This window comes from Dasypus novemcinctus, chromosome X, assembly GCF_030445035.2.
Source record: "Dasypus novemcinctus isolate mDasNov1 chromosome X, mDasNov1.1.hap2, whole genome shotgun sequence".
NCBI classification, from domain to species: domain Eukaryota; kingdom Metazoa; phylum Chordata; class Mammalia; order Cingulata; family Dasypodidae; genus Dasypus; species Dasypus novemcinctus.
In genome coordinates, this window is record NC_080704.1 from 164,918,764 (window position 1) to 165,207,121 (window position 288,358).

Genomic DNA, 288,358 nt, shown 5'->3' on the forward strand with positions numbered 1-288,358 from the left:
ACCTGTGCTGTCTAGTATGATGGCCACTTGTCATGTGTGGCTATTGAGCACTTGAAATGAAGTCATTCCAAATTGAAATGACCTACAAGTATAAAATATTCCCTAGATAGTGAAGCCTTAGTACAGACATAAAAATGTAAAATATATCATGTATACTTGATTACATATTTAAATGATAATATTACTGATATCATAAATGAAATGTTATTGAAATTAATTGCTTGTTTCTTTTTCCTTTATTTTATTTTTCATATTTATTTTATTTTTCCTTTTTTTGTCTTTATTTATTTTTTTAATGTTACATTAAAAAAATATGAGGTTCCCATATACCCCCCACCCCCCTCACCCCAATCCTCTCACATCAACAACCTCCTCCATCATCATGGGACATTCATGGCACTTGGTGAATACATCTCTGAGCACTGCTGCACCACATGGTTAAAGGTCCACATTATAGTTTATACTCTCCCCCAGTCTACCCAGAGGGCCATAGGAGGACATACAATGTCTAGTAACTGTCCCTGCAGTACCACCCAGGACAACTCCAAGTCCTGAAAATGCCCCCACATCACATCACTTCTTCCTACTCCTTACCCTCAGAGGCTACCATGGCCACTTTCTCCACGTCAATGCTACATTTTCCTCGATTACTAATCACAATAGTTCATGAATGGAATATCAGTAAGTCCACTCTAATCCATACTCTATTCCTCCATCCTGTGGACCCTGCAATGTATGTCCACTCCACATCTATATCGAGAGATGGCTTAGATTCCATATGGATGATGGATGCGATTCTTCTGTTTTCAGTTGTAGGCACTCTTGTCTCCTTCTTTTTCCGTTTTTAAATGTGGCATTAGAAAATTGAAAATTACATACGTGTTTCACATTGTTTTTTTGCATGATAATTCTATTGGACAGTGTTGCTGTAAAGTAAAGGTGGGAATTTTTCCTTTCTGCATATAATAAGCCCTATTCCAGTTTACATGCTACACCCTCAACATAAACTATAGAATGTTCTATACTATGTTGTGCATTTGACAAGGGAAGCAACAAAAAGAAAACAGTCATTTAATGAAATCAAATGCAATCATTTCTGCAGAGAGATGATGTTGTATTTACAGTTTTGTGATTCAGGGGCATATTATAAGTGGATCAGTGAGGCAGGAGCTTAAAATAAACCATCTCATTTGATTCTTCAGTAACAGGGTTATTTTGACATCTTGATTCTTAATATGGCCTTTTAGTTTCATCTATTTTCCTTTTCTAGCTGGCAGTGACTGCTGGATACAACATAGCCATAATCATTATGCTTGGATTAATATGTGGGACTGAGCTCCCAAAGATCTTTATATTTCAAAGATATCCTTGTTTGCACCAATATATGACCAAACAGGTCTGAAAAGTTTGTTGAAAAATCTGTTCAGGAGTTGATTTACAGGCATTATCTTAATTTAGCTGGGTGCATTTGTATTCATTGATAGGATTCCCAAGTGTTCCCAGATGAAATTTAAAGAATAACATTATCTTTAAAGTGACAACCCAGTGTATCATGTACTTTTTATGTTGTGATGAACCAAGAACCATGTTGTCAATGATATGGAAAACCCAGACCTTTTCCAATTGCAAATGCAAAAAAAAAATTGATTCTTTGTAAAGCTTTGTAAATACTCATTAGCATGCCTTTGAATCCAAAGTGAGATTTCTAACACAGATAGCATCTTCTAACTGTATAAATATTTTCATTATAATGGTGCCCTTCAGACACTAAAGCAGGTAAATGCATAGAGTCTGCTTGCATGCAACTAATACTTAATTTGACTTTACTATGGGGACAGTGAAATATGGGACATCAGAAAAGGAAGCCTTCATGAAGCTGATAATTGAATTGGAAAGATCTACTTCATACCCATGGAAAGTTACCTATTAGCATGACCAGGCAGAAAATGCTGAGCAAGAAATAGGCAGTTCAGATGAGAAGCACTGTTATAGTTCATAGGAAGAACAATTCACTAACAAAATGTGTGGTAGTGAAAAGAATGCGAATTTTGAGGCTAGAGTTCTGGGGTTAATGTAGGGTTCTATTACTTCAAAGCCTCAGTAACTTACCTCACATCTCTGAGCCTAGGTGCCATATGTATATGGTAGAGTTTATTAGAATCCGTAACAGTAGAGGGAAAGGTACATACCAGGTGATAACAATGAAATATATACTATTTCGCATTAATTTCCTCTGTTCATGAAAGTCTCCTGTCTATTTCCTCCACGGAAGAAATTATTTTCTGTTTAGCCTCTGATCATGTTACAAGAACTCTCCTCTGTCTTATCCTCAAACTCCTCCTTCTCTCAGACACTCAGTGACTTCCCATTCCCAAAGTTTCCTTCATTTCTATCTTAAGCAGAATAGTTTAGTTCTACTTTTGACTCACCTTAGGCCACCTGAGCCAAGCCTGGGGAGGGTTATTTGTGGGAGAGTGGGGAAAGGATGTAGCAATAGAACTAAAAAGGTCAGCAAGGTGTTTTTGCCAAAGACAGTTCTCAGCATTCTGTGACCATTTTTACAAGATCAATTTTATCATCCCCAAAGAAAAAGAAGATATAGCTATGATTTTAAACATTGTACATGTTTTAATTTTTCAGTCAGTTCAATCAAATGCCCTATTGCTATGCATGATGCATGTATGGAATGAACATACATGGTGGCCAGTAAAAAGATTGCGTGTGACACATGTTCCCTTCCCTGTGTTTTCAGAGGACAACTTTAGCATATATCGTGTGGTATTAGAGTTGCTGATTCACCTTTCATCTTTAAATATTCTCTCATTGGCATAGCTATTGAATCTCCTTTATCACTGCGTCTCTACTAAATGACAGCAAGCACAACGGGTGTTTTTATTCCATATGTAGGGTTTGATCAAGCATCAGTATTTTCAAATATTTAGATGAATGATTCTAAAGCAAAAAATAGGCTGACAATCATTGACCTAACCTATGCCCACTCCCACCTCCAGCCAAGGTTTTTGGATGAAATTGGCATGCTATGAAATTAAGATTGCCATTAAAACAGAAGCTAAAATCTAGCCTAATAATTCAATTTTTAATTTCTGAATTATTTTGAGAGATAAAGATATCTGGTTCCTTCCTTGTCCCCTTCATTGATGAAGTTAGATATCCCAAATCCATTACAATTATATAAACTGTAAATCTGTTTGGGTAAAACTGTCTCATTTTTATTTCAGTGGATAAACATTTCCATTAGAAGAGTATTGTGCAGAATTGGGATTTGTATATATTCATAAATGCATCCACATATGCAGATGGGCCCACACATGTACACACAGACACATGTTCTGTTCAAATGCCCCATACATGCACAGATACACACATTCAAGGACTCACACAAAGTTGAATGTGAAAGGACTGCACTTCCAGGGTGTGACCTCCTCGTCTATTATCCTTCTCATCCATTATTTTCATACACCCACCATCCTTTGCAAGCAACATGTAGACCTAGGTGCTTTGGTAAGGGCTCCAACTTATTTATTATAATGTAAATAGAAAATTCTTGTATAATTCTTCCCTGAAGTTTTCAAATATAAGACTCATTCTGGGACATTCATCTACTGGGTATAATGATGCTGCCCAGTCCCCTACCTCCTTGTGTGGATTACATCATCATGCAAGTAAGAAGTTGAATTTCAAAATTGTTGTCTTTGGTACATTTAAATAATGTGTGAATGAATTTAGAGTGCTTTTATCAATTATTCATACCTTCCCAAAACACTATCACTCTTCTAAGGTACGACCATCAATTTGCCACATTTTACCAGTGAATGAATTGAGGTGCTGAGCAGTGAAATAATTGGTTCAATGTCACATACAACTGGTAGGTAGCAGAGTCAGAATTCAAAATCAGGTGTGTTTGAATGCAGAGCCCACACTTACTAACCAAGCCAATTTTGCCTTTCAATGGAAAGGCTGGGAAAGCCTACATAGAGAAGATGATATTGCAATTGATTTTTTAATAATAATGAGCAGGATTTTGATAGATGGAGATATTTGGAGATGGAAGTTCAGAAAGAGTTTTCCAGACTGAGTTTACCAGAGGAAGAAAGGCATCATTTGATGATACATTGTATGATATGTAGTGACACTTCCAGGAAATTAGTTAGCAACAAGATATTTTCAGTTATAAGCCTAACATTACTGAAAAGTTATATTTGACTAGCCCCTGTCAACCACAGACTTACATATGCAGTCTACAGTTTCAGAATATGTCATACCAAATAACTTCAAGACAGCAAATAAGGCTTAGAACTATTTCTTTTTTATAAAAGATAATACTCTGAATCATGCAGTGAAGTTGGAAGACAAAAATATAATCAGGTAAAATCAGAGAAAATTAAAAAATAATAAAATGGTAATGAAAATTTGAATTTTACTGCATATTCACTTTCATAATCGAGCAGATGAATAAGAGAATTCTAATACTTTTGATAAATATTGCCAAATTGCCTTCTTTAAATGCTGTACTTTATATGAGAACCCCCTTTGTCACATCATCATCAACACTGGGTTTTATTCATTGTTAATAGAACACCATGACTTTTTGAACAAAAGATGACTGACTTAACTCAATTAAAATTTTTATTAATGATTTTGGGTTATCATTATAACCTTCAATCACTTTTCTTGGCTATTATATCACGATAGTTGTCCCTACACTAAGTGCCCCAGAAAATATTGTGGACTTCTTTTGTATGATGTATTTATGGTTTTCCTGAATTATTCATTCTAGTCAAGCTGTCAAAATCCTCTTTATAAACCCCTCTACTTTCAATCTCCTGAAGCTTATTAAAGCTTATTAAAGCTTATTATAATTCTGTCTAAAGTTAAACTGGTCCTGAGTGAGAGACTGGAATGTTTCCTTATGAATAAATTTAATGACATGACATTTATTCTGGCTGTTGAAAGTGTTTGTTTATTTACTCCTGGTTTTCATCTTTGTTCTTAATACTTAAGGAAGGTAAGGACACAAAAACTGGATAAGGAAGGATTGCTATAGATATTTAAAAGTATTATAAATGATATTTTTAAGAAGAGCTATAGTAGAGAATCTTCTTTTCAAAGAATAGAAAATCAACAGAGTGAACAGGTGCATTTCATATCAAATCAATTTTAAAACATTATAAAGTGCTGTTTAAAAATTGTGAATTTTTAAATATTTGAAAGCTATGAAATATATTGTAAAATAATAGGAAAATATTTCACCATATTCCAGAGGTCAGCCTAAAGTTTAAGAACATAAACTCAAAAACCAAACTCTAGATCTCCACAGACTCTCTACTTTCTAGCTGTGTGACACTGCAGAAGCCACTTCATATTTCTAGGCCTCAGTTTTCCCATCTGTAAAATGGAGATGATTTCATAGTACCTACATTTTAGGGTTGTTGGGAAGATGGAATGAGTGTATTTATATAAGGCATGAAGAAATATATCTGCTTTATAGTGAGTGTGATTTAAATGTGCCCATTTACTGGGTGGTGTCCCAGGGACAATTGCCGGATGTTGTATGTCCTCCCATGGCCCACTGGATGGAACGTGGGAAAGTGTGGGCTATGGTGTGGAACACGGGACATGGGGTGCAGTGATGCCCGGAGATGTACTCACCAGACGCAATGGATGTGACATGATGATGGGGGAGAGTGTTTTTGGGGGAGGAGTAGTGGGGTGGGGGCGAATGGGGACCTCATATTTTTTTAATGTAATATCTTTTTAAAAAATGAATAATTTGAGTAGAATTTGAAAAAACAATGTGCCCTTTTATTAGCACAAGAACTGTTTTCCATTTTGGTTTGCTTTCTTATTTTCAAAAAAGTCCATTCAATCTAAGTAATTTACAAACTTGTAAAAAAAAAAACCGGGGAGAGGGGCAAGATGGCGGCTGAGTGAACATCCCTGTTAGGGTCTTCTGCAGGGAATCGGCTGGGCGGCATTGGAGACTCTTTGGGACCGGATTGTTTCGGGATTTTTGCTGGTCCGGAGGTGTCTGGACATCGATTTGGAGGGAAGGTAACAGAGAGGATTCGTCTGTGAAAGATACACGGAGATCCCAGCTACCTGTAGAGGATTCCCTCCTTGGGTAGGCGGAAACGAGGCATCTAGCCCCGCTCGGTGGGGCTGAGCCAGGTCGGGCCACAGCGGCGGACGCTGGAGCCGGGCCGGGCTGCGCCGGCGGCGAGCGGGGCCGGGCGGGGCCGGGCGGGGCCGAGCAGGGCCGAGCCGGGCCGCGGTGGTGTACAGGCCGGGCAGTGGCAGCATATGGAGCCGGGCGGGGCCGGTGCAGGCCGTGGTGGCGAGAGGCGGACGCCGGAGCTGGGCCGGGCCGCTGTAGCGAGCGGAGCCAGGCGGAGCCGGGTCAGGCCGTGGCGGGTAAGGAGCCGGGCGGGGCCGGTCCAGGCCGTGGTGGCGGGAGGTGGACGCGGGAGCCGGCTGGGCCGCTGTAGCGAGCGGAGCCGGGCGGAGCCAGGCCAGGCCGAGGCCGCGTAAGGAGCCGGGCAGAGCCGGTCCAAGCCTCCGCGGCGGGCGGAGCCGGGCCTGCGGAGGGGTTTCTGTTCTTTTTTTTTTTTTTTTTGGAGCATCTGCAGTACTGGGGAGTTCGTGGGCCCTGGGCGGCCTATTGGGGGTTTGTGGGAAGGGAGGTGCTTGCAGACCCATTTGGGCAGACAGACGGGGGGTTTTAGGGCAAAGCGGGGGGAAGTTGTTGTTTTAGATAGTGTTGCAATTGTGAAACGTGTATACCTGTATCTCTCTTCTCCCTATCCGTTCCCCACCGTTTGCCCATCCTCTTTTTCTTTCTTTCTTTGTTCTTGTCTTTCTTTTTTCTTTATTATAATTAGTTTTTGGTTTTTTTTTTTCGGTTTTCTCTTTCCCTCTTGTCCCTCATCTTCCACTTATTTTTATTTTAATTCAAGTATACAATAGGTGCTACAGGGAACACCTCACATTTGCTGGGTTTTCCGATCCTCCACTGCCTCATTTCTGTGTGAACTGATTTAGGCTACCTACACTATCCCCCTTACCCTGCATCTTGATATCCACTATCATCTACTGTCTCTCCTATATTCCACCCCCCACCTCCCGTTCTTTGATCCACAAAGTGTCTAACTCTTAATTTCTAATACCTTTGTTCTGTTTTCTGTCTATTATCCACTCTTGAAACTATTACCTTTCTTTTCTTTTTCCCTCTCTCATGAAAACAATAGCTGTGTAGTTCATACCATATTCCTCCCAAATTCAGTCATCTACTTCATAAAAGGTACTCTACCTACAGCTATAACTCTATACAATCTACATGAATCTAACCTCCATCCTTCCAGACCTCATATTCTTGCTTTGTTAACATACATCACCAATACAACTTTACACTTTTCCCTTGCTTACACAATTGCCTTTCCCCAACACTAATACTTTCCTCTAAAGTGAACTTAACCAACAACAAGTAACTAGAATAAGAAGAAAAATCTGACAAAGAGAAGATATAACACCTATGCAAAAATAACAACTAATTAACCTCCAAGAGCAGACAAAGAAGTTAAGGAACTGATTAAATTCGTCAAAATAAAGAGATGACCAGAAAGCAACAAAAATCTACAAACCAAACCAATAATCAGGAAAACATGCCTGAATCCAATCAACAAACCAATAATGACGAAGGGGAGCAAAACTTGGCACAAGCAATGAAAGATCTCAGAACATTTATCACCGACAAATTTGATGCAGTAATGAAAGAGGTTAACAACATGAAGATATCACTTGGAGGGGAAATTGCAGACATACGCAAAAACATAACAGATATGATGGGAATGAACACCACAGTTCAAGAAATCAAAAATACACTTGCAGCAAATATCAGCAGACTAGAAGAGACAGAGCAGAGAATTAGTGATGTGGAAGACAGTACATCAGAAATCAAACAGATAGTAGAAGGGGTCAATAAGAAGATAGAAAAAATCCAATTAGGATTTAGGGACCTGAATGACAATGCAAAACGCTCAAACATACGTATTATAGGCATTCCAGAAGGTGAAGAGAAGGGAAAGGGGTCAGAAAGAGTGTTGCAGGAAATAATGGCTGAAAACTTCCCAAATCTACTGAAAGAGACAGATGTACATATCCAAGAAGCACAGCGCACTCCACAAGTCATAAACCCCAACAGGCCCACCCCAAGACATATACTTGTCAAATTATCCAATGCTCAAGACAAAGAGAAAATCCTAAAAGCAGCAAGAGAAAAGAAAACCATCACATACAAGGGAAGCTCAATTAGATTAAGTGCTGATTTCTCTTCTGAAACCATGGAGGCAAGAAGACAGTGGTATGATATAGTCAAGGTACTAAAGGAAAGAAATTTCCAACCAAGAATACTTTATCCAGCTAAACTTGCATTCAAATATGATGGAGAGTTCAAAATATTCGCAGACAAACAGAAACTGAAAGAGTATACCAACAAGAAACCTCCCCTTCAAGAAATTCTAAAGGGAGTGCTGCAGGAAGAAAGGAAAAAACAGGAAAGGCAAAGTTGGAGGAGAGTATAAGACCAACAACAACAACAAAAAAGACAAAAAAAAATATACAAACAAAATATGACAAACACAAATCCAATCAAAGTATGGCTAACACAAATAATTCCTTGATAGTAATAACACTGAATGTCAATGGATTAAACTCACCTATCAAAAGATTCAGACTGGGACATTGGATAAGGAAATATGACCCATCCATATGCTGTCTACAAGAGACACATCTTAGACCCAGAGACGCATGGAGATTGAAAGTGAAAGGCTGGAAAACAATCATACAAGCTAACAATAACCAAAAAAAGGCAGGAGTAGCTATATTAATATCAGACAAAATAGACTTTAAATGTGAAACAATTGTGAGAGACAAAGAAGGATACTACATTTTAGTCAAAGGGAAAATCTGTCAAGAAGATCGAACAATCATAAATATCTATGCCCCTAACAAGGGTGCCTCTAAATACGTCAGGCAAACGCTGGAAAAACTAAGTGAAAGAATAGATACATCTACAATTATAGTGGGGGATTTTAATACACCACTATCAACTCTGGACAGAACATCTCAAAAGAGAATCACCAAAGAAACAAAACATCTGAATAGTATATTAGAGGAGCTCGATCTAATAGACATATATTGATCACTACACCCAAACACAGCAGGATATACATTTTTCTCAAGCGCACATAGATCATTCTCCAAGATAGATCATATGCTAGGCCACAAAGAAAGGCTGAACGAATTCAGAAAGATAGAAATCATACAAAACATTATCTCTGACCACAGTGGAGTCAAGCTGGAGATTTGCAAGGGACAGAAGCCCAGATTTCACACCACGATTTGGAAATTAAACAGCACACTCTTAGAAAAACAGTGGGTCAAAGAGGAAATCTCAAAAGAAATCAATGACTACCTTGAAACAAATGGTAATGATAACACAACATACCAAAATTTATGGGATGCAGCAAAAGCAGTACTGAGAGGGAAGTTTATAGCCATAAATTCATATATCAAAAAAGAAGAAAGAGCAAAAATTGAAGAACTAACTGCACATTTGAAGGAATTAGAAAAACAACAACAAAGCAACCCAACAGGAAGAAGAAGGAAGGAAATAACAAAGATAAGAGCAGAACTAAATGAAATAGAAAATAAGAAAGCACTTGAACAGATAAACAAGACCAAGAGCTGGTTTTTTGAGAAGATTAACAAAATTGACAAACCTTTAGCAACACTAACAAAGAAAAAAAGAGAGAAGATGCAAATACACAAAATAAGAAATGAGAAAGGCGATATCACCACTGACCCCACAGAAATAAAGACTATCATAAGAGGATATTTTGAAAAACTATATTCCAACAAAAATGACAATCTAGAGGAAATGGACAAATTCCTAGAAACACATAAACAGCCCATATTGACAAAAGAAGAAATTGATGATCTTAACAAACCAATCACAAGCAGAGAGATAGAATCAGTTATTAAAAATCTCCCAACTAAGAAGAGCCCAGGGCCAGATGGCTTCACAGGTGAATTCTACAAAACATTCCGGAAAGAACTGACAGCAATCCTGCTGAAACTATTCCAAAACATCGAAACAGAAAGAACGTTACCCAACTCCTTCTATGATGCCAACATTACCCTAGTACCAAAGCCAAACAAAGACATCACAAGAAAGGAAAATTACAGACCAATTTCTCTAATGAACCTAGACGCAAAAATACTTAACAAAATACTTGCTAATCGTATTCAACAACACATTAAACGTATTATACACCACGACCAAGTGGGATTCATCCCAGGTATGCAAGGATGGTTCAACATAAGAAAATCAATCAACGTAATACACCATATAAACAGATTGAAGGAAAAAAATCACATGATTATATCTATTGATGCAGAAAAAGCATTTGACAAAATACAGCACCCTTTCTTGATAAAAACACTCCAAAAGGTTGGAATACAAGGGAATTTTTTGAACATGATAAAGAGTATATATGAAAAACCTAAAGCCAATATTGTTTACAATGGAGAAATCCTAGACTCCTTCCCTCTAAACTCAGGAACAAGACAAGGATGCCCACTGTCTCCGCTCCTATTTAACATTGTCTTAGAAGTACTTGCTCGAGCACTGAGGCAAGAACCAGAAATAAAAGGCATTCAAATTGGAAAGGAAGAAGTCAAAATTTCATTATTTGCAGATGACATGATCCTATACATAGAAAACCCTGAGAGATCTACAATGAAGATTCTAGAACTCATAAATGAGTTTAGTAAAGTCGCAGGTTATAAGATCAATGCGCAAAAATCAGTAGCATTTCTGTACACCAATAATGAGCAAGATCAGAAGGAAATCAAGAAACAAATACCATTCACAATAGTAAATAAAAAAATCAAATACTTAGGAATAAATTTAACTAAAGAGGTAAAGAACTTATACACCGAGAACTATACAAGATTGTTCAAGGAAATCAAAGAAGACCTAAATAAATGGAAGACTATTCCTTGTTCATGGATAGGAAGACTGAACATTATTAAGATGTCTATCCTACCAAAACTGATCTACACATTCAATGCAATCCCAATAAAAATCAATGCAGCCTTCTTTAAGGAACTAGAAAAACTAACTATGAAATTTATTTGGAAAGGAAAGAGACCTCGAATAGCCAAAGACATACTGAAAAAGAAAAACGAAATTGGAGGAATCACACTACCGGACTTCAAAACATACTATAAAGCCACGCTGGTGAAAACAGCATGGTATTGGCATAAGGAGAGACACATAGACCAATGGAATCGAATTGAAAGCTCTGATATAGAACCTCACATATACAACCACATAATATTCGATAAAGCCACCAAACCCTCTCAACTGGGAGAGAGTGGCCTATTCAACAAATGGTGTCTGGAGAACTGGATAGCCATATGTAGAAGAATGAAAGAGGATTACCATCTCACACCTTATACAAAGATCAACTCAAGATGGATCAAAGACCTAAATATAAGAGCCAAGACCATAAAAACCTTAGAAAGCAGTGTAGGGAAACATCTACAGGACCTTGTAATAGGAAATGAATTTATGAATATCTCACCAAAAGCACGAGCAGCAACAGAACTAATAGATACATGGGACTTCCTCAAAATTAAAGCCTTCTGAACCTCAAAGGAGTTTGTCAAGAAAGTAAAAAGGGAGCCCACACAGTGGGAGAAAATATTTGGCAACCATATATCTGATAAGAAACTTATAACTTGCATATATAAAGAACTCCAATATCTTGAAAATAAAAAGATAAACAACCCATTTAAAAAATGGGAAAAAGACTTAAACAGACACTTCTCCGAAGAAGAAATACAAATGGCAAGAAAGCACATGAAAAAATGTTCCAAATCTCTAGCTATCAGGGAAATGCAAATCAAAACTACAATGAGATGCCATCTTACACCCATAAGATTGGCAGCTATGAAAAAAACAGAAGAATACAAGTGCTGGAGAGGATGTGAAGGAAGGGGAACACTCATCCACTGCTGGTGGGAATGCAGAAGGATCCAACCATTCTGGAGGACAGTATGGCGGTTTCTCAAAAAACTAGCCATAGATTTGCCATATGACCCAGCAATACCACTGCTGGGTATATACCCAGCAGAACTGAAAACAAGAACACAAACCGATATATGTACACCAATGTTCATAGCAGCATTGTTCACTATTGCCAAAAGTTGGAATCAACCCAAATGCCCATCAACAGATGAGTGGATCAATAAAATGTGGTATATACACACAATGGAATTCTACTCGGCTGTAAGAAAAAACACACTACAAACACATGTGATAACATGGATGAATCTTGAGAACCTTATGTTGAGTGAAGCAACCCAGACATTGAAGGACAAATACTACATGATCTCAATGATATGAAATAAACAAGCTGCCCTAGATAGCAAGAGACTGAACGATAGGCTTACAGGAAATCGGAGGGTGGAGGAAGGATATGAGCCGATGTCTGCAGGGGTCGAATTTAAGACGAGATGGTGGTAAGTATGAACACAAAGAAGAGATAAAAGGGGGGCAAGGGGTTGCCTTTGCTTCGTGCTTTGCGGGTTTGAGGGTGGCTGGGGAGGGACGGATGGGTAACGTTGCCCAAAAGTGGGGCGAGGGAGGGGTAGCATACGAACCAGGAGAGGGTCAGGTGTTGGTGGAGATTAAAATGCCGAGAAAATCATATCAAAATATAATAAAGAGGGTTACCTGTTTAGAATGCTCGGAGGGGAGGGTCTGATGCAGGACGGGCTCCTGGGGAATGTCTAAATGCTCATTCTGCCAGAGTGGGTGACACCATGGGGTAGAAACCCAAGTAGTGAGAGTGGGGGTGGACCCACATCCTGGGGAGGACTAATGCCATCAGGTAGAGGGAACTGTATCCCTCGAGAGAAAGGGTGGCTCCCAGGGCATTGGGGCAGTTGAGTAAGTTAGGAACTGAACACTATTCCATCTATCTCTGGAAGTGGCTCCTCAGGAAACGGAGGTTGGCTATCACTGAGGACACCAAGGTGGAAGGGAAAATGGACGTTAAATGTGTGGAACCAAAGTAAATGGGGGGTAAGAGAGGAGTTTCTTGAGAGTACACAAGGATGGATATAAAACATGTAATATTACACTATAACATATAGGAGATGACAGACTGATAATGGAAACCATAATGTAAAACATAGGATAACTAAAAATGTAAAGAACTGTGTATCCTAAAGTATGCACCACAATGTAAGCACAGATGTCACCTTGTTAGAAAGCTAATGTCTCAGACTCTGTACATCACTTTAAGTAAATATGATATGAATAGGGCGTAAGAGTATCACTGTGGAAGGGAAAAGGTTTTCTGGTGGATGTGTGGGAGTGCTGTATATTATATATATACATTGCTGTGGTCTAGGACTCCTGTGAAGAAAAGCTGAATAATTAGGGGGGGGGGGGAAAGAAAAAGATAGGATGTGGAATTTTTTCAAGTCAACATTCTTTATCTAAGTTCTTTATCTAACTTTATCCAAGTTCTTTATCTATCCTTTAAGCTCATCGCTATATGCCATTCCCTAGTAAGGGACCATGAAATTATATTGGGCTTCAAATTTCGGGGAGTTCTGGATCACAGAGTGTTTCAACAATGGCAATGGAGGGATACTGGTATGGGGTACCAATGACAGGTGATATATGGCTGACAGGGAGCTGTACAGAACATATGTCCAGGGTGCATGGTAATGGTTGGATATACTCATAGTGGTAACAATTAAAAACCACAGTAGGGGGGGTACTGGGTTCCTGGCCAGTGGTGCTCTGTCGTGGTCCCTAGGGGAGCAGTGACAGTCTCCCAGGTACAGTGGCGGGGACCGGGAGGGAGTGAGGGTTCAACAGTGAGCCCCTGATGCTAATGACTATGCTTGTGAGCTGATAAACCCAAAATAAGAACAAGGCCTAGAACAACTTTGTGCCTGGGAATTTCCTCCTGTCAGCCTTCATGTTACTCAAATGTGGCGAGTCTCGAAGCCAAACTCAGCATGTAAATGCAATGCCTTCCCCCCAGCGTGGGACATGACACCCGGGGATGAGCCTCCCTGGCAACGAGGGACCACTATCAACTACCAACTGATGATGCAACTGGAAAATGACCTTATACGGAAGGTTCAATGCGGATCAGCAGAATATCCATGTCTACATAAAATAACATGACTTTAAAATGCTGTTTGACCTAAAGTAAGGGGAAAATGGAAAGGAGATATGAGTTTATATGGCTACGAGTTTCTGAAAAAGAGTCTGGAGGCTGGCAGTAGGTTTGCCCTCATGCACAACTGAGCAGAGTCAGAGAGACAGATAAAGCAGATACAACCCCCAGATATTGGTTCCTTTGAGGGCTAAAGAGACCCACGGGAGTTATGGTCATGGCCGATGGGGTTAACTACCAGGGCAGATGGCCCCTCTTTGGAAATGGTGTTTATGTGTGATGAATCTGGACTCAGATGGGATCTCCCTTCATAAGACTTTCATGCCAATGTGCTGGAGGTGCAGTTAATGTTGGGGTTTAAGATATATTTAGGGGATTTGAATCTCTGGACTGACAATGTGATAACCAGATCCTGAGCCTCAACAGACTCCAGCACCTACAATCTGATTTATTGGACTTACCACACTCAGCTAAGATGGAGTTGAAGAAGGACAACCACCACACCATGGAGCCTAGAGTGATTACAACTGAAAATGGGAGGATTGCATCCAGCATCCAGGTGGAATCTGACCCTCCTCTTGACATAGAGGTGCAATGGACACAACCAATCCAATGTCCACATAGAAGAGGTGGCATTGGAATGGGAAAAGTGGACATAGTGGACGAAGGGTATGGGGAAAGGCAGGAAGAGATGAGAGGTGGAGGCGTCTTTGGGACATGGAGCTGCCCTGGATGGTACTTCAGAGGCAATCACCGGACATTGTAAATCCTCACAGGGCCCACTGGATGGAATGGAGGAGAGTATGGGCTATGATGTGAACCAATGTATATGAGGTGCAGAGGTGCCCAAAGATGTACTTACCAAATCCAATGGATGTGTCATGATGATGGGAACGAGTGTTGTTGGGGGGGGGAGAGGGGGGGTGGGGGGATGGGGTTGAATGGGACCTCACATATATATTTTTAATGTAATATTATTACAAAGTCAATAAAAAATTAAAAAATTAAAAAAAAAAACCTGTAAGCTCTATGAGGTCAGGAATTTTGCCCATCTTGGTTATTACTTTAATCCTGTACTCACCACAGTGCTTGGAACATAGCAGAAGCTCTGTATATAGCTGCTGAATGAATGAATGAATGAATACATGAATACATGAAGAGATCATGGCCGAAAAATAATTATTTCATTTATGCTATAGAGTGATGCAGTTTTATATGGGAGAGAGAAAGTATTTCTTCCATAATAAAGAGTGAGGTGTTAGTTTTGGCTGCTCCAGATTCAAATATGATGAGTTTTGTGATAAATGACTTGTTCATTGGAAGGCTATCCCTTGATATTTAACTTAACCTGATGATGTGCTAATGCCAAGAAAATGATGAGCTCACAGCTGTGCTATAATAAAAGTGTCCATTTTCTCATTAGAAAAATGTAATGGATAGAAAGCAACGCAAGTATATTATGTAGGTTCTGTGGTGGCTTGTAATATAGAGATAAATATTATAGAAGATGGAAATTCTCAGGTTATATGCATATGATGTCAGCACAATTATTATAGCTGAAGAGTTTTTTTTAATCACTCAATTTTATTAAAATAGCTGTCTATCAAATATATCATAATAATTACAAATAAAACAGCAAACTTGGAGACATTTTGCATGAATTTAAAGTCAAAGGCATAGAACCTTATTTTATAAAAGATGTATGTTAGAAAAAAGGCACACATTTAAAGAAAAATGTGGACAAAAGATAAAATAAGAAACACAAATGGTCAATAAATCTCACTAATAATAAAATACAAATAAAATAAGAGATACATTTTTTTCCCCATAGGGTTGGCAGGTTTTTTAATAAGTATTCAGCAGTGAAAAAGTTATGGGAAAATACATACTCTCATACTCTGTTGGTGGTAGTTTAAATTGGTACAACCAGGCTCCACAGCAATTTAGCAAAACAAAAAGTCTTGAAAATGTTCGTACCTGTGACTCAGCAGTTTCCCTTCTAGCAATGTATCATATACAAATAATTGGATAAGTAAGCACCAATAAATGTGTGAAGATATATATCATAAGTTGCTTCTAATATAATAAAACCAAAAGAAATGTAGACATTAGTTTAACTGGTTTTAGAAAAGTTACATAAATTGAGGTATGCTATATAATACATGAGGCAGGTTAGTATAGCGGAAGAGGGAAGATGGCTGGCCTGGCAGACAACATTCCCGGCAGACCACATGGCCAACAGACCACATGGACACGAGAACCCACCTGGAAACCTGAGCAGAAGACTGCTGGAAAGATGAAACTGTGAGATCCTGGCCCTGAGAACTTCATTTGGAATGAGAGGGAAAGCCCCAGATATCTTGAAAAGGCCTCACTATTGGCCCCTGAGAACTGATAGGTGGGGCAACCAATCAGAACAGCTAACAATTGTGGTCCCACACCCAACATCATGATGGAGTAGGAAGAAGGAATTTTAAAAGGCCTGACCTGGGGCCCTGTGCTTGCAATTCACTGTACGCTCGGCCTGCAGTCCGTGCCTCTGACCATGTACTTTTCTCATTTTCTTGTTTCTTAATACTCTTTGCTCCCTTGCCTGCCCTATGGCATGTCCTTAAATTCTTTTATATGGCATAAGCCAAGAACTTAGAAGCCCAGAAACCAGAACCATCCAGTAACATATATAATAATAAACATTGAAGATGCTATCACTTAGTGAGAATTAATTAGATGCTTTATTTTCATTATTGCATTTATCCCTCACCGCAAGCCCAGATTCCTCATCAATATTACAAATAAGAAAATTGATAATCAGAAAATATAATTATTGGCCAAAGAATCAAAACCAGATCTCCAAACTGCTAAAATTCAAGATATCAACATTATCATATATTGCAGATATTTATTACCTTCGAAGGAAAAGAGCATATTGCCAAATAATGCAAGGGTAAGATCCCATTTTTACTATAACTATAAATATAAATAAATAATCTGGTGGTGAATTTGTAGGGACTCTATATTTGCACATATATTTTCTTCAGTAAGTCTTTTTGTTCATCTAATATTTTTATTGTAGAAATTATGTTTACAGAAAAATCCTTTAGAAAATAGAGTTCCAATGTATCTTCCTTCATACAGTTTTCCCATTTATTAGCAATTTACATTATTTTTCTGCCTTTGTTAAAATTTACGTAACAATATATTTATAATTATATTAACTATAGTCCATAATTTATGTTAGAGTTCACTGTGTTGTATAGTACTGTGGGCTTTTAAAAGTTTATTCTCATAATATATATACAACCTATTATTTCCCTTTTTACCATATTCAAATATAATTTCAGTGGAATTAATTACATTTTCAATGTTTGCTAACATATCCTCCATCCATTACAAAAATATTTCCATCTTGCCAAACAGAAACTCTGTACCAATTAACCATTAACCCCACATTCCCTACCTCCACCCCAGTCCCTGGGAAGCTGTATTCTAGTTTCTGACTCTAAGTGTTGGCTTATTCTAATTATTTCATATCACCAAGATCATACAATATTTGTTCTTTTATGTCTGATTTATTTCACTCAACAAGATGTCTCCAATGTTCATATTGTCCTGTGCATCAGAATTGCATTCTTTTTTATGGGTGAATAATATTCCATTGTATGTATATACCACATTTTGATTATCCATTCATCAGTTGATGGACATTTGGGTTGCTTCTATTATTTGGCTATTGTGAATATTGCTGCCATAAACAACTGTGTGAGTCCCTGTTTTCAATACTTTTGGATACATATGTGATAATTCTGTTATTAATTTCCTGAGAAAACCCCAGAGGTTCTACACCATTTTACATTACCGCCAGCAATGAATGTGAGTCCCTATTTATCCACATCTTCTCCAGCACTTGTTATTTTCCAGTTTTGTATCGTAGCTATTCAAGGGGGTGTAAAATGGTATCCCGTTGTAGTTTTGACTTGCATTTCGCTATTGGCCAACGATGTTGAACATCACTTCATGTCTTCTTCATAGAAATGTCTAAGTTTTTTTCCCATTTTTTAAATTGGGTTAGTGGTCTTTTTGTTGTTGAGTAGTAGAATTTTGATATATATTCTGAATATAAAATCCTTATTAGATATGTAGCTTCCAACTATTCTTCCAGGAGTTTAGTAGTTTTACTTACTATATTTAGATATTTGAACCATTTTGAGCTAATTTTTGTGTATGGTTGGAATGGTCCACTTCAATTCTTTTGCATATAGATATCCTGTTTTCCCAGAATGAATTGTTGAAGATACTATTTTTACCCAATGAGTGGACTTGAAACCCTTGTCAAAAATCAATTTGTCATGTATGTGAAGGTTTATTTCTGAAATCTAAATTTGATTCCATTGGTCTATATGTTTGTCCTTGTGCTAGAATCATGCTGTTTTGATTATTATAGCTTTGTAAATATATTTTTGCTTTGTTTTTTCTTTACTTTTTAAGAAGTTTTAGATTACATAAATAATACATTGAAAATAGAAGGAATTCCCATATACCACTCGCTCCCCTTCCTACACTTTTCCACATTAAAAACATCTTTCTTTAGTGTGGTATATTTGTTGTAAGTAATGAACACATATTGAAGCATTGCTACTAACCATGGCCTATAGTTTAAATTATGTTTTACACTTTGCACCACACAATTTTATACATGGATTTTGAGAAAATGTATAATGGCTTTCATCTGTCATTGCAATATCATACAGAACAAGGTAAATAGGTTTTATTTTTTCTTTGTTAAATTGTATTTTTTTAAAGATACATAGATCACAAAAAAATGTTATACTAAAAAATATAAGAGGTTCCCACATATCCCATACCCCACTCCCCACTCTTCCCACATCAACAACCTCTTTCATCAGTGTGGCACATTCATTGCATTTGGTGAATACATTTTGGAGCACTGCTGCACCGCATGGATAATAGTTTACATTTTAGTTTACACTCTTCCCCAGTCCATTTAGTGGGTTATGATAGGATATATAATGTCCTGCATCTGTCCTTACAATATCATTTAGGACAAATCCAAGTCCGGAAAATGCCCCCAAATCACATCTCTTCTTCCCTCTACCTGCCCTCAGCACCTACCGTGGCCACTGTCTCCACATCAATGATACAATTTCTTCCTTTGCTAGAGTCACAATAGTTCTATAGTAGAAAACCAGTAAATCCACTCTAATCCATATTTTATTCCTCCATCCTATGGACCCTGGGATGGTGATATCCACTCCACCTCTATATCGAGAGAGGACTTTGATCCCACAAGATTGATGGACACAATTCTCCTGCTTGGAGTTATAGGCATTCTCGGTTCCCTGGTGTGGTGGTTGATCATTTTCACCTCCCTGTTATGAGGGAACATCGTCATATTTGTTCTTGTTAAGGAGTGTCCATCTTCCACCACAGGATTCCCTGTGTTATAGTCCCATGCTTCTTACAATCCAATAAAAGTGTACACTCAGTGACTCTCATTTTCATCACAGAGTTATGCTGTCCTCAACTCAGTTAATTTTTTAAGGTTTTAATGTTTTCTTTACTCAAAAAGGAAAAGCACCATATTCCCTATATCTCTCTATTTTTGTCCTTTAGAATTGATATAATATCTTCTGTGTTATTGCTGCAAAATTATTACAATATTACTATTACCTATCTCCATAAGATATATTAGTTGCAATTTTCTGGTGTATCACTATATTCTTAACACTTTGTGAAAGAAAAACATTCTTGTATTTACACTATTAACCACAATCTGCATAAAACCCCAAAATCACTGTTATACATCCCTTACATTATTTTCTAGCTTCCTTTCAATAGACATTTATGTCCACAGACTACCCCTTTCAGCTACAATCACTTTTATGAATCAGCATTGTTAGTTACACTCACTGTAAAGTGTTACTGTCAACTCTATTCATTTCCACACATTTACTATTAACTTTATTAAAAAATCTATGTACATTAAGCATCAGCTCCCATTATCAACCCACATTCTATCTCCTAGTAATCTATACTCTAGAGTTTACTTCTGTGAGTTTACTTATTGTACTTAGTTCATATTTGTGAGACCACAAAATATTTGTCCTTTTGTGTCTGGCTTATTTCACTCAACATAATGTCTTCATGGTTCATCCTTGCTGTGGTATGTATCCCAATTTCACTTCTTCTTATAGTTGAATAGTATTACATTTTATGTATATACCACATTTTTCTTATCCATTTATTGGTTGATGTAAATGAGCTGTTTCCACATTTTAGCAATTGTGTTATAATGCTGCTATGAACATTAGTGTGCAAATGTCAGTTCATGTCCTTGCTTTCAGTTCTTCTGAATTTATTCCTATTAATGGGATTGCTGGATCATGTGACAGTTCTATATTACGCTTTTGAGGTACTATAAAACTGTCTTCCACAGAGGCTCCACATTTCTGCATTCCTGCCAACAGTGAAAGGGTGTTCCTATTTTCTCAAATCTACTACAGCACTTGAAATGTCTGGTTTTCAAAAAAAAAAAAGTCATTCTATAAGGTATGAAATGGTACCTCTTTGAGGTTTGATTTGCATTCCCCTAATAGCTACTGATATTGAACATTTTTCATGTGCTTTTTTGCCATTTGTATTTCTTCTTTGGTAAAATGTCTATTCAAGTCTTTTGCACATTTTTAATTTAGGTTGCTTAACTTTTTATTGTGGAGATGTATGATCTCTTTATATGAATCATATAAAATATATTTGATATGAATTTCAAACTTGTGTTTGATATATGATTTTCAAATGTTTTCTCTCATTGAGAAAACATTTACTTTCTTGACAGTCTTTTGAACAACAAAGTAATTTTGAAGAGTGCCCTTTGATCTATTTTTCCTTTTGTTGCCCTTGCTTTGGGTGCAAGGTTTAAGAAACTACTACCTACCAAAAGATCTTGATGTTTCCCTAAATTTTTTTCTAAACTTTTATGGTTGTAGCTTTTATATTTGGGTTCTTGATCCATTTTGAGTTAAGTTTTGAATAAGGTGTGAAATAAGGATCTTCTTTCTTTCATTTGAATATGGATATCCAGTTCTCCCAGCACCATTTGCTGAATAAACTGTTCTGGCCCAGATGGATAGGTTTGGCAGCCTTATCAAAAATTACTTGACCTTAATTGTGAAGGTCAGTTTCTGAGTTCTCAATTCAGTTCCATTCGTCAGTCTGTCTATCTTTTGCCAGTATCATGCTGTTTTTACCACTGTAGCTAAATAATATGATTTGAAGTCAGGTAGTGATAATCCTCCAAATTCTTTCTTCATTTTAAAGATATTTTTGGCTATTTGGGGGCCCTTACACTTCCAAATAAATTTGATAATTGTTTTTCCATTTCTGTAAAAAAAATAGGTTGTTGTGATTATTATTGGGATTGCATTGAATCTTTAAATCAGTTTGGGTAGAATTGACATAATAATGATACTTTATTTTCCAATCATGAACATGGAATTTGTCCTTCAATTTATTTAATTCTTCTTTGTGTGTGTGTGTGTGTGTGTGTTTAGCAATTATTTGTAGTTTTCCCCATATAAGCCCTTTATGACCTTGGTTTAGTTTACTCCTAAATATTCGATTATTTTAGTTGCTATTATAAGTGGAATTTTTCTGAATTCCTACTAAGATTGCTCATCAGTAGTGTATAGAAACACTACTGATTGTAACATATTAACTTTGTATCCTGCCACTTTGCTGAATTCATCTATTAGTTCCAGAGTCTTTGTTGTCGATTTTTCAGGATTTTCTAGATATAGGATCATATCTTCAGTGACTAGTGAAAGTTTTACTCTTTCCTCTCCTCTTTTTTTTTTACTAGCTAAAGAGAGCTTTATTTAGTAAAATGGATAATATTTGTAGGAATTTAGATCAAGCAATAACAGTAGCTAAGTAATAATATGACAAAGAGAAATGGATCAATTAGATAACATAGAAGAAAAAAAAGTATATACACAATCAACTCATCAAACTGGGAAAATCCAACATTTGGTCTTTTACAAGGCTGGGGAGTCCCATTCTACAGCCAACCAGAGTTCTGATTGGAATTTTGGTCCCAGGCAGAATGTCCTCTCTTTTGTGAGACTTTAACCAACAGCGATAGGGGCCTCCTGTCTTTTTTTGTTCTTTTATTTATTTTCTTTTAAATGCTACATTCAAAAAATATGAGGTACTCATATACCCCCACCACCCCTCCCCAATCCTCCCACATCAACAACCTCTTCCATCATCATGGCACATTCACTGCATCTAGTGAATACATTTTGAAGCACTGCTGCACCACATGGACAGTGGTCTACATTGTAGTCTACACTCTTCCCCATTCCACTCAGTGGGCCATGGCAGGACACACAATGTCCAGCATCTGTCCCTGCAGCACCACCCAGGACAACTCCAAATCCTGAAAATGCACCAACATCATATCTCTTCTTCCCTCTCCCTATCATCAGCAGCTACTGTGGCCACTTTCTCCACATCAATATTACAATTTCTTCCCTTACTAATCACAATATTTCCCCAGCAGAGCACCAGTAAATTCACTCTAATCCATACTCTATTCCTCCATCCTGTGAACCCTGTGATGGTTAAGTCCAGTCCCCCTTTACATCAAGAGGGGGCTTAGATTACACATGGATGATGGATGCAATTCTCCTGCTTGCAGTTGTAGGCACTCTTGGCTCCCCGATGTGGTGGTTGATCTTTGCTTCCTTGTTCTAGCCTGATTGCTCTAGCTAGATCTTCTAGCACAATATTGAATAACAGTGGTGACAGTGGGCATCCTTGTCTTGTTCCTGATCTCAATGGGAAGTTTTCACCATTGAGTACAATGCTACCCATAGTATTTTCATATATGCACTTTATCATGTTGAGAAAGCTTCCTTCCCTTCCCATCTTTTGGAGTGTTTTTATCAAGAAAGCATGCTATATTGTGTCATGTACATTTTCTGCATCAATAGAAAGGATGATGTGATTTTTCTTTTTAAATTTATTAATGTGATTTATACACTAATTACTTTTCTTGTGTTGAAACACCTTTGCATACCTGGGATAAAACCCAGTTGATCGTGCTGTGTAATACTTTTAATGGGCTTTTTGGCTTGCACATATTTTTTGAGTTTTTTGCATCTAAATTCATTAGAGGAATTAATGTATAATTTTATCTTTTCATAGTATCTTTTTCTGACTTTGGTATTAGGTTGATGTTGGCCCCATAGAATGAGTTAGGAAGTGTTCTCTCCTCTTTGATTTTTTGGAGGAACTTGACCAGGATTGCTGTTAATTCTTCCGGAAATATTGGTGAAATTCACCAGTGAAGCCATTTGGTACTGAACTTTTCTTTGTTTGGAGGTTTTGATTATTGATCCATTTCCCTTAAATTGTTATTGTTTGGTTGTGATCTTCTTTTGCTTCTTTAATTCCATAATTTTTTCTTTATTTTTGAAGGAGCTTTAGATTACATACATGTTACATAAAAAATACAGGTATTCCCATCTACCGCATCCTCTTTCCCTCCCACACTTTCCCCCATAAACAACATCTTTCATTAGTGTGGTACTTTGTTTCAACTGATGAACACATATCTAAGCATTGCTACTAACCATGGTCTATATTTTACATTATGTTTTACACTTTGCCCCAGACAATTTTATAGGTTTTGACAGACTGTATAATGGCTGATATCTATCATTGTAATATGCACAATGATTCTAAGGTCTCAAAATGCCTCATTGTTACACCTATTGTTCCTTTCCCTCCCCTCAGAACCTCTGGTGACCACTGTCTTTACATCAATATTTAAAGTTCTTCCAGTACTAGAATATAATAAGTCTACCTTAGTCCATAGTTGCAATCCCCCCTTATGTGTGATTGTTCCTCTATCTGGAGGATTTGGGGATGGTGATGTCCTTTCTGCTTCCAATTGAAAGGGGGTTTAGATCCCATGGGGCAGATTGATGACACTGTCTTTCTTTCAGTTAACCTTCCCTTTAGTCAGTGTAGGCATTGGTGTGTATAAAGTAGTTTGGCCATTTCATCAATGTTATCTAATTTGTTGGTATAAAGTTGCTTATAGTATTCTCTTATAATCCTCTTTATTTACGTAGGGTTGGTATTAATGCCCACCTTTTGTTTCTGATTTTAGGTATTTGTGCACTCTCTCTCTTTTTTTCTTTGTGTAGCTAAAGGTTTTTCAATTTTGTTCATCTTTTCAAAGAACTAATTTTTGCTTTTGTTGGTTCTCTATTCTTAAATTATTTGTTTTATTTATCTCCACTCTAGTCTTTGTTGTTTCCTTCTTTCTATTAAGTTTGTATTTAGTTTACCTTTATTTTTTATAGATTCTCCCGTTATAAGGTTAGGTTTCTGATTTTATGTCTTTCTTCCTTTTTAATACAAGCAATTAAAACTGTAGATTTCCCTCTGAGATTATTTCTTTGAGTATTTCTTCTGCCTTTTTTTCTTTTTCTTCTCCTTCTGGGACTCCCATAATGCATGTATTGGTATGTTTTGATAGTGTCCCACCAGTGTGCTAAACTCTGCTCACTTTTTTCATTACTTTCATTTCTGCTCCTCAGCCTTGTCTTTGAGTTCATTGATTCTTTCTTCTGACAGCTCCAATCTACTGTTGAAACCCTCTAGAGAAATTTTTGTTTCAGTTATTATGGCCATCAACACAAGTATTTCTGTTTGGCTCCTTTTTAAATTTCTCTCTCTTTATTAAGCTTCCCATAATGTTAATTCATCATTTTCATGATATCTCCAACTCTTTCTCTGTGTTTTCTTTTATGTCCTTGAGATAAAAGGCTAATTTTTAAAGGTCTTTTTTCAGTCTGTCCAATTCTAATCTCTTCATTGATGGTCCAGATTTTTATCTGTTTAATTTGAATGGTACATCACTTCTTTATTTTCTTGCTCTTGTAATAATTTGTTGCACCCTACACATTATAATATTTTAAAGTGTTAACTGAGATTTAGTGTCTGAGAAGTCTATTCCTGAATTTTGTATCTGGCTAATTATATGACAGTATTTTCATTGAGTACCTGTCACTAACAAAAGAAATAACCCAAAGCAAAATTGCCTTTCACAGTCTTTGCAAATTAAGTTTGTCTTGGGTGGTGCTCTCCTTGACAATTTAGCCCTATTAAGATCACCCAGAGGTAAGAGTGATGTGGAGGGTCCTCTCCATTTTTTCTCAGCATGTGTCTTATCCTGGGATTTTGCTTTCTCCTGTCCTTAGTAATTCCATTTACATGAATTCCTACACCTCCTCTACACTGTGAAATAGTCTTTCTTTCCTTCCCCTGTATTTCTAAAATCTGGCAATCTTTTTCCCCAAACCACACTGACTTCATTGGATCTTAAACTGATTTAGCAGTCTACAATATTCTTCTGCTTCAGGCAAGTTCTGGGAAGATGAGTCAGAGACAAGTTTCCTGGTTCAGTCTTTCAGGCTGGCATCTGATAGATTGGCACATATAGACACCCATGTAGTGCATAGAGATTACCCTGCTCCCTTTGAAATAGGGAAATGTACCCAAATTGGGAGTGCAGGCTGCCTCCATGTTGCAATGGAGAGGTGAACAGAAGGGAATAACAAGGCTGCCAAAAATGTTCTACCGTTTTTAAAGCTTTGTTTTATTGGTTCAGCCCTTGTCTAATAACTACAACCCTTTACCTTTTTTCTCCATTTTAAGGAATATAGTTCTACCAGCTTTTGCTAGCTATTGAAAGATTCTTTGGAGGGATGACATGCTGGAGCATCTTATAACCACCATCTTGGTCAACCAGACTCAGCAATTTTCAAATGAATTGTCTTGTTTAACTTAATTGCTTAGTCTTTAGAATCATATTAAGCAAATCTTAATTAAAATCAAATACCATTCGAGAACTAGAAAGAGATGTTTATATGCATGTATATTTCAAGTATTTTAATAGAAAATATTATGTGGACTTTTCCATTTAGTGGCTAATGTGTTTCTGTAAGTTTATCTGAATAGTTGAAATAGTTAACCTATTATGAAGAACAGTTCTGTCCCATTCAGAAGTGAATATAGATAATTGGAGAATGGTTGTACATCTTCTCAAATAAATCATTTAATAATAATGATAATAATGAACTCACTGACCCTCTTCTGATCCTTTAGTTGCCAAAGAGATAGTCATAATATGCAATTCACACATCCCTCAACTCATGTTTATGAAACATCTGCTCTGATTTGAGTAATCATAAAATGATTAAAAAATATTTTTGGAAAATGGTATATTGGCATGTGTGTTAATTGTTGCAAAGTGAGAAAAGTTTAAAAAAATCATTCTACCCATGATGAGCAGAATGGGCTGAGGTGAGTAAACAGTACTTTTGAAAATGTTTCTGAAGCCAGTGATTGTTTACTCGACTCACTCTCCTTTCTGCAGGGTTTTCTTTATATGCTATATGGGGCCAGCCTTTCTGTCAAGGAATATCATGGAGGGGTCACATTTTACCCATAGCTTTGGCAAATTTCAGCAAACCATCTTCCTGAATAGTATAAAAACAACAATGAGCCAGTATCTGGCATATTATTTCCTGCTATATGGTAACACTCTTTTCATGCATTTTAAACTCCTGCCAGGTTCTCCTTTACATAGGCCAAAGCTCCACTGAGGTACCACAATATTTTTGTTGTGTAATCCAAAAGTTTTCCTTCCATCTTGAAATCATTGAATTATTTTTACCTTAGAGTTAGAAATTATAAAGTAAATGGTCCTTGTCAATTAAGCTAGAGATCAATGATGTACGTGGGCTTTCCCTTTTAATCTAACACCCAGACTTTTAAACTAGACCTTCAAGATTCACCAGGCTTCTCTAAGTAACTCCTTGGGAAGAAGCCTTGGCTGCACTACACTGACATTCTAGGGCATGAGAACCAATGCTATTGAGGACTGAATTGCTGCATTGGAGGTCATGTCAGTGAATCAAGTTTCAGCAGGGTCCTTGTTACTAACCATCTCTGTGCCTTCTTGCAGATCTTATCTATTACTTCCAAATAGTGAAACAGCTATGATAATGGGTTAGAAAAGGGTAAGAAATGAAAAATCACTTATTTCTGAGTCAACTCTTCCAGAATTATTACAAGAGTGATAATTTCACTCGCTCTTTTCTTGCTCTAACTTATTACCCTCAAAATGAGCTCTCTTATTTTCAAATATGTTTGTCAGAATGGTAAAATTTTCAAAGACTCATTAGTCCAACTTCATTGGTAATAAAGTCCAAATTCTTTATCATGTCACATGATGTCCATTATGCCAACCTCTCTGGCCATAATTCTCACTATCCCGTTCCTTGCACCAAAAGTTCTTCTGACTCTATTCCACTTTATTAGACCAAATGTTACTTAAGGGGAATTTTTTTGGATGTCTTTGAAATACCATCCTGCACATTGTATAACAACTTAGTTTTGCACTCAATAAATTTTTATTGAATGAATTAATGAATGCCTTGAGCTATGTTGATTGGAAGGAGTTGACATAAAGGGGTGTCTCTATGGTGAAAGAAGAAAAGATTTCTGTATCTTTCTGTTTAAGCAAAACTCTGAAGGAAAAACTATAAAGGTCATATTAGAGTACAGAGTATTCTAAGGCAAAACTTGGATCTTTGAGAAAAATTTGGAAACGAGGTATCATAAACCAAAGAAAATAGACCATAATAGATCTATTTTTCTTATAGTACATGAATCTTCTCATGTTGAGAGAAAAGAACAGATTAAATGGAAGTGATAAAGGTTTGAGAAAATAGTGAAAATATTTGCTTGGTATTACTAAGATAGTAAGAAGAGATAGTCAGTTTGCAATGGGAGCTCAGGTCAAGCCTTATTCCTTTACATATTGCAAGTGTTTCTGATGCAATTATGGCAGGACACCCAGAAGTGATGTTCTCACCATTAAAGACCCCATGACTGTGACAGAGAAATACAAATCACACCTTTAAGTACTACAGTGAAAGGAAATTGGCAAACTAAAGCAGGAATGAACTCCATGGGAAGAAAAAGGAAACTGGTATTTTGTCTTCAAATATTGATGTGTAAAGCCACTCGTAGTCTGTACTAAGAGCCACAAAAAGATATAGTCCCTCCCTCTGTGATGCCTGCATTTTAACACCAAAACAAATGGTCCAACTTTCAAGGTGAGGACTTTGAAGTTTTTTTCCTACACTTCTTTTTCTGTTGCTTGTACTATTTGTATATCCATGCTCACCTGCTACATAAACTGAAGCCATTCAAAGGGGGCATGAATCTTCAGATGTAGAAGGATACCCTTTATGAAGAGAGGAGATGAGATTAATGGAAGGAGGAAGGAGAGAATTGATGTGGGTTTCATATGAAGGACTGAAGAATAAGAGAGACATTATTAATCCTGCTCTTCAGTTCACCATCAAATATTCACAACACATATTTTGCACTGCAAACTCTGTGTGTGCTGGGGATAGGATAAGCACTGTAGATTCACCACTGAAGCAGCTTCCTGTAGGGTCAGTGTTATGGAGCAGGCATGTCACATAATGTCTATGGAGTTACCTATGTTCTAGAACAATTCTCCACTAGGACATGGTATAAAGAATTGGAGAACTAGGTAGTTATATATCACTTAACAAACATCATTTATAAATAAGCAAGGATTCTATTAAATTCAATAAAGATTTACTTTTACCTACTACTCTTGCAATTCCAGAGCTAGACACTAAAGATACAAATATCTTGTGATATTTATTGGCTTCGTGGTGCTCATGGCCTTTTTCTTCCCTTATTATAAAGAGATAATCATTCAGAAATTCAGTAAGAATTTTTTGAGTACCTACATTTTTAAGCTCTAGGGATTTAGCAGTAAACAAACAGACAAAAAGTCTTGCCCTCATTCTACTGGGAAGAGATGAGCAAATAAAGAAGTATATTATATAGTGTGTCACTTGGTGACATGGAGGAAAATAAAGTAGGAATGAGGGATGGGAAGTGCATGGTGGGGGTTGCTTCACTGCCCCAGAACTCTGTGTAGATTAGAAACCTGAAGAGTCCTGGCCTTCATGTGGTTATTACTGCTACGGGGTGATCTTGACAGGAATAGCAAACATGAGGCTAGGAATGTTGAGAAGCAAGGGAAGAGTCATTCTAGGAGCACACAGAATTCTAGGAGCTTTCACTCCTGCCAACAAAAATGTGGATGTCTAGGACTCAGTAGTCTTAAGTAGGACATAAGAAGCTCTTGGGCATCTTCTGGATTTCTGCAATGGAGATAGGGGGATCCTTAAGGGGAATGTTCTGATCCAGAACTCACGCTGAGTTCAAGTGCTCTAGGTCAAGTTCAAAAAGTGTGGAAGATAGGGTAATGGAAGAAAACACACTGCTAAGACATTGTTTGTGAGTTTATTCAATTCCAAATTTTCAAGCTTCAAATAAGAGATGTTCAAATTTAAAAATGTCTTCATTCATTAACTAAAGTAAGAGCTGAGTCACAGTACCCTGAAATCATCTTGGAGAGCAAAGTCAGGCACAGGCTACTGGTAAACTCCCAGGAGTTCTTGACTGACCATGAAAATAGCTGCATAGATTGATGGAAAACACTTACATATTGCTTTTTTGTGTGAGAAATCTATTACTAAAGTTGCATCAACAAAACCCATAATTCATGCTTTCTATCTAGTCTTGGTACACTCCAAGTCCATCATTTTGGAAATAAGTTTTAGGAATCAGGTAAGTGAAATCAGAAATTTCATTCTCTATCAAAGCTTTCCCAGTGTTGACAGTTTGGGTAGAGAAATGAGACACATAACCACATAACTACAAAGCAAGATATTGCTAGTGTCAATATATAGTTTTTAGCAGCTGCAGTTCTTGGGGCCCTTGAGAAACTGCAAGAGAGTCAAACACCAGTCTGCTTTGCCTTAACTTGGTGTATTTATTACTTTATGAAGCTGTACAGGAATGAATCTGTCATTCCCAAAGCTGCCAAAACAAAAATCTGGCACAGCTAAAGACTGACTCTGATGCAGAGTTTTGACCAAGCTTATGGGGATCCAAAAGCTATATTTCCTCCATTTCACAAGCCTTTGCCACTTTCAGGTTTCTATATAATATACCACCCTAATCTCCCCATTATCAGGAAAAATGGAATGAATTTATATAACACTATAACTTTAAAAGCCCTAAGAAATGTTCGTTGTCTGTTCATGGGCACCTGACTTCTAGCTGTTCTGTGTGAATCAGCACTGTGGCTTACTAGGCCTTTCTAGATACTTTGGCACTTATTTACCTTATCTGTGGGCAAAGTAATTGCATAATTAGAGCCTACATATTAACTAAAAAATGATGAAAAATCATTGCAAGCAAAAGGAGGGTAGGTTATCAGGGAATGGCTTGAATTGCTGGTTAAGGAAATGCAGGAAAGAAGGGTATGGTGTTGCTTACTCCAAGACCAAATGATTGCAAAGCTCAAGTGCTACATGAGGTGTCTGAAATTCTTCTCCAGTTTATATCTAAATGACACTATCTAGATGGTTTTGCCTCATGCTTAACGACAGATGCACACCTTTTTTCTAGGGATGATCACACAGTGACGCCTCCTTTAGGAGCATTAGGTTTTTATCACACAGAAATGCGAGAGTCAAGGAAGGAATGGGGACAGGATTTGGAGGAGGCTGGTAAACTCAGGACAGGCAGCAATATTCTGAAAAGAAGTTTAGATGTGGGAAGGGACAAATTGTGTCAGGAAACAGTGATTCGATTTGTTAGTCCAGAGTGAAAATTTCAAATGGTAAAAGAGTTAAAAATGAAACTGGAAAAGTAAATTAGGACCAGATTGCATGGATCTTTGAATGCTGGAATGTTTTAAACTAGATCCAAGATTTTCAATTATAGCAATCAATGACAAGTTGATGCTTGAAACTTATTTTTCATGACGCAATAAATAACATATTTTACCATACAAAAGCTACCACTAGAAATCACTTCGAATACTCAACAGCATTGACCTCCCTATTCTTTTGTAATCATTTTCAGTATTTTCAGACATAGATTCTCTAGACTAACCAACTATCATATACCTTTCTATGTGTCATTACTACTGGTGTTTTCAAAACATTTCCCACCACATTAATGCCCTTCTATTTGTAGTACGTGAGAATGCAACTAGAAAATACATACGTAAATATATTAGAGTAAGATTTGAAAAGGAACTTCTTATTTCCACAGGGTAATAGGTCATTCCACCATTAATTCTTCCCCTAAAGATGAAATAATTTATCTCTCAGGAGAACCATTAATTGACAAGCACACAGTGAAAGAATGTGTTATCTGCTCTTTGAGTTAATTTGTATTAATCGCCACAAAATGTCAGTGGAAACTGCTGTTGTAAAACTATCTCCCTCAAACTGCTGATGAATTTTATGTCAAGACTTCTAAAGATGATCTCTTTAAGAATGAAATATAAAATTCAGCAACTTTTAAAGGGAAATGTTCTCTTTTGAAAAATCATGAGTATCACAATGGTCTGAGTTAGTCCAGGAATGTCTTTATGCATAATGAACTTGAAGTTTCAAAAAGAGAAACTCTGTGAGTTTTTTTTTTTTTTAATTCGAGGACTCTACAAATTTTCATATAGACTGGGCTCTACACTTCTAGCTGAGTGTTGACCAAGAGACAAACTCTGATACTCAATGACTTTGCCAAAAAAAAAGTGGGAATAATAATGAATGCATAACCTGTATATGCCACCCTTCATGAGATTAAAAATATATATATATTGCAGCACTGTGTAAACTTTCATGTGGTATACATATATATGGCATTATTATTATGCCTTGCTGTATCTCTAAAGACTCTCCAAATAACAAAGTATAATACATAACTATATAAATGATTTATTTTTCATGTTATGCTTGATATTATAAAAATTTTCTTCTAGATTTTATTCTGAAAGTTTAAAAAATTTGCTTTTAATATCGTTCTATTTAATTCCCTTGGAACTGATTTTTGAGGATGACATAAGGAGGGATTCAATCAGTATTTTTATAAATGGTAGCAAGTTTTCTGAGGATCACTTACTAAATAGTCAATGCCTTTCCCATTGATTATCAATGGCAATTCAAAGATAAATCATACTTGGGCATCGTTCTGGGTTCTTTATTCAGTTAGTTTAATTTGTCTATCCCTGTACCAACACTGTAATGTTTCAATTACTATAATTTTATAATAGTTCTTGAAATCATGTTGGGCCTTTCCACCTTATTGTTCTTCTAAGGAATGTCTTGGGTATGCTTCCTTGTGTTTTTCTATATGAATGTAAAATCTACTTTCTCAGTCCATGAAAAATCTTGTTAGGTTTTGATCAGTTTGAGAACTGACACCTCAAAAAACTTAAACTACAAATCAGTGGACGTGATATATCTCTCCATTTATTTAGGTCTTCTTCCTCACCCTTTAATAAACCTGCCATTTTATCCATGACAATTTTATACATTTTTTGATAAATTTATTTCTAAAACATTATAATTTTTGTTAATATCTAACAAGGTATTTTTAAGTTACAATTTCCATAGATGCATGTATTTGGAAATGCAGTTGATTTTTGTATACTTATAAAATATATATATCAAGTTATTTTTCTCCCTCATTAATTTTAACAATTTTCCTTATAATTTTAATTTTGAATTTTCTACATAGAAAATCATATATTCTAAAGAGAAAATGAACTATCTTTTCATTTCCTACTTAAGCGTTTTTTTACCTTCTCTTTTCTTATTACTTTACATTGGATTCTGAGCATAATGTTGAATCAAAGTTTATAGAAAGTATTCATTTTTTAAAAGATTTATTTCTTTATTTCATCCCCCTCTCTTCATTGTCTGCTCTCTGTCCATTCACTGTGTGTTCCTTCTGAGTCTGCTTGTATTCTCATTAAGTAGCTCCAGGAACCGATCCTGGACCTTCTGGAATGGGAAAGAGGTGATCATTCTCTTGCACCACTCAGCTCCCTGGTCTGCTAAGTCTTTTATTGTCTCTTCTCTGTCCCTTTTTATTTTGCATCTTCTGGTTGCATCATCTCTCCTCATGAGCCGACACTCCTGTGCAGGGCAGCATTCCTGCCCAGGCCAGATCGCCATGCAGGCAAGCTTGCCTTCTCCAGGAGGACCTGGGTATTGAACCCTGTACCTCCTATATGGTAGATGGAAGCCCACTTGCTTGAGTGACATCCGCTTCCCAATAGAGTATTCTTTTCATGTTTCTGATTTTAAGAGAATTCCTCTGAATTTTTGTCATTAGGTATGTATTTTGCCGTATGTTTTAAAAATTAACTTATTGAAGTATATCACTCATACATAAACATACATAAACAATAAGTGCATAATAATAGTTGTGAACTTACAAAACAAACATATATAACTTCATACAGGACTCTCAAAACTTACCCTAACACCAATAACTTGCATTGTAGTTAAAACTTTTTAACTAATTATTAAAGAGCATTGTCAAAATATTACTATTAACCAAAGGATTTTTCCCCAACCAACCCTGTTGTTATTATCTTTGTATCATTTATATATGAACATACATAAACAATTGAGCGTATAGAAAAAGTTGTGAAGTTACAAAGCAAACATGCATTAAAATCATATAGGGGTCCCATATAGCAACTCTCCACCAACACCTTGCATTACCGTGAGATGTTTGTTACAAATTATGAAAGAATATTGTCAAAATTTCCTAATAATCATAGTCCTTATCTTACATTTGGTGTGTTTTCCTCCAACCCACCTGAATATTATATTTTAAATATATTTTCTATGACAGAAGTTGTAAAATTATAAAACAATCATGCACATGTGCAGAATTCTGAAATAAAACCCCTGCATCAACACACCACACTGTGGTGGAACATTTCCTGCAGATAAGATAATGCCATCGGATCGTTACTATGCCCATAGTGTACATTTGGCTCATATTTTCCATACTGCCTCAGTATCAACACAGTACATCTTTTGCAGATACAATAATATTATATTATTACCACTAACCACAGTCCATAGATCACTCCAGCTGTATTTTTCCCATGCTTGTCCACATTCCCACCACCTTGCAATAGTTATGTCCATTTGCTCTAGCTCACAAAATTCACCCTTGCATCCTTACCATCCACCACAATTCTCATCCATCTCCTGGTTTACTGTGCTATTCAGTTCCTAGATTATTCTCTAGCATTCCGTCAATTGACATTTACATATTGGACTACCCTTTTCAGCCACATCCCCATTTATAAACTAGCTGTTACTCATTATGTGCTACCAACCACTCTATGCATTTCCACACTTTTACAGTAAAGCCAATTAAAACTTCTACATACATTAAAAATCAGTAGTCCATCTCAGTCCTCTTCTTATCTCCTTTAAGAATCCACCACCTACCACCAGGTCTTGAAGATATCACCCTATAATGTCTCCTAGAAGATTTATGGATCTTGCTTTTATTTTTAGGTTTTTGATCCATTTTCAGTTAATTTTTGGATATGGTATGAGAGAGGGGTCCTCTTTCCTTCTTTCCGCTATCGATATCCAATTATTTCAGCACCATTTTTTGAATTGACTGTTCTGCCCGAGCTGTGTAGGTTTGACAGGCTTGTCAAAAATCACTTGATCATACATGTGAGGGTCTGTTTCTGAGTCATTAGTTTGGTTCCATTGGTCTATGTGTCTTTCTTTATGCCAGTATCATGCTGTTTTTACCACTATAGCTAAGTAATATGATTTAAAGTCTGGAGTTGAGGGTTTGCTTTTCCTTTTTAAGATGTTTCTTGTTATTCAGGACACCTTACCTTTCCAAATATATTTTATGACTGTGTTTTCATTTTTTTTTAATGCTGGTATAATTTTTATTGCAATTGCATTGAATTTGTATATCGATTTGCATAGAATTAAGCTCTTAATAATTAGTCTTCCAATCCATAAGCATTGAATATTCTGCCAGTTATTTAGGCCTTTTTAAAAAATTTCTTTTTACATTGATTTGCAGTTTTCTGAATACAAGTGCTTTACATTGGTTAAGTTTATTCCTGACTATTTGAGTTTTTTCTGTCATATTTTATTTTCACCACTCTTTTGACACTTTTAGTTACTTTTATTGATGTAATCTTCATTTCTAGACTCTCTTCCAGGCCTCTCTCTCCTGTCTTTTCTTTTCAGGCTCTAACACACGCTTTAGTATTTCTTGACAATCTGGTCTCTTGCTTAGAAATTATCTCAGCTTCTGTTTATCTATGAATATTCTAAACTTGCCTACATTTTGAAAGACAGTCTTGCTGGATTTAAGATTTTTGACTGGAAGTTTTTCTCTTTTAGTTTCTTACATATATCAGAACACTGTCTTCTGAACTCCATGGTTTGTGGTGAGAAATCAGCACTAAATCTTATTGCGTATCCCTTATGGGTTATGCATTGCTTTTCTCTTGCTATTCTCAGAATTCTCTCTTTGTCTTTAGCACTTGACATTCTCATGAGTATGTTTTTCAGAGTTGGCCTATTCAGATTTTTTCAGATAGGAGTATATTGTTTTTCTTGGACATGGATATCTATGCCTTTCAACAAGGTTGGCAAATTTTCTACCATGATTTCTTCAAATATTCCTTCTGCCCCTTTTCCCTTCTCCTTCTAGGACACCCATGACATGTATGTTTATATGCCTTTGGCTATCATTTAGTTCGCTGAGACCTTATTCAGTTTTTTCCATATTTTTCTTCATCCGTTTTTTTATGTTCACTTTCAGAGGCCATTTCTTCAAGCTCACAAGTCCTTTCTTCTGCCTCTTCAAATTTGCTAATATATGATTCTAATGATTTTTAATTTCATTTCTTACACCTTTCATTCCAATAAGATCTGTTCTTTTTCTATGTATGCTTTCAATTCTTCTTTGTGCTTGTCCAGTATCCTCTTTTTAAATTATATTTAAAAAGAGGATACTGGACAAGTATATATATATATATATATATATATATATATATATATATATATATATAAATATATATATTTTCCTGTGGTTGCTTTATTTTTTTAAATGTTATATTAAAAAAGGTAAGAGGTTCACATATAACCCCACTCCACCTCACCCGGCTCCTCCCATATCAAAAATCTTTTTCCTCATTGAGGCACATTCATTGAATTTGGTGAATACCTTTTGGAGCACTGCTGCACCACATGGATAATAGTTTACATTATAGTTTACACTCTCCCCCAGTCCGTTCAGTGGATTATGGAAAGATATATAATGTCCAGCATCTATCCCTGCAATATCATTTAGGACAACTCCAAGTCCAGAAAATGCCCCCACATCATATCTCTTTTTCCCTCTCCCTGCCCTCAGCACCTGCTGTTGCCAATTTTTCAACATCAATGCTGCAATTTCTTCCATTAATAGTCACAGTAGTTCCACAGTAGAGTATCAGTAAGTCCACTCTAATCCATATTTTATTCCTCTATCCTGTGGACTCTGGGATGGTGATGTCCACTCCACCTCTTTATTGAGAGGGGGCTTAGATTGCACATGGATGATGAATGCAATGCTCCTGCTTGCAGTTACAGGCGCTCTCGTTTCCCTGGTGTGGTGGTTGACCATTTTCTCCTCCCTGTTAGCAGGCCTCAATATGTCCAATGAAGCACAGTGTAGGATTTGCAACTCTGTTGATGCTCAGGGCACACCTGGCACATGGACAGTCCAGAGATTCAACTCTCCTGAGTATACACCAACCCTAGCACCAACCACACGTTTAGTAAAAGTGACGAAGAGACATGTGTAGAGAGGTCACATCTGAGTCCAACTCCAACATGCTCAGGAACACAAATTCCAAAGTAGGTCCAACTGACATGTCAGTGAATTCCAGAGCCATTTGCCATGGCCATAGATCCTGTGGGTCTCTGTAGCACTCAGGAGAACCAATACCTTGGGTTGTATTTACTTTGGCTCTCTCTGGGTTCGTGCTGAGGCGTGCATAATTGTGACCCCTCTGATGAACTCCTGATTCTTTTTTAGAAGACTTTCAGCCATATAAACTCATTTGTCTTTGCCATTTCTCCCTTTTATTTAAGGTCAAAAAGCAGTTTTTAACACATGAACCTACATGTAGGTTGAGATATCTGCTGGTCTGAGTCGACCCTTTTATTCAAGGTCTTTATCTAGCTACATCACCAGCTGGTGCTTGGAAGGAATCCCTTAGCACCAGAGAGGTTCATCCCCAGGAGTCATTTCCCATGCTTTGCGGAATGTAATGCATTTACTTGCAGAGTTCAGCTTAGAGAGTGGCCACATTTGAGCAACACGGAGGCTCTCAGGAGGCAACTCTTAGGCACCCTGCAGCTCTAGGTCTAGTTCATATTTCAGGCATACAGTTTCATTAGCATAGACATCAGTATCAGGCTTTCATTTTTGGACCATCCTTCTTTGTTGGTCTTGCCATTGCACTTGGTGGATTATTCCAGTTTCCTTGGGGAATGTGATAGAGCTCCCCTGCTTAGGAACTCAGCACTCCCTTAGTTATTGTTTGTAACTGTAACTGCTATGAAAATACCCAACATATATCCAAACATTTTGATCTACCCCATATACATGCCCTGGAGAACTCCCTCCCAACCATGTGCCCCCATCAATAAATCCCCATATGACTACTCCTCCCCTGCCATTGTTGAACCTCCCTACGGTCCAAAACTTCTTCAAAAAGGAAACCCAATATATTACTAATTACAATTAATAGGAAAATGAATTATAGTGATGGGTTTAAAGATTAGAAATATAATACATACTAATTTAGTAAAACTAAAATCAAGTAAAAATAAATTGGGGTACTGAAAATGGAAAATATTATAAAGCTTTGTTTTTGATGTTTTGCCTGTCATCACTGCAATAGCGGTTGCCCTCTATGTACAGTGGCAAGGCAGTTTCTTTCATTTCTTCCTCAGTGTCTACATCCTTTATTTAATTTTTTCCTTATTTTTAATTCTGTCTTCACAAAAGTTTTAGATCACAGTAATTCACATATACAATATAGGGGACTCCCACATATCCAACATCAAATCCTTTTCCCCTTTCCCCACGAATTATCTTTTCACATGTTCATGTTATATTTGCTGCAGCTGATGTACAGATACTGAAACATAGCTTTCAAACATGGTTCCATTTTGCTTTACATTATGGCTTATATTTTAGACTGTACATTTTTCCTTAATTTTTAATTACATTATGTTTTACAATATGATTTACATTTTAGACTATAGACTTTTATACTTTTTTGGTGTAATTTAACATGTACAATATCCATCATTGCATGATCTTGTGGAACACTTCCATTGACCCCCATTTACCCTGATTACATCTATTCTATACTTCTCTCCCTCTCCACTCAGGTGCCACAGTGACAATCAATCTTCATTACTTGAAGGACCAGATTAAGAGATACTTGCAACAATGCTGAGGGCTTCACAATCTAGACTACCATAACTCACTGGAAGCCACCAATTCTCTTGAGAGCCACAATTCCCCCTTCCCCCGCCCCACAGTTGAGTGGGTTTGGTGGTCTTGTCGAATATCAGATGACTGTTTATATGAGGATGTATATTAGAACTCTCAATTCAGTTCCATTGGTCAGTGTGTCTATCTTTGTGCCAATACCATGCTGTTTTCACTACTGTAGCTTTCTAGAATATTTTGAAGTCAGGTAGTGTACGTCCTCCAATTTCATTTTTCTTTTTGAATGTGTCTTTGGCTTTAGGGCCGCATTCCTTTCCAAATGAATTTCATAGTTAGTTTTTCTAGTTCATTAAATATGTTTTGCTGATTTTTATTGGGATTGCATTGAATTTGCAATCTAGATAAGTTTTTGTAGCATAGATATCTTAATAATATTTAGCCTTTCTATCCATGAACAGGGAACATTCTTCCATTTATTTAGGTCACCTTTGATTTTCTTGAACACTGTTGTGTAGTTTTCTGTGTGTAAGTCTTTTACATCTTGAGTTAAATTTATTCCTAGGTATTTGATTTTTAAATTTACTATACTAAATGATATTTATTTTTTTTATTTCCTCCTCAGACTGCTCAGTATTGGTGTACAGAAATTCTACTGATTTTTATGCATTTGTCTTATAACCTGACACTTTATTGAACTCATTTATAAACTCTAGATTTTTGTAGACTTCTCTGAGCTTTCTATGCATAGGATCATGTGATTTGCAAATAGTGAAATTTTGAATTTGTCCTTTCCAATTTGGAATCCTTTTATGCCTGGTTCTTGCCTCAGTGTCTGAGCAAGTACTTCTAACAGTGTTAAATAGAAGGGGTGATAGTGGGCATCTTTGTCTTGTTCCTGATCTTAGAGGGAAAGATTTTAGAATTTTGCCATTGTAAATGATGTGAGCTGTGGGTTTTTCATATATACCCTTCATCATGTTCAGAAAGTTTCCTTTTATTCTGATCTTTGCAGGTTTTTATCAAAAAAGTGTGTTGTATTTTGTCAAATCCTTTTTCTCCATCTATGGATATGATCATGTGGTTTTTATCCTTCAATATGTTTATGTGCTGTATTACATTCATTAATTTTCTTATGTTGAACCCATCTTGCATAAAAGGAATGAATCCAACTTAATCATGGTGTAGAATTCATTTAATGTGTTGTTGAATATGAGGATTTTAGCATCTAGTTTCATTAGAGTTATTGGTCTGTAATTTTCCTCTCTTGTGGTGTTTTGGTTTGGCTTTGTCATTAGGGTAATGTTGGCATCATAGAATGAGTTAGGTAATGTTCCTTCTCTTTCGATTTTTTGGAAGCGTTTAAGCAAGACTGAGGTTAGTTCTTTCCAGAATGTTTGGTAGAATTCAACTATGAAGCCATCTGACCCAGGGCTCTTTTTAATTCGGAGGTGTTTAATGACTGACTCTATCTCCTTTCTTGTGACTTGTTTGTTGAGATCGTCAATTTCTGCTTTCCTCATTGTAGGCTGATTATGTATTTCTAAGAATTTGTCCATTTCCTCTAAATTGTCCTTCTTGTTGGAATATAGTTTTTCAAAGTATCCTCTTATGATAGTCTTTATTTCTATGAGCTCAGTGGTGATATCACCTTTCTCATTTCTTATTTTGTGTATTTGCATCTTTTTTTCTTTGTTAATCTAGCTAAGGGTTTGTCAATTTTATTGATCTTCTCAAAGAACCAGGTTTTGGTTTTGTTTATTTTTTCAAGTGCTACCTTATTTTCTATTTCCTTTAGTTCTGTTCTGATTTCTGTTATTTCTTTCTTTCTTCTTCTTCCTTTGGGTTTAGTGTGTTTATTCTTTTACTAATTCCTCCAAGTATGCAGTTAGTTCCTTAATTTTAGCTCTTTCTTCTTTTCTGATGTATGACGTTATGGCTGTAAACTTCCCTCTCAGTACTGCTTTCGCTGCGTCCCATAAGTTTTGACATGTTGTGTTATCATTTTCATTAGTTTCAAGGTAGTTTCTGAATTCTTTTGAGATTTCCTCCTTGATCCACTGTTTATCTAAGTGTGTATTTTTTAACTTCCATATCTTGGAGGCAAATCTGTGTCTCTGGCTCTTGAAGATTTCCAGCTTAATTCCACTGTGGTCAGAGAAATTATTTTGTATGATATTGATGTTTCTGAATTCATTGAGACCTGCTTTGTGGCCTAGTATGTGGTCTGTCATGGAGAATGCCCCATGTGTGTTTGAGAAGAATGTATATCCTGCTGTATTTGGGTGTAATGTTCTGTATATGTCTATTAGGTCCAGATCCTCTAATATATTGTTCAAAGTCTTTGTTTACTTATTGATTCTCTTTTGAGATGTTCTGTCCAAAGTTGATAGTGACATACTAAAGTCCCTCACTATAATTGTAGAGGAATCTATTCCTTCACTTAGTTTTCCAGTGTTTGCCTCACATATTTGCAGGTGCCGTTGTTAGGAGCATAAATATTTATGATTGTTCTTTCTTCTTGAAAGATTATCTTTTTCACTAATATTTAATGTCCATCTTTGTCTCTCACAATTGTTTTACATTTGAAGTCTATTTTGTCCAATCTTAATATAGCTACTCCTCCCCTTTTTTTGGCTATTGTTTGCCTGTAAGATTGTTTTCCAGCCATTCTCTTTCAAGTTCCTTGAATGCCTGGGTCTAAGGTGTGTTTTTTTTGTAGACAGCATATATATGGGTCATATTTCCTTATCCAATCTTCCACTCTGATTCTCTTAACAGAGGAGTTTAACCCACTGACATTCAGTGTTACTACTTTCAAGGAATAATTTGTGTCAGCCATATTTTCTTTTGATTTGTGTTTATTATATTTTGTGTGTTTTTTCCCTCTTTTTGTATTTTCAGTTCTTCTTACACTCTCCTCCAATTCTGTCTGTCCTGTTTTTTCTTTCCTTCTGCAGAACTTCCTTTAGTATTTCTTGAAGGGCAGGTTTCTTGTTGGCATACTCTCTTAGTTTCTGTTTATCTGTGAATATTTTAAACTCTCCACAATTTTTTAATGCTAGCTTTTCTGGATAGAGTATTCTTGGCTGGAAATGTCTTTCTTTTAGTACCTTGACTATGTCATACCACTTCCTTCTTTCCTCCATTGTTTCAAATGAGAAATCACCACTCAATCTTATGGAACGTCCATTGTATGTGATGGTTCATTTTTCTCTTGCTGCTTTTAGTATTTTCTCTTTGTCTTGAGCATTGGATAATTTGATAAGTATATGTCTTGGTGTAGACTTGTTGGGATTTATGGTGTTTGGGGTGTGTTTTGCTTCCTGGACGTGGACATAGATCTCCCTAAATATGTTTGTGAAGTTTTTAACCATTATTTCCTCCAACACTTCTTCTGTCCCCTTTCCCTTCTCTTTTCCTTCTGGGATGCCTATAATTCGTATGTTTGTGCATTTTGTATTGTCATTCAGGTTCCTAAGTCCCTGCATTATCTTTTTATCTTTTTATTGATCAATTCTACTCTCTATTTGAATTTAGATGTACTGTCTTCCACATCACTAATTGTTTCTTCTGCCTCTTCAAATCTGCTGTTATCTTTTTGATTTTTTTATGTGTGCTGTTCATCTCCATCATCTCCGTTATCTTTTTGAGTATGATTACAATTTCTTCCGTATGCTCTCCAAGTTTTTTCTTAATATCCTTAATCTCTTTTCACTTCATTAAATTGGTCCATGATATATGTTTTGAGAGCTTTGATGAGTTGTTTAACGTTCTGCTCCTCTTCCTGGTTTTTAGTTTGTTCATTTGATTGGGCCATGTTTTCCTGATTATTGATTTGGTTTGTAGTTTTTGGTTGCTGTCTGGTCATCATTTTATCTTGATGGGTTTATTCAGTTGATTGGTTTCTTTGTCTAGTCTCGGGGTTTAATTAGTTGTTTTGCATGCATGTTATGGCTTCCCTTTGTCACTTTGTTCTTCTTATTCTATTTCTTTCTTGTTGGCTAAGTTCCCTTGAAGGAAAATATTAGGGCCAGAGAAAGCAAAAGGGGTAGGAAATGAAAAAGTAAAATAGTAGTATTGATAGTAAATGTTAGCAGAAGAACCATGTGAGATATGGGAGAATGGATATTAACCTCATGTAAGCTGTGTAGTTATAACAGTAAAAAAAGTGGGGTACTTATAATGAGACAGTCAACTGAATATGGGAAGGAATATAGTATGAATTAAAAGGCTGGTGTGGTTAAGAGAGAGTGAAAGAGAAAAGAAAAGACAATAATATAAAAGAGTGAATAAAATATAAAAAAGAGAACAAATGTATTAGAAATAAAACATCAGAAAAATTGGGGGCTAAACAGAGATGGATTTTAAGAGAAACAATAAATGATGGAGGATAGAAAGTTGTATAGGAAAGGGGATAGCGTTGGTAGCCAAAATCAGTACATGCAGAAAAGGGGAAATAGAGGATGAGGAAACACAGTAAATCAGACACACTCCCTGCAGCACCCAATATAAAAAAAAAAATAAGAAGGAAAAGAAGGGAAGAAAAAAAAGCAAGTAAGAAAAAGAGAAAGAAAAAAGGGCCATGGGCATATAAAGAGGAAGGAAAAATGAGAAAAAAAAACAACAAAAAAGACCAGAGAATGCTTCAACCAAGGAATCCTCTTTGCAATTAAATAAATCACTTAGGAGTCTGACCTTCCCCCTTTCTCCCTTCCTCACTTCCTTCTCTCCCAGGGCAGCAGGAACACTGTGTGAGGGTTCTGGTAGGAGATTCAAAAGGGTCCCTGGTGAACCAACTTGCCACAGAAAATAATGACTCTTAATTTCTCGAGAGAGAGCACCCACACCTTTCCAGGAACCCTAAATATGCTATTGGAAAGCCTGCAAAGCACGTCCTACTTTCCCACTCCCTTAGATGTGCTACAGGAGGGCTAGATAATTTTCTGACTCCACCTTCTCCAAGACCAAGTTTCCTATCTCAGGGCAATTAGTTAAAATGGGCTTCCTCAGAAGATTCACCTCTCTTTTCTTCCTAGGCTCTCCCCAAGTCAGGAGGTATACTCTTGAAAGCTCAAATAAAAAAATGGGGGGAGGACCGGAAAATTGAACCTGCACTCCTCAGACACCTCTGCCCCTCCCACCAAACCCCACCCACTTCCGGAGTTAGTCCTAGGCCAGAGGGGTAGGGGATTCCTGGATTTCAGTGAGTACTGGATTCAGGAAATGGAAGCCTGAGATATTGTGGATTTAGGTACATGGGTCTCTGGAATGTGTGTTATGGGGGCTCAAGAAACACAGACTTGGGGTTCACACATTTGAGAAATATGGGGCTTGGGAATGCTGTGGCATGACCAACAGTTTTCAGGGAGTGCTGCAGCCCTATGCCCTAGGGGGAAGAGTTTTACCTTCCCACAACTTCAGACTTCAGTGTTAGTAACCCACAATTTTACCTTTAGCAAACTCTACTTTTCTCACAGTCTCTCCAAATCAATGTCCAGACACCTCCTACTTTTCAGGTTCCTGAAACAGCCTGCTCTGGCAAAGTTCTCAACCCACTCAACTGGTCCTTTGCAGGAGATATTATGAGGGTGTACTCACTCAGATGCCATCTTGCCCCGCCTCCCAGTTTCTTCTTAATATCCTTAATTTCTTTAGCCATCTCATTGAATTTATTAAAGGAGATTTGTTTGAACATCTACGATTAGTTGTCTCAACCCCTTTATGTCATCTGGAGACTTATCTCGTTCCTTTAACTGGGCCTTAGCTTCCTGTTTCTTGGAGTGGATTGTAATTTTCTGTTGGTGTCTTGGCATCTGGATTACTAGAGTATTTATCCTGGATGCAGTTTTTCTGTTTAGTTAGGGTTTCCTGCCCTTTCTTCCTTGCTGGCTGTACAGTAGGAGCCACGGTTGTAATTCGTGTTATAATCTTTGGAGGCTCAAGGTGCCTTCATTGCCCCAGGGACCAATGAAGCTTCTACCAACTTTTTCCTTTGCCAGGAGTAGGGACAGATTCAGAACTGTGTGGAATAATTCAAGTTGTGCAGGCCTAGACTGTAGTTGCCCAGAGAGACTGATGAAGCTTCACGTCCATTTCTACCCTGCCTGGGGTGGGGATGGAGCTGCAGGTGCGGACAGCAATCTGCAGTGTGGGTCCAATATGACCACAGTTGCCCCAGTAGACTTCCTGTTATTCAGTCTGTGCCAGTTAGATGTAGCTGCAGTTACCTAGATAGGCTAGTATAGGGCTTGCCAGCCTCCTCCTTGCCAGAGATAGGGTAGAATCCTAGTCTAGGGCTGCAGGCTGATCTGGGTGAAAGAAACAGGTTTCTATGTCACTGTGATTTTTGGACTTGTCTTCCTTTCAGGCTGGGGATGGAGTCAAAATTGTGGCCAAAGGCCCCTTTCCAACTTGGACAGATTCACTCCCCATTTCTTCCCAGAGTGATGTCTTAGTCAGTCTAGTCTACCAATCAGTAACTGAAATTGGCACCTCCATCTTTGGGAAATGGAACTTCCAAAACCAGCCACAGAACAGCTCCTGGGGCAGCTTGCACTACCAAATTAGGGCAATCACTGGCCTCTGCGGCTTGGCCAGTAATGTCTTGGAGAGGCTGGCACAGGTCACCCCAGCTTCCTCCCTGACTGAAGAGGGGCTAGGGCTTAGGCTAGCACTGCCATCTGGTCTGGATAGAAAGAAGCCATTCCCCACCAACACTGTGATTTTTTGTCTGCCCCACTTCCCCTTCCAGTCATGGAGTTAGTATGACAGCTACCAGGCTCTTTCTGACTTGGATAGTCTCAAAATTTAGCTGTTCTCAGGATTATACTTTTGCCCACTGAATTTACTCATCAGTAGCTGAAGTTGGTGCCTAACCATCTTTTCCTCCCCCATTTTTGGGGAGTGGAGCTTTCAATTCCAGCTGTGGAACAGCTCCTGTGGTGGCTTGTGCCTCCAGTGGAGAATATGCACCAGCCTCCGTGACGTGGATCATTCTGCTTCTGAGTCTTCTCTGCAGATGAGCATTTTCATCCTTCCATTCCTTCAGTATGTTTCAGGATGGTATTCTGGTCTCCTGGAGCCCCCAAACAGGTGCTTCAACTAGCTCCAGAGAGCTCTGGGTGTTTCCTAATTGCTCTGTGGCAGGAGCTGACTTTAGTTGTACTTACTCCGCTGCCATGTTGCTGGTTGTTCCTTGCCATAGGTTTTTTTTTTTTAAGTGATCAATAAATCTTATTTATTTTCATTTTTACACACATTTTAATACCCAGTATGACCCTGTAATCTAAAAAACACAATCTTTCAAAGATAAGTACAAACTTAAAAAAAAAACTGTATAACCTTGCTTCATTGTGGCCTAGCTTATAAAAAGATCTTTCTATTAGCTTCCAACAAACAAGCATAGAGAAGATTTTACTCACTTGGCTTCTCCAGATCGTATAATATTGTAACCCAGAACCCAAAAGAGAGACTTGCATGATTAGTCATATAAAAGAAAAACACATTTAAATCTCTAACTCCCGATATCAGATCCTGATTTTAAATGGTACTGCCTTATTTGTTCAGTTTGCAAATGAAATTCTATTTTAATCTCAGAGAATTTACTGCTGGCAAGAATAATATATTTAGGATATTTTACAAAGCTACCGCTAGCTAATCAGTGGAGGAAAAACTGTGTGCAATTTTCCCTTGTTCTCTATTCTGAAAAAGAAAAGTCCAACACAGTATTGTTGGAGTTCCTGTACTTGGAAATATTTTCGTAGACATCATTTAACATCGACTGCTTGGTGAGTACTGAGACAGTTAGGAGGACTGTTTATTAGTTTAAATCACACCTCGTCGTACAGACGTTTGCCTTCATCCTGTTGCTTATTATCAATTACTGAACTAATTTTTCATTTTGAGCATAGCTACCTGTTAAACTAGCTGGAAATAAACTTATTTTGAATCTTGAAATAATATTCTTAAAGAAATTTCAAGGTAAAAAATGTTCATGTATTAGTAAAACTAGATCTTATGTTAATCTATTCTACAACGTTGCTACTCAAAAGTGTAATCCATATACCAGCAATTGTCATCACATGGGAGCACATTAGAAATCCAGAATGCCAGGCCCAGCCCTAGATCTCTGATTCATAATCTGTACTCTAAGAAGCTCCCAGAAGGATTCAGGTGTACATTAAAGTTTGAGAAGTACTAATGTTGAGAAATGGGTGAAAAATTCTGACAGGTGATGGTAATTAGACATAACTGAAGCTTGTACCAAAAACTGCCACATTACAAATATATTGTAAAAATCAGTAACAACAATTAAAGTTGATGTTTTGTAAATTAAATTTGTTTTTCTTTTTAGGCATTACTTACATATTTGGCTTATTTTAGTTTAGAGTGTTTTTTTGTTGTTGTTGTTTATTTTTGTTGTTAATTTTAATGTCTTTAAGATCATTGCTCTTGCATTCATCCATGTGTGAAGAAAAGAAACAATGCCTAAATGTCAGTTGTCTATTATTGGGAATGGCTTAGATTAAGTCCCACTTTGAGTCAAGATTCAGTGGATGCAAAGTCTTCTGGAGATGGTTGCTTGGAACATCATGTCTTTGGATCAGGGACATCCATTTGCCAATATTTTATCTAACATGTTTTATTGATGATCATGAAGAAAAATAACCTGCAATTTTATTCTTTTCCTATGACATTGTCTACTTTGGGTATCAAGATTATACTGGTCCCAAAAATGAATTTGTAAGTGCCCTCAATTTATCAATTCTTTGGAAAAAATGTGCAATATTGGGATACTCTATTTCTTGAAATTTTTTAGGACTCACCTGTAAAACAATCTAGCCCTAGTCTTTTATTTGCAGGAGTATTTTTATCACATTGATTTATGTAATTAGTCAGCTAGTTGAGTTATTTTTTCTGAGAAATAACTTATTTGATGTAAGTTTTATAATGTATTATTCCACATTTCTTATGAATTTTACTCTGCAGTATGTGCAGTTACGTCCAATTTTTCATTAGTAATATTCCATGTCACCATTTTTTTCTTCTTGTGCAATCTTTAACAGAAGTTTTCTTTTTTATTATACATGAACATTTTTGGCTTTATTGATTCTATTTTTCCTAATTTTCTATTTCATATAGTTCTGCTGTGATACCTATTATTTGCTCTTTTTTACACTTTTCATTTATTCTGCTATTTTTAAAATTCTTTTAAGAAAAAACATTAATCTTATTTAATTTTATCTTTTCATCTTTTCTGATATAAAGATATAGATTTCTCTTCACATTGTACTGTGCTTAAAATAATATTTGAAAATTTGAATACTCATCATTTAGAGCTACTATTTTTTTAAAGAATTATTTATTTATTTATTTACTCTCCCCTTCCCTCCTCCCACTCTGCTGTTTTTGCTGTCTGTGTTGTCTTCTCTTCTCATTTTCTCTCCTCTGAAGTTCACTTAGATTCAATCCAGGAGACCTCTGATGGGGAGAGAGGATCCCTGTCAATTGCACCACATTAGTTCCTGGTTTCTTCAGTGCTTCACCTTGACTCTCCCCTTGTCTCTCTTTTAATGTGTCCTCATCTTTCTGCATAAGTAACTTGGCTTTGAGCACTGGCTCACTACGTGGGCACTCCCACAGGTACTCATAAGGGCACTGGCTCACCACATGGGCACTAATGTGGGCACTGGCTTGCTGCATTGGCATAAGTTCTCTTCTTCATTTTCACCAGGAGGCCCCAGTGATCGAACACAGGTCCTTCCATATGGTAGGTGGAAGTTCTGTCACTTGAGCCACATCTGCTTTTCCAGATCTATTCTTCTTTTTTCTCTTACTTTTAAAAAATATTTAATTATCTTTTTTATAAAGTTAATAATAGTTTTGGAGAGGATATGGAGGAACGGGAACACTCATCCACTGCTGGTGGAAATGCAGAAGGTTCCAGTCATTCTGGAGAATAGTTTGGAAGTTTCTCTAAAAATATAAAAGTTCTATGTTTGAGAAGAATGTGTTTTCTTTAATTGCTGGGTGGAGGGATCTCTATACATCCAGAAATCCTTGCTGGGAATTTGTGCTGTTCACAAAATTCTAAGTAGACTAGCTGTTTTTTTTTCCCGCTACCTGATGTTTGAAATACTGAGAGTGATGTGTTTGAACTTCCCAAATGATGATGAATTTGTCAATTTTTTCTTGGAGTTCTATCAAATGTTTTTCTACTTGAAACCTATGTTTTTACATGCACTCTCATTGACTCTGCTCTATGAATTAAACATTTTATCACTAATTGCTCTTTTTAGTTAATATTCCTTGAGTTCTTACTTTATACCAAACACCGTTCTAAGTGTTTTAAGTTTACTTACTCATTTAATCTTCAGCATAGCCCCATTGAAGAGACCATTGAAACAATTACTTAAATACTCTAATTTTATAGATGAGTAAATAAGGAGAAAGAGGATAAGAAAGTTGCCCAAACCACAGAGGTGGTATGAGCCCCAACAGTATGATGTAATTGTCTATATCCATAAACATTTTTCTATGCTTCCTATAATGGTGGTTTTTTAAAATTTTTTAATTCATTTTGTAAAAATATTACATTAAAAAAATATGAGGTCCCATTCAACCCCACCACCCCCACCGCACCCCTCCCTCCACAGCAACACTCTCTCCCATCATCATGACATATCAATTGCATTTGGTAAGTATATCTCTGGGCATCGCTGCACCTCATGGTCAATGGTCCACATCATAGCCCATACTCTCCCACGTTCCATCCAGTGGGCCCTGGGAGGATCTACAATGTCCGGTAATTGTCCCTGAAGCACCACCTAGGACAACTCCAAATCCCGAAAATGCCTCCACATCTCATCTCTTCCTCCCATTCCTATAATGGTGTTTTATGTTTAATGTTTGACCTAAATTTTTATTAGTCTATTAGAATAGAAGTACTTCAATTTTTTCTTGGTTAGTGTTTCTCTGATATATCTTTAAAATTATTCTGTTCCCTTATATTTTAGACAAATATATTATAAGTAAGTGATAGATATATTTTATTTTACTATTCAATATGTCAATTTATCCTTTAGCTAGATAGTATGTTTGTCTCTGTGTGTGTGTGTGTGTAGGGAGTAGAGATAGTACAGAGAAAGGGGTCACTAAGAATTATCTTCATCTCCTTAATGGGTCAGTGAAGAAGGTTATTATACTGGCCTTTTGCAAGGTGGACTTATATAATTTATTCATGCAGAAGTATTATCCTACCGTGTTGCAGATGCTGACCTAAGAACCAGTCTTGTAAAATGAATGATGGGGTTGGTCTCAGAAACCAAGGAATCCAGTCTAAGAGAGAAATAACAATGGTGTATAACCTAAAATGCATCAGGATCTGTACTAAAAGGTCACAAGTATTAATTCACTGAATCCTCACAGCAACCCAATGGAGAAGGTTCTATTTTAATGTGAATGTTTTACATGAGGAAACTGAGGGTCAGTCAGAAAGGCTAAGTGACTCCCTCAAAATTATAAAACTAATAAGCCATAAAGGTAGATTGTGAATATAAATCTGTCTGACTGCAATGTTTGGGTTCTTAATGACTATGCCACATTGCTACCTGTTCTTGAAGGAAGAGAGGTCATTACAGTGCAGTTTAGTTAATACCAGTACTGAAAGTATGGTTTAAGCAGCTGTATTTGTAACTCTGTTTTAGGCACAATGTCATGGCACTGGAGAAAAGTGGATTTTTCTTGTAACTATCAGGACCTTTCTATGTTTTTTACTGCAGTGTAAGTTCTTGGAGCTCCATGATTATGAAAAATGAGGGGGTAATGCTTCATGCTTTGTCCTCAGATATTGGCCAGATTTCTAAATGTGACCTATACTGGCTCCAAACTCTCAGCAGTTTGGAGATCAGAAAACACAAAACAACAATAACAAAAAAGACACCTAACTGAATTAGAACAGTTATGCACAATGTAAACTATAATCCTTGCTTAGTGGCAATGCTCCAAACTGTTTTCATCAATTTTAACAAATATACCACACTAATGAAGAATGTTGTTAATGTGGGAAACTGTGGAAGATATAGGGAGTGGGGCATATGGGAACCCCCTATATTTTTACATAACATTTCTGTAATCTGAATACTGTTTTTTCTTTATTTACTTTTTTATATTGTTATGTTAAAAAAATGAGGTCCCCATATATCTCCCACCCCCCTCACCCCACACCTCCCCCCATAACAACAACCTCCTCCATCATCATGAAACATTCATTGTACTTGGTGAATACATCTCTGAGCACCGCTGCACCTCATGGTCAATGGTCCACACCATAGCCCACACTCTCCCACAGTCCACCCAGTGGGCCATGGGAGGACATACAATGTCTGGTAACTGTCTCTGCAGCACCACCCTGGTATAAAAACTATATATATATAAAATATATAAAGAAATAGAGTTACTTGAATACAAAAACAAAACAAAACAAAACAAGTACAGGTATGATCTGACTGCAAATCAAATCAATATTTGTTATTTTACTTTGGTATCTTGGTTGCCTGTAAGACAAAGTCCAGATTCCCTAACATGATCCCTAAGGCCACTCATGGCCTGGACCTTGCCAGCCCCTCTGGTTTCATTTACCATTATAACCCTTGATACACCCTATTCTCCAAAATTACATTCAAAAATGCACATGATTCCACAGTCATCATATCTTTTCAAATATCTAATTCCTTGCATCACCTTGATCGTCCTGCCTTGTGTTGACTCCCCCAAGTCTACCTGGTGAAAATTTTTACCAACACCCAGCCCCAACATTATAGCACCTTGTTTCTATCTCCTACAGGTAGATTCAGTGTCCCTTTCTCTGTGGCCAAAGAAACCATGGTCTGTACCTTAAAGCACATTTTATTGTAAGTAAGACTGGCAACCTAATTTGCAGGACCCAGGAAAAAATGATTAGGTGGTACCTTTTTTTAAAGATTTATTTTATTTATTTATCCCCACCCTTGCCGTTTGCTTGCTATCTGCTCTCTGTGTCCATTCACTGCACGTTCTTCTGTGCCTGCTTGTCTCCCTTTGTTGCACCATCTTGCTGCATCAGCTCTCCATGGGTGTGGGCCGTCAGCTCTCCGGGGGTGCAGGCCAGCTTGCCTTCACAAGAAGGCCCTGGGAAGCTAACCCAGGGCCTACCATATGGTAGACAGGAGCCTAATTGGTTAAGCCACAGTCATGTCCTGGCAGTACCCTTTTTTTACAAACTGTTAAGAAATTTAAGACAATGATATCATAGCATTAAACCAAGCTCAGAGCCCTTCTAAGCCTGGGACTCTGAACTACTACCCAGATTATGCCCACGAAGTTGACCCTAATTGTAATTCTCGATTTTTAAGTTTCCTTTCCATGCTTTTAAAACTGGGAAGGATCATGTTATATTCACCTCTCAATTTAACCAACAACACATAGCGGGTTCTCAATGAATATTTGTTAAAAGAAATGGCTCTCTGGGAGGCAGCAAGTTTGTTGTGTTTACAAGACAGTTCCCTGCTCCTAATGCCTTTTTACTCTGATATGCTTCATTCTCAATAGTTTGCCAGGCTGTAGGGAAAGGAAATAAGTTTTTCTCCCTCCATCAAGCAAGGGATGGTATTGGCGGGTTAGTCATATTCCCCACAAAAACATGTTTAAGTCTTAACCCCTAGACCTTTGGGTGAAAACACATTTGTAAATAAGACCTTTGAAGATGCTATTATTTGTTAGGCTGTGGCCAAATTGAAAGAGGGCAGACCTTAATCCAATATTGCTAAAGTCCTTATAAGCAAAGGAACAAAAACAAAACAAAACAAAAAACAATGATGAAAGATGAAACTCCTCTCCCAGTCTTTGCAGTTTGGCTCTGTGTTAGGGTACACAGAACCCACATACCAAAATTCACCAATTTTCTTTTTTATTAAGCATTTCTCTTTCCCTTGGTTGTTCTAAGTTATCAAATAGATTCCAAAATTCCACAAAAAGAAGATAAGATATTTTTATTCAGCTTCTTCATTGCTGTTGTGGAGGGATAGAGTTTTGGAGTTCCCTTCTCTGTCATTTTCCATTCCTTACTTCTACTACTTTTATTTTTTTTAAAGATTTATCTATTTATTTATTTCTCTCCCTTTCTCCCCCACCCTAGTTGTCTGTTCTCTGTGTCTATTTGCTGTGTCTTCTTTGTCCGCTTCTGTTGTTGTCAGCGGCACTGGAATCTGTGTTCCTTTTTGTTGCGTCATCTTGTTGTGTCAGCTCTCCATTTGTGCAGCACCATTCCTGGGCAGGCTGCACTCTCCCTCGCGCTGAGCGGCTCTCCTTACGGGGCACACTCCTTGCACATGGGGCTCCCCTACGTGGGGGACACCCCTGCGTGGCAGGGCACTCCTTGTGCGCATCAGCACTGCGCATGGGCCAGCTGCACACGGGTCAAGGAGGCCTGGGGTTTGAACTGCGGACCTCCCATGTGGTAGACGGACGCCCTAACACCTGGGCTAAGTCCTCCACCCTCTATTATTTTTAAGTACTTGTTTCCACACATTGGAAAATGATGTAGATAGACATGTTATGAAATATATTTAGATTCTAAATATTTATTAATTCCAGCCTTTTGTGGGCCTCACTCCAGCCCTAGGGAAAGAGGTGGGGATACAAAAGTGAGGTTTGCCAACCACTACTGAGGACCTAATATACAGGTTAGGCATTGTTCTAAGTGAGTAACACACTGTCACTCAATCTATACAGCAATATTTGGAAGAGGCTATTGCTATTCATATTTTGCCAATGATAAAAATAAAGAACACTGACTTTGAGAGATTTACCCAACAACATATCACAGCTAGTAAAGGATTGGCTCTGGCATTTTAATCCAGATAATCTGGCTCCAGAGCTTGTCCTCTGCCTTAGTACTTTCTGCTGTCAGTATTGTAAAAACATAGTGATCAATTAATAATAATAATGAGAAGAAAAAATTTAATGCCAAAGTACTTCTTTCAATTGGAGTGATTTATTTTCTGTATAATAGGTATACACTAGAGCAAAATGTTCCGGCCTCATTTAAGATCATTGTTTGCTTTGGATGCTACTTCCCTGTCAGTTTCAATATACTATTTTGGTGTGGTTTAATTACTTTTTATTTTGCTTTTGTCCTTGTTAATAAGCTTTGTGAGATGAACCTATGGCAAGCACTGATGTGTTTTTTTTCTATTTTAACTTATTTTGAGGTATTCCTGTTTTTTCTTTTTTTCATTACTTTTATTGTCTTTAAAAAAAAAAGATTCATAGATCTCTGATTCTTTCTGTGTTTCTGCTGAGACATGCATAAGTATGACCCCTCTGATGACTTCCAGACTCATTTTGAAGTCTCTTAGCCCTATATACTCATTTGTTAATAAGCTTTGTGAGATGATACTATGGCAAGTATTGATTTTTTTTCTATTATAACTTATTTTGAGGCATTCCCATTTTTTTCCTTTTTCTATAATTAGGAATGTTGTGAGCTTACAAAACAATCATGCATAATGTGCAGAATTCCCATACATCACCCCTCATCCAAAATCTTATCTTTTTGTGAAACATTTGTTAGAGATTGTGAAATACTACAAACAGAATTTTACCACTAACTATGGTCTATAGCATACACTTAGTATATTTTTTCATATATTCCCTATTATTAACACCATGTATTATTATTGTATATTTGTTATAATTCATGAGAGAACACTCTCATATTTGTACTGTTAACAACAGTCCATCATCCACCACATGGTTCACTGTGTTATATAGTCACATGCCTTGTATAATCCATCCCAACCCTACACTCGGTGGCTCTCGCTTTCATCACAGAGTTGTGCAGTGATTGCCACATTAAACCTTTGAACACTTTCCTTAATCCAAAAGAAAAAATCCCATTCCTCTCTATTATTGACTTTTAGCATTGTATAGTGAGGCATTCCATTTGATGGCCAATAATTATTTAAGTGACCTTTTGAAAACACATTATTTCCTAATTGATGTATAATTCTAGGTTGTGACATTTCTGAATATTTATTTAATTTCTTTCTTGTGATAATTTTGGGAGAATTTTACAAAATTAAATGATAATTCCCCCAATTAAAGCAAATTTTATGCACCTCTAATCCCATGTGTAAGGGTAGAGTTGAAATCTCTCCAATAGCTAAAGTGGACCCTTAAACTCAGCTGTGTTAATGTCAGGAGTCTGGAGAAGAACATTAAAACGCTAAGTGGAAGATTAACTAAAGAATATAACAAATGTCACAAAAAATGGAAGAGGACTTGGTGGATTTAGAAAGCCTGATATATAGAGTGATTACAACTGAAAATGGGAGGATTGCATCCAGCATCCAGGTGGAATCTGAGCCTCCTCTTGACATAAAGGTGCAATGGACACAACCAATCCAGTGTCCACATAGAAGAGGTGGCATTGGATTGGGAAAAGTGGACATAATGGACAAAGGGTATGGGGAAAGGCAGGAAGAGATGAGAGGTGGAGGCGTCTTCGGGACATGGAGCTGCCCTGGATGGTGCTTCACCGGACATTGTAAATCCTCACAGGGCCTACATGATGGAATAGAGGAGAGTATGGGCCATGATGTGAACCAATGTATATGAGGTGCAGAGGTGCCCAAAGATGTACTTACCAAATCCAATGGATGTGTCATGATGATGGGAACGAGTGTTGTTGGGGGGGGGGAGAGGGGGGGTGGGGGGGTGGGGTTGAATGGGACCTCACATATATATTTTTAATGTAATATTATTACAAAGTCAATAAAAAATAAAAAAATTAAAAAAAAAAAAAAAAAAAAAAAGAAAGCCTGATATGGTAACCACAAAATGAGAGAATGACAACATGGTGCTTGAATTACAAGACTCTGAGCTTCAATTGTTTTCTATCACTTGAAATAAAATGAAGTTCATAAGCAAGCTTATGGAAGAAATAGCGTTTGTGGAATACACATGCTAAGGTTCCTTCTGAAATCATAATAGTGCCATGTTTATTCCTGAGAAGTAATTTGGAACAAATCATTTGAACAAAACTCTAAAATATTTGCAGCGAAAGCCTTAATTGGGTAAAACTTGAAACATCTAGTTTATTTTTAAAAATTCAATTAGTAACAAAAAGGCTCAAAATTGCAGAGAAAATATGCTATGCAATGTAATTGTTTAATTGCTAAACAAATGAAATATATGCTAAAGTCTAATTTAAAAAGCTCTGCATTAAATTGCTGTAAAAATGAAGAAAGTCTCAACCATGTTCTCAGGATTGGAGTTTTTCTGGGTCTATGGTATAACAGGAGAGGGTCATTAACACCTGTAACCAAGAACACCTCTATTAGTTTTTTTTTCCCTGCAGTGTTCTCAGCTTCCTCTACAAAAACTTGATGTAGGGCTTGCTGCACGCACACATACACACACAGACACACAGACACACATACTTTTCTGCCCAGATATTCAGTTGACAAAAATCATTCCCTAAACTACTAGGCAATTGGCAGGACCATTAGGTATTAACTAGCCAAAAGTATTTCCTTCTTTTCACCTATGTTCCCAGAGTTCTCTTGTATTTTGTTTGGATATGTAAAGAAACCAATCTAGTACTTAGGTATGGAGAGATTGAAAGGATTATTGCAATAAGGGGAGGAGAGTGTTTTCAGTAGTGGAAGGGGGACTGCTTCGACAAGGAGAATGCTCTATCACATGAGATCTGAGGCATCAAGAAATTTTCTTTTTTAAGCATGGGTAAAGAAGGTTAGAAAGAACCAGGTGTGAGGAAGTGGGGAATGGATGGTATTGCCAGCCAGTTGAATAGTAAATGTCCTTCCCTGAGGTCAGAGTCATTCTATTATCAGAACGTGCCATTAAGGGTTGGGGTACATTCCAGTTCTGACTCAGGCTGAGAGTAGATAAAAGTTTAGGGGCCTGAGGATAGGTCGGAGAAAAGCTTAAATAAAACTTGGTCAAGGCAAGTTAGCAGATATTTAATGCAGATTAGTCAGTGGCTACAAAGAATTAAGCTTAATTTATGAGAAATCATTTATTAATCTTTTATGGTGGATTTGTGCCTGGCCTTGTCTTAGGTAAAATAAGAGAGTCTTATATAATTAATATAGGGAAGGAAGTTTCTTTGCAGTAAGGACATTTCTGGAGCACAAAAGACTGGGAGGATTAATTGTTGCTGTTATCCAGTAGCATAGAACTCAGGTAAAGTTCGACACTGTCAGTTACAAATGAAAAAGATGATATGCCATGAAGTGTGTTGAGTGATCAGCCAGTTTGACTACCTCATGTGCATTACGAACACACATCCTATATCAAGCTTTCTATTACTCTTTTTTTAAAAAACAAATACATTTTGTTGATACATATTAATAAAGCATACATCTACCCAAAGTGTACAATCAGTGGTATTTGGTATAATCACATAGCTGTGCATTCATCACTTGAATCATTAGGGATAGTGCAGATTCTATGCGTGTTTCTAGGAATTTGTCCACTTCGTCCACATTGTCTAGTTTTATTGATGTATAGTTGTTCATAGTACCCTCTTATGATTTCTCTTATTTCTGTTGGGTTAGTGGTAATTCCCCCCTTCTCCTTTCGGGTTTTATTTATTTGCATCTTCTCTCTTTATTTCTTTATGAGTCTAGCTAAGGTTTTGTTGATTTTGTTGATCTACTCAAAGAATGAACTTTTGGTTTTGTTGATTCTCTCTATTGTTTTTCTGTTCTCAATTGTATTTATTTATTTTTTTATTATTTTTTATTATAAAAGAAAAAATGACTCTTCAGAAAATGAATACCTTGCACTCATGGAAAAAGACACCAGAATACAAAATCACAACTGTGTGACTCCAGGTATTCCTCATCTCTTCAGAGAGTGGAGAGGGAAGAATTGAAGCCAACAAGTCATTCTTTAAAATGGAAAGACTTAGAAATCCTACCAATATGATTAAATTCTAAACCTGCTTTGCTTTAATTTTTAAAAAATGTATCAAAAGGCCTGATTTACTGGCATGTTATTTCCACCAGAAAATAGCCCCAATACCATATTTCTTGGGAACATGCTTAAGCTGAGCAGCCAACTAATAATGCTAACATCCCGTGTGTATATAAACAAGTGTATCTTTTAAACCAGAGCCACCAGACTGAGGTGACGGTCACGATTAGCAATTTCATTTATTTCTGCTCTGATCTTTACTATTTCTTTCCTTTGGCTTGGTTTTAGATTTGTTTGCTGTTCCTTTTCTTGTTCCTCTTGTTATGGAGTTAGAGCTCCAAAGTTAGCCATTTCTTCTTTTTAAGGTAAGCTTTGAGGACTATAAGTTTCCCTCTCAGCACTGTCTTTGCAAGTTCCCATATTTTTATTTAAATTTATTTTAAGGAAACTTTAGATTATATAAATGTTACATAAAAATATAGGGGATTCCCATATGTCCTATTCCCTACCCCTTCCAAATTTTCCCACATTAAAAATATCCTTCATTAGTGTAGTACATTTGTTACAATTGATGAACAAATAATGAAGCATTGCCACTAACCATGTAGTATAGTTTACAATTTACACTCTGTCCTGTACAATTTTATAAGTTGTGACAAAATATATAATGGCTTGTATCCATCATTGCAACATACAGGACAATCCCAATGTCCCCAAAATGCCCCCCATATGACAACTACTTTTCCCACTCTCTCCCCTAAGCACCTCCAATGGTCACTACTTCCACATCAATGATAAAAGTTCTTCCATTGCTAGAAAAACTATAAGTCCCTGGTAGAATTTAAGTAAGTCTACTTTAATCCATTGTTCATTCACCACTCTTGAGGGTATTGAGAAGGTGATGCCCACTCTACCTTAAATTAACATGGGACTTAGATCCCATGGAGTAAATGGATGGAACTCTCTTGCTTGCAGTTGCAGACTCTTTCTGTTCCTTGGGATGGATGTAATCTATCACCATCACCTTGCTAATTGTTCTGGGTGAGTCCAATGAACTGGATTGTAGGTGCTACAAGTCTGCTGAGATTCAGGGCCCAACTTGCATATGGGTGGACCAAAGATTTAAGTCTCCTGTTTGTACATCTAACAAGTATAGTACTAAATATAGGTGCAAATAGAAAGGGCAGAAGAGCATGTGTAGGGAAACAATAAAGTCCTACTCTGTCACACTGGGGAGAATAAATTCCAAGGTAAGGTCCACTGCAGGGCACAAACTCCTGGGGTGTCTGCCCTGCCCATAGTGTCTGGATGTCTCTAGAGCCCTCAGGACCTCTGCTATTTTAGGCAATATTTTCTGGGGGAGTCAATGAGATCCTGCTGAGACATGCATAGGCAAAACCTCTGGAATAACCACCTGACTTATGTTGAAATCTCTTAGCCATAAGAACTCATTTGTATTTAACATTTCCCCCTGTGGTTAAGGTCTTTTTCCAGGAGTATTTCTAGTTGGCACTTGGTAATAATTCCTCAGTGCCAGGGAGGCTCATCCTCAGGAGTCATGTCCCACACTTGGGGGAAGGTAGTGCATTTATACGCTGAGTTAGGCTTAGAGAGAGGCCACATTTGAGCAACAAGGAGGCACTCAGGAGGTGCCTTTTAGGCAGCATATAATACTAAGCTATATTTAAATTTTAAAAGAAATGTTTCATAAGAACAATCATCAGTATCAAAGGTTGATATGTTGTGTTCTCATTTTCAAGAATCTCAAGATATTTACTGAATTCTATTGTAATTTATTTGACCCACCGATTATTTAAAAATGTCTTATTTATTTCCCATATGTTTATGAATTTTTCATTTTTTCATCCATTATTGATTTCCAGCTTCATTCTCTTATAATCAAAGAAAGTGTTTTATATAATTTGTCTTTTTAAATTTATTAAGATCTGTCTTGTGATCCATGAACACTTGGGGTGCAATGCGCTATAAATGTCTGTTAAGTGTAGTTCATTTATCATATAATTCAAACTCTCAGATTATTTATTTATTCTCTGTCCAGATCTTCTATCCAATATTGAGAGTGGTGTATTGAAATCTCCAACTATTATTATTGAGACATCTATTTCTTCCTTCAGTTTTGCCAGTGTGTGCCTCATGTATCTTGAGGCACCCAGATTAGGTGCATAAACATTTATTATATTTATTTTTTTTGTGAATTGCCCCTTTTATTAATATGATGACCTTCTTCATCCCTTAAAACAGTTTTGTTTTTATAATCTGTTTTTTCTGATATTAATATCACTATTCCAGAACTGATTTGATTACTATTTGTGTGGAATTACACTTTCCAACCTTTAAATATCAGCCTGGTTGTGTCCTTATGTTGGAGATGAGTCTCTTGTAGACAGCATATAGATGGTTCATATTATTTATCCATTCAATCAGTCTATATCTTTTTATTGGGGAGTCCAATCCATTACTATTCAATGCTATTATTGTAAAGGCATTGTTTATTTTGTCCATTTTATTCTTTGGCTTTCTGTTGCCATATCTTATTATTGTTTGTCTTTTTACCATTACATTAACTCTTCCTAATAATATTCATTTCTACACTCTTCTCCAAGTGTCTTTCCTTTTAGATTACAGCACTCCCTTTAGTATCTCTTGTAATTCTGTTCTTTTGGTAAAATACTTTCTCTGTTTTTATTGTCTGTGAAGAATTTAAACTAACCCTAACTTTAAAGGATACTTTTGCTGGATACAGAATTCTTGGTTGGCAGTTTTTCTCTTTCAGTACCTTAAATACACCATACCACTTTCTTCTTGTTTCCATGCTTTCTGATGAAAGGTCAGCATTTAATCTATTTGAAGTTCCCTTGTATGTGATGTTTTTCTCTTAACGCTTTGAGAATCCTCTATCTCTGATAATTGTCATTTTGAAGAGTAGATTTCTTGGAGTAGGTCTATTCAGATTTATTCTGTTCAGAGGCATTGTCCTTCTTGGATATTGATTTATATTTTTTTAAAGACTTATTCATTTATTTCTCTCCTCTTCCCCCCCACCCCAGTTGTCTGTTCTCTGTGTCTATTTGCTGTGTGTTCTTCTTTGTCTGCTTCTGTTGTTGTCAGCAGCATGGGAATCTGTGTTTCTTTTTGTTGTGTCATCTTGTTGTGTCAGCTTTCCTTGTGTGTGGCACCATTCCTGGGGTGGCTGAACTTTCTTTCACGCTAGGCGGCTCTCCTTACAGGGTGCACTCCTTGTGCATGGGGCTCCCCTACGTGAGGACACCCCTGCGTGGCATGGCACTCCTTGCACACATCAGCACTTCATGTGGGCCAGCACCACATGGGTCAAGGAAGCCCGGGGTTTGAATGGCAGACCACTCATGTGGTAGACAGACACCCTAATCCCTGAGCCAAGTCCTCTTCCCATGGATATTGATATTTATCTCTTACATAAGTATTGAGAAGTTTTTGGTCATTATTTCCTTGTGTATTCTTTCTACCCCTTTTCCATTCTGTTCTCCTTCTGGGTCACCAATAATGTGGATATTTGTGAATTTCATGTGTCATTCAGTTTTCTTAAATCCTGTTCATTTTTTTTTTTCCATTTTCTTCTCTTTATGTTCTCCTGTTTTTTCCAGTTCACTTGTTCTGTCCTTGAAATCACAAATTCTGTCCTTAAGCAATTCAGCTCTTCTCTTATGTGCCTCTAATATTTTTATTTTTACCTCATCCAGTGTGTCTTTCATTCTCATAAGCTCTGTCTCTTTTCTTTGCAAGCATTCAATTTGTTCTTTATGCTCACCCAGTGTCTTCTTTTTATCTTTTATCTCTATAGTCATATTTTCCTTCAATTATTTGAGTTGATTTAGGAGAGAGGTGTGATTATCATCAATTAATTTTCTTAAATCCTGTATGTTTTCAGGATATTTGATTTGTTACTTTCGCTGGGCCATCTTTTCTTGTTTTCTAGTATGGCTTGTAATTTGTTGCTGATGTCTAAATATCTGGATTTTTAAAAAAATATACAGATGATCAATTTCTCTCTCTTGCCTAGTGGGGTTTTTTCCATTGGTCTTCTTTGATTTTTGGTTCAACTTATTCTGAGTCTTTAAAATTGCCCCACTTTAGTTATCAAAATCAGGCCAGGGACTCACTAATGGGGCACAGATTTTCTCCCAGGAGTTCATTTTAAAAGAGACCTAAAACTGGAATGTACTCTCTATTCACTTCAGAGATGTATCAGTAGATACCTTTATTGTTGTAGGATTTGGTGACCAAACTAGCCAACATCTCAAATGGAGAGGTAAAATGCAAGGTATTTAGGCCTGGTTTGAATGTGCAAGAGAGTTTTTATAAACTTTGTAAACAGTTCAAATGCAAAGTATAACATAACAAATGGCTTAACTATTTTAATACTTTACTTTTTATTTTTTCACCTTTACCATGATTACATTAATTAACAGATATTTTACTTTAGCCACGCAGGAAAAACTACTTTTTCAATTACTTTATTAAAATGTAAAATTCCCAATGAAATCAAGATTATTATTTTTCCTTGCCACCAATTTAACAATATTCAGATTGAGGTGACGATTATTATTTTTCCTTGCCACCAATTTAACAATATGCAGATTGAGGTGACCTCTGACTGGTTTCCCTGTTATGAAGTACTTTTTGTTAGTAATATCAATTTAGGTTTCTAATAAATAATGGCTTCCTGGTATTAGTCATTTAAATGCTTTAGTTTAAAAGATGCTTTTATAAATTTCTTATAATTAACTACCACCACATAGACTAGTTTCCTTACATTTAAATAAGCTTATTAAATTGCAATTACCTACCAAAGAGGTTTACTTTATCCATTTCAGAAAAGGTAGATTTACAGTTTCAGACTCCTGCAGCTGCTAGCAATGGCTCAATATGACCGGACGTGCAATGGACATTGTCTCCAGCATGGCTCAGTTTCATAGTTCTGAAGGGTACTATGCACCAGGTCGGTGAAACACTGGAGCCTTAACTTTGTAGTCTCTCTCTTTGATTAGTGATGCTGCGGCATGCTGGCTGTGTGATAGGCATACATACCAAGTGGAGCAACAGTGAGTAGAGTGATGTAAGTGGACCTTAAATAAAATTAGCATTATGGCCTGCTCTCATGGAGAAAAAGTATGTATGGTATTGCAAGCTTGGGGTTTACATCTATTAATTGTAGCTCAAAGAGGAATGTGTGCATTGATTAATATTATTATACCTATATGCCTGGTGAATATGATATCTTTTCTATTCTAGATCATATGCAGAGGTATATTGAACATGCTGAAAGTCCTGATAAACATAACTCATTTTCTAAGTAGTTAAAGAATGTCCGCATAAGATAAAGGAATGGCTCTCTTAAGTCCTGTCTTTATTTTGTTTGCCATATGCTTGTCTCATTGTTGCCCATACTCTCTTTGTGAGTTTATGTGTAAGGCAGTACCTCTCTTCATACCTCTCCTAGAAACCCTAAGCATAATCACTGCTGTGGAAACCAGGGCTGTCAGTTAATACCCAAACCCAGCAGGTATACCACAATCTCTCCTCAGAGTTAACCAAAAGCTTAAAGAATTCAAGGAAGAATACTGTTTCTCATCAACTTTGGGAGAATGCAGCCTCTGAAGTCACCAGACATTTCTCACTCTCATGATCCAGTATGCCATGGCTGGCCCCCTTTTGGGGCCTGCTTACCACCATCTTCTTTATCCTTTTAGTGGGACCATGTATCTTCTAAATTATAATTAATTTATTTTTTTATAGAGTCATTCCTTATTAGTCATGCAGGGATTTCATCCACTTCCAACCAGGGTGCCAGACCCATGTTCCTTCAACCTCAATAAAATCACAAGAGAGGTTTATGTCCTGTCAGTCAGGAACTCTCATCCTAACCAGCAGTAAGTAACTATAGAAGTTCTCCCCTCAGCACCCCGTTAAGAATAAGGGCATGAACTCTCTGAGGGGGGATTTGAGGCAGGCTAGTACAGTGAAAGGGGAAAGGCATCAGACAACATGGCTGACAGACAACATGGCTGCAAGACCCTGCTGAGACCTTGACCTTAACCTTAAGGCCCCGACTTTTCTTTCTGAGACTTCCCCTTGGCCCTGGATATTCCAAGTACTTCTCACCATTGGACCCACAATTTGTGAGGTACTCAATAACAGTTGATGCTCCTACCCTTATCATTAGCAAGAGGGAGGAATAATTAATAGTTTAAAAGGTAACCACACATGGCAGAGCTCACTCTTTCTTCCTAGAGGAGCCCACATGAAATCTTGGTGTATTTTTCCATCCTTGTCTCCAGTTCTCCACAAGCTCTGTTCTTTTACTCCGCTTCCCAATAAATTCTTTTAACCAGCCTAAAAAAAAAGAGAGAGAGACCTAAAAGTAGTTCTTTTTTTCTCTTACAGTTTCCTGGCCGTCCAACGGATGGTACACATCAGGGACCCTTTCCATGGAGGTGTTTTTGTTTCAACCTCCATTTGCCTATGTTTCTGGACTGGCCAGAGCAGAAATTTAAAGCGGCCTCCGCTGGCCAAATTCACAGAAGAGAAACCCCTCTCTGCCTACCAACTCGCCCTCTCTCTTCCCTTGTAGTAGTTGACAGCAAGGAAGAAGTCTGTTCCCCTCTCGGTCAGCTGCAGTGAGTCAGGAGTTTTATGCAGGCTTAACATCTTGAAGGTGGGGATGGGTGCCCTTCTTGGTTGATGTGGGGGTTTACTAACTCAGGTTTGTTGTTTTGGTTTCTTCATTTCTCTATCCCTCACCTTATTCAGGGTTGCACAGCACTATCCTGAGCTTTTGATGTCTGAAATATGTCCCTCAGACAGCTTTTGGCCCTTTCTCCATTGTTTTTGTAAGAGAGTTTAGCCCTGCCTTGCCTTCTCCAATGCCATGTTCCCTGAACCTCTATTACTTCTTGACTTTAGATGTTATCTTTCCAATGGCTCTGCATTTGGTCCTCTTGTTTTGCCAAAATCAAGAGGCCTTGTTTATCCTTCCATCTCTTCTTTCCAGCATCATAATAATCAGTATTGACACTTTGATCCACTTCAAGCTTGATGTGTGATTTTCAGACATAATTGAGGCTTAATATTCAGTGAAGATTCAGAAAAAATGAGTCAAGATCATTAAGTGATCAGCAAAGCTTAAAGTATTTCAAGTCTAAGAAGAACAAATTATTACCAGAGTCCATTTGGGGATCATATGCTCAGCCTGCAGCCAAGATTCCAAAACTGACTCAACTGACCTTTAATGGGTTTGACCTCTCAGGCACTGATTTTATATTCTTTCAGTAATACCTCACAAGCCCATTCACCTCCTGCAGTTATACTGGCTCTATGAAAACTAGCCCTCACTGATTTAAAGCTCCAGTAACAGACTTTGAGAAAGTTTGATGATGAAGTCAGTCACTTACAGGTGGTTGGCAGGACTTAATATGTGAACCTCTTGAGTGACCTCTTTTTATGGTGATTGTAGTTGTTATTTTGTTTGTTGCTTAGTTGTTTTATTCTTTCCCAGGGTGAAGAAAAGGAATGGAAGTTATATGTTACTTAATGAAGAGCAGGTTGATCTATTTGAATTTGACTGGTCTTGTCACTTCTGGTGCATTACATTGTGTTAAAATTTTGTTTAAGCACTTCTATGATGCTGTGGCCAGGTGGAGGTCCTCCTCCTGGACAAAGACAGGGTGTACAGACAGCATACTTCCCAGAAGATTCTCTTCACTTGAGTTTTCTGGTTTAATCACAATCTTGTGCATTGCCCTTCCACTTTCTCCTACTTCCTGATACCACTCTGACGTCAGTTTCTTACCTGAGTGACCTCTCATTCACTCTGTCCTGATTCCTTAAATATGCCAGGTACATTTCTGCTTTGGGGCCTTTTTTAAAGCTAATACCTCTGCCTGGAATGTTGTTTCCCCAAACAACCAGTTGACTCACTCCATCATCTTCTTCATGTCTTTTTCAAATATCTTCTCTCATTGAACACTACCCTAAACACCTTATTTAAAATCATGATTGTAACTCTCTGATATTTCTGATCCTCCTTACACCAAGCTACTTGTTATTGCAGAGTAGTTATCATATTCTAACATCCCATATAATTTATTATGTTTATTTTCTGTTTTTCTCCACTGGAATGAGAGCAAGATTTTGAAAACTTTGTTTATTGTTGTAGCCTTGGCACCTAATATTATGCTCAGCACATAGTATGTAATCCATAATTATGTGCAAAATTAATTAAGCTATATGCTAAATAAAAGTGATTTTATCAGATGATAAAAGAGCATGCAATATAATTATGAAGCATTATAATAAATACTCTAACATGATACAAAGCTATTTCCTGTATATACCTATATGTGTGTAAATATTTTTCTATGTATTCATTGAGAATATATCTGTTTTAAATTAAAAGCCAATATTTCAGTTCTTTTTGGTATGAAAGCATAATTGGATGTGATCAGACTAAAGAGTCATGACAGACTCTTTGTTCTCAGTTTCTTCTAGAGTTGGAAACTTTTCCTTATGTATTGCAAATCTTTCTTCCATTACCAGATGCCACAAGTACTATGTAATTAGTACTTAGACATCTTTCCTGATGATAGGAAAAGTTAAGATACAGATTCTAATAGAGTCTCCATCATCCTTATAAACATAAAATGAAAATGTTGTTCCACTCCCAGTAATCAGATATACTTAGTCTTGACTCTCATATGATGGTTCTTCTCTCCCATAAATACACTTCTTTCTTCTTGCTCAAGAAAGTCTTTCTTATAATACCTTACCATCATTTAAGATGGCTGAATTAAGTCAAAGAATGAACTGTGAAGGAGAGGAAATCTGCAACTGTGGAGTTAATGATTTGCAAACTCTCACTTTGTTTTCACTATCTTGTAGAGAAGATTGATTATATTTGAAGAAAGATAGTAAACAAATGCTGTAAGAAAAAGGGAAAAAAATCAATTCTGAATGTCTCTAAGGAGGAGAGTAAATCTGAAAAATAAATGTTCATTCTGGGTTCCCAGCCCCAAAAGAGCATATGAGGATAGTTACAGTCTGTTAATCCCAGAAATACCAATCCCACAAAGTGAAACATTCAAGAGAACTTACTGAATTGATAAGAACATATTGAAATAACTTTCAGAGCGAACAATGAAACTGAATTTTGGCTGTGAACTATTCATTGGAAGGAAGTCTTACGAGTGCAAATGCTACAGATCTAAGAAAGCCCAAAGCTGGGCCTAGGCCTATACAGATTGATAGTGACTCCATTCCATCCCCATTTTTTTTTCCTGAAGGAATCTCAATAGAGGATAAGCCACCAAGATGATTACAGAATTAGGGAAAATGAAAGTCAAGAAAGAGAAATCTCAACAGAGGATAAGCCACCAAGATGATTACAGAATTAGGGAAAATGAAAGTCAAGAAAGAGAAATTGACTGCAACATTCAGGCTGGAGATAAGAATGACCAGATTTGTAATGGATAGTAATTGTCTCAAAGACAATTAAAATAAAGATGGCTGATGAACACGATTCTCCTGCTTGCAGTTGTAGACTCTCTTGTTTCCCTGGTATGGTGGATGACCCTCCTCATCTCCTTGTCAGCTGACCTGGGTAAGTTCAACAAACCAAAGAGTAGGTGTTGCAACTCTGTTGAGGCTCAGGACCCAGCTGGCACATAGCCAGTCCAGGGATTCAAGTCTCCTGAGTATATACCAACCCTAGCACCAACTACAGATTCAGTAGAAGTGACAGAAAAGGCATGTGTAGAGAGGTCACAACTGAGACCAACTCCATCACACTCAGGAGTACAAAAGGACATTATATATCCTGCCTTAACACACTGAATGGACTGAGGGAGAGTGCCAACTACAATGTAAACTATAATCCGTGCTATGTAGTAGTGCTCTAAAATGTATTCATCAAATGCAATGAATGTGCCACACTAATGAAGGAGGTTGTTGATGTGGGAGGAGTGGGGGTGGGGTGAGGAGGGGGGTATATGGGAACCTCTTATATGTTTTAATGTAACATTTTTTGTGATCTATGTATCTTAAAAAAACAGACAATAAAAAAATAAAGATAACAACTTCTTGTTCTTCTCCACTTAGGAGAAGCAGACTTAAGCTGAAATATAAAGCATAAAAGTCAGCAAAAGGGACATTCTGTCTGTTAGAGAGGCTACTTAGTCCTCAGAGATGTTAATTTAGGAATTCTGTAGTTTCTCTTTCCCTGGAAAGTAACTTGAACAGTTTCCCCATTGCCAGCATATTTTTGTGAATGTGTACTCTCTAGTCTCATCACTGTTTTGTTCAGAAACATCTTTACTGAATAATTCCCATGTGCCTAGATAGATAGAGAGGATGTAGAGGTGAGTGTCTCAGTATGCCAGGGCTGCTATGACAAATATCATATATTGATTGGCTTAAGCAACAGGAATGTATTTTCTCATGGTTTTGGAGGCTACCAGTCCTACATCAATGTATTGGCAGGGCTTACTTTCACCCAGAATCTTTAGCATTCTGAAAGCTCTCTGCCCCATGGTTATATCCTTCTTCTTGTGCCTGCTCCTCTGGTTTCTGTGGACTCCTGGCTTCTTGTTTCTGGCTTCTACTGACTCGTTGCATACATGTTTCCTCTGCCTTATAAAGATTCCACTCACATGGATTAAGGCCCACTTTAATTCAATTTGGCCTCATCTAAATAACATTTTCAAAGATTTTATTCACAAATGAGTCCATACCTTAACCAGTCCATACCTTAACTAATAATAACATATTCAAAGGTTTTGTTTATAAATGAGTTCACACCCACAGGAACATAGATTAAGACTTAGACATGTCTTTAGTGGGTGGCATGATTCAATTCCCAACAATGAGAAAAAATAGGCAAGACCTTGTCATCATGTCTTATATTGGGAGGGGTAAGTAACAGAAAAGGGAATAAATGGCATGATCTCATATATAGCTATGAGGAAGAACATGGTCATGTGATAAGCTGTGACTAATTGTACGGTGTCATGAAAGGCCTCTCTGAGGAATTCACTGGTGAGCTGAGACCAAAAGAATGATCAGGAAGCAGCCCTGTGAATAAAAGGGAGAAAACAGAGGCAGCAGCCTGCTCAAAGCCTTGGAGATGAACTGTTAGTTTGGAATCCTGAGCTTGAACACTGGTGACCATTTCCTTCACTAAAAAAACAAAAAACAAATACAAAAAACAAAACAACTACATATCTGCTCAGATGAAAGGATGTAAAGCCTTCACTTTTTCCCCAAATGGCAACCAGTCACCCCGAATGAAAACTGAGATTGGGTGGTAAGAATGAACATTTTATCAAGTCAAACATTAAGGGATAGTTGCTAATCACTTAACCCCAAGTCTCCCACATCGGAAGAACTGGAGCAGAGATTTGAAGATTTGACGATTCACTTTCTGATTTGAATGGTGGGTGATAGTTGAATTTAATGAGATGTTTCCAAAGGTGGTTAAGAGCCAGCACTCTGGATTCAGACTGCCTGGATTTGGACTGAGGACCGACGTTCTGCTACTTATCAGCTCTGTGACCCTGAGCCAATTACTTGAAACCACTTTGTGTCTTAATGTCCTCATCTGTAAAGCATAGGTAATAAGCATATTTACCTTAGAGAAATGTTATCGAGATTATTGCCTATATTTTCATAATCACTTAGAACAGGTCCTGACAAGTAGTGAGTGGTCAAATAAGTGTTATTTAAATTAAAATAAAATAAGTAATTATATCTTATCGATAACTTGAGCTAAATGTTGATGGAAATTCTAAGGATGTGTGCATAATATTGGCTGCAGGAGACTTATTTGGCATATCATGGATAAAGGTTCTGTCAATGCAAACTCATAATTCCATATGGGCTGAGTGAAAGATTCTCCTTGTACTATCTGCAAAGTATATAATAAGTAAATTATTAAGATACTTAACTTTATTGTGTATTTTAAAGTTTCTTAAAGGACATTTCTTCTCAAGCATTTTATTTTATTTTATTTTTTCAATTTTAATTATTATTTTTTCTCTATTTTTAAAAAATGTTACATTAAAAATTACAAGAGGTCCCCACATACCCCTCACCCCCCTCACCCCACTCCTCCCAAATCAACAACCTCTTTCATCATCATGGGACATTCGTTGCATTTGGGGAATACATTTTGGAGCACTGCTGCACCACATGGATAATGGTTTACATTGTAGTTTACACTCTCCCCCCAAATTCACACTTGATATACTAGTTACTAATCAGTCTCTTTTTTTCATTAAATTGATTTGACATTTTATAAAGTTTTATTTTATAATATTATATGCCTTTATATGTCATATACATGCATTTAAAATACACATATAATTTATATGTCAGTCTAACTTTACTTTCTCCTGTCTTCATTCTCTCTTCTTTCCATGTTTTATACATAAAATAAAACATAAATATGAGGTAGGTCAGGTTTAGCAATTTTCAATTTAGAGTGTTTTTTTTTTAAATAAAAAAGCAAACCCTCAAGTTCTCTTATGCCTTCTGCACCAACCCTACACATGACGCAAAGAATGTAAAATGTCCTGTGTTGAGAAGTGCTGTCCCTGACATAGTCTTCGTGAAAGTGTCATACTTCATGTATTAATGTCTGATGTCCACACACTAGTGTCAGTGCCAGGTATTGGAAGCATCTGAATATCTCATTCTTTACCTCATCTCACATGATTTTATATATGTATAGATAAAAATAAAAATAAGAAGCTAACCCAGATTGCCCAAGAACTGATTTTCAGACATTTAGAAAATTTTGAAAATTATTTTTCTCCCTCTGTTTCTTAGGTGATAGGTGATATCTCTACAAAGCAATACTATGAACATTCAGCAGGTATAGAAGTCTAGTCTCCAATACTTGCTTTTACAAGCAAGCCATGGGGTATCAATTACACTGAAGTCAGTACCAAACTGGGTATATAAAACTCCCTCATGTGCTGTATGTAGTATTGCTTTGACATTTCTCTCCCTGTTTAAGGAGCCTATTATGATAGTAATTCTGTCTTGCATGTCATATCAAATCTCCCACCATGTGTGGGTCTTCACAGATGGCGATATGTGTCACCATTCAAGTGTTTTCGACTCCTTGACCAAGCTTCTTCACACTGAGTCATCTGCCTACTTAAAAACCCTCAAATATATATCCAGATCTTTCCCCTGACTCTTGATAAAAATTAAAACTTAAAAAAATAGAAAAAGAAAATACCTACTTGTCAATCAACTGTAACTATATACACCAAGAGATAGGAAATGCAAAGGACCCCTTGTGCATATGGGGATGAATGATATCCACATAGTGACTTGAGGAATTTGTTATGTGAGAGAATAGCCACTGGCATTGTGTAGAGGGAATAAAAGCTTTGCCGCTAACTCTTATTGTGAAAGTTCCCCCACTGGAACAAGATCAGTGCATGGCTGTAAAAGCTGTCTAGTTCATGTTGTCTTATTACACAATTTTGTTTTCAGGGCCATTCAGTTCATACTACAACCACTTAAGCATTCAAAACACATTTACTGAGTCCCTGTTACATGGCAAGTCCTCAGTTAGACCCATAGAACACAATAATGAGCAAGACATGGTACCTACATTCAACATTTCAACACATTCTGTGGATAACAGGTATGATAACTGTATAAACAGTCTTGATGAAAGGAGAGAGCAGTAAATAGTAAACCAAGGGATCTCTGAGAGCAAGCAGATTTCCTTAAGGCAAGGTCAGGGGAGAAGGTGTTAATGGATTTTATCTAGGTTCTTTGAATATGCTGCAGAAATGAATTTCAAGAGCATGTCCGGTAGGCCAGTAATTTAGTCAGGTAGGTAGGGACAAGAAATGGGAGAAAATAACAGACCAGGAGTCCCAACTAGGGAGGACAGGGGTGAAAAGTGATAAAGAGGGCTAATTTACAGGCTACAATTCCCCATTATAGATTATAAATGCCCAGGTTTACTTGTGTGGCCACGTGGCAGAGGAAAAATGGCAAGAGTGGTGCACAGAGGGCAGGAAGGGGTCCAGAGGCAAGAGAGCGGGAGATCGAGAGCTCAGTCCCTGATTCCTGCCTTTTTGAACTGTTGATTATCCCACACCTTTGCTAATGGCAGGGGAGGATTTCCAGTTGTTTGCCATTTTGATTGTGTATTTCTCTCATCAATCGCCCAGGTGGGCCCAATGATAGAGTCCTTGGGGAATATCAGGGGCTTCTCCTGGCTTCTGGAGGGAGTCTTCTTCTGAGTGACAGAATCTTGGGGAAGGTCTTCCAGCTGCCATCTTGGGGTTATTGATGTCCACATGGACTGCTTGCCAGGTTCCAGATCTGGGTATTGATTCCCTATCTTACTAGCTTGCTTCAAAGGGGATGGAGGGATAGTGTCAAGGAAGTATTTCCTGAGGGCATTAGGCTAAAGGATCCAAAAGGTCCCTTTCCAGTTATTTCCCTATAATATTTATCATCCCATTTGTGAACTGTGATCACTTGCTTACATTGCAGTCAATATCACTCTATATACTTGAAGCCTGGTATTAAGCCTTAGGAGGCTAGTAACTTTCTACTAGTAATTGAGAAGGAATGGAGTGTGATGACTTCAGAGCAAGTATACAACACTTAGCCTCTTTCCATTAAATCTCAACTAGGCTGAAAAGAGGAGGAGAAAGATAATTAAGAATTCCAAGCTGCTAAGATTGAAGGAAGTCTAGGTAAAGAAGGTCATTTGGGAGTCAAAATCTAAGAGGTATCAGATCCTTTAAGAAGATAGTGAAGCTGTTCACTAAAGAAGAGTGATGAGAAGGGAAAGAAGCAAGGCAGGCAGCATGAAAAATATTACAGGCAAAAGGAGATGTATCTTCAAAGCAATCGAAAAGCTGGCATTTATGTGAGTTATTAGGAAGCATGCTTAATATGCTCCCTCACTATGACAAAGCATTTTCATCAGGTTGTTTCTAAAACAGAGTTTGTGGTATTTTAAACATCTCAGCTGGCTTGTGTTTCAGCATTCCCAAATTATTGATACTTCTAATCCACAGACATTATCATATTAAATTTATGTAAGACTCTTTCATGGGATAAAAAAAGAAGGAACTATTCACTAGTGTATTTCATATGCAATGCTTGCTCATGCATAAGCCTGATTTAATCTGCTTATTACCTGCATAATTATGTGTCCTTTTTTGCCTCTTGTCTTTCCTGTACCGACACTGCCCACCCACCTGCACTCTACTTATCTCTTACTCATTTTTCAGGTCCTGAATTCAATGTCACTTCCTCTAAGAATGCTTCCCTTGTCCTCAAGGGTGGGTCAGGTCCCCCTTTAATGGGCTAGCCTAATGTTCTCTAGTTTTCCTTACACTAAGCTGTAATTATAAATGCATTTATGTGATTATTTAATTCTGTTCCCTTTATTCCCTTTCCAATTAAAGTGTAAGCTCCATGAAGGCAGGGGCCACTATATTTCCAGGCCTTATCAGAGAGTGTGACACATGGTAGCTGCTCATGTGATCTTTGTTATATGGATAAATGCCTAAAATTCAATGAAATTTTTAAGTCCAAAACATATGAGCTTAGCATCTTGATACTCACTTGCTAATTTCATTTCAGAATAGATTGTATAATTAATTAAATATCTCCTTAGATATACATAAGGATGCCTCCTTCACTATATACGCTCTGGTTTGATTATTATCTTTTCAAATAACAATTCTCACATTCTTGCTTTAAAGTCTACAGAGATTGAAAATAGTTTTTTTTTTTCATTTAGGATAAACCCTTCCTTGATAGTGCTAAAATGCGTCTCTGATATTTTCACATATATATGATCATAGGAACATTATTTAACTTGGCCAAATACCACCACCATCAATATTGACATTTCTAGTCTGCTTTGGTGAGGATGAAATCAAGCTTTTAAAGAATTGTGTACATATTTGATTTAATTGAGATTATTGAATTAAGCATAACATGCTTCAGGTCATTAGATTTTATTTGATGAGTTACATGAAAAATTACTTTTGTCTCACCTCTTTTACAGCTTTCAACAATGTAAATATACTTACCTCAAACTATAAATCGATTTTTATTTCATGTAAAATAAAGAACAGAAAAATTTACATTTCTAGAATCACAACAAGTCTAAAGTTGAATACCAGTAAGTCTACTTTGGTCCATAGTTCATTTCCCAATGCTGAGGATTCTGGGATGGTGATGCCCACTCCACTTCTACTTGAGAGGGGACTTCGATCCCATGGGACAGAAGCATGGGACTCTCTTGCTTATAGTTGTAGACTCTCTTGATTCCTTGGGATGGTGGTTGTCCATCATCATCTCCTTGTTAGCTGTCCTGAGTGAGTCCAATGAATTGGAGAGTGGATGTTGCAACTCCGTGGAGATTCAGGTCCCAGCTAGTACATCACTGATGTGGAAGCAGTGGCCACTCGAGGTTCTGAAAGCAGGAAGAGGGAAAAACAGGTGTAATATGGGTAATTTTGGGGGCATGAGATTTGTACTGAATGACGCTTCAACGACAGATAATTGCCATAACCTACAAAATTGTGTGAGAGAGAGATATAAACTACAATGTAAACTATAATCCATGCTTAGTGGCAATGCTCCAAGATATGTTCATCAATTGTAATGAATGTACCACACTAAGGAAGGATATTGTTAATGTGGGAAAATGTGGGAGGTGTAAGGAGTGGGGCATATGGGAATCCTCTCTCTCTCTATTTTCTTTTTTAAAGATTTATTTATTTATTTATTTAATTTCTCCCCCTCCCCTGGTTGTCTGTTCTTGGTGTCTATTTGCTGCGTCTTGTTTCTTTGTCCGCTTCTGTTGTTGTCAGCGGCACCGGAAGTGTGGGCGACGCCATTCCTGGGCAGGCTGCTCTTTCTTTTCACGCTGGGCGGCTTTCCTCACGGGCGCACTCCTTGCACGTGGGGCTGCCCCACGCGGGGGACACCCTTGCGTGGCAGGGCACTCCTTGTGCTCATCAGCGCTGCGCATGGCCAGCTCCACATGGGTCAAGGAGGCCTGGGGTTTGAACCGTGGACCTCCCATATGGTAGACGGACGCCCTAACCACTGGGCCAAAGTCCGTTTCCCTCTCTCTCTATTTTTAATTTAATTTAATTTTTTAATTAATTACAAAAAGTTACATTTAAAAAAATGAGGTTCCCATATACCTCACGCCCCACCCCCCACCCCCCATCATTTTTAATTGTATTTTTTGAAGCTACATAGATCACAAAAAAGTGTTACATTAAAAAATATAAGAGGTACCCATATACCCCATGCACCCCCAACCCATTCCTCTCACATCAACAACCTCTCTTATCATTGTGCACATTCATTGCATTTGGTGAATACATTTTGGATCATTGCTGCACCACATGGATAATAGTTTACATTTTAGTTTATACTCTCCCCCAGTACATTCACTGGGTTATGGCAGGATATGTTATGTCCAGCATCTGACCCTGCAATATCATTTAGGACAACTCCAAGTCCTGAAAATACCCTCACATCTCGGTGTCCAATGGCAGTAAATTTTGGTAGATCCATTAAATGAAATATTATGCAGTGATAAAAAAATGCCCTTGATGGCATATACTTTATTGACAGGGATAAATGGTTAGTGTATACTCTTAAAAGAGCTAAACTCAGAAGCATCCAGGAGGATTAGATTATAGGCTATGTGGAGTGATGTGGTTCTAAGGAAATGATGGAACATCTTTAATAGGCTGAGGATCTCATACAACATTCATTCAAGGTAAGTATTATCATACTGATTTTCAAAGTTAGCCAGTTGAGGTTCAGAAAGAGATTTTCTAAGGTAACCTCACTAATTCTTCAGCACAGTAACCTCTTCATAAGTATCTTGGTTCAGGGAGCTGCTTATAGATTTTGTGTTAAAGTACGAATGTGATCTAAGCTAGGTCTCTTATTTTTTAAAATTTATTTTTAAAGAAGTTTTAGGTTACAGAAGAGTTACACCAAAAATATAGGGGATTCATATATGCCCCACCCTCTCCCTTTCTCACATTTTTCCTTATTAATAACATCTTACATAAGCATGGTACATTTGTTACAATTGATAAACAAATATTGAAGCATTGCTACTAACAATGGTCTATTGTTTATATTATGGTTTACACTTTGTATGGTTCAATTTTATAGGTTTTGACAAAATATATAGTGATCTGTATCTGCCATTGCAATATCATACAAAACAATTTCAATTGTTAAAAATGCCCCATGTTACACCTATTCTTCCCTTCCCCTCCCCTCAGAAACTCTGGTAATCACTATCTTTATATCGATATTACAAATTCTTCTGTTACTACAATAATAATGTCTACTTTGGTCCATAGTTGCATTCCCCCTTATGTTTGTTCATTCCTCAATCTTGAGCATTTGGGGAGGATGATACCCACTTTATTTCATAATGAGAGGGCGTTTAGACCTTAAGGGCCAGATAGAAGGAACTGTGTTGCTTGCAGTTGTAGATACGTTTTTCTTTTGGCAATGGGTATTTTCCATCATAATTTTGTTAGTGTACCTGGGTGAATTGGGTGAACTGGAGAGTAGGTGTTGACTGTAAATCTTCTGAGTTTCAGGACTCAAACAGTATATGAACAGACCAAAGATATAAGCCTCTGGGACATATTTTTAATGAGTATAATGCTAATTACAGGTTCAAATAAAAGGGATAAAAAGAATTATGCATATAGAAATTATAAATCAGCACAATATGTTACAGTGGGGAAATAAGTATTCATTTACTTCAACGAAACATCCACTAATGGGGTGCTGATATCACGAGGTGTGTGCCTTGCCTGTAGTGTCTGGATGTCTCTAGAGCCCTATGGAGCATCACTGTTGGAGGTTTTATTTACTGTGGCAGTCAGTGAGATCCACCTGAGACATGCATAAGCGTAACCCTCTGGAATGGCCTCCTGACTCACTTTGAAATATCTTAGCCTTAAAAACTCTTGTATTTAATATCCCCCCTTTTAGCCAAGGTCTTTTTCCAAATACATCTCTGGTTGGCCATTTGTATTGATCCCTTGGTGCCAGGGGGGCTCATACGCAAGAATCATGCCCCACACCAGAGAGAAGGTAGTAGGTTTATTTGCTGAGTTTGGCTTAGAGAGAGGTTACATTGGAGTAACAAGGATGTTTTCAGGAGGTGACATTTAAGCAATAGATATTATTAGGCTAAGTTTCAATTTTAAAAGAATAAGGTTCATAAGTACAAACATTAATATTGAGAGCTTAGTATATTGGTTTGTTTTCTTTAATTAGGTACTGCTTATGTACTTGCTAAATTCTTGCCGCTCTGTTAGAGAATGCAGCAGGAATTCTCAGGATGGGAAACGATTATTTTTTTGGTTATTGTGTGGGTCTCTACTCACTGAGATAACATCTTACAACCAAATGAACACAGTCTTATTCCATAGAGGCCTGCCTCGGGTGCACTCTTCCCCACACATCTCCCTACCACCTACACCCTGCACCAGTGAACTTCCCTAGAAATAGTTGATAAAAAAGTCCCTCAATTGTATTCTCAACCATGGTCCTCTACGTTCCCCAGAATTCCCCTGTTCCTTCCTCCAGGCCTCTCCCTAGCTCTAAAAATAGCTCAGCCCAAACACTGCCAACTACCCTCATGCTCACACTCCAGCATCATCAACCACATTCATATTGCTGCACTACCATCACCCCCATCCACTGCCAAACCTCCCCCATCCACCTTACCATAGATTCTACCAGGATTGAGCATTCGATCACCACTTTCTACTCACTCCTTATTCGCTGGTAACCTATCTTCCAGACTATCTCTGTAAGTCTGCTCAATTTCCTAAGTTCATATCAGTGAGATCATATAATATTTGTCCTTTAGTAACTGGCTTGCTTCACTCAACAAAAGGTCTTCAAGATTCATCCATGTTGTCACATGTGTCAATACTTCATTCCTTCTTACAGCTGAGTAAAATCCCATCATATGTATGTACCACATTTTGTTATCTATTCATTTGTTGATGGACATTTGGGGGCTTCCAAATTTTGGCAATTGTGAGTAATGCCACAATAATCATTAGTGTACATATATTTATTCATATGCCTGCTTTCAATTCTTCTTGGAATATTCCTAGTAGTAAAATTGGCAGATTATGTGGAAATTCTATACTTAGATTGCTGAGAAACCACCAAACCATCCTCCACAGTTTCTGCATCATTCTACATCCCCACCAGCAGTGGATAAGTGTTCCTATGCCTCTACATCCTCTCAAATGCTTGTAGTTTTCAGGGTTTTTTTAATAGCAGCCAGACAAATAGTTGTAAGATGATATCTCATTGTAGTTTTGATTTTCATGTCCCTAATAGCTAGTGAAGCATCTTATCATATACTTTTTAGCCATTTGTATTTCCTCTTTGGAAAAGTGTCTATTCAAATTTCTTGCCCTTTTTAAAAATGGGTTGTTTATCTTTCTATTTAAGATATATAAGATTTTTTTAAATATATGCTGGATATTAACCTTATCAGAGAGGTGGATCCTAAATATTTTATCCCATTGAGTGGAACAACTTTTTAGTTGCTTGACAAACTCCTTTGAAACACAAAAGTTTTTAATTTTGAGGAAGTCCCTTTTATCTGTTTTTTCTTTTGTTCCTCGTGCTCTGGTTGTAAAGTTTATAAAACAATTTCCTATTACCAGATCTCATAGATGCTTCCCTACATTATCTTCTAGGAGCTTTATGGTCTTGCCTCTTATGTTTAGGTCTTTGATGCATTTTGAGTTAATATTTGTATAGGGCATGAGATGGTGATCCTTTCTCATTCATTTGGATATGGATATCCAGTTCTCCAAGCACCATTTATTGAAGAAGTCATTCTCTCCTAGATGATTGGCTTTGGTCGCCTTTCAGTTAGGTCTCATGGTTAACATGAACTACTTTCAAGCTATATGTGATAGATCTTGACAAATATGTCCATACACAGATTATTTTCTTCTCCTGTCTCCATCCAAGTTAAGGTTGGCATCACCAGGATAGCATCAATCATTAAGCCATTCAACCCTGTTCCTGAAAATAAGCTCTAGAACTGTAGAGTACTTGGCGAAGGGAAGGTGAGGATGAGTTTTATCCTTTGGGGCTGTAATTCATGTCAGGGGTCAGATGTGGCTCATGAGTAAGTGGGTCTAACCATTACGCTCTCATGTATACTTCGGGGAGTTCTGGGGTAACCAATTTTGGTCCAGTTACCCCTTCCATCGAGCCTAAAAGAGAACAAAACTCTCTATTACAATTCAAGATCCATGAGGGCAGGAAAGTTTGTGATTTTTATAATTGCATCACCTGTTCAAGAAGAGTAACTGCTTTCAATAAACATTTGTTGAACTCATGGGTGTCCTTGGGAACTTGAAGCAAGACAAAATACAGGCAGTGTTTGTTCTTCTATGCCAGTGGTTCTCAGCTCCTGTAGGGCATTTGAAATATGTCAGAGCAGTTAGAAAGTACAGGTGCCTGAGGAACACCCCCAGAAATATCAATTTAGTGGAAATGAGGTAAGTCCCAAGTATTGGTAGTTTAAAAATCTCGCCAGCAGATTCTAATGTACAGCCAGGATTGAGAAAACCTGGTCTAAGTATCACCACTCAAACTGCTAAAAGGACTGAGACGCCAATTTTATTTATTTTTTATTTTTTATTTTAAAGATTGATTTATTTATTTCTCTACCCCCCCCCCCCACATACACACCGGTTGCCTGTTCTCTGTGTCTATTTGCTGCGTATTTTCCTTTGTCCACTTCTGTTGTTGTCAGGGGCACCGGAATCTGTGTTTCTTTGTTTTGGTTGCGTCATCTTGTGTCAGCTCTCCATGTGTGCGGCACCATTCCTGGGCAGGCTGCAATTTCTTTTGCGCTGGGTGGCTCTCCTTACGGAGTGCACTCCTTGCACGTGGGGCTCCCCTACGCAGGGACACCCCTACAGGACAGGGCACTCCTTGCGTGCATCAGCACTGCACATGGGCCAGCTCCAAACGGGTCAAGGAGGTCCGGGATTTGAATCGCGGACCTCCCATGTGGTAGACGGACGCCCTAACCACTGGGCCAAGTCTGCTGCCCCTGAGATGCCAATTTTAGTCTTCAGCACTTGAGCAGCTTTCTGATGTTTTCCAGGGTTGGGAAATGTTACCTCCTCTGCTGAGCTCTGGGTTCAAGGTCATGTCTGATATTTGGCAAGCATATAGGGACTCTTTCTCCCAGAAATTGAGATGAGGTTATTCCTGCAGAGGCAGATGAAAAGACTAATTCTAGTTTGGGGGCTTAGATAGATGAGAATATCTGAGCGGCCTTGAGGTTACTGTAACCTGGCCCTACAACCACTGAGGACCAGCATGAAAATGGCAGCTTGCCTTATCTATTAGGAAAGGAGGGATTCAGAGGCCAGAAACCCTGCAGGCTTGACACCTTTTTTTACTTTTTTTCATGCTTTGACATTTCCTTTGCTGTGGAAAGGAAAAGTATGCATTCCTTTCATACCACATAAATTATTATGATTATAGGACCTGGTAACAGTACACATAATCACAAATCTCTTCTGATATAAAAATGCTCCAGAATGTCACAAACAGAATTTAAACTACAGTTTAAAGGGATGTATCAGGTCTCATTCCTGCTTATCCATATCAGAGAAGATATATTATCTGACAAACATAGAATAGGTTATGAAATGAAATCTTCTAAAAGTCATTGCTGACATTGCAGTTCAATTCTCGCCCTTTATTTCCCCAGAAACAATGTCATAGATTCAATCTACAGATAAACATATAGCAGTTTATTTTGCTTTGTTCTAACTCAACAAATTGGACAGAAATTCCCTCTGGGTTCTTTTGATTATGTATTATCCCTTTAGAATGCCCTCACTGGAAGTGTTTCATGACAAGAAGGTTATTATGATGTGACATTTTTTTGCCCTTTGAAGTAAGGATATAACAGTGAAAATAACTTTTATGAGATCTTGTGGGAATCTTACTCATTTTGACAGTAAATGAGTATATTCCTAGGTAGAAACATCGTAGAGAGATTATCCTTTTGAAACAAAAAGCAAACTGGCCTTATATTCAGGTGACAGGCACATTCCTCACCGCCCCCCCCCCCCCAAATGGGCTTCTATAACTATAGTTTTGCAAATAAGAGATTTGGTAACCTTTTTATATTTGCAACTTGAAATCCATAAGCTTGTTCATTCTGAAGACAATTTGGGGCAGTTGTAGTCAAATAAGCTAATTAAATTTATACAATAACATTGACCTAGAAAGGCTTCAGGTTGAGGCTCACTATTTAAACTGAAGATGGAAAAGAAAGATGCCATATCCTTGAATTTCATTTGTACCCCACAATATATTGCATAAAAAGGGAACAATTGTTCTTAATGATATTAATTAGGTCAGCAAAGATCCAATATTACTCAAATAAATACAGACAGGAAATATGCACCTGTCTCATACTGTGTCTACATGAAGAAATTTAAATACGAAGTTGGATCATTGGTATCAGAAAGCACTGGTGACTGTCAGTCTAGGCTACTTAAAGAACTGGCAGATGTCCCAAGAAAATCACAAGGCCATTATTTTATTGAGACCATGGCATTTCAGAGCATTAGAAAGGGTCAAATTTGAAGCCTATATATCCCAAAGGATAAGATTAGACCTCAGGATTAGCAGGCTGATCATGTTCACATTATCATCTGGAAAGATACTGCCCATATTGATTTCAGTAGGGTTCTCAATTCTATTTCACATGACTCTTTAATTAATACAAATAACATTATGTTAATGACTGTACTATTTTTAATAAAAGCAGGGAATATGTTATCTAATGTACTTAGAGTCAATTTTGGTGGGTGTAAAGTATAGAAACCCATAACGAATGGCCCTAGGTGGCATGTGATATCCTTATTGACCTTCAATATAAAAACTTGAGATTATGCCCAGCAGATTTTCTGACAGCATTAAATTATTTGGGTTTTCTAACGTTCCAGAAGACATAAAAGAAATTTTAAGAGATCATGATAAATGGGAAAATGGACCCAGTCAAAAGGAAGAAATTTAGTTAGGAAATGTTCAAAATGGCTTAAAACTAAAGGTGGAAAGAAAAATGAGAGTAGAACTGAATGCTTGTCAGCAACATTTCTACTCTGAACCAAAAGTCAGTGTGACATTGAATATAGCAAGAGTTAATACAATGACTGAGAAAGAATGTCCTAGCTTAGTCTGAAAAATATCAGAATATTAGATTGATTTGAACTTTACACAGGAGGTAGTAATTCTAGAAAGTTCCAGAGTAGAGTATAAGATTGATTAAAAAAAAAAAAGTCTGCTGACTAAGATGAAAAATGTCTGATTTTTCAGATGAGATTGTAGCTATAGTTTTCAAATACATGAAAAATGTTGTTTCATGATGCTGCTGATTATTCAGTCTCCACTTTCTCTGAATATTTTTATATGATCCACTTTTAAACTTAGGAAATATGTATTATCTTTTTTTCTAGCATAGATTGCTAATTGATATAAGATACTTAATGGCAACCAGCTATCATCGCTTGGAATATGAAACAGAGAAATACACCATCAGTTTCTCTCACTTTCTGGCCCCTCCCATTTTGCCATCAAACATATTTGGTTCTTCCTATCTTTAAAGAAACAAAAGCAATTTTAAAAAAAGGAACCCTTACTAGATCCTAATTATTTAACATTTCTTTTATAAACTCATTTAGTACTTACTTGCTAAACCTCAAATGAGTACATTATATTTTGCTCTATTTTTTCTGCCTACCACTGATAAGTTAACACTTGATTATTTTAGTATACAGCAGTATTGTTCATAAACTTTACTGAGCACTGGGAATACAGACAAGAATGAGCAGCACGGTCCTACAGTCTTGGGAAAGAGAGTCATAGACTTTACAGTCTAGTGGAATAGATAGGCAATAATCAAACATCATACAAATAAATATGCAAATGCAATGACTCAAAATACTGTGAGGTTCTCTGAGACCATATAATAGAGAACCTGACCCATTGGGGGTGTAAGCTCAGTGTTTTCTATATGTAACATGCCTTATCTCAACTATATATAGAAAAACTGTAAGGCTTGTTTTATAGGACTTATAATACTTAGCACACTTTTAAGCACATAGATGCACAATAATTACTAATAGATTTCCTGTTTTATAAAACTGAGCAGATATCTTCACCATGATACATTACAACAAAAAGTACATGGTACATCCTTGGCAGAAGGAGTTCGATTCATATGCACTGCATGTATTGGATGCATTAGCCAATCTCTTGGTGAATGAGCCTAGTTGACCACTTAATAAATATATGTATTCCCCACAAGCCATTTCTGGTCTCTTCCCATTGTCCATACGATTAACACTCTCATCAATTAATTAAAGTAAAAACACATTGTTTCTTTGTATAAACCAGATGGCAACCATTCCTGTAGGAAGACCAATGCCCTCACCAATTTTTTTTTTTTTTTGCTAATTCCAGTAGGTGGTTGTAATTTCATGGCCCATTTGGCTCTGATTCCCTGCTTCTATCTAATTCTTTTTTTTTATTGACTTTGTAATAATATTACATTAAAAAAAATATGTATATATATGAGGTCCCATTCAACCCCACCATCCCCAACCCACCTCTCCCCCCCCAGCAACACTCCTTCCCATCATCATGACACATCCATTGCATTTGGCAACTACATCTTTGGGCATCTCTGCACCTCATGGTCATTGGTCCACATCATGGCCCATACGCTCCCCCATTCCATCCAGTGGGCCCTCTGAGGATTTACAATGTCCGGTGATTGCCCCTGAAGCCCCATCCAGGGCAGCTCCATGTCCCAAAGACGCCTCCACCTCTCATCTCTTCCTGCCTTTCCCCATACCCATCAGCTATTATGTCCACTTTTCCTAATCCAATGCCACCTTTTCTATATGGACATTGGATTGGTTGTGTCCATTGCACCTCTATGTCAAGAGGAGGCTCAGATTCCACATGGATGCTGGATGCAATCCTCCCACTTTCAGTTGTAATCACTCTAGGCTCCATGGTGTGGTGGTTGTCCTTCTTCAACTCCATCTTAGCTGAGTGTGGTGAGTCCAATAAATCAGATTGTGGGTGCTGGAGTCTGTTGAGGCTCAGGAACTGGCTATCACATTGTCAGTCCAGAGATTCAAATCCCCTAAATATATCTTAAACCCCAACACTAACTGCACCTCCAGCATATTAGCATGAAAGTCTTATGAAGAGAGATCCCATCTCAGTCCAGATTCATCACACATAAACACCAGTTCCAAAGAGGGGCCATCTGACCTGGTAGTTAACCCCATCGGCCATGACCATAACTCCCATGGGTCTCTTTAGCCCTCAAAGGCAACAATACCTGGGGGTTGTATCTGTTTTATCTGTCTCTCAGACTCTGCTCAGTTGTGCATAAGGGCAATCCTTCTGACAGCCTCCAGACTCTTTTTTAGAGACTCGTAGCCATATAAACTCATTTCTCCTTTCCATTTCCCCCTTACATTAGGTCAAACAGCATTTTAAAGTCATGTTATTTTATGTAGACAGGGATATTCTGCTGATCCGCGTTGAACCTTCCGTATAAGGTCATTTTCCAGTTGCATCATCAGTTGGTAGTTGATAGTGGTCCCTCGGTGGCAGGGAGGCTCATCCCCGACTTTTATCTCCTCACTTGAATTGACTCAAATGTAAGCTCTAAGCTATCTTCCTTGCTCACTCCTTCCAACACAATCCACTAACATGGGACTGTTGTGTGTAGAACATTTAATGATCATTGTCATATAATGAAGAAAGAGTTATATTGTCCCATCAAATACGAAAAAGCAATTTGGTTTTTACATTAGCTATTGCTGTGGTACATTTAATTATATACCCCAATTAAGGCATCTTCGTCATCTTAATCTGCATTCCTGTGATAGGAATCCATTGTTAAGAGGGTCTCTTGAAGGTGTTATTTTAGTTAAGGTGTGTCCCAAAAGAATGAGCGTGGGCCTTAATCTAAATTTCTGGAGGCCTTTAAAAGCAAAATAAATTCAGACATTGAGAAAGCTTCAGGGAGTAGCCAGAAGCTAGAATTCAATGAGATATGGAAGCAAAAGGAGAAGACATTACTATCTGATGGGAAAGCCAAGTAACCCGAATTACCACCCAGCCAGAAAGTTACCAAACCCAGGAAAAAGCAAGCCTTCTAGCCAATGCCTGATTTAGACTTCTAGCCTCTGAAACTGCAAGGCAGTAAATTCCTGTTGCTTAAACCAACCCACTGCATGGTATTTGTTATAGCATCTTGGAAAACTGAAACAATTGTTAAAAACCTTCTGGAAAATCAGCCATTGGGCATTTCTCACAGACTATACTACTCCGTGTGGAACCATGTCATCTTACCAACATATTGGTTTTACTCTAAATCTTTCACCTCTTAATTCAGCTTTTTCTTGCTCCTAAGACCAAACTCAGTCCTTGGCCTAATTTAATATATAAAACCTGTCAAGGTACTTAGCTGAGTAAAAGGGTCATCATTAGGTTAATGCCATTACATTTGTTAGAAGGTAGTGGTGATTTTAAAGAGTGATGTTTTTCCTCTCCTTTACTTTTATATAGGCATAAAAGAGCTCTGAAGGAAAAGCCATAGTCAGTCGTAGAGATGAAAGGAGAATTTAGGCAAAAAGACCTCAAACAATTGTGGTTCTCCACTTGAAAATAGAATTTTCTGTAAAATTAAGGAACCAAATGTAAAATTTGTTAGTGGCTCAGATCTGTCACATTGAGTCCACTAACCACTTTACAGAATAAAGGAAAAAGCAGTTTATGAAATTTGTATCAAATGGCAAATCCATGCAAAAGTTGACTTTATTCTTGCATTAAATATTTTAGTCTGAAATGATCACTTATATTTTCATTTATATGCTACTGCACTTTAATGGGGCTATTGTTATATTGGAATTTGCTAATTTTGATATTCACAAATATCTCAGTATATATCCCTTATAAATGTCTATGTTTTATTGCACTACATTTTTTGTCCTCAAGAAATAAGCTGAGAACATTTGTGGACTGCTTACTATTAATCACCTTGTGTACATGTTCTCCCTTTTAATGATGGTTAAATAATGTAGTAAATTTGGAACTGCCTTAGAAATCAGAAAACAATTTAAATTGCATCAGTGCCTCTCATGTCTAGGAAACTTTGGCATTTTCAGGAACTTCTCAGTCACTGTTTCCTCATCTGTAAAATAGAATTCCTGACTTCTTTATCTACCTCACAGTGTTGTTAAGAAGATCAAATTTGAGAATCATTTGTGATTAATGAAATGCTTTTGTGAAGTCAGATACGACCACTGTGCAACAAAAACAAAACATAATTTATGAGCATCACTGTCTAATATATTCCTTAGCCTGCATACAAATACTTTAAAGTTTTCTTTTTTTTTATTTTTTTTATTTTTTTTATTGACTTTGTAATAATATTACATTAAAAATATATATGTGAGGTCCCATTCAACCCCACCCCCCCCACCCCCCCTCTCCCCCCCCAACAACACTCGTTCCCATCATCATGACACATCCATTGGATTTGGTAAGTACATCTTTGGGCACCTCTGCACCTCATAGACAATGGTCCACATCATGGCCCATACTCTCCTCCATTCCATCCAGTGGGCCCTGTGAGGATTTACAATGTCCGGTGATTACCTCTGAAGCACCATCCAGGGCAGCACCATGTCCCAAAGATGCCTCCACCTCTCATCTCTTCCTGCCTTTCCCCATACCCATCGTCCACCATGTCCACTTTTCCCAATCCAATGCCACCTCTTCTATGTGGACATTGGATTGGTTGTGTCCATTGCACCTCTATGTCAAGAGGAGGCTCAGATTCCACATGGATGCTGGATGCAATCCTCCCATTTTCAGTTGTAATCACTCTAGGCTCCATGGTGTGGTGGTTGTCCTTCTTCAACTCCATCTTAGCTGAGTGTGGTAAGTCCAATAAATCAGATTGTAGGTGCTGGAGTCTGTTGAGGCTCAGGACCTGGCTATCACATTGTCAGTCCAGAGATTCAAATCCCCTAAATATATCTTAAACCCCAACGTTAACTGCACCTCCAGCACATTAGCATGAAAGTCTTATGAAGGGAGATCCCATCTGAGTCCAGATTCAAGCTTCAAGTAGGCATATAGTTTTCTTTAACTTTTTCAGTCTACCTAAAGGGGATTTTTTAAAAGAGGATCATGCTAATGACATGCACAACGTGCAAATGCAAAAAAAAATGATATCCAATAGACAGTTCAAATGTTCATTTTCTTTTATAACCTTAGAAACAAGCTAGCCATCATCTTTAACGTGAGAGACTCCATAGAAGTGGCTCTATAATATGTTTTAGTTTTAGCCTTCATAAATTGGAAAGGCATCACAAACTCCTACAGATATGAAACTTGTGCAGATAGCATGCATGTTTTTGGGAGATTGTTATTAATTCATCTTTCTTAATATGACCAAACATGAATATAAATCATCACAGTAACTGCCTATCCACAGGGTTATTCATTTCTCACTTAGAATGATATAATTCATGATAATAGAGCTGGATGGACATAATGTAGTCCTTATTATAAATTCCATTTCTATAAGTGTCAGAATGCATAATAGTTCCTGTGAAATACTTCTTTGTAGCCTACTTATCCCAACACAGCTTATTTCTAACTCTTGCATCTTGTTATAAATGGCTTTTTACCATAAGGTTCCAGGATCTTTGGAGAAGATGTTGTTTGTATTCATTAAATTCAACAAATGTTGTTCTTACAAACAATTATTACAATTAAAACATTTCTCAATTGGTTTATACACTTGATTTACTGAAGATATGTTCTAAGAATTACTTTACATTTTTTAGAGCAAAAACAAAACACAGTAAGCTCAGCTAGTTATGGTTTACATCTTGGGAAAGAAAGTAGTGATGAATTCCTAGTCACCAATAATGTTGAAAATGGGTTTAGCTTAAGAATGAAAATATTGGATATAAGTCTTAACTCAGTGAAAAAATCTGAAATAAAGCAGTATATTTTAGGCATTTGGACTGTAGGGAAAAGATGGTCATGTCTAAGGTCAACTGCTAAAGAATAGCATCTAAGGCCCCTTCCATCCATGAAGAATTGTGAATTATGTTAGTCAGGCTTTGATTGTGAAAACCAACAGACTGGTTTTCGTCTTGAGTCAAGTCTTCTCTCTATCTCATTAAGACAAACTGACACCTTTAAGGTGAATGGAAAGGGAGATTAGTTAAAATTTATCAATAAAAATTAAAATTTTAAAACTATATGTATCCAAGATATCTGAAACTAAGTAGCACATTACCATCATCAACATTTACAGAAAATTCATGTGAAAATCATATATGCACTAAAAAGTCATATTGTGCAGGGCTAAAGTGGAAACAACTGTCAATGGTTTTAAGTTATCCTTAACCTACACTGTAGCCCCTTAAAATACATAAGAGGATGCTGACTTCCTTATTACAAAGTCAATAAAAAATAAAAAAATTAAAAAAAAAAAAAAAAGAAATAATGGCATGTATCATGGGCTAAAGATCCAATTTTATACATATTTCATTTTGCCATATGGAATGAACAAGGCAGGTTAAATTTCAGGGGTAATTAGAAACTGCTTTAGATCATGTGGTAGGCAGAATTTTATGTTGGATCTCAATTTTCCATCTCGCTCACATACACACACCTCTCAGATATTCAATCAATCACGAATGAGCCTTTAAGTGAAGAAGATTCAACATGTGAAAAGGCATATGGAGGGGACCACATGGCAAGGAACTGAGCAGCCTCTAGATACTGAGAGTGACCTTCAGTCAACAATCAGCCAAGAAAAAATAAGGGCTTCATGCCTACAACCACATGGAACTGGATTCTTCCAACAAACTGAATAACCTTGAAAGTGAATTCTTCCCCAAATTCTCCAAATACGTTCCCAATGTGGCTGATACCTTTAGTGGGAGGCCCTGAACGGGGGGCCAAATTGACCCCTCTTGGACTAGTGACCTACAGAATTGTGAGACAATAAATGGATGTTCTTTTAAAGCCACGAAGTTTGTAGTTATTTGTTAGGCAGCAATGTAAAGCAAGTATAGGTCATCATATAAATTATTTTATTTTATTTTATTTTTTTTGAGTTTCTGTTTTTTTAATATTTATTTATTTTTTTTTAATTACATTAAAAAAAATATATGAGGTCCCATTCAAACCCACCGCCCCAGGCCCCCACTCCCCCCACAGCAACACTCTCTCCCATCTTCGTGATACATCCATTGCACCTGGTAAGTTCATCTCTGAGCATCACTGCACCCCATAGTCAATGGTCCACATCATATCCCAGACTCTCTCACGTTCCATCCAGTGGGCCCTGGGGGGATCTACAGTGTCCCGTAATTGTCCGTGAAGCACTATCCAGGACAACTCCACGTCCCGAAAACGCCTCCACATCTCATCTCTTCCTCCCGTTCCCCACACCCAGCAGCCCCCATGGCTACCGTTCCCACACCCATTCCACATTTTCTCTGTGGACATTGGATTGGTTGTGTCCATTGCACACCTATGTCAAGTGAGGGCTTAGATTCCACATGGGTACTGGATGCACTCTTCCCGCTTCTAGTTGTAGACACTCTAGGCTCCATGTTGTGGTGGTTGACCTTCTTCAACTCCATGTTAGCTGAGTGGAGTAAGTCCAATAAGTCAAAGTGTAGGAGCTGAAGTCTGTTGAGGCTCTGGGCCTGGGTGTCATATTATCAGCCCAGAGATTCAAATCCCCTACATATATCTTAAACCCAGCACCAACTACAATTCCAATAAAGTAGCATGCAAGTCTTGTGAAAAGACATCCCCTCTGAGTCCATTTCCATCACGCAGAAACACCAGCTCCAAAGAAGGGCCATCTGTCATGGCAGTGAACCCCTTCTGCCATGACCATAGAACCCGTGGGTCTCTTTATCCCTAAAAAGAACCAATACCTGGGGTTGTATCTACCTTATCTGTCTCTTAGACTCTGTTCAGTTGTACATAGGGGTATTCCTTCTGACAACCTCCAGACTCTTTTTTAGAGACTCACAGCCTTATAATCTCATTTCTCCTTTCCATTTCCCCCTTACATTAGGTCAAACCGCTTCCCGAAGTCATGTTATTATATGTAGACAGGTATATTCTGCTGTTCCGCATTGAATCTTTAATTCAAGGTCATTTTCTAGTTGCTTCTTCAGCTGGTATGTGGTAGTGATCCCTCGGTGCCAGGGAGGCTCATTCCCGGGTGTCGTGTCCCACGCTGGGGGGAATGCATCACATCTACACGCTGAGTTTGGCTGTGAGAGTGGCCACATTTGAGTAACATGAAGGCTGTCAGGAGGAAACCCCCAGGCACAATGCTACTCTAGGCCTTGTTCTTATTGCAGGTGCATAGGCTCAAAAGTGTAGCCATTAGTATCAAGAGCCCACTGTTGGGCCCTCCTTCCTTCCTGGTTCTTGCCATTGCACCTGGAGGATTGCCGCTGCTCTCCCAGGGCCCACAACAGTGACCCCCCGGCCAGGAGCCCAGTACCCCCCCAGCTGTTGTTTTTAATTGTTTCCACTATGAGTATATATAGACATTACCATATACCCTGGGCATATGCCCTGTATAACTCCCTGTCAACCATATATATCCTGTCAATAACATCCCATATCAGTATTCCTCTGCTGCCATTGTTGAACCACTCTGTGATCCAAAACTTCCCATAAAGTGAATCCCAACATAATGTCAGCTTCAGAAGAGTCTTAGATCACCAAAATTCATATATACAATATACAGTATTTCCCCAGATCCACCATAAAACCTTTTCCCTTCCACAGCAATAATCTTTTAACTTATTCATATCATATTTCCTGAAACTGATGTACAGATTCCGAAACTATAGTTTTCAAACAAGGTAACATTTGTGCTTACTATGTGGTCCATACTTTAGGTTGTACAGTTTTCTAAATTTTTTAGTTATCCTATGTTTTGTCTTATGGTTTTCATTATTAGTCTGTCGTCCCCTATATGTTTTTGGTGTAATATTAGCTGTTTTATATTCATCCTCGTGTACTCTCACATAACTCCTCTTTTGCCCCCTTATTTACCTTTGTTCCATCCATTGCACATCCATTTTCCCCTCCCCTTAGGGCCCACAACGCCTGCCAATCTAATGCCCTGGGAGCCGTCCTTTCTAACGAGAGATACAGTTCTCTCTATTCGACGGCATTAGTCTTCCCCAGGATATGGGTCCACCCCACCCAATGGTAGAACCCACCTTGGCAAAATGAGCCTTCAGCTATTCCCTCCGGAGTCCGTCCCGCATCAGACCATACCCCCTGAGCGTCCTAACCAGGTAACCCTCCTACTTATACTTTGATACGTTTTACTCAACATTTAGTTCTCAATGAACTTCTGGCACTCTCCCATGTTTGTATGTTGCCCCTCCCTCCCACCTATTTCTTGGACCATATTACCCCTCTTCCCATCCCCAGCCCCCCTCAAACCCAGAAAACCCCACCCGAAGGTAACCCCTTGCCCCCATTTTGTCCCTTCTTTGTGCTCATACTTACCCCCAGCTCATCACAGATTCCACCCCTACAGACATTAACTCACAGCCTTCCTCCACCCCCCGATTTCCAGTAAGCCACTTTTCCAGACTCTAGCTCTCTGAGGCAGTTAACTTATTTCATATCATTGAGGTCATATAGTATTTGTCCTTCAATGCCTGGGTTGCTTCACTCAACATAAGATTCTCAAGGTTCATCCATGTTATCACGTGCGATTGTAGTGTATTGGTTCTTACAGCTGAGTAGTATTCCATTGTGTGTATATACCACATTTTATTGATCCACTCATCTGTTGATGGACTTTTGGATTGATTCCAACTTTTGGCGATGGTGAACAATGCTGCTATGAACATTGGTGTACATATATCGGTTTGTGTCCTTGTTTTCAGATCTGATGGGTATATACCCAGCAGTGGTATTGCTGGGTCATATGGCAAATCTATGGATAATTTTTTGAGAAACTGCCAAACTGTCCTCCAGAATGGTTGGATCCTTCTGCATTCCCACCAGCAATGGATGAGTGTTCCCCTTTCTTCACATCCTCTCCAGCATTTGTATTCTACTGTTTTTTTCATGGCTGCCAATCTTATGGGAGTAAGATGGTATCTCATTGTAGTTTTGATTTGCATTTCCCTGATAGCTAGGGATTTGGAGCATTTTTTTCATGTGCTTTTTAGCCATTTGTATTTCTTCTTTGGAGAAGTGTCTGTTTAAATCTTTTTCCCATTTTTTAAATGGGTTGTTTATCTTTTTGTTTTCGAGATCTATGAGTTCTTTATATATGCAAGTTATGAGTCTCTTATCAGATATATGGTTGCCAAATATTTTCTCCCATTGTGTGGGTTCCCTTTTTACTTTCTTGACAAACTCCTTTGAGGTGCAGAAGGCTTTAATTTTGAGGTAGTCCCATTTATCTATTTGTTCTTTTGCTGTTCGTGCTTTTGGTGTGATATTCATGAAGCCATTTCCTATTACAAGGTCCTGTAGATGTTTCCCTACACTGCTTTCTAAGGTCTTTATGGTCTTGGCTCTTATATTTAGGTCTTTGATCCATCTTGAGTTGATCTTTGTATAAGGTGTGAGATGGTAATCCTCTTTCATTCTTCTACATATAGCTATCCAGTTCTCCAGGCACCATTTGTTGAATAGGCCATTCTCTCCCAGTTGTGAGGGTTTGGTGGCTTTATCAAATATTATATGGCTATATACATGAGGTTCTATATCTGAACTTTCAATTCGATTCCATTGGTCTGTGTGTCTCTCCTTATGCCAGTACCATGCTGTTTTCACTACTGTAGCTTTGTAGTATGTTTTGAAGTCAGGAAGTGTGATTCCTCCTATTTCGTTTTTCTTTTTCAATATGTCTTTGGCTATTCTGGGCCTCTTTTTATTCCAAATAAATTTCATAGTTAGTTTTTCTAGTTCCTTAAAGAAGGCTGTGTTGATTTTTATTGGGATTGCATTGAATGTGTAGATCAGTTTTGGTAGGATAGACATCTTAATAATATTCAGTCTTCCTATCCATGAACAGGGAATATTCTTCCATTTATTTAGGTCTTCTTTGATTTCCTTGAACAATCTTGTATAGTTCTCGATGTATAAGTTTTTTACCTCTTTAGTTAAATTTATTCCTAAGTATTTGATTTTTTAATTTACTATTGTGAATGGTATTTGTTTCTTGATTTCCTCCTGATCTTGCTCATTATTGGTGTATAGAAATGCTACTGATTTTTGCGCATTGATCTTATAACCTGCGACTTTGCTAAACTCATTTATGAGTTCTAGGAGCTTTGTTGTAGATCTCTCAGGGTTTTCTATATATAGGATCATGTCATCTGCAAATAATGAAATTTTGACTTCTTCCCTTCCAATTTGAATGCCTTTTATATCTGGTTCTTGTCTCAGTGCTCGAGCCAGTACTTCCAAGACAATGTTAAATAGGAGCGGAGACAATGGGCATCCTTGTCTTGTTCCTGATTTTAGAGGGAAGGATTTCAGGATTTCGCCATTGTAAACAATGTTGGCTTTAGGTTTTTCATATATACTCTTTATCATGTTCAAAAAGTTTCCTTGTATTCCGATCTTTTGGAGTGTTTTTATCAGGAAGGGGTGCTGTATTTTGTCAAATGCCTTTTCTGCATCTATAGATATAATCATGTGGTTTTTTTCTCTCAATCTGTTTATATGGTGTATTACATTGATTGATTGTCTTATGTTGAACCATCCTTGCATACCTGGAATAAATCCCACTTGGTCATGGTGTATAATTCATTTAATGTGTTGTTGAATACGATTAGCAAGTATTTTGTTAAGTATTTTTGCGTCTAGGTTCATTAGAGAAATTGGTCTGTAATTTTCCTTTCTTGTGGTGTCTTTGTTTGGCTTTGGTACTAGGGTAATGTTGGCATCATAGAAGGAATTAGGCAGTGTTCCTTCTGTTTCAATTTTTTGGAATAGTTTCAACAGGATTGGTGTTAGTTCTTTCCGGAATGTTTTGTAGAATTCACCTGTGAAGCCGTCTGGCCCTGGGCTCTTCTTAGTTGGGAGATTTTTAATGACTGATTCTATCTCTTTGCTTGTGATTGGTTTGTTAAGATCATCAATTTCTTCTTTCGTCAGTATGGGCTGCTTATGTATTTCTAGGAATTTGTCCATTTCCTCTAAATTGTCATTTTTGTTGGAATATAGTTTTTCAAAGTATCCTCTTATGATAGTCTTTATTTCTGTGGGGTCAGTGGTGATATCACCTTTCTCATTTCTTATTTTGTGTATTTGCATCTTTTCTCTTTTTTTCTTTGTTAGTGTTGCTAAAGGTTTGTCAATTTTGTTGATCTTCTCAAAAAACCAGGTCTTGGTCTTGTTTATTTTTTCAAGTGCTTTCTTATTTTCTATTTCATTTAGTTCTGCTCTTATCTTTGTTATTTCCTTCCTTCTTCTTCCTGTTGGGTTACTTTATTGTTGTTTTTCTAATTCCTTCAAATGTGCAGTTAATTCTCCAATTTTTGCTCTTTCTTCTTTTTTGATATATGAATTTATGGCTATAAATTTCCCTCTCAGTACCGCTTTTGCTGCATCTCATAAATTTTGGTATGTTGTGTTATCATTATCATTTGTTTTAAGGTAGTCATTGATTTCTTTTGAGATTTCCTCTTTGACCCACTGTTTTTATAAGAGTGTGCTGTTTAATTTCCAAATTGTCGTGTGAAGTCTGGGTCTCTGTCCCTTGCAAATTCCCAGCTTGACTCCACTGTGGTCAGAGATATTGTTTTGTATGATTTCGATTTTTCTGAATTCATTAAGCCTTTCTTTGTGGCCTAGCATATGGTCAATCTTGGAGAATGTTCCATGTGCGTTTGAGAAAAATGTATATCCTGCTGTGTTTGGTTGTAATGATCTATATATGTCTATTAGATCCAGCTCTTCTAATATACTGTTCAAATGTTTGTTTCTTTAGTGATTCTCTTTTGAGATGTTCTGTCCAGAGTTGATAGTGGTGTATTAAAATCCCCCACTATAATTGTAGATGCATCTATTCTTTCACTTAGTTTTTCCAGCGTTTGCCTCACATATTTATAGGCGCCCTTGTTAGGAGCATAAATATTTATGATTGTTCGATCTTCTTGACAAATTGTCCCTTTCACTAAAATATAGTATCCTTCTTTGTCTCTCACAATTGTTTCGCATTTAAAGTCTATTTTGTCTCATATTAATATAGCTACTCCTGCCTTTTTTTGGTTGTTGTTTGCTTGTATGATTGTTTTCCAGCCATTCACTTTCAACCTCCATGCGTCTCTGGGTCTAAGATGTGTCTCTTGTAGGCAGCATATAGATGGGTCGTATTTCCTTATCCAGTGTCCCAGTCTGAATCTTTTGATCGGTGAGTTTAATCCGTTGACATTCAGTGTTATTACGTTTAGAGAGTTATTTATGGTAGCCATATTTTGGTTGGATTTGTGTTTGTTATATTTTGTTTGTATTATTTTATTTTCCCCTTCTATTTTTGTCTTTCTTGTTGCTTTTACACTCTCCTCCATCTCTGACTGTCCTGTTTTTTCCTTTCTTCCTGCAGAATTCCCTTAAGAATTTCTTGAAGGGGAGGTTTCTTGTTGATATACTCTTTCAGTTTCTGTTTATCTGTGAATATTTTGAACTCTCCATCATTTTTGAATGCTAGTTTAGCTGGATAGAGTATTCTTGGTTGGAAATTTTTTTCCTTTAGTACCTTGACTATATCATACCACTGCCTTCTTGCCTCCATCGTTTCAGATGAGAAATCAGCACTTAATCTTATGGAGTTTCCCTTGTATGTGATGGTTTTCTTTTCTCTTGCTGCTTTTAGAATTTTTTCTTTGTCTTGAGCATTGGATAATTTGACAAGTATATGTCTTGGGGTGGGCCTGTTGGGGTTTATGACCAGTGGAGTGCGCTGTGCTTCTTGGATATGTACATCTGTCTCTTTCAGTAGATTTGGGAAGTTTTCATTCATTATTTCCTGCAACACTCCTTCTGACCCCTTTCCCTTCTCTTCTCCTTCTGGAATGCCTATAATACGTATGTTTGAGCCTTTTGCGTTATCATTCAGGTCCCTAAGTCCTATCTGGATTTTTTCTACCTTTTTATTGACCACTTCTACTATCTGTTTGATTTCCAATGCACTGTCTTCCACATCACTAATTCTCTGCTCTGCCTCTTCTAGTCTGCTGATATTTGCTGCAAGTGTATTTTTGATTTCTTGAACTGTGGTGTTCATTCCCATCATATCTGTTATTTTTTTGCGCATGTCTGCAATTTCCCCTCCAAGTGTTGTCTTCACGCTGTTAACCTCTTTCATTACTTCATCAAATTTGTCGGTGATAAATGTTCTGAGATCTTTCATTGCTTGTGCGAATTCCTGCCCCCCTTCCTGATTTTCAGTTTGTTGATTGGATTCAGCCATGTTTTCCTGATTACTGGTTTGGTTTGTAGATTTTTGTTGCTGTCTTGTCAACATTTTTTCTTGACGGGTTTAATCAGTTCCTTAGCTTCTTTGTCTAGTCTTGGAGATTAATTAGCTGTTGTTTTTGCGTAAGTGTTATATCTTCTCTTTGTCACTTTGTTCGTCTTATTCCAATTTCTTATTGCTAGTTAAGCTCACTTTAAAGGAAAGTATTAGTGCTGGGGAAAGTCAATTGTGTAAGGAAGGAAAAAGTGTGAAGTAGTATTGGTGATATATGTTTACAAATCAACAATATGAGTTCTGGGAGGATGGAGGTTAGATCATGTAAATTGTGTAGAGTTATAGTAGTAGGAAAGTACCTATAATGAGGTAGACGACTGAATATGGGAGGAATGTGGTACGTACTAAGAGGCTATTGTTTTCATGAGAGAGGGAAAGAGAAAAGAAAGGTAATAGTTTCAGGGATGAATACCAGATGGAAAACTAAACAAAGGTATTAGAAATTAAGAGTTAGACACTTTGTGGATCAAAGAAAGGGAGATGGAATATAGGAGAGATAGCAGATGGTGGAGGATATCAAGTTGTAGGGGAAAGGGGATAGTGTAGATAGGCTAAATCTATTCACAGAGAAATGAGGCAGTGGAAGGTGAGGAAACCAGCAAATGTGAGGTATTTCCTGTAGGACCTATTGTATTGTTAAGGTAAAATAGTATAAGAAGAATATTGGGGACAAGAAAGAGAGGATTGGAAAAAAAAAAAAAAGAACAACAACAACAACAAAAAAAAAAAAACCAAAGAACATAAACCCCGCCGCCAGGCTCGGCTGGGCTCAGCTGGACTCCGGTCCCCCGCCCGCCGCCCGCCGCGGCTCGGCTGGGCTCGGCTGGGCTTGGCTGGGCTCGGCTTTCCCGCCCGCCACCCGGCGTGGCGCAGCGCGGCTCGGCTCTCCCGCTCGCCGCCCGGTGCGGCACGGCTGGGCTCGGCCGAGCTCAGCTGGGCTCCGCCCCCCCGCCCGCCGCGGCTCAGCCGGGCTCGGCCGGACTCGGCTACCCTGGCTGCCGCCCGCCGGGGCTCCGTGCGGTGCTAGCTGCCTCGGCTCCACCTACCCAAGGAGGGAATCCTCCACACGTAGCTGGGATCTCCGTGTATATTTCACAGATGGATCCTCTCTGTTACCTTCCCTCCAAATCGATGTCCAGACACCTCCGGACCAGGAAAAATCCCGAAACAGCCGGTCCCAAAGAGTCTCCGACGCCTCCCAGCCGATTCCCCCCAGGAGCTAGTAACCGGGAAGTTCACTCAGCCGCCATCTTGCCTCCCCCTCCTGAAAAGTCCCAATTTATATCTTATAGACCAGTTCTTTCTGTTACCTTCCCACCAAATCGATGTCCAGACACTTCCTGCCCTGAAAAAATCCTGAAAAAGCCTGGTCCCGGAGAACCTCCAGCGGTGCCCAGCTGCCTCTTCCCAGGAGAGACGGCAAGGCAAGCTCACTCAGCCACCATCTTGCCGGAAGTCAGATAATAAATTATTTTAGATTATGTGCATGGAGTGTAGTATAACACAATTTCTTATTTATGCAAGAATAAACATGGCTGCAGTTGTTTTTCTTTTGGGGTATAGGATTAGAGACTCTGATGGTAGTGTTTTGCACTCTCATGTCTCCATTGTTTCAGTCTTTTTTTGTAACATGGCATTGTCAAAAAACATATGGAGCCTAAGCAGGGATGTTTTAGAGTCTTCTATTGCTGTAGTGTAGCAGACACAAATGCCTACTTGTATTTGCTTTCTCTTCTTCCTTGCATCATCCTCCTTCTCCTGCATTCCAATTTTTCCTAGGATTACATTCATATAACAAGCAGTAGCACATAAGATTTTATCTGAGTTTCTGCTTTCTGGGGAGCCTATATTATAGCATGGAACCATTGTATGACTCCTGTCATCTCCTTCAGTAATTCAGGTAGGACTAGCTATGCCTAAGAGGCTAAAGATTTCTGCTTTATGATTCAGCAAAAGTTATTCAACTTCCTCATTTTTAGAAAGTTCCTTCACTTTGCCTTTTATATTTGAATTTTTATTAAGGATCTGTTCCTCAACTGATTTTATCCTAGTCCCATTCTTTTAGCATATTTTTCATAGTCTGACTTTTGTCTTGGCATATGTCTTGTTGTGCCAGGGCTGCTGTAATAAAGTACTACAGACCAGTTGGGTTAAACAATAGGAATTTATTGTCTCTCAGTTTTGGGGGCCAGAAGTTCAAAATCAAGGTGTTGGTAGGCTTGTGCTTTCTCTGAAGTCTGTAGCATCCTGGTAGTGGCTTGCCAGCAATCTGTCACTCAATCTCTGCCTTCATCAAGAGTCCTTCTCTCTCCACACCTGTTTCTTCTTGGCTATGTCCAAATTTCCTCTACCCATAAGTATGCCAGTCATATTGGATTATGCCTCCTACCCCAGTTCAGCTTGGTTTTATCATAACTAATAACACCTTCAAAGATCCTATTTACAAATGATTTCACATCCACAGAACTGTCTTTATCAGGGACATGTCTTTATCAGGGACAGGACTCAATTCATAGCAACTTATATCCTGGTTAAGTAATTTCTCCCTTTCTACCTTGCCTTGGCATCACTGTAAAATGTGGCTAGCAGCATACCCTGCCTTCTTCACAGGGTTGTGAACAGAATTAAATGTGCTAATGCATGTAAGTATCTTTCTTGAGGTGCAATGTCTATAGTTTTTGTGTTGTTGTAGATTTTGCATGTAGTTAGGAGATTTCAGTGGGCTGTATGAAACCAAGATTAAGCAGGACACAGGTTTTAATTGTGTAATTTTTATATCTTTTTAGACTCTAAGGGCACAGCTATATCCTTTTTGCATGTGCCACTGTACAAAGCTGCTGCTGCCATCAGTTTGGGAAACAGGTCTAGGTTCTCTTCCTACCCTTGAACATTCTCTTTTCTCTGGTTTCTCTTCGGACTTCATGCCAGGACTCTCTCTCTGCTAACCACCATGAAGACAATCTTCCCACATTTTAGTTGTTATTTTCCTAAGAGAGTTGCACATAGACCATCTCCTGAGCTCCTGGTATTATATCCATGTGGAAAGTAATACTGTACACCTGATCCAAAGCATGAGGAAGTCTCTCTTCTGCATGAACTCAGCCACAGAATAAGGACAGTGTGTCTAGGCAGAACATGAACTCAGTTATCTGTCTCCTGGAATGGCCTAGTCACAACTGTAGTTTGCAGGAGCCTTCAACATTCACCTAATTCAGATGGAACCAAAGTAAAAATGGGTTTGAACAAGGTGTGGTTGAATAATTCAAGAAATATTTGAGGGCTTATTCTTTCCAGACATCATGCTTAGTGCTAGAAAAAAAAAAAGTGAAATCATCCCTCCATTCACAGAGATGGAAGTAAAATCGAGAAATGCCTTAATATATTTTAAACCAATAATGGAGAAGTGATTCTCTTTCTTTATACATCCATATTGTATGTATCTTAACAATTTTCACTTGTTTAGTTGTAAAATGCTGACCACCTAGGTGACATGCTGTATATTAAAGGATAGTCATGCATTCTTTTAATAAAATCACAAAATTTAAAATGGCATAAATACTTAACAGAAGAATGGATTAAATATACTGTGTTGTTTTCTTAGGATGGAAAACGATACTGTTTTTAGAAATAATTTGCAATTATGTGTTTTTTCATTCTCATCTCTTTTGATCTTAGGATATCGGGAAGGCATATTCTCTATTGATCCCCAAGGAGAGAATCCCTACCCATGAGTGTAGGCAGAACTTTACCTTGCTCCTAATCAGGAGAATATGGCAAAGATGATAGGCTTTCACTCTCATGATTATGTTACATTATGTAAGATTCCATCTTAGTAGACTGGAGAGAGAGATATCACTTTGCTGGATTTGAAGAAGAAATCCTCCGTATTTTCAGAGAAGGCGTCTGAGAGGGCCACATGGCAAGGAACTATGGGTGGATTAAAGGAGCTGTGAGCACCCTCTGGCTAGCTACTGGCAAGAGATTAGAGACCTCAATCCTACACCTGCAAGGAATGAATTCTAAAACCTAAACTGTCTTGGAAGCATATTGTTTTCTACTCAAGCCTCAAGATGAGAGCCCAGCACAGCTGACAGCTTGATTTCAGCCTAAAGAGACTCAGAAGAGAGAAACCTGTTGATTTGTGTCTGGATTTCAGACACCTGGAAACTGTGAGTTAACAATCGTATATTGTTTTAAGCCACTAAATGCGTAGTAATTTATTATGCAGCAAGAGTAAATGAATACACACTTTGGGACCAGAAGTGGGGTGGTACTGTAACAAATACCTAAAATGTGGAAGTGTCTTTGGAATTGGGAATTTTGAGGAACATGCTACAGAAAGCCAAATTTGCCTTGAACCGACTGCTAATAGAAATATGGACATTGAGGAGGCTACTGGTGAGGACTTAAAAGGAAGTAAGGAATATATTGTTAGAAACCGTAGAAAGCAGGAATGCTGTTATGTATTGGGTGAACCCTTGACAAAATTGTTTTCAACAGTTATATGGAAAGCAGAACTTGTGAGAGATAAACTTCAGTATATAGCTAAGAAGATTTCCAAGGAAGGTGTTGAAGGTGCTGCTTGTTGTTTGTTCTTCCTTGCTATTTAATTAAAATGTTAGAGAAGAGAGGTAAATTCAGGGAATAACTGTTAAAACTGAAGTGGGATGGTATGGCTTTGAAAATTGCCAGCCTTTATCAATGGCAAAATATACTAAATTAACAGATTCACTCTCAGGAAAATGTGCTTTACAGAAAAGGATGGATGGTATGACATTACAAACTTCTCTAAAACCTGAGAAAGATGAAGTGGCCAGAGTCTTCAGTCAAACAAAGAAAGCTTTCAAGAGATTAAGGGTTTGTCTCCCAGGTCCCCTTAGTCAAACCAGAGAGCCTCTGGAAAGCTTAAGTGTGTTTTCCCTCAGTCATCTTAACAGAAGTCCGAGATAAAGAAGGGACTATTTTGAAAAGGTTTTTGGATGCATCTTTTATTTAATGAAATAAATCCCATTGAAATTCATGAAAGACACACAAAGATTTAGAGCAATTTATTTTAACAAAACACTCTCAGATTGGACAAAAAAGCAGCGAAAAAGCAAACTCCCAACATTCTACTGGAAGGAAGCAGGCTGTTTAAAATACTCATCTGCCAGCATGTGCTAAAGAAGGATGCCTCAAACCAGAAACCCAGAGGGTAGAGATAAAAACCACCAAGGGTTCTTCCCAAACCTTGAAACTCAATCAAAGAATTCCAACTGCAGTTTGCCCAGCTGAATATCAAGACTGCTTTGGACCAATGATTCTTTTGTATCTTCTAATATTCCTCATTTAGAACTTTAGTTCCAAAAGTTATTTACTTGTGCTTGTTCTAGCATTTTATGATGTGTGCATTAGAAGGATGTTAACTTGTCTCTTTAGTTTCACATTGCCACAAATAGAAATGAATTGTGCCCAAGGAGCTGTATTTGATTGGTTCTACCCAGGAACTTCATTATATTTTATTTATATAATATCGATGATAATTTGGACTTTGAGCAGATGATATTTAGAAGATGAGTCTTGGGAAATTGAGCTGATTCTGTATTAGATAGAGACTCTGGAGGGAACTTGGGATGTATTTTGTTTGTGGGAGGGATGTGAATCATTAGGGATCAGAAGAAAGAGTGGTGGACACTCATTAATGTGACCCCCAAGGTGTCAAACCCTTGTATAACACCTAACCATGAGTGTGAGCAGAATATGTGACTTGCTCCTAACCAAGAGAATATGACAAACATGTTGGGATGTCAGTCTATGATTAGATTGTGTAATATGGTTAAGGTGATGGGGTATCACACATCAGTAGAAAACTAATGAATCATATTTATCACTATTGACCATTCTTTCCCTCTAGAAACACTCTTTTCCTGTGAGTTCCATGAAACTGTATTTCCCTGGTTAATCTAATCTTATAATCTAATCTTACTTGCTCAACTATTCCCCTCTATCCCTGACTCTTTCAGTGGCTGTATATTCCTTCTGGATATGCCCTAGACCCTCTTCTCTTCTCATGCTGATGATGGGAACGAGTGTTGTTGGGGGTGGGGAGGGGGGGTGGGGGGGTGGGGTTGAATGGGACCTCACATATATATTTTTAATGTAATATTATTACAAAGTCAATAAAAATAAATAAATAAATAAATAACAAAAAAAATTCAACAAATCTATAAAGATTTCATTTATACCTTTGGCCTCAGTTATAATTTGGCCAAGATTGCTCTTTGCTCCACAATATCTATTCACCCCTTCTTCCTCAGTAAAAGAACCCATATATTTAGATGGGCTTATGACCACCCAAAATAAAGATTTCATTTCCAGCTTCCTTCCAGAGACATGTGACATGTGACAACATTCTGCCCAAGTAGGAGTGATGTGTATGTTGCCCCAGGCATGTCTTTAAAGAGAAAGGCATGGTACCTTCTTGGCCCCTTCCTTCCTCTTGCTGCTAAGAAAATGAATGAGTGTTTGAGCCACATCTCAGACATAAAAATTAGGTCCAAAGCACCGGATTAGTAGAAGAGAAAACTGAAAGCTGTATGCCTTCCAGATAAATGTAAGGCCACCAACCTTCAACTACATACCTCTATTCCTTAACAGGAAAGATTAACAAAATTTCTCTCTTGCTTAACCCACTGTTATTTAGCATCTCTGCTACCTGAAACTCAATCATTTCTCCATTTATAACAACTTCTAGCTTAGTCAACTCCTCTAGCCCCAAACCCTAAAATCCAACTGCTTATGACTTGTCACCATTTAATGCCTCATAGGTACCTCACATTCAACTGAGTTCAACATTACTCCCAGGCCAAAACAAAACCTAGGGTTCCACATCTCAGCAAATCATGTCACTATCTTCTCAGTTACTAAATGAAGAAATGTGGGAACAAATATTTCCCCTTACCTGTCCATCACTGCAATGGTTTGTTTGAACTATTTACTTCCCATGTGTGAATGAATACACACATACACTTATCAAGTAACATCCAATTTGAAATCTCTTGAATTACTCAAATTCTGTTCCTACCATCATCTGAGTACAAATCTTGATTCTTTTATCTGCCACTACTTGTCTCCCAGCATCAATTCTTGCCCCTCTCTAAACCACTATTCCTGAACAGTCAGGTATTCTTCCTATATAGTCTTATCATGACATTCATAATGTCAAAACATTTTAATATTCCTCCTTTAAGCTCAGGATGAAATCCTAACTCATCAATATGGCATAGAAATATTTTGCAATATGGCCCTTGCCTATTTCTACAGAAGAATCTTTCAAACTATGGCTGCAACTCATTAGTGGTGTCAGGAAATCAATTTAGTTAGTCATGACCAGCATCTGCTTTTAAATGAAAAAAAAAAGAAAAATTGAATTCAGTAGAAAATATTATGATTCATATCACATAGTAAGTGTGTTTCATGAACATTTGTTTCAGTTACATATGTGTAATCTTGGGTCACAAAATAAAGTGCATTTCTTGCTCTAGGTCATAGTGAGATCATTTTGAAAACTATTGCTCTGTAGTATCATTCCATATCACTCTTCCCCTTGCTTTGCATTCTAGCCTTTTGGACATCTCTTTCCACCAGGCTCTTTGCACATGAATTGTTTAATCCTGCATATGTCTATGTGTGTTTGTATGTACACGTGTGTGCATGCATAAACATAATAAACAACACTGGCTGTTTTTGGAGAATGGAATTGCAGTGAACTCTTGTATTTTTCAAAATTTTCAATGATCTTGTGTTATTTTTATAGTCATATATATTTACATATGTGTACAAACATAGTACAAATATATATTTTAAATAAATTAGAATCTTATAGTATAGTTGAATAAGTGACAAGTGCAATAATTTTAAAATGAAATCCTAAGTGCCACTTTATAGTACACAAAAGACAAGCAACAAACAGACTGGGGAAGACTGACTAGTAAGCTGAACTTTTAAGTTCTAGGAAATTATAAGAAAGAAGGATGGAGGGCACTCAAATCAGAAGGAAATGCATGTATGAGGGCATGGATATCTGAAATCATGGCATGGAAATGATCTGTAATTTGCCATGAAAACAGGGTATACTATGTGGCAGACAAAGAGTATCATGGGAGATGGAGATGGGAAGGTACATCGGGGTCATGTTTTACTTTAGCCTGAAAGTGATGGGGATCTCTACAAGGTTCATAGTGGGAAATCAGCCAGCCAGATTAAAGCTTGGGAATGGTAGCCCTGGCTGGAGTGTGGAGGATAGAATGGAGTTAGGAGAGGGGAATTTTCATAACTGGCTATATTTTTTATTGTCATCTGCCTCTTTCTTCATCTCTTGACAGCCCATATTGCTATAGAGCTCAAGACCCCTGTGAACCCCAACTCTGAGAGTACTTCCTTGGTTGTGAATCTGCAGGTATGCTCTGTGCCTCGAGCCAGCCTCAGGTAGGTGGAACTTCCAGTCATTCAGAGCTGAATATAATTGGCCCCTGTGGGACCTTGTTGGCAGTCACTTGGGGGCAGACATGGAGGGTGGGAAAGAGGGATGAGCAGAAAACCCAAAGGATATGTGATTACTTTATGCAGATTTATTTTTACATGACAAAGAGAATACAGTTCAGAAAGCAGCACAATAAACACACTTACTATGATTCTTAATTTTCTTTGTTTCTATCAGTACGAAACCCTGAATTATCTGTCAGGTCTCATAAAAGACCTTGATCTGGGTACCAAGTCAGAATTTAGCTAAATCTGACACTCTGCCAATAACTGACTGCTGACAACGCAGCTGAGTAACATGGGATATTTTCCTTTGCTTCCTCAAGAGGAGGCCTGGCAGTGGGATAATATTGGCTTTATAGTATGACCTGAGTTAGAATCCACTTTCAACCACTTGCAAAAGTTGGCTAACCTTCTCTAGAATAAGAATCCCAAACTCTCAGGATTGATGGATATAAAAAATGAGATAACCACTGGCAAGTTTCTGGGACATAATAAGTTCTCAATACATGGTAGCAATAATAATAATGCTAATAATAATAATATGAGATTTAAAGGTTTCGGGAACTCACGTATATTGATCACATATTGGTAGGCATTATGTCATCTGCTTCACATATATTAACCTATTTAATATTCCCATTTTAAAGCAAAGATAACTGAGGTAGGGGGAAGTTACTTGGCATGAGGCCATAACTCTAGCAAGTCACAGAGATTGGACTTGCTCACACAATGTTCCAATTGTCCCCTCTTTACCTCATTGGCGAGGAAGGGAGGGATTCCTACACTAGGTTATGGTGATGGTCAAAAACACAATACCTGGCATTGGACAGATGAAATAGACAGCAGTTTATTAGATACATGGACTCTTATGTCAGGGTACTCTATGCATGCCATGCAGGACCATGAGGGATTTGCACTCAGGAATAAAGTGAACGGCAGGGGCTATGGGAGGCAGGCTTTGTAGTAATGAGGGTGGGGGTGACCTCTGGTTCCTATGGTAGGATGTGATTGGCATGTTTGAATAATTCCACAGACTGCTTAGGGAACTGAAACCCACTGCTCAGGAGTAAGAAGGCACTGTTCCTGGTCCCCATGATAAAGAGTGATATTTGGCTAAGGGACTTTGTACACAGGGATAGAGGGGGAGGGTAGTGTGTGGTTACACCATTTGAGGCCCTCCTGATTTTACCAGATATCAAGGCAGTGTTGAAGTTTGAACCTGAAATTCAGACCATACAGCAGACAGGACTATGTGGCAGAGGATTCCATGCATTTCACCACTCTCTGATATCACAATAGCCAGGATGTGTATTTATATATATATATTTTTTCACATTTTAGTCTTTTCTTTTGTAGCTTATCTGGGTGCTGCTACTTAGATAGAAATAATGATTACCATTTTGCAGCTCTGATTAGTGTTATTACTAAAACTTAGCTGCATGGGTTTATTTATACAATCATGTATGTCATTTTAAAAATGAATTTCTAAATAACCTGCCAGCTTGACTATTTTTTAAAAATTATTACAGTTGTGTTCAGTGACAGAAATGAAAAGTTGCAGAATGTTTAATTTTATATTAGTTTCTAGCAGCTGTTACTAAAGCCTCATCACACTTCTTCATAACTAATACATTACTGGAAAAGAAGGGAGAAATCATGTCATTTTTTTACTAACTGGAAATAAGTAATTTTGATTATAATAGCACAGGCATTGTGCTGTAGAAAAGACGTGTTCTACCAGTGTTCTGACTTCTTCTTTTTTCCTTATGACTCACTGCCACTCAGTTGTCTGCTATGACACTGGGAGCAATGCTGACCCAAGCAATCTCTTTAGAATGCTATACCTACTTAGTCTGTTGCAATCTTATGTTCCTTAAAAATCGTTTATTCTTGAGAATCCACTGTATACCCAGTACTGCACTGATGTTCCCCAATGTTGTGGCTATTATTACCACCTCAGAAACACTAACATCCCAGCTAGCCAGAGAGGTTGCAGGCCCAGGGCAAAGCTCCATAGTGAAGAGAGTTTACAAGTTTGGATTGACTGGAGATGACTCTTACAGGCATTCCTCACTCGGCCTAAGATATTTTTTTCCTGCTTAAACTGTTTAATGATACAGGAGTTTATAATTCTTCCTTATCCCCTCCAAAGGAGGGGGTGCACACATTTAATTTTTTGTTGATATTTTTGCCCATACAAACCATACCACTACCGTTTCTGCTTCACATCAACTTATTATTTGACATATTATCTCGTTTAATTTAATTATAAAAAACTCTAAGAGGGGTAGATGCTATTAATATCCCCATTTTACCAACATAAAATCTGAAGTTATGCGATTCACCACAAATCATACACCAAGCAAGTGGCACATCTGGGATCCTAAACCAGAAATTTCTGATGACATTTCTTGCCTTGAAGTCTTGGAGCCTATGTGATAATCCACTCCATTTGAACCATTACATTTGGCTTATCCCTTTCATTGGGATATACCTTTTATTTCCACCTTGTGTCATAATGATATGTATTGTCCTATCACTGACTTTGGGCTCCTTGAGAGTAAATGACACATCTTACTCATTTCTCTGTTTTCTACATTGCTGACGATAGGGCCAGGCATTGTGTATGATACAAATATATTGAATATGTGGTCAGGAGGTAACTACAGGTGAACATAAATGTGTTCCACATTTTTCCAAAAAATACTTTGGAATAGCAAACCTTTTGCAATTGTTTATTTCTCTCAGCTTCCTACTTCATTGAATTAATATTCTGAATCAAATCCCCAAAGAATGTTTATGTTTAAAAATAAAGCTTTTAAGTGTCTGTGTTTCCATCAAAATGAAGGAAAACAAGTTGCATAAGGTGTGAAAATAAAGAAAATAATGATAAGGCATTATATGGCTATTCAGCAAATACCATGGTTCAGAGAGCTCATTAATAATCCTTTATGTTTGACTATCAGGAGGTTTTATATATATTCTGCCCTTGTACTGTCCTATGAGTCAGGTAGGGCAGTGCAATTTCCATTGGACAGATGTGGATATTAGGGCTTGAAGAGATTATGTAGTAGAGCTGGAACTAGTATCTGAGTCTTGACCCCTTGTCCAGGTTGCTTTTCCGAAGAAATTATTCACCTAGTGATTCAAATCAGAACCATGGTAGTGATTCTCAGCTTCTCCCTCTCTCTTTCCTATGGTGCTTAAACAGCTCTTCAAGCAGTCTCCTTTTTTATTGTTGCCACCATCTTGGTCTGGATGATCATGGTTTCAAGCAGCATCTGTTGGTCTCCCTACTTTTGGTCTTCCTTATTCTATTCTCAGTAAAAATATAAATCAGACAAATCACTCTTAAAACTCTTAAATGACTCCATAACTCATTAGCCTAGTACCCTAAACCCTTGCCCAGCTTCATTTGGTTCCATTGTTCCTATCCCCTTTTACCATTTGCTACCACTCCACTCCAACGATGAAACTAACCACAGTTGCTCTCTTATTTCTGGAATATTTCACATGACGTTCTCTTGGACCTTATGGGAATACAATTTATTTTATCCTGGCCAGTCACTTATCCATCTGGTTCATTCCTTAGACCTCTAAATAGATACCACCTCTTCCTAGAAGCCTTCCTTGATTATCCAAGTTCCCCCAAGTGGTCCTTTTTCCCCTACAATACAATAGCCCCTTGCACTTACAGCATTTATCATGCTGCACTATAATTATTACCTTGGATTCCTGACTAGATCGTGGCTGTATTCATATGTTCAGGACTAGGTGACATAGATTTTGTTTAAGGCTCCTTGGCAACTTGGAGGACCTGTAGCTGGAACACTGCTATGAGAGTTGTTGGGAGGATGATAAGCCATCTGTGGAAATGAGCTTTATTCTAAGCCACATCATGCTTGGCTCATGTCTGCAGGATTTGAAAATTGGGCTCTTGAATAAGAGTAAATGAGTAATAATTGGAGAAGTACTCATGCACTTCTTTCTTTAAAATGTTCACTCTAGATTGGAATAAAACCAACAAATGGATAAAGCTAGATGATTTTATTTAACCAAAGAGTTTTTCTGTCCCCCAACCATAATCTTTCTTAAATATAACCTCAAACAGATTGAATTTATTGTTTGAAGTCTGTTTTCAGAACTTGGAATTACTAATAACATAAGCAGTCATGGCCATTGTGATATAGCAAATTTGTAATTACGCGATACAATTTGTTAAACTGTCATCATGCTCTGTAGTTTATAATGGACATTGTAAGCTCTTCATGGATAGAAATGATCGTTTTATTTGCAACACCTAGTACAGTGTATGGCATATAGTAAATCTTTGAATAAATTAATTAAAGTCTTACATACATTAAGTTGTTTGATTCTCACCATAACCTTGCTGTCAAGGCTGACATTTTGAGAATGAAAAACCCCATTCCTAGAGATGCTAAAAAATGGCAATAATTGCATTTATTCGAACACCCCTCTGAGATGAATACTCCCTGGTAGACTCCCTGGAAGCATGCTTGAGAAATAACAGCCAGTTATCAAAGTTCCTTCCACAGAGGTTCAACACTGTTCTGTACAAGGTTTTTGTTGACTTGCATACAGATTTGGTCACAATCCTTGGAAAACTGTGGAGGGACTATGTAGTAGTCAGCCAAAGGAGTGCTGATGCAGGTACCAGAAATCTGTTGGCTTTTATAGAGGGTATTTATTTGCAGCAGAAGTTTACAGTCACAAGGCCATAAAGTGTAAATTACTTCCCTCACCAAACTCTGTTGCCACCTGTTGTAGCAAGATGGTAACCAATGTCTGCAAGGGTTCAGCCTGACTTCTTTCTAATGCTCCTGGTCCCAGGATCTTCCAATATCAGCTATAAGCTGAGATAAGTCTCTTTTCTCTCCTGGGGCTCATTTCTCTCCAGGGTCAGCAGCTCTGTTCTCTCCACAAGGTTAGCTATAAACTCTCAGGCTGTCTCTCTTCCTGGGGCGTGTGTCATGTCTATGGAGCCATCTCTATTCCTCTGTGTTCTTCTCCTGTGTATTTACTTTCCAGGGGTTCCAGCTCAAAGCTCCAACTAACTTCTGTGCCATGTAGTTTTCTCTGTGAGTCCCTGCCCATCAAGGGGGGAGGGACTCAATATCCTACAGGCATGGCCCAAAGTCTTAATCATTATTTAATCAAATAAAAGTGAAAACTCTGAATTTAACACAATCATCTATGCCTAGAGGAACAGACCAGTTTATAAACACAATCCAATATCTATTTTTGGAATTCATAAACAATATCAAACTGATGCAGACTGAGGGGTTCACTATCCACGTGGTGCAGCAGTGCTCCAAAATATATTCACCAAGTGCAATGAATGTGCCACCATGATGAAAGAGGTCATTGATGTGGGAGGAGTGGGGTGAGTGGTGTAGGGGCGATATGGGGACCTCACTTTTTTTTTTAATGTAACGTTTTAAAAAATAAAGAAAAAATAAAATAAAATAATAAAATAAAATAAAAAGGGTAGAATCAATGTTCCTCAGCAAGATAGATGATTGGCGAGACAGAGGAAGTAGATCATCATATATAGAAGCTCTCTTCTTTCTCCTCTATGAATTATTCAGGAAAATGTACATTTCTCCCTAATGCTTTTAATATAAGTTCATTCTCTCTGAGAACTATGAAGAACTGTTGACTGTCTTGGACACTCAGCCAGAGCTGAACATTTCAGTACACATGAGGTTAAGTAACTTGCCCAGCCATTTGTATAGTGGGTGGTAGTGGAAATTTGTTAATAATTACATACTTGTATACTGAGCATCTTCTACATGCCAGAAAATGGTATCAAAACAGTGAGCAAGATTCCCAAGGTCACTTTTATTATGGAACTTACATTTTATTAGGAAAGCCAGGCATTATTCTATAAACACAATAATGTTAGTGACAAGTGCTTTGAAGGGAAAAATAAAATAAGTTTATGTGATAGAGGAAAAATATTAAATTGGGGGGTATTTTAACAGGTTAGTCAGAGAATGTCTTTCTGAGCAGTGACATTCAAGGTGAGAAGGAGAAGGAGCAGCCCTGATTATAAATAAGGTGAAAGTGGACTCCAGAATTAGAGAACAGAGAGTTAAAATATACTGAGGCAAGACAGATCCTGGCATATTACAGAATTGTCAGAAGACCATTGTGATTGGATATAGTTGTGGACAGTGTCACGATATAGCCTCAAATTAAGCTTTTATAAAAATTCCTGGTTTAGCATTCTTCCCACTTCATCTCTATATTGCACAATGATGATAACATGAAAATGGTATTTACATCGGGCTTTCCACTTGGGGTGCTGATGAACAGTGTTGATTTTGAAATGCAAAATGTTTTAATGTAAAATGTTAACTACAAAGTCTTCAGTATACCATTCTCGGTATTAAAGAGATTACCCTTTATCACTGACACTGGCTGATGCCTTATCTCAGAGCCAGTGTCTATTTTACCATGTTGCCTTTTCCAAGAAGATGAAAAGAGTTTTATTTCTTAGCTATAAATGACAGTGGAGCATTAATGTGATGAATAGCTTTAATTTCAGTAAGTGTATTCAAATCCGAAGAGAACCAGGACTAAAACATTCGGCTGATACATTCCAAAGGCAACGCCACTATCAATCAGTAGTTACCTAATCAATCCATCTGGAACCTCCAAAAGCAGAATTGGGAGTTTAGAAATAAATGCGTTTATAAAAAAGAAACCTTTCAGAATCTTTTTCCATGAGGGTCTTTGGTTTGTATTTGACTAATAATTAGACAGCATTTCCCAATCTATGAAGTAGGGTACGGGAAGCAGGCCAGGTTCCAACAGCACCTGCTGTTTTGCATGACATGGACTGGGAATGAAACACCACCATCTTGAAGCAGATTTTTTTTTTAAATTGAGAGAGCTTAAGGCAATTATGAAGCCAAGTAATCTCCTCATTCCTAAATCTTAACCACTCTAATAATTTAAGTAGTTAGAAAATCATAAACGCTGGTTAGAAATGAAATGATACAATGGAATAGAATCTTATTATTATCTCCAAAGGAATAACCCTCCTTCTATATACTATTAACATAACCCATATCCATAAAAACTTTCAAAATTAATTATAACAGACATTAATGAGTTTTCATTATATATGTTCTAGAGCATGAATGCTTGGATTTGAATCCTGGTTCTACCACTCAGGATCTGTGTGACTTTGGAAAAGATGTTTAACTACTCTATGCTTCAGTTTCCTCATCTGTAATGTTGATAATAATAGCTTATAGGTTGGACGTGAAGATTTAGTTGGTGCATGTAAAGCACTTAGAACCATTTGCCAGGACTTAATAAGCCACAATAAGTGTTAGTTATTTTTATTTTTCTACACTAATACTCAATATTTTAGATACTACATGTATTTGATAATATCTTTGCAATATAGAGCATAACTGCAAACTATACCATTATATATTATGTTTCTTCTAAATTCATATTAAATTAAAAAACATAAAAACACAGTGTTAAGATATCTATTCCTATAATTACTGGAAAAAATGTTCTAGTCATCATTCTTAAAAATCTCATTTTTGAAGAAGCATTGTTTATGTAGACCAGTAGTACTAAAATTCTAAAAAATGTCTCTGAAAAATCTCTGAAAATACAACAACTATATCTTACTTGACATGACAATTGCTTATTCACTTTATTAGCTGTTTTGTCTAGAAATGTATAGCTTATTTCTATAGGAAGGAAATTATATCTCAATTCAATGAGGACTATCCTCTTTCAATCTTCTTGAAAGGTAAGGTTTCAACTTGTGAGCCCTAAGACAAAAATAAAAATGCAAGAGCAGAAAAAGTGATGCTGAGAGAGTGCAGGTAAGATATAAAAACAGTTTGAGAAGAAAGAATAGGGTTGGAAACAGGTTAGATATAGGATTAATATTGACGTTCTCCAATTGTAGAAAATTCCTAATCTAAATCAGGCAATGAAGATAATTTCAGTCAATGGACAAGTGTATGATCAGGCCTGGCAAAAGTTTTCAGGTTTGCTTTACCTGGGAAAATGGTTGGTCACATGAGAATGCCAATTCAATTTCATTTCATATAATTTTCATATGGAAGCAACTATATTTCATTGCAGAATAAATTTTGGAAGCATTTCAATCCACAATCCTTCCAGTGATTTTAAAAGTACCATACTTTGTTCCAGGCATTTGGCAAGCTGCATGCAGAGTGTGTCATTGATGAAGTGATTTTTGTGGTGACAGCATACAAAGAGGAGCAGTGAGCATGTATTTATGATTAGCTTTTCTAAATAGCCACCCTTAATGCTCTTCATAGCACTTGGAAGAAAGGTTCATTTAATTTTTTCATAATAAACTGTAATTCCAGCTGGGATATGGCACTTTATCACTTATACATGCTGCATAGCTGCATCATATTCTCCAAAAGACCCATTCAAACTATTAAAATGACATGTTAAACAGACCTTTGCCTTTTCAAATAAGAAATGCATGTTTATAATCAATAAGAGTGACACAGCTTTGCACATGTCCCTCAGTTCCAGTGACTTCGTTTCCCTTCCTCTTGGAGATTGGCTACAAAAAAATGAAGAAATTCTAAAAGTCATTTAGCTACCCTCTTTTTAAGATATTTTATTGAGATATATTCATATACCATACTATCCACCCAAAATGTAAATTCAGTGGGTTTTGGTATAATCACAGAATTGTGCATTCATCATCACAATTAGTATCAGAGCATTTTCATTACTCCAAAAGAAAAACACACCACACATTAGCAGTTACGTTTCAATACCTTTATCCATCTCCTGCCATACATATCCACTAATCTATTTCCATCTATGTAAACTTGTTTATATTTAATATTTATATAAATGGAGTCATACAATAGGCTGTATTTTGTATTTGGTTTCTGTCACTTATGATAATTCTCTTTTTATTTCTTACAATTGATGAAAAATATTAATATATTGTTATTCACTACAGTCCATAGTTTGCCTTAGGTGCATTGTTTGATATTGGCATACATTTGAACTCAAATAAGAAAGTGACTCGAATTTGCTTTTTGCCTAACATCATTTCCATAGCCTGAAATAAATATAAAATAAACAGCAAGTAAAAAGTCTTTAGCCAAAAAAGTGAGAAATGCACATTAAAATGATGTATATGATCACTTTATTTAAGAATGTATGCCAATATCAAATGGCAGATTTCAACAATGCAAAACCTCAATTACCTTTGCACCAAGCTTAATAGCAGAAATATAAAAATGCTCTTCGATAAATCAGAAAAAGTGTATATTAATATTACAAAACGTTAATAATAAGGTGGTGGCTGAGCTAATTTGAGTTCAAAATGGGTCATAAAGCAGGGGAGGCAACTCATAACATCAACAACGCATTTGGCCATGAACTGCTAATGAATGTACAGAGCAGTGGTGGTTCAAGAAACTATATTCTGTGGTTAAAAGCAAAGCTTCAATATGTGCTCATCAATTGAAACAAATGTACGAACTAATGAAAGATGTTGTTTAATGTGGGAACATGTGGGAGCCGTGGGCGATGGAGCATATTGGAATCCACTATATTTTTGTTGTAAATTTGTGTAATCTAAAGCTTCTTTAGAAATAAAATAGAAAAATAGAAAAAAATAAAAATAGGGAAAGGCAGTGGATTAACTTGGAAGCGATTATTCATCTTATTGACAGCTGTATCCTCTGCTTGCAACTTCCATATGCTTAAAATGTCCCAAATTAAAAAGAACCCGTGTTGATAAGGTTTCCTTTAATTTAAAAACAAAAAAGAAAGAAATTTTACAAAGAAGATGAGAGCCTTGAAGATAGGGAGCATTAGTGGCTGGGCATCCTAAGGTGGCAACAACCAACTGAGAGCCATCATCGAAGGTGGTCCTCTTACACTACATGACAAGTTGCCAAAGAACTGAAAGTTGACCATTCTATGGTTGTTTAGCATTTGAGACAAAGTGGAAAGGTGAAAAGAATCAATAAGTGGGTACATCATTAGCTGACCGAAAATTGTTTTAAATTGATGAATCTGAACTCAGATGGGATCTCTCTTCATAAGACTTTCATGCTACTGTGCTGGAGTTGTAGTTGGTGTTGGGGTTTAAGATATATTTAGGGAATCTGAATTTCTGGACTGACAATGTGATAGCCAGGCCCTGAGCCTCAACAGACTTCAGCTCCTACAATCTGATTTATTGGACTCACCTCACTCAGCTAAGATGGAGTTGAAGAAGGACAACCACCACACCATGGAGCCTAGAGTGCCTACAAATGAAAGCGGGAGGATTGCATCCAGTATCCATGTGGAATCTGAGCCTCCTCTTGACATAGAGGTGCAATGGACACAACCAATGCAATGTCCACAGAGAAAAGGTGGCATTGGAGTGGGAAAAGTGGACATGGTGGCTAATGGGTATGGGGAATGGCAGGAAGAGACGAGATGTGGAGGCGTCTTTGGGATTTGGAGCTGCCCTGGACGGTGCTTCAGGGGCAATCACCGGACATTGTAAATCCTCACAGGGCCCACTGGATGGAATGGGGGAGAGTATGGGCCATGATGTGGACCATTGACCATGAGTTGCAGAGGTGCCCAGAGATGTACTTACCAAATGCAATGGATGTGTCATGATGATGGGAATGAGTGTTGCTGGGGGGGGGGAGTGATGGGGTGGGGGTGGTGGGGTTGAATGGGTCCTCATATATATATTTTTTAATGTAATATTTTTACAGAATAAATTAAAAAAATTAAATTAAATTAAAAAAAATAAAATGTCATTTTGAAGTGTTATATTATTCTATGCAGCAACAAAACATTTCTTGATCGGATTGTGACGTCCGATGAAATGTGGATTTTATTTTATTTTATTTTATTTTATTTTTTTCTAATTTTATTCATTTTGTAAAAATATTACATTCAAAAAATATGAGGTCCCATTCAACCCCACCACCCCCACCCCACCACTTCCCCCCCAGCAACACTCACTCCCTTCATCATGACACATCCATTGCATTTGGTAACTAGAAATGGGGATTTTATACAACAACTGGCAATGACTAGCTCAGTGGTTGGACCAATAAGAAGCTCCAAAGCACTTCCCAGTGGTCTGCTGGTCTGATCTGCTACAGTTTTCTGAATCCTGATGAAACTGTTACATCTGAGAGATATGCCCAGAAAATAGATGAGATGCACCAAAAATGCAATGCCTGCAGCTGTCTTTGGTCAATAGAAAGTGCCCAATTCTCCGTGACAACACCTGGCCTCATATCGCACAACCAATGCTTCAAAAGTTGAACGAACTGGGCTACAAAGTTTTGCCTCATCTGCCATATTCACCTGACTTCTCACCAACTGACTACCACTTCTTCAAGCATCTCAACAACTTTTTGCAGGAAAAACACTTCCACAACAAGTAGGATGCAAAAAAATGCTTTCCAAGAGTTCCTCGAATCCTGAAGCATGAAATTTTACACTACAGGAATAAGCAAACTTATTTCTCACTGGCAAAATGTGTTGATTGTAATGGTTGCTATTTTCTTTAATAAAAATGTGTTTGAGCCCAGTTATAATGATTTAATATTCACTGTCTGAAACTGCAATTCCTTTTGCAACAACCTAATATTAAACATACTCATTGTCTGCAACAGGGTACACTATGCTATACAGTCCCATATTGCATCATTTAGCTTTTCTTCTAGTGACATTCACAACCCTAAACTTTCCCTTTCAACCTCAACTATATCCCTATATTTGCACTGCTAAAAAAAGTTAACTAGCCTCTTTTTCATGACAGAAAATTATTCCCTACATCACTTTGGAATTTACTTTAGTACTTAAATCATGTAGATTATCCTGTATGAAATTAATAAATACTAATTGTAGAACAATTTAAAAAGTGTAAAACGTAGAATACAATTATCTGAAGAAAACATGAACTTTTAAAAGTAGGAATTATGTAAGAAAGAATTTATGAAAATTTTTATGTTCATAGGGCGCAGACCTAAAAACAATGAATACATTTATAATGGATTATACAGAAACACCTAAAACTTAATAGAGGTTGTCCCAAAGTGAGAAATAATTCTAAAACTTAACATGACTTCACCAATAACCAATAGTGACATACAGGAAAACTTTTCTAATGAATCAATGCTTTTGTAAATATATTTTTTATTGAAGTATATCATTCACACATGAGCACACACAAAGAATAATTGGATAGTAAAGATTGTGAACTTACAAAATAAACATACATAGCATCATACAAGGGGTCTCATACAACAGCCCTTCTCCCATACTTTGCATTGTTGTGAAACATTTCTTACAAACTATGTAAGATCATCATCAAAATATCACTACAGTCCTTATCTTACATTTGGTGTATTTTCCTCCTAACTCACCCTATTTTTAAAAATATATTTTCATTACTGAGATTGTGAACTTGCCAAACTATCATACATATATGTAGAATTCCCATAGAACACCCCTTTACCAACACACCACACCGTTGTGGAACATTTGTTACAGATTATGAGATAATATCATCAGACTATTACCACAAACCATAGTCCATAGCAAACATTTGGCACACTTTTTCCATACACCACCATTATCAACATAGTACATATTTGGCATTGGTGCAAGAATATTACAGTATTGCTATTAACCACAGTCTATACGTTGCACCAATTATAGTTTTCCCATGCTTCTCTACCTTCCCACCATCCTGAAATAGTGATGTATATCTGTTCTCACTCACAGAAAGATTCTATTGCATTTGTACCCTCAACCACACTCCTTGTCCACCTCTGGGTTCACTGTGTTATTCAGTCACTAGATTATTCTTTAGCTTTCTTTCAATTGACATTTACTTTCCCAGACTAACATTTTCAGCAACAGTACCATTTATAAACCAATTCCTACTCATTACAATGTGTTACCATTAACTTTCTTTATTTCCACATTTTTACAGTTGAGTTAATTAAAACTTCTACATACATTAAGCATCAGTAGTCCTTCTCAACCTTCCTCATATCTCCTAATAACCTATACTCTAGGTTTTAACTCTATGTGTTTCTTCTTTTTTTTCTCTCTCTAACATTTGTCTTCTTTTTTTTAATTGATTTTGTCAAAATACTACATGAAAAAAAAATAATGAGGTCCCATTCAACCCCACCACCCCGACCCCACCACTCCCCCCCCAGCAACATTCACTCACATCATCATGACACATCCATTGCATTTGGTAAGTACATCTCTGGGCATCTCTGCACCTCATGGTCAATGGTCCACATCATGGCCCATACTCTCCCCCATTCCATCCAGTGGGCCCTGGGAGGATTTACAATGTCCGGTGATTGCCCCTGAAGCACTGCCCAGGGCAACTCCAAGTCCCAAAGGCGCCTCCACATCTCGTCTCTTCCTGCCATTCCCCATACCCATCAGCCACCATGTCCACTTTCCCCACTCCAATGCCACCTTATCTCTGTGGACCTTGAATTGGTTGTGTCCGTTGCACCTCTATGTCAAGAGGAGGCTCAGATTCCACATGGATACTGGATGCAATCCTCCTGCTTTCAGTTGTAGGCACTCTATAGACTCCATGGTGTGGTGGTTGTCCTTCTTCAACTCCATCTTAGCTGAGTGAGGTGAATCCAATAAATCAGATTGTAGGAGCTGGAGTCTGTTGAGGCTCAGGGCCTGGCTATCATATTGTCAGTCCAGAGATTCAAATCCCCTAAATATATCTTAAACCCCAACACCAACTACAATTCCAGTAAAGTAGCATGAAAGTCTTATGAAAAGAGATCCCATCTGAGTCCAGTTTCATCACGCAGAAACACCAGCTCCAAAGAAGGGCCATCTGACATGGCAGTGAACCCCATCTGCCATGACCATAGAACCCGTGGGTCTCTTTAGCCCTCAAAGGAACCCATATCTGGGGATTGTATCTACTTTATCTGTCTCTTAGACTCTGCTCAGTTGTGCATAAGGGCAATCCTTCTGACAGCCTCCAGACTCTTTTTTAGAGAGTCGTAGCCATATAAACTCAATTCTCCTTTCCTTTTCCCCCTTACAGTAGGTCAAACAGCATTTTAAGTCACGTTATTATATGTAGACAAGGATATTCTGCTGATCCACATCGAACCTTCAATTCAAGGTCATTTTCCAGTTGCAGCATCAGTTGGTAGTTGATAGTGATCCCTCGGTTCCAGGGAGGCTTATCCCCAGGTGTCATGTCCCACGCTGGGGGGAAGGCATTGCATTTACATGCTGAGTTTGGCTTCGAGACTGGCCACATTTGAGTAACATGAAGGCTGTCAGGAGGGAACTCCCAGGCACAGTGCTGCTCTAGGCCTTGTTCTTATTTCAGGCATATAGGCTCACAAGCATAATCATTAGTATCAGGGGCTCACTGTTGGACCCTCATTCCTTCCCGGTCCTTGCCACTGCACCTGGGGGACTGCCGCTGCTCCCCTAGGGACCATGACAGAGCACCCCCGGCCAGGAACCCAGTACCCCCCCAGCTGTAGTTTTTAATTGTTGCCACTATGAGTGTATCCAAACTTTACCATGCACCCTGGACATATGCCCTGTATAGCTCCCTGTCAGCCACATATCACCTGTCAATAGTATCCTATGCCGGTATTCCTCCGCTGGCACTGTTGAACCACTCTGTAATCCAGAACTTCCTGAAAATTGAAGCCCAATATAATGTTAGGATCCCTTACTAGCAAAATGGCATATAGCGATGGGTTGAAAGGTTATAAAATACGTGTTGACTTGGAAAAATTCTACATCCTATCTTTTTCTTTTTTTTTCCCCCTAATTATTGAACTTCTCTTCACAAGAGCCCTAGACCACAGTAATTCATATATACAATATACAGCACTCCCACACATCCACCACAAAACCTTTTCCCTTCCACAGCGATACTCTTACAACCTATTCACATCATTTTTACTTAAAGTGATGTACAGAGTCTGAGACAATAGCTTTCAAACAAGGTGATATCTGTGCTTACATTGTGGTGCATACTTTAGGATACACAGCTTTCTGAATTTTTAGTTATCCTATGTTTTACATTATGATTTACATTGTCAGTCTGTCGTCCCCTATATGTTTATGGTGTAATATTACATGTTTTATATCCATCCTTGTGTACTCTCATTAATCTCCTCTCTTACCCCACATTTACCTTGGTTCCACACATTTAACATCCATTTTCCCATCCCCTTGGTGCCCACAGTGACAGCCAACCTCCGTTTCCTGAGGAGCCACGTCCAGAGATACTTGCAACAGTGTTCAGGGCCTGACTTGCTCAACTGCCCCAATGCCCTGGGAGCCACCCTTTCTGTCGAGAGATACAGTTCCCTCTATTTGAGGCATTAGTACTGCCCAGGATGTGGGTCCACGCCCAATCTCACTACTTGGGTCTCTACCCAATGGTACCACCCACTCTGGCAAAATGAGCATTCATAGATTCCCCAGGAGCCCGTCCCGCATCAGATCATCCCCTCCAAGCATCCTAAACAGGTAACGCTCTTAATTATACTTTGATACGATTTTCTCAGCATTTTACTCGCAACCAACACCTGACACTCTCCTATGTTCGTATGCTACCCCTCCCTCACCCCACTTTTTGGGCAATATTACCCATCCACCCATCTCCAGCCCCCCTCAAACCCGCAAAGCCCCACCCAAAGGCAACACCTTGCCCCCATTTTAACTCTTCTTTGTGTTCATACTTACCGCCAGCTCATCATAAATTCCACCCATGCAGACGTCGGCTCACATCCTTCCTCCACCCCCCGATTTCCTGTAAGCCTGTCTTTCAGTCTCTAGCTCTCTGAGGCAGCTTGCTTATTTCATATCATTGAGGTCATGTAGTATTTGTCCTTCAATGCCTGGGTTGCTTCACTCAACATAAGGTTCTCAAGATTCATCCATGTTATCACATGTGTTTGTAGTGTATTTGTTCTTACAGCTAAGTAGTATTCCATTGTGTGTATATACCACATTTTATTGATCCACTCATTTGTTGATGGGCATTTGGGTTGATTCCAACTTTTGGCGATAGTGAACAATACTGCTATGAACATTGGTGTACATGTATCGGTTTGTGTCCTTGTTGTCAGTTCTGATGGGTATATACCCAGCAGTGGTATTGCTGGGTCATATGGCAAATCTATGATTAGTTTTTTGAGAAACCGCCAAACTGTCCTCCAGAATGGTTGGATCCTTCTGTTTCCCCACCAGCAGTGGATGAGTGTTCCCCTTTCTTCACATCCTCTCCAGCATTTGTATTCTTCTGTTTTTTTCATAGCTGCCAATCTTATGGGAGTAAGATGGTATCTCATTGTAGTTTTGATTTGCATTTCCCTGATAGCTAGAGATTTGGAGCATTTTTTCATGTGCATTTTAGCCATTTGTATTTCTTCTTTGGAGAAGTATCTGTTTAAATCTTTTTCCATTTCTTAAATGGGTTATCTTTTTATTTTCAAGATATAGGAGTTCTTTATATATGCAAGTTATAAGTTTCATATCAGATATATGGTTGCCAAATATTTTTTCCCACTGCGTGGGCTCCCTTTTTACTTTCTTGACAAACTCCTTTGAGGTGCAGAAGGCTTTAATTTTGAGGAAGTCCCATTTATCTATTAGTTCTTTTGCTGCTCGTGCTTTTGGTGTGATATTCATGAATCTATTTCCTATTACAAGTTCCTGTAGATGTTTCCCTACACTGCTTTCCAAGGTTTTTATGGTCTTGGCTCTGATATTTAGGTCTTTGATGAATTTTGAGTTGATCTTTGTATAAGGTGTGAGATGGTAATCCTCTTTCTTTCTTCTACATATGGCTATCCAGTTCTCCAGGCACCATTTATTGAATAGGCCACTCTCTCCCAGTTGAGAAGGTTTGGTGGCTTTATCGAATATTATATGGCTATATATGTGAGGTTCTACATCAGAGCTTTCAATTCGATTCCATTGGTCTGTGTGTCTCTCCTCATACCAATACCGTGCTGTTTTCACTACTGTAGCTTTGTAGTATGTTTTGAAGTCAAGTAGTGTGATTCCTCCAATTTCGTTTTTCTTTTTCAGTATGTCTTTGGCTATTCGGGGTCTCTTTCCTTTCCAAATAAATTTCATAGTTAGTTTTTCTAGTTCCTTAAAGAAGGCTGCGTTGATTTTTATTGGGATTGCATTGAATGTGTAGATCAGTTTTGGTAGGATAGACATCTTAATAATGTTCAGTCTTCCTATCCATGAACAAGGAATAGTCTTCCATTTATTTAGGTCTTCTTTGATTTCCTTGAACAATCTTGTATAGTTCTCGGTGTATAAGTTCTTTACCTCTTTAGTTAAATTTATTCCTAATATTTGATTTTTTTATTTACTATTGTGAATGGTATTTGTTTCTTGATTTCCTCCTGATCTTGCTCATTATTGGTGTACAGAAATGCTACTGATTTTTGCGCCTTGATCTTATAACCTGCGACTTTACTAAACTCATTTATGAGTTCTAGAAGCTTTGTTGTAGATCTCTCAGGGTTTTCTATGTATAGGATCATGTGATCTGCAAATAATGAAATTTTGACTTCTTCCTTTCCAATTTGAATGCCTTTTATATTCTTGCCTCAGTGCTCGAACAAGTAATTCTAAGTCAATGATAAATAGGAGCGGAGACAGTGGGTATCCTTGTCTTGTTCCTGATTTTAGAGGGAAGGATTTTAGGATTTCTCCATTGTAAGCAATGTTGGCTTTAGGTTTTTCATATATACTCTTTATCATGTTCAAAAAATTTCCTTGTATTCCAATCTTTTGGAGTGTTTTTACCAAGAAAGGGTGCTGTATTTTGTCAAATGCTTTTTCTGCATCTGTAGAAATAATCATGTGATTTTTTTCCTTCAATCTGTTTATATGGTGTGTTACATTGTTTGATTTTCTTATGCTGAACCATCCTTGCATACCTGGAATAAATCCCACTTGGTCGTGGTGTATAATTCGTTTAATGTGTTGTTGAATACGATTAGCAAGTATTTTGTTAAGTATTTTTGCGTCTAGGTTCATTAGAGAAATTGGTCTGCAATTTTCCTTTCTTGTGGTGTCATTGTTTGGCTTTGGTACTTGGGTAATGTTGGCATCATAGAAGGACTTCAGCAATGTTCCCTCTGTTTCCATTTTTTGGAATAGTTTCAGCAGGATTGGTGTTAGGTCTTTCCCGAATGTTTTGTAGAATTCAACTGTGAAGCCGTCTGGCCCTGGGCTCTTCTTAGTTGGGAGATTTTTTTTTTTTTAATTTTTTTATTTTTTATTGACTTTGTAATAATATTACATTAAAAATATATATGTGAGGTCCCATTCAACCCCACCCCCCCCACCCCCCCTCTCCCCCCCCCCCAACAACACTCGTTCCCATCATCCTGACACATCCATTGGATTTGGTAAGTACATCTTTGGGCACCTCTGCACCTCATATACATTGGTTCACATCATGGCCCATACTCTCCTCTATTCCATCATGTAGGCCCTGTGAGGATTTACAATGTCCGGTGATTACCTCTGAAGCACCATCCAGGGCAGCTCCATGTCCCAAAGACGCCTCCACCTCTCATCTCTTCCTGCCTTTCCCCATACCCTTTGTCCATTATGTCCACTTTTCCCAATCCAATGCCACCTCTTCTATGTGGACACTGGATTGGTTGTGTCCATTGCACCTTTATGTCAAGAGGAGGCTCAGATTCCACCTGGATGCTGGATGCAATCCTCCCATTTTCAGTTGTAATCACTCTAGGCTCCATGGTGTGGTGGTTGTCCTTCTTCACCTCCATCTTAGCTGAGTGTGGTAAGTCCAATAAATCAGATTGTAGGTGCTGGAGTCTGTTGAGGCTCAGGATCTGGCTATCACATTGAGTTGGGAGATTTTTAATGACTGATTCTATCTCTCTGCTTGTGATTGGTTTGTTAAGATCATCAATTTCTTCTTTTGTCAATATGGGTTGCTTATGTGTTTCTAGGAATTTGTCCATTTCCTCTAAATTGTCATTTTTTTGGAATATAGTTTTTCAAAGTATCCTCTTATGATAGTCTTTATTTCTGTGGGGTCAGTGGTGATATCACCTTTCTCATTTCTTATTTTGTGTATTTGCATCTTCTCTCTTTTTTTCTTTGTTAGTGTTGCTAAAGGTTTGTCAATTTTGTTGATCTTCTCAAAAAAACCAGCTCTTGGTCTTGTTTATCTTTTCAAGTGCTTTCTTATTTTCTATTTCATTTAGTTCTTCTCTTATCGTTGTTATTTCCTTCCTTCTTCTTCCTGTTGGGTTACTTTGTTGTTGTTTTTCTAATTCCTTCAAATGTGCAGTTAGTTCTTCAATTTTGGCTCTTTCTTCTTTTTTGATATATGAATTTATGGCTATAAATCTCCCTCTCAGTACTGCTTTTGCTGCATCCCATAAATTTTGGTATGTTGTGTTATCATTATCATTTGTTTCAAGGTAGTCATTGATTTCTTTTGAGATTTCCTCTTTGACCCACTGTTTTTCTAAGAGTGTGCTGTTTAATTTCCAAATCGTGGTGTGAAACCTTGGCCTCAGTCCCTTGAAAATTTCCATCTTGACTCCACTGTGGTCAGAGCTATTGTTTTGTATGATTTCGATCTTTCTGAATTCATTCAGCCTTTCTTTGTGGCCTAGCATATGGTCTATGTTGGAGAATGATCCATCTGCGCTTGAGAAAAATGTATATCCTGCTGTGTTTGGGTGTAATGATCTATATATTTATATTAGATCCAGCTCCTCTAATGTACTGTTCAAATGTTTTGTTTCTTTAGTGATTCTCTTTTGAGATGTTCTGTCCAAGGTAGATAGTGGTGTATTAAAATCCCCCACTATAATTGTAGATGCATCTATTGTTTCACTTAGTTTTTCCAGCGTTTGCCTCATGTATTTAGAGGCACCCTTGTTAGGAGCATAAATATTTATGATTGTTCGATCTTCTTGACAGATTTTCACTTTCCCTAAAATGTAGTATTCTTTTTTGTCTCTCACAATTGTTTCACATTTAAAGTCTATTTTGTCTGATATTAATATAGCTACTCCTGCCCTTTTTTGGTTATTGTTTGCTTGTATGATTGTTTTCCAGCCATTCACTTTCAATCTCCATGCGTCTATGGGTCTAAGATGTGTCTCTTGTAGACAGCATACAGATGGGTCATATTTCCTTATCCAATGTCCCAGTGTGAATCTTTTGATAGGTGAGTTTAATCCATTGACATTCAATGTTATTACTTTCAAGGAATTATTTGTGTTAGCTATATTTTGATTGGATTTGTGTTTGTCATATTTTTTTAATTGAATTTGTAATAATATTACATTAAAAATATATATGTGAGGTCCAATTCAACCCCACCCCCCCACCCCCCCTCTCCCCCCCCCAAAAACACTCGTTCCCATCATCATGACACATCCATTGGATTTGGTAAGTACATCTTTGGGCACCTCTGCACCTCATAGACAATGGTTCACATCATGGCCCATACTCTCCTCCATTCCATCCAGTGGGTCCTGTGAGGATTTACAATGTCCGGTGATTACCTCTGAAGCACCATCCAGGGCAGCTCCATGTCCCAAGGACGCCTCCACCTCTCATCTCTTCCTGCCTTTCCCCATACCTATCAGCCACCATGTCCACTTTTCCCAATCCAATGCCACCTCTTCTATGTGGACATTGGATTGGTTGTGTCCATTGCACCTCTATGTCAAGAGGAGGCTCAGATTCCACATGGATGCTGGATGCAATCCTCCCATTTTCAGTTGTAATCACTCTAGGCTCCATGGTGTGGTGGTTGTCCTTCTTCAACTCCATCTTAGCTGAGTGTGGTAAGTCCAATAGATCAGATTGTAGGTGCTGGAGTCTGTTGAGGCTCAGGACCTGGCTATCACATTGTCAGTCCAGAGATTCAAATCCCCTAAATATATCTTAAACCCCAACATTAACTGCACCTCCAGCACATTAGCATGAAAGTCTTATGAAGGGAGATCCCATCTGAGTCCAGATTCATCGCACATAAACACCATTTCCAAAGAGGGGCCATCTGCCCTGGTAGTTAACCCCATCGGCCATGACCATAATTCCCATGGGTCTCTTTAGCCCTCAAAGGAACCAATATCTGGGGGTTGTATCTGCTTTATCTGTCTCTCTGACTTTGCTCAGTTGTGCATGAGGGCAATCCTTCTGCCAGCCTCCAGACTCTTTTTTAGAAACTCGTAGCCATATAAACTCATTTCTCCTTTCCATTTCCCCCTTACTTTAGGTCAAACAGCATTTTAAAGTCATGGTATTTTATGTAGACATGGATATTCTGCTGATCCGCATTGAACCTTCTATATAAGGTCATTTTCCAGTTGCATCATCAGTTGGTAGTTGATAGTGGTCCCTCGTTGCCCGGGAGGCTCATCCCCGGGTGTCATGTCCCACGCTTGGGGGAAGGCATTGCATTTACATGCTGAGTTTGGCTTCGAGACTGGCCACATTTGAGTAACATGAAGGCTGACAGGAGGAAATTCCCAGGCACAATGTTGCTCTAGGCCTTGTTCTTATTTTAGGTTTATCAGCTCACAAGCATAGTCATTAGCATCAGGGGCTCACTGTTGAACCCTCACTCCCTCCCGGTCCCCGCCACTGTACCTGGGAGACTGTCGCTGCTCCCCTAGGGACCACGACAGAGCACCACTGGCCAGGAATCCAGTACCCCCCCTGCTGTGGTTTTTAATTGTTGCCACTATGAGTATATCCAAACATTACCATGCACCCTCGACATATGTTCTGTACAGCTCCCTGTCAGCCATATATCACCTGTCATTGGTATCCCATACCAGTATCCCTCCATTGCCATTGTTGAAACACTCTGTGATCCAGAACTCCCCGAAATTTGAAGCCCAATATAATGTCATGGTCCCTTACTAGGGAATGGCATATACCGATGGGTTTAAAGGATAGATAAAGAACTTGGATAAAGTTAGATAAAGAACTTAGATAAAGAATGTTGACTTAAAAAATTCCACATCCTATCTTTTTCTTTTTTTTTTTTTTTCTCCCCCTAATTATTCAGCTTTTCTTCACAGGAGTCCTAGACCACAGCAATGTATATATATAATATACAGCACTCCCACACAACCACCAGAAAACCTTTTCCCTTCCACAGTGATATTCTTACGCCCTATTCATATCATATTTACTTAAAGTGATGTACAGAGTCTGAGACATTAGCTTTCTAACAAGGTGACATCTGTGCTTACATTATGGCGCATAATTTAGGATACACAGTTCTTTACATTTTTAGTTATCCTATGTTTTACATTATGGTTTACATTATCAGTCTGTCATCTCCTATATGTTATGGTGTAATATTGCATGTTTTATATCCATCCTTGTGTACTCTCAAGAAACTCCTCTCTTACCCCCCATTTACTTTGGTTCCACACATTTAACGTCCATTTTCCCTTCCACCTTGGTGCCCACAGTGACAGCCAACCTCCGTTTCCTGAGGAGCCACTTCCAGAGATAGATGGAATAGTGTTCAGGGCCTAACTTGCTCAACTGCCCCAATGCCCTGGGAGCCACCCTTTCTCTCGAGGGATACAGTTCCCTCTATTTGATGGCATTAGTCCTCCCCAGGATGTGGGTCCACCCCCACTCTCACTACTTGGGTTTCTACCCCATGGTGTCATCCACTCTGGCAGAATGAGCATTTAGACATTCCCCAGGAGCCCGTCCTGCATCAGACCCTCCCCTCCGAGCATTCTAAACAGGTAACCCTCTTTATTATATTTTGATATGATTTTCTCGGCATTTTACTCTCCACCAACACCTGACCCTCTCCTGTGTTCGTATGCTACCCCTCCCTCCCCCCACTTTTGGGCAACGTTACCCATCCGTCCCTCCCCAGCCACCCTCAAATCCGCAAAGCCCCAACCAAAGGCACCCCCTTGCCCCCCTTTTATCTCTTCTTTGTGTTCATACTTACCACCATCTCGTCTTAAATTCCACCCCTGCAGACATCGGCTCATATCCTTCCTCCACCCTCCGATTTCGTGTAAGCCTATCGTTCAGTCTCTTGCTATCTAGGGCAGCTTGTTTATTTCATATCATTGAGGTCATGTAGTATTTGTCCTTCAATGTCTGGGTTGCTTCACTCAACATAAGGTTCTCAAGATTCATCCATGTTATCACATGTGTTTGTAGTGTGTTTGTTCTTACAGCCGAGTAGTATTCCATTGTGTGTATATACCATATTTTATTGATCCACTCATCTGTTGATGGGCATTTGGGTTGATTCCAACTTTTGGCAATAGTGAACAATGCTGCTATGAACATTGGTGCACATATATTGGTTTGTGTCCTTGTTTTCAGTTCTGCTGGGTATATACCCAGCAGTGGTATTGCTGGGTCATATGGCAAATCTATGGCTAGTTTTTTGAGAAACCGCCATACTGTCCTCCAGAATGGTTGGATCCTTCTGCATTCCCACCAGCAATGGATGAGTGTTCCCCTTCCTTCACATCCTCTCCAGCACTTGTATTCTTCTGTTTTTTTCATAGCTGCCAATCTTATGGGTGTAAGATGGTATCTCATTGTAGTTTTGATTTGCATTTCCCTGATAGCTAGAGATTTGGAACATTTTTTCATGTGCTTTCTTGCCATTTGTATTTCTTCTTCGGAGAAGTGTCTGTTTAAGTCTTTTTCCCATTTTTTAAATGGGTTGTTTATCTTTTTATTTTCAAGATATAGGAGTTCTTTATATATGCAAGTTATAAGTTTCTTATCAGATATATGGTTGCCAAATATTTTCTCCCACTGTGTGGGCTCCCTTTTTACTTTCTTGACAAACTCCTTTGAGGTGCAGAAGGCTTTAATTTTTAGGAAGTTCCATTTATCTATTAGTTCTTTTGCTGCTCGTGCTTTTGGTGAGATATTCATAAATCCATTTCCTATTACAAGGTCCTGTAGATGTTTCCCTACACTGCTTTCTAAGGTTTTTATGGTCTTGGCTCTTATATTTAGGTCTTTGATCCATCTTGAGTTGATCTTTGTATAAGGTGTGAGATGGTAATCCTCTTTCATTCTTCTACATATGGCTATCCAGTTCTCCAGGCACCATTTGTTGAATAGGCCACTCTCTCCCAGTTGAGAGGGTTTGGTGGCTTTATTGAATATTATGTGGTTGTATATGTGAGGTTCTATATCAGAGCTTTCAATTCGATTCCATTGGTCTATGTGTCTCTCCTTATGCCAATACCATGCTGTTTTCACCACCGTAGCTTTATAGTATGTTTTGAAGTCAGTTAGTGTGATTCCTCCAATTTCGTTTTTCTTTTTCAGTATGTCTTTGGCTATTCGGGGTCTCTTTCCTTTCCAAATAAATTTCATAGTTAGTTTTTCTAGTTCCTTAAAGAAGGCTGCATTGATTTTTATTGGGATTGCATTGAATGTGTAGATCAGTTTTGGTAGGATAGACATCTTAATAATGTTCAGTCTTCCTATCCATGAACAAGGAATAGTCTTCCATTTATTTAGGTCTTCTTTGATTTCCTTGAACAATCTTGTATAGTTCTCGGTGTATAAGTTCTTTACCTCTTTAGTTAAATTTATTCCTAAGTATTTGATTTTTTTATTTACTATTGTGAATGGTATTTTTTTCTTGATTTCCTCCTGATCTTGCTCATTATTGGTGTACAGAAATGCTACTGATTTTTGCGCCTTGATCTTATAACCTGCGACTTTACTAAACTCATTTATGAGTTCTAGAAGCTTTGTTGTAGATCTCTCAGGGTTTTCTATGTATAGGATCTTGTCATCTGCAAATAATGAAATTTTGACTTCTTCCTTTCTAATCTGAATGCCTTTTATTTTTGGTCTTGCCTCAGTGCTCATGCAAGTACTTCTAAGACAATGTTAAATAGGAGCGGAGACAGTGGGCATCCTTGTCTTGTTCCTGAGTTTAGAGGGAAGGAGTCTAGGATTTCTCCATTGTAAACAATATTGGCTTTAGGTTTTTCATATATACTCTTTATCATGTTCAAAAAATTTCCTTGTATTCCAATCTTTTGGAGTGTTTTTATCAAGAAAGGGTGCTGTATTTTGTCAAATGCTTTTTCTGCATCAATAGATATAATCATGTGATTTTTTTCCTTCAATCTGTTTATATGGTGTATTACGTTGATTGATTTTCTTATGTTGAAACATCCTTGCATACCTGGGATGAATCCCACTTGGTCGTGGTGTATAATACGTTTAATGTGTTGTTGAATATGATTAGCAAGTATTTTGTTAAGTATTTTTGCGTCTAGGTTCATTAGAGAAATTGGTCTGTAATTTTCCTTTCTTGTGATGTCTTTGTTTGGCTTTGGTACTAGGGTAATGTTGGCATCATAGGAGGAGTTGGGTAATGTTCTTTCTGTTTCGATGTTTTGGAATAGTTTCAGCAGGATTGGTGTCAGTTCTTTCCGGAATGTTTTATAGAATTCACCTGTGAAGCCATCTGGCCCTGGGCTCTTCTTAGTTGGGAGATTTTTAATAACTGATTCTATCTCTCTGCTTGTGATTGGTTTGTTAAGATCATCAATTTCTTCTTTTGTCAATATGGGCTGCTTATGTGTTTCTATGAATTTGTCCATTTCCTCTAGATTGTCATTTTTGTTGCAATATTGTTTTTCAAAATATCCTCTTATGATAGTCTTTATTTCTGTGGGGTCAGTGGTGATATCGCCTTTCTCATTTCTTATTTTGTGCATTTGCATCTTCTCTCTTTTTTTCTTTGTTAGTGTTGCTAAAGGTTTGTCAATTTTGTTAATCTTCTCAAAAAACCAGCTCTTGGTCTTGTTTATCTGTTCAAGTGCTTTCTTATTTTCTATTTCATTTAGTTTTTCTCTTATCGTTGTTATTTCCTTCCTTCTTCTTCCTGTTGGGTTACTTTGTTGTTGTTTTTCTAATTCCTTCAAATGTGCAGTTAGTTCTTCAATTTTGGCTCTTTCTTCTTTTTTGATATATGAATTTATGGCTATAAACTTCCCTCTCAGTACTGCTTTTGCTGCATCCCATAAATTTTGGTATTTTGTGTTATCATTATCATTTGTTTCAAGATAGTCATTGATTTCTTTTGAGATTTCCTCTTTGACCCACTGTTTTTCTAAGAGTGTACTGTTTAATTTCTAAATCGTGGTGTGAAATCTGGGCTTCTGTCCCTTGCAAATCTCCAGCTTGACTCCACTGTGGTCAGAGATAATGTTTTGTATGATTTCAATCTTTCTGAATTCGTTCAGCCTTTCTTTGTGGACTAGCATATGATCTATCTTGGAGAATGATCCATGTGCGCTTGAGAAAAATGTATATCCTGCTGTGTTTGGGTGTAGCGATCTATATATGTCTATTAGGTCGAGCTCCTCTAATATACTATTCAGATGTTTTGTTTCTTTGGTGATTCTCTTTTGAGATGTTCTGTCCAGAGTTGATAGTGGTGTATTAAAATCCCCCACTATAATTGTAGATGTATCTATTCTTTCACTTAGTTTTTCCAGCGTTTGCCTGACGTATTTAGAGGCAGCCTTGTTAGGGGCATAGATATTTATGATTGTTTGATCTTCTTGACAGATTTTCCCTTTGACTAAAATGTAGTATCCTTCTTTGTCTCTCACAATTGTTTCACATTTAAAGTCTATTTTGTCTGATATTAATATAGCTACTCCTGCCTTTTTTTGGTTATTGTTAGCTTGTATGATTGTTTTCCAGCCATTCACTTTCAATCTCCATGCGTCTCTGGGTCTAAGATGTGTCTCTTGTAGACAGCATATGGATGGGTCATATTTCCTTATCCAATGTCCCAGTCTGAATCTTTTGATAGGTGAGTTTAATCCATTGACATTCAGTGTTATTACTATCAAGGAATTATTTGTGTTAGCCATATTTTGATTGGATTTGTGTTTGTCATATTTTGTTTGTATATTTTTTTGTCTTTTTTGTTGTTGTTGTTGGTCTTATACTCTCCTCCAACTTTGCCTTTCCTGTTTATTCCTTTCTTCCTGCAGAACTCCCTTTAGAATTTCTTGAAGGGGAGGTTTCTTGTTGGTATACTCTTTCAGTTTCTGTTTGTCTGCGAATATTTTGAACTCTCCATCATGTTTGAATGCTAGTTTAGCTGGATAGAGTATTCTTGGTTGGAAATTTTTTTCCTTTAGTACCTTGACTATATCATACCAATGTCTTCTTGCCTCCATGGTTTCAGAAGAGAAATCAGCACTTAATCTAATTGAGCTTCCCTTGTATGTGATGGATTTCTTTTCTCTTGCTGCTTTTAGGATTTTCTCTTTGTCTTGAGCATTGGATAATTTGACAAGTATATGTCTTGGGGTGGGCCTGTTGGGATTTATGACTTGTGGAGTGCGCTGTGCTTCTTGGATATGTACATCTGTCTCTTTCAGTATATTTGGGAAGTTTTCAGCCATTGTTTCCTGCAACACTCCTTCTGACACCTTTCCCTTCTTCTCACCTTCTGGAATGCCTATAATACGTATGTTTGAGCATTTTGCATTGTCATTCAGGTCCCTGAATCCTAATTGGATTTTTTCTATCTTCTTATTAACCCCTTCTACTATCTCTTTGATTTTTGATGTACTGTCTTCCACATCACTAATTCTCTGCTCTGTCTCTTCTAGTCTGCTGATATTTGCTGCAAGTGTATTTTTGATTTCTTGAACTGTGGTGTTCATTCCCATCATATCTCTTATGTTTTTGCGTATGTCTGCAATTTCCCCTCCAAGTGATGTCTTCATGTTGTTAACCTCTTTCATTACTGCATCAAATTTGTCGGTGGTAAATGTTCTGGGATCTTTCATTGCTTGTGCCAAGTTTTGCTCCCCTTCGTGATTATTGGTTTGTTGATTGGATTCAGCCATGTTTTCCTGATTATTGGTTTGGTTTGTAGATTTTTGTTGCTTTCTGGTCATCTCTTTATTTTGACGAATTTAATCAGTTCCTTAGCTTCTTTGTCTGCTCTTGGAGGTTAATTAGTTGTTATTTTTGCATAGGTGTTATATCTTGTCTTTTTCACTTTTTTCTTCTTATTCTAGTTACTTGTTGTTGGTTAAGCTCACTTTAGAGGAAAGTATTAGTGTTGGGGAAAGGCAATTGTGTAAGCAAGGGAAAAGTGTAAAGTAGTATTGGTGATGTATGTTAACAAAGCAAGAATATGAGATCTGGGAGGATGGAGGTTAGATTCATGTAGATTGTATAGTATTATAGCTGTAGGTAGAGTACCTTTTATGAAGTAGATGACTGAATATGGGAGGAATATGGTATGAACTACAAAGCTATTGTTTTCATGAGAGAGGGAAAAAGAAAAGAAAGGTAATAGTTTCAAGAGTGGATAACAGACAGAAAACAGAACAAAGGTATTAGAAATTAAGAGTTAGACACTTTGTGGATCAAAGAACGGGAGGTTGGGGGTGGAATATAGGAGAGACAGTAGATGATAGTGGATATCAAGATGCAGGGGAAGAGGGATAGTGTAGGTAGCCTAAATCAGTTCACACAGAAATGAGACAGTGGAGGATGGGAAAACCCCAGCAAATGTGAGGTGTTCCCTGTAGCACCTATTGTATACTTGAATTAAAATAAAATGAGTGGAAGATGAGGGACAAGAGGGAAAGAGAAAACCAAAAAACAAAAAAACTAATTATAATAAAGAAAAAAAGAAAGACAAGAAGAAAGGAAGAAAGAAAAAGAGGATGGGCAAACGGTGAGGAACGGATAGGGGGAAGAGAGATACAGGTATACACGTTTCACAATTGCAACACTATCTAAAACAACAACTTACCCCGCTTTGCCCTAAAACCCCCCGTCTGTCTGCCCAAATGGGTCTGCAAGCACCTCCCTTCCCACAAACCTCCAATAGGCCGCCCAGGGCCCACGAACTCCCCAGTACTGCAGATGCTCAAAAAAAAAAAAAAAATTAATTTAAATAAATTTAAAAAAAACAAAAAAAAACCCCAAAGAACAGAAACCCCTCCGCAGGCCCGGCTCCGCCCGCCGCTGCCCACCGCGGAGGCCTGGACCGGCTCTGCCCGGATCCTTACGCCGCCGCGGCCTGTCCTGGCTCCACCCGGCTCCGCTCGCTACAGCGGCCCAGCCGGCTCCCGCGTCCACCTCCCGCCGCCGTGGCCTGGACCGGCCCCGCCCGGTTCCGTACACCGCCGCGGCCTGACCCGGCTCCGCCTGGCTCCGCTCGCTACAGCGGCCCGGCCCAGCTCCGGCGTCCGCCTCTCACCGCTGCGGCCTGCACCGGCCCTGCCCGGCTCCGTACGCGGCCGCGGCCTGGCCCGGCTACGCCCGGCTCTGCTCACTACAGCGGCCCGGCCCGGCTACGCCCGGCTCCGCTCGCTACAGCGGCCCAGGCCCGGCTCCGGCGTCCGCCACCCGCCACCCGCCACCGCAGCCTGAACCGGCCCCGCCCGGCTCCACACGCCGCCGGCGCAGCCCGGCCCGGCTCCGGCGTCCGCCGCTGCGGCACGGCCTGGCTCAGCCCCACCGAGCGGGGCTAGATGCCTTGTCTCCGCCTACCCAAGGAGGGAATCCTCTACAGGTAGCTGGGATCTCCGTGGATATTTCACAGATGGATCCTCTCTGTTACCTTCCCTCCAAATCGATGTCCAGACACCTCCGGACCAGCAAAAATCCCGAAACAATCCGGTCCCAAAGAGTCTCCAACGCTGCCCAGCCGATTCCCTGCAGAAGACCCTAACAGGGATGTTCACTCAGCCGCCATCTTGCCCCCTCTTCCTGTCATATTTTGTTTGTATTTTTTTTCCTTCTATTTTTGTCTCTTTTTTTGTTGCTCTTATACCCTCCTCCAACTCTGCCTTTCCCGTTTTTTCCTTTCTTCCTGCAGAACTCCCTTTAAAATTTCTTGAAGGGGAGGTTTCTTGTTGGTATACTATTTCAGTTTCTGTTTGTCTGCGAATATTTTGAACTCTCCTTCATGTTTGAATGCTAGTTTAGCTTGATAGAATATTCTTGGTTGGAAATTTTTTTCCTTTAGTACCTTGACTATATCATACCAATGTCTTCTTGCCTCCATGGTTTCAGAAGAGAAATCAGCACTTAATCTAATTGAGCTTCCCTTGTATCTGATGGTTTTCTTTTCTCTTGCTGCTTTTAGGATTTTCTCTTTGTCTTGAGCATTGGATAATTTGACAAGTATATGTCTTGGGGTGGGCCTGTTGGGGTTTATGACTAGTGGAGTGTGCTGTGCTTCTCTGATATGTACATCTGTCTCTTTCAGTAGATTTGGGAAGTTTTCAGCCATTATTTCCTGCAACACTCCTTCTGACGCCTTTCCCTTCTCTTCTCCTTCTGGAATGCCTATAATACATATGTTTGAGCGTTTTGCCTTGTCATTCAGGTCCCTAATTCCTAGCTGGGTTTTTCCTATCTTTTTATCGACCCCTTCTACTCTCTGTTTGATTTCTGATGTACTGTCTTCCACATCACTAATCCTCTGCTCTGCCTCTTCTAATCTGCTGATATTTGCTGCAAGTGTATTTTTCATTTCTTTTTTTTTTTTTTAAGATTTATTTTTTATTTATTTAATTCCCCTCCCCTCCCCCGGTTGTCTGTTTTCTGTGTTTTTTTGCTGCATCTTGTTTCTTTGTCCGCTTCTGTTGTCGTCAGCGGCACGGGAAGTGTGTGCGGCGCTATTCCTGGGCAGGCTGCACTTTCTTTCGGGCTGGGCGGCTCTCCTTACGGGTGCACTCCTTGAGTGTGGGGCTCCCCTACAGGGGGGACACCCCTGCCGTGGTGCGGCACTCCTTGCACGCATCAGCACTGCGCATGGGCCAGCTCCTCACGGGTCAAGGAGGCCTGGGGCTTGATCCGCGGGCCTCCCATGTGGTAGACGGACGCCCTAACCACTGGGCCAAAGTCCGTTTCCCTATTTTTCATTTCTTAAACTGTGGTGTTCATTCCCATCATATCTGTTATCTTTTTTCGTATGTCTGCAATTTCCCCTCCAAGTGTTGTCTTCATGTTGTTAACCTCTTTCATTACTTCATCAAATTTGTCGGTGATAAATGTTCTGAGTTCTTTCATTGCTTGTGCGAAGTTCTGCTCCCCTTTCTGATTTTAGGTTTGTTGATTGGATTCAGACATGTTTTCCTGATTACTGGTTTGGTTTGTAGATTTTTGTTGCTGTCTGGTCATCATTTTATCTTGATGGGTTTAATCAGTTCCTTAGCTTCTTTGTCTGCTCTTGGAGGTTAATTAGCTGTTAATTTTGCATAGGTGTTATATCTTCTCTTTGTCACTTTTTTCTTCTTATTCTAGTTTCTTGTTGTTGGTTAAGTTCACTTTAAAGGAAAGTATTAGTGTTGGGGAAAGGCAATTGTGTAAGCAAGGGAAAAGTGTAAAGTAGTATTGGTGATATATGTTAACAAAGCAAGAATATGAGATCTGGGAGGATGGAGGTTAGATTCATGTAAATTGGGTAGAGTTATAGCAGTAGGTAGAGGACTTATTATGAGGTAGATGACTGAATATGGGAGGAATATGGTATGAGCTAAAAAGCTATTGTTTTCGTGAGAGAGGGAAAGAGAAAAGAAAGGTCATAGTTTCAAGAGTGGATTACAGACAGAAACCAAAACAAAGGTATTAGAAATTAAGAGTTAGACTTTTTGTGGATCAAAGAAAGGGAGGTGGGAGGTGGAATATAGGAGAGACAGTTGATGATGGTGGATATCAAGATGTAGGGGAAAGGGGATAGTGTAGGAAGCCTAAATCAGATCACACAGAAATAAGGCAGTGGAGGATGAGAAAACCTAGCAAATGTGAGGTGTTCCCTGCCACACCTATTGTATAATTGAGTTAAAATAATATAAGTAGAAAATGAGGGACAAGAGGGAGAGAGGAAACAGAAAAAGAAAAGAAAAAAAAAAGAAAGAAGAGAAGAAAGGAAGAAAGGAAGAAAGAAAAAGGGGGTGGGCCAAGGGTGGGGAACAGGTAGGGGAAAGAAAAAAACAGATATACACGAACCACAATTGCAACACCAACTACAGCAACAACAAGAAAAAAAAACCTAAATAACTGAATAAAAAAAAGACTTTGGGGGATACACCGGGAGAAAAGACTAGGGGATAATGCAATATTAGCAATCAGGACATTAAAAAAAGTAAAAAAAAAATAAGATAAAATGAAAATAGAAACAAAAAAAATGGAATGATAAAGAAAAAACGCAAACGTTGTAGGCTAGGGCATTCAAGTACCTCAGATGGACCTCAGGGTGTGATGGATTCAGGGGTGGAAAGTCTGAGATATTGAAGGCTCAAGAGGTGTGAGACTCTGGGGTGTGGGCCACCAGAGTTTAGGGGATTCAGACCCGGCAACCTCAAATCTGGTCAACAGGAAGCCTAGGAGCCCTGCAGTGTAACACAGCCCTCAGGGATCCCTGCAGCTGGGTGCCAGCCTTATGGGGGAAGTCAGATCTGCAAACTCTATATTATGTCTGAACCCTGCAATTCACTTACTCACTAGGGTTTATTTATGTGGGTATATCGTCAGTTCAGCTTTTGGACAGCTCCCACCCTGTGATCCCACAAAACGGCCACGCCCCTCTACACCGCAGCCAAATTAATGATGCAGATCCAAAGCCCGGCCCGTGGTTTGGGCTCCAGCTGGAAATGCTGAAATCAGATTCCAAAACCAGAATTCCCAGGCTTCGCAAAATATTCCCCACTCGGCTTCCAGATGTGTCCCCCTCCCTTGCCGCACCCTGTAACAACCTCCCAATTACATCCCTTTATTGCCAACAATCTAATTCCATTGCAGATTGGCAGCCGGGCTTGTGGGGGCGGGGCTCCAGGCAGAAGCGCTATTATTTGTGTCCACAATCAAAAATTCCCCCGCTTCACAACAAAACACTGTCTGTCTCCCCAAATCGATCTGCAAAGGCGTCCCGTCCCATCAACCCCCCAACAGCCCGCCCAGGACTTGCCAACTCCCCAGCACCACAGAGCCACCAAAAAGCAGAGCCACTGCACTGGTACCGCTGCTCCGCACACCCCCAAAGAGGGAGCAACCCGTGTGCAGGTCTCACCTCTGGGCAATAGAACCCAAATTATATCTTATAGACCAATCCTTTCCGTTATCTTTCCACCAAATCGATGTCCAGACACTTCCTGCCCTGCAAAAATCCTGAAAAAGCTCGGCCTCAGAGAACCTCCAGTGGCGCCCAGCCACCTCTTCCCAGGAGAGACTGCAAGGCAAGTTCACTCAGCCACCATCTTGCTTCCTCCCTCTATGTGTTTCTTTGTATTTATTTCATATTAACGAGACCATGGAATATTTATACTTCTGTGTCTGGCTTACTTTGCTTTTTATAATGTCTTCAAGATCCATCCATGTATCTTGTCCCAATTTAATTTCTTCTTACTGCAGCATAGTATTCCATTATATGTATAGATCATATTTTTTTTCCAAATTCTACTCAATTTATTCATTATTTAAAAAATATTACATTAAAAAATATGAGGTCCCCATTCACCTCCACCGCCCCCACCCCCACTCCCCCCACAGTAACACTCTCCCCCATCATCATGACACATCCATTGCATCTGGTGAGTACATCTCTGGGCATCGCTGCACACCATGACCTATGGTCCACACCATAGACCACACTCTCCCACGTTCCATCCAGTGGGCCATGGGAAGACATACAATGTCCGGCAATTGTCCCTGCAGCACCACCCAGGACAATTCCAAGTCCCGAGAATGCCTCCACATCTCATCTCTTCCTCCCATTCCCTGCACCCAGCAGCCACCATGGCCACTTTTTCCACACCAATGCCACATTTTCTCGATTATTAACCACAATAGTTCATGAATAGGATATCATTAAGTCCACTCTAATCCTTACTGTATTCCTCCTTCCTGTGGACCTTGGCTTGGTTGTGTCCATTCCACATCTATGTCAAAAGGGGGCTTAGATTCCACATGGAAACTGGATGCAATCCTCCTGCTTTCAGTTGTAGGCACTCTAGGCTCCATAGTGTGGTGGTTGACATTCTTCAACTCCATGTTAGCTAAGTGGGGTAGGTCCAATAAATCAGAGTGTAGGAGCTCATGTCTGTTGAGGCTCAGGGCCTGGCTATCATATTGTCAGTCCAGAGATTCAAATCCCCTAGATATATCTTAAACCCCAAAACCAACTACAATTCCAGTAAAGTAGCATGAAAGGCTTGTGAAAAGAAATCCCATCTGAGTCCAGCTCCATCAAGCAGAAACACCAGCTCCAAAGAAGGGCCAACTGACATGGCAGTGAACCCCATTGTATATATCACATTTTGTTTATCCATTCATTGGTTGATGGACACTTGTGCTGTTTATATCTTTTGACAATTGTGCATGTATTAGTCAGTCAAAGGGGTGCTGATGCAAAATATCAGATGCAAAATGCCAGAAATCAGTTGGTTTTAAGAAAGGGTATTTATTTGGGGGTAGAAGTGTGCAGTTACCAGGCCATAAAGCATAAGTTACTTCCCTCACCAAAGTCTTTTCCCATGTGTTGGAGCAAGATGGCTGCTGATGTCTGCCAGGGTTCAGGCTTCCAGGGTTCCTCTCTTCCCCAGACTTGCTTCACTTTAGGTTGAGTGTTTGTCTCTTTCCGGGGCTGCATTTCTCTCCAAGATCAGCTCCTGTGCTCACTCCACAAGGCCATCTATAGTTTATCAGGAGAATGGATCTGTCTCTCTCTCCAGGGCTTCTGCCATGTGTAAGAAGTCGTCTCTTTTCCTCCGTGTTCATCTCCTGTGTGTTCAATTCTTGGGATCCAGCTCAAAACTCCAGCATCAAGACCTCAACTCTGTCCTTTGCCATGACTTTTAACTGTGAGCCCCCCACCCTCCATGGGGTGGGGACTCAAAGCCCTACTGACATGGCCCAATCAAAGCTCTAATCATAATTTAATCATGTCCAGGTACATACCAGTTTGCAAACATAATCCTGTATCTATTTTTGGAATTCATAACTATATCAAACTACTACAGTGTATAATGCTGCTATGAACGTCAGTGTGCAAACGTCTGTTTGTGTCATAGTATTTACTTCTTCTGCATATATTCCTAGTAGAGGAATTGCTGGATCATATGGCAGTTCTATATTTAGCTTCCTGAGGAGATGCCAAACTGTTTTCCACAGAGGCTACACCATTTTACAATCCAACCAACAGTGAGGAAGTGTTCCTATTTCTACATATTCTCTCCAACACTTATTGTTGTCTTGTCTGTTTTGTTTTTTAATAGCCATTCTATGTGGTGTTAGACAATACCTCATTGTTCTTTTAATTTGCATTTCCCTGATTGTTAGTGATATGGAACATTTTTTCACGTACTTTATGGCTATTTGTATTTCCACTTTGGAGAAATGCCTATTAAAATCTTTTGCCCATTTTTAAATTGGATTGCTTGCTCTTTTATTGTTGAGTTGTATGATCTCTTTATATAGAATGGAAATCAAACCCTTATCAGATAGATGGTTTCCAAATATTTTCTCCCATTGAGTGGGCTGCCTTTTCAAATTCTTGATGAATCTCTTTGAATCACAGAAGTGTTTAAGTTTGAGGAGGTCCCTTTATCCATATTTTCTTCTGTTGCTTGTGCTTTTGGCGTAAGATTTAAGAATCTACCACCTACCACAGGTCCTGAAGGTGTTTCCTACATTTTCTTCTAGGAGATTTACGGTTAAAGCTTTTATTTTTTGGTCTTCAATCCATTTTGAGTTAATTTTTGTATAGGATGTGAGACAGGGGCTTCTTTCCTTTGGCTGTGATTATCCAGTTCCCCAAACACCATTTCTTGAATAGACTGTTCTGTCCCAGCGGGGTGGGCTTGACAGACTTGTGAAAAATCACTTGGCAATATATGTAAGGGTCTATTCCTCAGCCATCAATTTGGCTCCATTAGTTTATTGTCTATCTTTATGCAAATACCATGCTGTTTTTACCACTCTAGCTAGTTAATATGATTCAAAGTCAGGAACTGAGAGTCCTCCAACTTCACTTTTCCTTTTTAAGATGTTTCTGGCAATTTGGAACCACGTATCCTTCCAGATGAATTTTATAATTGTATTTTCTATTTGTTTAAAAATTTCTGTTGGAATTTTTATTGGGATTGCGTTGGATCTGTTGACATCTTAATGATATTTAGTCTTCCAATCTATGAGCATGGAATGTTCTTCCAATTATTTAGGTCTTATAAATTTTTTTAATCTTGCATCCTTACTACTGAAAAAATTTACTAGCTCTAGGAGCTTTGTTGTAATTTTTTGGGATTTTCTAGATATAGGGTCTTATCATCTGTAAACAGTGGTAGTTTAATTTTTCCTTTCTTATTTGGATGCCTTTTATTACTTTTTCTTGCCTGATTGCTCTAGCTAGAATTTCTAGCATTATATTGAAAAACAGTGGTGACAATGGGTATCCTTGTGTTGTCCCTGATCTCAGTGGGAAACCTTTCATTTTTTCACCATTGAGTACAATGTTAGCTGTGGATTTTTCATATATGGCCTTTATCATGTTGAGAAAGGTCTCTTCAATTCTTATTCTTTGTAGTATTGTTATCAAGAAAAGATGCTGTATTTTACCAAATGCTTTTTTTCCTTCATTAATGCACACCCTTTAGTATTTCCTAAAAATCTTGTCTCCTAGTTAGAAATTCTCTGAGTTTCTGTTTATCTGTGAATATTCTAATCTTGCTCTCAATTTTGAAAGACAATCTTGCTGGATATAAGATTCTTGGCTGGAAGTATTTCTCTTTTAGTAGCTTAAATATATCCTACCTCTGACTTCTTGCCTACATAGTTTCTACTGAGAAATCAGCAGTTAATCTTATTGGGTATCCCTTATATGTTATGCATTGCTTTTCTCTTGCTCTTCTCAGAATTCTCACTTTGTCTTTGTCATTTGTCATTCTGATTAGCATGAATCTCAGAGCTGGTCTATTAGAATTCTTTATTTTTTTTTTAAATTATTTATTTATTATTATTTTTTTAAATTACATTAAAAAAAATATGAGGTCGCATTCAAACCCACCGCCCCCGCCCCCCACTCCCCCCACAGCAACACTCTCTCCCATCATCATGACACATCCATTGCACCTGGTAAGTTCATCTCTGAGCATCACTGCACCCCATAGTCAATGGTCCACATCATAGCCCAGACTCTCTCAAGTTCCATCCAGTGGGCCCTGGGGGGATCTACAGTGTCCCGTAATTGTCCGTGAAGCACTATCCAGGACAACTCCACATCCCGAAAACGCCTCCACATCTCATCTCTTCCTCCCGTTCCCCACACCCAGCAGCCCCCATGGCTTCCGTTCCCACACCCATTCCACATTTTCTCTGTGGACATTGGATTGGTTGTGTCCATTGCACACCTATGTCAAGTGAGGGCTTAGATTCCACATGGGTACTGGATGCACTCCTCCCACTTCTAGTTGTAGACACTCTAGGCTCCATGTTGTGGTGGTTGACCTTCTTCAACTCCATGTTAGCTGAGTGGAGTAAGTCCAATAAATCAAAATGTAGGAGCTGAAGTCTGTTGAGGCTCTGGGCCTGGGTGTCATATTATCAGCCCAGAGATTCAAATCATACATACAATATACAGTATTTCCCCAGATCCACCATAAAACCTTTTCCCTTCCACAGCAATAATCTTTTAACTTATTCATATCATATTTCCTGAAGATGTGGTATATACACACAATGGAATACTACTCAGCTGTAAGAACCAATACACTACAATCGCACGTGATAACATGGATGAACCTTGAGAATCTTATGTTGAGTGAAGCAACCCAGGCATTGAAGGACAAATACTATATGACCTCAATGATATGAAATAAGTTAACTGCCTCAGAGAGCTAGAGTCTGGAAAAGTGGCTTACTGGAAATCGGGGGGTGGAGGAAGGCTGTGAGTTAATGTCTGTAGGGGTGGAATCTGTGATGAGCTGGGGGTAAGTATGAGCACAAAGAAGGGACAAAATGGGGGCAAGGGGTTACCTTCGGGTGGGGTTTTCTGGGTTTGAGGGGGGCTGGGGATGGGAAGAGGGGTAATATGGTCCAAGAAATAGGTGGGAGGGAGGGGCAACATACGAACATGGGAGAGTGCCAGAAGTTCATTGAGAACTAAATGTTGAGTAAAACGTATCAAAGTATAAGTAGGAGGGTTACCTGGTTAGGACGCTCAGGGGGTATGGTCTGATGCGGGACGGACTCCAGAGGGAATAGCTGAAGGCTCATTTTGCCAAGGTGGGTTCTACCATTGGGTGGGGTGGACCCATATCCTGGGGAAGACTAATGCCGTCGAATAGAGAGAACTGTATCTCTCGTGAGAAAGGACGGCTCCCAGGGCATTAGTTTGGCAGGCGTTGTGGGCCCTAAGGGGAGGGAAAAATGGATTTGGAATGGATGGAACAAAGGTAAATAAGGGGGCAAAAGAGGAGTTATGTGAGAGTACACGAGGATGAATATAAAACAGCTAATATTACACCAAAAACATATAGGGGACGACAGACTAATAATGAAAACCATAAGACAAAACATAGGATAACTAAAAAATTTAGAAAACTGTACAACCTAAAGTATGGACCACATAGTAAGCACAAATGTCACCTTGTTTGAAAACTATAGTTTCGGGGTCTGTAGAATTTTTTCATATGGGAGGATGTATTGCTTCTTGGAAATGGATATCTATGTCCTTCAATAGGGTGGGGAAATTTTCTACCACTATTTCTTCAAATATTCCTTCTGCCCCTTTTCCCTTCTCTTCTCCTTTTGGTACAACCATGATATGTATGTTTTCATGTCTCTTGCTGTCATTTAGTTCTCTGAGGCCCTGTTCAGTTTTTTCCATTCTTTTATTCTTCTGGTTTTTTTTTTGTATTTTAGCTTTCAGAGGCCATGTCTTTGAGCTCACCAATCCTTTATTCTCGTTCCTCAAATCTGCTGTTATATGATTCTGGTGTATTTTTAAGTTTATTTATTGCACCTTTCATTCCCATAACGTCTGCTATTTTTTGATGTATGCTTTCAAATTCTTCTTTGTGCTCCCCCAGTGTCTTCTGAACATCCTTAATCTCTTTCACCATCTCATGTAATTTATTAAGGAGATTTGTCTGAACATGTATGATTAGTTGTCTCAACTCTTTTATGTCATCTGCAGGCTTATCTTTTTCCTGGGCCATATCTTCCTGTTTCTTGATATGGATTGTAATTTTTTTATTGGTGTTTTCACATCTGGTTTGCTAGACATATTTATTCTGGGTGAAGTTTCTCCCTTTAAATTAGGGCTTTTGTGTCTTTTCTCGCTTGCTCTTTGTGTAGTAGGAGTTGAGGATGTATTTGTTGCTGTAAACTATGGAGGCTGAAGCTGTCCATGCTGCCCCAGAAGTTGATGAAGCTTTTCCTTCCTTTCTCCACTGTCAGGTGTAGGGACAGAGCTTCAGCCATGTGTAATAATCCAAGTTGGGCAGGACAAGGCTCTGTAGTTTCCATGAGAGACTGATAAAGTTTCAAACCCCTTCCTCCCCTAGCTTTTGCGGGGATGGAGCTATATTTTTGTGCAGCAATCTATGCCATGTTGGTCCAAAATGACCACAGTTGCCCAGGTAGGCTAATATAGCACCAGAGCCCCTACCTGCTGGGGATGAGAATGGACCCTCTGGAGTCCCCAACAATATAATCTGTGTGGGCCAAATATACCTACAGTTGCCCTGAGAGGCTGAGGGAGTACTGTCCCTTTTGCCCTTTAGGTGGTGGTAACGGAACCACCAATATGCAAAAGTTCAGTCTCTGTAAGCTGAAAGTACCCACTGTTGTCTGGAGACACTGATGAAAAACCAACTCCCTCCTATCTTATTGAGTGGTGGAGGTGGCTCTATGGCTTCCAACTGTTCAGATCCTTTAGGCTGAGAATACCTGCCATTGTCTGGAGAGTGTGATAATACTCCAGCCCCCTCCTATCCTATTAGGGCATAGGATTGGATCCACAGGCACCCAGCAATTCAGTCCCTATTAGTGAAAGTACCCAACATTGTCCAGACACCAGACCCTTCCTATCCTAATGGAGGGGGTGGGGAGTTGGATCCATAAGCATCCAACAGTCCAGTCTGTGCAGGCCAAAAGTACCTGCCATTACCTGGAAAGGCTGTGGAAACCCCAGCACCCTACTTTCCTTTTGGAGGGTGAGGGTGGATCCACAAGTACCCACCAGTCCAGGCTGTGTGGGCCAAAAGCAATTGCAGTTACCCAGAGAGGCTGGGCAAACACAGTCTGTCTCTTGTCCCGTTGGGGTTGTGGGTGGGGTCACAGGTATCCAATGGTCAGATTTTTGCAGGCCAAAAGCACCTGCAGTTGCCCTGAGAGGCTGAGTGAACACCAGTCCCCTCTTATTCTATGGGTGAACAGAGGTGGAGACAAACCAAAGATACTCAACCAACCAGTTTGCATGGGCTGAAAACTCCTGCCTTTGCCCAGAGTGGCCAAGGATACCCAGCACCTATCCTATCCTATTGGGATGTGGGCATGCAGCCCCAGGTGACTGACTGTGCAGTCTGTGCTGGCCAAGAGCACTTACACTTGTCTGTAGGGCCTAGTGCAGGTCCCACTAGCTTCCTCTCTGTTGGAGGTGGGACTGGGGCCTAGGCTAGGGTTGTAGTCCAGTCTTGGTGGAAAGAAGTCCATCCCGAACTTCATGGGATTTTCAGTCAGCCAGGCTTCCCCTCATGCAGGAGGTGGAGTCAAAATGGCAGCTACTGGACTCTTGCCCACTTGGACAGGCTCAAACCCTAGCTCTTCCTAGGATTATAATTTAACCAGCAGAGTCCACTAATCACTACCTGAGGTCTGTGGACAACTGTCTCTTCCTCCACTGTTTATGGGAAATGGAGTTTCTAACTCCAGGTCCTCAGCCAGCTTGAGCTGCCAGAGTAGGATGGGCACCAGCCTCTGCAAATTAGCTTGCAGTTACCCAGAGAGGTGGTGCAGGTTCCCAGAGCTTCCTCCCTGCTGGACGTGGGGCTGGGGCCTAGGCTAGAGCTGCAGTCTAATCTCGATGGAAATAAACTGGTCTCTACTAGAACTGGGATTTTCAATCAGCCCCACTTCCCCTCATGCCAGGGGTGGAATAAAAATGGCAGTTACCAGCCTTCTTCAGACTTAGTCAGGGTCAAAGTTTAGCTGTTCCTAGGTTGTTTTTTATACTTTAACATGGAGTATTTACTAATCAGTAGCTGAAGTTGGTGCCACACCATGTCTTCCTCCCCCATTTTTTGGGAAATGGAGTTTCCAACTCCAGCCATGGAATAGCTCCTGAGGCAACTTGCACCATGGGCACTGACTTCTGTGGCGTGGAGCACTCTACTCACAAATCCTCTCTGCAGGTGGGCAGTCTCCTCCTTCCATACTTTCAAGGATGTTGCAGGATGTTCTTCTGGTCTCCTTGGGCCCTCAAACAGGTGCGTTATGTAGCTCTGGGTAATGACTAACTGCCCAGTAGTACAGCTGACTCTAGGAGCTCCTTACTCTGCCCCAATCTTGGCTTTCCCCTGAATCGATACTTTTTTAAAAAATGACCAAAAATGTTGGAGGAAAGACTAGATTATCTTTCTTTTCTGTTTATACTACAAAATCATTGTATGATTTTTTCTTATGAAGAAGCAATCAAAGAGAGTGCAACCAGAAATGTAGGAGATTATTATAAAGGTGTGTTGGGTAATTAATCTTTTAAAATGTTATGTTTCTGGATTCAGTGAATTTGTGTTATATATCAACTTTGGACATTTTTGATATTTTGTTATTTATTTTCTATATATACAAGTTTGTATTTTTCCATATTTTCATTCAAAAGTATTTGTTGGTAATGTATTACAAACTCTATGTTTATCAAATATTTAAAATATTGATGTGTACCAACACTTATTTAACTGTTACCATATTATTAGAATTCAAATTTTTTCCATATTTTTCTTTCTTGAAATTAACATGATTATTATGATGACTATTCCAGATAATAAACTCTCTAGCTTCTGATTTCTTCCCCTTCTTCTCCTTATGAAATGATTATTTTTATTCACAATTGGTGATAAAATAAGTTATTTAGAAATTTACCTAAATAACTTATTTTATCTGGAACAGATGGTATTTAATAGCGACCTTTGTTTTACTTGTCACAATTTTCCCTTGCGTATTGTTTGCCTTTTTAATTTGTTTGTGCTTTGATTAATAAATAAAGGCTGTGTAAGCAGTTTTATTTTTCCTTCTTTTTTGATTACTTTCATAGATTCTTTGCTAGAGAATTTTTCCTTCTCTGCAGACATAAAAATTACATTGATCCAAATGAATTATGTGTCTCATTATTTCATGTTTTATACTTTATTATAATCTATCTAAAGCTTATATCAATATATGGTGTGAAAAAGGTTCTATTATTTTTTCAGTCAATTTACTTTTATCCATTTATTCAATAATCTGTATCTGTACCTTGCCTTGTTTCCTTTATTCTACCTTTAAATATTATATTGTCTCAAGCTATCTTGGAGTCTATTTTCACACAACTCTCACATTTTTATTATAGCTTTGCAGTATATTTTCATGTGTGGAAGTGTTACCACTCCTCTTTCCCCAAATGTTATGGCTATACTTCCCTGCCTTCTTTTTTATTTCCAGTAATGTAGGTTATTTTAAGAAGATAATTGCTAACACACTTGCAGCAACAAGCAAACAAGCAAAGCAATGTCTTGAGTTTTCAAAAGAGATGAATGAAATTAATAGGGTAAAAAGAAATTATGCACATCTATGTTTTTAACTCTCCTTTACTGCTGGCCAGTAATAAACTAGTTAAGAGAGAGAGAAAAAAAAAACTAGTGTTTAATTCATTGATCTTACACCTTCTCATTCTTGAAACATACCATGATGTACAAACTGTGACTTGAACCATAACAACCATTTTTGCCTATATGCAAAAGAATTCCATGGCATTTTCTGAATTTTTATCTTTATATTTTGAGAAATCTTAAAGACCCATTTTTGGTACATGCTATTCTTTGTAAATTCATTTCTGCGTTTCAGTATTGTATTAAATGCCATTATCATTTTAATAAATTTTATGCTATTTCCATATGAATAAATTTTCCATGGTGATAAAAATTGACTCTCAATGCACCCACATTTCCAATGGACGCTTTTGATGAATAATTCAATAAAAATGCAAAATCAATGGCATATTTAGATGTATAGTAATGTGTTTTTCACATTTAGGCTACGACAATATTCCAAACTAACTCAGTTTTGAAGGAAACCTTTTCTTATTGGCTCACCATGTCTAACTAGAGAGTGAGAGACAGTAGAGTTGTTAAAAATAATTATTCTTTGCATTGGATCCCAAAATAAATGTTATTAAAATATTAATACATTTCAAAATATTTTGTGTGTGTATTAGCAAACAATCTCTTTAGAAACTTTGACAGAAACCAATTTAAAATTAATTGTTGTCTATATGACTTCTTCGTCATCTATATGACTCAGATGGAACTTTTACACTCTCCTCTTTTGTTGTTTGAGAGAGAACATTTTGCTGCAGATGCCAACTTATGAAAGAAAGCCAGAGTACCATGTTGGGTGTTATGGACTGAATTGTATCTCTCCAAAAGATATGTTTAAGTCCTAACCCCAGGTCTTATGAATATGATCTTATTTGGAAATAAGATCTTTGAAGGTGCTATTAATTAATATGAGGCCAAATTGGATTAAGTAAGGCAGGGTTTAATCCAATGTGACTGGTGTCCTAAAGAGTGAAAATTTGGAGACAGTCAGCTATGTGATGGAGGCAGAGGTTTGAGTTATGCCACAAGCCAAAGAATGCCATGGGTTGCCAGCATGACACTGATGAAACCCTTTAAACTTAAGAGGAAGCATGCCCATGCCAACACCAATTGGGACTTCTAGCCTCCAGCATTGGGAGACAATAAATTTCTGTTTTTTTAACCACCAAGCTTGATGTCCTCTGTTACAGGTGCTCTAAGAAACCAGGACTTTGGGCCATAGCACACTTAATTAGTGAAAAATATATACCAGGTTATAGTCAAGATCAGAGTGTGCAATAGAGACCAAGTGTACCAAGAAAAGAGTGAGAAACATATGTTAAAATCACCTCTGCCCTTGAAGAGTAAGGCTGTACAAACTTTAGAACCTTTTACTATAGGGAGCCAGCATTGCCTAGATTCATCATTTTAAATTCTTCCTCTGTGAATCATTCTTTCTATTTTACTATTTTTATTTCCTGCCTGGTCTGTAGGCATGCCTATATATTCTTGAGAGTTAAATGGTAAAAGTAACCAATAAATAGTTGTCTGTTTTTTTTTTTATTTTCCCAAAGCCAAGCCTTCAGGTCCAAAACCCCAGGTCTACATCACTTATTCTGTGCTCATGAAGAACAATCCTGCCTCTAGGCATTGCCATGCCCATTAGCATTTGGTTGAGCCCATACATGCCTGTTTTAGTAAGCCAAAGGGGTGCTGATGCAAAATACCAAAGATTGGTTGGTTTTTATAAAGGATATTTATTGTAGAAGCTTACAGTTACCAAGCCATAAAGCATAAATTACTTCCCTCACCAAAGTCTATTGCTGTGTGCTGGGCCAAGATGGTTGCTGATGTCTTGCAAGAGTTCAGGCTTCCTGAGTTCCTCTCTTCACCAGAGTTTAATTCTTTCTGGGCTCACCTGCCCTGCTCTTTCCACAAGGTCAGCTGTAGACAATCAGGCGACTTTTGTCTTTCTTCCTTGGGGTCTATTCTCTCTGGCTTGGCTGCTTTATTCCTCTCTGTGCATACTTCCAGGACTCCAGCTCAAAACTCTAACCTCCCTTCTCTGCTGTGTGGTTTCTCTGTGAGTCCTCACTCCCCAAGGGAGGCAAAGTTGCAATGTCGTACTGATATGGCCCAAAGTCCCAGTCATTGGTTAATCAAGTAAAAGTGAAACCTCTGAATCCAATATAATCTAATATGCTCAGAGGAGCAGACAAGTTTATGAATATAATCCAATATCTATTTTGGGAGTTCATAGAAAATATCAAACTGCTACACATGTCTATATGTTTATTCAGGCATATCTATATTCAAGCTGGACTACAGACAGGGAATAACAAACTAATCTCGCCCATTGTCATGCCATAAGATAGCCTAAGGATTGCATAAAACAAATGACTATGGTTATATCCAGAACTATAACTTCTATCTATTCCCCTCTTGATTTACCCATTCCCTGTGTCCATATTCTACAATACTACTTATGTTGAAAGGGTAGGTCCAAACTGAAGTGCATTTCCTTTCTGGTATAATTCTAGGTCATGCAGTGGTAGGCAGAATTCTCAGATGATCCACAATGAGTTCCATGTCCTTGTATAATTCTCACTCCTTGGATGTGGTTGGAAATTGTGTCTTGCTTCTAGTCAATAGAACATGGCAAAGATGATGGGATTGTCACTGCATTATATCAGAATCTGTTTTAGCATTCTGAAGCAAGAGATTCTCTTGCTGGCAGCGAAGATGCAAGCTTATGCGTTGTGAGAGGGCCACATGGCAAGGACCTGCAGGCATTCTCTAGGAACTGAGATTTACCCCTGGCCAACAACCAGCAAGAGAAGAGGATCCCATCCTGCAAGGAACTGAATTGTTTCAGCAGCTTGAATGAGCTTAGATGTTCCTCAGCTCCAGAAAGGAACATAGGCCAGCTGACATCTGGTTTGCAAGTTTGTGAGACTCTGAATTGAAGACCCAGCTTGATCAATTGACCCATGAAAACTGTGAGATAATAAATGTATGTAGAAAACTATTTTTTATTGCCAGACACATATGCTCAAACCCATTCTCAGCAGCCAATGCCAACAACCATAATCATGTGCAGGCGATGGCCATAGCAACATCCATGCTTGACAGAATACCCATGCTTGTGTATGTTTTCACATGCCTTTACCTCCTTAGACTGCAAGACCTACAACTTTATCCATGTCCTAACCTGCAAGCACAGGTACGCCTATGTTCAAACCAAGTATCATATATACATGTATCAGGACACAACCACTCACACAAACACAAAACTTATGTCTAGGTAGTCCAACAAACTGGATTTATCCATACCCAGGCAGGCCTACATGGAGAACACCCTGATATATGTGCCCCTTCTGGTCTAGGCTCATGTTCATTTCCATGCCTATCCAGGCATTAACATTGACATTCCTTCATCTAGTCCATTAGTTCTTTATTTTTCGTCTTTTTTTAAAAAAAGATACATTGATCACACAAAATGTTACATTAAAAAATTGAAGAGGTTCCCATATACAACATTCCTCCCACATCAACAACCTCTTTCGTTAGCGTGGCACATTCATTGCATTTGGTGAATACATTTTGGAGCACTGCTACACTACATGGATTATAGTTTATGTTGTAGTTTACACTCTCCCCCAGTCCATTCAGTCCTGCATCTGTCCCTGCAGTATCATTCAGGACAACTCCAAGTCCCAAAATTCCCCCATATCACACCTCTTCTTCCCTCTCCCTGCCCTCAACAACTCCCGTGGCCACTGACACACTTTTAAGTTGTGAATTACTTGACAAATTGATGTAGAAATAGTAGCAGGTGATGGCACGTCAGAATTTGTGGAGGTCAGATCAGAATTACTCTTTCCTTTTCACTGTGACCCTGGAGACTCAACGGGAAGTATAGCTGAATAGTAAATGCCAGCTTGCACTGGAGGAGTGGCCTTTAATGGCTGTGTGGTTACCCATTCACCTTAAAAGGCACATATACATCTGTGACCAGTAAGAACATGCTGGCCATCCAACTTGCTACCTCAGCCTTGCATGGTTTAGACCCAACCCCTTGTTCCTAATGGAAGAGTCTAACTCAGTCCAATGGATTAATGGTTTTAAAAAATGCACACACACACACACACACACAGAACCATAACAGTATCTTGAATCATTTTTCCTGGTTATTTAAGGCTTCATGTTATCTGGTAACAGACAGTCAAGAGATGTCATAAAATATGCCCCCAGTATTAATTCAAAAGAACTGATTTCTTTTATGGTACATAATGTGATATGTAGGACAACAAGTAACTAGGCAAAATTTTTGGTCAGGTTTTTCTCTGTTATCTACTTTGGGACCTAAATATTTTAATGCCTTTTTTTCTGCATTTCTTCAAATTGTCCAACCTTTTCTTTTGTCTTCGTTTTTTTTAATGTTACATTCAAAAAAATATGAGGTCCCCATATACCCCTCACCCCCCTTACCCTACTCCTCCCACATCAACAACCTCCTCCATCATCATGGGACATTCATTGCACTTGGTGACTACATCTCTGAGCACTGCTGCACCACATGGTCAATGGTCCACATTTTAGCTTACACTCTCCCCCAGTCCACCCAGTGGGTCATGGGAGGGCATAAAATATCCAGTAACTGTCCTGGTTTATCCATTTGTTCTCCAAAATACTCATAACACAGTGACAGTGGAGTCAGCGAAACAAATGCAAGTCCATCTAAACATGTTCATGTATTCAGTTAGATACACAGGGTCCAATGGAAAAAGGAGGATATATACATATGTTAAGTAGGAATGGATATGGGAATACTCCATTCTTGTTGTAGAAGTGTATGGGTTTGGATATCTCCCAGTCCATTAAACATAGATTTTTAGCCCTGGGGACACAGGAGCAGGATCTAGTCTTTAGGAGAAGAGGGTTAGCAAGAACCAAACATGAGATGAATGTTTCAGTCAATCAGTGTGGGGTTCAGGAAGAGGACACAAGACCCAGTGTAGAAACTGTAGTGTTAGTCTGAAAATCAATACTGAAGCCTTCTTGTAGAGACTAGGCCAAGACCACAAAGGAAAGAAAAGAGAGCCTTTATTGACTGGATGACCAGAGCTACCCTTCCAATTTATGTTAACAAGACTAGTAAATGAGACAGAAGGCTAAAGTCTTTGCAACCAAACAAAATTTGTTTTAATTGTCTTCAATCCCCTAAACCAGAGTTAATAACCTTTATGTACCTGTTAAAACTTTGATATGCATTTTAGTACTTTATATGCTATATATATATATACACACACATATAATATTATATATCTATTTCATGTCTCCTGTTACCACAAATTGGTCTGAATACAATTATTATGGTTATTTTTATATTACTGATAGTAGCTTTTATTTATTGACTATCTTCTAATATCAGAGAACTCTGTTGGTCACTTTATGTAAATATCGTCTCTGCTCTGTGCATCAATTTGCTAAGATTTTATTGTCTTAATTGTTTCTTATTTTGATTTTAAGTTGAAGAAACTAAGATATAGAGATATTATGAAAATTTATCTGATGACATGGATGATCACAGGAGTGAGAGTGGAGTTTTCAGTTCTGGCTGTTGGTCTTTGGAGCTGAACTCATATTACTTGCTTTACTACTGATTCTCTCACATTTGCCCAGCTTTGTCTCCTCAAACCCACCACTGCACTTCAAATGAGATCTGTGTCTTCACCATGTCACTATTCTCGGGGCCAAGCACAGTGTCTGGCACATATTCGACATTTATACAAATTTGAGAATGAAGGAATTAATCATTTTATATCTTATTTTTAAATTATTAAATACTGCAGATTATCTAATATTTTTCTTTTGAAATAATTTCAAAATTACAGGAATGTTAAAATGACAGTACAAAAAATTTCTGGAGTTACTGTTCTAGTTTCACCAGCAACACCAATAATGGCCTTTATAGCAAGAGAATCCCTTCAAGAGTCATTTACTGCACCCAGTCATCATGTCTCTTCAATCTCTCTCAAGCAAGAATGGTGCCTTAGTTCTTCCTTGACCTTAAGAATTTTGCAGACTATAAACCAGTTATTTTGTAACATGTTCAGATGAAGTTTGTCTTATGTTTCCTTGTGATTAGATACAATTAGATTGTCTTTGGTAAGAATATCACAGAAATGATGCTGTGGTCACACAATGTAAATTTGTTCCATCACTGATGACAACTTGGATCACTTGAGTAAGCTGGTGTCTGCAAGAATCCTACTATAAAATTACTTTTTCCTTTTATAATTAATAAGCCCTTTGTGGGGAGATGCTTTGAGACTGTTTAAATATTCTGATTCTCTTACAACTTTCACTCACTAATTTTGGCATGCATCAATTCCTGCCTGAATTAATTATTACTATGATGGTTACCAAGTGGTGATTTTCTAATTCTGCTATTCATTCAGTATTTGTTTGTTGGCATTTACTTTAAAAATGAGCTTTCTCATCTTCATTATTAATTATTCGTTCATGGATAACAGCAAGGATTCATGGATTCCTACTTCATCCAATGAGATACAATCTGTTACTAATATTTTTTATATTGATACTCAAATTTTTCATGATTTGGCAAGGAGGACAGAGCCTGTCTTAGTGTGCTGGGCTGCTACAACAAATATCACACAATTGGTTGGCTTAAAGAACAGGAATTTATTCTCTTGGATTTGGAGGTTAGAAGTTCAAATCAAGGTGTTTGTAGGACTTTCTTTCTCTTGAAGACTGTAGTAGTCCAGAAATCTTCTGTCACATGATCTTTCCTTCTCTTTTGTCTGTTCCTCTGATTTCCACTGACTTCTGCCTTCTCCTGCCATCTGGATTCTACTGACTTCTGTTCTACTAATGGACTGTGTCCAAATTTCCTTTGCTTATGATGGCTGCAGCCATGTGGATTAAGGCTCAGCCTGATTCAGTTTGCCTCATCTAAATAGGATATTCAAAGATACTATTCACAAATGAGTCCACTCCTTAATTAATAATGACATAGTCAAATGTCCTACTTACAAATGAGTTAACACTCACAGAGCTGTATATTAGGACTTGAACATGTATTTTATTTAGGAAATGATTCAACCCCCAATGGAGCCAATTCAAGTTCTTAAGAAGATCATGTCGTTTTCTTAACAAATCAATTTATTGATACATATTAACAAATCATAAATCCATCTAAACTGTACAATCAATGGTATTCAGTATAATCACATAGTTGTGCATTCATCACTTCAATCATTTTAAGAACATTTTCATTATTCCAATAATAACAGTAATAAAAGACAAAGAAACAAAGAAACAAAAAAAACTCTCATCACCCCTCAGTCTCTCTGTGCTTCTCTGCCATACATAGCTGCTATTCTGATTTTCTGTCTCTAGGTTATTTGTATTTATATCTTATAAAAAAAAGGTCTTATATATGCAATATCACCCATATTCATATTTTGCATGATGTTTCACTATGTTATACAGTCCCAACAACTTGTGCTTTTAACATGTCCCTATCATTCTTTGAGTAATTCCCTTATTCCTGGCACAATATGATGTTCCAAGCTCATATACCTCCTCTGCCCCAATCCTGGAATCTCCTATTTCTCCAAGATTCCCTGGTTCATTTTAGTACCAAATGATATTTAGAAATCAAGGTTTGGGTGCTGGCTGTGCTCATGGCTGCCTCAGCGTGGTTGATCATATGCCCTTTCTATGGGCATAGATAGGGAATGTACATCCACATCCACACTGTGATGGTTATATGTTATGGGTCAACTTGACTAGGTTATGGTGACCAGTTCTTTGGTCAAGTAAATATTAATTCCTTAGTCAGTTGATTTCATTCATGGCTTATTTCTTCTACAATCATTGAAGGAGATTGCCTTCAGAAATGTGGGGATTCTCCTCATCTAATCACCTGGAGGCTTTGAAAAGAAAACTTGGATTTAAGCAGTCAGAAAGAATAAATTCTATAGCTACTTAAGCCAGCCAGCTATATTACAGTGATCATTCTAATTCTTCTCACTTTCTATAACATTAAATCTCTTCTAAAACAATGGAAAAACTTTGACCCATTAGCTTAATATATTTAATTATTTACTTAATCTCCTTGAATATGACAATATCCAAAACATCTCAGACCACCGAGAGTTCAGATGTTCTGTCTTCAAAATCACTAATTCTGTCTTCAAGTAAATCAAATCTGTTCTTACCTGCCTTTAATGTATTTTTAATCTCATCCATCATGTCTTTCATTCCCATAAAGTCAGTTACTTTTCTTTGCAGGTTTTTAAATTGTTCTTTATGCTCTCCCAGTTTACTCTTAATATCCTTTATTTCTTTAGTCATATTTTCTTTAAATTCTTTGAAGTGATTTAGGAGAGTTGAGAGATTATTATTGATTAATTTCTTAAATCCTCTATCTCTTCTGGATATTTGGTTTGTTCTTTTAGCTGGACCATCTCTTCCTATTTCCTAGTATGGCTTGTAATTTTTTGCTAATTCTAGACAGCTAAATATATTGGTGAATTTACTCTGATGGCTAATTTCTTACTCTTGCCTATTTTTTTCATAACTCCTCTTTGCTATTTGATTCAACTTATTCTAAGTCTTTAAACTCGCCCAGTTTAAGTTTTCAAAATTGGGCAAGGGACTCACTAGTGGGGTGCAGATTTTCTCACAGGGGTTGAATACAGAGAGTGTGAAGTTTTTGTCCATACAATTTGCAGACTGGCCAGCAGATGGTGCTAGTCAGTGTATCTTTCCATAGGGGTGTTTCAATCTCAGCTTTCCTGTGTTCCTGTGTTGAGTCTCCAGATCAGAAATTCACACCCAGCTCTGCTGGCCGAATTCACTGAAGAAAAGTACCTGGGACTCCCCTCTCTTTCCTCTTGAAACAGCTGACAGGGAGGAAGATGTCTGTTCCCCTCTCACTGGGCTGGAGTGAGCTAAGTGTTTTACCCCAGCCTAATATCTTGGGGTGGGAAAGGGGAGCCCTTTCTGGCCACCACAAGGGCTTGGAGTTGCGTAGCACTGTCTTGGTTTGCTGAACTCCAAGGCAGGTCCCTTGGACAGTTTTTGGCTCTTTTTCCATTCTTTTTCTGAGAGCATTCAGCCCTGCCTGTTAGTTGATGACCATCTTTCCACAATAGCCTATTATATTTTGATTTGCTCATGCATACAGATACCTGAAAATTGTGGGAATACACAAGGAGGATAAAATGAAATTCTTTATCATTTTATTCTCTTTTTGCCTAATTCCCTAGCTTTCCACATGCAGACCTCCTAGGGACTTGAAAGACAAGTTCCATCCCGAGTCTTTACAAAGAAGAACAAACCATTTTTCCAAAACTTAGGCTTAAAAGAACCAATCAAACTTATTTTTCCTTTTCAATAGGTTGCAGCAGAGAGACCCAAAAGAGTGAAGACAATTAGAGTATTGATATCCCACCCATTTTGACATATGAGGATCTACAATAAGAATGTAATTGATCAGAAAAGAATATCAATATTGCTTTGTATAGAAACTGTGTTTCCTTTGGTTCCCCCCTGCCCCCTTTGGTTTTGTTTTTTTCTGAATTCAAGTCATTAAATAGAGTTTGACCTTCTCATACTTCACTGAGAAAATGTTCACAACAGACAGTGGTGCTGATTAGAAATGTTCCTGTGAGTTTTATGGTGGTTGACATTTGTCATTTCATAACAGGTCACTACAAAAAGTGAGGTGTTTTAGCTGATGCTAGGGCTGTGCGATGGAACAAATCTAGTAAATGGCTTGGAAACCACAGGGCATTTTCTATTGTGAGATGGTCACTTAGACCACACCAGAGGCAATTTATTACTTCTCTTTTGTTAGCTTAATAAAAAGCTTAACCTGTTTGCCCACAAGAGCTGCTGTGGTTCCTGACACATGTTCCAAATGTGTGCATAGGCCTGATAGGCTGTTGAACATTGTGTAGTGATCAAGTCCACAGACTACCCTGCAGAAATTCCAATCCTGGATCCACAACATAATTGTGAGTGGCCATAGGTAAGTTAATTAAAATCTTTGTGCTGCAGTTTCTTCATCTGTAAAACAAAGTTGATGATAGTAGCTGTTTCATAGATGGTCTTGAGAATTAAGTGAGTTAACAAATCTAAAGAACTTAGAACAGTGGTAGCAATTGATAAGTCCTTTGGAGGTACAAAAGAAGGAAATACTATGTATGTGCCCACACATGAATGGGTTTAGAAGTGGGAATGGGGTGGTGGTAGGGTGAGAGTAGTCATAGGAGATTTAGAGGTATAAGGGATGCATAAGGAATCTTGAAAACTGGAGTTTCCTAGGAAAACAAGATGTGGAAGGAAGTCATCCCAAGTAGGGACCACCTCATGGGAAAATGTGCTACTCTCAGTGAATTACAAGTAATTTGGTAGAACCAAAGGGAATGTGTTTGAAGGGAGGTGCAGGAGGATTCTGTGAGACTAAGGACTTTATTGCATAGCAGGTTGAAATTCTGAGCCTAAATTGTGTCCACTGCTAGGATCCAAGCACATCTGGAAAAGCCTATATAACTGGAGGGATAAGCTCAAAAGAACTATTGGGGGAAAAGTAACTGCTATACAGGTTTTGGTTGTTGAAGGAGATGGTGATTCAGAAGGCAGCATGAAGGAGGACAACAGAGTTCTGACTCAGTCCTCATCCTCTGTCTCATGTCTGGCTATAATGATTCAGCTTTGGGTTTTCTGCCTGGCTACAAAGGTGTGAGTAAATAGATGTACACCTCGCTGGTGAGGTCCCTATTGGGTGATTAAAGTTTTCAAAGGGAATCATTTATTGACTGCCATTCCAGATTGATGAAGGAATTCCATGCAGACCATTTGGCTGGCCTCCTACTATTTACAGCAGAAGAAGCTTTTGCCATCAGTGTCAAGGTTTCAAACTGGCTTTTTCTTAAAAACAGGCAAAACAAACCATTATCTAACTGATGACCATAAATTATGATGGCATGCAGAGTCGATGTTAATGCACATGGTGTTGGGCAGTTTTTTTTGGAAGGTGCTCAATTTTAGGCTTCAAATATCCTCTTTACAAAGAGAAGCCCAGGATACCTTTTCTTAAAAAAATTAATTAAAATACACCATTTGAGCAACTTTCACATACACAAATTTTGGAAGCAAACATTGGGACTCTTTATCAAGTTCCCTTTGCAATCTAGCAAAAGCAAAGGAAATATACCATGACATTTAAGATGAGTGAGAGGTGACACGTAATACAGCTGTACATATCTGTTAGCGCAAACAAGCTTTCTGCTGAACAAGAGTTGTTTTTGTTTGCTTGGGTTTAATTACTACAGAAAATTATCAGTCACCTCTATCTTAGGCTCTCCCTGTTTCAATAACAACTACCCTTTAATTGTTACCAGAAAAAATTTAGTGTCACACCCCATCCACATGGTGCTTCATGTAGGGGAATAGATAAGATGAGACAATTTTGTAAATAGGGTATGGTGTTTTAACCAGCAAAGGCAGATCCTTGAGGGAGTTAATGTAATCAAATGAAATGGAAACGGATGTCCTAAACACCCCACCCCTCTCAAAGTCAGTTTGCATAAGATGGCTCTGGTTGGGTGGCCCAGGCCAGTTTACATCTATGCCTTTCAGTGTCCAGGATTTCAAAAATCATATAGCAGATTCATCTTCTCCCATGCAGCTCTAATGTATTCCCCCTCTAGTAAAATTCCACTGAGTGCCTGCTGTATGCCAGATACTATGCTCAGTATAGAGAATAAAAATAAGTGCTAGCATGTATTGAGTGCTTATATGTGCCAGACACCAGTCCAAATACTTTATGTGCATTAACTCATAAATCCTAACAACCATCCTGTGGATTATGGACAATTAGTACTCCGATTTACAGGTGAGGAAAATGAGGCATGGAGACTAACGAGAAGGATCGCATAGGTAAGAAGTGGAGGAGTTGGAATTGAAATCAGGAAGTGGGTCAAAAATGTGCTTGCTTCATTATACTTGCCATTTCTCTACGAGGAATCAGGTTAGGTCCCTATACTGAAGTAGCTCAGAGTCAAGATAGGAAAGTAGACATAAAAAACAATTACTCATCATGCTATAGGGTATGCAATTGAGCTATTCTTGAAAGCACAGGGGACAGATTTGAATTTGCAATTATTGAGTACTCACTAAGTGCTAGGTATGATGTAAAGTGCTATATTGACATTATTTCATTTTGTTCTTGTAGTATCAGAATCCTCTCTCCAAATAGTTGAGGCCACCTTAGGCAGTGTAATATTTTAGGTAGTATAATATTTCAAAGGTGTGCCTTTGTATTTTGCTCACCATATGCAAGGGAAAATTCTATCTTTTTATTAAAAACCAAATTCATTGAGAGGCAATTCATATTTTATTATATGCACAGTTATGTAATCTGGACCACTGTCTAATTCCGTAATATTTTCATCACACTAAAAAGAAACCCTGTACTCAATTAGCAGCAACTCACCATTCCCCCTCCCCAATGACACGGGGAAACACTTACCTGCTTTTTTTATTATAACAGCTTTATTTGTATATAATTCATATACCACAAACTCACCCATTTAAAATTTACAATTTAGTGATTTTATTATATTTTTGTATTTGTGCAAACATTACCACTAATTCTAGAATATTTTATCACTCTATAAAGCAACTCTGTACATATTGACAGTCACTCCCCATTTCCTCCTCCAAATCCCACAATCCTAGGCAACTACTAATCTGCTTTCTCTTTCTATGAATTTGCCATTTCTGGACAATTCCTATAAATGGAATTACATAATATGTGGGCTTTTATAACTGGTTTGCTTTACTTAGCATAACACTCTCAAGATTCATACATGTTGTGGCATGCATCAGTACTTTACTAATTTAATGCTGAATAGTATGCCATTGCATTGATATACCATATGTTGTTTATGCATCCATCAGTGAATCGATGGATACATTTGGGTTGTATTCACTTTGTGGGTATTATGATTACAGTTGATATGAATATTTGTGAACTGGTTTTGAGGTGGACATGCTTTCAGTTTTCATGAGTACATATCTGGGAATGGCGTGGCTAGGTTATATGCTAACACTATCCTTAACATTTTGAGAAACTGCCAAATTGTTTTCCAAAGTGGCTGCATTATTTTGCATTTTCACCAGAAGTATATTAGGGTTCCAAGTTCTCAACATCTTTGACATCTTTTTCTTCTTTTAATCTAGCCATCTTAGTATGTGTAAAGTAGTATTTCATGGTTTTGATTTGCATTTTCCTAATGCATAAAGATCTGAAACATCTTTTCTTGTTCTTACTGGACAGTTGTACATCTTCTTTGGAGAAATGCTTGTTCAGATCCTTTGCCATTTCTTAATTGGGTTATTTATATTATAATTATTGATTTGTAAGAGTTCTCTGCATAATCTGAATTCATGTCCCCTATCAGATTCATTGTGCAGGCTGTCTTTTCACTTATTTGATCATATCTTTTGAAGGACAAAGCTTTTCATTTTGATGTTAAGTTTATCAGTTTTCCCTTTGTCTCTTGTACCTTTAGAGTCATGTCTAAGAAACCAGTGCCTAATCCAAGGTCACAAAAACTTATTTCAATGTATTCATTTAAAATTTTTATATTTTTATATCTTACATTTAAGCCTTTGCTCCATCTTGAGTCAAATTTTGTAAAGGGTGTAAGGGAGAGATCCAAATCCATTCTGCTGAATGTGAATATCCAGTTGTTTGAACTCCATTTGATGAAAACACTGTTCTTTCCCCATTGCAGTGTCTTGAACCTCTTGCCAAAATCAATAGAAGGGAAATGCAAGGGCAAATTTCTGGGCTCTTAATTTTATTCTACTGGTCTACATGTCTAACCTTATGCCAGTACTACATTATTTTAAGTACGTAGCTTTGTAATATGTTTTGACATACTGTATTTCTATGAGAATTTATTTACTTTTTTGCATCATTCCATGATACCTATGCATCTCCTTTTAAGTTCACTCATTTTCTTCTGCCAGATCAGAGGGGGCTTAGATTCCGCATGAATGCTGGATGCAATTCTCCTGCTTTCAGTTGTAGGCACTCTTGGCTCCCTGGTGTGGTGGTTGACATTCTTCATCTCCATGTTAGCTGAGTGGGGTAAGTTCAATAAACCAGAGTGTAGGAGTTGCAAGTCTGTTGAGGCTCAGGGCCTGGCTATCACATGGTCAGTCCAAAGATTCAGGTCCCCTGGGTATACATTAAACCCCAGCACCAACTACAGTTCCAGTAAAAGTAACAGGAGAGGATTGTGAACAAAGATCACATCTGAGTCCAGTTCTATCACACAGAAACACAAATTCCAAAGTAGGGCCTACTGACATGGCACTGAACTCCATCTGCCCTGACCATAGGACCTGTGGTTCTCTGTAGCCCTCAGAAGAACCAATACCTGGGGTTGTATCTACTTTATCTGTCTCTGAGACTCTGCTCAGGTGTGCATAAGGGCAACCCCTCTGATAACCTCCAGGCTCTTTTTGGAGACTCATAGCCATATAAACTCATTTGTCCTTTCCATTTTCCCCTTTTATTCAGGTGAAAAAACATTTTTAACTCCTGGTATTATATGTAGACTGCGATATTCTGCTGGTCCAGGTTGACCCTTTTATTCAAGGTCATTTTCTAGTTACATCATCAGCTGGTACATGGCAGTAATCCCTCAGCACCAGGGAGGGTCATTCTCGGGAGTCATGTCTCATGCTGGGGGGAAGGCAACACATTTTCATGCTGAGTTTGGCTTCAAGACTGACCACATTTGAGCAACACAGAGGCTCTCAGGAGGTAACTCTTAGGCACCCTGCATCTCTAGGCCTTGTTCTTATTTCAGGTGCACAGGCTCACAAGCATAGTCATTAGTATCAAGGGCTCATTGTTGGACCTTCCTTCTTTTTTGGTCTTTGCCGTTGCACTTGGGGGATTGTTGCTGTTCCTTTAGGGACTGTGATAGAGCTTCCCTGGCTAGGAACTCAGCACTCCCTCTTTTTTTGAACACTTTCAGTGAATGTTTCATTTCAGTTACTGTACTTTTCAACTCTAGAATTTCTATTTGTCTTAATTTCATTTTCTTTATTGATATTCTCTATTTAGTGAGTGTTTTAGTTTGCTAGATTACTGAAAACAAATACTATGAAATAGATTGGTTTTTAACAAAGGAAATTTAATAGCTTAAAGTTTGAAGCATCATCAAGGTGATGCTTTCTTTCCGAAGACCAGATCTAGCAATCCTTGACTCCTCTGACACGTGGCAAAGCATTTGGCAGTGTCTTCTGGTCTCTCCTTTCTATTCTTTTTTTTTTTTTGTCTTCATTTATTTTTTAATGTTACATTAAAAAAATATGCGGTCCCCATATACCTCCACCCCCCTTACCCCACTCCTCCCCCCATAACAACAACCTCCTCCATCATCATGAGACATTCATTGCACTTGGTGAATACACCTCTGAGCACCGCTGCACCTTATGGTCAATGGTCCACACCATAGCCCACATTCTCCCACAGTCCACCCATTGGACCATGGGAGGACATACAATGTCCGGCAACTGTCCCTGAAGCACCACCCAGGGCAACTCCAACCCCTGATAACACTCCCTACCCCCAGCAGCCACCATGGCTACTTTCTTCTGAGTTTTGTTGCTTTCAGTTTCTTGCTTCCATACCTTTCTCTCTCTGAATTCATCATGTTTATAAAGGACTCCAGTAAAATGATTAAGATCCACCTTGGATCATGTCTTAACTGATCTCTCAGAAAATCCTGCTTACAATAGGTTTTCACCCACAGGGACAGACTAGCTTTAAAAACATGATAATTCTAGGGTATGTACAGTTACAGTCCATCACAGTGAGACATCATTCTCACACTTTTCTTTAGTTCTTTACTCATTGTTTCCCTTAGTTCTTCTAGCACATGTAAAGTAGATTATTTCAAGTCTTTTTTATAGTAAGTTCAATGTCTGGACTTCCTCACTGACAGTTTCTACTGAATTCTTTTTTCCCTTATGTGGACCATACTTTCTGAATTATTTGCATGTCTTATATGTTTTTCTTTAAAACTGGAAATTTAAAATATTTCATTGGGAAATCTCTGGAAATAAAGAGTTCCCTCTACCCCCCAAGAGTTTCTCTTTTTTTGCTGTTTGTTGTTGGTGATGATGGTGGTGCTGTTTGCTTTTTTCTTATTATAGAAGTTGTGGTTTTACAAAACAATGCATAAAATACAGGATTCCCATATACTGCCATACTATTAACACCGTGCATTGGTTTAGAAGAGTTCTTACAATTTGATGAAAGCATATTTTTATAATTGTACAATAACTATAGTCCATGGTTTTAACTTAGTTTTAAACTTAACCTGGGTGTGTAGTACAATTCCTGGATTTTCTTTAAATCTTATTCAGTTATCATATATATCACCTAACATTTCCCCCCTTCTAACCATATCTAGATATATATTTCAGTGATTTTAATTAATTTTACAATGTTGTGCTACCATTACCACCATCCATCACCCAAACTTTTCCATCATTCAAATAAGAATTCTGTACATTTTAAGACTCAACTTCCCATTCCCTATCCCCACACCACTTTCTGGTAAACTATATTCTAGATTCTTACTCTGTGAGTTTTCTTATTTTTTCACATCAATGAGATCATACAATATTTGTTCTTTTGTGCCCGGCTTACTTCACTCAACATGAAATCTTCAAGATTCATCCATGTTTTCACATGAATCAGAACTTCATTTCTGTTTATGGCTGAATAATATTGCATTGTATATACTCACCACATTTTGTTCATCCATTCATCATTCATCAGTTGATGGACACTGGATTGCTTCCATTTTTTGGAAATTGTGAATAATGTCACTGTGAACATCTATGTGCAAATATCTGTTAGTATCCATACTTTCAGTTCTTTTGGGTACATTCCTAAGAGTGGGATTGCTGAGTCAGATGATAATCCTATACTTAACTTTCCAAGGAACTGACAAAATGTCTTCCACAGCAGCTGCATCATTTTACATTGCAATGAACAATCTGAAGAAAAAGTCAAGGAAAAAATTCATTTACAGTAACAACCAAAAGAATCAAATATCTAGGAATAAATCTAACCAAGGATTGAAGGACTTGTACACAAATTCTGCAAAACATTACTAAAAGAAATCAAAGAAGATCTAAATAGATGGAAGGACATTCTGTGTTCATGGATTGGACAACAAGATCTACCAAAACCAACATATAGATTAAATTTAATCTTAATCAAATTTCCAACAATCTTATTTGCAGAAATGAAAAGCCAATTAGTTACGTTTATATGGAATGGTAAGGGGACCTGAATAGTGAAAGCAATCTTGAAAAAGAAGAATGAAGTTAGAGGACTAACACTTCCTGATCTTAAAACTTATTACAACTTATTAAACTTATCACAGTAATCAGAAGAGCATGGTACTAATGCAAGGACAGAATTAAAGATGAAGGGAATCAAATTGAGATCTCAGAATCAATCCTCACATTTTACCAACTGATTTTTGACAAGGGGTATTTTGTGCCTCAAAGGACTTTATCATGGAAGTATAACAACACCTTACACAATGGAAGAAAATGTTTGTAAACCACATTCCCAATAAAGGTTTAATATGCAGGATATATGAAGAAATCTTTCAACTTAATGACAAAAAGTCAAGGAAGGCAATTAAAAAATAAGTACATGACTTGAATAGACATCTCGCCAGAGAAGATATTCAAATGGTCAAAAAGCACATAAAAAGATGCTCAACATCATTAGTCAGCCATCAGGGCAATGCAAATTAAATCCACAGTGAGATACCATTTTACACCCACTAGAATAGCTGCTATTTAGAAAAATGGAAAATTTCAAGTGTTGGAGAGGATGTGGAGAAATAGAAACACTCATTCATTGCTATGTTTTTAGTGACATTTTTGAGCTAATCATTAAAATGTGTATTCTTTTTCATGAGCAGCCTTTGAAGACTGTGCTCACTTAGCTTAATGGGCATCTCATTATTGCACAGAGATTTCCTTAAATGAATTGTACCACTAAATCTCCCCAGGAATATGTTGAAGATTTTCAAACCCTTTTATGGAAATATTATTCCAAAAATTATCCTTATTATTTTTTCAGCTTTTTGTTTGCCAAAATTTATCATTACCACATGCAACTGCACTATTAAATATTTGCTGCTGATTGGTTTTGATGAATGCTCTGGGATAAAGGCTATGCTGAAGGAGTTCTGAGTTAGGTCAAATAAAGACAATTCCTATGAGTGGTGCTTTCCATTTTTCCATAGAACTTCAAGAAAGATCCAGTTGTGACAGTTCTCTGTGTATGGGGCTTTTGAGGAGCTCTAAACCCATTCTTACCCTCTCCAGTACCTGCTAGACTGCTTCTGTTTATGGTTACCATGATTATAAGGCTAACAGTGACCTTGGGAGAGGGGGAAGAAAATAAGGCTGGGTAAATGCTATGTAACTCTCCAGATTAACCAAAATTCAGTCATTTTGTCTTTAATAAACACTCCTCAGATTGTTGCAAGCTTTGAATTTCCAGAATTTTTAAAATGTTGATTTTGACAATTTTTCCCATGTTCTTTTCCTTTTACAGAAAAGTGAATTACAGAGCTCCTTAGTCTGCCATTCCTTGAGTAACAATTTACTGTGCACACGTAAATATGCAATAAACATTAGATGCCACAAGTCAATTTATAGACCACAGCCTCCATCTTTCTTAATATAACAAACCTTCCCTAGTATTACTTGTGTTAATTCAAAATCAGCTGCATTATATATTTGCATCTTTAACATTTCCTTCTTTCTTTCTCTTTTTCTTCTTTCCATAAAAATTTATTGAACCTTTTCTAAATAGTTTCTGAACTGCATGCTGGGGGGAAAAACTCTAAATGAGAAAGATTTTATTCCCTTATGCATTTCACAACATTGTGTAACATATGGACCATAAAGATATACAAAGATACCTGGGGCACAAGTCAAAGATTATGCTAGTATGTATGGGTGTGCATATGTAGAATTGCTTTTCATAGGGCAGGAACCACTAGGAACTATATCTCCATTTCATTAAAGTTCTTATGAAAGGTAGGATTCTGGAATTAATTTAGTCAGAAACATAATACGAGCCTGGCAATGTACTGAAAGCTTGGAATGTGGTAGCAAACAAATCAGACATAGTCTCTGACATCAGGGAGTTCATAGGTTAATGGGGAATTCCCAGAATGCCCCATTTCACCTAATGCCATGCATTGCATCCACTCCTATGGACTTTAGAAAATATTACAGTGGCTCTCAAGCATAGAATAATATAATACAAAAATAAAGGGAGAAAATATATGGGAATCATAGGAGCTGATTCTTGGGCACAAATACTTAGGGACCCTTGTCATAGAGTGGCAAACGAGTCCAGTTTCCTCTAAACTACCCTTGATTTATTATTGAATATCCCACTTCTTAGGACTCCTAGGATATTTGATTGCCTTACTTATTGGTGAGTATTTACATTGACAACATCAGATAGTCATAATGGTACTGGTCACCTAAACATAATTAAGCAAATTTATATAAATTACTTTCTAGTAAGACATATCACCAATGGTGTTATGTGGTCTGACTGGAACAGGCAAAGTATGCAGAATCAGCATTCCAAATAAAAATGCCATGCTAACAAAAACAACAAACAAGTGAAAATATCAACTTAAAACTTGTGCTGGATTGTTCCACTTTCAACTGTTACTCTGAGAACTACTTTTCTCTTTACCCCCTTCCTGTGGGGCTCAAGGTAAAAGTTGCATGGAATTTGGGAAGAAGTGAAGCAACAGCTATTGTGCTTTGAAGATTGTCATTATTTAAATGAGAAGACATCTAAAGTAAAGACCTTTACTGGCAGTCCCAATTTGCTTTCCCTCCTTCCCATACCCCACCAATCTCCTTAATGACTTTTAGGCCTGCTGGCCGGAAACAACCCCAGGCCTAAGACCAGAATAAGTCTCACTGAAAACCTACAGAGGTATTCAACACAGAGTCTGTTACCTACAATAGACTTCTATACTGGCCCCCTTCATGGGCTCGATCCAAATTTCCCTGAAATCTCTTACTTTTCCCTTGTGCCAAGACATTTAAATGACATTTCTCTGATCCCTTACTTCCCTTTCCAGACCCTTGCTTCCCTGGCTTTTCCCATTGTTGCAAATGATCTATTTCCTATGATAAATATCTTACTCCAAAACAGACTGATATAAAGAATAGGAATAAATCCTCATCTAAGTTTTCTTTTGTTCTTGTGAGTCAAGATGCTTTGTTTTATCCTAAAAATGCAGTCCCCTCTATTTGAGTACCTGTCAGCGGTTAGGTGCTAACAATGTTTCTCATGCATTTTGCTTTATATTATCGTCTTTTATCCCTTTGACATGAATAACTCTACTCTAGATCCCTTCTTTTTCTGTCTTTTAACTAATAGTCATAGAAATGATTATAACATAATTTAACATTAAATAAATACCTATTTGTTGTCAGGAATACTGCTAAGCACTTTACGTGCATAGCTCCTTAATTCTTCAAAACAACCCAATAAAGTAGGTGCTTTTGGTAGTCCAGTTTTATAGATGAGGAAATTAAAACATTGAGAGATGTTAAATAACTGGTTCAAAGTCATCTAATTGATAAGTGTTCTGACAGGAATTTGAATAAAGATTGACTTAACTCGATTATTTCAAAACATTGTGAACTATGAAAATTTGCTTGTTTCCAAGATGCTAGTTTTTCCCCCAGCCCAAAGTAATACAGATAGTTTTAAGAGAGGGTGGAATATGCACATAAAGTATCACCCTTAACTAATCCTACGTCCAGCAGTTTTCTTTTAATAATTCCTATAGGCAATAATGAGATAAGTGTTATTTCTCTCTTATAGGTGAGGAAACTGCGGCTTACAGAGGTTAATAAAAAAACATCTGCCAATAACCAAATAGCAGAGACTATATTCATACTCAATTCTTAGAGGGAATAAAATTCTATACACATGATACAGTATAAATAAAAACCATGTTTGTGTGGGTAATAAAAATGAATCAAATGTGGCTCCAGGTCAAGGGTAGGCTGCTGGGTTGAGGAGTGGTCAGATAAGTTGGAGTAGATGAGTCCAGAAAGGTCAGCCAGGACCGAATTATGAAGGCCTACACTGATCTGTTAAAGAGTTGGGATTTTATCTGGAGAACAATGACTTGTCAAAGTTTGCACTGCAGAGTTAGGACTCAAGTCTCATTTTATTAGACTCCAGAGTTGCCGATTTGATATATCTTAAATTCTTCACAGTCATTACTACTCTTGATTTTACCATATACATAGAAATTCACAGTTTACAAATCATATTTATAACCATTAGCTCATTTAATCCTCACATTCAACCCAGTGAGATAAATGCTATGTTTAAACCAATTTAAACATGAAGAAACAAAAACTTGCTAATAATGATGAAATAAACCCATGGATACACAGAATGTGGTAGATTCCACAGTCCATTCCCACAATTCTCATGCAAAATGCCACATTCTTTCAGATCCAAGTGCCTACTGAATAATCCGTACATCTCTCCCTTAAGCACAATATGCAAACACTTACTTTTCTCACCAAGACTTGCTTCTCTGTTGTCTTTGTCTGGGTTTATGTGCCAATCTCCAGTAAGTTATCCAAACCAGAAAACCTGAAGGCATTCTGAAAACCTGTAACTGAATCTTTGCACCTTCATCGGTGTTTAAAAATACTGTGGTTGGTGCTGGGGTTGGTGTATACTCAGGAGACCTGAATCTTGGGACTGTCCATGTTACAGCCAGGCCCTGAGTCTCAGCAGACTTGCAACTCCTACACTCTGGTTTATTGGACTTACACCGGCCAGTGAACAGGGAGGTGAAGAAGGTCAACCACCACACCAGGGAGCCAAGAGTGCCTACAACTGCAAGTAGGAGAATTGCATCCATCATCCATGTAGAATCTAAGTCCCCTCTTGATATAGAGGTGGAATGGACATAACCATCCCAGGGTCCACAGGATAGAGGAATAGAGTATGGATTAGAGTGGACTTACTGATATTCTACTATGGAACTATTGTGACTAGTAATGGAAGAAATTGTAGCATTGATGTGGAGAGAGAGTGACCACGTTAGCTGCTGAGGGTAGGGAGATGGAAGAAGAGATATGATGTGGGGACATTTCAGGACTTGGAGTTGTCCTGGGTGGTACTGCAGGGACAGATGCCTGACCTTGTGTGTCCTTCCAAGACCCACTGGGTGGACTGGGGGAGAGTGTAAACTGCAATGTAAACCACTATCCATGTGGTGCAGCAGTGCTCCAAAATGTATTCACCAAATGCAATGAGTGTGCCACAATGATGAAAGAGGTGGTGGATGTGGGAGGAGTGGAGTGGGGGTGGGGTGGGGGTGTATATGGGGACCTCTTATATTTTTTGAATGTAACATTTTACATTTTTTAATGTAACATTTTAATGTAACATTAAAAAAATAAAGTGAGAAAAAAAAGATACCAGGAAAAAATGCTATTTATCAATCAATCTACAAATATTACTATCAAAACACATGTTTTCAACCTTTAATATAACATGGTTATTGCTTGATTACTGTGATCTCTGTTTCCCTGTAGTGATTATCAACAAACCTAATAGGACCTTGGATTTGACAGGTCTGATAAGGCTGGGTGTGACAGCATGGTGCCCTAGTCTATAATCTTGATTAAAGAGTATAAAGTAAAAATGTTAACAACTTTTGATGACTTTTGATATAAACCAACGGCACAATCAAGATAATGAACATAACCATTACATACCCCAAATTTCCTTTCTGCCTCTTGCTAATCTCTCTCTCCTTCTTCTCCATCCACTCCCTCAACCCAATCCTGGAGCAAACACTTCTCTTTTCTGTTATTATGCATTAGTTTGCATTTACTTTACTTTTATCTAAGTGAAATCATATATTTGCTCTTTTTGTCTGACTTCTTTTACTCAGCATAATTATTTTGAGATTCATTCATGTTGTTACATGTATCAATGCTTAAATTTTTTCATAGCTGAATAGTATTTCCTTATATAGATATACCATTTTATCAATTCATCTATGAATGAACATTTGGATTGTTTCCAGGGTTTTTCTTAATTTATTGAAGTATATCATTCATACATGAACATATAAAAACGTGTACAGTAAAGTTTGTGAACTTATAAAACCAACAAGTATATCATCAAAATCATACAGCACTGAACACCTTGCATTATTGTGAAACATTTGTAACAAATTATGAAAGAACATCATCAAAGTGTTTTTACTAACTATAGTTCATATCTTCCATTTGATGTATTTCCTCCCCCCAAACCACCTTATTATTTTTGTGTGTGTTTCATAAGCCATACAGTTATCTAAATTACACAATCAATGGCATTTAATATAATCACAGAGTTGTACTTTGACCACTTCACTCAATATTAGAGCACTTTCATTATTTAAAAAAATAAAAAACAAGAGAAATAATCACTATCGTACCCCTATGTTAGCACTACTAATTACAAATTTTACGATGTGATTTTACCATTACTATTCATTTCCAAACATTTACAAACAAGTTTTTTTTAACCAATTCTGTGCAGATTAAACTTCAGCCTTCCTTTCTCTAACCACGTTCTATTCTCTGGTGACACTGTCCAACTATTAACTCCATGAGTTTGCTCATTATATTTAGTTCATAATAGCAAAATTATACAATATTTGGCCTTAACGCAACATGATGTCCTCCAAAGTTCATGCATGTTGTCATATGCTTCATGATTTTATTTTTTTTGTCTTTATAAAAAAGTTTTTATAATTTTTATTACAGCTGAATAATATTCCATCATATTTATATACCACAATTTGTTTTTCCATTAGTGCGTTGGTAGACACCTGTGTTGTTTCCATCTTTTAGAAATTGTGAAGAATGTCGCTATGAACATCAGTGTGCAGATGTCTGCTCATGTTAATGCTCTCATTTCTTCTGGGTATATACCTAGTACTGGTATTGTGGGGTCACATGGTAGATCTATATCTAACTTCCTTAGGAACGGACAGACTTCCACAGTAGCATTCTACATTATCACCAACAGTGAATAAGCATCCCTATCTCTCCATATCCACTCCAGTATTTGTAGTTTTCTGTTTTTTTTTTTAATAGTGGCCATTCTACTAGATGTGAAATAATATCTCATTGTGGCTTTGATTTGCATTTCTCTAAAAGCCAGTGATGTTAAACATTTCTTCACATGTGGTTTTTTTTTTTTTTGCCATTTGTATTTCTTCTTTAGAAAAATGGCCATTTTTAATTGAGCCATTTGTCTTTTATTGTTGATTTGTAGGATCTCTTTATATATCATGGATATTAGACCTTTGTCATGTGTGTGATTTCGAAATAGCTTCTCCCATTGAGTAGGCTGCCTTTTCACCCTCTTCACAAAGTCCTTTGATGTACAGAAGTATTTAATTGTAAGGAGGTTCCCTTTGTATATTTTTTCTTTGGTTGCTTTTGTGCTTTAGGTGTAAGGTTTAAGTGATCCCCACGTACTACAACGTCTTGTAGATGTTTCATTACATTATCTTCTAAGAGTTTATGGTTATGGCTTTTATATTTAGGTCTTTGACCCATTTTGAGTTGATTCTTGTTTAGAGGGTGAAAGATTCTTGTTTAGAAAATGGTTATGGATATCCAGTTCTCCCCATTTGTTGAAGAGATTTTTCTATCCCAGGAAAGTAGCAATGATATGCTTATCAAAAATCAGTTAACATAGAGGTGAGCATCTATTTCTGAAATCTCAATTCGATTTCCTTGATCAATGTGTCTATCTTTATGCCAATACAATGCTGTTTTGACCACTGTAACTTTTATCATTCTTTTGCATTTAAAGTTTGTTTTGTCTGACACTATTAAACTACCCCAGCTCTCTTTCTTTTTACTATTGCTTGAAATATCTTTTTCCAACTTTTAACTTTTAGTCTATTTGCATCCTTGGGTCTAAGGTGAGTCTCCTTCAGATAGCATATGGTTGGTTCATGCTTTCTTATCGATTCTGTCAGGCTATATCTTTTGATTGGGGAATTTAATTCATTCACATTCAAAGTTGTTACTATAAAGGAATTACTTTCAAACTGAAGATTTCAAATCTGCTGTTGTATGCCTGTGTGGTATTTTAAATCTCACTTATTGTACCTTTCATATTGTTATTATTATTGTCTTTCATTAATGCAACTTCTGTTATTTTTCTATCCAAGGTTTCAAATTTTTCTTTGTGCTCACCCAGTATCTTCTTAATGCCTTTTATTTCTTTAGCCATGCTGTCCTTCAACTCCATTTGTATGAACCTCTTTGATTAGTTGGTTCAAGTCCTATGTCTAGTCTGGAGCTTTGATTTTTTCCATTGCCTAAGTCATAACTTCCCTTTCCTTAGCATGGCTATTAATTTCTGGCAGATGTTAGGCCCCTGATTATGATTGTGAGTTTACTCTGATGTTCTGTTTCTCTTTCTTGCCAGGGATTTAGTTAAGTAGCCATGTTCTATCACTGTTCTTTGACTCTTAGTTCAACTTGTTCTAGACATTAGGATTTTCCCTGTTTAACTGCTCAAACCAGGGCTAAAGATCCAGTAATAGGGCGCAGGCTATTTTTCAATGGCTTTGGAGAGGTGGGCTGTAAAGACACCTAATTGCCTTTTATTTATTTATGAATATCTTCCCTTATTCCTGTGCACTTTTCTGGTCTGCCAGCAGATGGCGCTCGTTGACAGCCCTCTCCCCTCAAACCACAGAAGCTAGAGGAGAAGGCAATCAGCGTAACTCCTGGGGAGCGTGGTACAGAAGTAATGTCCTCAGGGCAGGCCAAGCCTCACAAACAAGCCTCACAAAATTTCTCAGAAGTTGCTCTCCTTCTTTAGCCTGTTGCACCTTCCGTCCCTCTGCCTTCTTAGCAACCAGCCCAAGGTAGTAGGGAGGGTGTTTGAGAAGGCAAATTATCTTTAGCTCCCTTCCAGTTCTCAGTGCAAACAATGTCACAGCCCCACCTGGCCTGGAAGTGTGTGACGCCTCCAAGGCAGCAGACCAAGTTTGCTGGCCAAACTGAATTTCCTGTAGGCTGTGTCCCTCCCTCTCCCCTCTCTTGGAGAAGAGGACCCATGAAACCCTCTCAGTCCAGAGCTGCTGTAGTCTGCAGATTGCTGTTTGCTCTGAGAGTTGCGGGATAGGTGTCAGCAGCTGCTGCTGCAGCTTCACTAATAAGAATTTTCCATCAAACCAAGACTCTTTTCCCTTTCCCCACTGCCTTCTGGGTAGTGTCTTGCCATCCCCTGGTGTCCTAAGCTCCAGAAAAGCCCTCCAGACTCCACCTGTCCTCTAGCCATTTTTTCTGGGAGATGAGTGATCACTCAGCCTCTCTAATCCTCCATCTTTCCAGTAATTTACCGGTTTCCAGGTTTGGCTCTTACTTCTATGAATATTGAAACTTCTAAAACTTTTATGAATATTGATATACAAGTCTTGGTATGGATGTATGCTTTCATTTCTCTTGGTAAATACCTAGGAGTAGAATGGCTGGATCATATGGTAGATGTATGTATAAACTTTGAAAGACATTGCCAAACTCTTTTCCAAAATTGAGATGCCATTTTACATACCCACCATCGATATATAAGGATTCCAGTGCTCCAAATTATCACCAACACTTGTTTTGATCAGTTTTTTCTATTTTTGACATGGTAATATTGTGGAGTGGTAACTTGTGGTTTTAATTTGCATTTCCCCAATGAATAATGATCTTGAGAATTTTTTCACATCTCTATTTTCATGCATATATCTTCTTTGGTGAATTGTATATTCAAGACTTTTGCCTATTATTTTACTAAGTTTCTCTTTCTATTGAGTCGCCCCTCCCCCTTAGTTGGTTGTCTTTTTACAGATAGGTAATTTGTATTTTTATTTGTTTTAAAATAGGTTGAGATTCACATAGAAGTTGTGAAAATAGCATAGAGAATTCTCCTGCATCAGTCACCCTACTTCCCCCAATGATAACATCTTATATAACCATAGTACATTGATTAATACCAGGAAATTGATGATGTTACATTATATATTTTTTAATATATATGTATTTTTATGTTAAAATATTATTAAACGCTAAACTATATTCAGAATTCACAAGGTTTTACATGACTCATTTTTGGTGTATAATTTTTTGAAATTTTATCACATGTATAGACTTATGAAATAAGCAGCAAACCATGATACAGACTGTCCCATTACCCCAAAGAAAGCCCCTCATGCTGAGCGTCTATATTAATACACCCTCCTCAGACCCACCTTAACTCCTGTTATTAACTGATCTAATTCCCATCACTATAGTTTTGTTATTTTAAGAATGACATATAAATGGAATCATAAAAACAAAAAAAAAAATTATAGATTGGCTTTTTTCACCCAGCTAACTTCTCTTAAGATTCAGCCAAATTAATATATTACTGTTCCGTACATTTATATTGCTAGTTAGTATTCCATTTGTGGATGTGGGTGTAGCAGTTTGTTTATTGATTTATCCATTGAAGGACATTCGGGTTCTTTCATCTTATTGTCGATTACAAATGAAGAAGTCATGAAAATTATTTGTCTAGGGTAAATACCCAAAGATGGGATAGCTGGCTCATATAGTAAGTATATATTTAACTTTATAAACATCTGCTAAACTATTTTCCAGAGAGGCTATCATATTTTTTTAATTTTTAAAATTTTACAAGGTACTGGGGATTGAACTCAGGACATCATACATGCGAAGCAGGTGCTCAGGCACAGAGCTACACCAGTTCTTCAATGCTGTAATGATTTATATTCTTCCTGGCTATGTATGAGATACTCTGTTACTCTGCGTCCTCAACAGCATTTGATATTGTCACTAATTTTTTCAGTTTATCCATTCTAATAGGAGCATGGTGGTAACTCACCATCGACTTATTAATTTGTATTATACATATAAATATGTATGCATATACATAGACATTTATACATATAAATTTATATATAAATATGCATAAAAATTTAAACATAAAAATTTGTAAATTTGTAATATAAATATGAGTTAATATAAATTTGTATTTACCCCAGTGGCTAATGATGTTGAATATCTTTTATGTGCTTGTTGTCCTCTGTAGATGCCCTTTGAAGAAGTATCTATTCATATATTTTGCCCATTGCCTAATAAGATTGTTTCTTTTCTTACTGTGGAATTAAAGTTAGTCTTTATATATTCTGGATACATATCCTTTGTGACATGTTATTTGCAAATGTTTTCTTCGAGCTTATAGATTGTCTTTTCTTTCCTTATGGTTTCTTTGGTAGAGCAAAAGCTTTTAATTTTAAAGAGGTCCAACTAATTGATTTCTTTTGTTTTATGTATCATGCTTTTGGAATGTTATTGATGAATGATACAAAAACCTGACTCACAGAAATTTTCTTCTGTTTTTTTTTGAAAGTTTTATATTTTTATGTATTATGTTTAGATATATGATAAGTTTGGATACATATTGAGTTAATTTCTGTATAATTTTGGAGATTTAGATGGAAGATTTTTTTTCCAAATAAATATTCCATTGCTCCAGCACTGTTTAATTAAAAAAACCAAAACACTATCTTTTCTTCATTGAATTGCCCTTGCACCTTTGTCAAAAAATAATTGTCTGTGTATGTAAAGGGCTTATTTCTGTGTTCCCATTTCATCGATGTGTTTGTTCATCTTTGTGCCAATGCAACACTCTTTTGATTACTATAGCATTATAAGTTTTTAAATTCGATAATGGTAGTACTCCAAATTATTCTTCTTTTCCAAAAAGTTATTTTGGTTATTATAAATCATTTGCATTTTTCACAGAAATTTTAGTATCAGTTTATTTTCTACAATAAAAACTCCTTTGATATGATTGTGATTTTATTGAATGTATAGATAAATTTGGGGAGAATTGACATCTTAACAGTATTGATTCTTCTGACCCAGTGACATGGTATTAATATATCTATCAATTTATTTAGGTCTTTAATTTATTTCAGCTCTGTCATAGTTTTCAGTGTACAGATCTTTCATATATTTTCCCATATATATTCCTACATATTCCTCTTTTGTTGCTATTGTTAATGGTAAGTTTTAAAATTTCAATTTCCAACCATTCAATACTAGTATATAGATAAAAATTATTTTTATATTGATTTTGTAACCTGCAACTTAGCTAAATTCACATCATAAGTACATTTTTCTTATATTCCATTAGATTTTCTACATAGACTATCAAATTGTCTGCAAATAAGGACAGCTTTACTCTTTTCTTTCTAATCTGAGCATCTTTTATTTTTTGTTGTTGCCTTATTTCACTGACTAGAACTTTCAGTCAAATGGTGAATACAATTGTTGAAAGCAGATATTCTTTTCCCTGATCTTAGGGGGGATGAATTCAGTCTTTTACCGTTAAGAATGAGGTTACTTACAGGTTTTTCATACATTCCTATTATCAGGTTGAGGATCTTTTTATTACTAGATTGCTGATTATTTTTATCAAGAATGGATATAAGATTTTGTCAAATGATTTTTTTTCTGAGAATATTGAGATGATTTTACAGTTTTCTGTTTAGTTTGTTAATATTGTGCATTGAATTTTTTGATGTTTAAGTGTTAAATCAAATTTGCATTGTTGGGATAAATATTTATTTAATAGATATAAGGCTATTTAAGCTATCTATTTCTTCTTGAGTGAGCATTGGTATTTTTACTTTTTAAAGAATTTGTCCATTTCCTCTAGGTTGTCAAAAATAGTGGCATAATGTAGTCCACAATATCCCACTATTATATTTTCAATATTTCTCAATTCTATAGTGATGCCACCTCTCTAATTCTTGATATTGGTCATTTATATATTTGCTGTTTTTATCGCACCAATCAGTTTGACTAGAGCTTTTGACAATATTAATAAAATTATCAGAGAAGCAGCATTTTGGAAGGATATATAGAGTGTGAAACAGACTTTATATAAACTTAACAATATGTCAAATAAGAGCCTTTCTGGATACCTGCATGCATACATAATAAATGAAGACCCTAAAGATATATGGGTTTACAGTGAAATATGAAGAATACATGTGAATTATAACCACAAAATTGAAGTAGTGGTGTTTTAGTTTCCTTGATGCTAAAGCAAATATCATGCAATGGGTTGGCTTAAAAAAGGGAAAATTTGGCTCCCAGTTTTGAGGATAGGAGAGGTCCAAATCAGGGCATTGTCAATGCAATGCATTCTCTCAGAGGACTGTGACATTATGGGGTTGGCTGTCAGTGATCCTTAGCCCTTGGACCCTTAGTCACATGACAATGCATATGGCAGCCTCTCTTAACCTTTCCGTTCTCTTCCAGATTCCATTGACATTCAGTTTCTGGTTGCTCTCTCTATGACTTTTTCAATCTGTAGGATTTCATTCTCTTTATAAAAATAATTTCCAGTAATAGGATTAAGACCCATCCTGATTGAGTTGGACCACACCTTAATTGAAGTAGCCTCATCAAAAAGTCCTGTTATGATGGGTTCATATCCACAGGAATGGATTAAATTTAAGAACATGCTTTTCTGTGGTATGCAGCTCCAAACCTCCACAAATGGTTAATTCTGGGGAAGAAGAGAAGGAGGAAAATTTGATTGGTGATATCTTTAAAAATATATGTAATGCATTTTGTCCTTAAAAAATATGAAATTATACACATACATTTTCAGGGAAATGAGATGATATTGTATCAATGAAGCAATAACCAGAGGCTCTTCTAAAGAAACATTTCAGAGCACAAAAACGGCATTTAAATTATGATACTTGAAATTTTTTAAAGTGTAGCAATAATGGGACATAAAATTGAGGACACTTCTCAAAAGTAGACAAAGAGAGATAAAAATAGGAATGAAAAGATATTAAGTGTAGAGTTAACTATCCCATCCACTCAAATTCTTAATATGAATTCCAGAAAGCATGATTTGGAGAAAACAGCAAATTATTACGGAAGTAATACAAAGAAATTTTTCATTAAGGCAGGAGACACAAGTTCCTAGATTAAAAAGTACCACATAAAAGTACATTAAATGAATGAAAAAAAAAAAGATTCATGCCCTTCCTTCAATGTGAAATTTCAGAACATCAGTGATAAAGTGAAGATGCTAAAAGCTTCCATAGATGGAAAAAAGTTAATGTGCAAATGATCAGACATCTTATTGGCTTCAGGCATCCCAGCAGCAATAAAAGCAACTAGAAGACAGGAGGAGAGCCCCAATATTCTCGGAAGCCATTTTCAACCAAGAATTCCACATGTATCCAATCTTTCAGTCAGGTTTGAGAGTAAGTTAAATATAGCCATTTTACAACATATGACGTCTCAAAAATTTATTACTCATATGTTATTGCTCAACAAGCTTTTGGAAGATATTGTCAACAAAAATGAAAGGAAAAACTAATAAAGAGGAAAATATAAGAATCAAAAATTGGAATCAACATAAGGAGGAAGTAGATGGATTCCCAGGATGTTTATGAAGGGGCATGTTAGCATGGCAGCTGTGTTGCAGTCACAGCAACTAACCATTCAATTGGAACCAGAGGATAGAAGACCACTGTAGCAGTTTGGTACTGTTTATGAATTACAAAAATAGATATTGGATTATGTTTCTAAACTGGTCTTTTCCCCTGGGCATATTAGAGTGTATTGGATCACTTTTACTTGATTAAATAATGATTAATGCTTTGATTGGGTCACATAAGTAAGGCTTTCAGTCTCCATCCCCTTGGTGAGTGGGGACTTACAGAGAAAATTACAAGGCACAAGAGTTAATTGGAGTTTTTGATATTGAAGCCCCAGGAAGAAAACACATAGAGAAGCAATATGTGATGAAGGACAGAGGCCCCAGGAAAAGAGATGAGCTGTTAGCCTGATAGTCCACAGCTGGCCTTGTGGAGAGAGCAGAGCAGCTAAGCCCAGAGAGAAATGAGCCACAGGGGAGAGATCAGACTTATCCCAGGGTACAGCTGATATTGGAAGAAGCTGGGACCACAGAGCCTTAAGAGGAAGCCTGGACCCTTGCAGACATCAGCAGCTATCTTGCTCTAGCAAAAGGCAGCAAAGTTCAGTGAGGGAGGTATTAATAACTTATGCTTTATGTCCTGGTAATTGTGTCTACCCCAAATACATAGCCTTTATAAAAGCCAACGTATTTCTGGTATTTTGCATTAGCACCCCTTTGGCTGACTAATACAACCACCATGAGAAAAAAAAGAAACTCAATGATTACTTAATGTGTTTGTATGGATAAGAGATATACAGTTCTGTGGCAATATTAAAGGATGTTCCTGATATTTTGATAACTAAGCAAAGAAGCAAACAAGAAATATAATTAATAATTAACTCCCTGAAGAAATAAGAAATCTGCACAGGAAAGAAAATCTAATCAAAATGCATCATGTGACCTAGGCTTAAAAGTATTTTATGGGAAACGGACTTTGGCCCAGTGGTTGGGGCGTCCGTCTGCCATATGGGAGGTCCGCGGTTCGGACCCCGGGCCTCCATGGCCCGTGTGGAGCTGGCCATGCGCGGTGCTGATGCGGGCGGGGGGTGCGGTGCCGCGCGGGGGTGTCTCCCGCGTGGGGGGACCCCACGTGCGGGGAGTGCGCCCGTGAGGAGGGCCGCCCAGCGTGAAGGGAAAGTGCAGCCTGCCCAGGGGTGGCGCCGCCCACTCTTCCCGTGCCGCTGGCGGCGGCGGGGGTGGACTGGGAGGCAGGACGCGGCGGGTGGGCACCAAGAACAGACAACCAGGGGAGGGGGGGGGGATTAAATAAATAAATGAATCTTTAAAAAAAAAGTATTTTATAGTGATAATAATTTGAATACAGAATATTTATTGAACCAAAAACGGTCTCATAACTATATTCAGAGCATTGGGCGATGACTAACTGTGGTGGTAAAAATATTATTAAATCCTCTTTCTCCAGATCAATACTACAGTTTCTTCCATTACTAGTCACAATAGTTCTATAGTAGAATACCAGCAAGTCCATTCCAATCCATATTTTGCTCCTCCATCCTGTGTACACTAGATTGGTGATTTTTCATGGACAGATGCTGGACATTGTATATCCTGCCATAGCCCCTGACTGTACTCAGAGAGAGTGTAAACTAAAATGTAACCTATATTCCATGTGGTGCAGGGGTATTCCAAAATGTATTCACAAAATGCAATGAATGTGCCACAATGATGAAAAAGGTTGTTGATGTGGGAGGAGTGGGGGGTGGGGGGTGGGATATGTGGAACCTCATGTTTTTTAGTGTGGCGTTTTTGTTATCTATGTACCTTAAAGAAAGGACAATTTAATTTAAAAAAATTTAAAAAATTTTGAATCCTCTTAGTGCATAGGGAGGGGCCAAGAGTTTATCTATATATCTATATTTCTACCCTAAGAATAAAATATAAGGGGTTGTTCTTTTAAATATGGACATAATTACCAGAAGACACAAAAAATAAGTGAAACTGGCTAGCTTTCAAGAGGGGGACACAGGAGTGGCAGAGAATATGGCAGGGTTCTGGAATTTCTATTTCTGGTTATTAACTTTGAAGGGCTATTTGATTTTTAGATCATGCACCTATATTACATAAAAACAATGAAATTAAATTGAATTTACTATATGGAAAGTATTAATAGTATTTACTATTAAAAGCATTTAAGTATCTAACTTTAAAAAATTTCAGGCCAGTTCTGAATTCCTATTTTAAAAAACTAGCATAAACTATTGATAAGCATTGGAATTTTCCATCCATTATATTATCTCTTCTTGGCTCTCAAAGAACTGAGAGATAACAAGGTAATCACAGGGCCTAGCAAAAGCCAGTTTAGTACCTGAGTTTGAAAATGCAATCAATTGCGCCTCATTGATATGAATTTTTAAAATATTTTCTCATTTCTTTAATCATGACTTTTAATTTTCTTCTTAGAAGCCATGAGGGAGGGAGTCTGTTGACTACAATACTGATGCTGTTATAACACAATACTTATGGCTAAAACTGATATCCTATAAATCTCAGTAGTTCATGGACTCTTCTGCTGCTATGCTGCCATTTGTTTGATATTAGAATATTATAGTAGCAATTTTCTCCTTCATTTATAATATACATTTATTTATCTTTTTAAGCATTTTATGCCTATTTGCTCTATGCAATCACATAATTTTAATACTAAAATTTATGCAGTCCTTGCATAAAAATTCCATCCATTAAATTCTACACAATATAAATACAAGGCCCAAATCTGACAGAAGGTGTTTTTCTTGGAAATGGTCTCATTCACTCATAGGAGATTTTGTTAGAGTACAAATGCTGGCAGGATATTATAGCATTCACATAAGAGGGTCTATGTGTTTTCTGAAGTGACTAGCTCTCTTTAGGGAGTCAGTTTTCAGTAGAAAATAAATATGTGATAGAAAGGAAATCATTTTGTAAAAATTGTTTAAGGGTGGGAAATGTGAACTTTGTATTTGTGGTGGTTTGGAGCTAATTATCCCAGAAAAACAAACAAACAAATAAACAAAACATATTCTTGAACTTAATCCATTCCTGTGCATATGAGCTATTGTAAATAGGATTTTTTAATGAGGTGACATTACATAAGGTATGGCCCAGTAGAATCAGAGTGGATCTTAATCCAATTAATGAAAGCTTTATAGAGAGGGTCAAAAAGAGAGAGAAAGGCAGAGACAGCAGCCAGAAGCTGAAAGCCAACAGAAGTCAAAAGTGAAAGAAGCCAAGGGAGGTCACTATGGATATTGCTATGTAATAGAAATGCCAAGGACCAAGGTTCACCAGCAGTCAGACCCAGAATGCATTTTGTCTTCTAGGAGAAAGCATCGCCCTGATGACACCTTGATTTTGGACTTCTCCTAGCCTCTAAACTGTAAGCTAAAAATATTCTTTGTTTAAGCTCACCCATTGCTTGATATTTGCTTTAGCAACCAAGAAACTAAAACAGTATTATTTAAACTGTGACTGTTAAACATTATTCAAGCTATGTATATTTAATGCCTACTATTTGTAAGACTAGGTAGTAGTTACTTGAATGTTAAAGTAATTCGTGTGTAATCCCACTTCACTGGAACTTGAAGTGGAGTTGGGGAAATAATTATATTAAAATATAAATAGGATTCAAAGCCACAATGTTGTAATTTATATGTAAAATAGAGTTTTATGATGACACAGGATAGGGCAGTACTTTAAGCTACTAGCATTTAAAGAGCTTATCACTGAGGAAGTAGTATATGATTTGATGAGGTCAGACTCCAGTGATGAATGCATAATTAGTATGGTTGAGGAGCTGAAGAATTATTTGAAGCATTCACCTCACAACAAATCACACATTGTTCTTAGAGTGTGTTTGTGTTTTTGCAGGGCATATGAAGAAAACACCATTGAGAATGAAGGTAATTTATGAAGGTGAACCTAAGATTCCTCTTGTACTTGACTGATAAAGGGATGACCAAGAAAGGTAAACAACTATTTTGATACCTCTAGGTATTAGATACTATCAGGTATACTGTCAGATATTTCCAAGCAGATTGTATCCAAGAATGAAGGATAGAATCAGATTCCAGTTGCTTTGTGGAGCATACTTCAATCCAACTATATCAATACCATTTCAATGAAACTCTTTGAGATGATAAGGAAATACTTGATAATTATTCTTGCAATAAGAGGGATTATGGCATTTATTTCTTTCAGCTCAGTGGGGAGGTATTAGATGCTTTGTACCTCAGTCCAAAGTTATGTGGCATTGATGTAGAACTTAGGACTTGCTTGTAAAACCTTACCCTGATTTCTGGTTTTTAGCCTTCTCAATTTTTATATCATCCCACTGCTTTCTCCTCATTTGACCCTCATTCATTCCAGGATGTATGGGAAGTGTAATTGAGTGTGAGCCTCCAGGACATCCTGAGTATAAAGCCTTGGGCAGGGAGAAGAGCAACAATAAGAAATGAAGGCAACCACCATTTAATTTTAGTAATAACTAGTTCTCATATTTTCTCCATACCAAAGAATACATTTGAATGCCTCAAGCTTATTTACATTTATTGCATTTTATTAAAATGACAATACCAGCTATGCACTGATAAGTAAATGTGTAGGGGAATTATTAACATTCTTTAGACAACTTACTAGAAACCTAAGCTTTACTTCATTTAACTGTGTTCAGCAAACATGTATGTGCCCATACATGAGCTTACATAACACTAAAGCGAAAACTATAATACTGGTCAGATTTTATTAAGTGCCTTTGGAAGTACAGTGTATTATGGGAGCCCCTTGAAATGGTTTTGGGAGTGAAGAAATGGTTTTGGGATAGAAGATTTTAAGACTTAGATGGGAAAGTGGCTTGTGGTTAAATAAGTTCTGTCATTTCTGTTGTTTTATTACTCAGAGGTCTTATGTAATGAAATAATTAACTTGAGTGGCAAGATGTAGCTTTCTTATGTATCCTAATAAGCTCTGAGAAGAATGGACAGAGAAGTTTCATTGAAGGACTTTCATAAGAGATGTAATGCCACATTGATTCCCACTGAGGGGTCAGGCCAGTTGATGGGTGTAGTTTGTAAGGCAGCACCTATAAGAAGAAATCTGTTTTAAAACTGAGTGGAAATTTCTGTTTTCTTTTCAATTCCCTGTGAACCCAGACGTGGATTAGATATTTTTGGAACGTGCCACAGGCAGCCAGGCAGGCTGGGATTTCATTCCAGCCCATCTCTGTTCTGAAATAATGAAAGAAGATCCAAGAAATTGTACCTGTCAAATCTGTCAGGAACTAAAAGCAAAAGGAGATCATTTTGACAGTTTTCAGCAGCCATTCTGCTGATCACCCATGTTACTACTGTACTGTGTTCCTAAGGAAGTGATGGGTGAGCAGTGAATTATGTGTTTCAGAATTAACTCAAAAGGATATCTCAAATGTATGTGTTGCCCTCGACAAGTTTGGAAAAACTGGCTTTCTATACCAGAAAGGTTTGTATTTGAGAGAGAGAGAGAGAGGCTTAATATGTGTTGGATATGTATAGAGTTGACAATATGATCATATTCCTGTCTTGTCTCTCGGTTCTTGTTTTCTTTCTGAGGGTTTTACTTGCAAACAGAAATGAGCTTACTGACACTCACATGCAGTTGGAATACATTGCATTTCTCTCATTTTTTACTTCACTGTGGAAAAAAACAAATAAGCAAATAAACTGAAGCAAATACCACTGGCCAAAAAAAAATACTCCTGTATCCAGATGAGGGAAGGAGTGTTGATGCTTTATAAAAGACATTAGCTGTGTTTTCATTTCAATTTGGTTGGGTAACTTTTTGAATCATTCTACATATTTAATCATGGATTCACTAGTCAGAAAGTTTCCTTGTGTTCTAAGTAATCTAGTCATTTTCCATATAGTAGAACTGAGTCACTACCATGTTTCAAGGAACTTTTCCTGATCCAGGGCTTAATCTTTAAAAAGCAGGTTCTATGAATGCATTGTCATCAGGGGTTAGTCTAAATTTAAGGATTGAAATACTGCATAGATTTGGGAATAACTCTTAATTTCTTGAAGGATGTATATAATTAGAGAAAGAGATTTAAACCTAAGTAAAGAGATGATGGGAAAATGGCATCAGAGTGTCAAGGGAGGGCTCAACTTTCTCACAAAAACAACAGAGAAAGAACCAAAAGCTGTCTGAGGGGCATGTGTTGGAGGTTAGCAGCCCAGGACAGTGCTTCACAGCTCCCAGCATTATTGAGTCCTGACCTAATTTTTAAAAAAGATTTACTTTATTTATTTATCCCCCCCTTTGCCTCTTGTGCTCACTGTTTGTTCTCTGTCCATTCGCTGCATGTTTTTTTCTGTGTCTGCTTGTCTCCCTTGGTTGTGTCATCTTGCTGCATCAGCTCTCTGCAGGAGGCATGGGCTGTCAGCTCACTGTGGGTGCAGGCTATCTAGCTCTCCTCGGGCACAGGCCATCACAGCCCCATGGGTACGGGCCAACATGCTTTCACCAGGAGGTCCTGAGAACTGAACCCAGTGCCTCCCATATGGTAGACAGGAGCCCAATTACTTAAATTCGTGAACATATTCTGATGCCTAGACATCAGCAAAAATTACAAACCATACTAAGAAATAGGAAGAGATGAATCAGCCAAAAGAGCAAACCAAATATACTGAAGTGATACAAAATTTAAGACATTCAATAATAATCATGCAACTTTCCTAAATCATTTCTAATAATTGAAAGAAAATATGACAAAAGAGAAAAGGATATTAAGAATACACTGGATGAACATAAAGAACAATTTGAAAGGATGCAAAGAAAAGTAACACACCTAATGATAATTGTATTAGTCAGCCAAAGAGGTGCTGATCCAAAGTACCAGAAATCTATTGGTTTTTATAGAGGTTCTTAATTTGAGGTAAAAATTTACATTTACAAGGTTCTAAAGAGTCCAACTAAGTTTAATTCTTCACTCAAGTCTGGTGCCAGGTGTTGAAGCAAGATGGCAGGTAACCTTTGCTTGGTGTCTCCTTCCTTCTTCCTCTTAAGGTTCCATGGGCCTGGCTTCTTCTGATCTCAGTTGTAGGCTGGCATAGGGCTCATTTCTCTTCCTGCGGCTTTAGCTGTTTGAGCATTCTTTCTGTCACATGGGAGGAAGGAAATGACCAAGTTCTCTCCTTTTCCATAACTACTGAAGTGATTGGATCAAAGCCCTAGTCTTAACATAATTTATTCAAAAATATCAGCTGAATCTAATAAAATCAAACGGGATCATACACAGAGGAAAAGACCCATTTACAAAAATAAAATCTCTTTTTAGAATTCATAAATATTTTCAAACTGCCACAGGAATGAAAGACACGAAGGAACCAAATCAAGATCTCAGAAATAGACCATGACATCTACAGTCAAGTGATTTTTGACAAGTCTGTTAAGCCCACCCAGCTGGGCCAGAACAGTCTATTCAAAAAATAGTGCTGGGAGAACTGGATAGCCATATACAAAAGAAAGACTGAAGACCCCTATCTCACACCTTCTTCAAAAATTAACACTAAACGTATCAATGACCTAAATACAAAACTGACAAATGTAAAAATCCTAGAAGAAAATGTAGGAAAACATCTTCAAGGTTTTGTGGTAGGTGATAGTTTCTTAAACTTTACACCCAAAGCACAAGCAACAAAAGAAAAAATAGATAAATGGGACATTCTCAATGGGTGAAAATATTTGGAAATCACATATCCAATAAGGGATATATAAAAGACATCATACAACTCAACAATAAAAAGAGAAAATACCTGATTAAAAAATAGGCAAAAGACTTGAAAAGAAAATTGTCCGAAGAAGAAATACATATGGCAAAGAAACACATGAAAAACTGTTCAACATCACTAGTGATTAGGGAAATGCAAATCAAAACTCTGATGAGATATCATTTCACACCTATTAGACTAGACAATATTAAAAAGCTTGAAAACTATAAATGTTGGAGAGATTGTGTAGAAATAGGAACTCTTATTCACTGTTGGTGGGAATGTAAATGGTACAGATACTATAGAAGAATTTTTGACATTTCCTACAGAAGTTGAATATAGAATTGCCATGAGACCTTGAAATACCACTACTAGGTATGTACCCAGAAGAACTGAGAGCAGTGACATGAACAGATATCTACAAACTTACATTCATAGTGATGTAATTCATAGTCACTAAAAGTTGGGAACAAACCAGCTGTCCATATACTGATGATGGATAAACAAATTGTGGTTTATTCACATGACGAAATATTATGCAGCAGTAATAAGAAATGAAGTCATGAAGCATATGACAATATGGATGGACCTGGAGGACATTATGTTGAGTCAGAAAAAGAAGAGACAAATACTGTATGCTTGTGCTAAATATATTGTGTAAACTCAAGGAATTATTAATTAGAATATAGGTAACCAAAAAATATAATGAGCATAGAGAATGGAAAGCTGAGAGTTACTCTGTGTAGAATTTGTTAAAAGGTTGTTTATCAATGGTCCACATATGAGGTGCAGTGGTGCTCAGAGATGTACTCACCAAATGCAATGAATGTCTCATGATGATGGAGGAGGTTGTTGCTATGGGGGGAAGAGTAGGGTGAGGGAATTGGGGGGTATATGGGGACCTCATATTTTTTTTAATGTAATATTAAAAAAATAAATAAAGACAAAAAAAGAATTAACAAATTTTTTTTTTAAATGGTTGTTTGTAAACCTTTGGAAATGAATGAAATGGTGAGAGTACATCATGGTCTTTGTGACAAGCAAAGCTATTGTATGGGTATGACAATGGTTGAAAGGGAAAGTCTAAGGAAATATATATTACTAGAAGGAAAGCTAAAAAATGTAACTTGGGACTGTATAACATAGTGAAACCTCATGTAAAATATGAGTATGGATATATTGCATATATAAAAGTTTTTACAAAATATAAATATAAATAAATAAGAGAGAAGGAATCAGAATAGCAGTTATGTACAGAAGGGGAAGCATAGAGAGATTGAGAGCTGATTAATTTCGGGTGTTTGGTTGGTTAGCTTTTATTATTATTATTATTATATATTAGTGGAATAATGAAAATTCTCTAAACATGATTGAAGTGAGTATACAACTAAGTGATTATACCGAATATCATTGATTGTATACTTTGGATGGATTTATGCTTCATTAACATGTATAAATAAAATTGGTTTGTTAAAAAGGAAAACCTACGTCAAAAGACCCAGGGTTAGTTTCAGACTCTTTTCTTTCACTTGCAAGCTGTGTGCCTTTGGACAAGTCATTTAAACTCCCTTGATCCCAGTTTCCTCATCTTCAGAATGAGATAATGACAGTTACAGTGCTGTTTTTAAGTGTGTCAAATAAGATAACATATTAAACCACTTTAGAATCTTTGAAAACACTATAAGAAATATGAAGTCTTGTTAAAGTAACAGTCATGATTTATATTTCTTTTATACCCAAAGTATACATGTAGTAAGATTATGTGAACAAACATTCCTTCCTTCCTTCCTCCTTCCCTCACTCCCTGATGGTGGTTACTATGTCGGTGTGAATCCCTGAGTAAACAAGATAATCAGCACACTATGCCAACTGAAGATTGATATGTGGCATAAGTGAGAATTAACGTTTTGTTGTTTTAAACCATTGAAATTTTGTGGTTGTTGTTATCACAGCCTAACATAGCCTGTCTAATATACATAGTGAAGAAAACATAGTGAGGTTTTCTGAGCTAGTGCTTGATGACTCAATTTACTTGAGCTAAGAATATATAGACACAGGATTATGATCAAACTGACCAATTCTGTCAAGAAAATGAGTTAACGTTATTGTTTAGTACTTGACAATAATCACAGAAATACTTGTTAGTTAGATTAAATTTCTATTTTATGGAGATTTCTGTCTCATATTCAAAGAGATAATATTGCAATCACTTGCATGTGAAGTCTTTATGATCCCATAACTTTTAGTGATTTGTCTGATTAAAGGGTTGAAATTTGAAAGAGTTAAATTTATGTAATAACTACATAAATTTCACACTGTATCTATAGGGAAAGCAAGAGCAATACAACCACAAAACATGTTAAATGGTTAAAAAAAGAGTGAGAATATATCCAAGTAGATTGTAAAGCTAATATTAAAATGGTACTAAAATGCTAATTCCCTTAAATTCTAAAAGATATATGTTATAGAAGTTTAGATATGTAAATCTCAGTAAAGATCTCTGGGGCATTTTTAGCACTGAAGTGTGACACCACCAGAGGCAATCAAATATCAAATAATATTTGGTGAACATTAGATTAACAAAATGCCAGGCCATAAATAAGTTTATACAACATCTCCCCAGAATTCCATTAAAACAAATCCACAAAAAATGCAAAATAATATTCATACATTCATACTATTCAGAGAGAGAAATAGATAGTTGAGAGTAAATATTTGAAGATAAAGCACCATCTCCTGATGTTTTAAATCTAGAAGAAAGACGACAAAAAGAACTTTAGTTTTATACTGCCTTTAAAAATGTAAAGTATGGAAATATCCAGTGTTGTAAACATGTGCTACCCTTACAGAATGGCTTTCTGCTATTTTCTTTTTCTAATATAAAGAATGCCCCTGCTTTGTTTCCTACATTGAGCTGAACTCAATGCCTTGGGACCCGGATATGAGACATATTAAAAAAGTTGAGGGGGAAATTTCCCTTCTAAGTTTGGATGCAGCAATTTTTTAGTGTGACTTGTAAGGCTGCTATTCCCAACAATCTTAGTCATGACAATGATTATATTGATAAACAGCATAATTATATGGTTTGTTCATTAACTTGATAAATTAGTCTTATACTCACTTTGTTTTATGAAGTTATGTGACAATGCTATTAAGACCATTTTGATGAGTAATAATATGCCTGTGTCACTATTAGAAAGATGAGTCAATTTTAAAGAGTCCTAAGAAGTGGAAATCTGGCACATTTATGATCATCTTAAAATTTTTACTGAGGAAAAAATTAGAAATTTAAGAAATGAAAAGTTAAGTACAAATCTAAGATGGTTATTGATGCTATCATCATGTATGTAAGTCAAAACTATAGGTTTATTTCTCTTAAAGATCCAATGCAGAATCCCTACATTTATACAATAGTAAACAAAGTTTCTAATGAAAATATAGAATTAAAGATTTTTAATGATTTTTTGAAATTCATTTATAGTTTATTCATGGTGAGGAATTAGATATGTTGTACATGTTTAAACTTATGGCTTTGCATAGAATGCTTGGGATGTAATGTCATATAATGAGACTGATCTAGAACTGCTTTTGGCCACCATGGAGTAAGAGACACCAGATTGATCTTTCAACCTGAAACAATTACAAACATGGACAAAATATATGAAACAATGGCTTTAAAAACACAGGACACTAAGCATTATAGATGGTAAATACATTAGGTATTAATTTCCCTAGCCTTTGACTTATGATTTCTCTACTTATTGTCTTAAGAGAGTTTCCAGATTGTAGTGCAAGAAGAAGGAACTCAGGCACCAGGGAGAGACTGACAGATGCTCTAAAATTCCAAGAAGACAAAGGTAGCTAGAGTTCTCAGGGCAGAATACTGGACATAGGAAGCTTGATTTCAACTTAACCATATAGATAATTACATTAAAAATAGTACAGATACTCCCAATTAAAAGGCAAAGGTTATCAGATTGGATAAAAAAGTAACAGTAAACTATAGGTTGACTACAATAAATACATTATAATTATAAAAATACAAATAGGTTAAAAATCAAATAATGAAACTCAATATATCATGCTTTCAGGAGTTAAAGGAAAGCTTGACTGGCTGTATTAAAATCAGTTAAAATATATTATAAAGCCAAGCATCTGGCCAGGTATAAAGACAGTCATTTCATAATGACAAAGGGGTCAATTCATCAAGAGATGGCAGCAATACTAAATGTTTATGTGCTCAATAACAGCTTCAAAATACATGAAGAAAAACTGATAGAAATGCAAGAAGTACAAAACAAATCCACAATTATGTTGTGTATTTCAACATGCCTCTCTCATTAATTGATAGAACAGGTAGAGAAAATCTGTAAGAACATATAAGATTTAAAATAAACTATTGGCCAGCTTAATGTAACTGATGTTTATAGTACACACCACACAAAAACAGGGAATACCCATTCTTTTCATATGCATATGGAACATTTACCAACATAGACTGTACTTAGAGGCATAAAACAAGTTAAAATTAATTAAAAGAAGTCAACTCATACAAAGTATGTTCTCTGAACCACAATGTAATTAAAATAGAAATTAGTAAGTAATGATCTCTGGAAAAACCTCAAAGCCCCACATATCTTGGGTTAATCTCAATATCATTATGTAGGGTGAAAGACAACAGACAAAAAATATTCCATTGATTGCATTTATATAAAACCCTAGCAAATGCAAACTAATTCATAGTCAGAAATAGGGTCAGTGGTTGCCTGGGAATGGGTCACAGGGAAGGTGGGAAGAGGGAGTATACAATGGGAAACTTTTGGTAGTAATGGATATGTTCAGTATCTTGACTGTGGTGATGGTTTCACAGGTATGTATTCATATGTTAAATACTGTCAAATTATGCATATTAAATATGTTCAGTAAATTGTACCTCAATTACAACTCAACAAATTTCTTAAAAAGTACCCACTCGCCTTCTTACATGATTGGTAGATTCATTTGATATTGATAATACTGATCAACCAGTGTAGTGAACTTGCATTTCTATAGGCTTGTTATAAACTGAGTTTATATCACAAGGAATAATAAACTACAGCATTTAAAGATGGCCTAAAGCTTTGACAATAGTCTTGTTCTTTGAAAATGATAATGGTGATATACAAAACCTTGTCATATTTATTATTTTAATCAAATGTAACATTTTCCCTTGCTTAGCATCCTCTACATCCAATTTTTATTAAAGGTGATTACACTAGCTTTCTAAGTTCTTTTTTTTTAAATATTTATTTATTATTTTTTTTTAATTACATTAAAAAAAATATATGAGGTCCCATTCAACCCCACCGCCCCCGCCCCCCACTCCCCCCACAGCAACACTCTCTCCCATCATCGTGATACATCCATTGCACCTGGTAAGTTCATCTCTGAGCATCACTGCACCCCATAGGCAATGGTCCACATCATAGCCCAGACTCTCTCACGTTCCATCCAGTGGGCCCTGGGGGGATCTACAGTGTCCCGTAATTGTCCCTGAAGCACTATCCAGGACAACTCCACGTCCCGAAAACGCCTCCACATCTCATCTCTTCCTCCCGTTCCCCACACCCAGCAGCCCCCATGGCTACCGTTCCCACACCCATTCCACATTTTCTCTGTGGACATTGGATTGGTTGTGTCCATTGCACACCTATGTCAAGTGAGGGCTTAGATTGCACATGGGTACTGGATGCACTCTTCCCACTTCTAGTTGTAGACACTCTAGGCTCCATGTTGTGGTGGTTGACCTTCTTCAACTCCATGTTAGCTGAGTGGAGTAAGTCCAATAAGTCAAAGTGTAGGAGCTGAAGTCTGTTGAGGCTCTGGGCCTGGGTGTCATATTATCAGTCCAGAGATTCAAATCCCCTACATATATCTTAAACCCAGCACCAACTACAATTCCAATAAAGTAGCATGCAAGTCTTGTGAAAAGAGATCCCCTCTGAGTCCATTTCCATCACGCAGAAACACCAGCTCCAAAGAAGGGCCATCTGTCATGGCAGTAAACCCCTTCTGCCATGACCATAGAACCCGTGGGTCTCTTTATCCCTCAAAAGAACCAATACCTGGGGTTGTATCTACCTTATCTGTCTCTTAGACTCTGTTCAGTTGTACATAGGGGTATTCCTTCTGACAACCTCCAGACTATTTTTTAGAGACTCACAGCCTTATAATCTCATTTCTCCTTTCCATTTCCCCCTTACATTAGGTCAAACCGCTTCCCGAAGTCATGTTATTATATGTAGACAGGTATATTCTGCTGTTCCGCATTGAATCTTTGATTCAAGGTCATTTTCTAGTTGCTTCTTCAGCTGGTATGTGGTAGTGATCCCTCGGTGCCAGGGAGGCTCTTCCCCGGGTGTCGTGTCCCACGCTGGGGGGAATGCATCACATCTACACGCTGAGTTTGGCTGTGAGAGTGGCCACATTTGAGTAACATGAAGGCTGTCAGGAGGAAACCCCCAGGCACAATGCTACTCTAGGCCTTGTTCTTATTGCAGGTGCATAGACTCAAAAGTGTAGCCATTAGTATCAAGAGCCCACTGTTGGGCCCTCCTTCCTTCCTGGTTCTTGAGTTGCACCTGGAGGATTGCTGCTGCTCTCCCAGGGCCCACAACAGTGACCCCCCGGCCAGGAGCCCAGTACCCCCCCAGCTGTTGTTTTTAATTGTTTCCACTCTGAGTATATATAGACATTACCATATACCCTGGGCATATGCCCTGTATAACTCCCTGTCAACCATATATATCCTGTCAATAACATCCCATATCAGTATTCCTCCGCTGCCATTGTTGAAACTCTCTGTGATCCAAAACTTCCCGTAAAGTGAATCCCAACATAATGCCAGCTTCAGAAGAGTCTTAGATCACCAAAATTCATATATACAATATACAGTATTTCCCCAGATCCACCATAAAACCTTTTCCCTTCCACAGCAATAATCTTTTAACTTATTCATATCATATTTCCTGAAACTGATGTACAGATTCCGAAACTATAGTTTTCAAACAAGGTAACATTTGTGCTTACTATGTGGTCCATACTTTAGGTTGTACAGTTTTCTAAATTTTTTAGTTATCCTATGTTTTGTCTTATGGTTTTCATTATTAGTCTGTCGTCCCCTATATGTTTTTGGTGTAATATTAGCTGTTTTATATTCATCCTCGTGTACTCTCACATAACTCCTCTTTTGCCCCCTTATTTACCTTTGTTCCATCCATTGCACGTCCATTTTCCCCTCTCCTTAGGGCCCACAACGCCTGCCAATCTAATGCACTGGGAGCCATCCTTTCTCACGAGAGATACAGTTCTCTCTATTCGACGGCATTAGTCTTCCCCAGGATATGGGTCCACCCCACCCAATGGTAGACCCCACCTTGGCAAAATGAGCCTTCAGCTATTCCCTCCGGAGTCCGTTCCTCATCAGACCATACCCCCTGAGCGTCCTAACCAGGTAACCCTCCTACTTATACTTTGATACGTTTTACTCAACATTTAGTTCTCAATGAACTTCTGGCACTCTCCAATGTTTGTATGTTGCCCCTCCCTCCCACCTATTTCTTGGACCATATTACCCCTCTTCCCATCCCCAGCCCCCCTCAAACCCAGAAAACCCCACCCGAAGGTAACCCCTTGCCCCCATTTTGTCCCTTCTTTGTGCTCATACTTACCACCAGCTCATCACAGATTCCACCCCTACAGACATTAACTCACAGCCTTCCTCCACCCCCCAATTTCCAGTAAGCCACTTTTCCAGACTCTAGCTCTCTGAGGCAGTTAACTTATTTCATATCATTGAGGTCATATAGTATTTGTCCTTCAATGCCTGGGTTGCTTCACTCAACATAAGATTCTCAAGGTTCATCCATGTTATCACGTGCGATTGTAGTGTATTGGTTCTTACAGCTAAGTAGTATTCCATTGTGTGTATATACCACATTTTATTGATCCACTCATCTGTTGATGGACTTTTGGATTGATTCCAACTTTTGGCGATGGTGAACAATGCTGCTATGAACATTGGTGTACATATATCGGTTTGTGTCCTTGTTTTCAGATCTGATGGGTATATACCCAGCAGTGGTATTGCTGGGTCATATGGCAAATCTATGGATAATTTTTTGAGAAACTGCCAAACTGTCCTCCAGAATGGTTGGATCCTTCTGCATTCCCACCAGCAATGGATGAGTGTTCCCCTTTCTTTACATCCTCTCCAGCATTTGTATTCTACTGTTTTTTTCATGGCTGCCAATCTTATGGGAATAAGATGGTATCTCATTGTAGTTTTGATCTGCATTTCCCTGATAGCTAGGGATTTGGAGCATTTTTTCATGTACTTTTTAGCCATTTGTATTTCTTCTTTGTAGAAGTGTCTGTTTAAATCTTTTTCCCATTTTTTAAATGGGTTGTTTATCTTTTTGTTTTCGAGATATATGAGTTCTTTTTATATGCAAGTTATAAGTCTCTTATCAGATATATGGTTGCCAAATATTTTCTCCCATTGTGTGGGTTCCCTTTTTACTTTCTTGACAAACTCCTTTGAGGTGCAGAAGGCTTTAATTTTGAGGTAGTCCCATTTATCTATTAGTTCTTTTGCTGCTTGTGCTTTTGGTGTGATATTCATGAAGCCATTTCCTATTACAAGGTCCTGTAGATGTTTCCCTACACTGCTTTCTAAGGTCTTTATGGTCTTGGCTCTTATATTTAGGTCTTTGATCCATCTTGAGTTGATCTGTGTATAAGGTGTGAGATGGTAATCCTCTTTCATTCTTCTACATATAGCTATCCAGTTCTCCAGGCACCATTTGTTGAATAGGCCATTCTCTCCCAGTTGTGAGGGTTTGGTGGCTTTATCGAATATTATATGGCTATATACATGAGGTTCTATCTCTGAACTTTCAATTCGATTCCATTGGTCTGTGTGTCTCTCCTTATGCCAGTACCATGCTGTTTTCACTACTGTAGCTTTGTAGTATGTTTTGAAGTCAGGAAGTGTGATTCCTCCTATTTCGTTTTTCTTTTTCAATATGTCTTTGGCTATTCGGGGCCTCTTTTTATTCCAAATAAATTTCATAGTTATTTTTTCTAGTTCCTTAAAGAAGGCTGTGTTGATTTTTATTGGGATTGCATTGAATGTGTAGATCAGTTTTGGTAGGATAGACATCTTAATAATATTCTGTCTTCCTATCCATGAACAGGGAATATTCTTCCATTTATTTAGGTCTTCTTTGATTTCCTTGAACAATCTTGTATATTTCTCGATGTATAAGTTTTTTACCTCTTTAGTTAAATTTATTCCTAAGTATTTGATTTTTTTATTTACTATTGTGAATGGTATTTGTTTCTTGATTTCCTCCTGATCTTGCTCATTATTGGTGTATAGAAATGCTACTGATTTTTGCGCATTGATCTTATAACCTGCGACTTTGCTAAACTCATTTATGAGTTCTAGGAGCTTTGTTGTAGATCTCTCAGGGTTTTCTATATATAGGATCATGTCATCTGCAAATAATGAAATTTTGACTTCTTCCCTTCCAATTTGAATGCCTTTTATATCTGGTTCTTGTCTCAGTGCTCGAGCCAGTACTTCCAAGACAATGTTAAATAGGAGCGGAGACAATGGGCATCCTTGTCTTGTTCCTGATTTTAGAGGGAAGGATTTCAGGATTTCGCCATTGTAAACAATGTTGGCTTTAGGTTTTTCATATATACTCTTTATCATGTTCAAAAAGTTTCCTTGTATTCCGATCTTTTGGAGTGTTTTTATCAGGAAGGGGTGCTGTATTTTGTCAAATGCCTTTTCTGCATCTATAGATATAATCATGTGGTTTTTTTCTCTCAATCTGTTTATATGGTGTATTACATTGATTGATTTTCTTATGTTGAACCATCCTTGCATACCTGGAATAAATCCCACTTGGTCATGGTGTATAATTCGTTTAATGTGTTGTTGAATACGATTAGCAAGTATTTTGTTAAGTATTTTTGCGTCTAGGTTCATTAGAGAAATTGGTCTGTAATTTTCCTTTCTTGTGGTGTCTTTGTTTGGCTTTGGTACTAGGGTAATGTTGGCATCATAGAAGGAATTAGGCAGTGTTCCTTCTGTTTCAATTTTTTGGAATAGTTTCAACAGGATTGGTGTTAGTTCTTTCCGGAATGTTTTGTAGAATTCCCCTGTGAAGCCGTCTGGCCCTGGGCACTTCTTAGTTGGGAGATTTTTAATGACTGATTCTATCTCTTTGCTTGTGATTGGTTTGTTAAGATCATCAATTTCTTCTTTTGTCAGTATGGGCTGCTTATGTATTTCTAGGAATTTGTCCATTTCCTCTAAATTGTCATTTTTGTTGGAATATAGTTTTTCAAAGTATCCTCTTATGATAGTCTTTATTTCTGTGGGGTCAGTGGTGATATCACCTTTCTCATTTCTTATTTTGTGTATTTGCATCTTTTCTCTTTTTTTCTTTGTTAGTCTCGCTAAAGGTTTGTCAATTTTGTTGATCTTCTCAAACAACCAGCTCTTGGTCTTGTTTATTTTTTCAAGTGCTTTCTTATTTTCTATTTCATTTAGTTCTGCTCTTATCTTTGTTATTTCCTTCCTTCTTCTTCCTGTTGGGTTACTTTGTTGTTGTTTTTCTAATTCCTTCAAATGTGCAGTTAATTCTTCAATTTCTGCTCTTTCTTCTTTTTTGATATATGAATTTATGGCTATAAATTTCCCTCTCAGTACCGCTTTTGCTGCATCCCATAAATTTTGGTATGTTGTGTTATCATTATCATTTGTTTCAAGGTAGTCATTGATTTCTTTTGAGATTTCCTCTTTGACCCACTGTTTTTCTAAGAGTGTGCTGTTTAATTTCCAAATTGTCGTGTGAAGTCTGGGTCTCTGTCCCTTGCAAATTTCCAGCTTGACTCCACTGTGGTCAGAGATATTGTTTTGTATGATTTCGATCTTTCTGAATTCATTAAGCCTTTCTTTGTGGCCTAGCATATGGTCAATCTTGGAGAATGTTCCATGTGCGCTTGAGAAAAATGTATATCCTGCTGTGTTTGGGTGTAATGATCTATATATGTCTATTAGATCCAGCTCTTCTAATATACTGTTCAAATGTTTTGTTTCTTTACTGATTCTCTTTTGAGATGTTCTGTCCAGAGTTGATAGTGGTGTATTTAAATCCCCCACTATAATTGTAGATGCATCTATTCTTTCACTTAGTTTTTCCAGCGTTTGCCTCACATATTTAGAGGCGCCCTTGTTAGGAGCATAAATATTTATGATTGTTCGATCTTCTTGACAAATTGTCCCTTTCACTAAAATATAGTATCCTTCTTTGTCTCTCACAATTTTTTCGCATTTAAAGTCTATTTTGTCTGATATTAATATAGCTACTCCTGCCTTTTTTTGGTTGTTGTTTGCTTGTATGATTGTTTTCCAGCCATTCACTTTCAACCTCCATGAGTCTCTGGGTCTAAGATGTGTCTCTTGTAGGCAGCATATAGATGGGTCGTATTTCCTTATCCAGTGTCCCAGTCTGAATCTTTTGATCGGTGAGTTTAATCCGTTGACATTCAGTGTTATTACGTTTAGAGAGTTATTTATGGTAGCCGTATTTTGGTTGGATTTGTGTTTGTTATATTTTGTTTGTATTATTTTATTTTCCCCTTCTATTTTTGTCTTTCTTGTTGCTTTTACACTCTCCTCCATCTCTGACTGTCCTGTTTTTTCCTTTCTTCCTGCAGAATTCCCTTAAGAATTTCTTGAAGGGGAGGTTTCTTGTTGATATACTCTTTCAGTTTCTGTTTATCCGTGAATATTTTGAACTCTCCATCATTTTTGAATGCTAGTTTAGCTGGATAGAGTATTCTTGGTTGGAAATTTTTTTCCTTTAGTACCTTGACTATATCATACCACTGCCTTCTTGCCTCCATCGTTTCAGATGAGAAATCAGCACTTAATCTTATGGAGTTTCCCTTGTATGTGATGGTTTTCTTTTCTCTTGCTGCTTTTAGAATTTTTTCTTTGTCTTGAGCATTGGATAATTTGACAAGTATATGTCTTGGGGTGGGCCTGTTGGGGTTTATGACCAGTGGAGTGCGCTGTGCTTCTTAGATATGTACATCAGTCTCTTTCAGTAAATTTGGGAAGCTTTCATTCATTATTTCCTGCAACACTCCTTCTGACCCCTTTCCCTTCTCTTCTCCTTCTGGAATGCCTATAATACGTATGTTTGAGCGTTTTGCGTTATCATTCAGGTCCCTAAGTCCTATCTGGATTTTTTCTACCTTTTTATTGACCACTTCTACTATCTGTTTGATTTCCAATGCACTGTCTTCCACATCACTAATTCTCTGCTCTGCCTCTTCTAGTCTGCTGATATTTTCTGCAAGTGTATTTTTGATTTCTTGAATTGTGGTGTTCATTTCCATCATATCTGTTATTTTTTTGTGCATGTCTGCAATTTCCCCTCCAAGTGTTGTCTTCACGCTGTTAACCTCTTTCATTACTTCATCAAATTTTTCAGTGATAAATGTTCTGAGTCTTTCATTGCTTGTGCGAAGTCCTGCCCCCCTTCCTGATTTTCAGTTTGTTGAATGGATTCAGCCATGTTTTCCTGATTACTGGTTTGGTTTGTAGATTTTTGTTGCTGTCTTGTCAACATTTTTTCTTTGACGGGTTTAATCAGTTCCTTAGCTTCTTTGTCTAGTCTTGGAGATTAATTAGCTGTTGTTTTTGCATAAGTGTTATATCTTCTCTTTGTCATTTTGTTCTTCTTATTCCAATTTCTTATTGCTAGTTAAGCTCACTTTAAAGGAAAGTATTAGTGCTGGGGAAAGTCAATTGTGTAAGGAAGGAGAAAGTGTGAATTAGTATTGGTGATATATGTTTACAAAGCAACAATATGAGTTCTGGGAGGATGGAGGTTAGATCATGTAAATTGTGTAGAGTTATAGTAGTAGGAAAGTACCTATAATGAGGTAGACGACTGAATATGGGAGGAATGTGGTACGTACTAAGAGGCTATTGTTTTCGTGAGAGAGGGAAAGAGAAAAGAAAGGTAATAGTTTCAGGGACGAATACCAGATGGAAAACTAAACAAAGGTATTAGAAATTAAGAGTTAGACAGTTTGTGGATCAAAGAAAGGGAGTTGGAATATAGGAGAGATAGCAGATGGTGGAGGATATCAAGTTGTAGGGGAAAGGGGATAGTGTAGATAGGCTAAATCTATTCACAGAGAAATGAGGCAGTGGAGGGTGAGGAAACCCATCAAATGTGAGGTATTTCCTGTAGGACCTATTGTATTGTTAAGGTAAAATAGTATAAGAAGAATATTGGGGACAAGAAAGAGAGGATTGAAAAAAAAAAAAAAAGAACAACAAGAACAACAACAAAAAAAAAAATTAAAAAATTAAAAAAAAAAAACAAAAAAAAAACCAAAGAACAGAAACCCCGCCGCCAGGTTCGGCTGGGCTCAGCTGGGCTCCGGTCCCCCGCCCGCCGCCCGCCGCGGCTCGGCTGGGCTCGGCTGGGCTCGGCTGGGCTCGGCCGGGCTCGGCTTTCCCGCCCGCCGCCCGGTGCGGCGCAGCGCGGCTCAGCTCTCCCGCTCGCCGCCCGGCGTGGCGCGGCTGGGCTCGGCCGAGCTCAGCCGGGCTCCACCCCTCCGCCCGCCGCGGCTCAGCCGGGCTCGGCTGGACTCGGCTACCCTGGCTGCCGCCCGCCGGGGCTCCGCACGGTGCTAGCTGCCTCGGCTCCACCTACGCAAGGAGGGAATCCTCCACACGTAGCTGGGATCTCTGTGTATATTTCACAGATGGATCCTCTCTGTTACCTTCCCTCCAAATCGATGTCCAGACACCTCCGGACCAGGAAAAATCCCGAAACAGCCGGTCCCAAAGAGTCTCCGACGCCTCCCAGCCAATTCCCCCCAGGAGCTAGTAACCGGGAAGTTCACTCAGCCGCCATCTTGCCTCCCCCTCCTGAAAAGTCCCAATTTATATCTTATAGACCAGTCCTTTCCGTTACCTTCCCACCAAATCGATGTCCAGACACTTCCTGCCCTGAAAAAATCCTTAAAAATCCTGGTCCGGGAGAACCTCTAGCGGTGCCCAGCTGCCTCTTCCCAGGAGAGACGGCAAGGCAAGCTCACTCAGCCACCATCTTGCCGGAAGTGCTTTCTAAGTTCTAATCACTGAAATTAATATAGCCTAAATACTGACATTCTAACCCTCCTTTACTGCTGTGCCTTTGGGAGGAGGCTGATTGAGAATAAAGACTCCGATCTAAGAGCCTACCTTGCAACTTAGGAAAAAAGGGTTTCTATATTTGCCATTAGAAATCAGGCTTTTGACTGATTGATGACTAAGTTTACAGTGATTTAATCTTGGATCTACCTCAGTTAGCAGTCAGCAGATACAGAAACCATCTTGGAAATAAGCTTTCTCTTTTTATTCAAATCAGTTGACCAGACTGGCTCTACGAATAGAGCTACACTTGTCGTCTTAACCTCAGAATTCATAAAACCAAGGCAAGTGCCACTCAGGAGGACTGGTACATGGAAGTGAAAGCCAATACTTGCAAGAGCAGGGTGGGGGAAAGACAAGCGATGTGGTGGGAAAAAAAGAGATTCCCACAGCTTCCTGTTCTTTTTTTTCAGTTTTCATTAAAAGTGATTTAGCTCTAATTACTTATTGTTCATGACTGATTTTCATTGAGAACTTTTCTTTAGTGTTTTGATTTAAATACATATATGTAAGTGTGATAATGATGGTGTAAGGAAGGTGGTGCAGAAGCACAGAGGAAAAAGAGGAATAATTTTAGGAAGAATTAAGATGGGGTTGGTTATACTTACTAGTAGATTCCTTGAAGAAATGACAGTTGAGCTCTATCTTGAAGGGTAGTTAGATTTCAACAAGTGGAGGCAGGAAAGATTAACTGTGAGAGCAGGGAGAAAAGGATGGAAGACTATTTTATAATTAGATGTGTTTCCTTTTATTCTCTTTCAAGGACTGAAGGCTTACAACTTTAGATTCAGGCATTTGCAAAATCTTTTAAAGAAAATGTTTAGTTATGTTACATATGGGCAAAGTTTGGTGAAAGAAAATCTTCACACTTTAATCTGGTAAAGATTTATGTACCAGGTTCCCTTTGCATAGGATACTTGTGCCTTTTATTCCTCTTTTTGTTTGTCTGGTACTTGTGAATATCATATCCATTGCATATGGGTATAAAATTATGTTTTACAAGCATGGTTAATAAACAAACTTGCTTTCTCATATATGATGTTATACAAATCTAAAACCTATCATGATGACTATTTTCAAGATATGGTATTTGTATAAATACATTTGGTGTATTTATTCCAGCTACTTTATTAAAATACAATATGTATTTAAATATGTCTTTGAAAATGTGTATCTGTTGGAACTAGAAAATTCATAAACTGTGTTTTCATTAATCTTCAAATACAAGGCATTGTTATTCTAGCAATGGGAGAATTTTTATCATTGATATAAAGGCAGTGGCCACTTAATGTTCTGAGGGGAGGGAGAGGAAAGAATATATGTAATATGGGGGTATTTTCGGGACACTGTAACTGTCTTGCATGACATTGCAATGATGGATACAGGCCATTATATATCTTGTCATAACCTATAAAATTGTGCGGGACAGAATATAAACTATAATATAAACTGTCGTCCACCACTAGCAATGCTTCAATATGTGTCCATCAATTGTAACAAATGTACCACACTAATGAAGGATGTTGTTAATGTGGGAAAGTGTGGGAGGGGGAGGGTGTGGGCATGGCATATGGGAATTCCCTGTATTTTTTATGAAACATTTATATAATCTAAAGTTCTTTAAAAATGAAAAAAAAAAACAAATAGAAGACTGATTATTAATATATAAATAATGTCCTCTGACTTAAATTTCTTTGTCTGTCAATGAGTGAAAGAATGGTAAAATCAGAGTTAGTGATCAACAGAGTCATTTGAAAAAAGCCATACTCTTTCCAGCATAGACTGCCTCAAGAAGTAGCTTTCCTCCATTACGGAGAGAAAAGCTTACAGTTTATCTGGAAGTTTAGAGATTTGGTGAAAAACTTCCAGGTACATGGCTCTTGAGTATGCTCTGTGTCTTTTTATATCGATGATCCTGCCCTGGGCAACCCAAACTATTCTTTGGGGATATTTGGTGTTGATCATTGGGCTAATGAGGATGACTGTGTATTAGTCTTAGAAATGTTTTTCTCTCATCCTGTACTCTTAAATGATTCATTTACAACTTCTGGCCTTCATTTGAGTATGAAAGGAACCTGAGGAGTGGGGGGAATTAATGTTAATATAAAAGCTCTATATGCATCAGTGTATATTTAGATCCACTATTTATTAAATGACCAACTAAAGATAATGGCATTGTGAATGAAATTCAATGAAATTTTGAATAAAACGTAGGTTACATTTAAGGTTCAAATTGGCATAAAGAGGCAATATCATGACGTTTCAGTGCCTACAGACTACATCCAGACTGCTTGTGTTTAAATCTCAGTTCTATCACTTCCTAGCTATGTGAATTTCCACAAAGCACTCATCCTCTCTTTTGTTCAATTTTCTCATCTCTACAAAGTGTTAGTAATTTATTTACCTCATAACTATTTTGTGAGGATGACATATGAATATATACATTTGTGTATTTGCATATGTGTATTTGTATGTGTGTATATTAGAACAGTGGGGACAGGTGCCTAATATTATATAATGGATATCTATTATTTTTGTATGCAGAGGGTGGACATTTGTTGAAGTCCAAGGCCACGGCATGCAGTCCTAACATTTACTACTGGGTAGACTTAAGGCATATTCCTTCCCTTCTCTGAGTCTCTGTCCTCATTCATAAAATGGGAGGGTGACACTTGAACCACAGGGTCTCTGAGGTTCTTTTTGGGAGTTGTCTATTAGATATGAAATTTGCCATTACTTCACATTATTTCATGTTATTTCACATATCAAGTCATTTAAAAATAAAATCTGAAAAATCCATTTTATACTTACCCTGTCTACATTTTTTTACTAAAGGAATAAATCATAAGAACATATTTTTTCTATGGAAAATAGTTTCTGCTCTGTAGTTTAACACTGAAAAGAGATGGTGCCCACCGAGATAGGAGTTATCAAAGAATGCTGAGTCTGATAGTCTTAATTTTCATTTAACATTGCAGTTGATATATAAAATAAAATTTTGGCTATGGTCCACCACCAGCCTCATGTGAAATCTTTCTGGTAGGCTCACACTGAATTTCATGAACATATTTCAAATTAGTATTCTTTTCAGGCCTTTTGGAGATAACCATTGGAAATTAGTTTTTGTTTTACCTCAGCTTACATCATTTTCTGAATTCCATCTTCAATTTATTTGTAAGAACCACAATCCCAATGAAAGAAAAGGGTCTTGAGAATTGGGTAGAAACCGTGGAGTTACTCTAGTCTTACTGCTTTAAATAACTTTGTTCTTTGTGATTGTAAAAAGGTCCTTTGATCTCATGAAATATATCAAGAAAACCAGGACAGGGAATGACAGATGATATTTTACATCAATATCAGAAAGTCAGGAGAGGGTCAGGTGTTGGTGGAGAGTAAAATGCCGAGAAAGTCCTTTTCAACCAACATATTTATTTACCAGTTTAATGCATTCTCTTATGAAATAAAGTTTTTGGATAGAGAAGTAATAGGATGAAACTAGATAGTCTCATTTTAGAAGGGGACTTTGGTATTAAGCAACCACGGTTATATTCACTGTAGAGCATAGGCTTGGATGAAATGTAGTCCTGGGTTCAAATGCTAGCTCTATAAATGTATGGCTCTACAATTGCTATGACTCTAGGTAACGTATTTAACCTCTTAGCCTCAGCTACTTCATCTATAACATGGGAATTAAAATTAGTAGCTCTCTCATAAGTCGCTTTGAAGATTAAGTGAAGTAGTTATGATTATTACATAGTAATTAATAAGATTAAAGAATTTTTTTAAAAAAATTTGTGTTTCTGGTTTTTAAAGAAGAGTTACCAAAAGCGATGTTACACTTGTTATCTTATTTTGACAAATCCTTCCACTTAGGCATAAATTTTCCTGACATCACTGGCCTTTGATAAAAGTGTTGGGCGGCTCTCTAGATGATTTCCAAGGTGCAAGATTTCACACTAAAAAGGATATGCAGAGCTCAGGTTCTGACAAACTGGATTGAATTACTGCTGCTTGGCTTGAAACTCATTACCATTCTTGCAAACCAACAAATTGCCACTGGCAATTTCGTGAAGACTGTCCTAAATTGAGACTTCTTAAAGTTTGAACAGATGTCGTCAATTATTTCCATATAATTTAATATAACAATTATTAAAGCATACTTCTAAAGCTTGGGACAAAGAAAAGCATTGAAAGTATTTATAGTTGGATAAGAAAAAACATTTTATAAGGTGTTTAATTTATGTTTATTAAAATGAGATCAGAAAAAGATTTTATTCTTAATAGAATAAATTACTTAGGGCATCACTCCATAAGATAATTTAGAAATGGGAATTCCCTATATTTTCAATGTAACTTTTCTGTAATCTAAAACTTCTTTTAAAAAAAAGTATTACAAAGAAACTTGAATGAGTGTGGTACATTTGTTGCTATTAACACAAAATGAAACATTGTTACTAACCATGGTCTATAGTTTCCATTTTGGTTTATACTTTGCACTGCATAATTTTATAGATTTGGACAAAATGTATAATGGTCTGTATCTGTCTTTGCAATATCATGCAGAATGTGGAGGGGGAGAGGGTGTGATATATGGGAATTCTCTATATTTTTGGTGTAACATGTCATCTAAAACTTCTTTAAAAATAAAGGAAAAAATATAATTTTTTAAAAAAAATTCATGGCTGAAATATGCCTATATAAAGTTTCCAAGTGTGGGTAGCACATTCAAAGCTACTTTTTTTTTTATGAAGGACAAAAGATAACAAATATATGTAAATACTTATAGTCTTATTTAAGTAGGAATTACGGTTATAAAGAATCAGATTCAAAATAAGCCTTGTTAGTTTTATCACAAAAATTTTGTATGAACTATATACACTGAAAAAGTTATACTAATGTCCTTGTTATTAATAAATAATATCTTTTAACTTCAAAAAAATGATTTTTACATCTCAGTCACTCTGAGAGGTGACTGCTAAGAGGTATGGGGTTTTTCTTTTTGGAGTAATGAAATTGTTCTAAAATCTCTTGTAATGATGAACGCACAACATTGTGATTATACTGAAAGCCATTGATAATAAACTTTGGATAGATTGCACAGTATGTTAATATACGTCAATAAAACTGCTTTAAATATATAAATAAATAAATAGATGTACAAGCATAGCCAGATGGACAATACATAATGATAAGACATAAGAAAACATACAATCATTAACATGCATGCATCGAACTACAGAGTGTCAAAATATGCAAGGCAAAAGCTGATAAAAATGCATAGAAAAATAGACAAATCCACTATTATAGTTGGAAACTTCAGTAGCACTGTCAGAATTTGCTAAGTTAAGAAGGCAGAAAATCATCAAGGATACACTTTACCTGAATAGCACCATCAATCTCTTTGATCTAATTAATATTCATAGTATACTTTATTCCAAAACAGCAGAAGACACATTTTTTCAAGCTCACAAGATAGACCATATTCTGAGCCAAAAAGCACAACTTTGTTGAACTCGGTTACCTGCTGGGTTGAGGACGACGGACATAAACACACTCGGGGGACTGGTTCAAGACACGAATCTACTTTATTGCGCAGCATCAGCGGCTTATATAGAATGAATGGCGGGGTGTTAGTTAGCTATTGGAGCTAGCGCAGTGTTGCTTTAAGTGTAATTTTTTAATTGGATAGTCTGCCAACAGATGGAGGCAGGAGGGTAGCGCTTAATCACTTCCGCTCTCTGCTGGTGTGCCATCTTTAGAGTGTGCCCTAAAGCATGTACGCCTACATGGCTAATGGGTATGGGGAATGGCAGGAAGAGACGAGATGGAGCTGCCCTGGATGGTGCTTCAGGGGCAATCACTGGACATTGTAAATCCTCACAGGGCCCACTGGATGGAATGGGGGAGAGTATGGGCCATGATGTGGACCATTGACCATGAGGTGCAGAGGTGCCCAAAGATGTACTTACCAAATGCAATGGATGTGTCATGATGATGGGAATGAGTGTTGCTGGGGGGGAGTGGTGGGGTGGGGGTGGTGGGGTTGAATGGATCCTCATATATTTTTTTTAATGTAATATTTTTACAGAATCAATAATAAAAAAATAAATTAAAAAAAAAAAAGCGTGTACGCCTGAGAGTTTGCTCATCTGGCGGTGAGCAACTCAGCAAGACTGAAGGTTTCAGCGGCTCTACCCACATAACTTAACAAATTTAAAAGTATAGAAAGTATATAAAACACATTATTATATAAGAATAGAATTCATGTACAAAATAATAACCAAAATATAACTGAACAATCACCATCACAGTATAATTGGCAATTAAACAACACTCCTCTAAATACATGGGTCAATGAAGAAGTTTCAGGAGAAATTTAAAAAATATTACAAACTATGAAAATGAAAGTACAATTTATCCAGCTGTCAAACATCATTTTTAAATTTAATGCAAAGCTAATAATCAAGACAGTGTGATATTGCAAAATGAATAGAAACATAGATCAATGGAACACAATAGAGAGGCCAGAAATGACCCATACATATATAGTATAGTCAGCAGATTGTTGACAAAAGAGCAAAGGCCATTCAATGGAGAAAGAATGGTCTTTTCAAGAAATGGTGCCAAACTACAGGACATCTACATGCAAAAAAATGAATCTGGACATTGACCTTTTTACACATTTCACAAAAACTAACTGAAAATGGATGATACACCAAAATGTAAACAACAAAACTATAAATCTTCTAGAAGCTAGCATATGAGGAAATCTGGATGATGTTGGGTTGGCGATGACATTTTAGATACAACACCAAAATCATGATCCGTGAAAAACATTCAATAGATTGATTATGACAATTTTAGTCTTCTTCAGCAAAGCTGGTTTCATCACTCTTTTTTACATGCCATCTTCATACTCTCAGCCATTCCTTTAATTGCTTTACTTAGGTTCCAAATTTCTTCTCTGTAAAGAAAAGAAAAATAAAAAAATCTGCTCTGTGAAAGACATTGTTAGGAAAATGAATACAATCCACAGACCAAGGAAAATATTTGCAAAACATAAGTGATAAAGCTTGTATCTAAAATATATAAAGCACTCTTAAAACTGGACAATAAGAAAACAAACAACCCAATTTAAAAATGCTCAAAAGGGACTGTACAGATACCTCACCAAAGAAGATATATAGATGGCAAGTAAGTATACATGAAATGATGCTCAATATCATATATCATTAGGGAATTGTGAATTAAAACAACTGTACAACATTAGTATAGTTAAAATCCAAAACACTGTTAACAACAAATGCTGCTGTGTAAGTACAGCAACACGAACTCTCATTCACAACCTGGTGGAAATGCAAAGTGGTACAGCTACTTTGGAAGATAGTTTGGGTGTTTCTTAGAAAGCTAAATGTAGGCTTATCATTCAATCAAACAATCACACTCTGAGGTATTTGTCCAAATGTGCTAAAAATTATGTTCACAAAAATTGTTGCCAAAAAATGGAAGCAACCAAGATACCCTACGGTGGGTGAATGTGTAAACAACTTGTGGCACATCTGTAGAGTGGAATATAATTCAGTGATAGAAAGAAATGAGCTATCAAGCCAAGAAAAAATATGGAGAAAACATAAATTGAGTGAAAGAAGACAATTTGAAAAGACTAAAGACTGTACACTGTAACTACCTGAAATTTTGGGAAAGGCAAAGTTTTACTGTCTATTCTACATACCGTAAAAATCAGTGGTTTCCAGGGATTTGGGGAGAGAGGAGGGATAAATAAGTAGATACAGGGATTTGGAGGCAATGAAACTATTCTGTATGATACATTATTGGTGGATATATGTTATACATTTGTCAAAAGGTATGGAACAATACAATACAAAGAACAAAACTTAATGTAAACTGTGGACTTTAGTTAATAATAGATGTATCAGTATTGGTTCATAATTAAAACAAACATACCACTCTAATGCAAGATGTTAATAAGAAAGGTAACTATGAGGGGGAAAGAAAGTTATGGGAACTCCATACTATCTGCCCAATTTTTCTTTAAACCTAAACTGTTCTAAAAAATAAAATCTATTAAAAAATTTCTTGTATGCAGTATACCTTCTTTGAAAATGAGTGACTAAGAAATATCAGTAGGACTTTAATGGAAATGACATGATTATTATTCATCAACTTTCTATGCCAAGAAAGATTTTCTCTAGTGCTTTACCCAAATCCCAATGATTTTCTTGTATAAAAATAGCTAGACCATTCAATTTAATACATATTTATACAGCAACTATTGCTTTAACATTTAAGGACTAAAGATAAAGCTAATAAAATGCACAACCAAAAGAGCAAAGCTAGTTCAGTGATGTGAGAAGAAATATGGAACATGAGTAAAGGAATTAAAGGAATGAGTGAGAGAGTGGCCATAGAATTTAAACCAAAATGAGGAAACCAGCTTTGCTGAAGAAGACTATAATAGTCCAAATATTATTTTATCTTTTGACTTTTGATGAATTTTCAATATTGGCAACAAGTATGTGTGTATGTATGTATGAATGTATACATATATATATATATATCCAGTTTTCCTCCACTAATGGAATTGTAGAAATGGTTGCTTGCTTGCGGGATAGAGATAACCTTAACACAAATTTGCAAATTGGGTTAGATACTTGGGAATCTCAGTATTTATTTGATTTAAGGACTAGTATTTCTCCCAGGCACTTGACAGATGCAAACACAAATCTCTGGGACAAGGTGCCTTTATGCTGCAATTCACAGACTTTCTGTGTTACTTTTCTATTGCTATTGTAACAAATTACCATAAATTTAGTGGCCTAAAAGAACATAAATTCATTGTACAGTCCTGTAGATTATATTAGATTAGAACAATTTATAGATTAGAATGTATAGATTAGCAATCTGACACTGATTTCACTGTGCTAAATTCCATTTCATTGTCTTTGCAAGTTTTTAGAGGCTGCTCAAATTCATTGATTCATGGACCCTGTCCTGAGCCTTTAAAGATAGCAACATTGAATCTCTGACAGTTCTTCTATAATCACATTTCCTTCTCACTCTCACATCATATAAATTCATCTTTACAGTTTTATACATAATGTTCAGCAACCAATAAAATATAACCATATGTATAAGGAGACAGCCAAATATGACAAAAACAAACAAGTAAAACAGTCACTAGACACTGACATACAGTGGAGCCAGAAATTGTAGTCATCCTAACCTCACTTTTAAAACTATATTTAATATATTCAATGAAATTAAAGACAGAGATTAAGAGGTTAGGTAGAAAAGAGGAAACTATAAAAGATAATTCAATGGAAAGTCTATACATGCAAAATGCATTAATTTAAATTATGAATTCAATGGATGGATTTAACAGTAGATGATAGACAAGTAAAGAGAGAATTTATGAACTCATAGATAAAACAGAAAAAATCTATAATCAAGCACAGAGAGACAAAAGTGGGAGAATGCAGAAAATAAGAGAATAAGGAAAAAAAGATGAAACAAAAGCAGTATCTAAAGAGAGAATGGTTGAACAGTTTTAAGACCCTGTTGAAACATCAACCCACATATACCAAAATCACTATGAAACCCAAGCAGGATAAATTTAAAAGAAGCAGTACCTAGATATATCCAAGTGAAACTTATGAAAAGCAAATGCAAAGAAAAAATCCTAAAAGCAGTAAGAGGGAAGGAAATAGAAGTATTATCTTCAGTGAGCATCAAAAAGATTGATAGTTGATTTATCAATGGAACTAGTAATGACGGAAAAAATGGGATGGAATCTTGAAAGTGCCTCAAGAAAATATTTGCAAACCAAACACCTAACTCCAGAAAAATCTCATTGAAAATGATGATGACATAGAGGTTGTTTTCATACAAAGTAATAGAAATTATTATTGGCAAATCTGTCCTAAATGGAAAATTAAAATGGACTATAGTTTTCTATAATCTACAAATAATTCCAGAAGGAAATTTGGGGTTAGAAAAAAGGGTGAAGATAGTTGCACTATCAGTAATGGCTGAATAGGATTCTACTGGAGTGACCCCTTGGTAAATAACAGCTTTAAAGTATGGGTATCTTACAAGTCCAGTGATTGAAGGCGCCAGAGAGTGAAGCTATATTCAGTTGATGATATATGGCATGCTGGAGAGAAGCTTTATGTAATCCCACAATTTTATCTTATCTATCCTGAATACAAGTGAAGTAGGTGAATACAGACAGGAGAAGCTACAGTCTCAATGATCTATGAATGAGAATACTGATTTGGGGCAACCATGACCACTGGAGTAGCATAAGGAAATCTTGGAAGAGAAAGAACCAGAGAGAGGACCCTTGCGTTCTGTTTGCCCATATTTATGAATGACCCTGAACCATGCAAAAACTGAGCAGACTCTAAACAGCTCAGCTAAAGACAAAAGATAATAAGATTAGAGTTACCATCCAAGAAAAAGATTCGCAGTACATCTTCAACTAAGTCAGTTGTCTGTAAAAACAATGTAAACACCATTTATGAGTGAAAAGTAAAAAACAAAACAAAACAAAAAAACTTAGCCTCCCCACATACTATTTATAATGTCCAAAATTATCTGACATGTGGGGAAGAAATTGGAAATCCTTCAACTCAATTAACCAGCCAAAACCAATATGATCCATCTATTCAAATTAGCAGATGATTTTAAAGAATATTTTAAAGATCATAACAATTTTTTAAGGAAGTTGCTATAATTATCCTCACTTTTTAAATAGTAAGTTTACTCTCAATGAATTAAAAGATGAAAAATCTCATCAGAGAAATAAAAATAATGGTAAAGACCCAAATAGAAATCTGAAAGATGAAAAACAATATATTGACTGGGTGGACTTAAATGGAGAATACAAAGGAAAGTAGTGTGAACTTGAAAATAGATAAATGTAAAAATTTGTTCAAGTTGAAAAACTGAGAGAAAATAAAGACTGAAAAAATTATGTGTTTCTCAGCGACCTATTAAATAATATTAAAGAGCCTAAAATAAGAATAATTGCCATCTCATACAGAGAAAAGAAAGGGAATGGAACAGAAAAATGTTTGAAGAAATAGTAACAAATATTTTCCTAATATAAGGCATACATTTACAGATTCAAGATGTTCAATTAAGCCAATGATCTATAAGCACAAAATATATCACATTTGGGCAAAGTAGAGTCAAAGCTTTAAAAAAGAAATAGATCAAAAGTAGGAAGTGGTAAATGATCCACTTAAAACAGGGAACAATGATTGAATTAATGGGTGAGTTCTCATGAGAAATTATGGAGGCCAGAAGAGGGACAATATCCTTTACGTACCGGAAGAGAAAAGAAAGCAAAAGTAAAGAGAAGAAAGGAAAAACTTTTCAACTCGTAATTTTATATTCAGTCAAAATATACTTCCACAATGAAGATGAAATACAGAAATTATAACATTACAAAAAGAAAAGAAACACAAACAGAAGCAAAAAAAAAACAGGCAAGCAAAAAACAAACAAAAAACAAAACAAAAAGACAGAATTCTTCATTAGTCCTGTGCCAAAAAAATGCTAAATAAAATTATTCAGGGTGAAGTAAATCACACCCAGAAGAAACATAAATTTCTGAGAAAGGAATAAAGAGCATCTGGTATGGCAAATACCTAGGAAAATGTACAATATAACTTTATTTTAAAATGTGCATTTCATATTAAACCCTTTATAATGCATATGAATGTTTACAGCAAAAACAATAACAGTACCATGTGGAGTTTATAATATAGCTATATATAATTAATAAAACGTAGTATAAACTGCAAGTGCAGTCATTATTAGACCAACACATTTGCCAGGTTTCAACATTTCATGTGAAGTCATATGATGTTATCCCTAAGTAGACTGTGAAAAATTGATTATGCTCTGTAATATCTAGTGCTATCATGAAAACTACAAAAAATTAAAGCTAAAATATCAATAAAAATTAAAATGGAATTTGAATAATATTTCCACAAATCAGGAAAGAGAAACACAGGAATAAAGCAGAATGAAAAGTATAAAAATTTTAATATGGTTGGCTCAGACGAAACCACATAATAATATCATTAAATATAAGTCATGTAAAATATCCAATCACGTCAGAGTTTTCAAAATAGATAAAATAAGGAGGATCTGACCTTATGCTATCAAGAAGAGATGGGAGTTCTAGGGAAATGACACTGAAGTAGGTAGGCAGAGTCTGACCCTCTCACAAAAAAGAAAAGAAAAGAAAAAAAAAGGCGGAGAGAAAGCAGGGACCTATGAAATGAGCTGCTTTTGATATATATAGAATGGGAAGGTGCTCTGAGTCATCTAGGAGGGTATTGGAAAGATAAAGAAGTCAAAGGAAAACCTTGAGTTGCTTGCTCCTATGGCTGGAAATGGCACATAAGCAACCTCAGAGAAGTCCTGGCTCACTGCTCCCAACAAAGTGGGAGGGGCCATACCCTAGGAGGAAGAGGGATCTGTGAGGGTGGAGAGTGATTAGTTTTCTGTGAGTTTGGCCAGTTGAGCTCCCTTTGAATCTCAGAAGGGATACTGACCTGAATGGGAGAGGGTAGCAAGTATCTGTTCAGGCAGGCTGTCATGCCCAACTGCTCAGGGAAAGAGGAACTGGATTAGAGAGGATGTGCCTAATCAGCAGGACTCTAGCAAACTGCAGAAGTGAAAAAAATGCCTGAGGGAAAGGGGGCAGATAACTTTCTGAAGGCTAATTACCCTAAGGAGACAATTTAGCTCAGTGGAGGAATTCCAGACTTACATATGTGAAGTTCCCAGTTCAATTCCCAAGTATTCTTAAAGAAGTGAGTCAGAGTGATCCACTGGGTAATCAGGCATCCATCTAATACCTAATGATGGGGAATATATAGACATTATTTTTATATTAGGTTTTCTTGGATCTGTTATGTTTTTTGAAAGTTCCTGTTTCCCCCCTTATTTTACTCACTAAAGTGGGTACATCACCTGTAGAGAGCAGGATGCAGGGTGATTGATTGATTAACACCAGCAGCATGTGAAGTTCCTTAGGGGCCTAAGAGGAAGGCTGATTCTTTCTTTCTTTCTTTCTTTCTTTCTTTCTTTCTTTCTTTCTTTCTTTCTTTCTTTCTTTCTTTCTTTCTTTCTTTCTTTCTTTCTTTCTTTCTTTCTTTCTTTCTTTCTTTCTTTCTTTCTTTCTTTCTTTCTTTCTCTTTCTTTCTTTCTTTCTTTCTTTCTTCTTTTCTTTCTTTCTTCTTTCTTTCTTCTTTCTTTCTTCTTTTCTTTCTTCTTTCTTTCTTTCTTTCTTCTTTTCTTTCCTGTCTTGTTTCTTGTTTGTTGTGTTTCTCTTTTTTTTGTTTCCCTTTTTTAACCAATTTTTTCTACTTATGTTATTTCTTTACTTTCCTTCCTTGTTCTATCTTCTGTTTTCTGTTGTTTTTCTTTCATTCCAAATCTTTTCTTTTTGGTATTCAATTTTTCTTGTTTTTATTTCTCTTTCTTTTTTCTTTCTTTTTAAAAACTTTTTCCCTTTTTTTTCTTTTCCTCACTTTTCACTATTCCAGCCTTTTAAATTCATTCTATATATCTTTCTCTAATTGTTTCTTATTTCATTATTTCTATTCCACTTTTTTATACTTGCTCCTCTCTACCCCTTATGATTTTTTACTCAAATTAATTATTTTCCTAGGTGTTGTATGGTTTCCCTTTTACTTTTTATTATTACTATTTTTCTTTTTCTCTTCTTATCTCTTTCCTTTTTTCTTGTTCTAATTTTATTTTCAAGGGAACTTAGACAATAGCAAAGGAATAGAATAAGAGGAATTAAGTGTCAAAATGAATCCTTAATGAACACACAAATGCAACAAGAAAATAAAACACTAAAGTAGAAAGAGAAGCTAACAACCCAAATAAACACATCAAGATAAACAGATGCCTAGACACCAACGAAAAATTGCAAACTGTACTAAGTAACAGGAATGGGTGGTCCATTGTAATAACAAACTAAAAAGAAGGAGGAGATGCAGAACCTGGAACAACTAACCAGAGATGTCCAAACAAATATCATGAATCAACTTAATGAAGTGAAGGAAGAGATTAATAATACTAAGAAGATACTGAGAGAACATACTGAAGAAATTGTAAACATACATAAAAAGAGAAAAGATATGAGGGTATGAATGGCACAAAGCAAGAAATAAAAAAATAAACTGACAGCATATGACAGCAGATTTGAACAGGCAGAGGAAAGAGTCAGCGATGTGGAAGACAGATAATAGAACTATTTAGATAAATAGATAGAAAAAAATCCAGTGGAGAATATGGGATTTGAATGACAACATGAAATGTACAAACATATGCATTATAGGCATCCCAGAGGGAGAAGAGAAAGGAAAGGGAGCAGAAGGAGTATTGGAAGAAATAATGGCTGAAAAGTTCCCACTCTATTGAGGGACAAGCACATGCATGTCCAGGAAATACAGCATACCTCAAAGAGTATAAATCCTAACAAACCTACCCCAAGACATATATTTGTCAAATTATACAAAGTTCAAGAGAAAGAGAGAATACTGAAAGTAGCAAGAGAAAAAAGATCCATCACATAAAAGGGAAGCTTGGTAAGATTAAGTGCTGATTTCTCATCTGAAACAATGCAGGCAAGAAGGCAGTGGTATGACATAGTTAAGATGTTGAAAGAAAAAAAAAATTCCAGCCAAGAATTCTTTATTCAGCAAAGCTGACATAAGGAGGGGGGGGTGGTGTGAGTTCAAAATATTCACAGGTAAACAGAAAATAAGAGTTTGTCAATAGTAAATGTGCCCTTCAAGAAATACTAAAGGGAGTTCAGCAGGTTGGAAGGAAAAAAAAAAAAACAGGAGAGAGAAAATTGGAGGAGATTGCATGAACAACTTAAAAGATAAAAAGAGAAATGAAAACAACATATGGCATATATAAACCTAAAGAAAGTATGACTAATATAAATAATTCCTTGATAGTAATAACCTTGAATATTAATGGATTAAACTCTCCAGTCAAGAATCACAGACTGGCAGAATGGGTAAGGAAATATGACCCATCTATATGCTACTTACAGGAAAACCACCTTAGACCCAGGGACACAAGAAGGCTGAAATTCAATGGTTGGAAAACAATTTTACATACCAACAGTAAACAAAAAATGGTGGGAGAAGAAAAAATATACTTTAAATACAAAATTATTGTAAGAGACAAAGAAGACCACTATATATTAATGAAAAGGGTAATCTGTCAAGAAGAAAGAATAATCATAAACATTTATGGACCTAACCAGGGCATTTCAAAATACATGAGAGACAGAAACTAAGTGGAGCTAGAAGTCTCTACAATTAGAGTGGGGCACTTTAATGCACCATTATCATAATTAGAATATATTGACAAAGAATCAATAAAGAAACAAAAACTTTAAATAATACATTAGGGGATCTATATTTAATAGACCTATACAGAACAATATATTCAAATACAGTGGGATATACATTCATCTCAAGGGCACATGGATCATTCTCCAGAGTGGAACACATGCTAGGCCACAGAACAACTCTCATTGAATTCAGAAAGATTCAAATTATAAAAGTAATTTCTTTGACTACAGTGGAGTGAAGCTGGAAATCAGTAAGGGATAGAGAACCAGATTAGGGACAAAGATACGGAAGTTAAACAAAACACTCTTAGACAATCAGTGCATTGAGGAGGAAATTGCAAAAGAAATCAGTAACTATCATGAAATGAATGAAAATAACAACATAATGTATCAAAGCTTATGGGATGCAGTGAAATCAGTATTGAGAGGGAAATTCATAGGCATAAATGCCTATATTTAAACAGAAGAAAGAGCTAAACTCAAAGTCCTACCTGTACACCTGAAGGAATTAGAAAGATAACAGTAAGATAATCAGAAAGGTAGTAGAAGGAAGGAAATAACGAATATTAGGGCAGAGCAAAATAAAGAAAGCTCAAGAAAAATAAACACTGAAAGCTGGTTCTTTGAGAAGATTAACAAAATTGACAAACCCTTAACTAGATTAACAAAGAAAAAAGAGAGTAGATGCAAATACATGAAATAAGAAATGAGAAAGGGGACTGACCCTACAGAAATAGAGTGTCATAAGAGGATAGTAGCAGTTTGATATTATTGATGAATTCCAAAAGGAAATATTGGACTGTTTGTAAACGGATCTTTTCCTCTGGGCATATTAAACTATATTGGATTCAGTTGTTTACTTGATTAAGTAATCAATATGGGGTATATGGAAACCTCTTTTTTTTAATGTAACATTTTGTGTGATCTATGTATCTTTTAAAAATAATAAATGGAAAAAAATAAATAATAATCTACCCCTCAAAAAAAAAATAATCAACTAAACCTCTTGTGCCAGTAGGGCATTGTATCCCCACTCTTGGTGGGTGGGAATTCACAGATAAAAGACATAACAAAGGACACAGTTGGAAGTGATTTTAATGTTGGAGTTTAGATGCTGAAGTCTTGAGCTGAAGCCACTAGAAGTTAGCACACAGAGGAAAGAGAAGCAAGCCCTGAGAAGAGAGGAACCCAGGAAGTTTGACCCCTGATAGACACTGACAGCCATCTTGTTCCAAATAGACTTTGGTGAGGGAAGTAACCTATGCTTTATGACCTGGTATAAATAAGCTCTTACCCCAAACAAAAGCATTTTATAAAAGCAAACAGGCTTCTGGTATTTTGCATCAGCACCCCTTTGGCTGACTAATACAAGGACACTTTGAAAAACTGTATGCCAAAAACATGGACAATTTAGAGGAAATGGACAAATTCTTAGAAACACAGAATCAGGCTGCATTGATGAATAAATAATTTGATGAACTCAGCAGACCAATCACAAGTAACGAGATTGAATTAGTTATCAAAAACATCTGAACTAAGAAGAGCCCTGGACCAAATGGCTTCACAAATGAATTTTACCAAATACTCCAGAAAGAACTAATACCAATTCTGCTTAATCACTTCCAAAAAATAGAAGCAGAGGGAACATAGCCTAACTCATTCTGTGATGCCAACATCACCCTACACCAAAGCCAAACAAAGAGTGGACGTGTTGGGAACACTTATCCACTACTGGGGGGAATGCAGAATGGTAAAACCATTGTGGAGGGCAGTCTGGCAGTTCCTCAGGAAGCTAACTATAGAACTGTTATATGATCTAGCAACCCCACACCTGGGTATATGCCCAGAAGAATTGAAAGCAGAACCATGAAAAGATATATGCAAACCAATGTTCATAGCGTCATTATTCACTATTTCTAAAAGTTGGAAACAACCCAAATGTCCATCAACAGATGAAAGGATAAGTAAATGCTGGCATATACATACAATGGAATATTACTCAACTGTAAGAAAGAACGTAGTATTAACAAAAGAGATAATCTGGATGCATCTTGAAAAACATATGTTGAGTGAAGCAAGCCAGGCACTGAAGAACAAATATTATATAACCTAAATGATATGAATTAAAGTGAGCAGATTCACAGACCTAGAGTCTGGAAGAAGGTTTAGAGGAGACAGAAAGGGATATGAGGTTATGATCCAATGCCCATATGCACAGCATTATGATAAGGTGGAATGGTGTAGTTGTGCTGTGGAAGGGCATGACCATGGTGCAGTGATGATACTGGGTTGGGTGGTGCTGGCCTGTGAGGGGGTGAGATTAGGGGGATAGTTTGCAATGTTCTTGGAGATGGGAGCAGGATCAGAGGAGAGAGTAGATGAAGGGATTTGCAGGTATGTGGTGGAAACTACAGTGTGGGGAATGTTCTTTTTGCAAATATGACAGGGAAGCATTACTGGTTTAGGGTATTGAATGTGGGGGATATGCACAACAGGGCACACTTGGGGAAGGCTTCTAGGGAGTGTCTGAGTGTTCATCTTGTCATAGTGTGTTGTATCAGTGGATGGAGACCCACACACTAAATTAGAAGGTTTTTGATTCCCATCCTTGAGAGGCATGCTATGTTTTCAAAGAGAGATGTGGGAGTGTGTTGAGAACATAGGCAGTGTTTAATAGGAGCATAGTAGTGTAGGTGAGTTTGTAAAGCCCTCAATGTTGTGGCAAGTAGCTATGAATCTTGTTCTTCAAGGAGTGAAGCTTGAGATTGCTATGGGTCTGAGGAGAGAGGGAGTGAGGAATAGAACGGATGGAACATAGAGCATTTTGGGGGTGTTGGAATTGTTCTACATGATCTTGCAATGATGGATGCAGGCCATGTTAACTTTTGTCAAAATTTATTAAAGTGTGTGGTCCAAAATGTAAATCATAATGTAAAACATTGACTGTGATTAGTAGTAATGTTTCAATATTTGTACATCAATTGTAACAAATGTACCATCCAGATGTAAAATATTATTAATAGGGGAAAGAGAAAAGGGGGGAAGATGTTGGGTATAGGGAAATCCCCTATATTCTTTATGAGACTTTTCTGAACCAAAAGCTTCTTTGAAGATAAAATGAAAAAAATAATACACTGGGAGAATAAATGGAAGAAAATATCACTGTACATGTAAGGTAACAGATCTTACAGTGATGAAAGACAATGCCAATTTTTAATTTTTTAATTTTTTAATTTTTTCAAAAAATATTTATTTTTTTGTATTTTATTTCTTATTTTTAAAACTATCATTATTATTTCATTTCCTTAATTTTATTTGGTTATTGTGTTGGCTCCATTTTTTAATAAGTTTTGGATCACAGAAGGGTTAAAACTGTAGTAGGGGAGGATCATTGGTATAGGGTGTCAGTGGTTTGGGATGCATGGGAGGACATTGACCTGGGGCATATGAATGAACTTAAGTGTTCATGGGGCATTGTCATGGTGGGCATAGATCTATACAATAACCAAAAGAATATTGAATTCCCATCCTGGCAGTTCCTCAGGAAGCTAACTATAGAACTGCCACATTCTCTAATGGGACAGCAAGAATCTCACAAGTACAGGGGCAATGCCTAGTGAAGGAGGATGGACCATTGAAGGGTCCTGAATATTGATAACTGTACTTATGAACCTTTACTTTTGAAATTGAAACTTAAGGAGGATTCTCCTGAGAGCCTCCTTGTTGCTCAAATGTGGCCCCACTCTAAGCCAAATTCAGCATATAAATTCATTACCTTCCCTCTGGCATGGAACACAGCTCCTTAGGAGGAGCCTCCCTGGCACCAAGAGAATACTACCAAGCACCAACAATCAGTACATCTGGAAAAAGACCTTGACCAAAAGGTGGCAAGTGTAAAGACAAATGAACTTATATGGCTAAAAGACTTCAAAGTGAATCTGGAGGTCATTCCAGAGGTTATGCTTATGCATGTCTCTGTGGGATCTCATTAACTGCTACAGAAAATATTGCCTCAAATAGCTTGACTCTTGAGGGTTCTGGAGACATCCAGACACTACATGCAGAGCCGACTGCTCAAGAGTTTGGCACTCTGCTAGTGGGCTCTATTTTGTAAGCTCCACAGTATGACAAAGTTGGATTCAGTTGTGGTTTCCCTACACTTGGCTCTTTGGCCCCTCATATATGAACTTATATTTAGTACTTGAGTTGATAGGTGTATGTCCAAGAGACTTAACTCTTTGAACTTTCCATGTGTTAGTTGGTCCCTGAAACTCAGCACAGTTGCAACACTTACTCTCCTTTTCATTGGACTCACCCAGGAAAACTAACAAGGAGATGGTGATCGACAATTTCCATCCCAAAGAACAGAGAGATTCTATAAATGCAAGCCAGATAGTTCCATCCATTTGCCCTGTGGGATCTAAACTACTTCTCAATTATAGGCATAGTGGACATCACCATCCAGAGTCCTCCGGATTGGGGAATGAACAATGGGCTAGAGTAGAATTACTGTTATTCTACTACAAACTTACTGTTATTCTAGCAATAGAAGAATATTTATCATTGATGTGGAGGCAGTGGCCACCATAGTAGTTTTTGAGGGGAGGGAGAGGGAATAAGAGGTGCAATATGTAATATGGGGGCATTTTGGGGACATTAGAATTGTCCTGGATGACTTTGCAATGACAGATACAGTCCACTATATATCTTGTCATAACATACAAAATTGTGCAGGAGAGAGTTTAAACTATAAGTAAACTGTAATCCACACTTAGTGGCAATGCTCCAATATGTGTTCATCAATTGTAACAAATTTACCACACTAATGAAGGATGTTGTTAATGTGGGAAAATGTGGGAGGGGTGGGAAGCAGGGCATATGGGAATCCCCTACATTTTTAATGTAACATTTATGTATGTAATCTAAGTATCTTTTAATTTTTTAAAAAAATATACAAAAAAAAGAAGAGATGAATTCCCAGATAAGTTGAAAGTATATGTATAGAAAAAATATATATACCATGTAACAATAAGGATAAGAAGTCTGGAATGGCTATATCAATATCAGATTGTATAGATTTCATGACAATGAAGAGGAATTTCAAAGTGGGAAAATGATCAATTCATTAGGAAAACAAAATCCACTTAAAAATAGAGTTTCACAATTCATGAAGCAAAAATTGACAGAAATATATAAAGAAATCAACAATTCAACAAACATAATTGGCTATTTTATCACCCCTCTTTCAGGAATTGACAGAGTAAGTTAACCCAAAAAAGTAAAAACACAGAATTTAAAAATATTGCCAACACCTTTACCTAAATTATATTTACAGAACATTATAAACTATAACTTCTGAATATATATTCTTTTCTAACATGATGTATTCATAAGGATAGAACATATGGTGGGGCAAAGAAAAAGCTCAAATGATTTAAAATAACTGAAATCTTACAGAATATATTCTATCAAAACAGAATTAAAATAGAAATCAGTTGCAATAAGATATCCAGGAAAATCTAAATTATTTGACAACACATTTATGAGTAATCATTAAGTCAATGAAGAAACCAAAGGGAAATTACAAAACTTTTTAAGCTGATTGATAATTAATAAACAACATACCGAATTTTGTGGAATATGTATCTAAGGAATAAGGTTTAGGGAAATTTATAGCTTTAAAGGTTAATATTAGAAAAGAAGAATGCTACAAATTCAATTATCTAAATCTCCACTGTAAGAAATAAGAAAATAAGAAGAAATTGAATCCAAACTAAATATAAAGAAGGAACCACTGAAAATAAGGGTAGAAAAAATTATACAGAAAGTGGGAAAATACTAGAGAAAATCAATAAAAACAAAAATTCTTCTAGTAATAAGATAATGGGATTTATAAAACAGTTAACTAGACTGATCAAAATCAAAACAGATAAGATCCAAGTCTTTTGAATGATATGGAGAAAATCACTACAGATCCTACAGACATTAAAAAGATAATAAGAATATTATTAAAACTATCAAGTATTGTGAAAGGTGAAGAGAATATTTTTATATGGGAGAAATTATAGCATAGTTTGTATGCTGATGAGAGCAGCCAAGAAGAGAGATGATAAATTGCTTATGCAGAAATTAGAAGAGAAAAATATAATTAATCTTGAGTCAAGTAAGACAGTGAGAATTATGTAGAGGCATTCTTTCTAGAGGGCATAACGCGGGTTATGGTACAAATACCTTAATTTGATTGGCTTGTTTAGTTAGCCAAACATAGTCCAATGTGCTTGAAGTATTGTTATAATTGGGAGAATAATGATAGATTAGACTTTAAAGGTAATATGTGAGACAGTGATGAATAATAAAGTTTTTTTTTGCTAGGCTTGCAGAACACTTGTGTTTAGAATAAAGTTGTTGAATTGAGCCATGCTAATTTCTATACATTGTACTCACGAACCACATTTCTATACATTGTACTCACAAACTCCTTGAAAATTTAATTAATTATCCACAATCCTCAAGTTCACTTTCCATAAACCCTGTCTCAATGAACATTGATGCCATCTATCCAGTTGTTCGGCATTGAAAAGTCATCAATATGTTGTAATTTGACTTGCTACCTATAGATTTCTAGACTTGCATGTTGAATCAATAGCATATCTCTTATAACCAATGTCTTATATATAGCTTTAAAATCCTTATCCTTGATCATTATCACCTGAGTCGATTAGTTACACACTTTTTAAATAGTGGGTTCCTACATTTCAAGCAAAGCCTTATGTTAAACTGAAATAGTTGTAGATAAAATTATTTTATTACTATGAAGTGTAGAGAACTCTTATAAAGTTAATCAATGGTAAATTATATTTTGATGAATACATAAACTGGAAGTTGGGAGGAATAGATTGCATATGTAGATTTATAATCATTCAGTGCTACTTTTGTTTATGGCTGGTAAGTACTGCAATGATTTTAATTTAAAAGATAAAAAACTGCAAAGGATCATGTTAAAGCAACTTTCCTTGTAACTCAGGAGACTTTTCAATGACGATCACAAAGCTTGAAAGCAAAGAAATAAGGCAAATTTTGAATTAAAGATAAGTCACTAATAATGTCAGCTGGAACATCTAAATGCAAAACAGACTTTTCTTGAATGATCCCATCTGTTGGTGGGCAATCTCTGCCTAATATCTCCTCCCCTCTGGCTTTCGATTTTCTCTTGAGCTCTGTTGGCCAAGCCTTTTGAGATTTTGTGCTTAAGTGATCCTGTAGTCCTCTCTCCCTGCATAGGACTCTCTTCATTCTGGGATTTCTATATCAGTCTATTCTCTCTTCCTGAGTTCAGCTGTAATTTATCAGGCAAAATGGCTCATCTCTCCCCAGAACTTCAGCTTTCTCTTTTTGGGATTCATAAAATAATCTCAAACTGCCACACATATGACAGAATATTAATCTGCCATAATTAGTGCATGTTATTAAAACATGATAGAGCATGAATGAACCTTCAAAATTAGGCTTAGTGAAAAAAAGCCAGACACACAAAAGTTGACCTATTTTATGATTCCAAAACAGGCAAAACCATACAGGCAGAAAGTAGATTGTGCTTTTTAGAAGCTATTGAGTGGAACAAAATTTCCTTTTGGGATGGTAAAAAGGTTCTGAAATTCCTTATATTAAAAATATACCAGAATATACTAGATACACTAAATTACTAATAAACTAAATATACACAAACAAAATATATATAAAATATAGTGAAAGTCATCGAATTGTTCACTGGTTGTATTGCAACACTTCAAAAATTATTAAAATGGTAAAATATGTGTTATATGAATTTTATCTCATTAAAAAGGAAAAAAAAGAGTTGACCTAGAAGTCCAAGCTAAACATCAATTTGTGCCTGTTGTGAAAATCTGTGAAATAAAATATAATAGAGCATATGTATTTTTATCATATTTTAAAAAATAGTTAATATTAAAATATATATTTGAACCCAGCATGTATATAATCATTAACATACCTCTACTGATATTAGAATGCTTTTCCTATATAACTCCTGTATCTTTATAATTTGCATGTTACAGACAATTTGGGAGCACTGCTGTATTCTTTAATTGTTCCGAAGCCTTGGCATGAATTATTAATCTTCACTCAAAATACTTTAGTGATTCTTCTACACTTATAAAATAATGAACAATAACTTCATCCTGGCATTCAAGGCCCACAGTGCATGGCACTTAGACTCTTTTGGAGGAAAAAAGTTAAAATGAGTGGTGGTGATTCCTCTCTCTTAGAATTTACTTTTTACTGGTTTTGTGCCCAATCAGATTAACTAATTTTAACTAAAGTTCACTTGAGAGAGAGATACAGGAAAGATTGCAAAATGAGCTCTGCTTTTATGGCTGCAAGGAAGACAATCAATTCAGTTTTCAACATGAGTCCACCCTGTACTCTAGCCTTAATAATATTTGTGGCCTTCATCTGTCCATCCATCCATTCATTTGTTTACCAGTTTGAAAGTATTTATTCAAGACCTGTTATGTATTAGACACTGTCATTGGCCAAAGTTAGTAAGCTATATAATTACATGCTGAAAATGGCTTCTGTTCCTAGCTAGACAAAAATCTTTATTGTATCAAAGTGCTGCACCTGTCTTAGACAATAATCTAGGGAATATATAAAATAGCGATTTCATTGGTAGGTGCAGACTGTGGTTAATAGTATAAATACAAGAATGATTTTCATTTATAAAGGGCTAAGAATATGGTGACACATGGGAAACTTACAACTAATGTAACTTTTGAGTGATAGTTAATTGTAATGTAATATTTTGCAGCAATGGCAAGAAGATATTCTTTCAATTCTAAGGGACAGCAATAGGTACTATAAAGGGGTATGGGATTTTCCTTTTGGAGTAAAGAAAGCATTCTAAAACTGATGTGAGAGGAGTGAGGTGAGGGGGTGGGGATACATGGGGACCTCATATTCTTTTAATATAACATTTTTTAAAAATAAAGAAGGAAAAAAATGAATAAAGTTGACCAAAGCAATGACAGCACAACTCTGTGAAGAAAATGTAAACTATAATCCACGCAGTACAGTAGTGCTTCAAAATACATTCACCAAATGCAATGAATGTGCCACAGCGATGAAAGAGGTTGTTGATGTGGGAAGAGTGGGAGAGGGGTGTGGGATCTATGGGAACCCCTCATATTTTTAAACGTTACATTTTTTGTAATCTATGTATCTTTTTAAAAAGACAATAAAAAGAAAGGGTATAAAAATATAGAATCAAGTACTTCATTAAAACAAGTCTTACATTTTCCAAAAAGAAAAAAAAAAAGAAAATGGGAGTCACTGAGTGTACACTTTGAATGGATTGTACCAAAATCATAGGACTGTATAACACAGGGAATCTAGTGTTGAGAAAAGGACTGTGGTTGACAGGACAAATATGAGAACATTTTCTCAGGAATGATAACAAATATATGATACTAATACAAGGTATTAATAATTGAGTGGGTTGGTGGAAAAATGGACAAAATGTAAGATATTTGTTATAGTTATTAGTAATATTTTGAAGATGTCCTCTTATAATTTGTAACAAATGTTTCACAACAATGCAAGGTGTGGTGGAAGGATGTATGGGAGGCTGTATGATGATATGTATGTTTGTTTTGTAAGTTCACAGTTTTACTATATGCTTAATGATTAGGTATGTTGATAAATGAATGATATACCTCAATAAACATTTTAAAAGGAAAAAGCAAAAAAAGAAAAATAAAGAACTCTAAGGTATTAGAATGCTTACACAATTTTAACAAACTTTGACTGTGGTGGTTTTATGAAGTCAAAATAATACTATATGGAGAAATATGTTTGGTTTATTAATTTCACTGTGTCCATTTGGCCATGATGTTGTTTTCTGATATTATAATTTGGAAAATTATGTTATATCTTCAGCAGTACATTTTAACATAATGTAGCTCTGATACTGATTATTATAATGGTTAAAAGTAGGACCAAAATAATTCAACATTATATACCTAAATTGAAAAGAAAAATAGTACATTTTTTCTCATGGTTCCAGCATGAATCACTTTTCAATTAGAAAAACTTCAATAAGTTATTAACTTGGTTGATTATTAAACTTTTTTTCTTTTTGAAGGGAATGAAATATTTGTTTATTGCTTTTGGTTTAAAATAATTTGAATTTGGAAGTTTTTGCTGCAAAACAGATTTATAAAAAGAAATGCAGCTGTCTTTGTAAATTATTGAAGATCACTATGACTGATCTCTTCCTGGAGAGAGTGTATTTTAAATTCCTTATTTTCCTAACAGATCTATTTGGTGCTGAATGATTTCTCATAATGCTCAGCCTGATATATTTTTTAAACATAAAATATATTGAGTATTTGAATATATTTTCTATTCTGATTTTCTATAAAGTATAGCTGAGTAGATCATATTATCAAGAAAAGACCTTTGTATACTTAATATGTTTTACTTTTTGAAATCAAAATAAACAAAATTTCATTTAATGTAAAGAAAGTAAGTATATCCAAGTGACTATAGTACATTAGGCTGTTGACCTGAAGTCCTTAAAGGGAAATCCAAACATCTTATCCTTTCTTAATATTGGTTAATCACTTTTTCTTTTGTTTTTCACATTACTTTATTCTCAAGTTCTCTGCAGATTCATTAAGTGTCAAATCCTGTGCCAATTTCTGAAAAAAACAAATTCTGAATCTGATTATGCCATGATTCCTGTTCTCAAGAGCTCATGGACTAGGAAAGTAGTTCGCAATCATGGCTACACATCAAAATAAACTTGAGAATTAAAAAAAAAATCCCAATGCTAATAATGCACTCCAGAACAATTAAATCAGAATATCTAGGGAGGAGGTACCCAGGCTTCAGCATTTATTGAAGCATCTCACATGCCTCCTAATGTGTTATCAATATTGAGTATCATGGGCTAGATCAGGGTTTCTCAAACTTAAGAGGCTTATCTGTGTCGCCTGGAGGGCTTGTTAGAGCATACATTACTGGCCACGCTGGTGTTTCTGATTTGTAGGTTGGGGTGGGCTCCAGGAATTTGCATTTTGACAAGTTACTATAAAATAGATGGATTTCAATAGTGAATGGATATTAGAATGACCTGGAGAGCTAAAAATCACAACAAAACAAATAACAAACCACCCCCAATGCCTGGGCCCTACCTATCCTCAGAGATTCTTACTTAATTGGCCTGAGGCAAAGTCCAGCTATCAGTATGTTTAAAAATCTCCCCAGGTAATTCTAAAGGGCCTCCAGGTTTGAGAACCAATGCTCTGAATCAAAATTTCTCAGGCCTGACTGCAAATTTGAATCACCTTTGCCATCTTAGTTTAGACCGCAGGCAATTTAAATTTGAATTTTTGTAGTGGGTCTGATGCATCACTTTTTAAATAACTTCCCAGGTGGTTCCAGTATGGGGGTAAGAGGGAGAACATGCTGAGATAGAGGACAGAGACATATGCTGTCTGAAAATGTTGTAATGCAGGGGAATAAGGGAAAAGACAGTAGGCACAAAAAATGCTAACCAACTCATCAAAATTGCATTAGAGACATCTTCCAAAAAGAGGAGACTATTCAAATTAATTATTTTTATTTAATTTTTATTAGAGAATTTGTAGGTTTACAGAAAGACCATGCATGATATAGAGAGTTCCCATATTCACCCTATAATTAACACCTTGCTTTAGTGTGGTACATTTGCTGCAGTTGACATAAGTACATTTTAAAAATTGTACTATTCATGGTTTACTCTAGGGTTCACTTTTTATGTTGTACTGCCCTATGGATAAATATTTTTAGTTTTTATTCTAGTAACAGATATGGAACCTAAAAATTCCCTTTTTTAAACAGCATTCAAATATTTATTTCTTTTCAGTTAATTGCATCCACAATGTTGTGCTCCAATCATCATCATTCATTACCCAAACCATTACATCATCCCAAAAAGAAACTCTGTGCAACTTAAGCATTCTCTATTCCCTACAACCTATATTCTTGTTTCTGACTCTATGAATTTGCTTACTCTAATTATTTCATATTAGTGAGTACACTATTTGTCCTTTTGTGTCTGGCTTATTTCACTCAACATGGTATTTTTAAGATTCATTCATACTGTTGCATGTATCAGAACTTTATTCCTTTTTATAGCTGAATAATAGTCCATTGTTTTTATATAACACATTTTGGTTATGCACACATCTGTTGATGAACACTTTCCAACTTTTGGCAATTGTGAATAATGCTTCTAGGAACATCAATGTGCAAGTATCTGTTCAAGTCCCTGCTTTCAATTCTTTATGGTATATACCTAGAAGAGGGATTGCCTAGTCATATGGTAATTCTTTTTTTTTAATATTATCTTTTTTTAAAGATACATAGATTAGACAAAGTGTTACAAGAAAAAATATAAGAGGTTCCCATATACCCCACTCCCCATACCCCCACTCCTCCCACTTTGACAACTTCTTTCATTGGTATATTCATTACATTTGATGAGTACATTTTGGAGCATTGTTACACAGCATGGATTATAGTGTATGTTGTAATTTAAACTCTCACCCAGTCTGTTCAGTGGGTTATGGCATGATATATATTTGTGATGGTTAGGCTATTGTGTCAACTTGGCTGTGTAATTGTTCCCATTTGTTTGGCCAAGCAAGCACTGGTTTTAGTGTAATACAAGTGCATTTATGGACTTTAGTCACCATTGATATTACTACAGTGGTAAGTCATGGATAGCTGATTATGATTATGATTACATCTATCAGGGAGATTGCCATCAGCAATTAGTGAAGCTTTATCCAATCAGTTGAATGCATTAAAAGTGGAAGTGGGGGAAGTGGCTGTGGCTCAATTGATTGGGCTACTGTCTACCATATGGGAGACCCTGGGTTTGCATCCCAGGGCCTCCTTGTGAAGGCAAGCTTGCCTGCACCCACAGAGAGCTGACAGCCCATGCCCAAGGAGAGCAGGTTCAGCAAGATGTCACAACAAAAGGAGACAAGCAGACACAGAAGAACATGCAGTGAATGGACACAGAGAACAGACAGCAAACAAGTCGCAAAGAGAGTTAAATAAATAAATGAATAAAAAATCTTTAAAAAAAGGGGGAGGGGGTGATTCCAGCATTGAGTGAGAATTTTCCAGCTTGTCTTTGGACAGCCAACATCTCCCAGGTCTCGTCAAGAACCTTCACTGGACTTTCATTGGGTAAGATGACCTGCTCTGTGGCTAATACTCAGCCTCTTTCCCAGTCGCTCCTGTCATTGACCAATGGGATCAAGAACAAAGTGGTCATGAAGGTAGGGATGCAGGCTATGCATGGACTCAGCAACATGGACTTCCCCTTACCAAGGCTGTCTTGGCTACATCCCCTGCTGAGTGTTCAATCTGCAGCAGAGACTCACACTCAGCCCCCAATATGGCACCTATCCTTGAGGTGAGCAACCTACCTGGTGCTAGGTTGACTATATTGGACCGCTTCCATTATGGAAGAGGCAGCAATTTTTTTAACAGGAATAGACACGTACTATGGGTATGGGTTTGCATTTTCTGCATGCAATGCTTCAAAAAGTACCATCCATGGACTTACCTAATGTCTTGTCTACCACAATGGCATTCCACACAGCATTGCTTCCAATCAAGGAACCCATTTCACAGCAAATGATGTGCAGAAATGGGCACATGCCCATGCAATTCACTGGTTGTACCATGTTCCTCATAACCCTGAAGCATTTGGATTAATGGAATTGTGGAAAGGCCTTTTGAACACTCAATTATAGTGCCGACTAGGTGGCACTACCGCCAGGGCGTTATTCTCCAGGAGGTCGTGTGTGCTCTAAATCAGCATCCACTCTATGGTGCTGTTTTTCCCATAGCCAGGATCCATGGGTCCATGAGTCAAAGGGTAGAAACGGGAGTCACACCACTCACTATTACCCCTAGTGACCCACTAGGAAAATTTTTGCTTCCTGTCCCTGTAACCTCAATCTATATTGGTCTACAGGTTTTCATCCCAAAAGGAAGAGTGCTGTCACCAGGGAACACAACAATGATTCCATTGAACTGGAAGTTAAAAATACCACCTGGCCACTTTGGGTTTCTCTTATCTATGAATTAACAATCAAGGAAGGGAATTACTGTACTGGCTGGAGTGACTGATTCTGACTATCAAGGGGAAATAGGACTGCATCTACATAATGGGGATAAAGAAGAGTTTGCCTGGAACAAAGGAGATCCTATAGAACATCTCCTACTATTACCATGTCTTATGATTAAAGTCAATGGACAATTGCAATAATCCAATTCAAGCACGACTAACAATGGCCCAGAATGTTCAGGAATGAAAGTTTGTCACCCCAACAGGCAAAGAACTATGGCCAGCTGAAGTGCTTGCTGAGGGTAATGGAAACATGGAATAGGTAGTGGACAAAGGTAGTGATAAAAATGAACTTCGACCATATGACCAGTTACAGAAACAAGGACTATAATGGTCATGAATCTTTCTTCCTTGTTTCATTATGATGATGATTGTATATGTACAAAAAACTAATTTCTTTGTCTTCTTCCCCATACTTTTCCCTTATCATATAACAAGTGTTATCAGCTTCACGTTATAATATTTAAAGATGTCAAGTTTGAGTGAATATTACCCAAGAACTTGCACCCTATTCTGAAAGGAATTAATGTATTTACAATTGTACACAGGAGTGTTGAACATTGTTAGGTGGCAGAATATATATATGTATGCATGTCTGTTATTGTTTTTACTTAGAGATTAAGTATGGTTTAAGGTAAATGTGTATGGTTGCTGAGTTTGACAAGGGGTGGACTATGATGGTTAGGCTATTGTGTCAATTCGGCCATGTAATGGTTCCCAGTTTTTTGGTCAAATAAGCACTATGCCAACTGTAATAAAGGGCATTTATGGACTTTAGTCACCATTGACTTTACTGCAGTGGTAAATCATAGATAGCCGATTACACTTATATCAATCAGGGAGATTGCCATCAGTAAAGAGTGAGGCTTTATCCAATCAGTTGAATGCTTTAAAAGGGGAAGTGATTCCAGCATTGAGTGACAATTTTCTAGTTCATCTTTGGACAGCCAACATCTCCCAGAACTTGTCAAAATCCTTCATTGGACTTTCATTGGAGCCCCTGCTTGCAGCCTGCCTGTGGAACCTGGACTTGTGCATCCCCACAGCAGTACGAGAAACTCTTATAAAAATCATATACTATCGACAGATATCTCTTGTTGATTCTGTTTCCCTAGAGACCCCTGAATAGTAAAATGTCCTTCATCTGTTCCTGCAATATCATTATTTATCTTCCTGAGGAACCACCAAATTGTCTTTCACAGTGGGTGAACCATTTTACATTCCCATCCACGTTAAGTGACTGTTCCTATTTCTCCTCATCCTCTCCCACACTTGCATTTTTCTGTTTTTTTAATAGTGTCCATTCTTCTGGGCATGGAACTGTATCTCATTATGGCTTAATTTGCATTTCCCTAATGGCTAAATATATTGAGCATCTTTTCAGGTGCTTTATGGTCATTTGTATAAGGTAATTTGTATATTCTCTTGGGAGAAATACGTATGTAAGAATTTGAAATGGTTCTGAATTCCAAAAATGATATTGGATTTTGCTTGTAATCTGATCTGTACTTGGGTATGATTGAGTCATGGTTAGGGCAATGAGTCCCCACTGCTTGGTGGGTGGGGACTCACAGATAAAAACCATGGCAAAGAACAGAATTGAGGGTTTTCTGATGTTGGAGTTTTGATATTGGAGTTTGATGCTGAAGACTTAAGCTAGAGCTCTGGGAAGTCAGCATGCAGAGAAAAGAGAAGGCAGCCCCAGGAAGAAATGAACCTTGATCCCAAAGCAAAGCAAGCCCAAGAACATAGGAACCCAGGAAGCCTGAACCCTCGCAGACATTGGCAGCCATCTTGCACCAAATAGACTTTGTTGAGTGAAGTAAATTATGCTTTGTGGCCTGGTATCTGTAAACTCCTACCCCAAATAAATACCTTTTATAAAGCCAGCCAATTTCTGGCATTTTGCATCAGCACCCCTTTGGCTGACTAGTACTATATACTTAATCCATTTGCCCAATATTCAATTAGGTTGTTGCTCTTTAAATTGTTGAATTGCAGGATTTCTTTATATATTCCAGATATTAAACCTTATCAGATATGTGATTTTCAAATATTTTCTCCCAGTGCTCAAGCACTGATCCACACTGACAACTCTGATTTGGTTTTTTCACTTGCTTTGCTTATTGTTTGTTTGCTTGTTCATTTGTTTTGTCTCTAGGAGGCACCGAGAACTAAACCTGGGGCCTCCCATTTGTGAAGCAGGCACTCTACCACTTCAGCCACATCTGCTCCCTAGGATAAAAGTCTTTTGATGCACAAAGTTATTTAATTTTGATGAGGTCCCACTTACTTTTATACTTTTGTTGCTTGCGTTTTGGGTGTAAAGTCTAAGAAACCATTAATAGACACAAGGTTTGTAAGATGCTTCTTTGTGTTTTCTTTAGGAGTTTAGTCCTGGTGTTTATATTTAAGTATTTCATCCATTTTAGCATTAATTTTCATGTATGGTATGAGGTAGGGCTATACCTTCATTCTTTTGCATATGGACATCTAGATTTCCTGGCATTCATTAATTGAAGATTCTGTTCTTTCCCAACTGACTCTACTTGGCATCTTTGTGAAAAATCAGTTGGAAATAAATATGAGGGTTTATTTCTGAATGCACATTTGGATTCCGTTGGTCTATATGTCTTTCCTTGTGCTAATACCCTGCTGTTTTTTAAAGATTTATTTAGTTATTTATGTATTTCTCTCTCCTCCCTCCCCCCACCCCAGTTGTCTCTTCTCTGTGTCTATTTGCTGCATCTTCTTTGTCTGCTTCTGTTGTCGTCAACGGCACAGAAATTTGTGTTTCTTTTTGTTGTGTCATCTTCTTGTGTCAGCTCTCCATGTGTGCAGCACCATTCCTGGGCAGGCTGCACTTTCTTTTGTCCTGGGCGGCTCTCCTTACAGGGCACATTCCTTGCACTGTGGGTCTCCCCTACGCAGGGACACCCCTGCGTGGCACGGCGCTCCTTGCATGCATCAGCACTGCACATGGGCCAGATCCACACGGATGAAGGAGGCCTGGGGTTTAAACCGTGGACCTCCCATATGGTAGGAGGACGCCCTAACCACTGGGCCAAGTCCACCGCCCACCATGCTGTTTTGATTATTGTAACTTTGTAGGAATTTTCAGGATCAGTAAGTGTGAGTTATCCAATGTCATTTTTGTTTTCTTGTCTTTTTCCAAGAAGGCTTTGGATATTCAGGGCCCCTTACCAGCCATATGAAACTGATGGTTAGCTTTTCCATTTCTGTAAAGAAGGCCATTGGAATTTTGATTGGGATTCCTTTGAATCTATAGATTGCTTGGGGTGGAAACGACATCTCAACAATATTAATTCTTACAATCCATGAAAACAAGTCCCCTTCCATTTATTCAGGTCTTCATTGATTTCTTTTAAAAATCTTTTGTAATTTTCACTGTGTAAGTCCTTTACATACTTAGTTACATTCATTTCTTAGATATTTAATTCTTTTAGTTGGTATTGTGAATGGAATTTTTTCTTGATTTCTTCTTCAGATTTTTGTGACAAGTGTATTGAAATACCACTGATTTTTGGGTTGGTTGTCTACCCCGCCACTTTTCTGAATTAATTTATTAGGTTTAGTATCTTTGTTGTGGATTTTTCAGGATTGTCTATATGTAGGATCATGTAATTTGTAACTATTAAAATTTATGCTTCTTCCTTTCTAATTGCATGTCTTTTATTTATTTTTATAACCTAGTTATAGTAGCTGTAGCTACAGCTTCCAGTGCAATGTTAAGAGTGATGCCAGTGGACATCATTGTCTTGTTCCTTATCTTAGACGACAAACTCTCAATCTTTCACTATTAAGTAAGATTTTAGCTGTGGGCTTTTAATACATGCCCTTTAACATGTTGAAGGTGTTTCCTTATATTCCTAGTTTTTGAGTATCTTTATCAAGAAGGGGTGCTGGATTTTTGTCAAATGCCTTTTCTGCTGCAGTTGAAAGGAATCCGTCCATTCTTTTGTTCATTCTGTTACTGTGGTGTATCACATTAATTGATCATCTTATGTTGAACCAAACTTGCATATCTGGGATAAATTCCACTAGGTTATGGTATATTACTTTTATTTTGATGTTGGCTTTGGTTTCTTATTATTTTTTAATGCTTTTACATCTATCTTCATAAAAATATTGGTATGCAATTTTCTTTCAGTATCTTTAGCTGGCTTTGGGGTGATGGTGATGTTCGCCTCATAGAATGAGATAGGGAGTGCCCCTTCCTATTCAATTTTTTGGAAGATTTTAAGCATGCTTGGAGTTAATTCTTCTTGGAATGTTTGGTAACATTCCAACTATTGCTAGACTTTACTTCATTGGGAAGTTTTTGATTACTGATTCAATCTCTTCATCAATTATTGGTTTAAGATGTTATATTTCTTCTTGAATCGGGGTAGGCAGTTTATGTGTTTCTAGGTATCTGTCCATTTCATCTAGGTTAACTAATTTATTGTAATACAGTTCTCCATAGTACTCTCTTATAGAACATTTTATTATTGTGCGGTCCATAGAAATGTCTCTCTATCCATTTCTGACTGTGGTTATATATGTCCCCTTTCATTTATTCTTTTTATATCTAGTTGAACATTTGTCACTTTTATTGCCCTTTTTGAAGAACCATCTTCTGGTTTTATTTATTCTATTGGCTTTTTTATGATCTGTTTCATTCATTTCTGTTCTGATTATTATTTCCATCTATCTGCTTCCTTTGGGTTTAGTTTGCTCCTCTTTTTCCTAAATCCTCCAATTTTGAGGTTAAGTATCTGATTTTATCCCTTCACTAATTTTTCATGTAAGAATTCAGAGCTAAACATTTCCCTCTCAGCACTGCCTTTGCTGTAGCTCATAAACTGTGGTATGTTGTGTTTTCATTGTCATTGGGCTCAAGATATTTCCTAATTAATTCTGTCTTCAAATTAATCTTGAAAAATGTAGCCAGATGGATGAAGAGTCTAGGTACATTTACCAAGTCACCAAAAACCATTTAGTTCAGGGCTTCTTAATAAGGAGTTTGTGAGCTTGAATTGAAATTTTTAAAAAATACTCTTTTTTTATTTTAGCAAAAATTTTTATTGTCTTTTTTTAAAGATACATCAATCACACAAAATGTCACATTAAAAATATAAGAGGTTCCCAAATACCCCACCCACCATGCCCCCCACTCCTCCAATGTCAACTACCTCTTTCATCAGTGTGGCACATCATTGCATTTGGTGAATACATTTTGGAGCACTGCTACACAGCATGGATTACACTTTACACTGTAGTTTACACTCTCTCCCACTCCATTCAATGGGTTATGGCAGAATATATAATGTCCTGCATCTGTCCAAGCAATATCATCCAGGACAAATCCAAGTCCCGAAAATGACCCCATATCACACCTCTTCTTCCCTCTCCCTGCCCTCAGCAACTCCTGTGGCCACTGTCTTCACATCAATGACAAAATTTCTTCCATTGCTAGAGTCACAGTAGTTCTATAGTATGATATGACCCAGCAATTCCACTTCTGGGTATATACCCAGAAGAAATGAAAAGAAGGACAAAAATGGTTATATATATACACCAATATTCATAGCAGCATGATTCACTATTGCCAAAAGTTGGAATTAACCCAAATGCCCATCAACAGATAAATGGATAAACAAAATGTTGTATATATATGCAATGGAATACTACTCAGCTGTAGGAAAGAATACAGTACTAACACATGCGATAATATGGATGAATCTTGAGCATGTTATGTTGAGCGAAGTAAGCCAAGCACCAAAGGACAAATACTACATTTCCTTTCTGATATGAATATATCAAAACATTATTCTTATGTGTATGTGTTGGTGAAGGTGTGATATATAAATTACATAATACACAGTAGAGTGTGGACTTAGTAAGGAGTCTGTGGTTTTCACCTGACTGGCAAAGGGGTCTATGGAACAAAAAGTTTAAGAACTCCTGATTTAGTTCAATACCTTTGGGTATCCCATTAAGTGTCCTAAATTAAAAGTTCTTCTTGGTACTTACAATAGTTAGTGGTCAACTCTGTATCATTGGATAACTGGCCAGATAAATTTACAACATGGTGGATGTTTTTTTCCTACTTTTCAGTTTTTTTTTTTTTAGATGAAGAATTTATTTTTTTTCCCCATTTTCTCATTGACTTAATTTTTTTATTTTTTATTTTTTAATTGACTTTGTAATAATATTACATTAAAAATATATATGTGAGGTCCCATTCAACCCCACCCCCCCACCCCCCTCTCCCCCCCAACAACACTCAGTTTTAAAAATTAAAAACATTATGTATGATGAAAATGTCTTCCCAAATGCATATTACTACCACTGTAATCTCTTCTATCTCATTTCCTCTACTGAGTGGAGTAGCCTTGATGTTAAACATGCAAGTGGCTGAGATGCTGCAACAAATCTTTGGGCTTTGCTGGGGCCCACATGGAGAGGGATCCTGGAGAGCTCTGTTCCCCTCAATTACATAAAATTTTATAAAATACCAAACTTTAGTGATATAAATCAGATCAGTAGTTCTCTGGGGCCTAGGATGGCTGTAGGGGTTCATTACAAAGGGGAAGGTAGGAAGTTTCGAGGGGACAGAAGTATTGTAAAACTGAATCATTGTGGTGGTTTCACCTGTATAAATTTAATGAAACACATCTTCTAACTGTAAACTTAAATGAGTTAATGTGATTATACATAAATAATGCTTCAGTAAAGAATAATAGAATGAATTATAAGCAATTTGTGGAAACTGATGAGCAGCTTCTTAAAATTATATGGAAATATGGAAATAAAAATCTTCAAAAATAGTCATGGCAATCTTGAAGAAAAAACAAAAAAACAATAACACAGATAAAAACAAACAGACAAAAGCTAAAGGATGTACACTACCAAATAACAAGCCCTCTTATAATGTTATAGTAATTAAGATAGGATATTTGTATAAGTATAAACAATAGGCCAATGGAATAGAATAGAGACTCCAGAAAAAAAATTTATGAGAAAGATAATACTGAGGGGTAGTAGGAAAATGACGGTCTTTCAATAAGTGGTACTGGGTCAATGGGACACCCTTGGGTGGGGATGGGGGTGGAATATATATATATATACATTTTATAATGGTAATGACTACCAAAAATAGAGCTCTGTCATCCTCATAGATGAAATGAAAACTTCAGTTCCATTAAGAAAAAAGACATGACAGGAATCCTGGTGAAACTCCTTTAAAAAATTTGACAATATTTTGGAGATTCTAGAGTGAATGCAAAAATAGCTTAAATAAGAAAATGTTGTTATAAATATTGATTAATGAAAGAGAAAATTACCTTTCTATTTATATCTTTCTAGTGATAGGATTTTACAACTAGAATTACCCACCCAACTAAAAGACCATTTTTATTGTTGTTATTTAATTGCCTACTGGAGATAAAAACAACTTTATTCAATTTAAGTAAAATTATGCTCAAGTGTATGTGCATAATGGGATTATCACCAATACAATGTTAATGCTTATTTTTAGTGTGTTGAAGTGCCAGGTAACTTTTACTTTCTTAATTATATTTTTGGAAATGCTTGTCTTTTCATAATTAGAATACATTATTAATGTAGTCATAAATACAAAGATAATCTCATTGGAGAAAAACATAAGTTTTGCATTATTCCTAGAACAAGTTACAGAATACTGAAAAATATAAGTGAAAAAATAATTATTCTATCACTAATCATCTTAAACCTAGGACCTGAGTTAATCAATGTAATAGTTTTCTCTATAGTAATGGAAGCATATATGAATATATAAACATATATAAACATGTATATATGTTTTTAGTTGTTTTCTGTTTTGTTTTGTTTTCGTTTTGTAATGATGCTATACTGACTCATGCATTTTTCATCTAATATATCACGGCTGTTCACATATATACGTTGTAACCTCATCAAAAGGTCCTTCTAACAATGGACCCATTACTTTTCCGTTCTCAGTGCTAGATCCCTGCTGAGATGAGATTTATATATAAAATACTAACACATTTTTATAAGTGTTTCACAGTTCATACCATAACATAACTTATCCTATATGCAGACATCCATTTTTATCCGTTTTTTAAAAATACTGCAAACAACATTGCCATAAATGTTTTCTATTTTCTATTTTTTAAACTAAAATGTAATAAAATATTTTTATGACCTAGGTATAGAAAAGTAGTTCTTAAGATACCATCCTTAACCACAAAGTAAATTGTTCTTAATTGTGACTATTAAATTGACTTTTATTCACCAGAAAAACTTCATGAAGAGAATGAAGGCACTAGCCACAAACTGTGAAAATATATCGGTAAAACATATAACTGACAAAAGCTTAGTATCCAAAAATATTTTAGAATTCATATTAAACAATAAGACATAAACAGGAAAATTGGCAAAAAACATGAAAAGGCATTTCAATGAAAATAATGCTTGCTTTCTGATGATATATGAAAACAAATGCTATTTAGTCATCAAGGAAAAGGACAACACTCACTTAGATAATATTTTACCATCTATAATAAAGTTAAAAAAATATCTTATTATACCAAGTGTTGAACAGCCTGTGGATCAACATGTAAGCACATAAACAGTACTAATAAGAATCACTTTGAGAAATAATTTAGTCTTACCTTTAGTCTTATGTTATGAAGATGAATGTGTGCTTACATATGACCAGCTTTTCCATCCCTGGGGGGGGGGGGTGGGAGAGAGAGATCCATCCAGTGGCTCTCAAACTTTAACATTCTAGAATATGAACTGGAATCACCTGGAGGTTTGTTCAGACATAGATTGCCCTTAAAGTCTCTGATTCATTAAGTCTGAGGAAGAGCCTGATAATTGCATTTATAGCAAGTTCCCCAGTGATGCTGATTCTGCTGGTCCAAGGATCACAATTTGAGAATTGCTGCCTTAGAGAGGCTCTTGTATATGTGTATGTGGAGACATGTAAAATATTTATAGTCATCATAACAACATTGATTGCAGTTGAAAAAATTTGGAAACAACCTACATTTCCCTCAACAGAACAATAGATTGATAAGTTGTGGAAGTCATAAAGTGGAATATGATTCAGCTGTGAAAATGATTTAATAACAGCTACATACAAGAATGTGAATGTACCATAAAAACAGCATTTTATGGAAGCAAAAGGAAGACACATAGTGTACAAAATGACACCGTCTTTACTCAAGGAAATCTATGTTTTCATGGATATTTATTGGATGAAAATTTTTATAAACATGGAATAATGATATAATTAATTAAATCTACTGACAGCAGTGGGATAAATGTTTACAGTTGCTCTTTTAATTTTATACTCCATGCATGTATATAATCTTCATTTATATTATGTTGTGTTATTCAAAGTGTACATAATCATCAAATAAAAGAAAAAACTGGCATACCAGGCAAATGCTAAAAAAGAAAGCTGGTGTCACAATAATATAAGACCAAATAGAGCTTAAGGTGGAAAGCATTAACTGAGAGTATGAGGGATATTTAAATTTTTAGGTTAAAATCGTGAACTTTTATGCATATAAAAATATTGAAAGTGGGTGAAAGAACATGTGTTAGAAATTTAAGGAGAATATGGCAATCCATATTAAAGAGAAAATGTTAGAACAACTCTCAGAAATAATGTAAAAAAAAAGTGAGGATATTAATGATTCATAAAACATGACTAATGCATTTAGTTTTATATATCCTTCCAAAAAGTGGTTACTCATTTTTATGTACCTATTAAACAATTATAAATATTTAACATGTGTTGGGCCAGTAAGGGAGTTCTCATTAAATTCTATAGCACAGACACAATATAGGAAACTATTTATGAATATGGTACAATAAAACACTAAATTAAAACAAAAGGAGAACAAAAAATATCCACTTGGTTAGACACAAATAAATACAACTGTAGCAAACAGTTCTTCTTTTTTCTTCATAGCCAACTTTCCCCTGGTGGGCTTATGAATATATAATAGAATCCCATACACTGACAGCAGAAAAAAATCATACGATTCATTCAAGTCTCCCAGAATTTTTTAAAGACATATTTTATTTATTTCTCTCCCCTTCCCCCCCTCCAGTTGTCTGCTTTCTGTGTCCATTCACTGTGTGTTTTTCTGTGTCTGCTTGTATTCTTGTCAGTGGCACACAGAATCTGCCTCTTATTTTTTTTTGTTGCGTCATCTTGCTGTATCAGCTCTCGGTGTGTGGCGCCATTCCTGGGGAGGCTGCACTTTTTTTCATGCTGGGTGGCTCTCCTTACTGGGCACACACCTTGTGTGGGGGGCTCCCCTATGCGGAGGACACCCCTGCGTGGCACTGTACTCCTTGTGCCCATCAGCACCGCTCGTGGGCCAGCTCATCATACCAGTCAGGAGGCCCTGGGTTTGAACCTTGGACCTCCCATTTGGTAGGCGGACACCCTATTCGTTGGGCCATATCTGCTTGCCTAGAATTTTTTAATTTTTATTTATTTTTCTTATTTTAACAAAAAAAAACTCTCAATAATTTTTAATCTTGAGGACAGAGGCAAAAGGACAGAAGGTGATTGGAGATGTCAGCATAGGTAATTCTTTAAGAACGTCCTTGTGAAAAAACATAAACTCATGACTTACATCCCAGATTCACTGATTCAGAATCTCCAGGGGGAGATTCTTTGCAAATACTGCAGGATAGTTTGTGATTTCCCGATACTGATATCCCACGGAGATCTTCTAGATTTTTTCTTTTCTGAGGTATGTTTATTCTACTCAATTTACAAATATTTATGCTACTCCTATTCTTTTGTTCTTGTAAGATTAGCAAGAATGTTTGTATATAGCTTATTATCATACCTCTAAGGAGGTGACCACCAGAAAAGTATATTTGAAATACTTTATTGAGTTAAGATAGGATGAAAAATGTCCATTCAAATTCCAGAATGGTAAGCTAGAAGACTATGTCATGAGTGTGGAAAGGAACTAATGAAGTATTGTTTGAGATTCCTGGAGCAATGAACCTAATGAATCTGACGCTCTTGAAGATGACACCACCTGTTAGAAACTAATTTAAATGGGATGGACTAAGATGATTGTTACTGAGGGAATTGGGTAAATCCCAAATCTTATATTCTTCCCTCAAGGTATGTAATAAAACCCAGGATCATTAAAGCACTCCTTTGACAGACTTCTTTTTATATATGAAAGGTAAGATTCCTGAAACCCAAAATGAAAGACTGATACAAAGTTTGAATTATAAATATCACTGGGGTCTCGTTAGCGACAAAGTGATTACTGCAGTTAGTAAAGCATATGATCTTAATATCTGGAATAGGTATACAGAGACCTGGACTAACTCTCAAATGCTCAGAAATCCACATGTGTATGCTTTTTGCTTGCCTAATGAGGTCATTTCCTTCCTTGCAAATTAAACCTAATAATTTCCCTGTTTCTCACCCCTCAATACTAGGTAATTATTGCAGGTTGGATTTTCTAGGAAGCAGACTGAGATGAAGTTTAGTACACAAGATGTTTAAGAGTCAATATTAGATTAACACTTGTGGAAGAGAGAGGAAAGACGCAGGATTGAGAGGAGCATGAAATCAAGCTGTAATGCAGATAACCTCAGATAACTCCATAGGGAGTTGTGGAGCTAGGATGGTCACTCAGATTGTTCCAAGTTGGCCCAAATGACAGGTGTGTTATACTTCTCCACCTATCAGTGTGGGCTACGCTGGGAAGGGACTTCACCTCAGGTGAGGAAAATCTTTGCAGATGATGAATCTCTGATAGTCTCAGCAGCTAGGTAAAAAAGTCCTTCCATGAAAGGGAATCTAGGAGGTGAATCTATGTGTCCATCATAGTCTACTCCATTTAGTGCTGCTTGGATTCACATCATGTATGTTTCACAAGGAGCTCGACCAGGATTCTGGTGGACCTTTCTTCCCACAGCAAGATTTGAAGAGAAAGGTCAGTGGGATGAGCTACAATTCCAACTGCTCCAGCTGGTCTTGGAGCCACAACTCATATTCATTGTCTCCCTCTTCCATTCTCCATTCTAGATTCATTTCACCTTAAATTAGCAACTCTGCTTGTACTGATGGTTTATTTGGGAGCATGATGCACACCATGATTCATGAGGGGTATGAGTCCTGGTCACCGTGCCCTTCTCAAGCCTATATTGTTACATGTATTATCACAATGTGAAAAATGAGCACCAAGAGGCACATCAGGGATCACCACGGGCCCACACATATTCTTCCCTGACCCTTTGTATAGCAGTAGCCCTGCCTCCTCCTGATGATCTGAATAAATTATCTTCAGCCCTGTGGTGACTCCTCTTCTTGTCTGCTGGTTCCTTTGAACAAAGAGCCTGGGATGCCCAGGCAATACTCACAGCTTATAAATCAATGTTACTCCTGCAATGTCCTCTGAAAGAAGTATTTCCCACATGGACCGAGTACCCCTGACTCTTGCAAAGCCCAGAGTTGCAGATAAGAAGCACATATTTTAAAAGTGAGTCACTGGAAATGATGGAAAACAAGGATACTCTTATTTCCACTTATTAGTCCCAAGATCTATGTATTCTTCCTACAGGGGGCCAGCAACATATAAATGTCTTTGTCTCAACGTATGTTATGTCCGGGTGTATGGCACCCTATTCTTGTAAAGTGTCACTTCTGACCTGGCATTTATGTTGTGTCTCTAAGAAGTTCCAATGCTCTATGAGACCAGCAGCTTCTGAGGGGAATCCACCCCTCCTTTGCTATAAAGTGAGTCCTCTGCAATCAGAGGATATTATATGGGATCCCATGCAGGGTGAATCAAATTAGGAGTGCTTATGTAATGACAGTTCCAGAATCCGTGGGACATGCATTGTGATTTTTCCTCTGGGTCTTATAAGAAATTTCACTTGGCAACTTTTCCCACCACTAATATCTCTAACACTGTAGGTTCTGCCAGATAATATGTTCCAAGTAAAGGTCTGCTTGTATCACAGCTTGGACTTGCTGTGAAGCCCTTTTCTGCTTTAGACCCAACTAAAACCTAGCATTCTTTTATGTCACATGGTATATGGGTCAGAGCATTCTTCTTAGGTATAAAATATATGCATAGAGATCCTGAAGAGACCATTCAGGCATTGTGCTGCTTTCTTGATGGGAGGTGCAAGTTGCAATAATTTTGCCCTTTACTTTGGATGGGATATACCAGAATGCTCCTGACAACTGAACACCTAAATTTTTTCTGAAGTGTCTGGCTCTTCGAAAGTTCTTGGATATTATATCCCATACTCTAGAGAGTGGGTGTTTTATCATGGCTTCAAAAATGCTAGCCACTTCTTGCTCAACAATTCTGATTAGTATGTCATAGATATAATGGATCAGTTTATTAGTGGGAATACTATATAGGGTCAACGAACTAACACTACTTCCTGAGGATCCAACACACCATTTGATATATTAGTCAGACTGAGTACTTATGGAGTCATATGACAGATGACATGGCATTCTCAGTTGAGGATGCTCATAGTAGGCCATAAAACATCAAACAACAGACATTGCAATTTTCCTTCACCTTCTGAATGTATATGTAGATATATACTGTCAGCAAATAGCAGAATTTCACTTCAGTTCCCTGATTCTTGAGCCAAGTAGGAATTATTATAATCAAAAGTGGGAACTGCCTATCAAAGAGTATATTCCCATAGGTGAACTGTAGAATAGTTTGCTAGCATGAATGACTTGAAAGATTTAAGCCTATTGATTTTTATAATAGCCCTATTTAATTCTCTTATTTGTCTAACAAATAGCCCAATAGTTATTGGAGAATGTTTGTGGATATTGGTAAACAGTCAAATAGAGATTTTCATGTTTACTATCCAAGATATGGTCTCCTTACTGAAGCAAACAGAACTACCAATGGTAATTGGTGTGAAGTTTTTAATCTGAGAACATGAGCAGTACTTAGATTTTACCTGGGTGTATCAGCATACCATTACCATTTTACCTCAAGTACATGTCAACTTTCTCTCTTTACGCTTAGTTCGGAGGAAACTTAATTGCATTACCCTCCTACAGGATACCCATGCTGTTCTGCTTCATTAACATTTTGCTGAGAAGACCTAGGGAGCCAGAGCAAAAGTTTCCCTGAATGCCTTGGAACAATGTGCAAAAATGTGGAAAAAAATCTTGAGAAAATAAAGCAAAAGTAATGGGAAATGTGTTAATCTGAAGGTATATCAAGGCTCCTCCTTTTTTTTTTTTTTTACAATTTCATATTTTCTATTTATTTTTTTTATTGACTTTGTAATAATATTACATTAAAAATATATATGTGAGGTCCCATTCCTCCTTTTTGGAGAAGAAGAAGGATCTTATGGCCCTACGAAAGAGATGTAACAATACATAAAGATCTTCAGCCTTTGGACGTACTGCAGTTTTATACTATCAGCTTTTCTTGGAGGCCATTTTTTTCCAGTTACCATTATTACATAACAGGTCCAAATGTGATTGAAGTGTCAGTAATGTATTGGCTATTGGGAAACAATATGGAGCCAATGGTAAAGGAAAATTATATGGGAAACAAATAAGGTTTTGGAGAAAAGATATACCACTTTTTGTAAATGACTTTTGACAAACAACTTCTGAGTGTGATAGTGGTAAATATTGAAAACCAGATCACTGAACAGTAAGTGATCATGAGGTCCAAGTGCCCATCATGAATTTGGTTTTATCTGAGACAACTAAACATAAAGCAGAGCATGCCAATGAGTTATTTTGTCAAGTAGAAAGGATAGACCTTAAAGTCTCAAATAAGTTTTATAAGTGTAATTTTGATAATCTTAGTGATTTTACTTATACTACAATCATCTCTTTCTCTTAACCAACACCAGTGGTCCTTTGGGGAATTTCATATGACCAGTACCATAAACATGAAAAACGAATATTTGTGCAGGGTTCAGCCATCTTTCTGTGCATTTTGCCAGCATCATCCAGAATTGAGCACTGGAATAAAATTATAGCCCCACTCTGAAATGACCTAAAGGATAATAGAGAATGCAAATAACCGTGGGCAGAAATTAGAGTAGTATACCTTGTTATTTACTTTTCCTAGAAGGAAAGATGGCCTATGATAAGATTCTACATTGATTGCAAAGTAGAATACATTGATCTTATTGGATGATAAGGGATTTTGGAAGAACATGTTTAGTAGATTAAGACAAAGGATCTTGTGAAAGAGATATATAGATGAACATTTAGAACAGTTCTAGAGCCTGAGAAGATTCTTTTCTAATATGAGTGTGCAACAGAAGACCTCCAGGATGGAGGGATTTACTGATAACCAGTGGCTAGAACTTAATGACCTACATTGTGGATTTTCAGTCAGCCTCGTTCTTCAACCAGTATTTCACAAGCAAGGTAAGGATGCAGGGTAGATTGAAAGTTAAGTATAATTTCAATAACATGCTATTTTCCTTACCAAAGCAGGCATAGCGAGCATAAATATTGATTACCTAATATTCCAGTAGCACCAACCCATCCCAGTTGTATGATATAGGGACTAACGTAGTACCTGGTTATAGCTCATACGTGGATTACATTAACTCCTTCCATTGCAGAAGGGACAGGATTTTGTCCATATTTAGACATATATTTTAATTTGAATTTGCTGTTCCGCAGCCATGCTTATTCTTTCAGCCTCATCATCTGTGTATTTATGACATACCATAATATAAAATGATTATTCCCCATACAATTCCCCTTCAGAAAGTAAATTGATTCACATACAAATAATGAGACACAGATTGACAGTCAATATTGTTTCATGAAAATTAACAAATCCATAATTATTGTGGGAAGAATTGGTTCACTTCTCTCAGAAAATTATGGATCAAGAAGATAAAAACTAGTAGGGAAATTGAAGTCTTGAACTACAAAATTAGTAGGTTTGTTGTGAGCAACATAGATAAAATATATTCTTTTCACACACATATGGAACATTAACAAAAACTGACTGTCAGTATACTATGTCCCAAATGAATTCTCAATACATATTAAATAATACAAAGTATACAGGCTGCACTCTCTGAGAACAGTGTAATAAAATAAGAAATCAATATTGGATACTTCTACATACAATAAAAAAACAAATTCATAGGAAATAATTTCAAAACACATAGATCAAATAGGGAGCCAAGATGGAAATTATAAAATATTTAAAGCTGAAAGATAAGGAAAATACTAATTATCAAAATTCATTGTAAGTAACCAAAAGAGCACTTAGTAAAAGGTAGTATACTACAAATGCATGATTCAGTTTACTAGGCTGCTCAAACAAATACCATGAACAGGGTGGCTTAAACAATGGGAAATTATTAGCTCTACAGTTTGAAGCTAAAAGTAAGTCCAAATCAAGGCATCAAGGCAATGCTTTATTCCTGAGAATGTTGCTCTGGGGCTGACTGCCAATGATCCTTGGCAGCATCTCCTGTTTATTCCCTTCTTTTCCACGTCCTAGAGATGTCCATTTCTTTCTTCCTGTGGCTTTTTCTCTCTCTGTCTGAATTCCATATTTTTATAAAAGACTCCAGTAATAAGAATGAGACACATCCTGTTGGAGGTGGAACACATTTATACTGAAGTACCTTCCTCAAATGTTCCTACTTGCAATGGGTTCACATTCACAGGAATGAATTAAATTTGAAACCATGTTTTTCTGGTTCAAATCCTCATAGCATATATTTTCTTAAATATTTTTTTAAAATATTGAAAACTATTGGACAAGTTGTTCCACATTAAAAGTTAGAAAAAGAAAAATAGGAGGTGGGGCAAGATGGTGTCAGAGTGGTTGCACCTTCATCATCTCTCCTGCAAAAAACTGGCTGAGTGGGACAAGAATCCTGCTCGAGTGAGCCGTTTTGGGAACCCACACAGCAGGACATTTCTGGACATCAATCTGGAGAGAGTACAACAAAAGGATGCTTGCTCAAGGTAAAACCATGTTTTTCTGGCACTCGAGCTGGAAGCTGTGGGAAGGCTAAACCCTTCCCCTAGGGCTGCTAGCCATAGCATCCCCTGAACACTCCTGGTCACATGGCAGCATTCCCGTGCCCATTGTTCCCCAAACATGCAATCCCCATAACCCGCATTCCCTGAACCTGCACTCCCCAAGCCTGCATTCCCTCAAGCCCATGTTCCCTGAACCCTAGCCCACTGGCGTCAGACAAACTCTGAGAGTAGGAAGGTTCTGGTGAGTGATGCAGAGGGTCCTGAAGAGTGCAGGTTCAATTGTCTGGTCCTGCCCCTTTTTTTTGAGCTTGAAAAAGCATGCCAGCTGGCTTGGGAAGAGGCCAGGAAGAGAGGAGAAATGAATGTGCAGAGAGAGCCCATTTTGCCTAACTGCCCTGGGATAGGGAAAATTGGTCTGGGAGAAGGTGGAGTCATGCAGTTAACTAGTCCTATGCAACACACCTAAGGGAGGAGACAGTAGGATGTACTCAGTAGGCTTCCGTTAGCATATTTATGGTTCCCAGCAAGGTGTGGGTGCTCTTTCTCAAAGAGACTAAGAGTCATTATTTTCTGTGGTGAGTTGGTTTAACAGGGTCCCATTTTAACCTAGGAGGGGAGCTCTCACACGGGCTTCCTGCTGTCCTGGGAGAGAGGAAAGTGAGGAAGGGAGAAAGGGGAAATGATCGAATCCTAAGCAGTGTATTCAATTGCAAAGATGATTGCTTGCTTGAGGCCTTGTCTGGTCTTTTTTATTTGTTTGTTTTGTTTTTCCTTCCTCTTTTATCCCCCACCACCTTTTTTTTCTCTTGCCTTCCCTTTTTTTCTTTTTTTCTATTAGGTGATACAGGCAGTGTTTCTTGTTTGATGTGCTTCCTCATCCTCAATTTCCTCAGTGTACTGATTTTGGATACCAACACTATTCTCTTTCCTTTACATATGTCTTTCATCTCTTTTCTGTTCTTTCTCTTGCATTCCAGCTCTCTTTGTTTAGCCCTCAATTTTTCTTTTTATTTCTAACACCTCTATTCTCTTTTCTTTTATTCACTCTTTATGTTATTGTCCTCTCTTTTCTCTCTCTTTCTTTCCTGATAACATTGGCCTTTTAATTCATCCTATATTCTTCTCCATATACAGTTTACCATCTCATTGTAGGTACTCCACTTTTTTATTGTTATAACTCAACACAGCTTACATGAGTTTAATATCCATTCTCTTAGGTCTTACATGGTTCTTCTGCCAACATTTATATCAATACTACTATGATACCTCTTCTTTTGTTAACTCTTTTGCTTTCCCTGGCTCTAATATTTTCCTTCAAGGGAACTTAGACAACAACAAGGAAATAGAACAAGAAAAACAAAGTGTCAAAGAGAAGACTTAAAACACACGCAAAAACAGCACCTAAATAAACCCTGAGAATATATGAAGAAACTAACCAACAGAAGAAACACATCAAGGTAAAATGACGACCAAACAGCAACAAAAAATTACAAACCATACCAAAAATGAGGAAAACATGGCGTACTCCAATGAACAAACTAAAAACCAGGAAGAGGAGCAGAACATCAAAGACCTCATCAAAGTTCTCAAAACATATATCATGGATGAATTTAATGAAGTGAAGGAAGAGATTAGGGATATTAGGAAAAAACTTGGAGAGCATGCAGAAGAAATAGTGGACATATTCCAAAAGATCACGGATATGATGATGATGAACAGCACAATCCAAGAAATCAAAAATACACTCTCAGCAAATAAGAGCAGATTCAAAGAGGCAGAGGAAAGAATTACTGATGCGGAAGACAGTACATCTGAAATCAAACAGATAGTACAATTTATTGATAAAAAGAAAAAATCCAGCAGGGACTTAGAAACCTGAGTGACAACACAAAACACACATACATACACATTATAGGCATCTCAGAAGGAGAAGATAAAGGAAAGAGGAGAGAAGGAGTTTAGGAGGAAATAATGGCTGAAAATTCCCCAAACCTGTTGAGGGAAATGTATGTACATTCCAGGAAGCACAATGCTCCCGAACATCATAAATCCCAACAGGCTTACTCCAGGACATACACTTGTCAAATTATCCAATGCTCAATACAAAGAGAAAATACCAAAGGCAGCAAGAGAAAAGAGAACTATCACATACAAGGGAAGCTCAATAAGAACAAGTGCTTATTTCTCATCTGAAACCTTGGAGGCAAAAAGGAAGTGACATAACATAGTCAAGATACTAAAAGAAAAAAATTTCCAGCCATGAACACTCTATCCAGCAAAGCTAACATTCAAAAAGAATGGAGAGTTCAAAATATTCACAGATAAACAGAAACTAAGAGAGTATGCCAACAAGAAACCTGTCCTTCAAGAAATACTAAAGGGAGTTCTTCAGGAGGAAAGAAAAAATGCAGGAGAGACAGAGTTGGAGGAGTGTGTAAGAATAACTAAAAAGAGAAAAAGAGAAAAAAAATAACATATGATATGCACAAATCCAAAGGAAATATGCCTAATGTAAGTAATTCCTTGAGAGTAATAACACGGAATGTCAATGGGTTAAACTCACCCGGCAAAAGACACAGATTGGAAGAATGAATAAGGAAATATGATCCATCTATATGTTGTCTATAAGAAACCCATCTTAGACCCAGGGATTCAAGGAGGTTGAAAATGAACGACTGGAAAACAATCTTACAAGCAAACAATAACCAAAAAAGGGGAGGAGTAGCTACACTAATATCAGACAAAATAGACTTTAAATGCAAAATATGGAGCCAAGGATGGAAACTACGTATTAGTTAAAGGGGTAATCTTTTAAGAAGAAAGAACAATCATAAACATTTATGCTCCTAACCAGTGCACATCCAAATATGTGAGGCAAACAATGGAAAAATTAAGTGAAGGCATAGATGCCTCTACAATTATAGTGGGGGATTTTAACACACCACTATCACCATTGGATAGAACATCTCAACAGAGAATCAATAAAGAAACAAAGACATTGAAAAATATTTTAGAATAGCTGAACCTAATAGGCATATACAGAACATTACACCCAAATATAACAGGATATACATTCCTCTCAAGTGGAAGGAAGCTGGAAATATGCAAGGGCCAGAGACACAGATTAGGCAACAAGTTATGGAAGTTAAGGAACACACACTTAGACAAACAGTGGGTCAAGGAGGAAATCTCAAAAGAATTTAGTAACTACCATGAAACTAATGTAAATGACAACACAAACTATTAAAACTTATGGGATGCAGCAAAAGCAGTTCTGGCACAAGGATAGACATACTGACCAATAAAACTGAATTGAGAGTTCTGATATAGATCCTCCCATATACAGTCATCTGATATCCAACAAGGTCACCAAGCCCACTCAACTTGGAGAGAATGGTCCCTTAAAAAAATGGTGCTTGGAGAATTGGATACCCATATGCAAAAGAATGAGAGAGGATTACCATCTCACATCTTATATAAAAATCAACTCAAGTTGGATCAAAGACCTAAATATAAGAGCCAAGACCATAAAGAGCTTGGAAAACAATGTAGAGAAGTATCTACAGAAGCTTGTAATAGGAAATGGCTTCATGCACTTCTCACCCAAACATGAGCAGCAAAACACCAAATAGATAAATGGAGCCTCCTGGCAATTAAAGCCTTTTGCACCTCAAAGGAATTTGTCAAGAAAGTGAAAAGACAGCCTACCCAATGGGAGAAAATATTTAGTAACCATATATCTGATAGGAGACTGATATCCTGCCTATATAAAGAAATCCTATATCTCTAAAATGAAAAGATAAAAAATCCATTTTAAAAATGGGCAAGAGATTTGAACATGCTTCTCCAAAGAAGAAATACAGATGCTAAAAAGCACATGAAAATATGCTCAAAATCACTAGCTTTTAGGGAAATGCAAACCAAAATTTCAATGAGATACCATCTTACTCCCATTAGACTGTTGGCTATTAAAAAAACAGAAGACTGCAAGTCTTGGAGAGGATGTGGAAGAATGGGAACCATCTTCCACTGTTGGGGGGGGGGGAGGGGGGAATGCAGGAGGATCCAGCCATTCTGGAGAACAATTTGTGGTTCCTCAAAAAACTAGCTATATATTTGCCATATGACCCAGGATTCCACTGCTGGGTATACATCTAGAAATACTGAAAACTAAGACACACACTGATATATGTACACCAATGCTCATAGTGGCATTATGCATTATTGCCAAAAGTCGGAATAACCCAAATACCCATCAAGAGATGAATGGATAAACAAAACGTGTACATACATGCAATGGGCTACTACTCAGCTGTAAGAAGAAGGAATACAGTACAAACACACAGGATAAAATGGATGAATCTGGAGGACCTTTGGTTGAGTGAAGCAAGCCAGGCATTGAAGGACAGATACTACATGACTTCTCTGATATGAAATAAGCAAAACAAGCAGTCTAGAGAGCTAGAGACTGGATGATAGGTTTACAGGAAATTGGGGGGAGAGGAAGGTTTTGGGCTGACACCTACATGGGTGAAATCTATGATAAAGTGGAGGTAAGTAATTGTACAGTAAAGGGATAAGACGGGGGCATAAGGATACTTTTGGGTTTGACTTTGCAGGCTTGAGGGGCCTAGGGTAGGGAGGATTGGTCAGATGGCCCAAGGAATTGAGGGGAGATTTGGGGGGAGCAGATGGATGTGGGAGACTGTCGGGTATGTCGTTGAAACTATAATGTTGAGAAAACTCTTTCACAATATCATAAGGAGGACTTACTTGTTTAAAGTGCTTAATGGAGGGCGTCTGACACAGGGGCATGCTTCTAGGGAGTGCGTGAGTGCTCATCTTGTCCTAGTGTGTTATATTATTGGGTGGAGACCCTTGCAATGAGTGGGAAGGTGTACACCATGCTGGGGAGGCCTGATTTTCTCACACAAATGGAAGGGTATCTCTTGAGAGAATTGGTGGCTCCCAATGGGGGAGCAGAGTCTAGTGTGTCAAGACCTCAGTATTGTTGCAAGTATCTGTGAATCTGGTCCTTCAAGCAGTGAAGCCTGGTGGACACTGTGGGCCCCAAGGGGAAGGGGAGAAAGGAATAGAATGATGAAAGCATGGGTAACTGAGGGGCAATGGAAGTCCACAAGATTGTGCAATGGACATGGTAAATTTCACCAAAAATTTCTAAAAGTGTATAGTCTAAAATATAAACAATAATGTAACTAAAAATTTAGAAAAGTGTACAGTCTAAAATATAAACCAAAATGGAACCATGATTGGTATGTATGTTTCTATATCTGTACATCTCCTGCAGCAAATATAACATGAACATGTAATAAGATCACTGCTGGGGAAGGGATAGAAGAGTTTGATATTGGATATATGGGAGACCCCTATTTTGTATGTGTGATTTTACTGTGATCTAAAACTTTTTTGAAGACAAGATTGAAAATTTAAAAAAAAAGATTTACACACTGAGGAAGGAATGAAAAGAACTGCCTTTCCACTGTACATATAGGGCAACACCTATTACAGTGACAAAAGACAAACATCAAAAACAAAATTTATATGTTTCATTTTTTAATACCCCAATTTATTTTTTATATTATTTTAGATTTTCTAAATTAGTATGTTTTCTCTTTCTAATCTTTAAACTATCATTACTTTTTCATTTTCCTACTATTTGATTTTGGTAATATATTAGGCTTCATTTTTGAAGAAGTTTTGGACCACAGAGGGGTTCAACTATGGCAGGGGAGGAGCACTGGTATGGTGTGTTTTTGACAGGGGACACATGTTTAGGAGTGAGTTCTCCAGGGCATATTTATAGGGTATATAAAAATATTCAGATATTTATTGGGTATTTTCATAGTAGTCAGAGTTACAAAAACAACTGAGGGAGTGCTGAGTTCCTAGCCAGGGGTGCCCTGTCACATTCCCCAATGGAACTATAGCAATCCCCCAAGTGCAAGGGCAAAGACCAGTGAAGAAGAATGGTTCAATGATGAGCCCTTGATACTGATGATTATGCTTATGAGCCTGTGTAGCTGAAATTTCAAGTAGGTCTAGAGCTGCAGGGTCCCTAAGAGTTATCTTCTGAGAGCCTCCATGTTGCTCAAATGTGGCCAGTCTCAATGGAAATGCAGCATGTGAATGCATTACCTTTCCCCCAATGTAGGACATGATTCCCGGGGGATGAGCCCCGCCTGGTGCCAAGGGATTACTGCCAATCACCAGCTGGTGATGCCACTAGAAGAAGACCTTGAATAAAAGGGGAAAATGGTAAAGACAAAGGAGTTTATTTGGCTAAGAGTCTTCAAAATGAGTCGGGTGGTCATCAGAGGCCTTGTACTTATGCACATATCAGCAGGATTCCAAAAACAACCAAAGTAGATACAACCCCAAATACTGGTTCTCCTGAGGGCTATGGAGTCAGACAGGTTCTATGGTCATGGCAGATGGCTCTGGAGTTCAGTGCCTTATCAGTGGGCCCTACTTTGGAATTTGTGCTTCTGAGTATGATGGAGCTGTACTCAGATATGACCTTTCTACACACACCTCTTCTGTCACTTTTACTGAAACTGTGGTTCATGCTGGGGCTCGTGTATACTCAGGAGACTTGAATCTCTGGACTGGTCATGTGCCAGCTGGGCCCTGAGCCTCAGCAGAGTCTCAAATCATACTCTCCGGTTTGTTGGACTTCCCCAGGTCAGCTAACAGGGAAGTGAAGATGGTCAGCCACCACACTAGGGAACCGAGAGAGCCTACAATTGCAAGCAGGAGAATTGCATCCATCAGCCAAGTGTTATATAAGCCCCCTCTCGATTTAGAGGTGGAGTGGACTTGACCATCCCAGGGTACACAGGATGGAGGAATAAAATATGGATTAGAGTGAACTTACTGGTATTCTACTAAAGAGGTATTGTAACTCTAGCAATGGAAGAAATTGTATCATTGATATGAAGACAGAGGCCATGGGAGTTACTGAGGGCAGGGAGAGGGAAGAAGAATTATGATGTGGGGGCATTTTGGGGACTTGATGTTGCCCTAAATGATATTGCAGGGACAGATGATGGCCATTATATATCCTGCCATAGCCCACCGAATGGACTTGAGATGAGTGTAAACTAAAATGTAAACTATAATCCATGTATTCACCAAATGCAATGAATGTGCCACAATGATGAAAGAGACTGTTGATGTGGGAGGACTTGTGTGGAGTGGGGTGTGGGGTATATGGGAACCTCTTATATTTTTTAGTGTAGTATTTTTTGCGATCTATGTATTTTTTTAAAAAGACAATTATAAGTAAATAAATAAAAGAATTAGAGAAGAAACCAACAAGAAGAGAGGTAAGAACCCAAAATAAATTAATGAAATATTCAATATGCAATACAGGGCCACAATGAACACTAACACCAAATCTTTAAAAATACTAATAAAGTAGATGAACTGCTTGCATGAGGATGGAGGACAAAAAAGAAATATACATATGCATAAGTAATCCTATGAGTGAAAAATTACATAATTAATCATAATAGTTTTTAAAACAATAAAAATATAGAGAATACTTTTGTCCTAATAAATTTGATAAAATTTGAAATGGACAATGTAAACTCCCAAAAATGACTCAAGAAGAATTAGATAACATGAATATACATACAACAATTAAAGATATTGAATCTGTAATCCACAGTAAAAAAAAAGGCTCTCCTATAAATGATTCATTGCTCAAAGGATTTACAGGTCAATTTTGGCAAATGATCAGGAATAGAAAATCTATTATTGAAACTATTTCAGTTAAAATAAAATGACAGAACAAACTTCTATTTTATTTCATTAATCTAACTGGGATTGAAATCAGACAAGGGCAAGTAAGAGAAGGAGACATTAAGAACTTGTGCGCACAGGTACAAAATTCCTAAATAACCTATTAACAAACTGAGTCTAGTAATATAATCTGTACTTCATGACCAAGTTGACTTTCTCCATAAATAAAAAGATGTTGTAACATGAAACAAATCAATTAGTCCACCTTTAAGTGATTAAAGGAGATAAATGATATGATCACATAAATGAAAGCAGAAACAGGCATTCAGTATATTAAACATTTTAATAAAAACTCAACAATCTAGCTATTCCTGAAATTTTTAAAAGATATCTACCATAAATCTTCAATAAGTATACTTAATGTAAGCTTTTACATATTTTAGCTTTCTTGTCAAGAAAAACGGGAAAAATGCTCACCCTTGCTATTTCAGTTCCACATCATACTAAAATTACTTGCTAATGCAATGCCTGAAGCAAAATAACAAATAAAGGAATTGGAAAAAAATTCATTTCAAAATTAGATTCCCTGTACAATATTAATAAAACTGGAAATTAAAAATGTAACTAACAGAGGTATATAAGACTTATACTTTAAGCAAAATATAAATATTTTGCTGAAGACATTAGAAGATATGACATGAAAAAAAGAGTGAGACAATATATTCCTGGAGGAAAAGACCCAATATCTTAAAGATGTCAATTCTCACAAACATTAAACTACAAATTCAATAAAAATCTTAATAGGACTTTCATCATCTTCTTAAAAATTCTAAAAGCCTTTTAATCTATTATTGAAAAAATTAACATGAATATGGTTTTAAAATAATCAAACTGTACAAAAGAGTACAAAGAGCAAACTAAGTCTCCAAGTCCTGACCCTCAGTGCCCCGAATTCTTTTTTAGATGCAACTAGTTTACACATTCTGTGCATTCTTCCAGAGATCGTCTATACATTTGTATTTGTGCTTGTTTATGTGAGTGCATGTATAAATATACCTATTTGCATAAAGATAGCAGCATAATATCCACAGTATGCTTCTCTTTTCTCCCCTTTCTAAGTATATTTGGAGATAAATTCTATCAATACATATAGATCTATCCAACTTGTAAATAGCTATATAGCATCCATTGGGTATTAGTTTCCTATTGCTTCTGTAACAAATTACCACCAACTTAATGGCCTAAAATAACACAATCATATTATTTTACAGTTTTGGAGGTCAGAAGCATGAAATCATTTTCCCTGGGCGAAACTCAAAAAGTCAGCATGGCTGCTTCCTTCTGGAGGCTCTGAGAGGGGAATTTGTTTTCCTTTTTTCTCAGCTTCTAATGGCCACCTGTATTCCTTAGCGTGTGGCATCTTCCTACATTTTCAAAGTGCATCACTCCAAAGTACATCATCACATCTGCTTCTTCTCTTCTGTAGTATCTCCCTTTGCCTCCCACTCATTAGGACACATGCAATTACCTTGGGCACACCTGGATAATTCAGGATAATCTCCCCATTTGAAAAATCTTTACTTAAACATGTCTTCAAATTCGCTTTTGCTGTAGACAGTAATTTATTCACAGCGCTAAGGGATTAAGATTTGGACATCATGGGGACATCATTCAGTCTAACATACATTATGATATAATTAAAGATCTTTCATTACTTTCCTAATGATGGCTGTTTTGGTTCTTCCAATTCATTTGCTACAATAGATAGCACTTTAATGAATATCTTATAAATAAAACTTTATGCATAATTTGGAAAATATTTGTAAATTCAATTTCTAGAAGTGGAATTCCTGAGTCAAAATTTAGGCATGAACACTCACTCTCTTTCCCTCCTTTCCTCTCCCGCTCACTCTTGTTCTCTTCATATACAGATAGAGATAGATAGAAAGATAGATAGATAGATAGATGAACAGATTGATAGATATTTTGATAGATACACACACATACATATAGAGGTATATGCATATATCCATATACACACAATTCACATGAATATATAATATTTATATACTATAGACATAAGACACATATATAATATGTACATATATATTGCACTCAGGTGTGTACTTGTGGGGGCAAATTGTACATTACAGAAGGTCAACCACTTTACACTCCCACAAACAAATTTCAAAGTCCCAATACCCGTTCCCCCATATTTCGTGGTTATCTTTCAGAACTATTAGTTTTAAATCATGTTTTCTTTTCATTATAAAAGATGAAACATACAAATGGCACAAAGTTTCAAAGTAATAAAGTTGTCTACAAGCAATGTAAGTCATCTGCCCTTTATCCCCTAGGACCTTGCTCCCTTCTTCAGAAGCAAATATTATTATTATCAATTTCTCATGTATGCTTCTAGATATATATTCTCATAAATAAAAGGAATATATGTATATAAGGATAGTCTGTACAACTTTTTTCACTATAAACACATATGGAGATGGCTCATTCCATTATATAGACGTACCACATTTCATTTATCATTCCCCAATGTATAGTCATTCACACTGCTGTATCCTGTAATGAAAATCCTTGTCCTCCATCATTTATTATATTTATATTTTTTATATTTATAAGACAGATTCCTAGAAGTTGAGTTACTTGGTCAAATGGTACATATGATTTATATTTTTTTCTGTGTACAGATTTTTTTAAATAGAAGAATTATTACTTATCTTTGTGTGAAATCTTCCTAGACTTGCTATTTGCAGGAAGCACATTAGATGGAGGAGCCGAGGATATTTTCAAGTCCCACAAGGAGTTTCCCTGTGATTCTGTGTATGAGTGAGTTCTTTAGGTCTTTTTCTTCCCCTGGAAATTGCTGTCAGCATTGTAGAAACACCCTTGTGAAGTTTTACTCTTCCAAACTGCGTTACCAAAGTTTGCCAGTTTTTTTTTTCTGTTTTTTTATTCATCCCCAACTCTTTCCACTTCTCAAAACTGCTCAACAAGGTGAGCTCAGAGAAGCTTCATCCGTCGGTCTCATTCTTGTTCCCTTAATGAATGGATTGTTGCTTTTTCCCTCCAATGTTGGCCACTTAGACTCTGGGTTCTATCACCTTTAACCACGACAGTATCTTTGCATATCTGTTTAATCTTCACTCCATCTAGAAGCCTTTTTTTATAGACTATGCTTTGTGCTTTGGAGTTGTAGAGATCTGCTAATTTCATTGACTAGAGGTTTGCAATATATATACATATATATATATTACCATTCTCCTTATTGCTTTGGGGCAAGGATTGCATAGATGTCAAGGAGAAAACTGCTCTTTATTTTAATATTATAAGTCTAATAGCTTTCCATTGATTCCCTTGGGTTTTCTGAGTGGATCACATTAAAATAAAAAAATAATAATGTTTTGCTTCCTCCTCTCGGACTCTTACTTACATCCCCATTTCCACACTTAGCCTTATTGCGTTGGCTACTCCATACACAGAAAAATTACATAGCCAAATTTATAGCATACATTTTTTCTTTCCTTCTGCATTTAATGGGAATGCTCTTTGTGTTTCTCCACTCCTGTTTTTACCTTTTGGCTTTTTAGGGATAAAATCTTATTGAAGAATTATTCACTCACTCCATTTATTCCAAAATTATTTATATATATAAAACAAATCATTTGTATTTTGTTTTACCAAAAGCATATAAGCAACTATAGAATTTGTATCTAATTTTCTCTTTTTAGCTATTGAATTGGTAGAAAAACTTTTAATAAATCTCTTAATACTATTTCTTTTGCAAATCCTGGCAAAGATCTCATAGGTTAATTGTGAACTATTCTCTCAGAATTCAGTGTAGCATAATGTTTTAAGAGTTTCAGCTCTTAATCTTAAACTGCCTGGGCTTGTGCCCTGGTTTTATCTAGCTAATGACTAGTTGATTGACCTTACTTCTCTGTGTTTCAGTTTCTTTATCTGTATAATGGGTATAATGATGTCTAATTCATAGCCCTGTTGTGAGAATTAAATGAGTAAACGTATGTAAAGCTATTAGAGCAGCAACTGACAGATTGTAAATACCCAGAAATACTTAGCTGTTATGCTGTTGTTAGTAATGTGGAGCTAGATTCTAGTTGCACATGCTTTATTTAGGAATTTGCTTGTTATTCAAAAGTGAATATAGTCTGTTATTTCATTTCCATGGTATTCTTTCATGTTTTGATATAAATTTGCATTGGACTCATGAAAAAATATTTGCAAGCTTTATTCTATTTGTGATTTACACAATATATTGGGGTTACCTTAGATTGTTATCTAAGCATGTTAAGCTTTTTTAGGAGTAGCTCACTTGAAAATTTAACAAGGTTCGTCTATGGTCATTGGTACATTTAAATATTATATCCCTTGGAGGATCAATTTGGTCACACATTTTTTCCATGAATGTTGTTATTTTATCCAGGATTTTCCCATTCTCATTTCCTGGCTTGTTTTGTTTTTATTTGTATTTGCATTTCTTTGTCCCTCAACATTTCCACCTAGTAGATTTAGGTACTGCCTTATCCATCTTACTTGTTTTGTCAGGAAACCAGCTGTTGAAAAGATCTATTTTCATATTTTCTAATTTATTTTTTTGCATCCTTCTCATTAACAAAGATTAATTTGTGATTTTTTTCTGTTTATTTTTTAATATAAAAGTTATAGATGAATATAAAAGCCTGGAGGTGGAAGAGGCAGATGAGGTGGCCATTGTGTTCTTCCCTCAAATCACTGATCTATGGTTAGTGCTATAGTCATCTGGAGTTCTGGAGTCATTTGCTTTCCTTACCTGAGATTTTAAATCCTGGCTTGCTATCACCCTCTTCAACACAACTTCTCCTGTCATAATATTTTGTCATTTCAATATGCACTTAGATCATCTTTTCAAAACCTGCTCTTTCAGTCCCTTGACCTCCTTCCTCTCCCATGGAGGAATATTTCCATTCTCTTCTCTTAGCCAACCGCAACTCCCACCTCCATATTCTAGAATTTGCTATTGTTAAAAACTTAAAACTCCTTGAGTCCTTAAATTTCAAACATCTTAATTTCTGACCAACCATCCTGTCATTCCTGTTCACCTTTTCTACTTCTCCAAATCCAAACAATGTTAGATCCCATTGGAATCTACAAGTCAATGGTCTTACCATGTTTTCATTGCCCCTAACCTTCTTCATTTCCTCACTTTTTTCCAAGCAATGCCAGTTTGGCATTGTTTATGAACTCCAAAAAGAGATATTGGGATGTGCTTGTAAACTGGTCTGCTCCTCTGGGCATACTGGAGTGTATTAAATTCAGAGGTTTCACTTTTACTTGATTAAATTATGATTAGAGATTTGATTTGGCCACATCAGTAGGACATTGCCTTCCTGCTCCCTTGGTGGGTGGGGACTCACAGAAAATGACATGGCAGAAGAGAGAGTTGGAGTTTTTGATGCTGGAGTCCTGGGAAGTAAATACACAGGAAAAGAATACAGAGGAATATTGACAGCTCCGTACACATGGGAGATGCCATGGGAAGAGAGAGTGACTGAGATTCTACAGCTGATTTTATGGAGACAACAGAGTAGCTGAGCCCAGAAAGGATCTAACCCTGGAAGAGAGACAAAGCCTTATGCAAGCTGTGGCTGAGATTGGAAGAAGCGGGGACCACAGCACCTTAAGAGGAAGAGGAAAGCTGAACCCTTGCAGTGACTGACAGCCATCTTGCTCCCACATGTGGCAACAGAGTTTGGTGAGGGAAGTAGCTTACACTTTATGGCCTTGTGACTGTAAGCTTCTACCCCAAATAAATACCCTTTATAAATGCCATCAGATTTCTGGTATTTTGCATCATTACCCTTTGGCTGACCAATACAGCTAGCTTAAATACCACAGTCCATCAATATCAGTCCTTTTCATTTGCACTAACTGTTTTGATCCTTCCTCACTTCATTTTATTCACCTAGAAAAACCTCAGTTCTAATTATATTGAACTCTCTCATACTCCTCACTTGCACTTGGGTAGCTGAACTTAACTGGAAAAACTCCCACAACTATGCTGGCTAATCTCATTTTAAATTCATGACGACTAATCTGTAGAGGACCCTTCGTTCTGTATGCCAATAATATTTCCACATCTATCCTTTGATTATCCAGCTTTCTTAACTCTTCCATACTTTTTCCTCTCTTCTATTACTACTGCCCATCCACACTCTCAGATACTATTATTTCTTCTTAATTCACAAGGAGAATAAAATCAACCAAAAGAAAAAGTACACAAGTTGATTTCACCATAACTACCTATCTACCCAAGTCTACACTTTATGTACATATTCTGCCTTTCCCCCTGTTTTCTGGATGAAAGCTTTATGCCCACCATTCAACCTGTGCACTGTATCCCATTGCTTCTCACTTACTGAAGGACTTTATTTCTGCAGTAAACTTCTCAATATGGCAGCCAGATCCTGTCAAAATACAAGCCCCAAAATCTTATCCTCCATTTTAAACCCTGCAGTATCTTCTAATCTCACACAAAGCAAAATCCAAAGTTCTCACAATGGAATAGAAGGCCCTTCAGTTTCAGTGCCTGTTTTTATTCTGATATCACTGTCTGTTACTTTCTTCCTTAGTCTTACTCCTATCCATCCACTCTGGATTCCTTGCCTTTCCTCCAACATGAGAGGATCACTACTTTAGGTTTTTTTCATGTGCCATTTCTTCTTCTTGAAGCAGTCGTTCTTATGTATTTTAAGACTTTAGATCTTTGCTCAGAATTTACTCTTTCAGCTTGCCTATCCTAAACAGCTCTTTTAAAAATACCAACCTCTATCTCCTGAAAAAGTTGAACTCTACTCTAGGGACAAGTTCTTCAAAAACAGCAATGATTAGGGAACCAGCCCCTTACCATTTTGTTCCCAGGAAACTTATTGCTGTAAAGAACCACCCGTCCCCACATGACTTAGATAAGAATCACTGATGTTTTTTATTTACCTATGACAAAAAAGAACACAGACCCTTTCAAATTCCCAGGTTTTACCTCATAAATTATTAGCTGAAATATTTGTACACATTGACACCAACTCTTTTCTATCCTCGTTTACTCCTTCCTACAAAATAAGTCGTTTACTTCCTTAAATTTGAGATGCTTGATGATCTTGTAATAGAAGCTCTTTACTTCTTGCAATAGTCCACCCCCTCTTATCATAATAATCATTTTGAATAAAACCTCTGTTTCCTAAGTACAGAGTTTTTATTTGACAATTTTTAGCAATCCCAGCTGTACTCTCCTGCTTTGTTATTCTCCATAGAACTTATCACCACCTGCCATACTATATTTTTTAGTTATTTGTTTATATTCTGTCTCCTCTCACTAGACTGTAAGCTACATATGCAGAGACTTTTATCTGTTTTGGTCCCTGCTATATTCCTAGCAACTAGAAATACACCTGGCATAAAATAAATGTTCAATAAATATTTACTGAATGAAAATGGATAACAAATACCCTTCTACTCATCATAAAGATTTTATAATTACTTTCTCATCCTTTTTAAAATAAAATAAATTATAATAGATAATATTGAAGACAAATATAACCTCCCTTCAGTCCCATTTCCCTCCTTTCCATTTCTCTTTCGCTCTCTTCTTCAGATGCAACCACTATTAGTATAAATACTTCCATTGTTTTTTCAAAGCTTTATAGAAAATATGCAATCATGAACACAAGATATAATATCATCATATAAGTTTGTAAATATATAGCAATTCATCTTGGATCGTTTTCTTTTTCCTCAATACTAGGATTTTTAAATCTAATATATATATATATAATATATTATATATACAATTACTTTTGGCTGATATATGGTATTCCATTGTGTGAATATTCATTATTTTATCCATTATCCGTTTCTCTACTGATCATGTATTTAGATTTCTTCTAGTATTTTACTTTTAAAAGATTCTTGTATACTACTTTTTATGTGCATATACGAGACATTCTATAAGGTATATACAAATGGAGTTAATTAGTTACTTGGTATGCATATTTTCCATTTTAATAGATACTGATAAATGGGTTTCTGAAATTCTTGAAACAAATTACCATCCGTAGAGCAGTGTGTAAGATGTATGGTTTCTCCAAATCTTTACTATGTTCTGGTGCTGTTAATTGTGAATTTATCACATGTGCACACACACACACACACTAAGGTATGAATATTGATAGATAGATGTGTGTGTGAGCATGTAGGTAATATATAAAACCTGAATCTCATTCTTGAGTTCATAAATCATGTAGTAAACTGCTACATAGGTCTCCAATAGGCAACTCCAATTTAGCATGTCCAAAACAGAATTCTTGAATCCTACTGCCAGTCTCTGCCTTGCTTTTAATGTTCTCTCATTTCAGTAAACGACATCATCATCTGCCCAGAAAATCAATAAAAATGTGAGTAATCATGCTTGAGTCTTCTTATCCTCAACTTCCACATTCAAATCAACAAGTTCTATTTTCTGTACCTTCAAAATATCTTGAACCTTTTCAGTGTTCTCTACCACTTCTGGTATCCAAGACATTATTTTTCCTTGCTTTGGTTGTTACAATAGCCTGCAAATGGTCCCTATGCTTCTATTCTTGTGTTTCCACACTCCATTCTCCATAGGGCAGACTCAAATTACTCATATTCAATATAAGTAAGATCCTGTCATTCTATTCATCAAATCTTCAAAAATATCCATTTGCAGATAAACTAAAATTCAATCTCTTACCATGCCACATTTCCTGTCTATGCTTCTAACTAAATCCCTTTCCATTATTTCCTTACTCACCTATGTCTACCCACACTGGCCTTCCTCTTACTCCTCAAATGAATCAATCTCATCCTTACTTCGTAACCTTGGCATTTGCTATGACTTTTTGCCTGAAAAGGCCCACTCCAAGCGTTCCAGATGAACAACTTGTTCTTGGCATTCACATCTCAGCTCAAATATCAGCTCCTCTGAGAAGTATTTACTGACCATCTTTTAAAAATTATCTTCACCCAACTCCAAAACACACACACATACACACATATAGGCAATCAGTGTGACATCAGCCCATATTACAGTCTCCTTTAGCTGACAATAAGCCAGGTGTAATTCTTTATTTTTGTTTGTTCATTTATTTTGCAAACTGTTTAGTCTAAAAGACCATAAGAGTGGTGAGACTAATTCCTCTCATTTTACTTTCTGCTTCTAGCCCCTAGAACAGGTCCTCATGTATGATAAAGACAGTCTATACATCACAGGGGAGGGGCTATTTGGGCTCTAATGTAGGTAGGTTTTTGCTATGTGGAGGATGGGAGGAGGTAATTTTAAGCACATGTCCAAGAGTATCTGTGCAAATAATTATGTCATTTCCTAAATGGATTTTTTTCTGACACAGATATTGAAGACTGCATGGTAATAAATGAGGAAAGTACAATGTATCTTGCTAAATATCGTTAACATTGTTGAAACTATTGATTACAGTATGCTGGAGCACTAATTAGATTATGAATTCTGTGTCTTCAAGTAAATTCAAAAAGCTTCAATATTTTGGATTATAGTGAATAATCAAATATGTCAAAACAGGGCGATGTTGTAAAATTAAAAGAGACTATATGAGGACGGGGAGCTTCAAGATAGTGAAGTTCTTACAAATGATCATTATATTATATAAGTAAACAAAAAGGGAAGCAAAATGGCCTAAACAAATTTTAAATAATCGATCTACTCCTTGGACAGTATGTCTCCTTTACATTAGATACTACAACAGAGTGCATTTGCCACAGATTCACTATTTGGAAAGAAAAACAAAAACAAAAACTTACCCCAGAATGCTATTTAATTCCAATTATTTCTAGAGAACCCATCAAAAATAAAATTGTACTCAAACAGTCACTATTGGAAATAAAATAAGAATGGGGTGTTTACTCAGAAAACGTAGTTTGATTTTAGATGAGCACAGAACTGTTTTCCATGTGTTGGCTTAATGGCAAAGGAAACTACTTGACTTAGCCACTTAGTTGATAGCAATATTGAATTAAAGACAAATAAACTTCATTTCTCACAACTATTATTGACAAGGGTATTATTTGCTCATAAGTTTCAGATTCTGCCTATACTTTAACTGGCATAAAGTGCTTGGTGACAGGTCTTGGCTCTGCCATGGAAGCTATGATATTTTATTCAATTTATTTAATTCCTCTGAGCCTCAGGTTTTCATCACTAAAAGGGGAGAAAAACAGGATTTTCTTTCCAGAGTTATTTTAAGGTTTAAATGAATTAATGCATGTGGCACTACTGAGATGTATTTTAATTAGCTTTTGCTTTGTAACAAACTATCTTGAAACTTAGTTGTTTAAAACAAGAATCATTTATGAATTCACAGGCTGGGCTCAACTGGGTGCTTCTTTTGATGGTCTTGCCTTAGCTCACCCACTTGACAGCAATCAATTATCAATTCAGCAGAAGTTGGGTGATATAAGAGGGCTTCTTTAACATGCCTGGTGGTTGGCAGACTGATGATTTGTTCTCTGATGTTATGTGGTAATTCCACAACACTAGCTCAGCCTTATTCATACAGAGGCAACATTAAAAAAGGCATAGAATGGTAGTTGAGCTGTAATGCCTCTTGAAATATAAGCTCAGAGGTAGTATGTCATTTCTGCCACATTTTATTGGTCCAAGAAAATCATAGTGCCAGACTAGAGGAGCTAAAATGAATTTGTGACTATTTAATCTATCAAAATGACCTTAGTGAGATTAAGTGCAGTGAAATGATGGAGGACTGGAATTAAGTTTCAGTGAGTTAAGAAATAAGGTGAAGGTAAAAAAGCAGAACCTGCATATATAGACACTTCTAAGAAATTTGCCTATGAAGAGGAATAGAGTGCAAAGGTAGGAGCTAAAAGATTCAGTCTCAAGAGATTTTCTATTAATATTTAGTGGGGAGACATATGAATATTCGTATGCTAAGGAGAAATTTGGAAGCATGGAGGAGGTTGGCAATACAGATAATAGAAAATGAGTGTTGGAACAAAATTCTGGACAGGATAAGTTCCAGTATTATATAGGAGAAAGGGGAAGCTTCTTTGAGACCAAAGGGAAAGAGTTAAGAATATATGCTACTGGCATGAATATATACGTAGAAGATTGGAAAATTTAGAGGGAAGTCTTACTAAACGTTTTTTCTTTGTGAAATAAGAGCTATGGAGATATTAAAGCGGATTTTTATAGGTCATGTATTATTATAGTTACAAATCTGTACCAAAATGTAACTTTGACCAGCATTGCTCAGTAACCAGTTGTAAAAGTGCAAATTCTAATATTTGGAAGGACTCAGAGCTGAGCTTTTTCAGCATAATTGTGGGTGAAGGGCAAGAAGACAAAGGAATTTAGTGAGATAGATCATGCAGTACAGTCTTCATTGGTAAATTAAATGAAGATTTATTGAGGGAGCTGGATACATTAGGAGTAATCAGTAAGATTCACATTAGTTGTGGTAGGATATAAGAAAGTGAGGGACCTAAAAGCATAGGAAAGGATTCTAATCAAAGGATGATGTGATTGAATGGTGTGCCAAGGACAGTCCTAGCTTAATTACTAATAGACCTCCTTTCATTCTCAGATGTATCCTGGTTTGGCTTATAATTTATATGGTCATCTATCATCTTAGAGTTCATGATATTTTGCATGGGGGGCATTTCTGAGTGTGGCAGTAAAAAATATATATTCCTCTCAGACCTTCTCCTATTATACAATTGATCAGAGCCTCAACCTCTGTTATGCCCTGAAATTCACCTCAAGTTTCTGTTCAGCCCACACCTTCCATGTAGTATTCCACACCAATTACAGGATACTAAGAATGATATTTTCCTGGGAGACATAGGACTCCCTTTTTGGCCAAATTTTCTTGAAGATCTCCTCAATACCTTTGACTGACCATCCTTAGAGTACATTGCTGCTTAGTTGTTTCCATCCAACTTTCTCTTCCTCTCTTCTTCTCTTGGGATCAGATGCATTGCAATTTGACAACTGTCTCAGCCTTTCCAGCTCCTTCCATGTTCACTTTACATAGACATTTCATCTAATAAAATGTGCAATTAATGCTATCTTAGTGTCTGCTTCTTGACCAACAAAGATGAAAGCAAATGGTATTAAACGTGATCAGAAATATGGAGATTTTTGTCTGGCTAACCCTTCTTTTCATCCCTACCTCACTCCTTTCTAAGAGGTGAAGTGGACACAATTTTGATTGGTAGCATTGAGAATTCTTGGAACAAAATAATTGTCTAATTGATGCATATTTCACCTCTGGTAACCTGTGAAAATATCTCAGTAGAGAGGAATGCTATAGTAGGTTCAATGAAGTCGGCGTTTGGGATGTGTGAGGAAAAGAGTGCCTACAAAGACAGTGAAGTTGGGTGGTTAGTGCTAGATTATATAGGCACATTACATACATGTAATGAGATACATAGAACTGCTAAAAAGCAGTTAATAACTAAATGAAAGATGCAGAGGACCTCAATGGTAGTATATAAAAAAGGTTTCATCACCTGTATCAGAAGTCCAGACACAGTCAAAAAGTAGACTGAAGAAAAAAATTGTGAGAGTTTCAAAGTTCCAGAGACACCAAAGCAGGTTTGTTATGTGAAGGTCAGGCTCCTATAAGGGAAACCTGGCATCCTGGAAACTGGAAGGTGTACATTGGATGAAGATCCCTGAGGATATTGACTCAACAATTCTCCCACCCTCCACAGACTTAGAACCTCTGGGCATGAGTAAGTTGTTTACCCTTTTCAGGTATGATGGTTAGGATATCTTGTCAACTTAGCCATGTAATTAGGCCCAGTTTTTCTGGTGAGAACTGGGTACAATTCTCCTGGGGAAAATCCAGGGCACAGTTCTTATAGTGAGAATCCCGTCTCACCTGAAAAAAATGCACGGGAATGCCCTGAGGTCATTAGCTTGCAAAGCATTTCTAATTCTTCTCTTTAACCACACCCATCACCTCTCTTGTCTTCAAGACCTATTACTAGATCAAAATTCCCAACAAGCCTCCAAAGGTGAAATACAAAGTGTGACCCATGAGGAAATATGCAATTCTCTGAAAGAATCACATGAGTTTTCCTACATATAGAGACATAAATCAGCAGAATATGAGTGGGAATGAATACCAAGGGTATGGGATAATGATGGAAGGAATATAAAGTTGGATCAGGCTATATTTATTTTTATAGGCTAACTAAGCAGAAATTCTAGATTCAACACTGTAGCTTGAGAGGTTAGAAAGGGCTCTAACAGTTTGGCTGTGTGGCTGACTGAAACATGGATCAAAGATGGCCTAGCATGTCTGAGGTTGAGATGCCCAATTTGCCCTGGTATACAGCAAAAAAGGGAATTCAAAGGCTTAGGGAGATTGGAATGATGGAATGGATTTACCATTTGAGAGCTGCCCACCCACCCCAGGAATGTCCAGAGGACACACATTTAACCAGGACTGTAAGGAATAAATTTGTAAGACTAATGCCATCTTCTCTGAAGACATCTGTGGTTGCTCTTCTCTGTAATTCATATATTAATGTAGGGAGGGCTGTGATGGAATTGGAATCCTTAAACATTATGGAGATTATCAGATGTCAGTCTGGTAAGAGTCAAGGATGCACAGTTAATTAACAAAGTCAAGGTGGGTGTGACTACCACAATGAAAGGCAGATTCCAACAAGCACTCAAAATAGTCTGAGTTGCACAGAGTTATGGCGTCAGCTAATACATTTGCTTTCAGGCGGAAGCAAAATAGATGGGTAGTCTACTTAATTTCTTCTGGATCTGTATAAACACAAGAGTTCTAGGTCTAGTGAACAAAACCCTAACTCAAATTACAAATGCAGAGAATCATGAGCGCTTAATAAATACCCAAAATAGCGACAGTTTACAGAATCAGAGCCTCTTGAAAGAGGAGAAGGCAAGGTCTCCTTCAGGAAGGACCATGTTAAGCTACCCGAAATTTACACTGTTCATCATCCTCTCACCTTTCCCCAAGGAAATCTACAGCCTGTTAGCAGAGTAACTGTGCACTTGGGAAAAAGAAATGATCAGACATTTCTGGAATTATTAGACACTGGCTCAGTAGTGACATTAATTCCAGGAGATCCAAAACATCACTGTGGTCCACAAGTCAGAGTAGGGGCTTATGGAGATCAGATGATTAATGGAGTTTTAGCTCAGGTCCATTTCACAGTTGTTCCAGTGTCCCCAGACCCATTCTATGGTTATTTGTGCAGTTCTAGAATACATAACTGGAATAGACATACTGAGTAACAGGCAGAATCCCCACATTGGATCCCTGACTTGTAGAGTGAGGGCTATTATGGTTGGAAAGAGCAAGTGGAAGCCACTAGACCTGCCCCTACCTAGCAAAATAGAAAACCAAAAGCAATATCAGATTCCTGGAGGGATTGCAGAAATTAGTGCCATCATTATGGATCTGAAGAATGCAGGGGTGGTGATTCCCATCACATCCCCATTCAACTCTCATTTGGCCTGTACATAAAATAGATGGATCTTGGAGGAGGACAGTAGATTATCATAAACTTAACCAGGTGGTGACTCCAATTACAGCTGCTGTCCCAGATGTGGTATCATTGCTTGAACAAATCAGCACATTCCCTGCTACCTGGTATGCAGCTGTTGATATGGCAAATGTTTTTTCTCAATTGCTATTAGTAAGGACCACCAGAAACAGTTTTCTTTCAGCTGGCAAGGCCAGCAGTAGACGTTCACAGTTCTGCCTCAAGAGTATTTCTTTTTTTTTTTATTTTTATTGACTTTGTAATAATATTACATTAAAAATATATATATATGAGGTCCCATTCAACCCCACCACCCCCACCCCACCTCTCCCCCCCCCGAGCAACACTCATTCCCATCATCATGACACATCCATTGCATTTGGTAAGTACATCTTTGGGCACCTCTGCACCTCATGGTCAATGGTCCACATCATGGCCCATACTCTCCCCCATTCCATCCAGTGGGCCCTGTGAGGATTTACAATGTCCGGTGATTGCCGCTGAAGCACCATCCAGGGCAGCTCCATGTCCCAAAGACGCCTCCACCTCTCATCTCTTCCTGCCTTTCCCCATACCCATCAACCACCATGTCCACTTTTCCCTTAAGAGTATTTCAACTCTCCAGCCCTATGTCATCATACTATCTGCAGGGATCTTGATTGTCTTTCCCTCCCACAAGACATCACATTGGTCCATTATATTGATGATACCATGTTGATAGGACCTGGTGAGCAAGAAGTAACAAAAACTCTAGACTTATTAATAAGGCATTTGCATGAAAGAGGATGGGAGATAAATCCAACTAAAATACAAGGTCCTTCCAACTCAGTGAAATTTCTAAGTGTCCAGTGATTTTGGGTCATGTGTAGATGTCCCTTCAAAAGTGAAGGATAAGCTGCTGCATCTGGCCCCTCCTATGATCAAAAAAGAGGCACAACACTCAGTTGGTCTCTTTGGATTTTGGAGACAACACAGTCCTCATTTGGGTGTATCTGCCATCTTCTGCAGATAACTACTCTCCCTTTGAGAACAGATTTTGTCCTGCTACTGGACCTTAGTCGAGAGCGAACACGTAACCATGGGCCATCAAGTTACCATGAGCCTTTAGTTGCCTATCATGAGCTGGGTTTTGTCTGACCCACCAAACCATAGAGTTGGGCATGCACAGCAGCACTCCATAATAAAGAAGAAGTGGTATATATGAGATACAGCTTGAGTGGGTCATGAAGACACAAGTAAGTTACATGAGGAAGTAGCCCAAATGCCCATGTTCACCACCCCTGCCATGTTGCCTTCTCTTTCCCAGCCCAAAGATTTGGCCTCTTGGGGAGTGCCTTACAATCAGTTGACTGAGGAAGAGAAAACATGGAACTGGTTTACAGATGGTTCTACATGATATGCAGGTAACACCTGAAAGTGCACATTGCAGCACTGCAGCCCCCTTCTGGGACATCCCTGAGGGAGAGTGGTGTGGGCAAATGCTTCCAGTGGGCATAACTTTGAGCAGTGCACCTTGTTCATTTTGCTTGAATGAATAGAAATGGCCAGAGGTGAGTTTGTACACTGATTCATGGCCTGTTACCAACAACTTGGCTGGATTGTCAGGGAATTGGGAGGAACATGATTGGAGAATTGGTGACAAAGAGGTCTGGAGAAGTTATTTGGATATAACTTTTTCAGTGGGCAAAGACCTGAAAATATTTTGTGTCCTACATGAATGCTTACCAGAGGGAGACTTCAGCAGAGGAAGATTTTAATACACAATATATAAGATGACTAGTTCCATGGCTCATGCTCAGCCTCTTTCCCCAGCCATTCCTGTCATTGCCCAATGGTCACATGAACAAAGTGTTCATGGAGCTATGGATGGAGGTTATGCATGGGCTCAGCAACATGGATTTCCCCTTACCAGTGATGAGTTGGCTATAGCCACTGGTGATTGCCCAATCTGCCAGCAGCAGAGACCTACATTCAGCCTCTGATATAGCACCATTCCTTGAGTTGAGCAGCCTGCTACCTGGTGGCAGGCGGACTACATTGGACCACTTCCACCGGGAAAAGGGCAGTGAATTGTTTTACTGGAATAGACACATACTCTGGATATGGGTTTGCATTTCCTGCATGCAATGTTTCTTCCAAAACTCCCATCTGTGGAATTACCAAATGTCTTATGTACCACCATGGCATTCTACACAGCATTGCTTACAATCCAGGAATCCATTTCACAGCAAATGATGTGCAGAAATGGGCACATGTCCTTGGAATCCACTGGTCTTACCATGTTCACCATCACCCTGAAGCAGTTGGATTGATAGGATGGTGAAACGACCTTTTGAAGACTCAATTATAGCACCACTAGGTGGCAAGTCCTTGCAGGGTTGGGGCAATGTTCTCCAGGAGGCTGTGTATGCTCTAAAACATCATTCACTCTATTGTGCTGTTTCCCCATAACCAGCATCCACGGATCCAGGAATTAAGGGATGGAAATGGGAGTAGCACACCTCACAATTACCCCTAGTGACCCACTTGGAATTTTTTTGCTTCCTGTCCCTTCAACCTCAAATTCTTCTGTCCTACACGTTTTAGTCTCAAAAGGAGTACTGTCACCAGGGAACACATCAATGATTCCATCGAAATGGAAGTTAAAACTGCCACCTGGCCACTTTGGGCTCCTCTTACCTCTGAATCTACAGGCAAAGAAGGGAATTACTGTCCTGATTGGGGTGGTTGATTCTGACTATCAAGGGGAAATAGGACTGCATCTACATAATAGGGGTATAGAAGAATTACCTGGAATACAGGAGATCCTCTAGGACATCTCCTAATACTGCTATGTCCTATGATTAAAGTCAATGGAAAATTGCAAAAACCTAATCCAAGAAGGACTAACAATGGCCCAGAATCTTCTGGAATGAAAGTTTGGGTCACCTCTCCAGACAAAGAACCACGGCCAGCAGAAGTGCTTGCTGAGGGTAATGGAAACAGGAAATGTATAGTGGAAAAAGGTATCAATAAATATGAACTTTGACCGTGTGACCAGTTACAGAAATGAGGATTATAATGGTCATGAATCTTTCTTCCTTGTTTCATTATTATGATGAATATATATTTACACAAAATGAATTTCTTTGTCTTCTTCCCCAACATTTTCCCTTGTCAATTTTATTAGTTGGTCAAAGGAATGCTTATATAAAATACCAGAAATTGGTTGGTTTTTATAAAGGGTATTTATTTAGGGTAGGAGCTTACAGATACCAGGCCATAAAGCACAAGTTACTTCCCTTACCAACGTCTATTTCCACATGCTGGAGCAAGATGGTTGCTGATGGCTACAAGGTTTCAAGCTTCCTGGATTCCTCCCTTCCTGGGGCTTGCTTCTGTTTCCTCTATGAGTTTACTTCCCAGGACTTCAGCTTAAGGCTTCAGCATCAAACTCCAACATCAGAACTCCAAAATTAAGAACCCTTAACTCTGTCCTTTGCCATGTCTTTTATCTGTACCGTGTATTTTAATGCTCTCTGGCAAGAGTTTTACAAAGCTACTTAATCAAGTAAACCTATGAATTTGATATAATCTAATATGCCCAGAGGAAATATCAGATTACAAATATAATCCAATATTTCTTTTTGGAATTCATCAATAATATCAAACTGCTACATCATATAACATATTATATTAGTTTCATGTCATAATATTTGAAGATGTCAAGTTTGAGAGTGAATATTACCCAAGAACTTTCACCCTATTTTGTATGGAATTAATGCATTTCCATTTGCATACAGGAGATTTGAACATTATTAGGTGGAAATATATATATGTCTGTTATTGTTTTTACTTAGAGACTATGTTTTAAGGTAACGTATATGGTTGCCAAGTTGACAAGAGGTGGACTGTGATGGTTGGGCTATTGTGCCAATTCGGCCAGTGAATAGTGGCTAGTTGTTTGGCCAAGCAAGCACTGGGCTAGTTTTAATACAATACAAAGGCATTTATGGACTTTAGTTACCTTTGACTTTACTGCAGTGGTAAATCATAGAGAGCTGATTACAATTACATCAATCAGGGAGATTGCCATCAGCAATGAGTGAGGCTTTATCCAATCAGCTGAATGCCTTAAAAGGGGAAGTAATTCCAGCATTCAGTGAGAATTTCCCAGCTCATCTTTGGTCAGGCAACAGCTCCCAGAACTTGTCAAGAACCTTCACTGGACTTTCATTGGAGCCCTGGTTGCAGCCTGCCTGCGAAACCTGGATTTGTGCATTCCCACGGTCATATGAGAGACTCTTATAAAACTGCATACTTTTGACAGATATCTCTTTTTGATTCTGTTTCCCTAGAGAACCCCTACTAAGACACCAAGCAGCAGCTAGCACCTCTACCATTATCCAAGATACTAGAGAAACCTCTCACCAACAAAGCAATAAGTGACCCACCCTAGGAAGTGCCCCAACTTACTCTCCTGGAGGCCTGGTTTATAACTAGTGTTAAATCCCACATTAAATGGGCCATGTGCTTGCCTGGGCTGATAAGAGAAGTAAGAGATTATACATCCCAAGAATTACAAAATTTGCCACATATATACCAGCAGTGACAATGAAAGTATGCCTGTCATTAAGTTTTGAGAGTGCTAGAAGGAGTCATAATGTAAGGCCAGATAAGCAAAAATTCATTGACTTTGGTATATTTTCTTGGAACATGAGATATAATACCCAAAGAAGGAACCCAGATACTAGGTCAAACTTGCTGCTAAGATGGCTCTCCCAAGCCCTGAACAAAGTTATGTCCAACACTTAGCAAAGGAGATATTTTCCTGGGAGAAGAAAAAAATAAAGAGGCTTAGGAAAATGGATATATTAAGGCCAAAAGACCCACAACAGAATGATATTTCTCAAGAGGACCCAGAGAACACTTCATTCACCTCAGGATTTTACTGATGTGAGGCACACAGGCATCACTAAGAATTTCAATGAGGGCTTTCCTCTGCAGGCTAGGGTTAATATTAAAAGAGGCAAACACAGAGTTGGAGTCATTAACAGATATGGCAATGACTGAGTCGTGATAAAACAGAAATCATTTGCAATGCTTAATTGCCAGAGGTCAAAAGACTACAATTACCACAATTACTGCCAGCCTGGAGGAGCAGCCAAAGGAGCTTCCTTTGTAGGGTGTTTTGGAGATGGCTAATATAGCATGGTTTGTCAAGGGATAAAATAGAAGGCAGACAAAAGCGTTTTGCTTAATATCTATAACCAGAAAAATGAGGAGCAGAAAGCTGAGATTCCCTTAATAAAAAGTCATAATCCCTTTTAAAAAAAAATTCCCAGATTGGAGCCACATTTGTTTCTGAAACCCATTGGCTGAAGAGCTGTTTGTGTCTCTAAGAGGTAGGACCCTATAACTTCATAACAGATATATGCCGTAGTAATTCCTCAGTCCTTCCCATAATGGACCTCTAGCCATTTAATCCAGTAACTGGTGAAACTGAAATGAACAGATGTTTCAAGAACTGTTGGACTTAGAGTTTGAGTTGCTACTGATATAAAATAACCTAATGAGTCCTAGTAGTCCACCTGTTAGAGTGGAGGCTTGTGGAGAACAGATAATAAATGGAGTCTTGGATAATACCTGTCTCACACAGGGCGCTTCATATACATTTGGAAATGGATGGCTAAAATGAAATGGAATCATTAGAGTCAAGAAGGTAAAGGAATGTTAAACTAAAATTTTAGATGGGTCATCTTGTTGGACATTGACAATACTATAAATAATGGGACTAGAGACAGTTGTAAGGTAAGTAATCAAGTACCAAAGATGTCAATGAATATAAAGAAGATTCACAAAGCTAAAGAAGGTCCACAAACATATCATAGAGGCTAAAATATAGTACAGCAAATAGTATAAATTACAAAGAAAATTTTCTAGAGTTATTTTTTCTTAAACTTTTAATTTTGAAATAATTTCAACCTTAAAGAACAATTGCAAGAATAATACATTACTCAAACAGGGAATGCCAACATAGCGCCCTCAAATTCTCAAATCCAACAATTTCAGTCCTTTGCCATGCTTGCTATATCATTCTGTCTACCTATCCACCTATCAGTACATCTTTTTATCTATCTATCTATCTATCTTTCTAAATATTTGAGAGTAGGTTTGCACACATCATACTCCGGGAACACATAATACATCCATATACATTTGCTCTAAGACAAAATGCATTTCTCTAAACTGATTGTGATGTGATTCTATACTTAGCATTGATACATATTTAAGGGTTTTTAAAAAAATATTGTAGTGTCTTTTTGGAATTCAGGGGTTGGGGTGGAACGGTTTGTTATCTTTTTTTGAATTCCAAAAATGGATATTGGATTATGTTTGTAAACTGGTTTGTATGTGGGTGTGATGGAGCTGGTGTTTCTGCGTGATGAAACTGGATTCAGATGGAATCTCTTTTCATTAGACTTTCATGCTACTTTACTGGAATTGTAATTGGTGTTGGGGTTTAAGATATATTTAGGGGATTTGAATCTCTGGACTGACAATATGATAGCCAGGCCCTGAGCCTCAACAGACTTCAGCTCCTACAATCGGATTTTTTGGACTCACCTCACTCAGCTAAGATGGAGTTGAAGAAGGACAACCACCACACCATGGAGCCTAGAGTGCCTACAACTGAAAGCAGGAGGATAGCATCGAGTATCCATGTGGAATCTGAGCCTCCTCTTGACATAGAGATGGCATGGACATAACCAATCTGCGGTCACCCCTCGGGCTGAAGTGTGGTTTGCTGGCCTGGCAGGGGAGCGGCCGCGGTAGGCCTAATTCCGCTGCCCCCATAATAGGGTGGTTGGTTGGGCCCACCGCCACCCCTGAAGGAAGCTCGGCATGGGCGCAGAGTGCCCTCGGGTCTCCCCTTCTCGGCAGCCATGCTTCCGCGGCCACCCCTCCTCCCAGATGGCACCACCCGATGCCTTGTGGGGCGGCACCCTTCTTCTTCCTTCTCCCTCCGCAGGCGCAGGGCAGAAAATTCCAGTCTGCCCTTTTCCCCTCCCCCGACAGCAGCAACAGCCAGGCGTGGGTGGAGAAATCCAGCCCGCCCTTTTCCCCTCCCCTGACAGCAGCAACAGCCAGGTGTGGGCGGAAAAATCCAGCCCGCCCTTTTCCCTTCCCCCGACAGCAGCAATAGCCAGGCGTGGGCGGGAAACTCAAGTCTGCCCTCCACCCCAGCAACAGCAGCCACCAATCCCTAAACCCTGCCACTTCCCCCAGCAACAGCGACAGCCAATCCCTAACCACCACCCCTCCCCCGTCCAGTACCGCCCACTGACCTTTCGCCGGCAACCAATCAGAACAGGGCATGGCTTCGACCAATCAGCCTTCCCCAGCCCCTATAAAACTGTTGCCTCTCCCTCAGTAAAGTGGACTTGCGTGTTTACCTTGTCTCCGCGGTAGTTCTTCTGCCGTGCGCCCTCCAGTCCTGAGAGCCCCCGACAAGGGCCTGGCCTCCCTTGTCCCCAGTTTGTCGCCTGCTTCTCCGGGCGACCCCTTCGTCGCCGGCTTTGCCGGGCGACCCTTCGTCGCCGGCTTCGCCAGGCGACCCCGTCAGCCGAACCGTGCAACCCCTTGTGAGACCGATCCCTCGTCTGCTGCCGGACCGATCCCTCGTCCCAGGTGGGACCGACCCCTCGTCCCAAGCGAGACCGACCCCTCGTCCAGAGCTGGACCGACCCCTCATCCGCAGCCAGACCCCACCTCTACCGACCAAGCAAGCCGTCGCAGTTGGCGCCCAACGTGGGGCAAGGCAACCCCACCACAGCCTCACTCCATAACCAGGCGGCCCCCCCCTCCTCTCTTCTCACCGTGGGACTTCTCTCGTGCAACATTGCTGCTACCTGAGCCTTGGCTACCTCATATGATCCACGGCGGTCTGGGAGAATCGCTGGATGGCTTTCTCCTTCCATGTCGGGGGCTTATACCGACCCGCTATGATTAAGAGGAGCCTTGGATTTCTCGGGAGCACACGCTTGCACGTCTGAAGTAACCCTACCACAGCCCTACGCCCTCCTCTTTTCTCACCCCTATCTTTTCACTCTGCATTGCTGCTCCTGAACCTTGGTGACCTCATATGATCCACGGCGGTCTGGGAGAATCGCTGGATGGCTTTCTCCTTCCATGTCGGGGGCTTATACCGACCCGCTATGATTAAGAGGTGCCAATAAAACTCTCAGGAGCACGTGCCTGAGCACCTCCACCCCTGCCTTCACCTCTGCCTCCTCCCCTCCACGCTTGCTCCCCTTTGCCTTGCTCCACTACTCGTCATCCCGCCCTCCCCTCGTTGGGGCCTTCTCTTGGCCCACGACCACCATCGGAGCCCCACCGGCTCCGACCCCTTGTCTCACCACGCACCTCGGCTCCCATCGCCGCGCTCTCAAGGTAAGGGCCCCTTTTCTTATTGGCTCCAAAAGGCCATTAGCAATGAGTAACATCCTATCTGCTAAGCAAGCCCCACAAGTTCGGGCTCTTGCCGGTCTCCTAGACACTCACCGGTGTAAGATCTCTTTGAAACAGCTTTAAGTGTACTGGGACCTTCTTCTCCCCTTTAATCCATGGCTAACCACGTGTCAGCTTTGGGACCCGGACACCTATACTCGCCTTATAGATAGGGTCACTTCTGCTGTGGAGCAGGAAGGTAAAAGATTCCCTCCTGGCTTATTACCGGCGCTTTTTACCATCCGCTCCTGCCTTCAAGGCGCCCCTACCATCGACTCCCCCCGGCCGAGCCACCGCCGCTGCCGTGATTGTCAGGACGGCGACTTTAACAGGGACCCTAATTGAAATTCTGATACCGACTCCGATTCCGACTCTGAGTCGCTTGTTGAGCGCCTTAATAACGTGCTAAAAAATTGTCCCCCTAAACAATGTAATCTAGCAGTGCCGAGCGCCGGTGAAGATGGCGAACTTCTGCCTTCTTCCTCACTCGTAAAGGGGAGGTCCTTTTGCCCCTCCCTCCCCCCGACGACTTCCTGCCTGGGTGGGCCAGAAGCTCCCTCCCCGCCATTTTGTAGCACCGCTGGGGACGGCCCGCAGACATTTTGTAACACCGCATGGGCAACGGCTCCTCTTGCGCCCTCCGCACCAGCGGCACCCCCCGGCTCCGCCTCCCCCTGGCAGCCCCCTCCATCCGATCCGTGGCAAGCTGCCGCATGCGCGGCCCCCTCTAGCCTATTTTTGGACCCGTATTCCTCCCCCGTCGGGGCACCTCCGCCTACCTCCCTGCCGCCTCCTACCACCTGCTTTCCCCTTAACGTAACTCCCACCCCTCAGCACCCCTTTCCATGGTACCCACATGATGCGGAAAGTGTTAAACAGTTCCGCAAGGCCGTTAAGGAGGACGGGTTAGGCAGCCCTTATGCTCAGCATTTGTTAGAGGAGATGTCCACCCTTCTGTGCATCCCCCTCGATTGGCTCCAACTGGCCCGTGCCATCCTCACGCCTGGCCAGTTTATAAATTGGCGTGCCCATTTTCATGCAGAGGCTGAAAAGCAGGTTGCGGCCAACGTCGCAAGGGGTGTTAATCACCCACCAGAAGCCTTCACCGGCACCGGTCAGTTTAGCCAGGCTGCGGCCTACTACCGTGCTCCAGCTGGCTTCTGGCTTCAGATTCGCGAGGTCACCCTACGGGCCTTTCGCGTCTGCACTACCAGTAGTGCTGACAAGTTCACTAAGCTCACACAGACCAAGGATGAGGACTTTTCTACCTATGTTTCCAGAGTCCTCCGGGCATGTGAGCGCAGGGTCCACGATGAACAGGCTCAGTGCGCCCTCGCCCGTGAAATTATCCTTGAAGGGGCCAGCCCCATTTGTCGACAGGCGATCGCTCCCGTGAGAGAAAAGTCGATAGACGATTGGGTAATTGCCTGTAACGGCCTTGACCAACAGGCTGCTTCTTTCGCCAAGGCTGTCACGACAGCCATGGCACTTAACTCCTCTTGTTTTAGATGTGGCGAGCCAGGACATTTCGCCCGTGAATGCCCGGCAGTCTCTGCACCGCCGGGCCCTCCTGTTCCTCCCCCCCCACTGCCCCGACGGGGCCCTTCTACCCCCTGCCCCCGCTGCGGCTGGGGGTACCATTGGGCTCGCGACTGCCGTATGCAGCCTCCCCTGCAGCAGCAACAGCCATCTTTAAACTCCAGGAGGGGCAGGCCTCAGCCCCACCCCAAAGAGGCTCCCCGTCCCAACCTTCCAAAGCCCTGATGTGGACAGTCCCCATCACGTCCACCAGGCCTACCATGAGGTTTAAGATTCACCACCGCTGGTATTCTGGGACCCTCGACTCGGGTGCAGAGGTCTCTTGTTTCCCTGCTCATTTCGCTGCCCAGTGGTCTGTTCAAGAAGGCCCTTCCGTCCAAGGGGCCACTGGCTCCTCTACCTCCCTTCACGCCAGTCACCCTATTGCCTGGGAGGACGGTGAGGGACGTGTGGGCACATTCCGGCCCCTCTTCCTTAGCACCCTTGATACTATACTTTGGGGGCGAGATGTCCTGGAGGAGTGTGGTGTTCAGTTAACCACTCAGCCCCCCCAATAGTTTGCGCCACTGCTCAATTAACACCTCCCACACCCACTCCTCTGTGGTGGGATACAGAGGAGCCTATTTGGGTGGAGCAGTGGCCCTTGCCATCCCACAAACTCCAAGCTCTTTGTGAGTTGGTTAGAGAGCAGCTTGAAGCTGGACATATAGAACCGTCCACAAGTCCCTACAATTCGCCCGTTTTTATTATTAAAAAGAAGGCCACTAGCAAATACCGCCTCCTACATGATTTGAGGGAGATTAATAAGCATATCCTCCCCATGGGAACTCCCCAACCAGGACTCCCTCACCCAGTGGCCATTCCTAAACACTTTTTTGTGGCTACTCTAGATATTAAGGACTGCTTTTTTTCCATTCCGCTTCACCAAAAGGACCGCCCGCGCTTTGCCTTTACTGTTCCTGTCCCCAACCACCGAGGGGCAGCCGATAGGTATCAGTGGAAAGTCCTTCCACAAGGCATGCGCAATAGCCCGGCCATCTGCCAGCTGTATGTGAACGTGGCAGTCGCCCCCTTGCGAGATCTGGGCTACCTCATTCACTATATGGATGATGTCCTGGTCGCATGTGAGACCCATGAGAAGCTGCAGTATGTCCTCTCTCAACTTCGGCATAATCTGTCCGCCATTGGTTTAACAATCCAGAATGACAAGGTCAAATTTGAACCCCCCTTAACCTTCCTGGTGTCCCATATCTCCCAGCATGTAACCCCAATGGCTGTGCGACTAAATGTGCCAGACCGAGTCACCCTCACAGAGCTCCAGCAGCTCTGTGGGAATATCAATTGGGTCCGTCCGGCTCTGTCTGTTACCACAGCACAGCTCCAGCCATTATTTGCTCTCTTTCAAACCAGTCATAAACCCCCCTCTGCCGTGTCCGCAAAGATAGCCATCACACCCGAAGCTCGAGCCGCCATTGCCGCTGTAGATAAGGCCCTTAATAACTGCTGCCTCCAGCGGTTCGATCCCCAGCGGCCTCTCCAGGCATTGGTCCTCCCCACCAAGGGAACGCCCACTGGAGTTCTTTGGCAGGACGGGCCCCTCCTCTGGTTCCATCCTTCTAAAAGCAAGATGCAAAAGATCTGCCCCACAGTAAGACTATGGATCACTCTCGCAGCCGATTTAGTGCAGCTGTCCGTCCATACGTTTGAAACTCAGCCTGCCGTAATTGTTTGGCCGCTTAATGCGAAAGAAACCACCTCCCTCATTAGGGATAATGAGCAAATGCAGGTGTTGTGTGAGGGATTTGCAGGCGATTTCAATTGCCATTTCCCTAGTCACCGCCTACTCCAAGGCGTGTCCAAATTTCCCTTCCGAAGTCCTTTTTTCCCCTTCCCGTCTTCCTCCCCCTTTCCGAGGTCCGTCACTATTTTCACGGATGCGTCTAGAACTAAGTACTCCATGGTTGTGTACCTGGATGGAGTCGCAGAGCCGAAAGTCTTTACACATCTTAACCTACACTCCGTCCAGACGGGAGAGCTTTTGGCTATTGTAGAAGCGCTTCGCGCCTTCCCCTGTGAACCTGTTAACATCTTTACAGATAGCCTCTATTCTCTGCAAGTCTGCAGGGTCTTGGCATTAGCTACATTCTTCCCGACCTCCTCTCCTATTGATGAGGCACTGGATGCCCTTAAGACCCTTCTTGAAAAACGCATGGCACCCTGGTATATTGCTCATATCCGGAGCCACTCTGGGTTGCCTGGCCCCCTAGCGGCAGGCAACGACACCGCGGATCAGATGGTCTCCGCCCTTGCCCTTCATTCAGTCGGAGATGCTATCAATCAGGCTAAGTCCTTACATTCGAGGTTTCACTTTTCTGCCGCCTCACTCCACCACCTTTTGCCTGAGTTGCCAATTGAGACTTGTAAGCACCTAGTGCGGACATGCAAAACCTGTGCCCCCTTCCTGCCTCTGGGGCCTCTGCAACCGCAGGGGGTGAATCCCCGCGGCCTTAGGCCTAATTCCAGGTGGCAGATGGATGTCACGCATGTCCCGTCCTTTGGACGCCTTAAGTTCTTGCACGTTATAATTGACACCTTCTCCCACATGTGCTATGCAGTCCCCTTGCCTGGGGAGACTGCTAAGCACTGCATTAAGGCCCTTCGGCAAGGGATTCTCTTCATGGGGGTCCCCTGGGACCTAAAGACGGATAACGGCCCTGCTTATCTCAGTGAATCCTTTGCGAGGTTCCTTCAGCTCTACCAAATCGCCCACCATTTTGGTATCCCATATAACCCACAAGGACAGGCCATTGTGGAGAGCTCCCATCGCCGTCTGAAACAAGAAATTGAAAAACAGAGGGAAATCCTCCCTCACGCTCCTCCCGGAGACATCATCACCGCTGTCCTAATCCATCTAAATCTCTTGACCTTTGATAAGGATGGTCTCTCGGCAGTCCATAGGCATTGGGGCCCCTCGTATCGCCCCACACAGGCCCCCCTGGTCCTTTGGAAGGACCCTCAAACAGGTCAGTGGCGTGGCCCGTGCCCCCTTCTTACCCAGGGCCGAGGTTTCGCTTGTGTCTTCCTGCAGGTTGCCGCTCAGCCAATCTGGGTCCCCGGGAGATACGTCAAACCCGCCACCTCAGCAGCGGATGTCCTGCAGGGCACGGCGCCAGATGCGAGTGATCCAGCACCAACTGAGCCAGCTCACCCTCCACCCCGAGAGGCAACCATCCAACCCTGAAGTCCGTTCACTGCTCGCACTCTACCGTCAGTGCAGACGCCGCAACCCTCGCCATGCTGCCGAGCCAATTAACACAGTCTCTCTCCTTCTCCTTATGCTCTCCCTCGCCACCTCTGGCCAAGCTAACCCCTCTCACCAGCCCCGCTAAACGGCCCGCAACCCTCTTTCCCCGGCCCGCAGCTTGCGGAGCTTCCTCCTGTCTCGACCTCACTCCTCTTCTCAGCCATCCAAAGCGTCCTTTCTCGTCCCCCGCCCCCCTCCTTTTTTCGCTTGAACCCCTACTGCGTTGCAGATTGGGCCACCTCATGTCGGCCCGCCCCATTAACATCGGCCTCTCTCGCGCCCGTGAAGACTTTGGCCTTCTTATTGTCCTCGCCTACGTCTCCACCACTCCCGACGCTGCTGCCACCACCGTCGCTGGTGCCCTGACGCGACTTGTCCTCACCGCTGTGATCCTCCAGACCATCACACAGTCTGCCTCTACCGCTCTTCGCCGCCAAGAAGAGATCAACTACCTGTAACGCGCTGTCATCCTGGACTTTTAACAAGCAGATGGACCTTATAGCCACCGAGATCAACAAGAATTGGACATTGGCCACCCTTGCTTGCAATGGCAAGATACTGCCCCCCAAATTGTACATTTGTATCCCCGTCATACTCACCTCCCTCTTCAGCCCCGCTTCCCTCATTGCTTACTGCCTCTTGGGCCTCGGCTACTTGTTGCTGCTGCCATCCTGGCCCTTATTTGAAAAGAAGGGGGAAATGCGGTCACCCCTCGGGCTGAAGTGTGGTTTGCTGGCCTGGCAGGGGAGCGGCCGCGGTAGGCCTAATTCCGCTGCCCCCATAATAGGGTGGTTGGTCGGGCCCACCGCCACCCCTGAAGGAAGCTCGGCATGGGCGCAGAGTGCCCTCGGGTCTCCCCTTCTCGGCAGCCATGCTTCCGCGGCCACCCCTCCTCCCAGATGGTGCCACCCGATGCCTTGTGGGGCGGCACCCTTCTTCTTCCTTCTCCCTGTGCAGGCGCAGGGCAGAAAATTCCAGTCTGCCCTTTTCCCCTCCCCCGACAGCAGCAACAGCCAGGCGTGGGCGGAGAAATCCAGCCCGCCCTTTTCCCCTCCCCTGACAGCAGCAACAGCCAGGTGTGGGCGGAAAAATCCAGCCCACCCTTTTACCTTCCCCCGACAGCAGCAATAGCCAGGCGTGGGCGGGAAACTCAAGTCTGCCCTCCACCCCAGCAACAGCAGCCACCAATCCCTAAACCCTGCCCCTTCCCCCAGCAACAGCGACAGCCAATCCCTAACCACCACCCCTCCCCCGTCCAGTACCACCCACTCACCTTTCGCCGGCAACCAATCAGAACAGGGCATGGCTTCGACCAATCAGCCTTCCCCAGCCCCTATAAAACTGTTGCCTCTCCCTCAGTAAAGTGGACTTGCGTGTTTACCTTGTCTCCGCGGTAGTTCTTCTGCCGTGCGCCCTCCAGTCCTGAGAGCCCCCGACAAGGGCCTGGCCTCCCTTGTCCCCAGTTCGTCGCCTGCTTCTCCGGGTGACCCCTTCGTTGCCGGCTTCGCCGGGCGACCCCTTCGTCGCCGGCTTCGCCGGGCGACCCCGTCAGCCGAACCGCGCAACCCCTTGTGAGACCGATCCCTCGTCTGCTGCCGGACCGATCCCTCGTCCCAGGTGGGACCGACCCCTCGTCCCAAGCGGGACCGACCCCTCGTCCAGAGCTGGACCGACCCCTCGTCCGCAGCCAGACCCCACCTCTACCGACCGAGCAAGCCGTCGCACCAATCCAAGGTCCACAGAGAAAAGGTGGCATTGGAGTGGAGTGGGAAAAGTGAACATGGTGGCTGATATGGGTATGGGGAATGGCAGGAAGAGATGAGATGTGGATGCTCCTTTGGGACTTAGAGTTGCCCTGGATGGTGTTGCAGGGGCAATCACCGGACATTGTAAATCCTCCCAGGGCCCACTGGACGGAATGTGGGGGAGTATGGGCCATGATGTGGACCATTGACCATGAGGTGCAGAGATGCCCAGAGATGTACTTACCAAATGCAATGAATGTATCATGATGATGGGAGTGAGTGTTACTGGGGGGGGAGTGGTGGGGTGGGGGTTGTAGGGTTGAATGGGACCTCATATTGTTTTTTTAATGTAATATTTTTACAAAATCAATTAAAAAATAAAATTAAAAAAAAAGACTTTGCTTGGACCACATTAGTAGGATTATGAGTCCCTGCACCCTTGGTGAGTGGAGACTTAAAGATAAAACTACATGGCAGACCAGAGGAGTTACTCAGAGTGTTGATGTTGGAGTTCTGATGTGGAGCTTGGGGAAGTAAAGGCATGGAAAAGGAGGATACAAGAGAGTTTTGAGCTGGAGCTGAGTAAATGAACACACAGAAGAGGAAAGAGGGATATAGATGGCGCCTTAGACATGGCAGAGGCCCCATGGAGAGAGACAGCACTATTTTCTTGATAGTCTAAAGTTGGCCTTGTGGAGAGAGCACAGCAGCTGAAGCCTGGAGAGAAACAGAGCCCCAAGAAGAGAGGAATCCAAAAAGCCTGAACTCTCGGCAGCCATTGGCAGCCATCTTGCCCCAACATATGGCAGTAGACTTTGGTGAAGGAAGTAACTAATGCCTTATGTTCTGGTAACTCTGATAAGTGTAATACATACCATTTTAAAAAGCCAAACAGATTTCTGGTGTTTTGCATCAGCACCCGTTTAGCTGACAAATACATAATTTGGTACCTGAGAGTGGGGTAGTGCTTTTGCCATTACCAAAATGCTGGAATGGTTTTATAAATGGGTAAGCAGTATTTTTTTGAGTAATTGTGAGACATGTGATGGGAAAGTCCTAGATTGCTTTGAAGAGACTGTTGTTATTAATGCCGATACTGAAGAGAATTTTTAGAATGCTTTAGAAGAAAATGGTGAAATTATTATTGGAAACTGGAGGAAAGGTTCTCTGTGTTTTAAAATTGCAGAGATATTAACAAGATTGACTCCTGATGTTATATGGAAGGCAGAATTTGAAAGTGGCAAGCATGGGCATTTAGCTGAAGGACTTTTGAAAGTGAACATGGAGAAAGGGGCTTGGCTTCTCCTTGCATCTCACAGCAAAATGCTAGATGAGAGAAATCCACTGAGGACTGAACTGTTGAGCACAAAGAAAACAGAAACTGATTGCAGAAATTCCAAGCCTCTGGAATCAAATCCCTAGAAAACAGTGCCCATTTGAGGACTTAACTAAATTTGGAACTTGTAAATCAGGATTTAAGATACAGTTAGGAAGGAATTGTGGAAAGTCTTACTGTCTGGTGACTTGAAGCTCTGCTTTTTGCATGCTAAACCAACAAGATTTTTGAGAGGGCTGTAAGAACAAAACCACTGTCAGCTTGGACTAAATGGGAAATGGAAAGGAGAGATTGAAGAAAAAACAGGTTTAAGAGGAAAACCATGGAAGATGAGATCTGGAATTAAGATATCACTTTGAGCCAAGAAAAGGACCCCACCCGTATTTACAGAGAGGGCGAATTTGTCCCAGCAGTTGAAATGGGTGGAGGTTCTCACCCAATGTTTGGGGAGAGTTTTGCCACCCCAGGGTACAAAGAGGGTGGAGCACATTCCTCAAGTATTAGGGTGGTTATGGTTAGCATCCCATAAGTCTGAGAGATGTTAACCTATTCCCCATGGATCATTGCTTTGAGGGGGTTGATCCTGTATGCCAAATATTAGGGAGGATGTTGTCTTCACTTCACTGTACTGGGAGGGGCTAAAACTCTAACCCAAAGATTGGGTAAAATGTGGCAATCACCCCAATGCTCTTCAAGGGTGAGGTGTAAAGTTTGGTTGACACCCATATGCTTAATGAGAGTGGAACTAAGAAAATGGTCTTTGGTCAAGCCTCTGCAGAGGGTGGGTCCTCCTGAGGCACAAAGGGGAAGAAACCATCATCTTAAGTATGACTCTCAGACTTTGAAATCAAATAGAGGATGCCCTGCAGGTTTACTGAACTGTTCTGGATCCGTAACTCATTTTTCCCTCCAAATTTCTCCTTATTGTAATGAAGATGTTCATTCTTTGTCTGTCCATTTGTGTATTGGAAGCAGATAAATTGTTTTGTAAGTTTCAGAGGTCTATAGTTGTTGGGACTTTGCTCTAAGACAAAATGCATTTCTCTAAACTGATTGTGGTGTGATTCTATATTTAGCATTGAT